General features: G+C 36.2%; 3 protein-coding genes and 1 non-coding gene across 4 annotated transcripts in view; 2 read left to right on the plus strand and 2 right to left on the minus strand.

Annotated features, from left to right (window-relative positions):
* The first annotated feature begins 29,471 nt into the window (after positions 1 to 29,471).
* On the plus strand, positions 29,472 to 183,816 carry LOC149075777 (nephrin-like). The gene is made up of 22 exons (XM_089243287.1): positions 29,472 to 30,431; positions 80,560 to 80,694; positions 88,661 to 88,782; positions 109,718 to 109,775; positions 111,163 to 111,315; positions 111,426 to 111,593; positions 117,398 to 117,688; positions 117,862 to 118,073; positions 120,891 to 120,978; positions 125,266 to 125,402; positions 126,788 to 126,941; positions 128,933 to 128,991; positions 130,814 to 131,057; positions 132,207 to 132,524; positions 137,341 to 137,625; positions 139,388 to 139,678; positions 152,899 to 153,186; positions 174,021 to 174,200; positions 178,755 to 178,909; positions 179,139 to 179,193; positions 180,009 to 180,082; positions 180,218 to 183,816. The coding sequence occupies exons 1-22, from the start codon at positions 30,338 to 30,340 to the stop codon at positions 180,530 to 180,532; spliced, it is 3,876 nt and encodes a 1,291-aa protein (XP_089099413.1). The 5' UTR covers positions 29,472 to 30,337; the 3' UTR covers positions 180,533 to 183,816.
* Positions 54,017 to 54,127, plus strand: LOC149075778 (U6 spliceosomal RNA). The gene has a single exon (XR_016194223.1). It is a non-coding gene; the product is annotated as a U6 spliceosomal RNA (small nuclear RNA).
* A 98,821-nt stretch (positions 183,817 to 282,637) lies between the features above and the next one.
* On the minus strand, positions 282,638 to 284,674 carry LOC149075779 (uncharacterized). The gene has a single exon (XM_089242141.1). It carries the CDS (start codon positions 284,672 to 284,674, stop codon positions 282,638 to 282,640), a length of 2,037 nt encoding a protein of 678 aa, XP_089098267.1.
* A 1,959-nt stretch (positions 284,675 to 286,633) lies between these two features.
* The window catches only part of LOC149075780 (uncharacterized), a 2,037-nt gene continuing 312 nt past the window's right edge, over positions 286,634 to 288,358 (minus strand). The window contains exon 1 of the mRNA XM_089242142.1: positions 286,634 to 288,358. This exon is cut by the window's right edge and continues 312 nt beyond it. Coding sequence (XP_089098268.1) covers positions 286,634 to 288,358 — 1,725 coding nt within the window.

Below are 288,358 nucleotides of genomic sequence, written 5' to 3' on the forward strand. Positions count from 1 at the left end.
GTGCGGGAAATACAGAAGGCAAGCATCGCTTCTCGGTCTTTTGCCTAAGATCAAAGTGTAGTGGTGTAGATGGTAGTATGCTTAACCGGTTTGCAAGTTAACATGGGTTCGAATCCGATGGAAACCAGATGATATTTATTTCCGAGTTCCCTCGGCATAATATTCAGAAAATATCTGTTTCCTTGATACCTAAGCTTCTAACGCATTTTAAGTACTGATCTACATCAGGGCGATTATCTACAACGCTTGTACACAAGACACGCACGCATGTATAAGAATGCACTCGTAGGTATTTCTAAGAGTATGCAACGCATATTTCTTACACCCAGTTCTCAGGGTATGCAATGCATTCTTTTTAAATCAAAGCGATAGGGACTAACTTAAACTAACTCCAACTAACTTAAACAGGATTGCATCATGAACAAATGAATGGAACATGACGTTTTGCGTTGACAAGTGCATGGTCGCTCATTTTGTTTCGAACAACTTAAGTTATTCAACTTATGAATTGATTGGTGAGCCGCTTCGGATTTCGTAACACTGTTCAGCGGTAGTCAGAAAAACGAACGGAATGCTCGGTTTCCTTCTCCAGAAGTTGCCGTTGCGTTCGCTTAAAGTGATTCTTCAATTTTTCCGGTTCTTATTTCGTCCTGGACTGAAGTATGAAATAAGGGTTGCAGACCTTACCTACACAGAGAGTAATATACTTTTTGGAGGGGATGCACACAGAAGAGCTACTCGTTCTCTGGTTGGTACACAAGTCTTGAGCTGTGAAGAAAGACTTGATTTCTTGGATATGTTTGCATTGAAAGAACAAATGTGTTAAGGGGGCATGATCGAAACGTTTAAATTTTCAAAGGAATGAATAGGACGGAACAGGAATTATTAATACTCCGTCAATCGTCAGATTCGACAAGGGGACCTCGCATGCGTAAGAAAAATGGGATAAAATGAAAAAAAAACAAACTCGTGCTTGTGTGCGTGTGTGGCGGAAAACAGAAATTACAAAAATTCCAACACCTCGAATTATCTGAAACTTCCAAGTTTCGAGACTCCGATTTATCGAAACTCTACTATGAACTTTAATTGTTGCAGCACTTGATCACTCAAATTAAAGTACTTTAATTAAAGTTGTCTCATTGGACGATAATTTTATATCATCTTCTGGTGGCGTTTATTCTTGTGAAAGAATGAAATTTCAGTCTAAATTATGTAAGAGACATGACCAATAAACGAATTTGTCAGAATTCTATTTCACGTCAATTTATTCATTATCATTCATACTCATTTTCAGAAAGGTCTCTTCGCGTTCTCCTAAAGTAATTCTTCCGCTTTTCCGAGGATTAGTTCGTCCTGGACTGGAGTATGCTGTAAGGTTTTGGAGACCATACCTACAGAGGGATATAGACTTGGTTGAAGGGGTGCAGAGAAGAGCTACGCGCGTCCTTATTGGCACACGGGGGTTGAGTTATGAAGAGAGACTTCATTTTTTGAATATGTTTAAATTTGATGAACGCAGGTGTCGAGGAGATATGATCGAAGTGTTCAAAATGTTCAATGGGATAGGACCATGAACTTTTAGTACATCGCCAATCGACTCCTTTTTACAAGGGGACACCAGTATCGATTGGTGAGGGACAATGCAAGGTTATGGTGTCGCAGGGAATTTTTCTCTAATAGGGTTGTTAATAAATGGAATAGCTTACCCCCGGAGGTAGTAAATTGTAACACAATTGACACGTTTAAAAAGAAATATGATAAACATGTTGGGGTAAATCGAGAAGCTATCCATTCTTAGAATAAGACAACCATAAGTATTCTTTATGGGCATCGTATAATATTTTATCATGTGTATATATTGTTTATAATTTGTGTTAATTGCATTTTTAATGGGGTTGCTGTATTTTTGAAACATATGACATCCATATTTTTATGGGCATCTTTTTATCAGCCACCTCGTTGGGCATTTTGCCTGTTGTGGCGTTGCATTTGTATTTGTATTTGTATTTGTTTGTCTTTCTCTTTTAGAAACTTTAAACTGTGAGTTGAATTTTAAATAAACTTACTGAAAAGAAAATTAAATGCAGTGAAATATCGGTTAATATTGTTTTTATTTATTTTGTTCTTGTGACCTAAATCATTCCAATTACTGTATTAACGTTCGTTTTAAGTTTCGGTTTCGTTAATTATGCGTTCCAATCAAAGTTAGTTTCGGTTTCACCAGAGGCATCTATTGTCAATTAGAGGCGATATTTTCTGATCCTGTGTGTATCGTGAACGATGTTTTTTTTCTTATTTCCTCCTAAAAAGCAAATTATTTTTCATTTTCCCATATGTACATGTTTATGATTGTTTTATATTGTTTATATTACCCAATGTTTATCATTTCAACAATATTTAAGTAAGATGAGTCCACTTAAAACAAAATTCACAGAATACACTGAAATATCGGTTAGTACGATTTTCTCGTCCAAATTTGTGATCATGAAGCCATGAAACGCTCAAAGATAAATTAATTTTGTTTTTCAGTTCCATCTATATATATCTGACATTAAATGACCCTAATTTCACACGTATAAATTTTGGGGATATATATTTTCGTTTTACCGCTTCTTTTATCCGAAAAATTGATTTTTCAAATATTTACAGAATACTGGTTATTTTTATAAGTCACGCCTACCTATAATGTAATTGGTTAAACTGAAATGTCTTTGAATAGAATGTCTCTCTTGCCTTTATCAGCCTGAACCTTTGAAAAAACTCGTCCGTTTTAATGTATTTCGTTTTCGTACTGCTTATTTATTGCTTTGAATGTAGGATCCAGGGATGAGGACGAATCTACTATTGTCCTACATCCTCAGGGCATATAAAAGTTTCGAACTAGGCATTTTTTTCTTATATACACCTATAACTAAAAGCTATCTTTTCACTGAAACTTACTATACTTTTCAGAAATAAATTCACATTATAAAGAAAGAGAGAGAGGTTCTAGCTGCAAAGAAAAATCTATGGTCCATGGACATGAAAAGGTTAAGAAAGACTTATTTTATTTGCTTATTTCTTTTGTAAAAGGGATTATTTAAAATAAAAAGAAGGGGAGAGAAAAAAAAAGGCCACAATTTCGGGATCCAACAATAATTTTAATTTCAAAGATGAAAGAAAAAATCGCGTCACAATCATTCAATGACGTTAATATAGTAGTAATAAAAAAATTATAAATCAATTTCCTCTCGAAACTCGGATAATTCATATATTATTTACACAATAATTTAAATTTTCCGTAAACGTACAAGCATACAAACTAAAAAAAATCAAAATCAGTTATACAATATCTATAAAATTCGATGTCGTGGAATTTGAATCAAGGAAAATATTTCTTCCGCTATTTTTAACAAATTATCTCTCATTAATCTCACCCCCGATTCCCTTTAATGAAAGGACCAGTACTAAACTCCTCGCCCAAGCGCTTGGTGGTAAGATGCTCGTCTACCACCGTAAAGGTTTCCTTCAGGTTCCAGGTTCAAACCGCAGAAAAATATAGACAACCTATTTTCCAGCTTCAGTTTACTTGCTCTTTGAGTGTTTACGTATTTATCTTATATGTGTTTACATATGTGCATTGTTTATCGCATCCTCTTGCGTGTTTATAAAGGTATTCAAGCCTCTGACGAATTTCCAACAGATACTTTCAAAATAAAAGATTAAGGATATCTGCATCAGACAGAGAAATATTGGTAGAGTTCCTAAAACCCCTGGATTTTTTTCTTACTGTTATTGATTGATTTTTTTCTTTTTGTTTTATTTTTATATAGTCTACCCATAGTCCATATGAAAAAGTCTCACCGCATAGAGCAGGGAGACCTACAGATTAATACTTACATGATATGGAATTTACCAGCTTTACTTTGAAATATGAAAGCCAGATGGCACCATATGTCAAGCACCACCAACCGTATATCAAGAGTAACGGGCGTACAACAGTAAAATCGTTCATCATTGCACTTTACTCATAGCTCGAAAAATAGATACAGATGTCAGCAATATAACAAGCACTACACAGAAACAAACTTTACAAGTTAGGTCCACAACACCGACACGCACATTTCAACATGTACCAATTCATTAGAAGTTCCGCAGAGGAATATTGATGAGGTGCATGTATGGTTTAATAGCATCAACCATAACACATATGAATCCCAATTTTGACAACAAAGATACGTTAGGGGGCCACCTGTACATCAGATACATGCACATATTCTGCCACGAACCGATTCGTTACAAATTTCACAGAGGAATGTGCACAAGGTTCTAACATGGTTTAGTAGTTATCTACAGTAAGCTTCAAATCTCTCCCCAGGGATCGCGATGCTTAACTCTGTTTAAACACTGCATTTGACTATTTTTTAAGAGGAAATTTCTGTAATTTAATCTAGAGGAGCAGCGGTTCTCAACCTTTTTTGACTCGCGGAGCAATTTTCAGTACGTATCGGAACCCTGTTTGACTCGAGGAGCCCTATTTTAAACATAATTTTTATGGCGGAACCATGTGGGCCCCTTTTTCCATTTATCTATGAAATTTACTTATTTATTTTATTTTCCTTGAGTCGCCGCGGAGAACCTGGGAAGTGCGCACGGAGAACCAATTGAGAACCGCTGATCTAGAGAAAATGTAGAGGAACACATCAAGTGAACAAACACGCAATTTCTATCATAAATTCAGATTAGTACAGTTCTGTTCTGCTTATATGTTTCGTAAACGTGGTTTAAGGGATCGCTCTATTTATTTTTCTATCACATATATTCGTGTGAACAAACAATTTTGTGATGACCTATAAATATTATACAGGGAGTCATGTAAGTGCTAATTCGGCCTTTATCTCATAAACATTTCGTCATAAAGATAGTTTATTTTTAAAAAAATTCTCAGAATGTGTCCTGCAATCACTGTATGCCACCTCTTTTCTCTAACACCAAAATATAAAGACATTGCCCTGTCTCTCTTGAGACCAACAAAAAGAATTGCATGTTTCTAAAAGGAATATTCGCCGAGACATACGAATTCAAAAAGAGAGAAAGGTGGCAAAGAACGGCATAAATCGGGGGCAAGAAATATTGTCCGTTAGTTTATGCTGTTCTTTCTCACTTTTTCAGCTATCTTCCTTAATCCGAGTATCTCAGTGAATACTGCACTTAGAGACATGAAATTTTTTTCTTTAGACCCCAGGAGACACAAGGCAACTACTGTGTGATTAGAAATTAAAATACAGGAGGGACCGTGTGAAAATTTCGATTTTTTATTTTATGACAAACTGTATTTTCACTCTCAAACCTGGTACAGAGTGCTTCTTGGACACTTTTTTGACGACTTTTCAAATTAGTAACGTACCTCTACGACGAACGTTTGATGAGATAAAGGCCGAATTAGCACACTTACAGGACACCCTGTATACCATACTCGTACCTTAAAAATAGGTACGTTGGCTTTTATCACTCTTCGATTATAACGACAGAATTTAAAGTGCAGCTGGTTTTACATTGAAATGTTTGAGGAAAATAAAGTTTAGTTTTATCTATATGGTTGCTTTTATTATCTCTGTCTGATCAATAATACTCGAGACTTCAAAAGTACGAATAATTATCTTCACACATTAATGCCTTTAAATAAATCACCAAAGACGTTATCAACAATCCAACAACCATCTTTAATGATAATTATTTTCTAAGGAGGAAACTTCTAAGAAGTTGTAATCAATAATCAGATTTCTCACAAAACACTTTTGTATGATTTAAAATATTGAAAGAGCCCCCCCCCCCCCACCCTTTTTGTTCGCAAAATGAAACTTCAGACGCTATTGAATATTAAATTAGATCAATCTAATTATTAATTAGAAAGAATGAGAGCGCTCCATATAAGACGTTACGTTTCCTCTCAAACATTATCTGTTATTGTTTTCGTGGAAAAACTTTATCTAAATTTTACTTTGAGAAAAATTTATTCATCACGTTAGAGATAATTGAATAATCATTTTTATACGTTCACAAACTTTAAATCAGACAACAATTTTAGTAGAAAACTGTATCAGTTGCTATAAGAAATAAAATTAACCCTTTAATTAAATTAAAAGATTGAAAAAAAAACCGGGTATGCTGTCTCAGAAATGTCTATTAGATGGCAACAATGGGCTTCTATTTACGTTGCCAATATATATACAGAATGGTAACTATCGACCGCCCAATAATTACACACGAGATTTCTTGTGAAAAAGGATAAGGTAATTTTCCTTTTTACCTTTACCTTATGGGAAAGGAATTTCAGTTTTTATGATCTGACCCATAATTAATGATCTATAACGTTTTAAAAATATATGACGTCACTTCAAAATCTTGCCAAATTCAACAAACGTACACCATATGTATAAATTGGTTTTTGAGAATGCTTATAATGCATTACCCTCATACAGAAATTCAGAAAAGAAAGAAGATTTAAGAACCAGTCCCCCCCCCCTCCCACGCACTTTGCAGAAAAGGGAAAGAATTTAAATTTACATTAATGATTTGCATTTTACACAGTTTTGAATGTGATTTGTAGGCTGCTTATGGCATAAGTGGATTTAGAGCTCACTGTTGGAAGGCGTGATTTTAGAATAATAAATAAATAATAATAATAATAAAAATAATAATACAACGAATACATAAAATGAGTTAGTCACTGTGAATCGCTGACCATACGTCGTTCAATTTGCACCAGAATAGTCCCATTTTTTTCTGTTTTCTCTCCGTCTCGAATTTTTTGAAAAATTTTCTGGTTTTTCTAATTTGTAGTCGAAGTTTTCTTGAATTTTGTATTTAATGAAAAAAAAACTCCGTTTATACAGGTAATTTTTAACGGATTCATTGACGTCAAAGCTGTTGCATCTGCCAGATCCGTCTTAGACTTTACGAATGCTTCATCGGCTTCTTTGGACGAAGTGATCTCCCTCTTATCGTTTCTCATAGCACCCACGAGAGAAAGTTATGCAGGAGTGGCTGCGTCTATACTCCGTTTGGACGAAAAAAAGTGAGCAGGGCCAAAAACCCTCGCAGCTCTTTGTGTCTGGCTTTGGGTATTCTGTAAAGACAGGCACTTTCTTTGGAAGCGGTGCAACCTACGATGAAGAAATCATATGACCCAACAATCAAACAGATGGTTGCTCCAGAACACATTTCACAGCGTTAAGGAGAACTTCGAATCCTGAGAAGCGTTTGAACACTTGACGCAAATGTTCCTTGAGCTCATCGGAGCTTGTTGATGTCACGAGAACATTGTCGAAATACTGTACGCAAGAGGTGAGACCTTGCGACACCATATGTATAAACTTCTGGATTATTGCAGCCTGCATTCGACAATCCAAAGGGCATGAAGAGAAATTCAAACAGCCTGAAGGATGTAGTTACGGAGTTTTCAGAATATCTTCATGTCTCACAGGGATTTGATGGAAAAGATTTGGCGAGATCTAGGAAAAAACACATTTGTTTCCTCTCTAGCACATGGAGACAGTGTGGAACGGGATATCTGCCTGGGATAGTGGCAACATTAAGCAGGCTTTCCCCAGCAACATTGAGATGGTCGGCAAACTCTTTGGGTTAATAGGTGATCGAAAATTCCCCCTTGGCTGCTCGCAGTTTGTCCGGTAGTAGCCTACGAGGTTTTGACGCAACTGACGGGACTTTGGTCAAGATACAGTGTTAGACGGCATGCTTAAACAGTCCTAAACGTTGCTACAGTCTCTGTCAGTTCAGGGAACTTTGCGAGAATTCATTCTTGTCCCAGAATGCTTCTAACTGGTGGAGATGGTACGTCCGCACCAGCGATCTTGCAACGTGAACGAAGCTGAGTGAGAGGATTGACTAATTAACCTCACCGAACATCGATAAGCAATCGAAATGTCACGGAAAGTCAGGTCCGATGGCGCCAGTATCTATTAGAAAATGCTTTACAGAGTATATTTCTGAGTGCTACAATTGCTGAATGACCGATGTGCCACCATCCTATGTACCGATTAATGGCAGTGATAGTTTGTCTGATCGAAGTTGCAGGGCTTGGAACATTAATATTATTTGACCAGCACGCGCTGTTCGTTGACGAAACAGTAGAGGAGAAAATTTAGAAACTTCCCCTATAGGTGTGGCCATTGGTGACTGGACTTGCTAAATCCATTGAACTCGAATAAACCACCATTGCCGAAAACACCCAATGAAATTGAAGAACGCATCAGAACCACTGCCAATTGATTGACGAAAAAATCAAGAACTATTGTCAGTGTAAAACAAACTGCATTGATTGAATAACCTTTATTACAGATTAGATGTTTGTCGTGTTACGAAAAGTTTACGCATGGCAACATTTGTAACTGAAAAAAAAAACCAATTTGGAATGTTCATATATATTTTTATGCACTGATTATATTATGAGTAATAGTTTTGAAAATGTAAATTTTCTAAAAATCCTGTGATTCATTTTATGCCGATCCACAATATATTTATCAATGAAATCTAAGTAACACCGATGACACAAAAACAAATAAAAGGAATGAATTCCTATATAAATAGCCCAAGTTAAAAAGAGTAATTTGAATAAAAAGAAATCGGTTATCACAGTCAGAAATCAATTAAAGAAATCTCACATTAACAGTTCATTTCCGATTATATATTTGATAACATTGATAAATATATAAATTTAGAAAAAAGTAATGCCATAAAAAAAATTATACACTTTTTGTTTCATAATTTCCTCGTGCTTCAATTAGTTATGTTTGTATTAATTATGACAATGAAATAAATATAGAAAAATAATAATAAAAGGACAAATAACAAGAATACGAATCATCATAAGAGAATAAGAAATTTCATACAAATCATTTAAGAAAACAAAAATAAAAACCACAAAGAAATTGCATTTTATCATGCATAATGCATTTCATCATAATAACATTACACGGTAACAGTTCAACATCAAGAAATAAGTAATACTGTGTGTTATATGCAATCGAAATAGTAATATTTTTGTTTTTGATCTGATAACTTCTGAAAGTTTCGAGTTATTACTTTTTCTTTTATTTCCATGTCAAGCTCTTTTCTTTATTACCATAAATATGCATAATATCCATGATGCTGTTATTTTTTTCGGGGAATCGATTATCTCTAATAAACAAAAAAAGAGCTTCATTTGCAATCCTTTTATTTATATATTATATTCACAATCTCAACGTCACAATTTTTTTTCCTGAAGATGTGAATCTGATGTAATTTCCTTTATATTCCTCATTTTTTTTGTTAACGTGAAATGATTATTTATTAAGTAATATTAATTATTTCACTGGCGTATTCAGGTAGATTCATAAATTAGGAAGATACAAAAATTCATAATAAAGGATAAAATGTTTCTCTTTATACTTCGGAGAAACTTTTTACAATCAAAACCTTCTTTTATTTACTATACTATTGGAGAATATCCTGTTCACATAGAATTTGATCATTGTTTTTTCAGGCATATACGAAAAGTAAATATTGAAAAGAAAATACTTCACCAATTGTACTGTAAAAGAAAAGTCTATATCATAGTTTTCCAAACTTTTTGTTCCATCGCCCCCTTCTTTACAATTTATTTTCCTCTCATCACACCCCGACTCCAGTAAACCCATATGATCCTGTTATACTTGCAGCATCTATCGCCCTTCTGGACTATGTCATCGCCCAAAAGGGGGCGATACTGCCCACTTTAGGAAATACTGGTCTATATTATGCTCGGATAGTGCCATTTCGCAAGCGTCCAATAAGGGCAATGCATTAGAATTACAGCTTCATTTTGACCACGACGTTTGAAGTGAACAGACGTAGTTTTTTCCGCTGAGCAACCGAGAGTTATGATATGGCATCCAACACAAGTGGGATCCCGAAGATCCCACCCGAATCGTTAAAAACTGAGACTACGTCAGAAATCCATTGAATCGTCAATTTAATATTCCAATTTTTAATTTATAAGAAGGGGAATAAGCAAAAAAGTATTCCCTTGTGAAAGGATACTGGTCCCCCTTTCCTAAACCGTTCAGAACATCCGAAAGCTGCGCAAGTGTTGACCATTCTAATCAAAAATAAGACAGCGCGTGTAGATCGTCATACGAATAGCCATAAGGAAAACATTGAAAACGAGATTCCCTGACCAGCCTTTTGACCGGTGTCACTCGACTCCGGATCTTTGCTTCACATTGTAACACCTCGCGCGCGCTCTATATTATTCTTACTCTGTGGTCGCGACACAAACTTGGGTCACCGGGGCTTCTGGGATTTGCCGTTTAGATCAAGTAACAGCCAGGAATTGAGTTATGAGCCACGACTCAAACTTGATTGTCACGGACATCCGAGACAGGTCATACAATTACACTTACAGCCAGCGACTCTTGAGCCATGGGTCACGAACCAAACATGATTTTCAAGGGCTTCCGAGAACGGTCATACGAATCGACTTACAACCAGGGACTCGAGCTATGGATCACGACTCAAACTTGATTTGCAGATTCGCAGGGACCTCCGGAACGAATCATGCAAATCTACTTACAGCCAGGAATTTTCGAGCTAGTGGTCGCGATTCAAACTTGATTCGAAGGGGGCTTCCCAGATGGGTCATGAAAATCGACATAGAGCCAGGCAACCTAGACTGATTCGCAGGAGCTTCCTAGATGAGTCGTACAAACCTACTTAACAAAGCAACGTTTTTAATTTTTAAGGAATGGCAGACCGGTGTCACGACCGATGTGTACTTACAGTCCTGTTAGAAATGCACTTATTGCAAAATTGGTTTTACCTATTTCAGAAAATAAATAGTCCCCAAATAATAGTCGCGAAACTGATCTTGTTGTTGGATTTTGGTCGCAACTGGGGAAAAAGTTAGGAACCCCTGTCATAGAGGGTAGTTTAAACATTTTTTTTTGTACAGCAAAACGAATAATAAATCTTTAGTATCAGCTGAATTTTATCACGGGAAATTGTGGATGCCTATTGTGTGTGTGCGAGCAACATCCCCCAATCCCCCCATAAAATCCAAGAAAAATTATAGGCCTGTAATTCAATCAGTATTTGAAAATTTCCAAAACTTCCTAAAACAATTTAAATAAGAAAACAAAATGAGCGGTAACCAGTACCGACGCGGAATAAATCAGAAAATCCATATTCGGTGCTTTTCTGAAATCCTTTTAGACTTCACATTATTCATTATTTCAGACATGGCTTACGAAAATTAATTCACATTAATCTCAGAGGCATTAAAATCTTCTTCGAAATGCCGAAACTACGAGATTGAAATTACATTCGAACGTTTCCCACGCGAAAACACACAAAAGAAAGCGTTTTTTTTCGTAATATCAAAAGCAATAAACAATGCTAAACAAACATAATACTAACATTTTTTGCACACGCAAGTGTTGCCAACCTCGGAATTACTTGTAGAAATCCATTCAATTTTAATATCCAAATATCAATGCATTTACATGAATCAACGAAAATTATAATAAAAAAATAGAATAACGTTAATGAATTTATAAAATTGGCATACGCTACGAAAACTTTAATTTCCAACGGAATTATTCCTTCGAATGTAAAAAAGCTACGAATAAATAAATCAAATCAAACCAATTAGCTCATTAGTGCGTGAAAACGAGAGATCTTCCAGTGCGTGACGCCATTGATTACAAGTTATTTTAAATAGACAGAAAAGAGGAAAAAAAAAGAATTCAAGGATCGATATTCACATTAATATATAGGATCTAGGATTTATTTGTACTAAAAAGAAAAATGAGGAATGCATGGAATTAATTCGTACATATGAATTCGTTTTTGATCTTTCATTCCAGACATAAATGATTGGAAATGTGTTCCGAAATGATATAAATTAGTCACTAAATAATTGTTCGTAATGAACTACGATACGCTTGGATGTGTTTTAATGGGGGAATGTTAATACCTTATCCGAAAATCCCGTGCGAGTGTTAGACTTACTTCTAATGAAAGTATTTATTTATTCGTTACCTCTGTAAATTAAATGATTAATTTGAAATATAACTGAATTCCATATATTTTTTTGCCGTTTCAACTATCGTATCGACTTTATTCTTTCTATGTAAAGGCTAGTTGTTTTTGAGTGATATACAATCAGAAAATTATTGCCGATGAATCTTTGCCTTTGAGGAAAATACAGCATGTTTTGTATCTACAATGTTTTTTTTTTTGGCTAACTTTCGTCCTCAATGAGAGAGAGAGAGAGAGAGATAAGAGAGAAGAAGAAGAGGGAGAGAGAAAGAAGAAGAAGAGAGAGAGAGAAGAAGGAGAGAGAGAATTAAATTTCACATTTCTTCTCTCAGTCTTTAGCTAAGGTTATTTATGAGCTTATTACTTATAACAGGAGTGGCCAACAGCTGGCCTGTGAGTTGATTGCGTGCGACCCGCGACTAGGTAAAATTACTGTGTATTTTTTCATATCTAATGATAAGAAAACAAGACATAATTTTCCCCAGAACTGATCAAGAGAATATATACATTCATTATTTCTAGTGGCGCTAGTAATTAACACGTACTCCAATCACACAACCTTTTCGTACATTCTTAAATTTTGCTATGGACCAATTTTACCCCATTTCTTTCCCACACCTCGTTGCTTTATTGTGGCCTCTGTATTTGTAGCTGAATGCGAATTTGGTGTTATGCTTACAGTGGCGAACCTTTTTCCAAGTGGATGCCAACTCTCAATGACACCTCGAAATTGCAATCGACTGGACTACGCAGACCCTAATGATACCAAAAAGCATGAATGCGTCACGTAAAATGGTCATATTGTGCTGTTAGGCCTGGGGATTCCATACCCAGGCACGACGACTTTTAGTGTGTGAAACAGAGAAGCAGTCAGCTCTAAATTTCAACATATCAGGTTGGTGGCATTCCACGTTGAAGCTAAGACTTTCTCAAACCAAAGTACCGATATTATGTTCCAAGAAGGTAACTCAAGTTATAAGAATACATGTATGACAAATCTGCGTCTGTGTTATCTCATGGACATACAGGAGCTCTATGCAATGGTGCGTATGCACATTCTTTCACATCTACGGGTAGCTGCATGGCCCATAATGAAATGGACAAGTTTCGCAAGTGGTTAGTGTTTGGGTTTTGGCACGTTTTCCATCCCAATAATAAAAGTTCTCTAGAAGTGTACCGGTGCGTGAATCAATTCCTTGAGCGTCTTTTAACTCGTGCGGCCCTACCGGTTTACCAAATCAGGAGTAAGGGATAGTAAAAATTTCAAAAAAAAAGTCTTGTCTTCCTATAAAATTCAAACTATGAATATAAATGATAAATGAACTAATTTGCAAAAGAAGCAGTGATTTTTGATGCATTGTATCTATCTGAGATCCAAAAAAAACCAAAAAAACAATGGATATGTATCCGTTTATGAAGAAGTGGAATCCAGGGTAAAGTTTTAATTACTAAATTGCCCGTTTGTCACCATATCAGTTATGGCGGACATAAATCTACGAGTTATCTGGGTAATTTTATTGAAGAGGTTATGCACCGAGTATTGTCCCTAGCGCGGCCCGTGACGCTGCAGCTGATCATTATGGTATTCCTTGAACTGTGAGAAGTTGACCATCCCTGACGAATAATACTAACAAATATTTTTCGCAGTACACACAGAACTAAATTCAATGAATTTCGCCGTTTCCCATCCTAATGAGGTTGTCTCACGACTCATACTCGAGAACCATAGTGATACGGGGTTCCAATAGGTAGTGATAACCCATCAAACCCCCATTCATCATAACTCTGCCGATTCCTGCAGCAGTAGTAGTGCTTTTTCGAAAAACTTAAAATAAACAATAATGTGGGTGAATACTTATGTTCACCTAAAAATGCCCAAACGTCTTCAATTTTATTTTTTTAAGAGAAAGAAAAGAAAACAGGCACAGCCATACACTGGCCATTCAGTGGTAACTTCTCATGTGCTATGTCTATAATATGATGTATTGTAATATTTATGTGAGTAGATGCGATTAATATGAATAGATGTTGTTACACATGCACGTTTTACACGGTACGTTTCTTATTCACATCAACCAGGATCATAACGACATCTGCACATCAACCGAAAAGAAAGCCAATAAGTCACCAGAAGCATACGCCATTTCAATTTTTTTTGATAAAAAAGGAACCTTTGGTGAAATTCATTGTTATGATAGTACGCATTTTTTCTCATGTGAACACTGGCATACAGAATTAATTCAACCTCATGGGCTTCTGCGCCATTACTTTTTATTGTCGTAATTTGCATCACATGCGCGTAATTGCACTGACTTTTTTTTTCTTAGCTATTAACCTTGCATATATGTCATTATTACGATCCAAGGATGAGATTTTCTATTGTCTCCCAACCTTCAGGAAAACATTTAAGTGGTTCTACTTTTCAAAAATGTCTCGTAAATTACAAATAACAATAATGCAATATTACAAAAACACATTCGTCACACTAAGTAAATGTATCACGAATAAGTTTGTTACTAGGTGGCAGTACCATCTGATTGAATAACAAGAAAACTCTGTATTCCTAAAAACATAATTAAGCGCATCCAATACGTTAGGAATGACAAATAAGTAAATTTTCTTTTAATTATACAAAGGAATGGTTGGTGCTAGTGTTCGCATAAGTAATACGCATAAATAATCGCATCTGGATGCGTGGTTTATGCATCAAAATCCAATTTTACTCCTCCAAATTTAGTTTAGGAGTGAAATTACTCCTTCAAATTTTAGGTGATTTTTTTCTAATCGAGTAATTCTTCATTAATAAAATAATTCTCCCCTCTTTTTTTACAAAAATACCAATTATAATTTTGGAGAGGAGTGAAAAACTCTTCAAAATTACATTTTCGGACAACACTGTTGGTGCGCAGGAAAGAGTCGGTGCATTATGTACATTAACTTGCCTGCCAATTATGAGAATGAAGATGGTGTATTCATAATTTCTTGCACTTTGAGATGAAAAGTCATTCATTTTCCACACACTACTCAAAATTGACTCGCCTAGACATTGTCTCAAAAATACTGGGACAAACTTTCAGAGCCGGTAGATATCATTTAAAGTAGTGGTTTTCGATGTAGGCCTCACGCCATACGGGGACAATTTTATTTTCGATGGGAGTAGTCATGATTTATGGAAATTTATATTTAATGAAAAATGATTCAAAAATTAATGAAATTCATTATTAAATGAAAAATGATTCAGAAATTAATGAAATTCATTATTAAATGAAAAATGATTCAGAAATTAATGAAATTCATTATTAAATGAAAAATGATTCAAAAATTAATGAAATTCATTATTAAATGAAAAATGATTCAAAAATTAATGAAATTCATTATTAAATGATATAACAATCCCAGTATATATAAACTTCTCCAGTAATGTAGGGCTCAATGTTTGACTCGGGCCCCTCCACTAGGGTTACCCGTCGAGACGTTACTAAGTGAATCGATACCGCAGTATGTCTTGTTGGTCATCGAGATTTATGGAAATTATTTCTTCCCGCAATGTTCGAACGGTTGAAGACCCACAGAGAATTTTCCAGAAGATTTGAGGATTTCACGTTGATCAAAAATGCAAACTTTCTTGTCATCGTTTCATAAAAATTTCCCCCCCCCATTGTCAAAAAGATGTGAAATTGAGGAACCGAATAAAATAAAATCGGTATATGTATATTTTTGTCGTGAAGTTATTGCTATGTGCATTATACGTACGAAGATTTCGACAGCGGGCTGATGCGAAGATATATATCTAGAAAAAAAAATGTAATTGCCCTTGCGTTGAATCGAACCCACCGTCTTCTCACTTGCAGGTTGAGAGCCCCAGACCACTAGACTACAAAGGCAACGAATTCTCTCTTAGAGCACATGTGCGTTGAACGGGGCCGTACATGAACAGTCAGACGTTACTCAGGTGAAAGCTCACATTATTGCTACCAGATGGTGACTTATTCGAAGATTATAACAAATGCATTACTGTTATACAGGGTGCATAGGTAACAGGGCGTATGGTATTTTACTGGCGAACCGTTGATCTTAGAGGCATATTTCCAATTAGATAAAGTTAAGCGTTGAAAAAAGTACATTGTGTCAAACAGATTTGTGCCATTGTGGGCCATCAGAGGCGTCTAAAAATAAAATACGAATTTTCTATCTCTTCCCACGGCGATTGTTGATCGAAAGAGAAAACCAAAAATTTCCCCTCTAATGCGCTAATGAACCAGATTACGAACCGGCCCTGAAGGTGTGTCGTGTAATTTTTGAGATGCCCTGTACAGCAATTTTGTTCATTCTCCTATGAGTAGATTCATTTGTTTCTGTTTTCGTAAAGTTCTAAAAAAGTTATATATGCGTAAAGCAGCATATTACGCGAGTTAAAGTTTTACTAAGAACGAGGTTTCTTTCTAATTATGCTAACAAGAGACGAAAGAAAATCGTGCTATTTATCCAAATGGTCCCGCTGACAAGCGACAGAGAAACAGACGCGCACACACACACACAGAGGAAACGAGATCTAAAACTTCATTAAGTTCTCAGCTTAGTCTTATAAATCAGCGAAAGAGTTATAATAAGACTAGCTGAAGTAGAGTCGGGACGAGCGAGGATTAACCACTGTGTGAGAATCTCGACAGTGTATAAGCGACATTGGGACGTGATGTTCGTGCTTGTTGCGACGACTTCGTTTTCGACGACTTTCTTCGAGTTTCAAGTGACGCCGAATTCATTAGGAATTCAGTTTACAGTTGCTTGATGGATTTCAGTGACATAAAACGACTTCCAGGACACGGAATTTCTTCCCACACGCCTCCGAAACCTTCGAAATGCACGAGGTTACGAGCACGCAAAGTTAGCTCGTTAAAAGGTTGGCATGTCCTTCTGGGTTTTGATGATGTGAGCGATACACATGCAGGAACCAACACACCGTCACCACGCGCATTTCCAAAAGAAGACGCGGAACGTTGGAAGTATATCAAAAATGTGTCTCGTATTTGTATGTAACTGCATATACTCCACATCTAGCTGACAACGTTATCAAAGTTTCAGAATTTCCGGTAAATCATGCATAATGGATAATGGAAGAATTTTCTATTAAAACTCTTGAAATAAGTAAATAATGATGGCTATAAATAAGCTGGGTAGATGTCTTTCACAGATTTACAGCGAAAGTTTTATTAATAGCTGTAATGCAATACACGCTTACTACTGAAACGGGAAAAATTATAATAATTTAGAATTAATTATGCATGGTAGTTCTAAATACACGATATTTTTATCCATAAAGCTATCTGGAGAGGTAACGAGTGGACAAATGAGCATTAAACTCAGAGAGTAATTCTTTTAGAGCAGTGTTTCATAACCTTTTTCATTGAACTTTTTTTTTATGTCTCTTTGTCTTATTTAGAACGTTTTCTCCAATCAAGGAGAGAGTGAGACTCTTTTCCTACTTACCTACTTATTGAATTCATTGTTCATAAGAAAATGCAAAGCGAACAGAAATTTCATGAGTAAAGTCGACTCCTGATTCAGTGAGGCTTCGTGTAGGCGTTCAATGCAGTGCTGTCTCCACTAGGGTTATCAGATCAGACATCCCCCTTTAAGATTATATTTGAAGCGTCCTCCTACGTTTCAAAAAATTCGTCCCTTTGCCTTCCTTTTCAGGTTTCCGGAATTTTTTCTCCATTTAGAAATTTTTTTCCCCCTTGAAACATATATTTTAATTTATTAATTCATTCATTTATATCGACAAAAGACTGGTTGCGCTTATATTGTGGGGAAGAAAGAAGGAAAGAAAGCACGATAAAAATCAAAAGAAAATACCAAATAACGACATACTGTGCATGCATATGGGCATTAAATTAAAATGGGTGTCTGATCAAGAAACTGAAATGTCAAAGCTTGATAGTCGTTTGCAAAATAACACGTGCGTAATAAGTGTACAAACGAGATCTGATGGAAGTCTATTCTAATCTCTGTTAGCCCGACATAAAAGTGATTAGCGTAATCGGTTTCTTCTCGCAAACGGAATATGTATGTACAGCTGGAAAGTTCTGGTACGAGAGTTCATTAACTTTATGTTCGATGAAAGAGCCGATGTATAAGTCCATAGACAATTTTATACAGTAGTCTCAAGTCGTTGATCAGTCTACGCCATTTTAGAGAATGTTGTCTCAAGAATTGTATTCGTTCAGGATAAGAGAGGTCCCTGAGATTAAGCAGGCACTTCTTGAAACGCTTTTGGGTTTTTTTCAGTTAATTCGATGTCGCCAATCAAATAAGGGTTAAACACTGGCGAAGCGTGCTCGAGAATTGATCGAACAAAAGTGTTGAAGGCACACATCAGAGTAGCACTCACTCTTCATTCACATAAGTGATTTTGTGTTTTTTTTCCCATTGACCAATAGCTGTCTCAATTTCCAGCATTTTTTCTGTATTAACTTTTTTTGCGGTTCTGTGTTAGTTGGGAAAAATTATTGTTGTGGCTGGTTTTATTGGTCAGAATAGTCGCACCATCTGTTGTGAAAATTGGGAAAAACTGTGTCACTAAGGGTGCGCGAGCAGCCCGTCCTTCATTCTCAGTTTCCGAATCTCGTAACCCTAGTGTCAAAACCAAGGGTCGCTATGCAAAATGACGTTCAGGAGCTTCCGTACATCGATGGAAGTAGCAGCTAAAATATTTACTTAACCTAGCAAATCATGGTACGTGATCATTTCATGTATGGCATCTCCCCCCCCCCCATCTACATCAAGTCATGCCCGGAACAGTAAAACCCCTTTTAATGGACACCACTCCAATCCCGTCGGTGTCCGCAAAAGAGAGGTTTTACTGCACTTTACTCTAAACATATATGTGTAGTTTATAAATTGTAGTTAGAATTTTTTTTTTGAGAATTTAGGTGAATTAACCCTTACAAGGGCTATGGTGAGCAATGTCCGGCGGTGCATTTATAGGTGCGCTTAGTGGGCTATAGCCCAAGGTGGCAAGTTCAGAGGGAGGTGGCAAATTTGAGGAATGAGTGACAAAGAGAAGGGTGGTGAAATTTCAATAACCCTCAATAAAACCTTGCCTGGACAGCAAGGGGACTAGGTCAAGGAATGATCAAAAGAGTGACCCAGAGAGTTTGCAAATATGTGAGGAAAATAACTTGAAGCGAGGCCAAGCGTATATCAATAGCCAAACGATTGACCTACAGAGAAAGTGTCAGTGAATGACCCAGAGAGTGTGCATGTATGTGAGTGACCAAAAGGGGGCACAAGAGTGTAAATGATCAAAACAGTATGCAAGCAGGTGAGTCACCAAGGAAATTGTACATGACTAAAAGAGTGGCTTCAGAGGCGCCGATGAACTTGCGGGGGGGGGGGGGAGACAAACCGGGTTATAGCATAGGGTGACGAATTCGAGGAAAGATTAGTAGAGAAAATTAGCCTAGAATGGGAGAAAGGTGTCAGAAATTCATGTAGCGCCCATAGGCGGCAAAATCATAAATGCCCCTCTAGCAATGTCTCGCTTCCGTAATATCCTCTCAGGACACTAATGGCGAGCCCAAACACATTTGTAACAATGCTTCTCCTGAGAACAGGTTTTACATGTCCCCTCAACCTGTCAAATCAACTGCCAGTTGGCGGGGTCAGGCTTTTGTTCTAAGAATGATAACAGAAAGGGAGAGAGACTGTGTTTTTTCATTTCCCTTCGCAGCGATATAAGAATATGCGTAAAGAATAAATACAGCCGAATCACGTTATTACGAGTTCCGAGACCAGAGAAATCAATTTGTAATAATGGAATTTCGTTTCAAAGTGAGATTTTTTTCACTATAAACGTTATTCGTTAAAATGGGAAGCGACTGTAATATATAAGAAGAGTATTTCTCTGCCTTGTTTTTCAAAATCGGAAAAAAATCTGTAATTTTAATAAAACATATATATACAGTTAAATCCCGTTTTAACAAGTACCGTTATAGCAAAAATATCGTTTTAATGGACACTTTTATAATCCCCCCCCCCCCCCGAGATAAGTTTACATAGGAACAATGAAAAAACCTGGAATTCCTTTACAACGAAGTGTTTTCTCCGGTCACTTGGAACGGGCTTCGATTGTATTTAAAAAAATTGAAAAACAATTGTTGCCTTCAAAACCATTGTTCCTAGTCAGGTCCGGTCCAAGAAATTCTACCACCTGAGGAGAATTATGTTTTGCCATCCTACGATTTTATCTGAAAAGAGTTTTCTTTCTCCACCTTTATTACCTTGATACAATGATTCCCTTTGTGTTGGTCACGACCTCTTTGGTCGTGCGAGGGAGAAGTTAACGTTGATGACACACACTTAAGATGTCACCAGAACATTTCCTAAATAAATACGTCCTGATGCGAAAGTGAATATATCAACAATATTAATAACTATTTTTTAGTGGTCCCATAGTGGGCGCACCTGTTCGCTCTTTTTCTATTTGTTTTTGGAAAAGTGTCTGAATTTTTCAAATGACCAATTGAGCTATTTAGCACGTGTATATCATATAACGCATTAAGATTCTGCATGGAATTTATTAAAACAATTTTAAGAAAATCGTATTCAATCAAGTATCACAAAGTTTCTTTTGCGCACTTTTATGAGAAAACATGACAATTAATAAATTAATATTTATTCTGAATCCAAAGACAAAATTTATTCATTAAGAATCCAAGAAGCGCTCTCCTCATTCCCTGGTTTTTCAAATAGCGATTCTCCACGTTATGTTGCCTACACACTAGCGTAAAGATACCAGAAGATACTTTTCGGTCTCCTAACTCTTACAAATAATCATCGAGATTTCGCGTTTTTCCTCTTTCACAAAGTTGTTATGAATGTTTTTTTTTTAAGGTTGTTTTAAGCGGGATCCCACGGCCTCCAAATCCTGGAGCAGGGCTCCTAGGCTGAGATTTTTTGCTGGCCCTCCTATATATGCATTCATTCATTCATTCTGCCGTTTTCCCCCATATATATAGTGAATTTATAACGTGAAAAAACAAAAACGACGGGAATCGTCCCGAGATCCAGAGCTGGAGCCCTGTGCACCCTACCCTTGCAGGGATCATGCAGGGGATCCACTGTACATAAAATAACATTTTGAATCGGGGTGACTGGCACTTCAAGTCTGATAGTAAAGGATGATGGCCCCAAGTCCCTTTTCCGAGAACTCATGGCAGGGTTAAAACCATGATCCACCTCATGAGAAAGGCTCTGGGGGGCTTGGGTATCGGTCTTATATTTTTCCAATATTTTCTTACTTTTTAAAGCAGTAAACGTAAATATTTCACAAAACAATACAATAAATTCTAGTTTTAGCTCCTGGCATTTAGCTGCTGGTGCTATCGCATCCTTTACACCGGCAAGAGTCCGGCCCTGGATGATGGTTATAATCAAAATTCTCGATTCGTGAATATGCCTCCCAATAGGCTGACAGGACTTCGACCTTGTGAGTCCCAACCATGAGTTCAACCGGGCACGACACGGAGACCCATGGTGTCACATAAAGTGTTGAAAGAAAGAAAGTAAGGTCCCTAGGCTGAGATCTTTGTCGGGCCCCCGGTCAGACTCTTCACAGCCCTCTAATACGAAAACAAAAGTATAGAGCACATCTGATGAGAATCATCTCGAGTCTCCGGGCAGAAGCCCTGCCTGACCCCCTCACCTGTGTGGAGGGCCATGTACGGACCTCAGCTGGAGCTTCCACGATAAGATCTGGCACAATTATTAATACCATTAAATATGAAAATTAAGAGGTGGTGAATAAGCCCCCTTTCATTTTGTCCTGGGACTATGATGCTGTTGGGATTTTTTTTGATAAATTTTCAAAAATTTGTTCTGTAGAACAGCTTTATTTTCATCAAGGGTTCCCCGAGAAACTTTGGAAATCGCTGATTAAGAGTATACAGAAATGGGACGTCAAAACATTCCGAGCCAAATAGTGTCACACTAAAGATTCTTCTAGTATGGTGTTGGCTGAAAGAGGCATTTGTCAAAAGATGAACCAAGAATCCAAACTTGTACTGAGGAATTCGACTAAATAAAAGAAAGTCAATTGGAAAAATGTCGATAAAGATTCTTACCAAAAAAGAGAAGGAACCTAATTTTTTAAGAAGAAACGAGCGTCTCTAATGATAGATGACACTTTTTGGAAGTTCAGGAGGTGTGTTGAGATGAATAGCAAATTTTTGAATAGCATTTCAACTCTGAAAAATATTGTATTTACCTGCGCTTATATACCCATTCGAGCTTTCCCTTCAAAATTATTTGGATATGTAAAAATGCGAGAATGAAAATTAATAATAGCAAATTCTTTCATAAAAACATGCCGCCTCTGCAATCATGCCCCCGCTAGGTGGCAGTCTCGTCGCCTCATGCCTGGTGCCAGTCCTGTTTCTAGATATCATAAGGCGATAATTAGAAACACCAGTTAGATAACTTGACATCTACTGATTAATTGTTTAAAATACATATATTTTTTAAATTTTTTGTCGTTAATCAGAACTAAAATGACCTTAAAAATAATTTAAATAATAATAATTAATTAATATATCACCATATTTATATTATTTGTATTTATTTTATCATTTCTTCTCATTTTATTTTTGACAATGTGTTACATAAAGAGTTAAAAACATAGCGATATAAATTTTGTTTCTACTCATTTCACGTACAAAGGGAAAAAACCACTTTTTTGGATTTTAGAAAATAAAATAAAAAATCTTTCATTGAATGTTGTTGAAACTTTTTTGACAATTTATCAGCAAAACTGGTCATTTGAAGTTATTCAATCACCTTGATTTTATACAATAGCGTTAAAGAAGAATGTAGCCTATATATCTAAGTATTAATTAAGATGAGGGAAAATTAAAAATAATTAGAGATATTTTTCTTTGAAAGTTAGTGAAGGAAAATTGGTTGATTTTTTCCTATATGTATGGGATAGGGAAAATGTATCGGTATTCCCACTCGTATCAAATTTCTGACGACTAGGAAAAATCGCCAGATATTCGTGAGAAAAAGAGCCTATAGGGAAAGATGGTTTTCTTACGCAGCATCAGTTTTCACATCCAAAGTATCCATATATGAAAAGATTTCAACCCGTAAAAACTGGGAAAAAACCCCTCCAAAAATCTTCAAAGAGAACGTCTCTGTCAACTCTTGATCGTAAAATTGGTGCAGCAGCAGTTTTTGAAGAAGGTACCGAACCGCGTACTTTTGGTGCTCGTTCCAATGTTCGCGGAAGGTTTTTTTTCTTTCTGTTTTGATGTCATGATTTTTCTTCTAGTTTTCCAACAACTCGTAAAAGTTTTTCTCCTTCAGGTCTAACTGTGATTTCATTGCTTTCGAAACGGGGTCTTGGGCAACAGAATCTTCGACTATAAATGGGGCCCAAACCACGAGAAGAAACGCTCCTTTGATGTTTGTTCCTCTTGTTTTGGCTTTAATGCACATTGAAAGCGATTGGGTTTTACGAAACAAGGACCGAGAACAATACGATTTTCCGTCCAAAAACACTCGTTTTCTTTTTATGAGGTTTTCTTTTGTTTCCATTTGAAGCTATTTAATGTGTTAGGAGGAATACTGTGTGTCTGTGTACATTTATATATATGAAAAGGAAGCATGCTATATATATATATATAGAAGGGGATTGCATTCGTATAATAGCTAATATAGTCATACTAGTAGCCCTCGTAAGATGCACAGTTAGGCTGACCATATTTCTTCAAGAGAAATACGGGAAATTGGGATTCCAAATACGGGAAAATACAGGACATCGCTGATTATCTCCAAGAACGACGCCAAAAAAGAACAATAATACCAAATATTGCTGAAATTACGGAAAATCGCTATGGCTGGAAACGAAGAATTACTGCAAATTGCAGTGGATTCCACAAAATAAAACGTTCCCCAAGGCAAATGCGAGAGATTAATGCTATTTGTAGTTGTAATTATCGTAGTAATATAATTTATGAGTTCAAAAATATTTTCAATCTTTGACTTCAGTAGGGAATAAAAATCCAAGTAGGAACCATATAAAAAAACGGGAAAAACCGGGACACTTTTGCCAAAAAGTCGGTACGGCTAGAGGAAGAAAGAAATCCGGGACTGGACCGATTCCGGAAAATACGGTACGTATGGTCACGCTATGAACAGTGCAACATAAAACATTCTTATTCTGGTTACGTAAAAATAATCGATGATTGAGAGGGGGATTCTTTTTAAGTAAACACCAAATGACAATATTCCTGTCAAACAGACAGTTTCATGCTCGTCCTACGCACAGAACTAGACGTTTTCAACCATGTTTGCAGCGTATGCGTTTCGCGTGTGGTTGGAATGTAGATAGAGCAACTATATGTTAGGACCCATCACACTGGCAGAACAGAGGAGAACAGATTGGGAACTACCACGCTCTTTCGCTTACGCGATTTAAGTCCACGCACGGACCTATGGAGGATCACCCCTCTTCCCTGCCAAGTGAAATATGCAATATTGCCCTCAATGCTATAAATCATGAAATTTTCATAACTTCTACATGATAATATTGCATTCAATCAATCAAAAGAATGGTAAGATGGTAACGAATGGTAATGTTAATAACTTACCAGACACTAATCGAATTAGAGTTCGAATATGTAAAATCATCAAGTTGATGATAAACGCTGATCACTCACGCGTATTGGTAATTCTCGCAATTGTACAAGTATAAAATTAAACTTGAATTCATAACTTCGATAACACATGTATCGAACTAATCATCATTGGGGGAAAAAATAGAACTGACAGTGGAAAGCGAGAATATTCATTGAAAACCCGAAAAAGTGCCAAAGTTTAAAAAAAAAACCCTGATTGTAACCAGATACTGTTCTTTAGCGTGTCATTAAATAGCTAGACGTAATCAGATGTTCTGTCATGTCAGGGCGATGGTTATTTTATTTTATTTTTTTAATGTTAACGCTTATCGAACCCCGAGTTGCTTCCCCGTCATCTTCTCCTTCTTACGTGTGCTCTTCCTTTTCTTTCTGAACATTTCTTAACTGGGGCGGAATTTATTTCAGATCGATATGTAAATAATATTGGCATTTTGTGCAATTTCCCGTTCTATTGCTCTCTTATGGTTCGTTCGCATTTTTCCGATATCTACGTCCCCTGTGCGATAATGTAATTTTATTTCTTGTGTTGTGTTCACTCAAAATATAAGAAGACGTATCCAATTCCCCGGATTTCTTTTATCTTTCCTTTGATGTTTTGTATTATTTTCTTTCTCGCGTCCTCTTTTATTTTTTTTTGACGTGATCTTTACTCTCGTAGCTCGTTAAAGTTTTAATATTGTTTTACACGTATTAAAATTTCTTTATCTTAAGCATAATGTAATGTCTGTTTGTTGTTGGAGAATGAAAATTTATTGATATTTGTGTTCACTCTTCTGATTTGCGTTGATGTTGTATGACTTTTTAATCAGTCCGGGGTTGTGAGAGGTTCTATCTATCTATTACTAGGGCTAGGATTTCCATGGCTTTGCATATATATATATATATATATATATATATACATTTTTCTTCTTTTTTTGCATATTTCACTACTTTTATAAGATAAAGTATATTTTAATATGTGATTTTTAACGCATTATTTTGCATATTTCTGCATTTTCAATGAGAAATAATCCTTGCCATCCCATCTTCTACTGAGAGACTTCAAGGTAGAGGTTAAATAAAAAGAGGATCTTAGCGTTTAGAACATCTGTATGTTAGGATATTTGTCCTAGTGGCAATACCTGTTTCTTTTCCCTTCTTAAAGCTAGAGACAGAATTTTACGAAATAGACCTGTTGCACGCTAGTCTTGTCCTCAAGGTTTGCCCTTGTCCTAAAAAAAAACACTAATTCTGTTCTTGTCCTTAACTAAGGAGCTGCTCTATGGATAGTGTGGAGGACAATTTCATAGATGCAGTCCCCTCTTCTTGAACATTGTCCTTACGATCACGTGACTGGTTACGAACGGTCTTTGGGTTCGTTCAGTTTGGTACTTCGGTTCAGTTCATCATTTGACCAATCAACGAGAAGCAAAAATTTTACAACTACTGCTGCGTATCGAAAAAATCAACATTTCTTCTACATTCGTGGCAACAATTGCTTTATTTACATTATTTTCGCTCGTATTTTTTCCCTTTCTCATTCTTATTAGTTTGACTTTGGCATGTGTATTATTTCCTCTTACATGTATTAATGTTTACTTATCATTCAAATACGATTTTTTTTCAGAGAGTTTTTTATTACATATCTTGAATAACATTACAATTTTTTTTCTGAAAACAATCCCTGAATTGGCACATTTTTATTAAATTTTAACTAGATTATGTACAAAAAAATTTAATATCCACGAAAATAAGTTTTTAGATTATTCTCTTTTTTTAAAAAAACATTTTTACAATAGAGAATGTTGGAGTAAATAGATTAATTAAGTTTCTTTTATCATGTAAAAAACCAAGAAAATTAACGAAATACCTAAATTATATTAATAAAAAAAAAGTAACACAGCTTCTTCATGGCATAACAAGTTAGAGGCTAATATAGCATATCATCGGGGAAAAAATGTTGAACATTTTCAAAGTCTCTGAATTTAATGCCAATGTTAGAGATATTTGAATTTATGTCTCGCACATGTTCCCCCACCCCCACATAGTTAAGCAGGGCCCAAACCACACTTTTCACGGGCCTTTCTATAGTGAATTTATATCACGAACAAAAATATTTAGAAATTGTGTCCCAGGGCCCACCCTTGTGGGGGCTATGGTGATCTCTCATTTTTTCCTTCCACTGTAGTCTTTCCCCTCAAGAATAACATGGCGCAGTAAATTAATTTATATATTTTGTTGATTCAATTGATTTGTCGTCTGTCTTTCAATCAGGAATCAACAATTCAGTAGGTTGTTTCGTCTGCATGTGCATTACCACATCAATACAGAAAAACAAGACGAAATACTGTTGAAAAAAATATTTTATTCTCGGAACTCGTGTGCACTGAACGGGACCGGACATGGACGGTCGTACGTAACTCAGGGCAAAGGTCACAGCTGCTGACACTGCCACCAGATGGCGACTTATCCGTCGACGATGTCACTCTCCCCTGCCGCTAGTGAGCTTTGGCTCGAGTTAGGTCCGACCGTCCATGTACGGTCCCGTTCAGTACACACGAGCTCCAAGTTGAATTTTCTCTATTTCCTAAATATATCTTCGCATCAGCCAACTGTTTAAAAAAACCAGCTTCGTATTCCTCATTGATACATCATTTCATTAAAATTTTCTTTACCGGAAATTGATTATTTTTAGATCTTTCTTCTTGTTTTAAGGAGCATATATATTTTTATTTTATAGACCATAAATGCATTTTTCATGGAGCATTTTCAAGCGTGTTTAGGTCATAAAAATCCTATCCCTACGTATTATTGTTTAACAGTTTTCTTCAGGTGGTAGACATTATTATACAGGCTGTTCTCCCGCCCCCCCCCAAATTGTTTGCAAGCAGATATTTCTGCAACCGTTGACTTTGCAAACATACTTTCAATAAAACAAAGTTTTCAAATCACGTGTCATTACTTAAAAATCTAAAAATTTGTTTGAGGGATCGTATACATACAAAAATAAAGAAATTAACTTATTATACAGTCACCGTCTGTTAAACGTTGCAATTATAGAAATGTAGATATCGCTCTAATAAAATAATTTGCAAAAAAAACATTTCTTGCAATATTTATCAGGATACTAAATGTATAAAATCAGTATGTGTTTTCGAACTTATAACGGTGTTGGCAAGTTTTAATTGACTCGAAATTATCAATTTCAGGGACTGTGCACAGATAGAACAAACTCAATCATTTTATCTTATTATTCACAATAAATGGGGATTACATTTCCTTTACAATTTTATCACTAAATTTTTTTTCAGAATTGCACAATTTTCACGACTTTGAATCCAATTTACGTTTCGCAATTTGTGAATCACATTCACAGAAAACTTCACAAGCTAAACTACATTTAAAAATATGAATTTGTTTTTTTTTGGAATGACCTCTTTAAGCAGCATTTACAACTAACTAATCGTAACTTGGCGGGGCATACAGGCTACCCAGATCTGCATCCACTGGACTGCTTCTTCTCGGGCCACCTTGAAATCATTCGTCTACGACATACAGGTGGACTTGGTAGGAGAACTTGTTGTCGGGATCTTTGTTGCTGTTGACAAGATTAAAAAGAAGTACGAGAAAAACACATTGGGATACATCGGGAAGGTATCCATACTTATAGATAAGACAACTATAACCTATTTTATGGGCAACGTACTATATATTATTAATTATTTTGGAGATGTCCTTTTATATTCGATTGCTGTAGTTTGGTTACATTCGGCATCCGTATTTTTAGAACATCTTTTTTCAGCGACGTCGGTGAGCAATTTGTCTGTTTTTGTGTGTATATTAACTCGGCACCAGGCTTCGGAGGGTGCGGTAGCTCAGGTCGATAAGATGATCGCCTAAAATGCCAAAGGATGTTTAGAGATGTTGCGAGTTCGATACCCTGTTCGTCCTTGTCAGAAACGGCGACATGAGCGCAGAAAAAATTGCTACCAATTAGTCCCCCATCGAGGGGTTAACGCACCAACCTCTCGATGAGTATAAGGAAAAAACAAGCCTGCCGTTAGGAATCGGCAATGAATTGTGGGTCCCAGTCTAATTAGCCCTCGCATGTAGAAAATGACCGTGGTGCGACAAAAATGATCAAACCAGGCTTCTGCGAGTGGGTTAGTGATTTCTTTATTCGCGTCAGTCGTGCATTTGTACCCTCGGACACCACTCTGAGTGCTCACATAGCCTGTTACATTGGTATGTCTTATTTTCTGTGACATTCGGCTGTTTCTGAACTTTCGATCGAATAAATGCATTTTGATCCAAGGTTCCATTGCAAAAGTTGTCTCAACGTGTACGGTCACCTCTAGACGCTTGCCAGCGGAGAGACTTTAAAATTCCGAAATTTTTCTACACAGTTTAAATTATAACAGAATGCATTGTAGTAATAATTTTATTCCGTTTTTTTTCAGTTTTTGACTTGTAATTTTTTTTCTAAATTTTCATAAAAATTTTTATTTCGAAGTTGCATCATTGAATTTCGCATTCTATATCGTCATTTTTTTTTTTTTTTAGATATCGGATATTCCTGAAAGAGTAATAATAATCACACGAATACTGCTTTGAAATTTGAGATTCATTTCCCAACCGATAGATGTCACCGTTAGCGCATTCGGTCCACGTGAGGAAAAGCTGGAGAAATTTCCTGACTTGTCAACAACACAAGGGCTGCGACTATTGCCGCAGTGCGCAGGACCAGCCCTTCATTCGAAGTCGAGTTATCCTCAAGGCAACTAACTCAACTCGTTCTTGCTCCGATTTTTATCACCCTGCTCTCTGTATGTTCTTTGTCTTAAAGAATACACCACACGGCGGCGCGTTTTATTTCATTTTCCCGACTTTACTCTTCCGGAAATTTCACCTCATTTCATTTTTTTTTCCCGTTTGATACGAGTCTAAATACGGTCTATTCTTTTTCGTACCATCGATTGGATTTCACGAAACTGATTTATTTTGTGAGCAAATTAAAAGAAAAACAACAATATATTTAAGGAAAATATAATTATTTTGAAAAAAACTTTTTCTTGTGTCTGTGTGTGTGTTGGGAATCACAATAGATAAAAGATAGCAAAAGTGAAACACAAACTTTTAGTTGGAAAATTCAGTTGCGTGCAGTATGGAGATGAGGACTAGACGAAATGTTTTGCACGTGTGTCATCAACCTAAAGCTGTTGCGTGCTCAATTCGTGGCAAATACACACTCTCCGGTGACTGAATTGGAATGGAGCTATAGCACCTACTGTCTAGACAGCTAAAATCAAGCTCCACACATATAATCAGATATTCAACTGGTGTTCGCGATGAATTACTTCTAAATCATGACGTAAAATTAATAATATTTCTAAAATTTTATTGAGAATTGACTGAGCATATAAAGCGAATAATTACATGCATAATTCCACTAAGGAAAGACATCTATATACATTTTCGGAGTTGTGATGCATATTATATGTATACAATGCACTGCAGTGAAACAAACGTGTTGCTGTTGTGATCTGAAAAAATACTGTGGATTCGTAAAACTGTGTACAGTGTTGACAATTAGTTTATAAATGTTTCTTTTTCATCATCATCATCAGGATATTGCCATCATAATGACCGGGCTGAGGATGATCATCTTGTTAAACTTGTGGCATTTCATTAGTGGTGAGTAGAATCATATTCATACGCATTTCCCCTTTAATGGTGTTTCTCCAGCTGTATTGTACTGGGAATCGGTGCTGTTCCGTCGTCAGGATGATAGAAATTATTGCGCTTAACCGTAATTACACACCGATTGTTTATTATCAATATTAATTGAACTATTCCCGCCACGGGGAACACTTATTTAAAGAAAAGCATCGTACTTTATTTTCATCCCATAGTCACGCTTATCTGTCAGATTATCATTTTTGTGAAATAATTAATAAAAGATAATATAAGCAATACCTATATTATATCTTTAAAAAATATCATTTATCACTGAATGTGAAGAAGATGTTCATTCAATAAGAATAGTGAGATGTTGATTTTTTTTTTAAATATCGATTCAATTTCAATTTAAATGAAAGAAAATAATTACCATAAATATGAAGCACACCACTTAACACAGTTTGAGAAACATAGATTTTTACATTTCCGGAAGTTTTTTTTTTGTTATTTTGAGTAAAAATGAAATAAAGAAATAAATATGAATGATATACTCATACAAATATACAGTGTGCAAAAACACATATACGCATAAATGTAACAGCATATATCAGAAGGTTTCAGAATCAACCGTCAGACCACGCGGATGAACTTGCATTTTGATATTTTTAGTGATTTTTCTATTCTTATTGAATTGATAAAAACACAAATTTATTTATAATTCGTAGAGAAAATAAAAACCGTTATACAGAGTAAAATAACCTACAATACCGGACACTCCTGGTATTGGACACGCCTCTACCTTAACGGACACTTTCTTGAATTCCATCGACGAGACTGAATAGACCTGTCCATTGATAAACACGGACATTTCTCGTTAGAGGAGGTAATTTCCGGTCTCATGGGTGTCCGTTATGGGGACGTTATACTGTATTGTGTAAGCAAATATCTCGTTGATAAAAAGTGTAATTTCTGAAAATTCCATTTAAGAGCATTATTAAGAACGGTAAAAGTCAAGATATTCACAGGATCAAGGTCTTAACAGATAGAGAAGAACACTCTAGAAAGTATTGGTTAATAGAGCTCACTGCGTGTGACTTTCAATACCTCGCTTGAATCATACTATGATATAAAAAGTAAGTTCGAGGATGAAGATGTGTCTCCGTATTGGATTGTAAATAACACTCGTATTGGATACTTCGGTTCAAACGTTAACTCAAAGTTTCGATTTTATTTTTTTAATTTATCGAAACACGCAATTTCGATTATTTTATTCAATGATATCCAATGGGTATTTTTTCAATGTACTATTTTTTGTTGGTTTTTTTCTGTAAAATTTTCGGTATCATTTCGGAAATAATAAACAGCTCTATATTTTAATTTTTGTGCACGGAATATAAATAATATTATTTTTAGATAGATTATGTATCTAGATTTCATTATTACTGTTGCATGAAGCCATAGCGTATGGAAGATTAAGTTAAATATATACTTTTTCGTTAGCGTCCTCTGGGGGCAAAGATTACGATCGAGCATGTCAATTTAGGGACATGCCCGTGTCGGAAACGGGCATGTCAGCTAAGTCGTTAAGGAAAGAAATCAGAAGAATTAAAAACTTTTCCCAACGTTTGTCAAGTGATAAAGATGAGATTGTATAGATAAATCGGTTAATTGATTACAAAGTCGTTTGCAAACATTCTTACACAGTCTGATTATGATCGATAAGTTTTTTTCGATAAAACATTTTAATTCCAGATTCATACACAAAGAGAAATTGGTCATTATATCGATAATTATGCCGTAAATTCTTCCAACTCTTTTATTTTCATAATTTATGTATGAACTACTTCATTAAATTTATTGTGTTGATAATTTTGTTACCAGTATTAATTAGTAATTTTGTTATCAGTATTAATTAGTAATTTTGTTATCAGTATTAATTAGTAATTTTGTTATCAGTATTAATTAGTAATTTTGTTACCAGTAATACCAATAATTTACGCTAATTTTTGTTTGAATTAGTAATTTTGTTTATCAGTATTTTGTATCGGAAATATTGATTCTATCATCTTGTCACACGACTGCTATTTCATGAACGCAAAGATTCAGATCAAAATCCACAATTTGAAGCCGATTCCGAATGACTTCCTTTTTTTAGCTATCTCTCACCGAAAGATTGGTACTTTTATATTTGTCGCCATTTGTGTTTGTATGGCCGTTTCGGCTTCACTTCTTTTCTGTAAAGGGCTATCGTAAGCACAAAACTCGTACTGCTGTGTCAGGGGGTACTGAGCAGCTGCAGAAAATCACGAAACTTGGGAGCTTAATTTGGTACCGTAGGCTTGGAAGGAATATCTATAGGAATAGGAATGTCTTGGAATAGCAATATCTTTGAACTTGCGTTTGTTGCGAAAGTACCAATACTGTACGAATATACAGGAATATATGGAAGAAATTTACATGTTCGACTTAAAATATTGCATTCCCAAATCAATATTTTTTTTCTGGTATGTCGGGCGTTAGATTTATTCGACCCTGAAATGTACAGTATTTTTTGGTGCATAATTCACAGATTAACGCGTTGAAAAAATATCGGAATTTTTTAATGAAGACTTCATACTGCTGCGTCTCTTCTGATGATTTTTTCTCTGAAAGGTTACAATAGAAATAAATATATATTTAAAAAAAAATGATCTGTTAAAAAACATTTTTAAAGATTCATTTTTGGTGTCTAGATGCGAGTTGGAAAATTTAGGAATTTCTCTACAGAAACAAGACAAACAGCATTATCCGCTCCTTAACCATTACAGTGGCAATCCCAAGATAACTCGTCACAAATTTGATCTGCTTTATCCTTTAAGCGGTTTTTAAAATTTTCATGTTAAGAACCCAAGATATTTCGGTCACCCCGGAGTATCTTGGGTTCTTAACATGCTTTTATTTTCAATGTGGCAGTTATTATGCAGATCATGAAAATTTTAAAGAGCGCTTAAAGGGTTAAGTTCTCATTATTAATGAATGGAATTTTCACAAGCGGATTACACACCACCGCTGTGAACAATACGTTGATATTCTTATCATAGCTTCTAAGTTTGTATCTGTAGATTATATGCAGGAAATTGCGGTGTCTGCTTCTTTTATGCAAAGTTTGTAGCGACTGAACATTTGCGTGAAAAGAAAGACCACAGCAAGAAGATGATATATTTCAATACACATTTATTCAAGAGATTTGAACACTTTTAACAACATTTATTAGAGGAAAATAGACTAAAAAGTGCTTGGAAAAACAATTTCGCAGTTTCTAAATACTGTACCATACATTTCGTAACTTTTGGGATTCCCTAAATTATTATAATATTTTATTCATTTTACGTAGAATATTGAAAAATGCGAAGAAGAAATTGGAACTCTCTCCTCAAATCCTAAAACAGGACTCCAGCCTGGAGTTTTTGATGATCACACTACACTTATTTCACTAGTGGATATAAAGTTTAACAAAGAAAAAAATGTTCGATTTCTACCTCCTGGACTAAAGCTATTCCAGCCTCCATAAGTTGTTAACTAACAGCTTAGCCGTCGAGAAACGACCAGGAATGTAGGCCACATCGCAATCTTGAAGAGAGGGCTCAAATCATGTTTGTGCGGTCAACGCAAAGTTATCATTCAATCAATCAGAATTTCATGACCAGAACATCTCGGAGATGTTCGAAAATAAATGTCATTAAATAAATGTTAGTAAATAAATTCATGTCGAAAATAAACGAAACGCAACAATAAAAAAAAAGTAAATTATTTTACGCATTTTACTTTTTTCTCACCTATAAAACACATTTACAATTTAGAAGGTCACAGTGAAAAGATCACTGGTACTTAACGGACTATTCTATTTTCTGAAATGGAAATTCCACGGTGCTTTATTAAAATGAATATGTCTTTTTGTTTTGGGTACTGAACTATCCAGTAAGTACAGTTACGAAGTGAAAAAATACATATCTACTTCCATATTTACAGTTTTATGTATCAATATACAGTTTTATGTATGAATGACAATGCCACTTTGATGATTTTTTCAAAGCAAGGACCAACAACTTTACTTTTCCAAATTGAATAAACGCAGAAAACCAATCTCATTTTACATTTATGCGGTCACGGTGATCGAACGATGTGAATTTATTACGATATCGACACGGTAAACACAACTGTCAGAATGTTTTTTAAACAATAGTAATATGAAATAAAAAATATATGGGAATAATTAATATAAATATCAATAATAATGACACAAAACCATAATATAGTAATTTGAAAAAAATAATATAAAAAGTTTGTTAAAGTTTATTTTCCCGCATTAGAGGATTAGTAAAACGTAAAAGCAAGCTCATACAAAAATGCTTGATTTAATCTCAACGAAGTATATTCGTAATGAGATCTACAGTTTTTAACTATTTTTATCAGAATTTTTTCATCAAAAATTTTTTTCGAATTAAATGTTTTCTCGAAAAGTATTTTCTTCCATTTATAACGAGAATCTTTTCTCATTTACCGAATCAAATTAAGCAGTGATTAATGAAATAAGAGCGAGAAAGAAAAAAAAAACAACCCGTCAAATAAACTCTAAACGAATTTTTTGACTGATTGTAAATAGTTAAGCAATTCCAATTAAATTCCTATTTTGCAACAAGTAATCATTGCTAAATCTCTGAATCGTTGCAGCTGTTTTCTTCGGAAATAACGAAATAAATGGATACATGTAAGTATATTTACTGAGATGGATTTCTCCCCGTGATAATTAAAAAAAATAAAAACCCTACTAAGAATATCTTACACGTTTGGTCTGGTACGCTAATGATGTTTTGATAATTATTAATTTTCGATAGTAGTTACAGATTAATTCGCGTTTTTTTTTAAGTTATCATCACTTTTGTAGTGGTTACTTAAACTATAATTGTCATTTAATCGATATTTTCTGATGCGATACTGTCATTTTTATCCAATTTAGATTCGAAACTACGGTTAATTACCAATTTCGAACAAATTTTATTCATTGTGTGTTAACCGATAGTGTGTTAATCTTGTGTGTTTTCACCGCTGGTCCGCGAAACATTTCTCTCAATTCACGTAAATATATTTTTTTACTGGTCCTAAAATTATTTCTCCTATTTAATTTTTTTTTGCCAGCCCTCGAATTATTTCTCCTATTTGTGATTTTTTCTTCAAATTATTTTTGTTTTTTATGTATGTTTTACCGGTCCTCAAACTATTTTCCATATCCTATGTACTTCCCCCGCTCCTCAAATTATTTCTCCTACTTACGTATTGAGCTCGGTAGCCCACGCAGGTCGACAAGATCGTCTCGCCTAAGGGACTAAAGGATGTTTGGAAGTGTTGTGAGTTCGATACCCGGTTCGTCCTTTCCTGACACAAGCGCACACTCAACAGAAACGGCGACATGAGATACATTATATATTGAAGAACCGTATGCACCTCGCGGCCCATCTCAAAGAGATATCAAAGTGTTTCCGGAGGATGGGTGTATTCGGAAATTTATTAATTTATGTAGAAAATAAGAAACAACGATATTTCATACATACATATATATACAATAAGGAATCTGTTGTATATATATATATAAGGGGACGATCATAACATTGCTCACAATTAATCGGTCCGTAATCATACCATTATCCTTATGTAGATAGTCGCAAAATAATCTTGTCTTCTATATGATAGATTCTGCAAATAAATTCATACAACGCTAATCGCATAGATTTTCAGTATAAGCAATCACTCCGGAATAAGATATGAATTATCGTCGGGTTGGTGCCCGATCTTACCTTTCCATGTTTTCCTAAGGGAAAAAAATCTCCTTCCTTTTTAAGGAACATTTAAAAAAAATTTATTCACTTTACGCGCACTCGGTATTTTTTTTATAAAATACTATCGATATTTTTGTACAGTTGAACTCGAGCATTTCGGATTTTAATTGTTGCTCATTGTTTTTTTCTTGAATTTCAACTTCAACAACGTGCAGCTTTTTCAAACATCACAAAAATTTACCCATATTTTGTGCCATGAAAACTTTTTAACTGATTTTAAGTAAAAAAAAATCCCATGTTAAAGTATGCAACATCGTAGTGTTGAGAGCTACACAAACGTTCAAGACATTCGAATGAGTTGTGTTCGAAAAAGTTTCTTTATCTAGCTAAAAACGTGGAGAAAAGAGCATTCCAGTAGAAAACATTAGCATGTATATAATGCCTGTGTCAGCAGTTTATATTAAAATATTTTTTAAATATTTTTTAGTACAGGTAGAAAAAAACTTGAACACAGTTAGACGCAGAAAATTTCAGAGGTTTGGAAATTGAAAAACTCGAATATGTGTTTTCTGGAAAGTTTGCGTTCACCAACCCCCCCCCCCCCCCCCTAATAGGTATCCATTCTAAATCTCTTGTTGACTCATAAGACGGGTAATCTGAGCGTGAATGTTGACCACTTGCTCCTACAGCTCACGTCTTAATGTGGAGTAGATGTAGGTTACGGTCCAGGAATTGAATCAACTTTTGCAAACGTCGAAAGTTCAGAGGGTTGTCTAGAATTCTTATCTTCCAGTATTCTGGACTCTGGCAGTTGGCCAAAATGGAAGTCTTTTGTCTGAGGGTATGCATCGACACACCCCTGACATAGTCCTAAGGACATACAGGTAAACTCCGTAAATCGGACACCGCCATCCCACTCAGTACAGTTCTGACTGGGTGAGACGGAAATAAATCCCGAATCGAGAGTCAGCGGAACCAGATTCGAGGAGGGTGCCGACCCTCTTAATGTCCGTCGTGTTTGTCTGAGGGTATGCGGTGATGTAATGCCAGAGTATAAACCATTTGAACCCCAGATGCATACGTTGTTACTAAAGCGTATATACACCGGAAAATAAATATGCTCGGTGAAAGCGATTGCAGCATGGAATCACAAAAGAAAATAAGTAGCTACACCTCAGGGAGTCCCACACCGAGAGGTTAGCACACCAGCCTCTCGTGGAGTATACAAAAAAGAATGCTGCCGTTCGTGGAATTGGCAATAGGTCGTAGGTCCCGGTCTGATTTGCCCTCCTGTGCAAAAAATTACCGTGATGGGAATCTAAAATTTACGCATTTTTTTTGCCGCTATTCAAATAATTTATTCTGCCGTATATATTTGCCGGAACGCAAATCATTTCTCCGATTTACGTATTTTTGCTGGATCTCAAATTATTTTTTCTATTCATTTATTTTTTTTACGGTCCGCAAATCATTTCTCCTGTTTATCACATTTTTGCCGGATCTCAAACTATTTTTGCCCATTCTAGCCTGTCTGTGAAATTTTCAACTATTGACACCGATCCGCAGTCGTAAAGAAAGGACTGCGAATAATAGGCTGACCACTCGTTTTTGGAGACTACTTGCGGTAGCCGTATATGAACCGGTTCTCATTTGCAAAATTCTCACCGGCGAGAGCAGTCTTACCTTGATATACTTACATAACATCAAAATTCAGGCAATTACTATTTCCACTTCAAAATAATATGGAAGACAGCTGGCATCACTATTAGAACACCAAAGACACGCACGCGCGCACATACACACTATATCCGACAACATAAATACGTTAGGGTCACACATAAACTCAGGACACGCATCCCGACATGTATCAATTCGTTAGAAATTCCGCAAAGGAATGTGTGTACGAGGTGCTTAAACGATCAAGTAGCAATGCTAGCCATTCTAGTTTGTGCGGTCGCCTTTCATTTCAATCTCTCTCTTATACAAGTGGAACTTGTAGCTTTGTGTCCGGAAAGATTTTGATGATAATGGAGCGGGTTTTGAACTATTCAAGAGGCCTCTAAACCATTTTTTGGTAGAGAATTATAATTACAGGTATCCGATCGAAATATAGGGCGATTCAAAAGTCACCAAACAAACTAAACACCTATATTTCAGTAAATAATAATAATCATATGACAATGGAATAAACTCGGACACGCATGATAATATAACGTCAGATTTTTTCGGAAATGGGAAAAAAGTTAGTTTGTCTACCAGATGACACTACACCCGCAACAACGCATCAAATGTATAGGATTTTATGAGTAACATTTTGATTGTTTCATTGTCAAAACATTTCTTTCTCATATTCCATTTTATGGTTGTAGTCCTATAATGGTAGATATATTTTCCTAATGTAGAAAAAAGACGTCCTCTCCTTTGTTAAAACAATATATACGGGGAACTGGCTGTGTGAGGAAATATCGATGTTAGGAAAGAAAAATTTTTTCATCTCTGCCCTCACGGGGACACGAACCCTGCCCCCAGGAGAGCAGATTTCCTAACATCGATATTTCTTTACACAGCCAAACTGGCTGTGTAATATGTGTGCCAAAATATACTGGCTGTGTCCGTATATATCGTATATTTTTATGTTCCAAAAACCAAACTCTGTTATATCATGAGTATCTGTGCCTATTCCGTTGCCACATGGTTTTAATTTACTGAAATATTGCTGTTTAAAATGTTTTCTGATATTCGAATTGCTCTCAATTTGTTTTCTAGAAAAGCGTGATATCAGCGCAAATAACGTCAATTTACTCCCGTTAATAAGATAAAGTAGCTATTATAACGCTGCAATATAAATGCAATTACGCAATCTAATGGAAGGCAAGAGTGTGTTCCCAACATAGATATAACTTACGGACATATTTATCATACTCAATCTTGATGTATCTAGTATCTCTACATGAAGAATCTACCACCGTTTCATCCCGAAAAACGTGACTGTATGGCAATTTGCATGTACGTTTCCCGCACGTCCTGCTAACTACCTTCCAGCTAAGATGTGAGAAAATTACAGTGGATGATTATGTTTTGGAACGAATTTGATTTTTTTCGTACAGATTTTTTTATGAAAACTTTTCTAAAGGAAAAATCTGTTCTAATTTGCCCATCAGCTCAATTATTCATCACACTATCTAACTCCATAAATAACAAACTATAGCCTAATCATAGTTATCACCCCAAAAAATATCCACTTCCGCTTATTTTATAAAAGTATGGTACAGACAAGATTTTCAAAAATCCATCGCAATAACTGACAAATTATGTGTCATTTGAGAGTAATCTTATCCACGCTAAGATTTATTCGTTCTTCTCGAAAAAAGAAAGAGTGAAATAGAAATAGCGTACCACAACGTGAGTCGAAACCGAATTTACAATTTAACTTCCCGACATTCTTTCATAACTGAACTTTATAATTGAACTCAAATATTGAGTATAATATAATACAAAATACAGTGAAACCTCGGCTAATGAATACGTTTTTCGTGAAAATTTTCTGCCTCTACTAACGAACACGGAATCGCCTTACGAAAATTTTCATTGATATGAACGCCGATGCAAGAATAAAACAAACACGTTGTGAGCTGAATTTTCGTGCCAATTATCAATCATCAGAATTAAAAAATTGCTATCATTTGAGCCCGATTAACTCATGTCCATCTCAGAATCTTTTTCCTGATGAACTTTCACTTCCCTTTCTGAAATTTTTTGAACTATTTCATGTAAAATGAAAATAACCAATTGAAAAATGTATTAGAAAAAGAGGCCTATGTCCACAGAGCACGCATTCTTCAGTGCAAGGCACTTAGCATCAAATTGGACAGTCTGGAGTTCTAGGAACTTAACTTTTCCATCTGAATGTATTAGAGAAACAGGAACGAGCTGACCAAATCACAAACGGATGGGTGCACCTAAGAATTTTAACGGATTGTGTTACCACCTGTTTTGGTAGACTAAAGCTGGTGTTGGCTGTGTAGATAGTGTGCAAAATCAAAAGATCTTCAGTATATCACGTTCCTGTAAATTTTCATTTCTCCAGCTTTAAAGCTGTTCAGTTTAGTCTCTTCAGACCATTTTTTCTATCTTTCTTTATAGTGTTTTTAGAGTTCTGGAAATTCTATCTATACATTTTGGGCCTTACCTGGAACAAATTAAACAATTATCCATAGAAACCTATCACGTTTCGGCTAACGAACGCGAGTCCAGAAGAATTATATTCGTTAGCCGAGGTATCATTGTAAAGTTGTTGGTTTTCCAAATTATATCTTCCGATTTTACTTCCTACACCATTACGTATTTTTAATAATAATAATAATAATAATAAAGAATATAAATACGAATTCCAATTAAAATAAATTGCCCCATTCTTTCCAACCCTCTGGGATTACAACTCTAGATAAATCAGGGAAAAAATTCCTTTAATAAGAAACTGTGGTTAATAACTAAAATAACTTTTTTATATAAATAAAAAAAAAATAGGACAAAAAATTTGAGATCATTTTTGGTCATTACGACGAGAAACAATATGGTAATAAAAGAAAATTTAGAGAAAAAAAGACGATCATTAATTATCTGATGAGATCAAGATTCCACTCTATAAGAGGCTCAAGGAATTTAAGTAAATGAGACGAAAGGGGGACACAGGAATAAATAAAAGTGCTTTACGGAAATTATTTCATTACAGTGGCGTATACAGTGGAGAAAACGAACAATACAGAATGATCATCTCTCTCCCCTATTTTTAATCGTGACAGCTCATTAAGTTTTAATTACTCAGAATGTACCTGAAGAAGAAGGATAAAGTTGGATTTCCGTAAAGCCACTTGAAAGGATACTATTTGAGGGAAGAGGGGGCATCTACCCCATGGGACAAGATGGAGTAAAACCTCACACACAACCAAACGTTTATCCTCTCAAAACAGAGTACATCGGCAAACATTGTTAAGTTTTCCTCAGTAGGAATTGCCTCAGTCTCTTTGTTTTTGTGTCTTTTTTTCCTCAGGAAACCACTCAACTTGGGAGGCAATTAAAATCGATTGCTCGTTTCGTTGAAGAGGACAATGAAGCAGGGTTTTTATTTTCGTCTTGAGCAACCTACAAAAGCGCAACCCAACTTACTAAAAGGACTTTTTTCTCCGCCCACCCCACACTATTCCCCTCAACGTTAATTAGTGTCATTCAACGCAGAAGCCTCCAATAATTTAGTCGAATTAGCTGGGAAATCTCTTCGTTGAGTAAACGTCGAATCACCGTCGAAGGTAAAAAGGATAAGCTGAATAAAGCCATTGAATTTTTAGGTTTCCTCCTTTAGGGGTCCCTTGGAATTTGTATTCTTATAGCAAATCTGTAGTAGCTTCCTTTTATATTTACTTTATTTTTTTTTTTTTTTTTTTGCTATTTCCCTCTTTTGTCTTGAGTTGAATCTATTTTATTAGTAGTAAGCGCCGTTTTCGAGTCTAATTAAGATATAGAGTATGAGCTGATAATGGCGGAACTCTTCGTACTGTAGGGAAGAAAAAAAAATGCTTTCATTAAGACGGGATGAATCGACAATTTATTTTTATTAACGTGATCTCAACGAGAGGATATAAATCGAATATTCGATTAATCCGAGTGGAAAGGAATCGCGAAAGGAGAGAATCTTATGCTGGGAGAAAAAGAGGAAAAATTGCAGAAAATTCAGCAGGAAATTTTCTTTTTAGGGATTCAGTTTCATTTCCAAATACTTATCAAGAATAAATTCAATTCGAATTCGAATATTCATTAGGTAGAATTGGTAATCTGCAATGTTGATAAATATCCATTAATTTTTTATTAAAGTTGGGAGAAATGTTTTGCTTGCTAAGATTCAAAGGATTCACGTATCACAAATGCTAACATTATTTTTGTGTGTTTGAGTTCCTGAAACATCCGATATTGGTTTGAATTATTTATTACCTTCAGGTAAATTTATTTATCCTTGCACTTTAAGCGATAATTGCTTTAATCTCTTTCTCATTCTGGAAATATTTTTTCTTGTATTTTCGTTAGCATTGTGAATGTGGTACAAGTTGGGGTTTTACTGATGTATTGCTGAAATAACTCTGGGATGGTGATGTCCGTTTCCTTTCCATGAGTCGTGCTATCCGAGTGGTACCACGATGATCATCTACCTTACGTTCTTCCAATTATGTTACTTGGCAGTTATAGTTCCATTTTCCTGCTACTTTAAGTGTCCTTTCACTGTAATAGAGTGGCAGCACTCACCAAGGGCTGTTGTCTTGTTTATTTATCGAAGCAGTGCTGAATAATCCCACAATACCCGAGATCAATATCGGTAGGTTTTCGAGAAAGGCGTTCAATCCATTTTCGTAGACTGAAATTCAACCCAATGAATATATTATAGGAATGTCTCCTTAACTAGATGTGGCTATGGATCCTACGGGCAAGTGTAAGGGGCATCCATTTTTTTTTAAATCTCGCCAAATTGAGCCTACAACGATGCAGATATCCAAAAACTACATTTGCCTTGTATGTTGAAAAACTTACAAGGAACGAAGTTTACTTTCGTATGCTGCTTTTCTCTGGTTCCTTTTTCCCTGTTTTCTTTATTTCTGAGGCAGCGATATATATATTCTGTCTTCTGTAAGTTTTATGACTTTGTCACATGGGAGGAAAAAAAACCCCACTATTTTCTTGAATTTTGTATTTTTCTCTCTGACTCTTCTCTATCTCAGAGAATATGATATGGACTGCGTAAACGTATAAATCCTAAAAGCCAATACTTTACATTTTCTTGGTTGTCAGAAATGAAATTGATTTCCCCCTCAAAATACTCAAATTGTGAACGTATAATTGAAATACATATGATTTTTATAGAGGTTGATATATTCATTCAATATGAAAGTATTTTGGAAATCTTTTACATTCAAGTCCAACACACACGCATGCGGCTAATGCTGGTGCACCGTACGTGCAACTCGTAAACTCCCTATGGATTTTTAATGAATTTGTGCATTCCGGAAACAAAATAATTTGTATTTATTTACTTGTGATCTTCAATTATTTAAGATGCTCAAAAAGTGATGCCATCTGCCTTCTATATCAGCATAGATGCCAATCCCTAGACATAAAATCACTTTCACACATTTATTCAGAGAAACATAGAATTTCTTGTACTTACACTAAAATTCCTGCACAACACTAGAGAGACTCACCCTCAGACGGCAAAGTGCAGAAATACACTTCTGGCACAATTCGTTTGCTAGTAAATTGCGAAAGAAATAATTTTCGGAAGAAAATCTGGTGATGACCGAAGTCATGGTAAGTTTGAAAGATTTGGGAAAAAAAAAATCCATTGTATGTATAGATATGTTACAGCCAAAGCCTGAAATGGTTAGCTCGCGAAGTGGCTAGAAATCCCCCGCCAATGTCCGAAAGGAAGGTTATTTATAAAAACCCATCACATCGTATCATCAGTCACGTCAGGATACGGTAATCATTTTGTTTCTTTGAAATTTGAGAGAAAAAACTATATGTGCATATTATTTTATAAGTAGAGTTTTTTCTCTCTCGTCACATGGAGCTAATTTGATACAGCTACTTTATAATTATAGCCGTGTATCACACGTTACCAATAAAAGAAAATGATTTGAGACCTACTGGACCCCGTCTTACATCGCACATTCGATATTGGTCACGCTTCTCCAGCCATTTCGCGAGTTGACCGGCTAAAGACTGAATTATTTCCACAAATCGGACTTTGGCCAAAACTCTCGGCCATTTAGCAAAGTGACCACACTGCGGCTTGGCAGTAACAGATATATTTTTTTAGTTAATGAACTCAAATTCTAACCCGACCAGTTCGGCAAAAAACAAAAAAGCACAAAAAATCACAGTTTTTCCTGGTTATTCATCATGAACAGGTATGGTTTTTGAAATAGAAATGTGTTAATTATATTCAATGAGCGCTGAATATAACAAATTACTTGAAAAATGCAATCAAAATTATGTATTGAACATTTATTGCAGCGTATTATTGAAATTTCGAGCATAAAAAAAGAGAATTTCCATAATTGTGTGCGAAAAAAGCTACAACTTATTGCTAAAAAAATCTATTTTTTTGGTTTTGCGGGTGATTCAATGACCTTTTTCTTTCTGGTGTTTGACTTTCTATATAATCTCACTTTCTATAGAGATTTTAATAACTAAAACTTCTTTTTTAACTTCTTTTAGTTATCTAATTTTTAATACAGTTGAAAATCTAAATTTCACTCAAGAGCCATTAACTACGTATAATGTAGATTGATATTATGAAATTCCGAAAGTAAACTTGAACGGAGAGTTAAACGTCATACAATATTTAACAAATTCAATTTTTTTTAATGTTAGCGTTTTATTTAGTTCTTGAATAAAAATTGCGTGTTGCGGAACCGTCATAAATTAAATTGAAGCTACGGCATTTCTACAAAATAATTTTATTTTGCTTACTTTTCGTAGCCTGACTTAAACATTCCAGCCGCTTATTTACCGGAAATCTACTTACTTATTATGTTTCGGATATTAAATTCCTTAAAATAGAAATTTGGAATTATTAGAACCAGTGGAAGAGGAAATAGATGCATAATTTCTCAGTGTATGAAACCTAACTGAAAGTAAATCAGACTTGCACATTTGCTTGCAAAATCACGAAATTGCAAAATTTTTTCTGTAAAAAAAATAAAAACGAAAATTTCATGAAAAACTTTCTTCTGTGATAAATGTATTCAAGAGAAAAAAAGAAAATTGCTCCTCCCTCTCTGTGATCTCAAAAAAAAAAATCCCCATATGCTGTATATATGGTTTGCACTGCACGGATTATCGACGTACCCAGTACACAATGCCCGATTAGGCGGGTATTCGATTATACGGGGAAACAATTGAATTGCTGCTCCAAACCGTTGATATGGTTCGCGTCTTGAGAACTGATGAAAGATTAAAATTAATAAAGCTTCTGGAAATCAAAATGCATCAAATCAAATAAACATCAAAATGATTTTTTTTTTCATTTTATTTGAATAACGCGGTACATGAAGCCACGACGTTGTGTATATTTTAACTTTCATTGAAATAAAATTGCGCCCCCTACGGACCAAACAGAAAAAAAAATTAAATACACTAGAGCCAGATTGGGCACAAGGATTAGAGAATTAACCCTTTATCCTCATTCCACTAGAAACGGAGCCATTGTCGCGTGTAACAAACAACAACCATCCCAATCCGTTCTGTCACTCCGCCATCAATGATACGTGTCGGAAAGAAACAATCTCAGTGCTGCGTGTATTTTTAACAGGAAAATTTGAGAATTGACTTGTGATATCAAACACACAAACGCAGCAGCAGAACCTTCCCCATTTTTGTAGATCAAAATGCATCACCGTAGTTATGATTACAGGGTTGTATGTATCCGAATGTGGCTACATAGTCTATATGTTCAGCAGCTATTATTATTTGTATGGATATATTTGCTTGACTAAAACAGAGTTCCGACCTAACCCAGATTTCCAATTTGATTTTGCCAGTACGGCAAAAATGACTCTTTTTCGGTGTTCCTTTAAGATTAGGTTCGGTTTATTCAACATAAATCACATTATTTATCATGTTTCAAAGATTGACTCCTTGAAATATAAACTTGGAGTTATTAAAATCAGTGGGAGAGAAAATCGACGCATAGTTCCACGATGGATACTCGAGTGGTTAAAAATCCATATTTTTTATGGGCATCTATTTTCAGTCACATCGTTATGCATTTTGCCCGTTGTGGCCTTTGTATTTGCATTGGGAAACTCATAAAGAAATCAGACTAGCACATTTGTTTACGGAAGTACAAAATTTAGAAATTTCTGGAAATTAGAGGAAAAAAAAAGAATCTGAAACATGAAGCTAATCAAAAAGAAAAGAAAATTGCTTCTCTCTGGTGATCTCACAAAATACTTTATTTCTCTCCATATATACACATTCTTTGCATTTACAATGTAACATCTACGTTAGCCTTATGTATGTAAGAAAAGTCGTAGGCCACGCTCAGAAATCGATTTGAAGCATCTTTCGTCTATTATAACCTACAAAGGAAGAAAAAAGAAACAAAGGGGGAAGTTTTATTGCAGATCACGTGGGACATAACTGTCCAAATTCGATATCAAGAGAAAAGAAAACGAGGGACATATCGCCGGGCTTTAGAATTAACCCTTTACCCTCCTTCTAGTAAAACTAAAGCCATTGCCGTGTATAACAAACAACAACAACAACCATCCCATCCGGTCTGTTACTCCCGCCATCAACGATACATGCCGGAAAGAAAACGACACTCACAATCTCAGTGTTACGAGCATTTTCAAAAGAAAAATTCCGAGGCTTGGATTGTGAAATGAAACTCACACAAACGCAGCCGCAGATGCCATTCTTTTTCCTTGTCGGTGGTGGTAATGCACCTCCATGTCTTCTACAGTTTCTTCTTCATGGTCATTTTATATTTAGATAGGTTTTAGTGCTCTTGCTTCCCTTACTTTATTTTTTTTTTCTGTGCTGCTTATCTCCTGTTGGAAGTTTCCATCTTTATGTTCGGTTTGTATCACCTTTCCTTGGAGCCACAAAATTAGGAAAACTAAAGCCGAGGGATAAAAATGCATGCGTGCATAGTGAGATAGCGAAACACAAACAAACAAAAACAAAATATATAAAAGTTTTAGGATGGCAATGGAATGGGGAGACACTTTCTCTACAGTATTTTCTTTCCGCGAAAAATATAGCGGATTCTTCAGTTTACTTTCGTATGCTGCTTTTCTCTGGTTCCTTTTTCCTTGTTTTCTTTATTTCTGAGAGGCAGCGATATATATATTCTGTCTTCTGTAAGTTTTATGACTTTGTCACATGGGAGAAAAAAAAATCCACTATTTTCTTGAATTTTGTATTTTTTTCTCTGACTCTTCTGTATCTCAGAGAATGTGATATGGACTGGGTAAACGTATAAATCCTGAAAGCCAATACTCTACATTTTCCTGATTGTGAGAAATTAAATTGATTTCCCCCTCAAAATATTCCAATTGTTAACGTATAATTGAAATACAATACATATGTGTATCATTTTTATACAGGTCGATATATTCATTGAATATGGAAGTATTTTGGAAATCTTTTACATTCATGTCCAACACACACGCATGCGGCTAATGCGGGTGCACCGTACGTGCAACTCGTAAACTTAATGAATTGGTGCATTCCGGAAACAAAATAATTTGTATTTATTTATTTGTGATCTTCTATTATTTAAGATGCTCAAAAAGTGATGCCATCTGCCTTCTATATCAGCATAGATGCCAATTCCTAGACATAAAATCACTTTCACACAGTTATTCAGAGAAACATGGAATTTCTTTTGTTTGTATCAGGAGAAACGGGAAGGGGCAACAACTTCCTGATTGGAAATCAGAGCACAAGGAGGACCGTATAAAAATTTAGATTTTTTCATTTTGCGTTACATATTGTATTTTCACTCTTAAAACTGGTACAGGGTAATTTTTGAACGCCTGTTGAGCAGTTTTTGAACTGGAAGAAAATATACAGAAAATGACCGTAATGTGACAAAAACGATAAAATGTGAAAATTTATATATCCTTATTATAAACATCTCTTTAGTATTTGTATTCAGACCTCAACTGGTTGGAAATGAAAATTTTATTGCCCCCCTCTCAAAAGCAGAATTTAAATCATTCATTTAATAAGCACTCTCCATACGAAGGAATTCCACGAATTCACTTAAAAATGCGATAAGGAAAAACAAACATCTCAAATAAAAGAAAAAAAAACGCTATAAAGAAGGTATAAATTATTAATCCATTTCCCTTCTTTTCTATTTCAGTTAAATTTTCTGTCCTGATATAAACATTAATATACCCTATAGAAAATTTTTCCCCTCATATTTATTCGCTTGCTATACCAATTCCAATCTTGCGATTCTCATTCCAATCACATCCATTTATTATTCTTTTTCAGATATTTGATATAAATATTTGTTTATAAATTAGAAATATACATACTTCTATGAATTATATTGTTAATTCCAGTTGGAAATGCATTCTCATTTGGTGATGGAGTACGAGTTGTGCAAGTGATATATGATGGTGGGGGGAGGAAAGATTATCTTTTCGTATTTTATCGTAATGTGTTTTGATCAAAACTCCAGTTTCTTCCGGGAATTCATCGGAAAATGTTAAACATTAGTTTCCGAAATTTGTAAAATAAAAAACTCTGAGTGATTAGACGAGTCTCGTAATGCGCTTTCAAGATGAATTATTCCCTCGAATTAGTTTGAGTGGAATGTCTTTATTAGTTGAATCCGTGGTGATTCTTTTTTTTCCAGATTTAATAATAGTAAATTGAGACATTCCTAAATTTTAATTTTTTTGTAAATAAATATTCGAAATATATTGCGGATAATGGTGATACATGCATTTATTTCTCGAGACTTGAAAAATTATGAGAAAGAGTTAAATGATTATGAAAAGAGTAATTTTTAATTTAAATCTCGTTCGATTTAAATTAAAAATGAAGAAAATATCAGATGCTTTTTGATTGATATGGGTCTTCAATTAATGGAGAAAAGAAACATTATACTGCAATGAGAATTTACAATACTGCTTTTGTCCTCTATGAAGTACCCATAGTACTCGGTGCTCGTGTCAATTTTGTGCCCTCGAGCACTTGATCAACTTTCCAATTAAATGCGTTGTACAAATTGCATTCAAGTATTGAAATCATCCTGATTTCACGCATTGGTATGCCAAACTTGACGTCAGGGTGCTCTTCTTTTGATGATAGCTAAAAGCAGTGTTCAAGAGTAGAAAAAGATTGAAGACCTCTGGTCTATAGTCTAATAATGCTGAAGGCTTCTCGATACTACGATATCCTTTACTATGGTGATTATAAACCCCTCTATAACGATGTTTTTTGCGGAGATAAACCCCTCTATAACGATGTTTTTTGTGGAGATAAACCCGCTCTACAACGATATTTTTTTTAATATTTCACTCAAAATATATATTATATTCAAAATATAATATATTTTGGAACTCATCGCATATATTAGTTATTCGGAGGACATAAACTAATATAGGGATTTACCTGATCTCTTAATACTACATATTTCCTATGCCTCTTACTTTGCACTTGCTAAAAATAGCAAAATGCATATTTCATGAAAAAAAACAACTACAACAGCAACAACAACATTTTACAGAGAGTAGTGATTTCTGCTATGACGGCCTGAAGGGTTAAGGCAGTGTTTCTGAAAGTATGCGTGATGGTTTCTAGGGGCCTTGCCAACCTTTGATTAGGACGTCGCTGTGAGCTAGAGATACTCATTTGTGCGCCTATTCATGCTTCGAATTGGATATTTTATAACTGAAAATATCTAATAAATATTCTGGCGAGCAGCGGATGTACCATAAATTGTTCCGGGGAGTTGCGAAAGACAAAAGTTGGAAAACTACTGGGTTAAGGATTGGCTGTATGCCGACGTATTATATACTAGATATTTCAACACTACTTTTTATACCAGATCCATTTTTGTAGAATGTTTCGTACCAGATCTTTGCGGGTTTCGGGAACGGGAATCGCTGCCATTCGTCTTACACAATAGCAATGAAATTGACAGATACCTGAACTTACGTATTTTGCGCTATGCTGTCTGTCTATCTGCCTGTTTTCTGTGGAGAGACTTTTTCAAATGGGAGACTGGCTCGCGCGCATACGCTCCTTGAAGTTGAATAAATACTTCTGCCAACCCTCACTGTGCGACCTACAGGAATTGATCCCTGGCTCTTGTATTGATAGTCCATACACAGCTGCTGGAAAATCACTACTAATAAACTACTAGACCACTTATGTTCTTCCTAAATATAAGTCTGAGGAATTTCTAACGGATTGGTGCATGTCGGAATATAAAATGTACTTGCTACGTACCTTAAATGGAGTTTGTTTCCGAGAATGACAGTCATGTTCTCGTGCCGCCATCCGTCTTACGAATTCAGAGAGCAAAAACACTTGGCAGGATATTTTTCCTGTTGTATCAAGCGTTAAATGTGAATAATGTTGTCCTGATTGCTATCTGTGAAGAAGCATTTTTAAATGGGGGACCGGATTGTGCATTTGCTCCTTGAAGATGGAAACCATAAGAAACGAACTCCAGTCGACCACCACATTGCCGTCAGGGTTCGAACCTGTATCCTACAATGCGGATACATTACGATTCCCACACTGTTGCATAATGGGGACTATAAGCATTCAGAAATGTTGAAACATTCTTAGAAATATGAAGTGCGCCAAAAGACAAAGACAATTTACATTGTTACATAAAATTTTGCATGGTCAATTCAACATAGATACTTCTGTTATCTTAGTCAAACCATCCTACATCTCTCTAGAAGACTCGACCATTCCCTTAAATTAAAACCTATTGTTGCTTCCACTGACTGCTTTTAATACAGCTTCTTTCCCAATACCATTGGTGAATGGAACAAACTCCCAAGCTCTATTGTTGAATCTGCCACTCTATCACTAGTTATTGTCCAATATTAAACAATATCTTTGTCATTTACAATCCCATCCTCTTGTATAGGCCCCAGTGCCAACAAAGTAGTATAAATAAATAAATAAATCGACCATTCAATATTTGAAAAAGTCGTTTGCAGTGAAGTTCTAAACATTGATAAGAGTTTTTGTTTGGAAAAAGAAGAAAGGTGGTTTAAAATTCCACACGCATAGATGGCAACAACGTACCATAAATCATTTAAACTAAACAACAGTGGAAAAAATTTGACAAAAAAAAAACACTTCCAGAACATAATTGGTGTCGATGGCATGCATAGCCAATTTTTAACTGCAGGGAATTTCATACTCATTCCTCTTGGTCGGAAAATAGTCGGAGGCACCCAATAGCACTGATAATAAATCAAAGCCTGGTTTTTTTTAGCTTACAAAGCAATCACAAATAGGCTATTGCAAGCTAAAACATTGTTACTTGGAAAAAAAACAATGAATGTAACTATTGATTTAAATAGCCAAAAATACTCTCCCGAGTAGCCCCCTATGCATTCTAAATATGCTTTTATCACGAGTTTTAGTTCCACGTTATTAATAATAATTTCCAACAAGGAAGTCAATTTAAATGAAATATTCATGTTGCTTTTTTTTCAGTATGAAGGTTCTCCTTTCCATTAATGTAAATTAAGTATGAGAAAAAGATATGCGTGTTTTTTAACGTAGCGGGAGATTTACTTTTATCCAAATTAACTTTCTTATACTTAATATTTTATGGGCAATTAACTTCAACGAAACGGCGAAGGTGTTTGCCACGAATCTCGACAACTCGAGAACTTGAATATTCAATTTCAGTCATCATCATGGTAATCTTCCTTCAGCTCTCAGACACGACCGAAAAAAAAATTCCCACTTTTTCTCTTGAGTAGAAAAGAAATCACTTTGCGTGTCCATTATCATTTGTACGGGAACGTTTCTGAGTGACTAGCACGTTCTTTCTATGATGGAAAATAAAAATATCAGGAACATGTTATTAATATCCCCTTGTTTAATATTTCAATAATCTCAGAATTTAGAATGTAACGTCCTGAGTCTTTATCAGCTAAACATCAAAATATTTGTCACATCTTACAACAATGACCACATTCACATGCAAGAACGAAGGCTTTCATGCCATGTGTGGTTTCGTACTGAGAAGCCATAATTCAGTAGAGTTTCGACTCGTAGACGTTACGCTTGCGCAATTGCGTGATCTGAAGACTTATTCCTACTCCCCACTATCGTGACGGGATAGCCGAATACATTACATCAACTCATCAGCCAATTTACTGGTACTGAACTTGGTTCTTGTATTGCAAACCACCACAAATATGGAACCACCCCGCTAAAGTGCGAAAATAACCTGACAAAAGATAATATTTAAGGATCACTCTCTCTCACAGAAATAATGCGACACCATTCTCGTCACATAATAGTCACTACTCCGTTTCGTCACTGGACAATCCAGGACATCGCAAAGACGATCCTCACGTCAACAGACAAACGAGGATATATGAAAGTAACTACACTTTCCTCACTTGACAGTCATGGAGATCACAATGACACTGCTACTGTCGTTGGAAAGCTCAAGAGCTCATAGTGACTTGATTCTCTCATGCCATCCAACAGAAAAAGAGATCACGGTGATTACACTTTTAATACCCCACAACAAAGGATAACACGGTGAATATACTTCACTCACTGGACAGCCCAGGAGAATCTGCGACTCTACATCAATCACCCGAAAGTCACGGATGTTACAACAAATCCGTTTCTGTTCTGCGCAGCCAAGATGATTACAGTGACTATTCTCACGTCAACAGACAGCTCGTTAGATCAAAGTAACTCTACTTTCGTCACCTGGGAATCAGAGATAGAAAATAGATCTGCAATAGATCAAAATGTAGATTTTGAGAATATTGTGACCATATGCTTCCGTAATTGGACAGCTAAGGGGCTAACTCGCATTGGCTTCTTTCACGTCACCTGACAGTAAAGAAGATCACAGTGACTCTGCTCCACTCACTGGGCAGCTGAAAATATCACTGCTACTCCACCTCCATAACTTGAAAGTCACGGATATTACAGTCATTCTACTTCTAAAGTTGTCCATCCAAGGAACCCTCGGCAACTTTTTCACATTTTCGTCACTGGCAGCCAAGAAGATTTGTGACTACTCCAGTAGTTGGGCAGACAAGGATATATCAGTAACTACACTTTCATGACCGGGCAATGAGGGAGATTACGATGATATTGCTCAGACTCCTGGGTCTACGCCTGGAACCACCTTCATATTAAAGACTGCATAAATTGATACCATGCACGATGTTTATTATCTCCATTGCTGTCCAATTTTTGCTTTAGTTAAATGTTTTGATGAAAAGGACGGCCTTTGTCGGTTATTTGTTATTTATCTCCTCGAAAAAAAGTCCTAGTATTCGGTATATGCAAGGCTATTTCTCAGCGATGAGCAAATCGAGTTACGGGATTATGTGAGAGAATTCTCTCCCTACAACACACAGACAGACTGCTGTAATGGCAGAACACTTTTACAGGAAATTAACGTCACCCGATAGTATATGATACTTGTGATGAGACGTGCTAAGCAAGCTGTGGCGTGTACCCGGTCATTTCTCTTCCAGAATGCGTCTCGAAATGGGTGCTTACATAACCCTCTTTTTTCTCCTCTATCTTGATATATGGTGTTAGTAGGTAGAAGTTGGCTGCATTCGCTTGATTATTACTACACCAAAAGAAAGTGAATGCGGGTTTCTGAATGTACAGTCACGTATCATACAAGTATAAATTAGGCACAAGAACTACGAGAGGATTTGCATGATTAATACCGTTTAATTTTTCAGTAAGATCAGTATTTTTGGTCAATAAGTTCTGTTATTCAATCGCAAACATGAAAACCAGATTTTTTTTTTTAAACGGACAAAAGTAAGAATTTCATCACAATTAAGTATTTTACTGTGTATGTTCTACATTGGCATGCTCACACGAAACAGAAGTCAGGAGGTATTTCGAATTCCACGCCTGCCCTTAGTTAACCGAGTGAGTAAAATGTCAGCTATGGTTTGTGTTAACAACTTTTTTAGCTATATAAAACCTCGTCCACACCGGCCACGGCGCTTCTGGTGTGGAATACTCGCTTCGGCGGAATGTATACTACGTGAACTTGGAACGGTACAAACAATATTAGCATTTCCCCTGCACAAGGATGGCACGAAAAATCGTGAAGCATTCCATATTTTTACGCTAAAAGTATACACGATAAACCAAATGATTGCACCAAATTAACGTTAATCAGGGTCCTTTAGGTCCCACGCCAGGGTTCTCAATTCATTTTTTTTTTTAAATTTCTATATTCTTTTTGTAGTCTCGCAGTTTCGTGTACTTGTACATGTTACTTTGAATCTGATATTTGAATGCATATTGTTGAAGGGTCCTCTAAGCACCCTGACTAGCTAGCTCAGAGCACCCCCCCCCCCCGAACTCGTATAACCCAATTCTTTTCGTATATGTGTGACCTAGCACGTTTTTTTGTGATGTATGAATGAAGAAAATAAATTGTTTTTAGAATAAATGAAAGAAATAAATTCAAAATCATTGGAAAAAGTAATTGTAAAATTAATGATATTCCGTGTTAACTGATTTCAAAGTTGATGAAAAATGAGAAATAATATCGGAATTAATTCTAAATTATCGAATCAGAATTAATTCTCCAATATTATTAATCACTACAATAATATTAGCGAACTACCTCAGTTATTTTAATAACATTGTAATTAATTATTTAAATGATATCAGAATCAATCAAAACTCGTTTAATTAAATAAATGATTTTAAAACGAATAAAAATGCAGAATAAATCAAATGAAAAGCATTACAATTTTTTAACAGAAACAATATTAGAAATAATAAAATTTCTTATCTGAGGAAAGAAATAATTTCTGAGTAAATGTGAAAATTCAAAAGTTATTGAGGATATAATTCCAGATATAATTTATTGGAATAGTTTGAATCTATAGTTGCGGTAACTCTCCCAATGGTTTGAATCAACGAAACCGCAATTCGATAATTAGGGGACAGGGGTTGTGCTATTTTAATCGGGGCTCCGGAAGAAGACCCCCTTCGACTTATCTGTTAAAGCGCCACAGACAGTACTTCTTTACAAATATATTTATCTGATAAAACCTACTACGTTTTTAAACGGTTGAACCTTGAAATAAATTATTTGTTTATATTTTTCATATATTTCTCTTCCAAAACCGATTTATATAAATGTTATAGTAACATTGGTATGACATATGTAGAGAGTGAAAACGGAAAACAATAAAGTAAGAAATACAAGCGAAAGCTTCTTTTCTCCACTTTTAAAGAAAGTAAAGTTTCTTGACAGAAATTTCGTGCCACTTAATATGTCACTGGTAATATATTTTGACGCATAATATATTTTTTTGTGAGGATATTCGACAAAAGCAAAGTCTCACGTCATCACGATCCGTTGAACCTGTCTCTCTTTCTTGAGAGAAGCCTAATAAACTTTTATTTTATTGGCCGGTGATGCTTTAGGAGGAACAAGCGGATCGTAAATGAAGTTGACATTTGAAGAATGGCTGGCTTATGCGGATGTTGTTTGCGGTAACTCTACCAAGAGTGATGGATATGTGTGGATATAAACATTTGACATCAAAGGTTTTTAGACCAAGAAATTATGCCCGTACATTATACGTACGGGAGTTTCTCTTTCACAACAGAAATTTTTAAGGTAAGCATATGGCATTTAGAGTGAGATTTTTTGAGATCCAAAAATAGAGCGGGAGTGTGGAAAGTAAACAAATGTCTCATACGGAGGTCTCGAGCAATTACCTTTCACGTCGCGTTTCGTTATGATATGTCTAAGGAAGAAGTGTGTGTGTGTGTGCGTGTGTGTGTTGAGCACTTTGGGAAGATTGATGAGAGTTCTATACATTAGAGCGGGTGAACGAAAATCCCTATGACGCTCCCATTCATCTTCGAGCAGCTTATGGCATCGATGTTGACAGAGGCGAATCCGAATGACATCTACGCTACTGAACCGGAAATTCTATGTGACGCCGAATACGCCTGGACGCCTAGGTTATAATCCCCGGAAGATGATTAGTGATTACTTCCGACGCTAGAGGCTAATCACACCCCGAACTCGACGCTAATGCTGATGACGCAATGATTACACGCACGGGGATCACGAGCAATTAAAACGAATTTTCGGATGAATTTCTGGGATCTTGCATTTTTGCTCCACTGATGTGCTGCGCTAATCCTACAAAGCCCGAATTTCGACCGAGAAAGTGGTGCTAACAAGTGTGCCGAAAGCTTTCAACCAATCCTAATTTTGAATTTAAAAATTTAAAAATTTAGAAGTAAAAAAGTTTAAATATCCCATTGCATTTTCAGGGATTAATACCGAACATTATAGAAACTCTGCGGAAAATTCATCGACCAGGAAAATAAGAGTAAATGAAGCGATTAATCTCGACTTGATATATATTAAATCTTATATCACAATGATAAGATTAAAATTTATATATTACGCTTGACGAATCCCAGTTATAAAATTAAATAACAGATTCTAATTCATATGCAATGAGATAAAGCTAATTAAATTTTGTTGAGCGTTAATAAAGTGCTCCGATTTCGATTGAATAGCAATTGAAAGTTTTCTCGACGCCCGTAGATGAGAGACTTAGTGTCGTTGTCTCTCATCATCAAAATAGAGTTGATTGAATCTACATAAATTCTACCAGACTGCCGATTTAAATCATAAATAAATGCCGTCACAGAATAAATATACTATTGTGGCCATAACATTCAATTCCTAACGTTTGAAAAGCTCAAGTTTCAAAAGACACGTTTAATTATAATCATTCATCGACCAACACCATCACTACTACTACTATACCACACATGCACGTCGTCCATATTCCTCTATGGAATTTTTAAGGAAATTACACGTGAACATGTGCGTATATGCGTTGTGAAGCTAATTGAGAAGTTTGCTTCTAAGCAATGCTTATTATAGTGCCCATCTCATTTCATACCGTAGACAGCCCCAAGCTCTATCAACAATCTTGAATTGTAGCCATTGCCCTGGATGAGGGGCTGCACGGTGTCGGTTGCTCTAATATACATAAAATTCATGTGTGTTACATACACGGCAATAAAACGCATTTTTAAAAAATAATAAAAGAAAAAACTTACAAATGTACATACTTAGGCAAAAAATTAAAAAAGGAAAGAATTGAGCTGTCACATGGCACTTGGGCGTAGCAAAAGCTAATACAATACTCTCAAATATTGCCGCCACGCGAGCAGATGCGTCATTCATTGTGGTTGTGTGCTTCATTTCATCAGTGATCGTGCAGGACAGTTTTATACTCTCGCTCAAGGGGTCCATTTATTAGTTCACATCATTTTATCGACACTGTGTAGGATGTATAGGATATATACACTGTATAGGATGCCTAGGCACCCAGCTCTGGGAGGGGGGCGTACTCCGGGGCGACTACATACATTTTTTCGGGTGATCCAAATTCACTCTTTAACACTCGATCCGATGGGCTACGCTATTATTACGTTATACATACATAGCGGATAAAAATACCTCCTGAGTTTATACAGAGGAATTCAAAACCGCCCGCGGCTGAAAGGTTAGCTAGTCCTTTTATATTGCACGAGCGTACAAAAAAAGCGTCCCTGCTCCTGGCTAGCAAAGTATTCAGTAGCGGCCTTAGATGTGATGGTACTTATAAAATGGTGCATTTGTACTTGTTGCCACGAAACGTCATCATTCTGATGTATGAAATTGAATTTTTCAAACAGTGCTGTAATTGATTATATCTTTCGTTCTCATTCGCCATTTTGCCCCACTGACGTATTCCACAGCTTCAACCTAGTGGCTGTGCCACGACACAGCTCCTTCCGTTCCTTGTTCTTTTTTTTTTTTTTTTTTTGATAGAAATGTACAATATAAGTACAACTAAGTGGTATTGTGTGTGGTAAAAACTTTTACTTTTTTTCTAAGTGTTAAAAGCTCTGAATCATAGCCAGATCTATTTATTTGTGGAAAAAAAGTCAAAATGCGTTATATTTTTCTCTATCATATTCATGAACAAATAACTATATGAATATGAAATTATGGGTCAACCGAGGTAGACCTTTTAAAGTTGTGTGGAATTTACAGCTGAATACTAAACTTATAGGAAGATTGTCTCAGTTTTTCTTAGCCTTTTTCCGCCAAGGACAATATTTTATTCCCATACAGAAGCGAGACCCTTTCTACTTATTAAATGTATTTTTCCAGTAAATTAATGATGAATGAATACAATAAATAAAAAATGTGTCTCTGGACAACTGGGCTGGTACTCATTGAGCTTTCGAGTTCTACGCAGGGCTGTCTCAACATCATGCGCAGTGACGTTCTCGGGGAGGGGAGTGATACTTAGCTGAATATAACAGCTTATATACCGTATTTACAATCTTACTCTACGAAAAAGTAATACCACATCTCATCGTGTGGGTTTCCTGATGGACGTGAGACCCTCTCCCCAGGTTATTCCTGGATTGGCCCATACATTAGGATGACCCTGGTTCTGAGGGCAATTCCTCTCGATATGCCGAGGCCACAGTCATGCCATTCAAAGTCACATCCAATACGTTTCAAGGCTGGTCATGGCCGAGTAGTGTAGCTGCTCTATCATTGGCAATGATCGTGATTTGCTGGAGGCTGCATGGTATTAGAAGGCTGGTAGAAGAGAATGACCAGGACATTCCAGCTCCCGACTCAAGTGGCAGGAGTCACCTTATTTCCTGATCTTCCAATCCGTGTGGTCACACATTGGTCGGAAATTTCCACCATTTACAGCTATATTGTGCATCTCCTGAAGACCAAATTTTAAGTCAAAATGGAATGAACGGACCCGATGCTAATGTTCGCCTCGTCTACAAGTTCTCTGATCGTCAAATGCACGGCACTCACATCTCCTCTTCATCAGCTGTCTGCCGGCGACTGACGGCTTCTGCAGGCAGGTAAAAACTAAAGCATCCGCACTAGGATGGCCTACATACGTGCATCAAACTACGCCTTCCTAGCTTCATTGGGTTATGAATTAAAAAGGTCCGATTCTTTTCTAACAAACCACGTATAGAATATTTATTGAAAAAGTGATCAGCAGAGATAGCCTGGGTTGTACAAGAGACTGCTAAGATCTCAAGTGGAAATTAGAATGAGAGTATATCGAGTGGCTACAGAATAGCTCACGGGGTACTCTGATGCTAATTGAAAAATACATAAATATATGATAAGGTTGTGACTGAACTAACAAAGAGTAACATGGAATTCAAAAAATCTCCCAGGCATTTTAAATGAATGTTCCGTAAAACACGCTGTATCCAGTTGTCTTGTTGAGCACACACGTTTCGCATTACTTCTATTTGACAGGTATTTGGTTTCCTCGATGTTCGATCAAAATGCTCGGAAAATTCCAGAAATCGATAAAATTCGTGAACCAGTACACGAACAATTTTTTTCTCTCTCTCTGCTCTTCTTTTTAATAAAGAGAAAAAAAAAGCTGGCATCTGATATTATTTCTCCGCTGTTATATCGCAACGTTACTTCCGCTTCGTAATCACTGTTCCGATGTAACGAATCAGGGGGCTGATCAAAATATATACATACAAAAAAAAAAGAGTACGAGCGGGAACTCATTATGCTAAAGCAATATTTATGCCAGAAAAGAAAAAGAAAAAAAGAAGCATCATCAATAACCCGAACAAAACAAAATTGACTTTTCGGCGAGGAAGTTTCCTGGTGGAAATTATTCAACTTAATTGCAAGATCAATATTTCCAAGTTCAGAACCGCAAACTTTACCCCGAAGAGAGAGAAAGTCTTATCTAACAAACAGGGAATGGCGGGCAACATACACAATTCCAAGACACACTGAGAAAAAAATAACTCACTCATTTTTTTGGAATTTTACCAGGAAAACCTATTTCACTTTTCTTCCTTGTACTCTTTTATTACTTCATATGAGTTGAACATGTGCCTTAAAAAAATACCGACCCCTAACAGAATTGTTTATGGATGCCATGTTGTGTTGCGAAAAACGAAAAATATATAAAAGCGTCCTTCTTTTTTCTAGTCAGCAACGGATTTTTTTTTCTATAAATTTCGTAATTATAACTCTTTATAATCGTAGGAACTCATTTCATATAAAATTTGAGCCCCGATTCTCTAATATAGTGGTTCCCAAAATTTCTGAACAGCGACCCTTTTGACAAAAAACACGTATCATTGACATCGGGTCACTATAAGTCCGAGTTTTCCGGGACTTTTTTATTAGTAGATGTACTGTCTCAAAATCATTTTTCTAAAATCTTTTTTAGAATTTTTGGAAATCTTTTGGAAATCTCTTTTGGAAATATGCAAATCAGAGTTCTATACAATGCAAGCGGGGATGCATGACTAATAGTTCATTTCTGAATTTTCCTGTTAGTGACCCCTACATTAGGTTTTCGTTGTGATGATGATTTTGGTGAATAAAACACTATTGGTGAAGTTGTTTTACCTGAGCTAAGAAATGCCGGCTGAAGCTTTAGGAATGTTTTGAACGCAGAAGAGATTGTAGGAAGGTTCAGGTCCAATAATTTTTTTTTTTCTGTATAATAAATATCTCATTCCGTAAGAAAATAAATATTTTTCAAACCCCATTCGAATATACTTATTCCTAAAATTTTTATGGCTGGTGATTTTCTTTTACTTTAACCACGAATCACCGGTAGAAGATTTACAAAAGCTTCGGACGAAGAAGAGACTAAAGAAAAGAGTGATCCAATAATCCGTCATTTACTTTCATGTAACACCCTTTAAAGAATTTAGACTAATTTTTTTCTGTACCAAAGAAAAAAAATCCTGTTTGTGAGAACAATTTTTCGCAAACCGCATTGAAATATACCGATTCCTTCAATTTTTTACGAATTTTTAAAATTCTCCCAAATTTGTGGGACAGCCTGTACATACCTAATCGATTCTTAAAAATTCATCTGACTGATTTTTGCCCGCTGAATTTGAGTTCTAAAGTTGATAATTGAAAAAGTCATTGAAATGAACACAGGGTGTTTCACAAAATGTTTTTGCAAGATATGAAAATTTCACGGTTGATCCTGAAGTTACTCCTTCAATTTGAAATTTTGTTTAGTGTTGATTATTATTTAAATTCAAAGGCTAAAATGAAACTTAAAATCCATTTTTGTAACGTTAAAACACATAAATATGAAAATGCTATGTCATACATACCACGATTTTTTTTCCAAAAATTATTCAACATTTAATTATTTAGGATTTATTTTTTTTCTTTATATATTTGAGGTTTCTTTATTTATTTGAGGTTTCTTTATTTATTTGAGATTTATTCATTTATTTATTTGAGATTTATTCATTTATTTATTTGAGATTTATTCATTTAGTTATATAAGATTTAATTGTTTCTTTTATTTATTTAAGATTTATTTACTCACATCTTAACAGGCAGAGCTCTATTATAGAAGGAAAAAGAGTTGCAAACATAATCAACATAAAAAATAGAATACGGTAATTTAAAATATTAATAATTAATCCAATTTACACTCATTTTAAAGGATTCTTTTCTCTGATAATTTTGTTCTGTTTAATTTACTTTACTTCTTTTATCAGTCACTTTCAACTTTCACACAAAATTATTGAGGTTTAATAAGATGGTTAAGCTAATGCGAAATAAAGGACATATTTGTTATGTAGTAACACAATAAATGTGTGTGTAAGTAAAATTTTGTGTGAAAAAGAAGAAATCATTTGCTTTTTGAAGTTGGAAGAAATCCATCTAGGTTTTGCACCCCTTATGTTTGGCTTGCTTGCATATGGACAACATTTACAGTGAATACATTTCCAGATGATTTACAGGGGCAATTTATTTCCGAGTATCGGTCTCTTTTGATAATAATTAATAATTTTATTCTAAATTTTAATTTTTTCGTATGATAGTACGGTTGATACAAAGTTTTTTAACAGCTGGCTGATGCGGGCATATATTTTGGGAAAAGTGAAAAATTTCTCCCTTTCCAATATATATCTTCGTATCAGCCAGCTGTTAAAACCTTCGTATGGATAGCGGAGAATGACATCATCCTCGGATAAGTCCCCATCTGCTGGTATTGTCAGCAATTGTGAGCCTTGGCTTGAGTTAGGTCCGATCATCCATGTACAGTCAGCGTTAAATGCACATGAGCTCCAAGGAAAGATTGAGATATTCGTTGCCTTTGTAGTCTAGTGCGTTCACCCGGAAAGTGAAAGAATGTGGGTTCGATTCACCACAGGGGCAGTTGAATTTTCTCTCTTTCCAAAATATATCTTGTCAGCTAGTTGTTAAAAACCTTTGTGTGGATAGAGAGGACCATTCTCGGATAATACGGTTGTGTCTACAAAAGATAGAAAAAAGTACTTCGCTTGATCAAAAACTTTGCAATGCAGAAAGTTCATTAAAGGGAAAGAATTTTCAACACGGAATGAATAAACGAACGTAAATTTGATTTCGTTCGTTAAATACAATGCGTCAAGTGGAATCTGCATATATATAATCATTCTACTGCCTCATGAAAATCGTTAGTAATTGTACTGGTAGATAAAAAAAAAATCTGAACTCAAATATAAAAGCAATTATAAACGAAATCACATGTTAAAATCGTTTTCTTTTATAAAAAATGGTCAAGTATGAAATCTCTAAACTTCAGCGCTTTGTGATATTATAAATACCATTGCATAACACTTAAGGAACCGTTCTTGTCACTTTTCTTTAAAATAGTACCGGAGTGAACTTAAATAACATTTTTTGATAGAAAGTGTTTAAAAGTGGTGAAAGCAGGAACAAATTTTGGTCTACTTATGCCATTTTCTATGAAAAGTCACTTATATGTCAAATTTTAAGTGGAACTCTCGTGATATTGGAAACACGATTGCAAAAATTTTTTAATGAAATGTTTTGTGATTTTTACAGTACATTTAGCTAGTAATGTTGCAAGTTATGAACCAAAATTTAAAGGATTATATGCTGATAATAAATAATGATAAAGGATTATAAATGATATACTGATAAGTTACACTTAAATACTTTGATGTATGATGTTTGATACTATGATGAAATTTCATCCTACATTTCGTCTATAAAATGCTGTAATTAAAAAAAATATCTATGATAGACCTTAGATTTTGGTTCATAACCTTAGCAATGTAGAGTAAAATATCATATTAAAATTTCGTAATGATAAAATGAATAAATTTTCAGAAATCCTGCCACAAAGTCAAATAAAATGTCAAAAATGTCATTCTTCGTAAAAAACGTTTAAGTTTTTATTCATGGATTACTTTACACGGTATGTAAAAAATACGCAACACGCATTAGTAGCGTGAAGCGCTGAGTGAAGAACATAGCAGCCTCACTTAACTACAACAATTTTCGCCCCAGTTGGCATTTTTGTATTTAGAGATGACCCAAAATATACTGAGAAATTTAATTTTCTGGATGTTATGCCGAAACTAAAATACTGTGGCCCGCGGGTCACAGGTGCAACATTGTATGAACTATAGGTCTAGATCTATTTAGTATGGGTCCACTCAAAATTTCCGTGATGAAACAAAAGCAATTAAAATTAATTGAGGATTCCGTATAAGTGGTGTTTCAGTCAGAGTTCCATGTACTGATATTCACAACATGTTATTTTATCTGCGTTTCTCTGCATTACGAAGAACTTTTAGCTGCAAAAGATTAATTATCCGAGAGTGGTACCGTATTCATGATGTGAATCTAGACATGTTTACATTATTCATGAGCATTATTAAATTTCAGTCACATGTATATGTTCGGGAGGCGCTGTGATTGTATCGGTTCTAGAAAGATATAAAGTACGTCATTTCCTTCATAACAAGTACTGCGACAGAGGTAAGGTGTTATTTCCCAGAGATACTAAACAATTGTCTGGTAAGATGACAGAGAAATGACTTTTGCTATTTTGATGGTATACACCAAGGGTGCTCAAAATTTAGGAGAGTGCGGGCCACTTCATTGTTTTGAATATGTGTCATGAACCACTTAAATAAATTATCTGTGAAAGTGCCGCGGGCAGCTTTATTCATCTGGAACTGCGCCACGGGTTACTTAAGTGATCTTGGAATGCACCGCGGGTTAATTAAGTGCTCTGGAATTGTGCCACGGTTATCTGCATATACAAAGGTTTTCAACAGCTCGCTGATGCGAAGATATATTTTGAAGAGAGAGAAAATTGAACTGCCTCTGCGAGGAACACACGTCCTCTTATTTTCCGGGTGAATGCCCTAGACCACTAGACTGCAGAGGCCGTACTACAGTGAAAGGACGTGGGTTTGAGTCCCTGAAGGGGCAGTTGAATTTTCTTTCTCTCCAAAATATATCTTCGCATCAGTCAGCTGTTAAAATCCTTTGTATGGATAGCGGAGAGTGACATCATATTGGGATAAGTCGCCATCTGGTGGCATCGTCAGCAATTGTGAGCTTTGGCCTGAGTTAAGTCCGATGGTCCATGTGCGGTCCCGTTCAGTGCACACGAGCTCCAATGAAAGATTGAGGTGATCTGCATATATTCTACTGGTCACTCAAGTGATCCATAACTCTTCCGCGGACTATTTAAGTGTTCTTTAACTGTGCCAGAGGTCAATCAAGTGATATGGGAATGCACCGCAGGTCACATGCACCGCATGACCAAAACAAAGTAATTAATTTTTTGTGCTGCTCCGTGTTCTGACAGTTTCAATTATTAAAATATAGATCCACTTTTTTTGAAGATATATTTTCAAAACGTTTCATATTTTTCAAATGCGATATTCATCGAGACGTTAAATATGTAAAAATTACTATGTTTCGACAACTTATCACTGTTGTGAAAGCAAGTGTAGGACGTTTCCTTTGGCTTTACAGTTGGCCATTTTGAAGAATGTACACAGATATAATGAACTGGAGCCCCACCCTCAATCGTTGGCGATAAATGTCAAAAACTTCAAAAAGTCAAATATCTTCGTAAATATTTCATTTAAAAACATGTAGTTTTTTGTAAATGACTTCTCAGAGCCGCATTTAAATTATTTTAATAAAGCACATTATCAATGAAAAAACTTACTGAATTTAAATTTTTATACGGTTTTCCTATACTCCAACTCCCAATTGGAAATTTCTTTCCCTGTGTTTCCTGAGGCCAACAAAAAATTTTGCAAGTTTCCAAGTGCAATATTTGAATTGAAGGGGAAAAACAGCATAAACTAACGGATATCGCTCCTTTCCCTGATTTGTGCTGAAAATGAAAATTTCTTGTTGGTTTAAGGAGATACAGGGCAAAACTTTGTATTTCAAAGTTAGAGAAGAGGAGAACCGCATAAGCATTTGAATTTTGTAATTTTAATGTTTTTTTTTTTTTTTTTTTTTTTTTTCATTTGGATGGCTTTTAAGATTTGTGTGATGTGTGACATCATTTGAAACATTTTCTTCCAATTAAACGTTATATCTGGTTCAGGAAATAACTATTGGACAATGAAAAGAGTGGGCACACTATATATATAGCACACTCATGCAAATACAGTGCGTACAAATTCTAAAATATTGATAAATGAATTAGCATTTCTTGTGTGAGAGAAAAAGGTTAAAGTATATATGAGTGTTTTCAAGAATGGTTATATATAGTTGTTGGGTAGCTTGTGTATCGGTTTGACGACGTGCTTCAGCATTATGAGCGCAGTGTCGCTAAAATACTTTTAAGACCAAAATCAACGACGATGATAATAATATTGTGAACGTGAAAAATGAATTCAACATGTAGCAGCTGACAAAATGTTTTGAAAACAGCTTTTAACGTGCGCACATATACGAACGTTATATATTTACGCGTCACTATAATTATAGTGACGTGCACAAAGGGATGCAAACTCACTTACTATGAACATGCACCAGCGTTTATTTTCGGACAAAAATATAAACATTAGCTAGAACAGTTAATGGTTTTCGGAGTGAATTCTGATTGTCGAAAACGTTCGGTACAACGAGAGCAAAGAAGAGACGTCACTGACGAAAGATGACCGATATCCGGTCAATACCGACCCGTTTCTGCCAGACTCCCTTCTTTTACGCCTTCGACGAGCCAATTGATCGATTGATCTTCTCGAATACTTGTCTCACGTTTATGCAGTAAACACAGAAGATTGATTCACGCGTCGAATAAGCGAACCATTTATTTCAGGCAAGGTGGTTTTTTTTTTTAAATTTAGTTCCTGAGTATAATGATTATAAAAATATATTTTCAATTGTATACGCGTATTTAAGAGACTTCGAACGAGTTCACGCTCTCCAAGAGATTCATTCATCAATGTGCTGGATATAATTCTGTGGTGTTTGGTCAGAACATGATAACTCAAAAATCGCATTTTTTAGATATAAGCATTTTCTCTCTCATTGTCATTTAAAAATCAAAAATAAAGCGTACAGACAAATACAAATGACAATATCATTGATCAGCATGTTGTTTAGCCGTGCGCACGGATTTGTGCGTTTATTACAAGCGAATTGGCAAGATTTTCGGTTGCTCTCTAGCGACGAATCGGCAATAAATATAGTAATCTCCTAACCTAACCATACGCCAGAAAAAGGGAAAAAAGAAAAAAACAAATGAAACAGTAAAACAGTATATAACAGATAAGGGGTGATATAGGATTGGGTACAAAGTTGGATTTCTTTTCACCCTCACACTAACCTGTTGTCTTTCACTCTTATAAGATACATCATATGTGCGGAAGACAAATCTCTATATCAGGGTATATAAAAAACCAAAATGAAAAAAAAAAAAAAATTACAAGGTTGCAACAAAGCTTCGGTGTGATCAGGAGGGAAGAAAGAAAACAAAGTGACTCGTTTTAATTCATTACACTGGCGTTTGGACGCAATATTACGTCCTTTGTTCTTAAAGTGGTTTACAAGATCAGTCATATCCATTTGCTCACCAACAACGTGTCAAGCCAGATGGCTCACTCTGATGGATATTTTATGTTATACAATGAAATTTTCGTTTTGTTTGTTTATTGTATCCTTGCATATAATATGGTAATGATGAGAGAGAGAGCATGTTTTCCTTCCTCTCCAATTGCTTCTACTATATACCTTCATTGATATTGTTACCGCAAAACTCGAAAGCCGTTAATGTGCACATTACCTAGCTAATCTGCAGATTAACTGATCTGATACCTATAGATAATCTGTAGAATAACTGATTTCTGCACTTTAGCGGTAACATATATTAATTTTTCTTAACGAAACTTAAGAACTTTTCTCCAAGTAACTTCTGTTATCACCACAAAGTCTGTGAATCGCTGCAGTGCCAAACTGTCCGGGAAAAATATATTGTAAAAGTTTTGTGTGTTTGGTAATTTTTTTTTGACTCAGAATAAATTGTTCCGGACTCTTGTTACGAATTTGGGCTGGAAGAGAGTTTGGCAATGGGATAAGTCCAGTACCAATGTTCTGCCGTTCATTCATTCATTCACTTTCGGGCCACAAACTTTCCGATATATTGGGTAACCGTATGCTCCTATTTTAAGGGGCATTCACAGTAATTTTGGTCGCCCCAACTTTTTTACAAAATGTCCCGTTTTTTCCATTCATTTCCAGAGGCATAGTTGAATTTTTGAAATCATAAATTAAATTTTTTTAATAATTTAGAATTTATATCATGATAGTTACGTCTCTAATCGTCTTTATTAATTATAGTCACTATTACAAGTCACATGGATATATACTCATCTGACATAGCCCATTTGCCATAAATTATATTTTTTAGTTAATTACATTTGGAGTTGCAATACCCGTCAATTTTTCAACGATTTCATTGACAGTTGGCAACTTTACATGCCTTTGAGAATTCTTTTAGCTGTAACTGGTAACTTTACTTGTCTTTGACAATTTTTTCGGCTGTGTCTGGCATCTTCACTTTGATACTATTTTTGGCTGTAATTGACAACTTATTTGCTTTCGTAACTTTTTTGGTGATATCCGTTATTTTTATGATATAATATGGTCAACCAAAGTATTTATTTATCGTCTTGTGTGTATCGATGCGATAAGATCGGTATATCCTAGATTGGATAAATTCAATTCCAGATTCTATCATATGCAAGATGAGATTATTGCGCGATTATATACACAAAGACAATTACGGACAAGTGCGATTACGGACTGATTAACTATGGACGATGAATAATAAATTACATGAATTAATATAATTGCACTGTTCATTCCCGATTTCTTACTCTATATTTGAAGTACGTTGTTTGTTATTTTCACATAAATTAATAAATCTCTCGATACAGCCATCTTTCTGGAATGCTTCAATGTCTCTCTGAGATATGAAGCGGGGAGTGCCCGGTCCTTCAATGTTCAATGAGTGCATTGATACTTTTCTATCGGACCAACCTTCACGGGCCGGATGAAACACTTTGCCGAGCCTCATTTGGCGCCCAGGCCAGAGGTTGAGCATTCCTGGTCTGCATGAAAGTTAATTTTTCTATTGTTTTATGTATAAGCCTACGACCCCTTGGGAAATCTAAAATATTTTCAGTAACCGAACGTCATTTGAAGAAAAATGTCTGTAATTGAAAGCACGTATCTGAAGTCAACGATAGCGGAGATATATATATCCGCTGTGTAAACAATTTGGAACACCCTGTATAAAAAGTACCAAAATTTCGGGTTTCGGTATTGATTTTGTTTTCTTCACAAGTGCGCGATTCCATCATTTTTCACGAATTCGATCAAGTACGCGGAGTACAGGGCTCTGAGAACCACCCCTCGTTTATTCCACGCCCGCCCCGTAGATCGTCAGTGGCGTCCTCGTAGCAGACGTCGAATATCGTCGGGATATGAAGACGTCGTCGATCGTGCCCGGTTGTGACGTGATAGTGCGTCATTAGGAGACGTCTCATTAAACTTGTACACTGTCACCAATGAACTCGGTTCATTTCCAGTTGTGGTATCGCGTGACCATTTCGAATTCCGTCTTCCTCTCTCTCTTTCTCTCTCGGGGGACAGACACCAGTTCCCTGTCCCGTATTTAACTGACCTCTTTTTTTGTTTTTGTTTAAAGAAGTAGAGAAAACAAATTTCACGGAGAACTCTTTCGCTCGTAGAACAATCTTTATTTTTTTATGTGCGAAGAAGGTAGAAATGCAATGCGCAAAATGATCGAAATCGTTTTCACGAATTTGGTTTCCCGACGCCAGATAATATATGTCATTACCCCTGCGTGATAAAATACCTAAAGCTCTTACTAAGAATTTGGCGCGATATGCGTTTAAATAATTTATTTCAGGAAATTTACTCATAGTAAAACTGTTGTAATAGCATCGAATATTCAAATTTTGTCGTCAAAAATGAAGTGTCGTTACAACCGATGTTGATGTTTGTGTTGAGAGATGCACTTTTTTCATGTTGTTTCTCGTGCAGCCACTTACCTTCCATATTTCAAATCGAACATGGTGAATGTTTGATTTTCCATGTTATTCAAGTATTATTGTGTGGATATAAGGTATTTTACATACCAATAATACTCTGTGAAGTGTTATAGAGAGGAATACGCATCAGTGTGGGTATTCCTCTCTATAACACTTCACAAAGCATGGGTTTCTTGCCTCCCACCCTCAAGACGATCAAAAATTAAAAATACTTTTGAATATTTCAGTATAAAATTAAAATATAGAACGGAATAAAGTTAATATATTATTATAATCAGTTTCTGCGTTAATTAATTTTTTTTTGACGGTTAGTCAATTTCTTTGAGCCCCCGCCCCAGCCTCTTCTGTGTTGTGTTTCCACAAAAAGTCGATCCTACGCAGGCCCCTGACTTTCAACCTCATCACTTTTACCGGTGATAATGCATAATAACCAATGTCATTGGTAAATTGGATAAATACTTGAAATTTATCATCTTTGCCCGTGATTATGCATAGTACCCTATGGTAATTGGTGAATTTTATGACTAAGAAAAAATTCCAAATGAGTATTGTATGTGTGAAGAATATAAAGGATGAACATGGCATGTTCTGCCAAACGAGGGTGGGGGGAGGTTGCTAGACGAGTTCAAGTAGAGAACATCAAACACCCCACAATGACTACCTTATCTCGAATCATTTTCAAGCCATGTTGAATAATCTAAAAAAATGCGTAAAGTCTGAAAAAAAATCCAAATTAATGAATTTTATGATAGATTTACACGCAAACTAAGTACATATTTGGAAAGAACAGAGATAATCCTATAAGGTAACACTAATATCACCACAATACCTGGATGTAATTTCGAGCTACAATAGCCTACAATAAAACATATCTGTGATCTCGTTCGGGAGAAATTTTGCCTTATACATGACTGAAATCTCTGTTCGTCGAAGTAATTTTAGCAGGTTTTTTTCGACGATTCCAATTTTCACTTCACCAATCTCTCAGCGCTTGTGACTCGCCATTAAATACAGATATTTTGCAGATAGACGTAATGTGCCACCTTATAAGACTTTTTGTACAAAATCAAATTGTCGACAAAATCTACTTTCGCCAAATATCTACTTCTACAAATGCTGATTTCAGTGAAGTGTTGCAAATAAAAGGCTAAATTTCTCCTGGGCCAGAAAATCGATATGGTATATTGTAGGACCTTTCGAAAGCCGGTAGATTGGATACATTTTTGGTAAAATTGACAGATTGAGTTAGAAGGGTGTTTGCGGAATTGGTGAATAAAATTTTGGCAATAATTTGATTTTGAACTTCGTCAATCGTTCAGCGCCTATAGCTTGCTATTAAATCCAGATATTCAAATGAAATTGAAATCACCTTCTCTAGGATGTTTCTGTTCTTTCCAAATGTGTGCTTAGTTTGCTTGTAGATCTGAAAGGGATTAATTTAGAGGAATTTGTCAGATTTACCAACCACGTTTTGGTACTATGCATAATCGCCGGTAAAAGTGATAAATTTAGGGAAACTTATCAATTCTACCAAAATGCTCGGCACTTACGGATAATGAACGGATTTATCATTTTTATAAAACATATATATATATATACATTTCATTATTTGAAAATTCCTCCATAGTTGACTGAATGCATTTTTTTCGCATGTTCAGTATTTTTCAAACTAAAATAATATCAATATCCGTTTTGAGTTCAGGGGAAATACGCCGTTTCATTCAATAACCACATGCATTTGAATAAAACAATATGTACAGTTTTGTCTTTTGCTGATAATGCAACCACTCATTCTTCCTATGTGACGGAAGAGAAATGCATAAAAATAAACCAGAGATATCGCGTGTAACGCTCGTTTAGGACGCACATATCTTTGATTTCCGCTATTGATATCCGGGTAATGTCCGCAATCGCGGCATTGGTAGCAGGAACTACTGACGGTTACCATGGCTGAAACATTTCCCACTCGCTCTCTCTTTCCCACCTTGGAATTGTATGGGGAGGTATGTTGTTGTCTGTGGCCACGTTCTCTCCCTCTCTGACCGCCCAACAGCCTCTCGTTCGGGATTATTGATGGTTCGGAATGGGCCGCTTAATGCATTCACGAAGCTCCCGTGGATCATTATTTGCGTCACTCTGGTGGCCAAATGACTTGACCGAGATGACATTTTGCGCCGTAATTGCATAGAATAACTTGGCAGCGTTCCGACGGCGTGTTCATCGTCATCATCAGCGGATATCAAGCTTAGTAGCGCTCCTACCAATCGAGTCTCGCACCTTCCCTCTCTACTCATTCGCGGCATTCAGCATACTGCAAGAAAATGACGTTAATGAAAGGCATTTTTATTGAAGCGATACGATCAAACATTCGGATTCAACAACGATTATACATTTTGTCGGTTTCCAACTGCTTTTGGGTGCGATGGCGGCTAGATTACTCAAATAAACTCGTCACATGCGTATGGTTTTGAACGACCAGAATATATGATGCAAGAGACATTTAATACTAGTGAAAATTGCAAGCGCAGTTTACATATTTATATTATACGGTCATTTTCAGCATTTACATGCGTTATACTCATATGATTGGAATTCTATATTTCGTCTACAAAATACGGGTTTATCCAAACAAACTACACAATAAATTGCCCCTCCCGACACATTGCCCAGGATCTGCGCCTGTTTGAAGGGCCTCGACCAAAATCCCAGCCTAAACTCTCAATGATTCGAAAAACTTCCTAGAGGATAAAAACGATTGGCCACCACCTAATACTGCATTACTTTACCGCACGGCAACTCCGATCATATCGCCATTCAGCAATTTAGTACCGATGGCTTTGGGTCAAGGAATGGATGCACTACCTAACAGTGGTCGCCTCAGGTTCCTCGGGAAAAAACTTGTTGTCTGTGTTCTTTCTGTGGGATCGAACCCGCGGACCTGACAGAGATCTTCGTGGTGGTAGACGGGCAGCTTACCCCGCAGGCGCCATTTGTCAGCTCATACTTGTTTTAATATAGTATGTGGGAAAAGCTTATGATTACTTCAGAGCAGTTCTTAAGGGGTGTGTGACAATGTGGCCCCGCTGTGCTTCACCCATTCGAATGTGTATTGTGTAATAATATGCAGTGCCGTCTTAACGAATGGACCTATCCAGGCACGACCTGAAGACCTTAAGTGTATAAGTGGCCTCGTGATAATCAGGTCTGACGCTATAATTTTTAAGGAGGAAACAAAATTTTATAAGCAGGTAATTTCAGCTATTCAAGGTTCCCAGAATATCACATTGCCCTGCTGCCCATGATGCTTATAAAAGGAACATGACAACATATAATGCCTACAGCTTATGTAGGGATTTGCTCAGGACCCCTGAAGTTTGATGAGATCCATCCATGCTATGAACTCTAGCAAAAGAGCCAGCCACGGGTAAATGGTGTTACTAGGGCAAGAGAGCCACGGGTTTTTTTTTGGAGGTGGTGGGGGGGGGGGGTAGTGCACGGTAAATCACCTCAGTTAAATTTATGCGGTGCGTGAATGTGTCGGGTTCAGCACTTGGAAATCATTGCCTTAAAAGAAAAAAATTGCATAGGTATTTCTCCCATTTTTTGCTTTGTTTACAAGATAATTTGTCTCATTTTCCGCTGGAGGCGCTGCTTGTCAAATAGTTTTTTTCCTCCCACTCACAGCATTGTTACTTAGCGACCGTTTGGTAAATAAATATTATTCAGCAACAATACTTTCTCGATGACCTTGAACAAGGTCAGCTTCCACAACGAAGTTTTGATATGATATTGAATTTCATTTGTTTACATTATAACACAATGGTTTTCGAAATTTCCCACGTGCAACGGCTATTTTTTTCCAACAATGAAATTATTGTTTTTACATTGAAAATATGCTGAAAGAATTTATATCATTTAATATATTTCGAATGGAAACAAGTGGAGACACAGAATAAAGGTTGAACGTGGTAAACATAACATGTTTCATCTGATAACACCATTTTAACGCCCTCTAGCGATAAATTTAAGGAAATTTGTATATTTGATTCCTTTTCCAAAGCTAGGAAAGTTGTGTGTGTGTGCGTGTGCGTGTACAAGGAAAACCCAATTACACACACACAGAGAGAGTTATATAGAAGGATACAACAGTGGAACTTCCCTTAACGGACACTCCGTGTTACCGGTCACCTCCCGTTAATGGACACGTTCTTGAATTATGTCACCGGACTTCAATATATTTCTTACTGCAAAGAAAACTAAAAAAAAAACTCTATTTTAGCAGACAAAATATTCGATCTCGTGGGGTGTCTGTTATCGAGAGGTTCTACTGTAATGGGAAACGATAGTTCTTAAAAAGATGACCAAGAACTCAGTGAAAGCTCGAGAGCCACCACAGATCTTCAGAGATGCCGTCCTGTACACAGAGACAAATTGGAAAACAAATCATGTTTCAACCTATAAAGCATGGAGAAAAATAATAAGTGGCATGTTTCTTGGCGTATAAAATGATCTAGATCGATGGTCTGCATTCGAAGGTGTCCTTAGGGGGGGGGGATAGGTTTCCCTTACTCTTAGAGGGGCAGAGACTTAACTAGACGCTTGATCAGCTGTGGCAAGCACGCATTTTGGCGCCCCCTTATTATACTCAAGGTGAGGTTGAAGGGTGAAATTTGTTGTGCCCCCCACCCCCTGTGGTCTGGCGACCAGAGCACCAGAAGCACCTGCCCCCCCCCCCCAATTGTGGGCCTGTTTAGGAGAGGGAAACGCTCGTGGTAATAACTAACGTGAGTTTTTCTTAAGCAAAAGTCGTTAGATTATTAAAGCTCGCTTAAAATTAACCATTCAACCGAGGGGCCAGTAATTATTTCCGCTCCCGGGACTGGGTCTAGTAATTAAGGCTAGGCCTGGATAAATTACCAGACTGTTTATACTGTAAAAAGAAGCTGCATATAAACGCCCGCTTTTGCTACCTAGTTAATTTGGGTAGTTTGCGCAATCGTTGTACACCCCATTTTACTGAATTATTCTTTCTAAAATTATCTTTCCGATTATTTTAATTTATATTTATATATATATATATATGTTAGCTTGATTTGTTGAGCCATTTCAAACATTTAAAATATGAAGTTTGACATTTTTGTTGATGAGGTAACTTTTCCTTCCACTGAGGATATTTTTTTCGGATCCATGTCATTTGATTCACGCACGTTAACTTTTAAGTTGAATTAAAGTGAACGCGGAAAATGAAGGAGATACGGGTAATTTAGATTATCTTCTGAACTTTCTAATAATTTTTAATTACGTTTTGTTTCATTTTAATTAGTTGTAGCTTTCAAAAGCTTTGGACTTCGTTATTACTAAAAAATACAACTGCAACATAAAATCATGGAAAGCAAGTATGAAAAAAATGCTAATATAAAATGCTAGAAGTTATCATTATTATTTTGAATGCTAATATCTAGAGACGATAATTAGTTATTCCTGATTATTAATTATAAATTAGCTTTCCTGATTGGAAGCAACACGGATTCTAGATTTCTATGAATTTCGACGGCGATTGGTCAACGCATGTAAATACGATAAATAACAAAGAAAAATTATAATTCTGGAAATATCTCTCTTTGAAAATGAGAACAAAAAGGAAAATTTCGAAAAAGTATGAGGGTGCGCTCAAAATGACAAGTAAAATGAGGGTGTCTGGCAATCTTATGTTTTATGCCAGTGGCGTCAGAGCCATGGATGTTCGAGCACTCTCAGAATTGTATACCATGAGTGGGGGGCGAATACCTCAAGAATTACAAGAAATCAAAATCTTCGACGTAAAACAATCTTTCGCCGAGACACTTCTGAAGCCCTTGCATATCTCGAATGGGGTGCTGCCTTGGCTCAGAATTGTTTTGACTGCTCGTTTTTGTACACCAGTGGTTCTCAATGTGTGCATCGTCGCTCCTACGGGCGTCCCCTACTTTTCTCAGAGACGTCGCTTATCTGACGATATTCATGTGTTCCTGTTCGTTGGTTTGAAGCGGTTTCCTTTTTGACTAATCTGGGTAGCCGTGGGCGACAGTTGAGTAGAGCAAGGGAGCCACTGGGGACGAAAGTTTGAGAACCACTGCGTGTATTATATCATCTATCTATACATGTTCTGCTTCAGTCTGTAATCATCTGGAATCCTTTCAGAAACTTGGGGATGTAAGAAACCATTCATTTTCGTGTCATTTTTCGTTTAAGCTTTTATTGGGAAACATTGTAGACATAAGCATATCGGACGCTATAGCGAGAAAGCAAAGCTGAAATTGATCGATTGCATAATTAATAATATTAAAAGGTAATTGATCTTGAAATCAGATACCCGGAGGAAATCTCAAAATTTTGTCTTCACATTTGTAGTATTTGGATACGTCCAGTTCCCATATACAATCTTCGAAGATGCGAGAGAATCACAGCTCTCTGCCATATTTAAGCGAATTTACCCTCTGAATTATAACGTTCCGGTGCTAGTAACACTCGCATATCCGTTGCTTTAAATTACATATATGCCTGTGAGTGCTGACTAACTGCTTTCTAGGACGATTGGACGTTCACAATTCTATAGCCAAGCCAAGTTCAAATTAGTTATCAGCAGTGGCATTCAAACGTTTATTATTGAGGGACTTTCAAGTTGTGCGTCTAGTTTCAGAGTAAGCTAATGAACTTCTCGCCCCACGGCTTATACGCTTCAGCTTCCTCCGAGGTGGGGATGAACCCTACTCTTAGGCATTTCCGTGAATGCCTAACTCGGTTCTCGAAAGGGCTGATGATTAAACAGAGAATGCTGCAGTCACATTCACACGCATTGCATACATGTCCATATTGAACATACCTAAGAAATTTCAGATTTAATTCATTTTTTTCTGCTCATATCTACGGATAATTTCTATTCTTTGGAATGAGTTAAGGTAGTCCTTCTTTCGTATGTATACTAGTATTTTCGTATTAAATAGGCAGATTAATGGAATATAATTACACTATTTAACAAAATTTAACTCTTTTTTTGTCATTGGGTTGAAGTTGTTTTTGCGTTTGCTCGGCCTAAATAACCATGAAAAAATTATTATTGCCCTTCCCCAAACTTTGTTTTTGGGTTGAGGGGATATTTGTGAACTGGTCATTCCCCATCGACTTAATGAAGTGTTTCTCAACGTGGAAGTCGCGGCTCCTAGGGGCGCCCCGGAAAGCAGTAAATATTGATTTGCGTACCTATTAATGCTTTGAAGTTGTTCTTTTTTTATGGGAACGTATCTACCAAGCTATGTCACGGGTGACAAAAGTTTGAGAACCACTGGCTTATTGGATGACTGGAATATCCAAAATGAAAAAGTCACGTATCTGGAAGTTTCACAGAAAATAAAATTAGAGTTGAGATAAAATTTTGAAAAATGATGGAACATTTTCAATGCTATATACAGTTCATCCTTTCACATTTTAGCTCCCAAAAGTGATTTCCGTATTTTCGATGTGTTCACCCTGATATACATGCTCCAAGTCGAGAATTCTTTGGTAAAGGAAATACCTATGGGTGAGCCCATCCATGTTTTCTTTGAATTTTTCGAGATCAGTGGGGGCGGAGGGTATACTTTTTTTTCTCCTAATGACGTGATCATCATATATTTCCAAGAGATCTGCATGATTCGTCTATGGAATTCGTTAATGTTGGTAGACATGTACACCCGAGCCGAGATTCGAACCCACACCTGCGCAGTCAAAAGCTAGTTCCCTAACCACTTTACTGCCAGGTGACAGCGGAGAACGGAGTAACGTAGAGAAACATTGAAAATTCCATTTTTGTATAGATTTTTGTTTTTCTGCAAACTCAAGATGGTTTTGGTCTAGCGATTACCTAGGAAGCCGATATGCACTTTTTATTTATCAGTCTTTGAGTTTTGGAAAGTTTTAGAAAGTTTGTTTTTTTCTTTGTGTATTCCGCGTTCTTTACTGTAATCACAGTGTACCACATTCTTTGAAAAATCAAGAAAAGCTTGGGTGCCTAAGCAAACGAGCGGCTTCGAGAAAGAATTCTCGACTTGGAGCATGTATATGAAAAAGAACACATGGAAAATATCATGACAATTACTATTGGGAGCTAAAACGTAAAGATGAAGTGTATATAGTAATAAAGATGGACGAAAAAATCTCATTTTTCAAATTTAAAATTTTATTTCAACTTTTTAATTATTTCGTTAATCTTCTAGTAACGTGACCTGAATTCCAAAAGTTATATCCATTTTTTTGAATTATTACAATTCTAAAAGTTATTTTTTTTGTAATTTTCAATATTCCAGTCAGTCAATGAGCCAATGATAAGTGACCAACTGATAAACATCGATCTACTCAACATGAAAACAAAGTTTAAGACATGAAAATGCTATATTTTGTCTTTTTTAGTCAAAAAAATTTCCGTTAGGAAATGTAGTCTTTTAACCAAGAACAATAATTGTGCTACATAGTGCGGTACTATCTGTACAGGATATTGTCTTCATATTAGTACTATTTGGTGCGATTCTGCATTTTCACGATTAGTGAAAACATAGACTGTTAAAAATCTTTTTTAACGAATACCGTTATAGCAAAAATCTCGTTTTAGCAAAAACTTTTGAAATCCCCTAGACAAGTATACATAGGAACAATGCTAAAACCTGGAATTCCTTTTCAACGAAATTTCTTATAACGAAGTGATTTCTCCGGTCTCTTGGACTTCATTATAACGGGATTCAACTGTATACATATTAACTAAATTCAAGAACTCTTGCCCGGAATTTCGGAAAACTTGCAGTCAGCCGGGGGCGGTAGAAGAAAGATAATTTCATAAAACAAAACTATAATTGAATTTCACGCGTCAAAACCAATCATCAAATTTTTAAACCTCTGGCACCGATTTATTGCCATTTGATGAACCCTCTTACTGTGATATGACTTCCCTAACGTTAAACTATAGATAATGACTGAAATGTTTGGAAACGCCCGTTGCATGTCGTTCGATCGTTTTCAAAACTAATGCAGAGGCGGTGCGAGGACAGAGCACAGAGCATAAAACTCTACTGAATCAATTCGGAAAGAGGCTTTCACGTTAGTCAGCGATGCGCGAACAGTTTCGTTGTATGTAACGATGGCCGAAGTTTTAATGGCCACCGTTCTGTTGCGACTTCTGCCTGGAAATCCCACAAATGGAGCTGACAACGAGAGAGCGAGATTTCATAGACCGCATTAACACAAATATGCCATACAAGAGGTGCGGAGGGGATCGGATGGAACCTAAAAGAGAGAAGTAAAGTAGCGTACCACGAGGGGGAAAGAAGTATTTCCTATTCCAGGACTGGATTTAATTTACTTCAACGTAATGTCTTCGCGAACGATTTGATTTGATGGGCTGCTGGATGCTGTTGTTTCTGATGAGAGAGTGAGCGCGTCACACAGAAAGACCGCCTTTCTATGCTTTCTTCATTGATGAATTTCTCACAAAGACATTTTATGGGCAAAATTTTGATAGATTAAACGTTGCTCGCGAATTTTTTTTGGTTATTCGTTTATTGCTTAATTTTTTAATCAACACAGAATTTACGTGAATCCCGGTTTGCTATTTTTTTATGTGTTAAGACAGAGTCATTTGTTTTTACTCTAGTTACTTTATGGCATTTTCTTCAAGAAAGATGACACCATAAAATATCGGTTATGAATTAATAAACACACATTGAATTTTAAGTTTTCTATAGTGACTATCACAGTATTCTATATATCGTTAACTGAACCCGTCTTATGAAATATTTTACTGTCCCTATTCTTCAGGATTTCTCTCAAAAATCAAATCAATAGTTATCACTTTTTACCCGGCAGCGCGTGTGGGGTCCTACAGACCTGATTTCTTGTGAAGAGGTGCTCATCCTCCCAGCATCCACACGCATTAATTTCCTCATTCCTTTAGTAGCTGAGTTTAAAGTCTGTATAGTGCTGTTGAAAGACACAATTATAATATATCTCAAATGTCACTTTGGTCAAACATTAGTTTTTTTTTTGAAAACGATTTCTAATAAACTGGTACACGTTTTTGAGTGATTTACGGAATGTGACGCAATTCGTTGCCGATTGTTATTCCCTATGAAGATGAAATGTGAAAGTGTTAGGCCATATTGGCTGCAAAAAATGATACAGGCAAAGAAATTCGTGGAGGAAATGGAAAAGTAAGTGACGAAGTATTTTTAGTGACCCCGGCACTGTCACACTGTGGAAACTCCGCAAGTGTGCAGCAGAACAGGGCATACAGCGCAATTTGAAAGAAGAATGTTCTGGAAAATGAAATTTGCGTGTTTTTTGAATAAAAAAAAAATACAAATCAAGAAAAGAAGAAAAAACGAGAAATTCATTCCATTGCACTTCAATAGTATTAGTAAATTGAATATATTGTCTGAAGCCCCTACACGCGTTCTCGAGTCAAAATTTCATCACACGATCTGTAGGTCAGTGGTGTCGAAACGTTTGGGTTTTCTTGGCCAAGAAGGGGAAACTGTTTTTTCTGATGAAGGGGAATAAAATTTCTTTCTTGCAAATACGTAAGATGAAAGCAAAGTTTCGTGAGAACGCTTTTCTGTCAAAATTACCATTTTAATTAAAAAACAGACAAACAATTAAAACTGAAATTAACTCTAAACTGTACGAAAAGCATTAGTGAATTATTTATGTTTGTTTGCTTGTGTGGCGTCGCACAGCTGTTCATGGCCAAGGATCGAACTTTACAGCTCTACATATATTTATGTCTCTTCAGTGTGATTTGTAAAATATCGAAGAAGCTAAAATAATATTAAATAAAAAAGAGAAAAGTTTTAAGAATTTAAAGTTTATGAATTTTCACACTCAAAAATTTTTTAAAAAATTTAGAATGCACATAAAAAATGAAACATTCGTTTATTTTTTCGAGTTTTATCCGAGAAATACTTTGAATATTTTTGTATATTAAAATGTTTGGTTTCCTCTGGGTTAAAAAAAATTATTTTGTCTTTAATCATATGTTATACCTGATTTACTTCTTGAAAAAAAAATAATTTCATATTCGCTTTTTCTTCTAGTGGATGCAAATCAGCAATATTTCCGAATCAAGCCGAAGGATACCGAAATAGTCGAAGGGCACGATGCCGATTTGCAATGTCATATCGGTAATCAAGCAGGTGCGGTGCAGTGGAGTAAAGATGGTTTTGTATTAGGTACGATTCTTTTGCATAATTTTTGTATTTCCAAGCATTTTGTCCTTAAAATGTTTTACTTTTAATCATCTATAAAAGTGAATACGAAATATTTTTTTTACAGAGAAATAATATGAAAAGTTCATCATACTGAATTCAGTGGCCACATTATCACACAATCACTTGCCGTTTAATGTACTTCTCATTTATCATAATACCATGAGAAATATCAAAACTTTGAAATTAAGAATTTACATAATCTGTAATGCGTAAAACCAAGAATATATTATAATACGGATTTCTTGATATTTGCCACAAATTATTTTTATACACTGATATTGACAGTAAAAGCGTTTCGGTGAGTACTGAGTGCTTTCAAAGTATCTAATGTTTCAGTAAATTTTTTCAAAAAACCCCTATCCTTCTATGGTTCACCTCCATAAAAATGTATTGATTTCTTTACACCCAAACGGAGAAAAAATAGTGCTGTTAGTATATTTTAATGGAAACAATACATGCACCAACCAACACGGCACTTTTATTAATAAGATTTTTTCAATTACTAAAATTGTAAATTAAGAATTAAATACATAGTTTCCCTTGATTTTTTGATGTTATCTATAAGCAGATTAAATTCTTTTTTAGCAAAGTTTATTACTTTTTACCTTGAACTTTGTTTCCGATTCTTTCAATTTGGTGATTTTATAAATCGCTGAACACGTAAAATTTCAGCCGCTCTCAAAAAATCTCACCGACAGATAAATCGGCTCTTTTTATTTATGAAGAAGTATTGTACTTATATAACCCTATTTGGACTGAAATGAACACCAAAAACATTGGGAAAAGAAATTAGTACTGTATAATGTTTTTTTTTTATACCATGTATTTCCATGTATATTGAAATGTACATGTGGCAAATAGAAGGCTAAGATTTATAAAACTCTAATACGTAAAGAGTTGTAAATATATCTCCATGATACCGTTTGCTCGATACTTATAACAAATTTAATGAGTTTTATACACTAATATTAAAAATAGCATTTCGGTGCTTACTAAGTACGTCCAAGGCATCTAATATTGCAGTCAAATATTTAAAAAAAATCCTTAATCATTTTTCTTTACTTCAGTTTCAACATTTGAAATGATTTTAAACCATATAGAATTTTACTGTTCCGTTTTTTTTTTTGCGGACAAAACTGATTTCCACCCAAAAAACATGGATGGAACTTGCGAATATGCGCTTTCATCCACACGTTACTTTTTTCTTTTGTTGGGGGGTCTATTCCGACACAACGCTGACCTTATTTTTCCAACCCGGTGTCCAGCTACACGGAAGTAGGAGGAAACAATCAAACGGAAATAGAAGACGGAAGCAAGGAAGACGAATAAAACTAGAAGGAAGAAAAAAAGGGACAAAGAAATGAGCAAAAGAGAGCAGAAGAAGTGGAGTCTTAGCACGCCACGAGACGATCTCATCGACCATTACCCTCTAACCATTGAGGAACTAGAAGAAACAAAGAAGAAAAAGACACAGAGAAGAGAAGAAGTGAATGGTAACGACTCTAGAGGTCCAACAAAAGCAAGAAAGATTACAACTGGTATCGATCACGCACACATTGAGGTAATCAATACCTCAAAGCTACAAAACTCCTCTTGGCGATTCTCTTTTCTAAGCCCCCCCAGCCCATCTTGTTCGCTTCCACTTTTCCATGTTTAGGCTTCCGCAGTTATTGATATTCTCACCTCACGTCCATCCTCATCATCGCCGCCGCCACCAACAACATGGGAGTGGGGGGGGGGACGGATACGTTACGCCACTGTAGTTTTCCAATTAACACGTTCGGCAATCCCGAGTCGCTGTTCGCACGTCATGTTGTGAAATTTGGATTAGAAACATCGCGCATAAAATTAAACGCGTTGTTCTGGAATGAATATCGCAAGGATGGCAACCGACACATCGATACTTCTTTTTTGTTTATAATGAACGGGATACTGTGGAATCACAAATTCAATTTAGAACGTGTTTACAAGCTCAACTAAATATAACGCCGCAGGGTTTTCTTTCTACAAGTGTGGATGGGATCGCTCTTTCCTTTAATGATGCACAAATTTTGAAACACAAGTTTCTATACAGTGGAACCTACACTAATGGACACTCCCTGTTAACGGACACTTCCCTGATGTCCGGTCCCATGGAATAGGGCGTCAAGTATTTCCCTTCCCCCGTTACTGAATACTCTCGATAGTGGACAGTAAAATCAGGCGAACTAATTTATTAATTTTTGTTCATAAATCGAGAATATTATTCAATTGTGATTATGTGTACAATCCCAAGCTCGTATTGGTAAATATGGTGATTGTATATAATATATGAAAATTATCATAATTATGGTCCGGGTTGGTGACTCCGAAGGGTAACGTTGGTTTAGTTTGCACATGATGATGCGTATGAAGAAAGCCAACATTAGAAGACTGATAATGGTATTTATGTGTTTCTATCTTTTTCACACTTAATTTAATTTAATTTTTATTGTGAAATATCAGTAATGCGCGTATCATGTTTGGGTAAAAATAATTAATTGGTTTAATGAAGAGGAGAGAGAGGTTATAAATTTCCAATCCAATTTTACTTGGGAATTATGCGCAATCGCCTGAAAAGTGATAAACGCAGTGAAATTTAATAAAACTTTTTCTTTATCGAGACGATTGGCGTTTATGCATAACCTCCGGTGTGTGTCATTTTTGCGGTAGCATATGCATTTTCAACCAATTGTGACCGCAGCAAATGTATAAATGAGAATATGGCATAAACGAGGTTTCACTGTATATCGAACTCCGTATAGCGAACATGCCCTGTTAACAGACAACATTTTTGGTCCCACGGCTGACCGTTATCGAGAAATTGATTGTGTTGTATCGTGGATGTGCTACGTATTCAAATTTCATTTAGCTAAATGGATATGCTGTATGGCTCAACAAGAATAGTGGTTAGCTTCGTTTTGTCCTTGCTGGTTGGTTATCTGAACATTCAGAAATCTTGAGCAATGAATTGGCCGATGAGCTGGCTAGAGAAGTTTCTGAGACTCTCTTCATTGGCTCCGAGCCATTTCCAGGTATCTGAATGAAATTGATTAAGGGTTGTATTTTTAAATTATTTTTAGAACGGACACCAACAATACTGACTGAGCACTACAGGTCAATGACAGACTAGAGATCTGAATGGTAACTGCCCAGAAGCAGACATAGAATAGTTGTTGGCCGACTGATTGGTCGCTGCCTTTCAAAATATTTTCACTTTAGTATTATATACACAGTGGAATTTCCATAACTGACACTGCCCGTTAATGGCCGCTTTTGTCCGCGAAATAGGTCCTCGGTGTACAGGTATTTAGCTATAAAGTATTTACGTACACCCCTTCAGCGGAGAAATGTTTCAGTAGTGATATGGAGAAGTTCCACTGGATAAGTAATTCGATCTCGTGAGTTTTCAGAGATTATCTTCGTATTGAGACGGGTACTCTATTTTTCGAGTGTTAACTCTGATTTACATATGGTAAAGAAACACCTTGGTTTGAAAGACCTGTTCTAATATTCGGTCTTTATAAAATACCTTCTAATATCCGATTTTTTTCCGATAGAAAATCACATAATTTGGGAGTACTTATAGTAGAGACGCAAATGTGAACGGTCACACCTTTAAAAAAAATCTCCCCACAGCGTGTAACAGATCGTATAACATTCAAAATGAAAAACTTATGAATATTCATTCATTTCTAATTTTGTATTTAATATATGAAACGATTGCATCTTAACATATACGTGTATAAAACTTACATTAAATGCACAGTTAAGTTCTTCAATTCCGACACATTTACTTGTGTTAGAGGTAAAATGGTATGAATTGCCTCAATGGTGGATAGGACCGGCACTAATGAATTCAAGAGATATACGAATAGAATAGTAACTTCACGAAGAACCAAGCACACTTCCAGTCCAACACAATTACCTCTGAAAGATGGTGCAAGTCAGTGCTGGATAAATTTGGAAAAATTTACATGCTTAGTCAGGCATGTAACTAAAAATTACAAATGCTTGAATCACTAACTTATGCGCCCGGAAAATATTTTCACTGGATTTAGTTATTTATAAAAGTTTATTATAATAAATATATTTATAAAAGTTATTTATAAAAATATCGAAAGAGACATAATTTTTTCACATAAATTTTTCCACCGATTCCAATATTTTTTACTAATAATTTCTTTTGAACTCTGAAATTAGACCCGATAATTTTGTGAAATTACTTTTTTTTAATACTTAAATTACATTTTCATTATAACTATGAAAATATTTCTTTCACCAAATTCCTAATATTTTTATATGAATTATTACTATTAAAAAAATTCTGAAATTCCTCTCGATATTCCTGAAATTGTTTCTTTTAGTAATTCTATATATAAGGGTTTTTTTCTCATTAATATTATAAACTAAATTCATAAATTATTAAATGATTTTATAAATTCTAAAATCATTTCTTTCAGCACTTCTGTAATTATCCATAGCTTTTGGATGACGAATTTTGCCGAAATACTCTATAGGAAAACATAAGTCTCAAAGAGTGTTTTAACTCTGGGTCCCCGAATTTGTGGCCAATTCTGTTTTTTTCGATTATTTTTTAAATGTTAAGTAGCTGTTTCCTCAAAATCGTTGCCGGGCAAAAAGCTCGGAGGGCCACATTTATCCCACGGGCTATGGGATGGAGACCCCTGGGCTAGATGTAAATTTCCCGGTCTTGTCTTAGAGGCCGTTCAAGTATTACGTAAGCAAATTTTTAGCCATTTTTGACCCCCCCCCCCTCCCCCGTCAGCAAAATTTCGTCATCAGCTCTGCCCCTCTGAATCCAACTCATATTTTCATAAAGGGTGGTTCATGACGTAACCATTATCCAAACCCCCCCCCCTCCCCCTTGTCATCAAAAGTCAGCAAATCAGAAAAACCACCCCCCATCGATGATGACTTAATACTTGAACGGCCCCTTATTGAAATCTCGTCAGCTCAACTCTACACTACTCTTGGGTTGTCATTTGATTGAATGGGTGATTATATATATAAATACACGTATATTGATTGAACAATCGGCATTATCAAGACATTCTCATTGGATATTTCCCGAAGTTGTAGTTCCGCTGCATATATCTTTACTAACAACTTCCTTGTCTAGGAACATTAGAGTATACATGCATGTCCAAAATTGAGGATAATGCACAAACCACCAATCTGGACTGTACGTTCTGAGGCGTACGAAAGATCGAATTTGCGCAGGGGCACAAAAGATTTGGGAAGAGGAAGCACAATAATCTCCTCTAATGATGAACAAAAAAGTTTTAGAAACAACTATGATCTGCACAAATCCATACATTGATTGTATTTGGTGGTTTTCCGTCAGAAACGGTGGAGATGTGATCATAAGGATACGCAAAGGGGGAGGGGGGCATGTGCTCCCACAAAACCACCAGAAATTGAAAACGTTTTCAATTCATTGAATAATTTAAAAAAAATTGAATACCAAAAGAAAACACCTTTGCATGTAATATTAATCAATTCCTGTAAATTTAAAATTCTATTAGAATATTAGTAACTCGAAGTTTCTTCGGGGCAGATTCTTGTGCTTCCCCTTCCCGAATATTGTGTGCCTCCTCCGAAAATTCAATCCTGCGTACGCTTCAAAACGTACTGCTCAGATTTGTGGTTTGTGCATTATGCTTACATTTTCAACATGAGTGTACCTCTAGTCACATAGGTCGATTCAGGGAACGTTATAACTCATTTTAAATACATTTCGTGCGTAGCGACGCGAAGTGCGGTGACGTATTGTTCTGAAATTACTTTTTTTTTTATAAAGGATATATCGATGGGAAAACACTGGGCACATGACAAATAATTTTATACCGGACGTCTCACGAAATCCCAATGGAGATTGGAATTCTAAGCAATACTCTTCAAAGTGTGAAGTAAATAATCCATATTAGCATGCCTAGAATGAAGAAGTTTCAGAAATCTCTCCAAGACGTCATGATAAAATGAGTATTCGGACGTGGCATATGTGATTATAACCGAACAGTTTTCGTGAGTAGTGACATTAAGCTGATGCTCAATTACTTTCGGTATATTAAGACAGCTAGTATTTTCATTCTCTTCTATGTTATGAGACGTTCCACCATTGTGACACATCAATAATTCCTCTTGTCACCTGAGTCGAGAAAATGGGATTTAAGGATATGCCATCCAAAAAGGATTTTTTTCCTCTACTTTATTCCCTCGACTCCATCAAAGCTCCGTGTGGTTGACTCTCCTTTTTTTCTCCTTTTCGGAAATTCCACGGCTGTTAATGCCGGGATTTTTCTCAGTTTTTCTTTGTGTTTCGTGAAAGGGAATCTTGACGAATCGTCCTGACCATCCGCGATGACTTAAGGTATTAAGCTTCTCTCCCATCGCGGTCTTCACAGGAAACCAACCAATAAACTAAGCACCAAAAAATACTCGCTCAGTTCGAATTATTTCGGATATACGTACGATTACATACAGAATATACAGATATGAACTGGATCTCTGTAGAAAATCGTTGTTATTCTTTTACCTAGAAGAAATTGCGCCGATATAATAAAAAACAAACAAAAATATTTCAACAATAAATTAAGTATTTAGTGTTTTTTATGTATTGAATAATGAACATGGAATCAAAATGAAGTACAGGCAAACTTAGCTAATTCGGAATTGGTTAATTCGAATTTTTGAAATTCCCTTAAGTCTCATGTTCAATTTGATGTTGGTATTACCTGTTTAATTTGATTTTTCCCCTTGCTGATTTGGATAAATCGAAGTTTGATTCAGATACTCCAAAATGTCTCTTTTCTCTGAATTCCTGGCTAATGTTCAGTCATCTTATTCTTTATCCCGTAGTGTTTACTGATTTTTACCAGAATATAACAATTATCCTGCATTAAAACTGTTACGATCGACAAAATCTGTAAATTTTGTTTAGGCTCCAAGTAAAAACCAATGATTTCTTTACAAGTTGCATTGGCAGCTAGAGTTTTACCGGATATTGAATGACTCAATTAGTGCATCTCAATTTAATGGGGGGGGGGGGCACATTCAATGGTAAATGCAAAGACTACTGCATTCAGGAAATATGAAAGTTTAGGTGTGTATGTGATAATCAACTCCTCCATATACGGAATGTATAAAAGCTGAGTGCTTATATTGTATTTTATTGTCTGGCAAAATGCGTTGGAGGTTCATGTGTCTCTTTCGTTATTATTCATTTATTTCGGAGTATAAATGTATCTTAGAGCATTTTATACCATGTCGAAACGACGTCCATACGATTATTCAACTCTAGGAAAAAATTGTGGTTGACTTACGGATGTGGACATTGAAGAAGTAGAGAATAAAGAGACATTGAAATTTCTCGCGAAGATGACGAAAATTGTAAGAAAGTAACAACCTTATTCCAAAACTTGCAGAGACAACGGGTATTATAAACAAATTAAGGCTTTTGAAGTTCAAAACTTGCATCTTTTATTCTATAAATCAACTTGAAGATTTTATACAATGTTTAAGAGCATAAAGAAAAAGCAAATGAGAAGATTGAAATTTTAAAAAGAAATAATTTCCGTGATCATTTACGTTTTATATCAAAAATAGTTGCAACAACAAGGAAACTGGCGTAGTAAGTGATAGATAGCATTCAATACATTTTTATAATTATCGGGAGTTGCTTCGTGTTTTCGTGAAAGTTTTGTTATCTTACATAGATGAATTGAATAATTCGAACTTTGCTTCTGTCCCTTTTAGCTTAGAATTATCCAAATTCGACTATACTTTTAATACTATACTATACTAATCATAATCATTTAATATTATGCATAACTAATATATAATTTCTATTAATTTTGCATAAACGATTTCGATTCGTTTCTGATAGGTTATAAGCACGATATCCCAGGTTATCCCCGTTACAGCATGATAGTCGACGAACGGAGAGGTGTTTATAATTTGAAAATACGGACGGCGCAGCTCGAAGACGAAGGCGAATATCAGTGCCAGGTAAGGAGTGTGTATTTGTTATTGACATATAGATATACTGTACTCGACAATGCATGACTATACTATGTTAGGTCATTACGAAAGTTATGATCGTTTCCTTAGATTGATGAGCGATGAAGAAAAAGTGCAAAACTTCACACCCTTTATTTTTTTAATCACCCTATAGTTTTTCCCGCAAGTTTAAGATTTATTCTATATGCTTTCGAAATTCAGTTCTTGAAGAATTTAGATGATTTTTAGGAAGAATTTAGATGCTTTTTAGGAAGAATTTAGATGCTTTTTAAGAAGAATTTAGATGTTTTTTAAGAAGAATTTAGATGCTTTTAATATATACTAGCTATAATACCCGGTACTGTCCACGTTTTCTTCAATTACTGGGATGATTGAAAAAGTGTCGAACCATTATAAAGAAATAAACTATTATACATAGGCCAATACTGGCAGCATTGAAGAAGTGCCGGACCACTGTAAAGGCATGTTCAGAATATAAGTGGTGCAAGTCCATAGAAACTGTTTTTGAGATATTTAGTCTTGAAGTAATATGTAGATAACAAAGTCAGTGCATATTTTTCAAATTCAATAAAGTTTTATTTTCAAACAGTTAAACTGTGTGTGGGCTTATTTCATTGGTGTTCAGAATAAACCTGATTCTGTAGAATGTGCTAAAACTAAATTTACGATTTTTTTGCGCTTGCACCACTTGTATTCTGAACGGGTCTGAAAAACACACACATACACAAAATCAATTTTACATACATATATACAGGCCCGTTGCCAGAAATGCCGTTCGGGGGACACTTTCATTTCGAGGGGGGGGGGGCAAAGTGATTGAACAATAGATTTGGCCATCTTTTCTCTTTTTTCGGTCATTTTTTCACATATCGGGGGAGAACCAGACCCCCAAGTCCCCCCGCTTCGGCCTTGCATATATATATATATATATATATATAATATATTATGAAGAGGCGAAAAAATCAGAAGGAATTGAAAAATTAGGAAAAATTGGAAAATATGGATCAATGAGGAGGTCGTTTTCAAGGGGAACCCCCCCCCCCCCCCCATTGCTCCAAACTACAAAAATGTTTCAAATGATGGTAAGCCTAATAGGCAGAAAATTACCATCAGTTCCCCATAATAGGGGGGTTGCCTATTCATAAAGACCAACTCTTGTCCGCTGACCATTAATTGAGAAAAGCTATTTCAGACTAAACTTTGCCGATTTGAAAGAATAATCTCAGAGTTCTTATAAAGTAATCATACAACTTTTTGAGTAGCAATGCCTTCACTTAGATCACCGCTTCACAATCTGGGCGGAGTATGATATCACCTATTGGGAATGGGACCAAAAATGTACTAAGATGGAATGGAGACGGGGTAAAACTTAACGTACAACACATGTGATCTAATAACAACAAGTAGCTGGAATACATTTTTTTGATAATCCGTATTGAGCAACTTGTAAATACGCCAATGTAGATGTTATCCGTATTGAGCATCCTTTAAACACATCAATTTAGATATTGTCCAAAATGGACATCTGGTTCGATTCCTACCAGTGCGACAGTGGTGGTCGGCTGAAGTTAGTTTTCTGTGGTTCTCAACTTCGAGGCAAGAATATGAGCCGATCTCCTCGTTAAAATGTCTTGCCGCAGAGAGCAACAACGGTAAAATTATTCCACCATTACATTAACTCATATTTCGAAAAATAGATGGCAGATAACAGTTCTACAAAAACCATACACAGAAACAAACTTTACGTAGGTCTACAACACCTACACACCGCAGCACCCACAACACCGCAAATTCCATCATGCAGGTTCCGCAGAGAAATATGGACGATGTCCATGTGTTGTTTAGTAACACAGGGTGGGGAAAAAGTCCGTAGAAACTTTAAAAATGAATAAAAACCGGAAAAATAACCGAGATAGAAAACGGTTTGCAGGGTTAGCATCGCTAGGCAACGGAAATTTTTTTAAGACAAGAGAAAAAGAACTCAAAAAACAGCCGATAGGTGGCACTGCTACAAAATACTTCGGTGGAAATATGCAAATAAAAAGGTTATGAGAACTTGTGCTCCAAATCCACAATCAGTTCACCGTTGTAAACCGTGTATGTGGACTTGCTGCACTTTGTCGTTGCTAGATTTGTGACTCGCCTGAAACGTGTTATCCCCTGTGGTGGTGGTGTTCATGTGGAACATATACTGCTATACTAAACGATTTGGAGGCATTCGGTTCGTTATTAGCGTATCTTTTATTTGACTTGCATACGTCAGCGCCACCTATCGGCTGTTTTTTGATTTATTTTTTTTACTTTCTCAAAAAAATTCCCGTGACCTAGCGATGCTAACCGTGCAAATCGTATTTTATTTCGGTTATTTTTCCGGTTTTTATGAATTTTTAAAATTTTTACGGACTCTTTGCCCACTCTGTAGTAGTTATATAGACATCTAAACACATCATTAACACATTATAGGCCAGTTCTTTAAGGAAAAATTCACTATCACACCGACTACGCATGAGTATGAAAACAAAAATTTCAACTCGTGACCGGTGAACAATGTGCTAACTTTCCCGTGCTGCATAATTTTGTTTTAGTAGGATAATGATAAACATCAGAAGCTACAATACGAGTTTATCAAAACGCCTATAGAACTTTCTGTACGACCTAATTAACATGGCAGTGTTTCTCACCGTAATTATATCCCAAAGGGTTGCACTAGCGCGCTGTACGTTAAAAAAAAGAACTTAATTTTGTTAAGGTAATTCAATTTTTGGTTTAAATTCCAGCTTTCTTTAAAAACGTGCGTCAGGCGATTAAAAGAAGATATACAAACATAATGCATACTCTTGTTATCCAGATAGCTTGGGGTGAAAAAAAAAATTCCGCTTTAATCGTAAGTGGTTTGCGTTGCTGAAAGAAGAAGAATTGAATGTTTCTGACAGAAAAGCAATAACTTGGTTGGTTGTGGATCTAAGAAAAGAGAAAGTGGATGGATGAAGCCTGAGAGAGATACGCGAGAGATTCTCATTCTTTTCCTTTTTTTTTACTTTGGATGGGAATTCTCTTTTCTCTTTGCTTCCAACTCTCATTTGATCAGTTGATGACTTTCGAGGAAATGCATTGTCTGTCGACGCCCTTGGCTCATTTACTTCATTCCGCCGTCCACTCATTACTCTTTTGCCGCGGTTATTACTCCACCATACGTCTTCTCGAGATGAGTCAGTGTTTCTCTGCAGCCGAATACTTTCCAAATACCCATACACTTTCTCCTCTACCTACTTCTTCTCACACACACTTCCTTTTCTTTTTTTTATTTCCCCCTCTGGGTTTGCTATTAGTATTCTATTATCTCTGTCTTTTATAAATTGCCAGGAACTGCAATATCCCGAACGTTAAGACTCAAGTTTTGGCTCTTGGTGCTGATAGAAATTCCCCTTGTTTCAAATTCACCTTCATCGCAAGAAACTTTTTGTGCTATTCAACATATGTAGCACAGTATTAAAAATACTCCTAATTAATGAATCAGGGAAAGTGAAAATGATGTAGTGGAGAACCGTGAAGTGTTAAATAAAATTTGGATCAGCGTGTTACGTAGTCCCTTATCATTACAATGTCCAGTCACTTGGAGATATAACGTAACCTAAAGGAAGAAAATGACAGTCCTCTATAGCTCAATGGTATAACACTCACCCGAACTGCAAGAGATTGGTGGTTCCGTTACCCACAGAGGCCCTTGGCTCATTTGCTTCATTTCGCCGTGACTTACTTCACTCTATCATACGTCTTCTCGAGATTTGTCAGCGTTTTTCTGCAGCCGAATACTTTCCAAATACCCGTACACATTCTGTGTTATCTACTTCTTTCCGCTGTTTCGTTCTTTGTTTATTTCATTTTTTTAAGCTGGATTTGCTATTTGTATTTTGTTATCTCCGTCTTTCCGTCTTTTATAAATGGCGAGGAATTCCAATACCCCCAACGTTAAGATGCAAGTATGAATATTGATGCTGATAGAAATTCTCCTTGTTTCAAATTCACCTGTATTGCGAGAAACGTGTAGGATATTGAACATCTGTAGTACAGTATTGAAACTACTTATAATAAATCATCATAGGGAAAAAATTCTGTGCCGGAGAACCGTGAAGTGTTAAGTATGTAATATCGGCATGTAAATAGGTAGTCTCTTATCACGATATATAGGGAAAACTGGCTGTATGAAGAGATATTGATGATTTAGGAAAAGAAAAACAAAGACTTCTGCCCTAACGGGGACTGAATCCTCGATCTATGTTACGCCACACGAGTGCTCTACCTCTAGGCTATGAAAGGAGATAGAACATTCTCTCCATGGAACGTATATATGTGCTGATACTCAATGTCTCCGTGCGATGGATGGCAACAGCATTCTTCTAATAGCTCGCTAATGACATCAAGGCCACCAGATGGCGACGTACATGTAGAGAAGGACGTCCAATCCCTTGTTGATATGATATACAGGAAAACTGACTTCATGGACAGATATTGATGTTTTAGGAAAGAAACATTAAAATTTTTTATTAACAAGTGAGAGGACGTCTTTCTGTACACATTTGTCTCATCTGGTGGTGTCGATGCCATTTGCGAGATATTAGCTGAATGTTGCCGGCGTCCATCGCACGGAGCCATTCAGCACACACATATATATATATGCTCCAAGGAGGAAAAATATCTCTATCTGCTTTCACAGCTTAGAGGTAGAACACTCTCCTCACTCCGGCATACGCGAGACCCGGGTGCGAATCCCCATGAGTGCAGAAATGAATTTTCCTTTCCAAAAACATCAATTTTTCATACCGCCAGTTTTCTGTATATATCATATTAACAAGGGAGAGGCGTCTTTCTCTACATCAGCGGTTCTCAACCTTTCTGACTCGCGGAGCACTCTGTCGCAAAATTTTCTTATGACAGGGCCCCGTAGGCTTATATTTTTATTTATTCATCAAAGTTAGTTATTTGCTTTTTTATTCAAAAATATCATTTGTTTTTCAAATTTATTGTTTTTTTTATTATTTTCCTCGAGCGGCCTCGGAGCCCCAAGGGCCCCGTGTGCACTAATGGTCTATGAAAACTTTCAGTTGGTTGCGTTATATCTTGAAGAGGCTCGACATTGCAACGATAAGGGATTATGTTTTATGAAAGGATCGAAGTTTTAGACGCTAAGACTTAGGTGAAAAAAGTCCATATTCATATGCGTGTCATTACACATTATTTACGAGACATATTTCTATACAGGATGATTCTAAATTCATGGAGACAACGGTTTTTGTCATAGAATGTGTGGCCGAATCGTAATAGCAAAGGCGGTAGAGGATGTTTTTAGAGAGTGCCCAACAGCACTTCACCAAAAGCAAATTTCGTACTTTTCTGACGGATTTGCTGCAATAAGTGCAATCAACAATTCGAGGTTGCAAGGTATTGTAATGTGGTAGACCGCCTTATGATACGACCTGGGAAACTCCAAATGCTACCACAAGTCTACTACCACCGCTTGGTTGGCTGTTTGGCGCAATGACCAATTTTACCTTGATGGCATTTGCATCTAAAAAAATAAATAAATAAAACTCCAATCCAAATCGAAGGTACATATGCACACTCGAATTGTTGATAGCACATATCGGAACAAATCCGTTTCGGCATTTTCTTTTGGTGAAATGTTGTTGTGCAATCCCTAAAAACACTTCTACCGCCTTTTCTACTGCGATTCGACAGCACAATCTATGACCAAAAATGCTTGTATAGGTGTCTTATATCCCCTCTCAAAGTTTGTCCCCATGAGTTCAGAATAACCCTGTATAACCAGAATAGAATAGTTTCCAACTTGGATTAGCCTTGTGTTTTACGAACTGGATCTCATTTTCATGGCATTCTTAATCAGGTTTTTCTCACTTTGTCTTTGAGTTTCAACCAGGCTCAAAATAACATTGGGATTTTTTTTTTCTTCAATTTAGTAGGGAAAGTATCAATGTAACAGTTAAATATATTATGCTAAGCTGCATTCTATATCTAGTACCTAAAAGCTCAATCCCTCCGGAGTTGACAATAACCCCTGTCTTTTCTCAAACTTTTACGATTTCATTGTTATACCAAAATATTTTACAGACAACAAAAGAAAACTTAAGTGTGAATAGTAAAACTATAAACTTTCGCAGCATACAATTGAAATGCACGCACAGAACGCGTTGAATTAAGAAAGTTCATAATTGCATAGTTAAGAAGTTGGCACCGAAACTGCGGAAATTCTGAACGAAAACGGCCACAAATATCGTCAAGAAGATGGTTGTTCTCTTTGAATTCCCGAAATATCTGTTAACGACCAAACCAACGTGAACTCTACCGAGCAGTAAGTGCAATTGGAAATTTTCTTCCAGATCCTTTGCCAGGCCCCTACGAAGATACAAATACAAATGTGGCAACGCGAAGAAGCCTCGGGGAGAATAAGTAATCACCACGTACATTACTTCAAAAAAAAAATTCTTTCAAAGCAGAAACCCCAAACGATCGTGTGGTGTTTGAGAAATCGACGAAGAGTTCTTGAATTCTTAATGGCCATTGTCTCTGGGTAGAAACTCACATAATTCTGACTTCAAGAATGAGTGGAACGAATGTTTCCCCCTGAACATAATGCTCTTCCTTCTGTAATGAAATGCTTGGCAATTAATTCGGAGGTGGGGCCGGGCGGTAAACTCCAGTCGGAATTCATTCGGTCTTTTCCCTTTCGGCTCCCACTCAGTCTCGTACGTACCCTCGTGAATTCATTATTTCGAGTGGGAAAATGTTTTAGTTCAAAACGGTGATTTCCCTAGAGAAGGGTTTGAGTATTACCGTGCATGTCATTTCGAGTATAAAGTTACGTTATGGAATGTCCTTGCGCATCATCTTGGCTTAACCAAACATATCTAGATTCATGCAACAGATTCGCAAACACACGCACAAAGATACCCACTTAATGGAAAGAGACGGTAGCGGACGTCGTTAATAAAAGTGGCAGTTAAGCTCTATGGATAAGGATGAATTGAAGACATTTACTTCTGAAATCTCGGCATTCCTCTTGAAGGAAAATATATAAGATTGCATTCGTTTCGTAATTATATATTTAGGTACATACTACATGATGGTTATGCATTCTTACATGTAACGAGAATTCAAAAGGATCAATAGCGAGGTGTACTGTGAGAAATTGCAGTTTCCTCATCGTTCCTGTGGAATACAGGGTGTCCTGAAAGTCCTAGTTCGGCCTTTATCTCATCAAGCCTTCGTCGTAGAGGTATGGTTCCAATTTAAAAGTACGCTCAAAATGTATTCAAAAGAATCACGTTGTACCAGTTAGTTTCTAGACAGTCCCAATGTCCTCTAACTTCTATTTGGAAAGTTTTCCCCCTGTCTTACCTGACATCAACCGAAAGAATTACGCGTTCCTGAGTGAAATATTCAGTGAGATATTTTCAAATATCCGAGAAAAGGTGGGAAAGAACAACAAAAATTAACGAACAACGAATTTGTTACTTCATTTATGTTTTTTTTCAACTTTTCTCTGATTTTTAATTCAAATATCTGTGAACATTGCACTAAACGTAAGATTTTTTTATTTGTTATATATATATATATATTCTCTTTTAAAACTGGTACATAGTGATTTCTGAACACATTTTCATTTTTTTTGATTTTGAACCATACATATTATTTGAACCGTTGATAAGTTAAAAACCGAATTTAGACTTACAGGACATCCTGTATATCAATGTTCGTACGTCATGCTATTTCAGATGGGAAGACTGTCCCGAAACACCGTATATTTTATCGTCAGGTATTTTATCAATCCCTGTATATAGACGTCACCAATTATTGCATCCATGCATTCAGATGTACAGCTCCCTAAAAGCAAACCTATTGAAACCGCGAGAGTTATTGCTCCTACAAATTTAAAAAAAGTATTTCCCTCAAGAAAAGGACGCTTAAAAAGATAAAATTTTCAAGTCACATCCTCTTTCCCTGGGAATACATTTTCTTTTTTCAATCAAATTTATACACATATATTTTAAAAGTAACGACACCGGAGTGTACAGCAAAGCTTTTTAAAAAGCTAGCTCATGTCTACGCGAAAAAAAATTATCACATTCTAGTATTTCTCTTAGTCTGTTACTGGAAGTGTTTTGAAGAATACTCTCTTAAAAACACACTCCGTAAAATAAATACCAAACATATTCAGGAGTAAACTCGGTATGTATGTAAGTATACACGTGTAGCAGTAGTTGCGGCTCCCAATGTGCTCAAAGACCTCGGGGACATCATATTCCGCGATGGATAATACAATCATCTCACACACACACCCGCAAACATTCCTCGTCTCAAACATTAGAGAGGAACTGGAAGTGACTGTTCACACACACGAACACTCACCAGAGAAGAGAGAGGGAGACGCAGTTGATAACGACATTGAATATTTGATAGAAGTCCAAGAGCCCGCTCTCCCGGAGAGAGCCACGAGTTCAGCTCTAATATTCTCCTAACAAGACCTTTGTAGCCCCGAGCGGGCGACGCGTCAACCAGATATACAAAGTGAGCTGCAGCACACATGCACGCAGCTTTTCGATTTTACCTTCCAGCCTCTCCTCTGAACTATATACGGCCGAATATTTCAATTCCGTCGATAATCTGACTGCGAAACTTTCTGTGGGCGTCGTGAAATGATCAATATAGGGCTACTTCTTACGAATAAATCTCATCGAATTGACAACAGCTTCGTATCTTCGCTGATGCATCTTACACGAATTCAGAAACAAACATTAAAGAAAACAACAACAAAAAATACGTATATAAAATCAAAAAAATTGCGTAAATCGGAGATTATGCACAATCACCGGACATTTATCGTAACATATCAGGGATATATAGCAAGAGTTGTTTCGGGCTAACCGAAGTTGGTACAAGCTGACATCATACATGACGTCATTGCCTTCACAGAAACGAGTGCGCCCGCTTTACTGCCTCGTTAATTATGATAGTTTGCAATCGCTGTAATGCCCATTTTACTGTCTTATTTCCAAAACTTTCTCTAATTAACTTTTCGATTATTGTCATTATTATCTGTATAGCCATTTTTTGACTTGCTTCGTTCAACCAATTAAACTTTTCAAATAAGAAATTTTACATTTGCTTATAACTTTCGTTAAGGATATTTTTCATGGATATACACTCATGTCCATAAATTGAGGATAATGCCAGCTCCGGGAAATAAAGGTTCAGAAACAAAACAAACGTTACTTATTCATAAAGCATATTTATTAAACAAAAGATGAAGAACAAAAACGATGGTGTATGTATGATACCATTCATAAAAACTACGATTTTTGCTCCCTGGAGCAATTGCAAAAAATATCTCCTTTACGAAAACTTACTATTACATGGTTAGTATGATGGTTAATACATTGTATGTCTCCCATGCGATGAAATACAGTCCGTACAACGCCTAGGCATGCTGAGTATCAAATTATCGATCTGATCTTGGGGAAGATCACTCCACTCAGCAAGCAATGCTCTCCGAAGTTCTGGTACACATGCAGGAGGTGGTTGACGGGCTGCAACTCGTCGGCCAAGCATGTCCCACACATGCTCTATCGGATTCAAGTCAGGTGAGAATGCTGGCCAGTCCATACGGGTTATATCCTCAGATTCAAGGCATTCGTTTACGATGTTTGCTCGGTGAGGACGGGCGTCGTCATCCATAAACACAAACTCTGCGCCCATGGCACCCCTAAACAAACGTACATGGGTTTCCAGAATGATGTCCCGATAAATTTGGGTTTTCATGGTTCTGGTTTGAACATGCAGATCTGTTCTGGAACCCAGTATAATTCCACCCCAAACGAGCAATGCTGCACCACCGTAACGGTGTCATTCAATGATCTTGTCTTGGTGGTAACGGGTACCTGGCGTTCTCCGTATGAAAGTCCGACGTGAATTAGACTGCACGCTAAATCTGGACTCGTCGGAAAACATCACACAAGGCTACTGTGACGATGTCCACATTGCATGTTCTCTACTGCAGGCTAATCGCTGCCGACAGTGAGTTGCCGTGAGCGGAACACATCTGACAGGCCTGCGATCATATAGACCAATATCTCCCAAACGTCTGTACACGGTCTGCCAAATACCGGTCTTCATTCGGCGTTGTAACTCGGGGGCGACCTGTACTGTAACGTCTACTGACATTTCCGTTATCTTGGAACCGTTGCCAAAGCCTAGAGATGACACTTTGGGCAATTCCAAGTTCCTCGGATACTTCGATCTGAGTACGCCCACATTCCAGGCGGCCGATAATTCTACCACGTAAAAAATCATCCACATGCGTGCTCTGTGTCATAACTATTAGCTTATGGCACTGAGCGCCTTACAGAACTCTTGTGAACAATTTTACTTCTTTGCCACCATTCCTTATATACCCCCCTCTTACACTCTCGTCATTATGACGTACTATCGGCATCATCTGGTGGCTTCCTGAAATTTGCATATCATTCTTGCAGATGTGTGTGATAATTCTAAAGGTGAAATTTTTTACTTTAGATTTCGATTTCCGTGTGATTCTGAATTATCCTTAATTTATGGACATGAGTGTATTTAAATTCAATCACGTACGTTACTTTACTTTTATTGAGTTGATTGAGAGCCAACTTGATCATTTCAATTATCTTTTGAGTTTTCTCAGAACTTTTCAATTACCCTTTCGTTTTCATTTGAATAGGGTGTCACTTTTAAAATTGTTGACTTCGTTATCACCACCAATACACAACCACAACATGAAAACATGGGAAACCACTGGCGTGGGAGCCGGGCGGGTCTTCCTGTGGATGCTCGAGCACTTTCGGCAATTTTTAGTATGGGTCTGAGCACCCGCTGAATTGATCCAGAAATCTAAATTTCCTATTTAAAGACGAAGACGACCAAAAAACTTCCGATTCGCTATAGGAAGCAATTATATATATATATATATATACATACAAGTTTTGAACTAATAATTATTTTGAATGGTAATATCAAAACACATTATTAGACTCACTAACTATTGCTTGGATTTAATGAATTTCTTAACTTATAAAGTTAAAAAACAAACATTATAAAAATACCACGTGGTCATACCTGTAACACTAAAATAACATTCTAACTAGAAATCTATCATTTAAAATAGTGAAATAAGCAGCTGAAATGTAAACTAAGATACGTCTAGAAAGCACGTTTTGTATGCTGATGTCGTCTGCTGAAAAAAAAAAGTATCAGGGCCGTGACGTAACGCAGCATCCACCACCCACTGAGCCAAGGCGGTGATCGTGACTTCAAAGGGATGAGACAGCCCTTGGTAACATATACCCTACGAAACAGCGGTAGAGTACGCCCTGAGCAAGGTGAATGTCCGGAACTGTGCTCTGACCGATCGTGCACACGTCGATGACTAGCAAATAATATGGATGGGGCGCCATAAGTTGCAGACAAATGCACATGCCCAATGAGGTGGCTGAGAAAAACATGCCTGTAACAAATATGGATGTCATATATTTCAAAAATACAGCAACCAATTACACTAATGTCCATAAATTAAGGATAATTCAGAATCACACGGAAATCGAAATCTACAGTAAAAATTTCACCTGTAGAATTATTACACACATCTGCAAGAATGATATGCAAATTTCAGGAAGCCACCAGATGATGCCGATAGTACGTCACAATGACGAGAGTGTAAGAGGGAGGTATATAAGGAATGGTGGCAACGAAGTAAAATTGTTCACAAGAGTTCTGTAAGGCGCTCAGTGCCATAAGCGAATAGTTATGACACAGAGGACGCATGTGGATGATTTTTTACGTGGTAGAATTATCGACCGCCTGGAATGTGGGCGTACTCAGATCGAAGAATCCGAGGAACTTGGAATTGCCCAATGTGTCATCTCTAGGCTTTGGCAACGGTTCCAAGATAACGGAAATGTCAGTAGACGTTACAGTACAGGTCGCCCCCGAGTTACAACGCCGAATGAAGACCGGTATTTGGCAGACCGTGTACAGAATGAAGACCGTGTACAGACGTTTGGGAGATATTGGTCTATATGATCGCAGGCCTGTCAGATGTGTTCCGCTCACGGCAACTCACTGTCGGCAGCGATTAGCCTGGAGTAGAGAACATGCAATGTGGACATCGTCACAGTGGGCTTGTGTGATGTTTTCCGACGAGTCCAGGTTTAGCTTGCAGTCTGATTCGCGTCGGACTTTCATATGGAGAACGCCAGGTACCCGTTACCACCAAGACAACATCATTGAACGACACCGTTAAGGTGGTGCAGCATTGCTCGTTTGGGGTGGAATTATACTGGGTTCCAGAACAGATCTGCATGTTCAAACCGGAACCATGAAAGCCCAAATTTATCGGGACATCATTCTGGAACAACATGTACGTTTGTTTAGGGGTGCCATGGGCGCAGAATTTGTATTTGTGGATGACAACGCCCGTCCTCACCGAGCAAATATCGTAAAGGGATGCCTTGAATTTGAGGATATAACCCGTATGGAATGGCCAGCATTATCACCTGACTTGAATCCGATAGAGCATGTGTGTATCGGAACTTCGGAGAGTATTGCTTGCTGAGTGGAGTGATCTTCCCCAAGATCAGATCAATAATTTGATACTCAGCATGCCTAGGCGTTGTACGGACTGTATTTCATCGCATGGGAGACATATAATGTATTAACTATCATACCAACCATGTAATAGAAAGTTTTTGTAAAGGATATATTTTTTACAATTGCTCCAGGGAGCAAAAATCTTAGTTTTGCGTTTTGAATGGTATCATACATGCACCATCGTTTTTGTTCTTTATCTTTTGTTTAATAAATGGGCTTTATGAATAAGTAACGTTTGTTTTGTTTCTGAACCTTTATTTGCAGGAGCTGGCATTAGCCTTAATTTATGAACATGAGTGTGAAAATACAATTAAAAACAATATATATAGATGATAAAATACTATACACTGCCCATAAAGAATAACACCTTGCGAGATATAGCGTAAAACAATTTTGTTGCGAATGTGGACAGTGAGCCTGGTGGAGCCCAGACTAGAAGAGGCATCGAAATCAGTGATCACCATCAGATTTATCTCAACGAGATCTACCCGCAACCTTCGAAAACACACTGATACAGTCTGCGTACTTTCTGAGATATGATCGTTTAAAATATAATTTTAAGAAATTTGTTGAGGATGCATTCGTTTTTTTTCCAGGTGATTCAAAAGGCGTATTCGCGTAAAGTGATATCATCAGGAAATGTTCGCGGTCTATGCAACAGCCAATCAACGCCAGAGCACAGTGATCAATCCAGAATGACAGTTCCCCTCGAGTAGAAGCGGTATAAATAGTGTACGAGATCTGAAATAAATCACATTTTGCCACTGTTTCAACACAGAAAAATATTCTGATCATGCAGAACCACTGAGATTAAAGAAATATTGAGTAACCACTCAAACGCACAACGACCATTTGAGCCCAGAAAACTATTTTCCATTCTTTAAAAATGTTAGGCATGAAAAGAGTTTGAATTAATAACCTTCTTTCATGCCGAACTGCAGTGAATCTTAAGTATATGTACGAGAAGTAACTAACAATCCATGTTCAAATAGGTTCACTTTTAAACAACAGTTGTTTTATTAAAGAAATTTGCAAAGTTAATGTTAACACGAGTTCAATTTTTCCAGAAAAATTCGATGTCGGAGAGATAAAATTTTTCTTTTAGGTGGGGTATTCTGTTCAACTGAAAACAAACCAACCTATTTTAACCGATCGCAATAACAATAATAGATAAGCGGCAGCGTATCTCCGAAGTAATTCAAAGATTGGTCGTTTCAGAAAGAATGGTAAATGAAAATTTTCAAGTTTGTGTTTACTCACCTTATTCCTTTTGGCGGGTGCTCACTAATTGCCTCCGGGAAAAGACAAGTGATCAGCATTTAAGTGAGTAAGTGAGTGCATCCACTTCTAAACTACTGACAATAAGCCATTAATGCAGTAAACAGAAAATTCGAGAACGACTCTCTTCCGCGGTAGTTCTGTAGAAGAGACACGTTCGAGAGAGAAATGCCACCGCAACACATCTCGGGATTATTCAAAGAAATACGCTCTTCTTCGCGTTGTACAGTTTAAGACATTTTCTCGTAACGGTCAAATGATTACTTCGGGGTAAAATATCCCAGAAAATTACACCGAAAGCTCGTCAAATCCTTAATGGCACCTCGTCGTTGCGAATACGTCCACTACAACTTGCCGCATCTATAAAGACGTTCGTAGAATTTAATGTCGTTTCATAATCAATGACTTCAGCTATTAATTCCTTTAGTGCTCCGATGTTATCTTGGAATTTGGGAACGGAAGGCATGTTATTTCTAATGTAAATTAGATTAACGAGAAATTTCCTGTAAATGATGACGTTTCTGACATGATACGACGTGCATTTCAGAAGCTAGATTTAAACCTGTCATATCTTTATTAATGTAATTAGACATACTGACATTTTTAATGTTATACACGCTGTCGCATATTGTCTGCACAACGAATATCTATGTAACTGTTGATTTTGGAAGAAATATGCTTCTAATTACAAAAAAAAACTTCAGACGGCCCAAGTTTACTAATAATGTCTTAAGTTTCCCAAGGGTCATATACACATGGGAATAATTTTTTTACGTATACCCTGTGCTAAAACTTCCAATTGGTGAAATATAAATGCCTTTTTTGAGAAGTAATTGTTAAAAAAGTTATATTTTTTTAAATGCAGTATTAATTATGTATTTTTTGAATTTGACATCAACGAATTGTGATTATGAATTCAGCGGAATACCCTGATGATGAATAGAGTGTTGATCATTTTTCTTTTGATGAATTTGGTGTCGATGAATTTTCTTTTGATTTCGACTTTGGCACTAATGAATTTCTATTGATAATAAATTTAGCACTAACTAACTAACTAACCGTATGATGGTTCGGTCCATATCCTACGGGATTTGAATTTGGTACTCCTCCCCTAACCAGAACATGACCAACCGCTCTGTCCCAACGAAGATGGAATTGACCCTGATGAATTGCTTTTTATGATGAATTTGATGTCGACGAATCACCCTGTCATGAATTTGGTATCGATGAAATGACTTGATGATAGATTTGGCGTCAATTAAAATATTTTCGATAAAGTATACTGATAATGACGATCAATTTTATTTTCCTTGAACTACTGTGATAATAAATCAGGGTTCTCTGTTTTTTATGAACTCTTTCATGGATCAGTCATGATAAATTATTCCGACGACATAATTGGCACAGATTTTCGCGAGTTACTCTCACGATGAATTGTGACTTGATGAACAAGAGATTTTCTCAAAGGTTATGAGCTGTGATTATTGAATGTTTGAATATAAGCCCATAATTATTAGTGTTCGAACAGTTTAAACACGTTTCATGTTTTTATATTGTAATTTTACTTTTCCTTTTTTCATACCACCTTGACATTGCATGTAAGGCGCATGCACGTTGCCGTGCTTGTCACGATTTCTTATCTAATGTTTTAGCTGCATCTATGAATAATTTTTGTCTAGAATTTTATATAATCTTGTTATGCATTTTCCGTATGTATTTTGGTATAACGGCAGTTCAGCACAAGAAAAATCAGCTCCGACGATTCAGCGCAGTGATTATTTTTTGGAAATAACAACTCCCTTTCCACTTTTTCCAGACTTAGGATTGTCATACGTACTTTCAAAATTATTTGAAATGATTTTGAAAACCTTCTTTTGTTTCTTCAGAGCCGTTATGAATTTCCAAATACTAGGATGATGAACTTCAAGACTTCAACAACGATGCCAGTATTGCATTTGTACATAATACCTCAATATTACTATTTGTATTAATATTTGTTTCTGCAAAGCGGCCAATCGGGGCGTCGAAGTTATGCCATAGTTCTATAGAAAATTCTGAATCTCTCCTGCGATTTCTTCATGTGGTCCTTCCAGTTCAAGTGTCTTCAAACATAGGTGCCAGAACCTAGAGGCTGAGGCTTCCCCCTCCCCCAATCCCGCCCAATAAATTTCGTAAGGGGTCTGAACCCCCTCCCCCCGAATATTCAATACAATATCACTGTGTGCCGAATATTTAACTTGCAATCCACTTGTCTGCACTCTACGCTATAAACACTGAAAAGTTGAAAAAATAACCCTTGTGTTTGCATTGTGTTGCATTATTTCTAAACTATGTTATTAATCATATTATTATTATTTTTTCCATTTTTATCTTTATCATGACTATCTTTTGTGATAACACTAAACTGGCCGCGCTGAATGGCGTGGTACGAAATTGTCTCACGCTTAATTATCGCCACACTGAGTTGTATGTGCTGAATCAGCGGCGCTGAATTGAACACCATTCCGCTTGTTTATGTATTTGCATTCTATTGTATTTCTCTCCTCTTGTCCATCTCTATAATTGGGCAATGCTTGCCTGTTGAGATGTGTGTAAATAAATAAATAAACTTTTTTCTTTTTGATAAATTTCCCTCATCGCGCTCCGAATTCATTTTGGATGATTTTGGATGTCGATCAGTTCTGCATTGCCAAATTTTATTTCGATATATGCGCGTGAGGTTTTCTTAAATGTTTGATTGCGAGTCCTTGCCCAATTGGTGAACACCTACATAGAAGACATAAAATTACCGTTTCGCAATGAGCTCAATAAACAAAAATGATATATGCAGTTTAATGCAACATTTATTTTTTTACCAAACTGTGCTTTTGATATGTCGTGACCGTGGCCGTTGAACGTTATACAGAGCACCGAGCTAAAAAAAAGACCCAATTATCCTCCATCTTGGAGCAACCATATATTGCATTGGCATAAAATATGACATAAAATGATAACATTAAAGAGAAAAGTAAATAACATTTGTTTCGAAAAATTGTCTTATCCACCAGCTTGTCAAACCTTCGATGTCTTCGTTCGTGAAAATCTCTTAAACATTGTCTTGAAAGAAGAAAACTATCGAATGTTTGAATATTTACAAAAAAATTTTTGTAACACAAAAAAAAACATTTTTCAAAATTCAGACACATATCTTGTATGGAGTATGTTTTTAGGCCTTAGATGTTTCAGAAACTCGCGAGCGTCATAATTAGGGATCTCTCAGATGTTTGTGACACGACCTTTCTTGTTTTTCGAAGTGGTTTCGAGATAGTTCCTTGATGTGGGAAAACATAGATGACACCTTCAAATCTTTGTGCAGATCAGTGGAGGCGGAATAAATTTTAGTGCCCCAGTGAAGCACCTGAGGACGCGATTCTTGAATCGTTGTAGTTTGTACATGTTGCTCGTAGATGCGAAAGCCCAAGCTGGGGCCCCATGTGTCAACACAGCAACACGGGCCGAGCGATTTGTTCGTATATCAAAACTTCGTTCCTCAAACTGAGTTTGGACTTCGTATAGCAGAATCTCAATAGATTTTCCAAGAGGATCTGAGTCTTTTTGATTTTGTTCTTGTTATGGCTCCTGAAGTTGCGTCTTTTATCAAGGGTGACACCCAGAAACTTAGTTTGAGTCGATGGCACGATATCTTGTCGCTCTAAGATGATTCTCGTATTCGATGGGACATTTCTGCGCCACATCATTGCACATTCGTTCACATTCAATTTGGCATTGTTGTATGCATTTCACCTTTAGAAATTTGTGATCCGCTCCTGGAGGTTACTTAGCGCTTTTAAGGGCTTCCTGTTGGTTGAAATTAATATAACATCGTCAGCGTAAAAACCGAGGATGACCTTTCGTACCATAGGATAATCACATCCATGAAAATATTGTGTATCATCGGGCCAAAGTTGGAGCCTTGGTTAATTCCTGCGGTTATACGTCTTTTTTTCTGATAATGAGTCGATTATCTTGACCTGAAAGGTACGAAAAATAAATATGAACTAAAAAATTTGATTATATGATTAAAGGGTAGCCCCCCTATTTATCATTTTGAAAAGCAGCCCTTCATGCCAAATTTTATCAAAAGCTCGACCATAATATAAAAGGACTGCAATTTTTTTTATTTACCATAAAAAAACACGCATATACGAACAATTTAAATACATTCGTTAATCTTAATAAATAAAGTTTACCACAATTACAGGGTGTTTCAAAAAGAATCATCCGATTTAAAAAAAAGCATAAACATTCAGCTTTCAATCCGTTTCGATCGAATAATGTGTGGGTAGAAAGATGGGAACCTCGAGTTTCACGCATTTGCCGACAGGTAGCGCTAACGCTCTTTCTTCGGCCGCCACTTCAGTGTTTGTCAATATCGGCTTTTCCCACAGTTAGAAATCGATTCGAATCGCTTCATTTTACAGCACGACGGGACACAACCATACTGGAGATTGGACGTTTGAGAATTTTTGAATAATCGCATTCCTAAGCGATGGATCGACCGTACGGGACCAGGCGATTCAGTTAAACATCACTGGCCTCCAAGATCGGTGAACCTCACAGTGTGCGCTTTATAAAAGACTACGTTTATGTGCCTTCCCTTCCAGCTACATTAGCCGAACTGAAGATACGCATAGCAGCAGCAGTGGATGCAAACATGCTCGCAAAAGTTTGGGACGAATTTTACTTCCGTATAAACTTACCGTGCATCCCAAGGTGGACATATTTGAGAACCTTTAATTTGGTTTGTAAAACAACTTTATGATCAGCCATGTAATATAAAATTAATCTTACGTGTCTATGTGTTCAATAGTTTTCGTAATATACACATATCAAATCGGGTGATTCTTTTTGAAACACCCTGTAAATCATTTCTCCCGAACAAAAAATATCAGTTTCCTCCATGATTTTTTTTTTGTTCTAATTCAATCAATATTTCAACCTCCCTTTAATATTTTTCCTTTCACCTTCGTTATAATTTCAATATTTGGTAACATTATTATTCTCATTCAATTAATTTAATGTTTCCGCGGTATTTTCTTCCAGTTCTTTACGCAACATTGTAAAAAAAAAAAAATGGTATGAGGAAAAAAAATGTGTATTGATTTCGCTTTTTCGATTCATCAATTTACACCTTCCTAAAGCGAGTTTATTCAATAGACTGTGTATAAAAAGAGGAGGGGGGAAAAAAGAATCAAATATTGATCTCCCATATCTCCTAAATTGCCAAACATGCATCGTACATCAAAACGGTACAAGGAATCCCCGAATTCCTTTATTTTCTTATTTTTTAGATTTTTTTTCTATTACCGGAACGTAATAACGGTAGCCCCGCTGATTAAATTAGTATCCTTAACTGGCCTTTTTTTCCGTTTCCCTTTTCTCTCGAAATAATTAAAATTATGATGAAGAGAAATGAAAAAAAAAGAAAAGATGGAGGCAACCGTGGAGCTGGAAAAGATTCCAATGTCCAAAAGAATCCGTAAATCGAATTTTTTTTAATAAAAAAAAAAATTGCTCTCGCAACCATAATTAGGTATTTGAGAATTCCTCTCTGACACGATTCTAGGATAGAAAGCGGGAGAGAGTTATTAGAATTTTTTTTTTTAATCAGCTAAGAGAAGAAGCTTAGGCTTTTGCAGCAACAGCATAATTACCGGGATATTTGCTATCGCTTGATACGATGTATTATTATTTTTATTATTTTTGTTATTATTATTATTAGTGATCCGATCCGCCAAGCGAAGAATAAGAAAGAGAAGACGAGTTAAATCACGTGAATGGCTGGGATACTGAAGATATATGAGGTTGCGTGTTATTGGAATTCTAAAATGGGAATGGTTATAATCAATCATTCCATCATGGGTGACGCAAATTGTTTATTGATTTTGTTTCGCTATTCCCATGTATCTTTCTATGGTTATTATGTTACAGAATAAAACGGTGTGTTAATACAATTACATTTTTTTTTTAAATCTCTTTATTAATCACATTTCTTATGCAATCCGGTGTGCTGCACAGAAATTTGACCATAACAGAGCTGGATTTGCTACGGTTTTCTCCGATATTTCACATTTAATACGTATAAAATAGCAGTATATACAACATATTGAAACAAACCATATGCACGTAGAAAACATAATAAATATACAGACATACATAGAAACCTCACCAATAGAGGCATAACATTAATAAACATAAAATGCAATACAAATACATAGAAACACAACTAATACTGGCAAACAACATGAAAGCGCAAATGTATTACATTGCAATAGTTCATTTATCGGCATCTGACACGTAGGCATTGTGCTTGTACTGAACATAAGGAACATCTCTTATAATTTATAGTGCAACAGTAGTCCGTCAGCATTGAGGATCACTATGTTTCTAGGTGACGTTATTCTATGCTCCTTACCACTTTTTCACTATACAATAACACTCGGAAAGCACTTTTTTACGTTCAACATGGTAATATTTCCAAAACGAGAACCAATAAATTTTTTTCGCGGTGATATTCATGTTTAGCGGGTCAAAAACATTCGATATTGTATATTTTCCATGTCGGACACAATTTCAATGTTCTCCAGTGTAATCAAATGAGTGCTAGCACTACTTAACCGTACACGCATCTCCTATACATTCGTATGTGGAATCTAAATAATAATCAAAGGACTGCCAGGCTGCTTTGAATTCCATTACTCTTGAGCAGGCAGAAGATGGTTTTATTTTCTTAGAAGAATATAAACATTTTGTTAAGGTTCTTCACTTTATACGGTGGTTTCAGGATGCATAGTAGCACAAAACATTTTTTGATTAGGTTAAAAATAAAGAATTATTCGTGGAATTTAACGCTTGAGAACTCATGTCATGCTTTCATGTTATGTTATTGCTTGATGTCTTTTTCTTTGTATTGCAGGTCGGTCCAGCTGCCAAGAACCACCCAATAAGAGCAGCGTCTCGCGTGACTGTTCTCGGTGAGCACAAACACTAATCTTTTACTTACTTACTCACTGCAGAGAATGTTTTCACGCAGCGCGAAACAAAATAAAAAAAAATAACTGTAATAAAAGGGATGTCACGTTACTTTCTCATTTACAGGATAAGAAAAAATACTGTTCTCAGTGCGCGAATATAATAGTCCCTTGAAGGATAATCCGGAAACAGTTTCCCTTCACTCTCTCCCTTTTTTCATCTTCACCACTTTCGATCATGAAAACACTGATGAATGAACTGCTTCTGGAATGTTTCAGACGAATTTTTATTATTATTTTACGGTATGGAAAAAAAAATGGCCTGGTATAAAATGATTTTATTCAATTCAAAGTGCATTAATTCCATGACAATCAATACACAGAGTGCTGAATAAATAACTTGACATTTCGTATTTGGGAAAGAGAAACATTTCATTGGAAAAAAATTGACAATTGATGTTTCGATGTTTCTTTTGAAATGGATTAAAAACGTAATTAGTTTTTATAAGAGTTCAAGATGTTTATTTTCCTTTACCGCAATTTAAATCATTCCAGTTTCAAAGTTTTCTATGACTTTTCTAAGAGCATAGCTTTTCTAGTCTAAACTTTTGGTTCCACTGTTCCCCGTCACCTCCTAACGGTCAAAAACTAATTTTTGAAATCGGACTTTGGCCAAACCTCTCGGCCATTTCGCGAATCGACCGCGATTGGGGATTTGGCGGCCACGTATAAATACGTGTCATATGTATGAATTCACATTGTTTGCAAGTGAAATTATTCGAGTCCCATGGAATATTTCAAGACTCCTAAGCGTTTAAATTAACTGAATTTCCCGCAAAAACTGCAAATTGTTTCGAGAGCTGTAAGAATAATTTATGTATCTTCTGACGCATGCATGATCACAAGAAGATGAGATTTTGAATTATTTAAAAATATTGACATACAGAGGAGCTTTTAAGCGAAGCCTGTAGCTTTGCCGTAAGACACTGTTTCGCCGGTAAACGTGCCGCGAAGTAGCAGTATACAAGCATTCTTTTCTCCATGCATGTAAGGAACACTTCAATTTTTTTCCACTCACGCTTGGAAATTCATAACTCTCGTGATACTAATGTATGTTATGCACGGAAAGTTGCATGCTATGTTGAGGCATACAGCGTTTCTCAAAACGGGCGATTTCTCGGACGCGTCACGTGTCCCCATCACCATTCCGGGGCGATATGGTGCGTATAGCCTTACATGTTCTCAACTCGCAAAGCCTGAGTGAAATTTGCCAAGATCATTTACAACATGATAAATGTGTTCGTTGTTTTTTTAGTAATGGTTTTTAAGGTGAAAGACATTTTAAGAATTAACAATGCCATTGTTTTTCTCCACGTGTGTGCTTATCTAGTGCCCCCGAAGAAACTGGAAATCTTGAAGCACGTGAACGGAAGTACACTAGATGTACGAGAAGCTGAGCGCATAACACTAACCTGCATAGCGAAGCATAGCAAGCCTGCAGCGAAGCTCAAGTGGTACAGGAACGGAGTCCTTTTGCAAGGAGGTAAAATTAATCAACAAATTTTGTAAACAAATAGGGAAATAAATCCATTACGTTTTTTAAATTGAAATAGGAGGAAATTAATGTTTTTATTAATATTAATTTATTTGCAGGGTCATTTCATCCAAGGGAAGAAACTTCTGGTACACGAGTCCATACAACGCTCAGCACAATAACCGTGTACGTCATCATGGACGACAACGGTGCCACGTACACATGTGAAGCGATACACAAAGCCCTTGCTCATCCTTTGAGGGCGAAAGTCAAAATTGATGTTCTTTGTGAGTATGAATGCTGTAATTTTGGATGGTCGCAAATAAGAAATAAAATACACATCTATTATTGTTAAAGGTAAAGCTAATTTTTTCAGAGCTCCTTACAGCTATGAAAATTGTCGGAGCTATGGCGAGAGTAAATGACATCGCCCTCTAGTGGTAATCCCCTATACTTCTTTCTTTAGTCTTTTCACTGGGACGCTCCTGAAGTTTCGTAGCGTATTGATGAATGCTTCGTGGTGTCTATAAACAGTTCGGAGCAGATAAATTTACTTCTGAATTTGTATATTAAAATTGTTTTTAATGTTTCTAAATTTTGACATTTCTAAATTTTGACATTTTAAAATTTCTAAATTTTGACATTTTAACATTTCTAAATTTTGATATTTTAACATTTCTAAATTTTGACATTTTAACATTTCTAAATTTTAACATTTTAACATTTCTAAATTTTGACATTTTAACATTTCTAAATTTTGACATTTTAACATTTCTAAATTTTAACATTTTAACATTTCTAAATTTTGACATTTTAACATTTCTAAATTTTAACAGTTTGCAATATAACATTTCTTAATTTTAACAGTTTGCAATATAACATTCCTAAATTTGAACAGTTTGCAATATAACATTTCTTAATTTTATTAGTTTGACATTTTAACATTTCTAAACGATGAAAAAAATTTTAATTTCTATGTGATTTCTAAATTTTAATTGGAAGAAAAATCTTCCCTCTCATAAAATATATCACAAAATTGAAAATATGATAGAAGAAAGAATAATCTTCAATTAAAATAAGTAACAATAATTCGTATCTTATAAGCAATTTTTTATCCACAATACAACAGACATTGTCTCAGTTCCTAAATTTAATAAGCGTTTCCCATGAGGAAAACCCTAAAAATTCATCTGATATCGAAATGTATAAAGTGAATTTTTTATAGTTTCATTTCTCTATCTCAATCGACGTCATATATATATACTTCTATATATCTTAAATGTATAAAAAAAGTAGGTATCCCAGTCGAATTATAAATCACTTTTCAAAAACCTTTCGGAAGAGAGTGTGCTTTTTCCCGTATGAAGCAATCAATTCGTTCTAAATACCTTTCTGAAGAAGAAAAAAATGTATGAGTTAAGGTAAGTTGTAGAAGATAGAGAGGGGTGGTTGGAATCTTTAAGTAATTTGTCTAGCCAAGATCTGTAATCTGATGTAAACCGGTTGAAAAAAAAAATCGCATTACCCCCATGAGGATGTCATAAATCAATAGCACAAAACATTTTTTTTTTCTATTCAGCTAAGGATCAGAATCAGAAGGAATAATGCTAAAAAAACGAAACGAAATATCTAACAAAATTCTTTCGGCTTTCTGCCAACTCAATTTGAGTACATTTTTCCTCTCGAATTACATCTCTTTTTTTTTTTTTTTTACTTAATCTTCTTTTTTTTTTATGCTTCCGAATGGAATTCCATGAAAAATGATGCTCTGAAGAGTACAAATTCTGTTTCGTACGATAGCGATATGAATTTCACGCTGCTGATCATATTCTACTGAACACCTCAATCTCAATCGGATCATATCTTTTTGTTAATTTCATTAGAACAATTTTTGCTTTTTCAAATTTATGCTTTAAAATGCTTTTTTGCAATTTTGAAAGCTTGAATTTAGGTATTTTCATAGATTTAAATGTAAACAATACGAAGATTTTAGAATATTTAAATAATTATTTTTTCCTGTATAAGCAGGATGTGAAAACCGTTTAGGGGTGACAGAACACGCCTTATATATAGCAAATATTTTTCGTCGTGGAACAAGAAGTTTGAATATGAAAGTTCGAAGTTCAATCACTGGGGAGTAAAGCACACGGAGGACACATAAATGATACTAGTTTTGGCGAAAACTGTATAGGAAAGTTTTCAATGAGAATTTTCTATACAATGCCCAAGAGACAGACCCAAAAAAGAAAATCGGAACAATTTGTGAAATGACACAAGTTCCGTGTAATGAGCTTACCGTATCCAATTCATTAAAGTAGAAACAGAAATGTAGTTTTTTTCGTAATGTGGAATTTCACAATAAAAAATTAGCCTACTTCATTATTTCTGAACCATAAAATCTTTGAGATTGGATTTCGTTTTGGTTTTTATTTGTGCAAAGACCATCGCGATAATGCTGTGTCAAACAATGACAAGCAGTTCAATAACGTGTGGTAGATTCTAAGTTACCCAGGGTACACCACGAGAGGGAGCCTACTGCATTACAACCCCTGCGACCTCGAAAAGTTTATAAAACATATTGCAGCAAATCTGTCAGAAAAATATGATATTGCTTTTGATAAAGTGCTATTATGCACTCCCTAGAACACCCTCTACCGTCTTTGCTATTGCGATTGGATGATTGAATATTCTTGTCTATATAGAAATTAAATAAGTATGCAAATAAAAGTAAATTGAGAGGATAAAAAAATTACATACACATGCTGCTAATATTCAAAAACAGTAGAAATATACAGTTTTTTCATCAATATTATGATCAAACGATAGAAAAATAAATATAAAGTCATAATTGTTAAGGGATTCCCGGCGAAAAAATTCACATCAGTGCATTTTCTGTACTCTATACACTCTTGATAGTAACACATCGAACGAAGTCTTACAGAAGCACTGCATGATCGTTGTCAGTGTAGATTGTCATTCAAAATATGCAGGAAAGAAGTCAACACTATATCATAAAATGAAGCAGCATAACCCTCACAACATAAATACGCATATACCCAGAATTCAGGTTCCGGTATGTACCAATTCATTAGAAATTTCACGGAGGAAGTTAAAAATTTTGCATGTAAATTAGGTACAGGGTAGGCAAAAAGTCCATAGAAACTTTAAAGATGAATAAAAACAGGAAAAATAACCGAAATAATAAATGGTTTACAGGGTATTAGCATCGCTAGACCACGGGAATTTTTTTAAGACAGTAAAAAATAACCCAATAAACAGCTGATAGATGGCGCTGGTATGAGCGACTTTGACGGAAATATGCAAATGATATGGTTGTAAGAACTTGTGCTCCTCATCCATAAGCTGTTCACCGTTGTAAACCGTGCTGCATTCTGCCGTTGCTGGATTTGTGACTCGCCTGGCTGGTGGTCATGTGGAACACATACTGCTGTAATAAACGATTTGATGGCATTCTGTTTGTTTTTTGCGTATCTTTTCTTTGATTTATGTACGTCAGCGCCACCTATTGGATGTTTTTTGTTTTTTTCCTGTCTTAATATATTATGTGACAGCGATGCTAACCCTGCAAACCGTTTTTTATTTCGTATATTTTTCATGTTTTTATTCATTTTTAAAGTTTCTACGGACAATTTGCCCACCCTTCAGTAGCATACATTATCTTGCATATCCACAACTAAATTCACCGATAGTTTGAAACAAATTGTATTACATGTAAAATTATGTGGATCCATAAATATCTGTCTATACACAAATCGTGAGCCTCATAGCAGTACGCAACAATAATTTTACCAAACAGCTGATCGTATATCAAATGGTACCGTTGTATAAAATATCAAGTTTTCATATACTGTCAACTGGGGTGGCTTTGGCCAGTATTGAAAAAATAAATAAAGGATTAAAAAATTCTAGTGGTAAAAACTTAGGGCGGTATTCACCGACATGGTTTGAACCATAGTCACAATTTTTTGATGAGAGATAGACACGAATTGGTTAAATTCAGGTTTTTAACCAATCTATGTTGATATCTCCCAAAAATTACGACTACAGTTTAAACCATGTCGGTGTTTACGGCCCTTAGTTGATCGTTTGTAGCAGTGCAGTCTTCAAGACATTCGCTTTGCATGTAAATGAAACGATCTGGGGTTTGGGGCAGGGTGTTTCCTGATGAGTGATATCACCAATAAGAAACTTTTTTGACGAGATTCGATATCAGGAAAAATTTGAATACCTGAAATTTTTTAATTACGCAACCTTTAGAAAACCATTCAAGTCCCATAAGTTACTATTATTATTAGTATATGTAATGACGATTCTAAAACAATTTAGGTTTTGGTTTTGCGTGTTACCGAAAGATTTTTATTCTAGAGGGCAATATTTGCCATACCAGAGGTTCCATACAAGATTTGGGAGTCACTTTGCCCACTTTCTGTCATTGCCATTTTGTGTGTATCAGAGTACCTTATGGATTGAAATTATTTAGCAGGTTGAAGAATAAAAAAAGTAGTTTATTTTGAACACGAGATTCACTCTCTTAAATAAGAACCAATATAAATAGAAAATAGCTTTACTTTATTCAGGATTTGTTCCAGAGAGCGGACTCAAAATCTCTGTGGGAACCATTCAACCTGTAACTTTTACTTTCTTAACTTGTATGTTTTTCTTTAGAGAGATTCCGGATTTTTTTTTCCCAACTTTTTCAACAGTAGATTTAACGTATTTTCTGAAGATAATGTGTGCTTGGAGCTTTGAACTACGTTAAGTTGATTTCTTTGTATAGTAATTTATATTGCAGTGAAACCATATAAATTAGGTCAATCTCTTATATGCAGGGTGATTATAAAAAAACTATCCCGACATATGGGCCCTTAACTATCATACCATTCACAGAAACTGAATGAAATTTTCGCATAAAGTATTTTGAGGTATGCGCTCAAGAATGATATGGAAAACAACAGTGTCACTAACAGTTACGGTTACAGTGAGAAAATTTCGAAAATATCAAATGGCAACACCAAGGTTTTTTGTATTGGAATGCGATCTCCATACTGAAAAACACTAAATAGCGTTGGAATGGCACCTGTAGCACGAAAATCCCCGGAGCTAGGCAAGGAAAAAGTAAAAAGGACTTTGCCGTGACTTTACCAGAGCATTAATGTTCGTTTCATTCGTCACACCGTTTCTTCGGCTGAGATCCCAGCCTGATTAGTCCTCCACAAGGTCATGTGGAAAATTTGTGAAACACAATAAAATGCTTTATTTTATGCTGCTTCTCTGTCCTTATTGGTTGTCCTCACTTTTAGCCTATCTACCGCCGGTGATTTTCATGCTACAGTTGCCGTTCGAACGCTATTTAGGGTTTTTCACAATGGAGATCGCATTCCAATACAAAAAACTTGGTGTTGCCATTTGATATTTTCGAAATTTTCTCACTGTAACCGTAACTGTTAGAGTGACACTGTTGTTTTCCCTATCATTCTTGAGCGCATACCTCAAAATATCTTATGCTAAAATTTCATTCAGTTTCTGTGAATGGTATGATAGTTAGGGGCCCATATGTCGGGATAGTTTTTTTATAATCACCCCGTATTTCCCCCTTCGTTTTCTTCTAAATTAGAATTTGAAATTCATTTTTTTCTAGAAAACCTACATAATTATAATAACAAATGAATGTGATTTGAAAATTATGATCATGATTCAAATGATTTAGAATGTACATAATTTACCTAATTTCAAGTTTAACGTGCACTTTTTTAATTTATCGTAATGTCTCGTGGAACCGCTTGAAGGAAACGTCGTAATTAAGTCATATATTTTTTTAAAATAAAACTTCAATTCAATCACAGCCTTATTATATACACAAAATAGGCGGTGCGCATATTCACCCGATATAATGGGGTGACTTCGTCCAACCTGGTTTTTTTTTCATTTAAATGAGGGGTGGCCCGACTCTAAAATAAAAACTATATAAATCATATCTACAAACCATGAATGAATTAATGCTTCATAATGTTCAGCTGCTTCGATCAGTTTTTGCAATCTAAGTGTCTGTTTTACATTTCTTGACTTCCAGATCCACCAGGGATTCCTGAAATAGAGGGTTATCAGGAAGGTGACATCGTTCAAGTCGGTGATACATTGACATTGGCGTGTATAACGAGAGGTGGGAATCCAGCTGCTGAACTGATTTGGTACAGAGACAATGTACAGGTAGACATGTCGTATAGCACCAGCGGCAAAGAAGTGACTAACATTCACACGTTCACGGTGGACGAAACGGACAATAACGCGATATATCGATGCGAAGCCTCGAACCCGGTGACCTATCACCCGAGGATAGCTTCCGTCAAACTCAGTGTGCGATGTAAGTACTGTGATCATCGAATAGAAATTACGATGCACTATGACAGTAGTGATGAATGTTTCCAATTTACTTGTATGTTCCATTCAGTTGCATGTCTTGCTACCATTAATAATCTATGATGATTAGAGAATACTTTAAAAAAAAAGATGCATAAAATATACACATCGTTTCAGTTGCCCCTTCAAAGATATTCATCACTGGTCCCACGGAAGGAAGGGTCGGAAATGTCATCACCATGTCGTGTTCAGCAGGTCCGAGCAACCCTCCATCAAAGTTGACGTGGGTCATAGACGGAAAGCCGTCAAAGGACGCAACTTCGGAAGTCACGGTCACTAGAGGCGGTTGGCTCACCACGTCTAACGTCACCGTCACACTCACCAGGCAGGTAAATTCATCCGCAAGACACTCAGTACGAGTTATTTAGTATATAGTGCAATACTATTTGTTCCCTTCTCAGTGTTGAGAATCAATAGTCAAGCGTAGTGAAATATACAGGGGGAGATTCCATAATTTCCTTTGCCTCATTTTATTGGTGAACGGTTGATCCTAGAGGCCTACTTCCAATTAGGAAAATTATTGAAATAACGAGTAGAATACAGATACGTCATTAACACTCCACACAGAAACCCAATTATAAAGTAGTTGCCTTGTCTCTTCTGAAGCTAACAATAAAACGTTCATGTTTCTATGTGCAACATGTACTGAGATATTTGATTTTAAAAAATCGGAGGGAAGTTCTGAAGGAACAGCAAAACTAACGGACAACACTTCTTTCCCTTATTTATGTCATTCGTTTCCAACTTTCCTCTGTTTTTTGTAATCCAATATCCCAGTAAATATTACACTTAAAAAAATGCAAGTATTTTTTGTTAGCCTCAGAAAAGACAAGGCATCAACTTTCTAACTGAGTTTTTGAGCAAAAGGTGTCCGTATAAAAAGTTATTTATGTTATTTTGATGACCATACAACCCCCTTGGAACATGAATGACTTATCTGAAGTCCACACGTTATTTGGATATTTTTTTTTTCTAATTGGAAATATGCCTCCAGGACCAACGGTTCACCACTAATTTGCGGTTTGTGATGTAAGCTATGCTCCCTGTATGTAATTTCCTGTCTAACGTGCCTCTAAAGTTATGTGGCGGACTACGAATGTTCACACTTGGACAAGTTGGTAGGATTCTTTTGTCCGACTGACTGCACCGAATGAACAAATTACCGAGAAACCTGATACCCGAAAATACGGTCATTAAGATGTCCACGCAATAGAAGTACTATACACGTGATGGTGGCATTCATAACTAAAAGATTACTGAAGATAAAATCTCTTACAAATCCTCATATTTCCGACAGCTGACTTCAGTGACTGATGAGGCCCCAAAAAGGAAGGCCGAAAGATGAATTAATTACAAACGAATGTTTTGATTTTTTTCTCCCAACGGTATGAATTAAAGGCACCAACCACTCAAACCCGGAGCAGAACACGAGAACATTCAAATGAAACATACTCAACAACGTATAATTTATGCCAGTTGGGTTCTCTTGGCCTCGCGCTATCGTGATGGATGGCATGTACGTGACGTGCCGATTGTTTCGGTGGCTTCCCACAAAAAAAAAATACTAAAAGTAAAGGGGGGAGCGATACCGTACATGTGAGAATCATGTTGTTTTGCACTTGCTCCCCCTCCCATTAACAACGTGCAATGTTCAGAAAAACGGGGGTTTTTGGGAGACGACCGCCATGTAATAACTCACTTCGAGCTTCTCTTTGTTGCACCGTTTACAAGACGGAAAGTCTCGCTTTTGGAAATTCAACTGATTAATGGATTCGAACAAGATTCGGCCGTGGCCGGAAACAGAGGCTCATTAACACAAACTTCCATTATTTAGTTGAAATAGGGAGTTGTCTTCATTATCTCAAAAATAACTCTCGCTGCTGCTGCTGGTGGTGGTGGTGGAGACGTTGAACTCTTCTCGTGCTCGTGTTCGCTGTATGACGAAGACGAAATGGATGCCGTCGACGGAAAAAGGGCGTTGTTTTGAAAAATTAGCTCGGACACATTATGTCTGTGGTCACATTCGATGAATGGAAAACAAAATGGTTTTAATTAAGTGAATTAGTAAAAAAAAAATTATTACAATGAAAGCGGAATTCAGTGGAGAAAATGAACTGTCAGTGTAATAATGATTCACTGCGCACATTCTACCAACGATTTCTCATTTCATCCACGTACATTTGCTTCATCTTACTCTTTGATTTGAAAATCGTTTTTCGTACGAATGTTACGCATAATGATATATGTATTTTAACAAAAAAGCGTTTGGAAATTATATTTCAAGCAATTAGTAAAAAGATGAGATTTTTCCTAAAAATGTTTCAAGTCATACTCATGAAATACATCTGTTGCTTAGCAGCACAAATGCACGCTACTTTCGAGGTATACCAATATATATATATTTTTTATTTTGACACATTTTGGCGATAATTGGCGGTATACTGTATAGGTCCTGATTTCTTGTATTTTTTATGAAGGAAATATGGTCAGTCTATTCATTTATGAAATGAACCTCACTCTATTATATGCTGTGCTGGTCAAGTGGTTATAATGACGGACTCGCATCGACGCGGACTTGAACCCCACTGGTGCCATAGTAGTGGTCGGCTGTGAAGTTGGTTTCCTATAGTTTTCAATTTCACGACGCGAATGCGAGTCAATTTCCCTGCTACAAAGTCTTGCCACAGAAGCAAAATTTCCCAGAACGTCACAAATATTCAATCATTATACCTGTCTCATAGTTCGAAAAACACTATAACATGCTTTATACAGAAACAAACTTCACGTTAGAGGTTCACAACACGTACACGGATATTCCATGTACCAAATCGTTAGAAGTTCCGCAGAAGAATATGGACGAGGCGCATGTGGGGTTTCGTGGTCTATCATGCGTTGGTGCATTCACGCTTGTTTTGTTTTTTTCTCTGTAATAGGTAAAAAGACTTGTATATTATGGACTTTTTCCAACAAGCATTTTAGAGAATAAAGTTGTTGATGTGACATTCAAAATATAAATACACAATGTTTTGTTTGTATTTTTCGAATTTTTGTAAATATTTTGTTTTTACAGACATTAATTGCTTGCACTCTTGATAAACACTACAATACAATAATAATATTATTTTTATTATTCTTGTAATATGCAGGACCCGGACAATAAGACGTTTACTTGTTATGCTGATAGCGAAGCCCTGAACAATTCTATAAAAGAAACAGTTTTATTCAGCGTCGTTTGTAAGTATAATCAAACATCAATCTACCAAATACATTTCTTCGTGAATAACGTAATACATAACATCATCGCCAGACACGGGAAAACCACTGATATTTTAACGTTCTCCTCTATTCAACTGATAAAATTTACCAATTACTGCGCTTTTGTGATACATATAAAAAAAACCCATGTAGTGTTGATTGGTCATTCAGTCAGATATCCGAGTTCTTTCACAGCAAATCTTGAACTATCTTATAATTCAAGAGTCAACGTACTCATTTGAGCTCAATGAGGATTTCTTGCAGCCATTCAGCTACCTCGTTGGGTATTTTACCTCGCGGCATTGTATTTGTATATTTTTTCACGTGTAGATGACAAAACTACCCAGATATTGGTACTAAAAAAGTACTCAGGAAGTCATTTTTGGTTGAGAAATGAACTCTTGAAAGCTGGTGTGCTTTATTGTCTCGTGAGTGCTTTTGCTCCACCTTATTTAACGATATTATATTATTATTTTCATGCAAGTAATTCTTTTGCAATTTATTATTTACTTTAAAATTTAATGCGAATAAATATTACAATTCAATTTCGTTTCACTAATTTTTTTTTCAAATATGTCGTCATATTTTGCTATCATCAATTGAAGACATGGGGGGGTCCAGTTTGTCCACATGTGTTGACGTATCGGAAAAAAAAACCCTCTTGGATATTCTTAACGCTAGAAGGGCCGGACTTATACCTATAAGGGGCCACCGGCAATCATTTTGACTGCTGCTTTTTTTTTCAGCACAATATATTTAATCACACTAAAGTTTTTAAATAAAAATAGCAAAGCATTATCCCACATGGTGAATCTATCAATTTCGAAAAAATTCACTTTTCCCTTAAGCATGCAGGGTGTCCATATTAAGAATTTTCAAATTTGAATATGAAAATATAGAGGGTAACTGTGGACAAGATTTACTATGAACAAACTACAAACAAACATTGCACCAACATCACAACGTACATCGCTCCATTTTGATGATGTATGTTTTTTATATGAGTATCAAGGTCTTTCTTATTGGGACTATTTAATTGTGCGCATTAATGGGAATACCATATAATTTTATATCAATATGAATTTGCACTATTGGGGAAAAATACTGGAGCACGTAAAAAATTTCATTCTTCAAATTAATTTATAAAGAGTGCACACAAATTAGAAAATATATTTTAAATTTAAAACCTTGTTTTTTGGTTGTGAATACATGAATTTCTGCTATCCCCTTGAATATCATTTTTAGTTAGCCGAGTAACATGATACAACCAGATATCATTATTATTTTTTTTTATCTGTATATGACTCGTGAATATGTGTTGTGTCGTGTATGTCATCAGCGAATGATTGGGAAACCTAAATAAATTTAACAATAAACCATAAAAGCATCCAATTTTTGTCTTTCTCATGAATATTATCGGATTCAGAACAGTCACTTTTGGATCACCACTACTTTCTCTTTCGGTGGCAAGAAGTTATCACACATTTGCATTATCAGAGTTTACATTGTAAATCTCCTCAGCTGCAGATTCATTGCCTGAAATATCATGTAGTACTGATAATATATCATTATTGTTCAAATATGTCTGCCTTCTAAAATAGTCATTTCTACATATTGTGAATGGGCCTCTGTTAAGTTTTTTCAAAGCAGATGGTGACATGAAGAGTTATGAAAAGTCTAAAACAAAAACTGAAGTTGTTAGATGAACAGTCAGAAAAAAAAGTTTCTTCAACTTTTCGATGGAAGTTGGGGAAACTTTTTTTTATTATAATAGAGACTATAACTAAATAAGAAATAATGCTGAATACATGAATTTCTGCTGTCCCCTCGAATATCTTTTTTTAGCTAGCTGAGTAACGTGATACAGCGAATATCATTATTTTATTTATTTTTTCTTATCTGTCTGGGACTCGTATGTGTTTGCTGTATGTGTAGTGTTGTGTATGCCATCAGCGAATGATTGGGAAACCTACATTTAACAATAAACTAAAAGCCTCCATTGTTCGCCACAACGGAAAACCATACTACCATAGCTACTCTTGGGCGTATTATGTATAAACGACGTTATCTTCCGAACGAAACATTCAATGTCTTTAAATTTTTGTACACAAAAATTCATGCAAATATAGTGAAAAGTCACTAAGAATTGAGTGTGAACATCAAATACTGTCGAGATTATAATGTTTTTAAAATAAAAAAAACATTAAAATGATTGCTCTTGCCGTTCTATATATAGCGTTAACGTGATCAGCACGTATTCCCAAGAGATCGTTACGATCCGTCCAGGGGAATTTGTAAGTGTTAGAAGACATCCATGCCCGACCCGGGATTGCACAGTCAGAAGCTAGCTCACTAACCACTGGACTGCCTGGCGGCTAATTGATGCAATATCAATAAAATATCACAATATAGAAATAAAACTCAAAGTTAATAACGGGTTAACCGTTATTAACTTTGGGTTAACGGGTTAACATCTTCACGTGTAAGAGATTGTTTTTTCTGTCTTATATAAGAGCAAAGACTCTCGATGCGTTTCTTATTCAATTAATTACGTATTATGCGAACTTAAAGAGAGAAAACTAAGAAATGAACATACGAATAATTACACCAAGTTCGGTTTTTCCCCGATTGGCGCTCTCTTTTTGTTTGACGTGAAAGGCAGCAAACACGAAACACACACACAGGAATAGAATACAGTAACGGAAAATTGACAAGTTATCAGAATTTCTGAAAAAGTTTCCCTTTGTGCCTTATTTTAAAAACGTCATTCTTATTTGTGTTATTTCTTTATACATCACCAGATAACATATTTTTACTGCAAAGAATAAAACCTCCATTTAAATCTCCATTTAAATTAAGATGCCTAGAAGTTAATACTACCATTGAAAGCTTCGGTGATTTTTGCTGAAGCTGGTTTGGGAAATTTTAAAATACATTTAAAGATGGAAAAAATGTCTTAGAATATTTGACGAAAAGAAAAACGACTTTATATCCTATTCGGAAAACAAATTCTTTCCCATAGTCTATTATAGACTCTGTAGGAAAGAATTTGTTTTAATTATAAGAAAATTTAGACCGTCCATATGCTGACCTTAAAACTCAACATGACAATTTTTCAGAATTGAATTTTTTTCCGGGAAGAATGTCCCTCTCCATGGTGAATCTGCACCACAAACTATGCATTTCCTAACATGAAATAATTTTTCTCACAAGTCCATAAACAGTATTTGCATAGCTACCAGTACGCACCCCATATTACTACCGAACCGTTGATCCTAGAAGCATAATTGCAATTAGAAAAAGTATCAAAATAACGTGTAGAATTCAGATGCACCATTCATATTGCAATCATCCTGTCCTCAAAAACCCAAATTCAGAGTTGTTTCCCTGCTTCTCTTGTGACCAACAAAAATAGTCCACAACAAAATAGTATTTAATAAATTATTTGAATTGAATAATTGGATAAAAATTAGGAAAGAATAGCAAAAACTAACGAAAAACGCTTCTTTCCCTTATTTATTCTCTTCTTTCCCGACTTTCCTCCGTTTTTGAATTCAAATATCACAATGAATATGGCACATAAAAAAAAATTTCCCCTGTCACCAGGGTAGATCGAGCAACATTTCTGTCATTGGGTTTTTGAGCACAAGGTAGAGAAAATATATATTTTTATTTAATAACTATACTACTCCTCCCTTGCAACATAAATGATGCATCTAAGTTTTACACGTTATTTGGTTACTTTTACCTAACTGGAAGTATGCCGCTAGAATTAACGGTTTGCCAGTAAAATGCGGTGCGTGTTGGTTGCTATGCACCCTGTATAATTGCACAAAATGAACGCATAATCCGTCTTAAATAATAAAAATTCAGAAAATCGGGTACAATACCAGCAATACCCTGATCTGATTCATTTCGCGATTTAAATTTGCATTTGGTGTAAACAAACTTCACATGATGAACATGTAAAAAAGACTTGTATGATGTGCATTTCACTGACACAAACAATTACATTCTCGAATACATCCAAAAAAACCTTCGCTGAAAGAACGAGTGAAATGTTAATAAAAGTTTTTCACATTGTACTCTACATAATGCATTTTGCACATGCCTGTAGATCTATTCAAGAACTTTAATCATTCGTTCGGAATAGAAAATTAAGAAGGGTAAAAGAAAAAGGGGGGAAATTGTTCTACCGATCTCGGAATTTTCGAGCGAACTGAAACTTTCAGCTAATGTCTCCTAACTGTGTCCGCCTTGTTACAGATCCGCCTAGTCCGCCATCAATCATGGGATACGAAGAAGGGACACCAATACGCTCCGGTGATTTTCAAAGACTGACATGCGTGGCAATCGGTGGCAATCCTTTAGCTACACTTCGCTGGTTCAAGAGAGACAGAGAGGTACGTACTGTATATATACCATCTATACACGTATATAAACTTCTCTATCTCTCTCTCTTCACTGAGATCTTGTCTACCAGGAAGACGGATTAGCTTTCAAACTGTGCGTCGGTATAAAGTCTCATGCCCTACTACAACACACTCGATCATTTCGCGAACTAGCTAAAATACAAGTGCATACATGCACCTTTTTTTTCCTCATGTTTATATTTATCAGGTTTTATACAAAATTCTAAACTGCCATCTTTTTCGCATATTTGACAGAACCATGGAAATACGGTTCATGCCGCTTAATGTGATCACATCGGGACTCAAAGTTTCTGATAAATAGAGTTCGGAAATTTAGGCAAAATTCAATAAACGCCTATTTTTGAACCTTTCTTTGTAAAAATGTCTTTTTTTTTAATTTTTGCTGCCATGAATACCTATTTTAACATTTTCTTTAGCTTGTTCGTAAGTTTCTGAGGTCTTATTCTGTAGAATTTGGATATTTTGAGTATGAAGAACTTGAAAATGCTTGACTTATTTAAATTCTTAGAAAATTTGATGCCGCCTCGCATTAGCTTTGCTTTTGCCAGATGGTGTTGGACGTCAAAGCTTTTATTTCAGACAAACGCAGCTATATGCTACATTAAGTACGGAAATGTTTGTCAACAGAGGAGAAGGAGAGAATACCTTCTAGCATTCTATATAGTTTTGCAGCCTGATAACGATAACGTACAGGAAATATTCAGTTTGGTTAGACCTTAGCTTTAGACTTTAGAATACGCAAAAAAAAAAAAAAACAACTTTTAACGGAAAAAAAATTGATAACATTATTCCAAGTCCCGTTAACTATAAACGAATTTTGTCCGACGTAATGATATTGGTCCGTTCCTTTCCTTCCATAAGTGATAACAATACCCGAATTATAACATTATCAGTAATTCTAATAAGTGGCTTCGACTGTACCGGGTTTCATTGAATATTTATCTGACTCCAGTTTCTACTACCACAAAGAGAAAAATTCATACTTAGAATAAGACACAACCATAATTCTTTATTTACATATATTTATCATAATTATTGATTTTTTATTGCTCTTATTGGTTTGCTGTATCTTTAATATATATGAAGTTTAGATATATTTGGCATCCGTATTCTTTCTGAGCATATTTTTTCAACCACCTCGTTAAGCATTTTGCCTGTTATAGTAATTGTATTTGCTATTTGTAGAAACTCGATCTTCTTGTTATCCATAGGATTATTTTGATTTTTCCCTGTACCGTAATTGCAACGAAAATGGAACTTAATAAGGATTCCCCGAACTCATTTTGCAATTTATATCCGCCGTATAATTCACTGAGCCTTAGGTGCCGGATGAAAATTTGATTAAAATGTTTCAGGTGCGTGCGATAACGTCAGTCAGCGGCAGCGGCGTTTTCAGCGAGCTCGTCATTAGAGCTGATGCCAGTGATAACGGTGTCACCTACAGATGCGAAGCAACTAATTCAGCTACCGAAAAGACTCTCACTGCCAATATTACTCTCACCGTTCACTGTGAGTTCGATTTATTTCTACCATTATATGTCACCGTAATACAAACTTTCCCAAATTTTTCACACAGTGGATGTCTCTACACAGCCGTAGACTTTAGAAACAAATTTCGAATTTCAAAAAAAAAATTCAAATGGCGCGTGGTTGCTCAAAACGTCTTAATTTTTTTTTCAAGGAGTCGTTAACATGAAGAATATATGAATCGGCACTCTGAGAAATCATTTGCAAAAAATTGCGTTTGTTAAAATGCAATTGTGATTGAGATAGTTGACTTTCAGCATACGTCGCCCGTGATTGAGGGTATGGTTCACAAATTGCAAAACGTACATAAATTGAAGTCAAAGTTGGGAATATTCTGTAATTTACAAAAAAATGCAATTACTACTTATGGTGAATAAAATAAATTAAATTGTTGAGTTCATTCTATTTGTGTACAGTGTATCGAGCTTATATTACTGAAGGGCGCAAGGGCCCGCTGCGACGGTAGTAACATCGAATACGAGAATATCACGTGGCGTGTTTAGTGCAAACTTCGCATCAGGCAATTTCTCCAATGTACAGTTCAGTCTCTAAATATCGCTTTCTAAGGATTCAAAAAAGAGATAAAAAACTCTTCTAAAGATAAAAAAAAATATTAAATTATTTCTTTCATTAATTCTGAAAAACTTTCTTTCATTAGTTCTGGAAGTATCTCTTTCATTAATATTTTGTAATTTTTTCTATCATTCATTCTAGATTTATTTCTTTTATTAATACTGAAATTACCTTTTATTAATACCGAAATTATTTCTTCCATTACTTCTGGAATTATTTCTTTCATTACTTCTGGAAGTATTTCTTTCATTACTTTTGGAATTATTTCTTTTATTAATACTGAAATTACCTTTTATTAATACTGAAATTATTTTTTTATTAATACTGAAATTATTTATTTCACCAAATCTGTATTTATACCTTTCTTTTATCCTGAGAATGTGTCTTTCATTAGTTCTTGAATAATCTCTTTCATTAGTTCTTGAATAATCTCTTTCATTAGTTCTTGAATAATCTCTTTCATTAGTTCTTGAATAATCTCTTTCATTAGTTCTTGAATAATCTCTTTCATTAGTTCTTGAATAATCTCATTCATTTTTTCTTGAATAATCTCTTTCATTAATTATTTTTTTCGTTAATTCCAGAATTTTTTCTTTCATTAATTCCCAAATTTTTATCTTTCATCAATTCCCAAATTGTTATCTTTCATTAATTCCCGATTTTTTTTCTTTCATTAATTCCCGAATTTTTTCTTTCATTATGCTGGAATTGTCTCTTTCAGTAATTCATCAGAAAGTTTTTGATTTTTAACTCTAGAAGTATCTCTTTCATTAATTTTGGAATCATCTCTTTCACTTATTTTTTTTTAACTGTTCTAAACTCTTACGGATGAAATAAGAAAGTAACGGGAGTTTCACTGACATTATACACGTCACGTGATCTTCCACGTTGTTCCATGTTGTTTAGGATACTGTTCTTAGTACTGCTGAGGCGCGGAGACCGCTGGCGTTATACTTCTTACAGTAATATAAGCTCAATGATACAGTCCCTAATAAAAGCAACTTTTAGGTCGATGAAAACTTACCAACACAGTGATAACTTGCTAAAACATAGAGATTTTATGTATTTAGTATGTCCTTAAAAATATGAAATTCTTCGCAAAGGAATTTTCAGCGCAAGATCTACATTTCAATAACCAGAACATTTAGCACACGTGTACTGTATAAAAATATTTATTTTGTTTATTTGGTTATGCATACGATCCCCTCACGCAAATTTCGAGATTTTTAGTCACGCCACTGAAAAACGCTTTGTAATTTAAGTTATGTTTCTAGTCAACAGTCGCAGACTAATCTGCGGTGCAAACAATTTGGGACAGTCTGTATGTAAATTGAATAAATATATTTCTCAAAGAGATATACACCTTGTTTATCTCGTATAATATATATTTTCTGTTCCAGTTCCACCTTCATCCGTAACCATCAACTTGTCACCAGTGAAACCTAGAAGCAGAGATATGGTATAACTATGTTATATTTTTTTTTGACACTAAATTTTAGGAAGCATTTTGGGGGGAATTTAAATGTTTGTACACAGAGTATAGTTTGCCGGCATATATTTCTAGCGCATTGGTTATCCAGGCATATGTGAGCGAGATCTAACTTGCTTAATACGGACCCAACATAATTTTCCAAATAAAAGGAATAAAGCCGCAAATGCGGCGTGAGTTACGTTTACACAAAATTTATCTCATTTACTCTACACTGCATCAAAAATATAAAATATATGTAACAATAGTGTAGAATTTTTTGAAGTAATTCACAATATTTACACTTAATATTTTGTACATTTATTTTCATTCGTTGAAAAATAACTGTAGGAAAAATATAATTGTCTTTCAATGTATTCAGTCATCGAGCAATCTTGAATGTTGGAGGAGCAAAATGGAACTCGTGGGCAACAGGTATAGGATGTTTGTCTTGTTCAGAGTATATCATACATGTTTTTTCGCGTCCCCACACACTCCCACTCAAAATATGTATGTATATATATATATATATATATATAAATTTCCCAGTTTTGCCAACCCGTAAGACTCCACGTCGTACCTGTAGCTTTTACCTCCCTTCCTGGTTACATGTGTAACCGACGAAGACCGAGACTTTTCGAATGCAGAGCTTTGAAAGTCTGCCTGCTCTCTGCAGAGAAACTTCTTAAAATAATAGACCTGCTCGAATTCGGAAGGTAGCGTCTCGACCAGTGTTTCCGAAAATATGGAGTATATCCCTCTTGGTGTGGACCGATGTAACTGCAACCTTACAAATCTCAGTTTCGAATCTGAAAAACTCTTGGTTTTTGAACGGAGAAGTGTCTCAGATTTTGGGTTCGTTTATATCGGTCCACCTCAAGCGAATGTACCACACATTTTCAAAAACATTGGTCTAGTTTCTGCTTTTTAAATGTGAGCTGGCCTACCATTTTAAGAAGTTTCTACGCAGATAACAGGCGGATCTCCAACACCCAACACGATTCTAACCTAACATGAAAATTCAGATACTTCGGATTTTTTATTCAATATATAGAAGGCAGATCACAGCGCCAATAGAACATGAAACACGCATTACTCTGTCACAGTGCCGTATCTAAGGGGGTAGATGAGCAACTGCCCTGGCGGCAAAATTTAGACGGCGGCAATTTTAGTTGGGAACAAAGAACACCGTTATAAAATTATCGAATTTTAAAGTTGTGGGGGCGGCAAGAAACTTAGTTATGGCCCTGCTCTGTCAACATAAATGTGTTAGGATCATACGTTCCGGCATGTACCAATTCGTTAGAAATTCTTATGTTTACGAGGTGAATGTTGATGATAAGTAATAGTAGTGGTAGAAGTCTCTACTTTCACATACTGGAGAGTCTTCCTTACATGTTGCATTGCAACATGTTGCGAACAAGCTCATAGTAACTCAAACAATTTCGCTGCCATTTTGAGAATGACGAAATGATGAATTAATGAAAACCATCTCTGATAATCTGTGTTTTCGTCTTATCCTGATAAAGATTCAAAGATTCGAATGGTTACCCATCTTCGGGTGCAAATGCGAGTCCGCTTTCCGTTGGAAAAACTCAATCGCAGAGAGAGACATTTCTCCCAATTTAACATGAGAAATAAATTCAATCCACATTCTACTCACTCTCGATTAACTTGAAAAATAGACGGCAACATACTCTAAAAATTTTCTCGAACGAAGAGTTTTTTATTAGAAACTCAAGCGAGACGTGAAAATCATCACAAATAAAATCCAAAGAGAGATAAAACAAAATTTTTCAATATTTTTTTTCAGGTGACCATCACATGTGAATCCGGCAGCAGCAATCCAGAGTCCACTCTGCACTGGTGGCGAAACGGTGAAGTTCTCACGAACTATGAAAGCAGCGTTTCAGACGCCCTATACGGTGGGAAAACGACAAACAGTCGTTTACAGATCACCGCCACATCAAGTGACGACGAAGCGATCTTTACATGCCAGGCAACCAATCAAGTCCTACAGCGTAGTGTTCACGAAAGCATTACGTTGAAAGTTCTCTGTGAGTACTTCCTTTGAGGATTCTTTTTATGAAACTTTCCTATGTACTAAGATCAAATGTCAACACCTGCATCATTATACAGTCATACTATGTTATAACGATCTCGGTCGTAACGAAACTGTGGCTATAACGTCAATAAATTGACAGTCGTGGTTGATTTACATGTGGTTGATTTCAATGTTCATTGACATTGTTTAATTCAACGTAGAAGAAAACGCCACGGCTTTGGATACGACACATTTTTCGTCTCTTTTGCTTCCGTTTCTACGGCATTTTCTTAGGAAATTCAATTCTGAAAATTGAAGCAAAATGTTTGTTATTCCATTGATAACAAACAATGGGAAAAAAAGATTTATTACATGACTGACGCTCAGACTTGCACATTGAAAGTACCTGTAAACGGAACGTACTCGTAATTTTACTTTTCTCTTTTTTCTCATAAGAACACCGGAATTGGTTTTTAACGAAGCTTCTTTTCACAAAAATTTTTAACCACGTTTTTAAGACACAGGAGATTCCAATGATGGATGTTCTCATCTCTCTCATTGTAGAGCCGAAATGCGTGAACCAAAGTTAAAAGAAACAATTAATTTGCCTTGATACGTGTTGAAATTTTGCTGTGAATAAAAACCGAGTCTATTATCTGGCCAAAAGATATTTTTCGGATAACCTTATTTTAATTTATAATCTTCACCAAAATCAAGAACTAAGATAATTTACATAATTCGGAAATTGTATTATAATGCATTTGACTATGCAGCAGAGACGAATACTAGACAAAAATATGTGTCATGTTAAATCATCTTTTCTCAGGAATACATTTTCATTCACTGCAGACACATGATTTAGAGCTTCACCAGTGACAAGGCTGCATAAAAGCAATAACAAGCAATTGTGCTGAAAATTTGCTATTTAACTTGTTTAAGATCTCTGAATTTTTTTCTGTAAATTATAAACGTTGTAATCGTAATGGAATTTAAAATGTTTTATTCAAAATTGGATTGAATCTGATTATATTTTTCATATTTGAAAGATCTTGAAAACATCAACCTCGGTTGTAAAGACAAAATTTCACAGAACCTTCGACATCATTATTATCGAGTTTGACTTTATTTCACAGATGTCACAATTTCGTCTTTACTTCCGCAGATAAACCAGAGTTCCAAGTGCCAAACCTTGAAAAATTTGACGTCATCGAGGGGGAGAACATCGTGGTCAATCTCACTGCCAGAGGCAATCCGACGATAATAACATACCTCTGGAAGAAAGGCATGTCCCAGCTCGGTCACGAAGGCTTCATCATCTCGGTTCCGAGTAAGAACGACGCCAAGCCGAAAAGTCGAGTCTCATCCAAAGGCCCGCTACTCGAGATCAAAGACTCCAAGAGGGAAGACGCCGGACAATACGAATGCGAGGCCACAAATTCTGAAGGTTCTTCTGCTGTCACCGTGGTCGTGAACGTTTTATGTAAGATATACAATCTACATTATTCTTTTTGCATTAATTTCCAATCACACAAACCACTAAATCATTCATATTTTTTATTCAGAATTGTTTAGTATTCATTTTTTATTTGGATGATGTGGAGAATTTATGTGTATGAGCAACACTGTCTCTTATACTGTATTTCAGAAAGCACTCCAGAATTTAGTAATGACGTAACTTTCAAACAGTGATAGTTATTGTCTGACCACGGAAAGCTTGCTGGAGGATATCAACCTCCTAGTTTCTCCATACCGAAAATGAGTCAATCTTTCAGCGCCGTAGCTCGCCATTAAATCTATATATTTCAATGAATTTAAATTATCGCCACCTATAAGTCACCTTAAAGGTGTTTTTCCTTCCCTCCCGAACATGTGCTTAGTTTGCGTGTACGTCTTTCAGAAACTTCACAAATTTGGGTATTTTGGGACTTAATACATATTTTTCCCATAATCGATTATGCACAACTCGAAAACGGTTCGAGATATGACATGTCTGGTAGGGTATTCCATGTTTCACTTGAGCTTGTCTGTATCACCGTCTTTTTTTTTTGGAGAAAATGTCACGTTCAACCTGTATACCCCCCCAAGATAGAAATATTATGCCTACTCATATATCATAGCGGTAGCGCACCCATCTGGATGGCGGACATCAAGTTCGAGTCCCTGAAGAGAAGAGGTGATTTTTCTTTTCTGTCGAAAAATCAGTATCTTTACATAAACAACCAGTTTCCAATATAATACGTAATAACAAGTGGAGAGGACATGTTTCTTCGACATAAAACTTCATATGCACATACAGTCGAAAAACATAAAACGCAACATGAATTAAGTCACACAAAAAACAAAATATATGTTTTAAAACTTACTTTTCAAATATCATCATTTGGACGATCAATCATCATTATTTATAACAAAAATATTTCGGTGAAAAAAAAAATTAAATTGCATTTTCGTTTTTATTATTATTCATCCCTCCATTATGAAGACTGTTTTCGTTGAAAGTAAAAGCAGCTCATTGCTGGCAATTAGAGGGAAACGGGACACAAAAATAATCTCGGTTCTAATTCGGCAGCGAATAATTCTAGCCTCGTCCCCTCCAAAAGCGATCGGAGGTGGAGACGAATCTAATCTGGTTTCGCACGATGTGAAGGCAAAGGACTGTTGTGTGCAGGGGGAAGGAAAACACATACAAACAGGAAAAACCGGTTTGGGGGAGGGGAATAGCGGTAGAGAGAGAACAACCATTCAATTCGTAGTAAACGGACATTTACGTTTTTTTCCCCCCAGGCGTGCTTTTGCGGGGGTCTTAACTACGATCCTGCAATCACTGGAGCAAATACTCTCTCTCTCTCTTTTTACTGTTTTTATTTCTATTTTTCGTATGGACTTATTTCATTTTGTGAGCCTCTTTTCTCGTTTTTCTTTTGGGTGGAGTTATTTTCGCTGCGGTGAACCGAATCGCACAAAGAGTAGGAATTATAACTACCAAAGGTTGTGTGTGTCGCTGCGTTCCAGTGTGCTGTTTATATACGTGTATGGAAGCGAATTATTCCAGGCTTTCCGGCTAATACTACGAAACATGGAAACATTTCCTCTTTTTTTCATTATTGTAGATATATCTTAATGCTTATTATTATATGCCAGGTATTCTTTATGTTCGTTTTGGCGCTTGTTTTCCCTTCCGCGTTGATGTTGCAAGAGAAGAACGAATGGCGTAATTTATTTGACATTACGCAGAACGGAATAAATCGGTTATAGCCCTAATGTACGGGACTGGCTTATGTACGTATCGTGAGATTATTCTTTTTTATTTGCTTTAGGGGGAGCTAGTTAGAATAGATTATCTTTTCATCGTGGATGGCTTATGATTCGCCGATGACTCTGCTGTAAAAATTCTTAATCATTTTTTTTTGTTTCATATGGATGAAACTGGGTATAACGTCGACTCTCTACTAGGGGATCGGATGAAAATAAATTTATAGGTACAGAGTGCGTTGACGAATGGCCAAATTTGCTAATTATTCTGGCAGACTTTCAGAAACTGGTAAAATAGGCGCTATTACGTTAAAAGTGATAGATATTATACAGGGAACTGAATGTTATAAACATATTTGTTTGTGCTCATGTCTTCATATTATGAATCCTCAATAGTATTCACACTGATGTGTGATAGTGTGCGTACTTTCTATTACACGTACATTTGAAGGATAAAAGTGGTAAACACTAAGTTCCAAAAGAGAAAATGTTGGGAAATCGCAAAAAAAAAAATGTTTTTAACTGTAACCAGCTTACTGAACTGGTTAAAACTGAAAAAAAACACATATTTACATTCTCTTTTATATCCTTTAGAGGACTACCGGGCACTTTTCACGTTGACAACATTAAAGCATTGCTGATACCTACACACTTTAACGTAAAAACACGGTGTTTGATTTTTTTTTGTACCACTTACAGTATTTACCATTTTTCCACTTAAATTATATTAATTTCTGTGCTCAAAGTGCATAAAACATGGGACCACAAACTGAGCATGATTTTATTAGCTAGGGATTCGGTAATTTGGAGCGATTCAAGATCATGCTGACTGGTCGAATACATGATACCGGCATTTTCAATAAACGGCATATAAACGGATTTTAGTGAAAATCCCTAATATTGCCGTTAAATTCTCGGGATATTTTATTTCCCACGTAAACGGGGCTTTACACCGATGGGGTTGATTGCAGTGAGCAAACATTCATACCATCCAAGAAGGGTTCAGGTTACATCAAAGAACTTGATGATGTCGTTTTTGGCGTCTGACAGTATCATAGTTAATAAATGAAATTTTCTTTTCGTAAAATGCTTGTTATGATTGCAATTATCAAGCTGTACACCCCAAATATCATATTGAAATGGTATTTCTATTATTTTCCACATACATGATCTTTCTTCATTATTATATTTACCAAATACTACCATAATGCTCGTGGTTGTCAAGTATTATGAATTTCACGTTTACTACATAGTACATGCACCTCGTGAACATTCTTATGTGGAACTTTCAATGAATTGATAAACGGAGGAACGTGTGTGTGTGTGTGTGTGGCCCTAACGTACTTATATTGTTAGAGTTGTATTTTTTTTTTCGTGTTCACACTGGTGCTGCCATCCGCTTTCCATATTTTAAAGTGAAGAGAACGAGTGCCTGGATTTTCATGTTATATACATGTTACTGCTCAAGTCTGTAATACGACCAGTTCGTGAAGTTGCCGTGCCACTTCTCGAATTTGCCAAGTGTTTTGGCCAGAGTCCGATTTTTAGAAATTATTCGGACTTATGCCAGCCAGTTCACGAAGTGACTGGAGATTTCTGGCCAAAGTTTAATGTGCTGATGTAAGACGGTCCGTTAGGTGCGAAATCGTCTTTTTCAGATCGCGAACTTGTGATACATGGCTATATACAGGGTGCATAGCAAACGGGGTACGACATTTTACTTTCGAACCGTCGATCCTGGAGGTATACTTCCAGTTAGAAAAAGTTTACAAATAACGTGTAGTACTCGGATATGCCATTGATGTTTGAAGGGGGTGTGTCTTAATACAAGCATTATTTGGAAACTTCTTGTAATTGGAAGTATACCGCTAGGATCAACAGTTCGCCAGTAAAATGTGATATACCCCCCCCCCCCCTACGTTTGCTATGCACCCTGTATAGCAGCTGTATTGGATTAGCTTCCGTGACGAGAAAGAAAGAAAAAAAGAGATTTGAAAGAAAAACTATTTATATAAAAATTAATATAAACATGTTTTATTTTTCTGACAAATCTTGAAAAAAAAAACATTACCTCATCATGAACGCGATATATTGGGTTGCCCATAATTATCGTGAAAAAATACTCCAACTAAGCGATGACCATGAGCCATACATTTCCTCTTCGGCAAAGAATTTCCAGTGACTTCACGAACTGGCTAGCTAAAGTCCGAAATTCAGACATTGGCCGGGTCAATTTAAAGGATATTGGCCATTTCCGCGAACTTGCCTATGTGTCGGGCTTTTCGCAACAATTTTTTTTTCACTGTAACTTACTTGCCCTATTCATGGTTTATCTGTGACTCCCCCAGAATAGTTTACCAGGTATTTTCCCATATAAAAGAAGCGTACAAATCTATATCGTCAGCTCATTACGATGCCCGCGACGGTTGTGCGACGTCCTTAAGCCGGGTTTTCCTAGGAAAAGGTTTTCTACGGTGCGTGCAGCGTGGAATCGCTGATTGGTTAAAAACATGAAATTAATGTTTTTTGACCAATCAGCGTTTTCACATAATAATGTGATGGTAATATGCAGGTTACCTGCACACGGTGCAGGTAACCTGCTCCTAGGTAAACTCGGCTTTAGGAGGAGCAATATACTCTTTGCGAAACTGGCGTAGATCTACCGACAGGTCCGTTCGTTACTGGAATGCCTTTATATATTATCCCCTCGTTGACTGCCCACATTTCACGGTATAATGGTCTTTGTTTCCAGTCTAAAATGAGTTGAATATTCAAATATCTATGTGTGCACGGAATATATTGGAATTCTAATGCTTATTCATTCAGCATGTTATGTAGATTAGCATATGATGATGAAATTAATTTCAAAAGATGAAAAAAGTCTCGTACGATACTTGAAAAACAAATCAAAATTGCTTTCTTTTATTGTTTTTTACCTTTCACAAATTCGGGGGAAAAGTGACAAGAGGTTTTTTTTCTTTCGTTTCCCGAAGTCAAAAGTTCTGATATTCATTTTTTTCTTCTCATTTCTGCTTTTCCTGTAGATCCAGCTGTCGTGACCTCCGTGACCAGAAGTGCCGTTGTCAGTCAAGGCGAAGACGCTTCGTTCGAGTGTGCGGCCATTGGGAATCCGATGAGAAGTGACGTCATCAAGTGGAGACGCTCCGGGTTCGAGATGCGAGCCAACAGGATCGAGGAGAGACTCGAGTGGGGACGTTCTTTTCTCACAGTCATGAACGTGACCAGGGTCGACTCCGGAGTCTTTGAATGCGTCGCCTATAACGGGATCGGCGTCGAGGCGGTCGGCAAAGCTCAGCTCATTGTCAAGTGTGAGTTGTGAGTGAAAGTTCCTTAGGAGTACCGAAGATAATATATGAGCCTTATTCCCACTTCCTTTTCTTAGCTCCCTTTTTCTTGTCTCTTATTTTTTTACCCGGAATTCAAAATAATTTTTTTTGGAGAGAAAGAAAATGGGGATATAAATCGTTCCTTTTTCTTTTGATTGATTTATTTGTTATTCTAAGTAGAAACGAATATAAGAAAACGCACACATAAATGTCATAAATCACGCATACCGACATACATTTTTAACGCAACTAACTCTATTTCTGTCAATGACAGAGAATATATTCAGTAATTTCATGATGAAGCATCAATGCACGGGTGCAGGCATAAACGGATACGCGATTCTCGAACGAGTGGCAGGATCGGACCACAGATAGTCCGTATATAGCAGTGGTTCTCAACCGGTGCTCCGCGGAGCCCTTGCGTCCCCTTGTGCACTCTGCAGAGGCTCCGCCATAGCATCAGTGAAATTAAAAAAATAATAATTATAGATATTTTTAAATAGTAATAATAAATCAGTAACGTTGATGAATAATTAAATAATTGGCCTACGGGGCTCCGCCATAGAATTTTTAACTAAAAAGGGATCCACGAGTCAATGAAGAAACCGTTGGTATAGAGGATGGGGAGAAAATAATGCCTATCTCCTATCTCCGCCCTTACCCCGTCCTAATAATAACGGGTGGCCATAAAATAATCTCCCCTGTTTGGAGGCATATGCAGCTAAAACTATCGAACGCAATGAAACAAGAAAAGATGAAGAGGAAAAAATACAGGGTTGCAACAATGCTTCGCGATCATAAGGAGAGGAAAGAATTTATTCCACTGCCGTTTGAAAGTAATATTACGTCCTTTATCGTAAAGTGGTTAAAAGAAATGAGTAGCACCGCTATCACGTACGTACAAAACAATTTCCAAAATCTATCTAAATTTGCAAATTTCTTAGTGCGTACGCGACAGCTGTGCCAATATCTCCCTTTCTGGAATTCATCTCCCCATGCCTTCCACAGTCTGTATATGAAATATAGCAGGTGCCTGCAAACGGCGAAAGTTATTATATGGCTATCCTGTACAAGTTCACACAGAATAGGATGAGGCTGGAGTAATTGTCTCTTTCACCCAGCTCGTATATCCACCTATGTGTGCAGAATAGCCACAATTAACTGCCACTGCAATCTAGCAAGCGCAGTGACTATAATTGTCATATAAGAGACTGATGAAGATATGGGAGAAGGTTTCTTCAAAACGATTTCTTTTTAGAATCGAATTCGCCGAAAAGAAGTGAACGTAGAAGGGAATTTGCATGAAACTAAGATCTTTGAAATGCAAATTTTTGTCTAAGAAAAAACAAAATTCGAATAACAGTGTAGGAGAGGGAAAAAACATCTCATTCGGACACTTATGATTTATCAATCGTGTTCAGGCACTACGCTCTTACCGGTACGGCACGTAAAGGTTGATTCATCAGGCGAAAGTGTCAGGGGTGTGTGAACGGGTCTCTTAAAATGAAACGTGGGGACGACGAAAATTACACAAAATTACAGGAATGTCCCCTAGAATACCGGTCGGCTAACCTGAGTACAATAAGTCATGGATAAATTTAATTTGTTTTTAATCAGATGCACAACAGACCCTTCAGTTAAATTTTGATACGATACTTTTGATGAAAGAATATGAAAAAGTTCTCCCATATATATATATATATATATTGTAATGATACTGATAAATGTTTGTGTGTATCTGCAGTCAAGCCGGAACTCTATACGCTCAAGCCATTCAAGAGAGTTGCTGCTGGAACCGGTGACAGCGTCCAACTACATTGCTTAGCAGTCGGTGCACCAATCGTAACTTTCATTTGGTCTAAAGACGGAACAAAAGTGGAAGACGGTTACAGCAAGACGTCTCAGATCGACGACGTGACATGGGAGACGACACTCACCAGAAACGAAGTCAAAGACGAGGAATACGGCACTTACACTTGCACGGGGCGGAACGAGGTCGGACAGGACGCTGTAAAAATCTCCCTCGAGAGAAAAGGTACGTCGTTTAGATCATATAACATGAATTATTACATGAGATATTAATTTTATTAATTCAATATATCAGGGTTGCACAAATCCCATGAGCCATGGCGATTAAAATATTTTATTGGTGCCTAAAATTTTTCTTGTCTAGTTACTAAATTGCAGGCTGAGAGCAGCACATAACGTTTGGAATTTGCAGCACATATCAGTCAACCTGAAATTTGATGAAAGAGGGTCGTTATGCCCTGAATAAGTCAAAAAAACATTTTGGTACTTTTTGTTCGGGAAAAAAACAATTTTGGAGCCAAAAAACTATACTGGTGCATAGATTTTTTTTGTGATTTATCCAGATCTGTAACATATTAAGTTTAAGACGAGGAAAATTTATGAAATTATTGTTTGGAATAGTGAAAAAAAATATTAATTAGCATTAATTAATTAATTTGATCGTTTTCGCCTCACAACGGTCATTTTCTGCACACGGCGGATAATTAGTCCCTATTATATATATATATATATTTATTTATTTATTTCCGATACCGAAAGGCAGCGTTTGGCATTTTGATTTTTTTAATACTCAATCTGAGCTTGGTTCACTAACGCCTCGGTGTGGGACTCCCTCCGGTAGCAAATCATTTTCTATGGCGCCGTTCTGATGTTCCCAGTCGTCAGGAAAATTTCTGACAAGGGCGGATCGGTTATCGAACTCGCGACACCTATGAGCATCTTTTGGTACTTCAGGCCTTATGTGGACCTGGAATACTTGGCTTAATTAATTAATTTAACGGAATTAAATTTTCTACAGATATACACCCGTAATACAACTACAAACTCAACATTAACATCACGATAAATGTCAATAGATATGACTCAAATGAATAGTCAGATGAATCAAAGTAATAGTCATAATCAATCAAATGTAGTGTTGATTGCTTAATTTCCCCCTGCCGCATTTTACTAGCGAACAATTGTTCCTAGAGGCAAACTTCCCATTAGAAAAAGTATCCAAATAACTTGTAGAACTCAGATACGTCATTCATGCTGAAAGCGGTTTTTACGTACTGAAATAATAATGACTTTCCACACGGGTACCCTATCCTCAAAGAATGGAATAAAACGTTGTTCTCAAGCTGAGTTCTACACATTATTTGGATAATCTTAAATGCCGTTGTAGCCAAGATTGACTGTATTTATTATATCTACAAGGTCATTACACCACTTAAATATATACGTCGCATTTTACTGGCGAATCTTTGATCCTAAAGAAGCATACTTCCAATTATATTAAACGTATCGAAATGTGTAGAACTCAGCTTAAGATTCCGTGAAATTTTGTCGTTACAAACGAGAATGACGTTTTTAAGAACTTTTTCCACAACAACTTCAATTAGTAGCGTTCAAATACTGTGGGCTTGGTGTTTTTGTTTATGATTGGAATGCATGCTAGCATGCTGCGAATGTTAGCGACATTGCCAAATATTGCTTTTAAATGACGTTTTGTGGGAAAATACAGTGGTAGCAAATCTCTAAAAAAATGAAGATTTCACGGAAAAAGAAAACAACTGGGCAAATATGTGAGATGAATATTTATAGTTACATTCCGTTTTATCCAATTACCCAATTTAAAAATTATGCAAATTACTTTCATTCCTGATTCTTGCAAAGGTTAAAAATTGAAATGCCCTTCGTTGAAAAAACGTGACATATTAAGAAAACGTGACATTATAAGGAAAAGTCGTAAAATACGGGAGTGTGTTTTATACAGTGTTCGTGTCAATGAGCAAGTCGGGGCGTCAAACATGTCATAAATCTTTTACTTAAAGTCAGGTATAAATATGAAAAAAAAAGAGAACCCATTTCCTGAATGTAGTTAGCTTTTGGTTTCGGAACTTCTTGGGAAAACGTCATTGTGCAACAGAAAAAAAAGCGACGAGAAATCTGGTGATTTGTTTTCATCGACGTTATAAGAAAGGTTAACTTATATTATTCTCTGTGGAAATCAGTTTGTGGATCACTCATTATTGACGTTATAACAGAGATTGTTGTAACCGGTTCAACTGTAGAGTGATACGTCAACAAATTCATTCGTAAGCGAAATCTTCGTTAGCCGAAACTCGATTCCCTAATGGTTTCTATGGAAAATCATATAATTCGTTCCATTTACTGCCCAAAATTTAATGTGGCAAGTTTAAAATAAAAGATCAAGGAGCACTATAAAAAAAGAGGAGAAAAATTGACCGAAGGTTAAAATAAACAGCTTCAAAGTTGGTTAATAAGAATTTTAAGGAAAATAAAAATACTAAATAGTTTTGTTTCATTTTACTCTGTGCAGAACCAATTCCAGCTCTTGGCTACTAAAGCTGGTGTTGACAAATCCCAGTCGAGTTCCTAGGTTGCCCCCTCCGCCTATCTATTTTGGTTAGCTCATTTTTGTGTCTAGTGCATGCAAATGGAAAAAAGGTAAGCTCCTAGATTGTCCAGCCGTTCAATTTGATGGTAAAGAGTCTTACTCCTGTAAGAACGCGTGCTTTGACGTAACATAGGCTCACGTTTTATTTTATTTTTTTAATTCATTCATTTTATATTCGCGGAATCTTTTATTTTACAAGAAATGGTTCAAAAGCTTTCAGAAACAGAAGTGGAGCGGCATCTGGAAAAAAATCCCGAGTCAGACGCGATTTAATCAATTCGGGTGACAGTAATTCTGATGAGATGAGTGGTTCTAAAATTCAGCACACGACGTGGCTATTTAATATTTGCGCTTGCATCCATATCAATGGAAATATTCGTTATCCAAGGCAGTAAAACGTGCAAAAATAATCATCCTTAGCCGAAAAATTCGCAAGCCGAGGCATCACTGTATTACTATTTTGATCACATTTTTTTTAACACATTCACTACGGAAGTTTGCACTGCCGCAATCATTTAATTGGGGTAAAAATAAGTAGCCAATTTTATCATACACCGGATTTTAGTGTTTTTTTTTGCTAATGTTTAGCAGCTCAGTGTCAGAAGAGATTTTGTTATCGCCATCCCAAGCGATACCTTTCGGGCAAAGGTAATCCTGGGCTAAAGAAGGTTAAGCTGCTTTGACGGTATATGATCTGTCTTGATTAGCAAGTGATCTCCCGATTTATCCCAAGTTTCTTCCACATTTCTTATTCCGCTGTTGATTCCGAAAGCAATAAAGTGATTCGGCAATGTTTTTTTTCATACACACAAGAAATATTTGAATAAAAAAAATATCGATAGTCAGTATTTTATTTGCGCTAGAAATATTGGAGATAAATTATTTACTATTGAGAAAATAATTCTATCAAATTTGGTTGATATTATTTTTGACGTTTTTATTAATAAAACTTTTTCTTTATAGTCATAATTACATATTTAAATAAAAGATAAAACTTAATGGTCACGTTATATATAACTTTGGATTTCAGTGGGAAAAGAAATGGTTGTGGCAAAGGAGATTAGTTCTTGTTACGACATTCCGAGAACATTGGATTACACTGACATCGCGTCTTTACGGATGACTTTTTCAAACGTTTTGCGGTTGTCACTTTTATGAAATATGATGACCGTTGCTGACTGTTTGGTGACCTTGTGTTATTTGTCTCCCGTTGTTGTCAGAGTGCTGAATGCAGCTGAGACATAAGATGAACTGTGTAGCGTCATATCGATTGGTACCCAGTTAGAACTCGGAAAAACTATGTTTCGTATATGAAAAAAAAAACAAAAGAAAGACTTACGTCAACGTAGTTAGTCCTTGGGGATTTACTTTTTTCTTTTTTTTTTATTGGTCTGAAAATATATAATTCCCTCTTGTGCGTGTTTGCTCTGTGTGGCCAGCTAATAGAATTAGTAATGAGATTCGATCAGTTCGACTACCTGTTTGAACACCCAGAATCAGCGAATGATTTTCACAGTCAGTTATAGAGTGAGGTATATACAGTCGGATTCCGTTACAACGAACTCCAAGAGACTAGAGAAATCACTTCGTTATAACGAAATTTCGTTATAAAAGAATTTCGGGTTGTTTGCATTATTCCTATGCATGTTTATTTGAGGGATTAGAAAAGTGTTCGTTAAAACGAGATTTCCGCTATAACGGTATTCGTTAAAACGGGATTTCACTGTATATCAGGATCATACTCAAATTGTTCTTGTGAAAGTCATATCAGAGGAATATTCACGTATAAAGTGAATTAAAGAAATACCTGTGTAACTTGACTCTCTTCTCGGCACACTGCCGTATAGAATAAAAAAAAAGAGAGTTGCAATGTCTAAGATCGAAACTCCAGATCAACTTGAATATCTTTTTCACCTCCGGTGATGAAAAGAGTTGATAAAAATCAGAACCAGCGTATGTTTCTCATACTCTGTCAGAGTGCGTTGGAAATCAGCATCAGCCTGATTACGCCAGTCACTGACGTATATCGTGAATTAAAAATCAAGATGTGTCTGACTAATTTCTTATCACCCGCTCAAGCTCAGAGTGATTGTGATATCAGGACCAGCTCACGTGATTGACATTCATTTCTTTCACGTACAGGTTGATTACTTGATTCCTTTTTTCGCATTTCACTGGTAAACCGTTGATTCCAGAGGCATACTTCCAGCTAGGAATAGTATCCAAATGAAGTGTTGAACGCAGATACGTCATTCATTTGGAAGGGTATATAAAGTCATTAAAATAAAATAAAAAATTAACTTTTGTACGGACACCCGTGTCCTCAAAAAACCAATTAGAAAGTTGTTGCTCTGTCTCTCCTGTTGCTAACAGAGAAAATGCCACGTTTCTAAGTGCGATATTCACTAGGGTTTTTTAATTCAAAAAGTGCTGAAAAATTAGCATTAGGATAGATCAGATAAACTACCTTTATCTTTATCTGAAACCGACTATAGCTCAGGCCTACCACAATGAAGTGTATAAACTACCGGGCAGCGCGTCTTTGCCTCATTTATGCTGTTCTTTTCCCACTTCTCTCCGATTTTTTTAAATTCAAATATCTCAGTGAATGTTGCAGTTAGAAACGTGTAATTTTTTTGATTTGCCCCAGAAGAGACTGGGGGCACCATTTTTGGAATTGGGTTTTTGAGGGTAGCGTGTCTGTATAAAAAGATAATTTTTATATTTTAATAACTGTGCACCCCCCTACTGCAAAATGAATGACGTATCTGATGTCTAACTTTATTTGCATACTTTATATAATAGGAAGTATGCCTCTAGGATGAACGGTTCTCGGGTAAAATGCGGCAAGGGATATATATAATTAAATAATCACTCTGTATAGTATAGTTAAAGTAAAGTCTTAAATTTTAAATGCAAGCCCCAAATATCTTTCACAGTGTGTTTGTCTCCATATTGGTTAAAACTTATACTGGTATTACCGTGTTTGTCTAATTCAGAAGAAATCACAATTTGATCCAATATTTGTATTTACTCTTGATGACGCGAACGCAAATACCATGAAAGCAACGAAATGGGATAACCGGTAATGCAAAATTAAGTGCATTTATAGATTTTTCGGTCCTTCACGTTTGATATTAAATACTAATTATGATATCTGCTGGGCCGCGGAAATTCATTTGATCGAAATTAAATTAATTGAGACATATATTGATTTACGAGTTCCCCCCCCCCCCACCTCTTCTCGGTTGGAAGACAGTGTATTTGAATATGGATGGAAGTCGTGAGATTTCATAACTGCGCCAATCGTTATGAGTATTCGCTCTGAGAAATTATTGAAGTGTAATTCAAGTTTCCTCTCCCAAGAATAACTGTTGGAAGAGACGAACGGGACCGTGCACCGTCTTTTCTGTTAATGCAGTGTAATCTGTCACATTAGCTGTACCGAACATTTAAAGACTTCTAAAATTGCCTACGGAATATTATTCCATCTCCGAGTAAACTCTGTCCGGAAGCGTTGCTGGTCTAATGCGCATTTAATTTATAACTTCCAACAATTATCTTGGGGATTGCTCGAAGGGAGAGTGTGGCTGTCGACGGGCGAGCAATTACCACTGCTCCATCTTCGTGGTGATTCAAATATTTTAAGCGATGGCTTCGATGGCGGATTCAAATTTCCGTGATATCTTCATATTCGAGTAAGCACCCAGCTGCCTCCATATCATTTCACAATATGACAAAAGTTATAGTATAAGTTTAAAATCGAGGAGGAATATCAGCTAGGTTTAGTGCAGAGCAAACCTCGTCATCAGTTCAAACTAAAATTTTTAGTTTAATTGTATAAATTGTGCGAATATTAACCACAACCCCATTTCTTCATAAGGGGAGATATTTTTCGGACGTTTTTCTCACGAGGGTAAAAATGAGGAGCGTCAGAGTATTGTAAAACGACCTTTCTTGGAACCCCAGTATGACACATTCATCATCTTTCAGCGCAAATGTGATTTCAGTATTATCACTGTTGCCAATCGCTGTTTCCTACCCTTTTTTTACGACTATACATCACTTGGAAAGGTAAAAACTGTTTTTTGTTCAACGATAGAGGATCTCCTCTCTCCTTTCCAGGTGACTTAATCAGCCATATTTGAGGAAATATCTGACGTCAGTGTCTATAACCTTTTTAGCCTTTCCATTGGAAGATCAGGATGCTCTCCTACACCGACTATATTAGCTGATTATTGCTATAGATAACGCTACTCGCTGTCTTGCTCTTTTTCTCATCGATTAGACGTTAAATGGAGCGGCAAACCAATTTGTCTTTTTCAAAGATATAGGGAATACCCTCTCCTTTATGGGTCTTGAATTGTTGCAGTGTAGATGTCGGTGTGTCTCATAAGTGTGCGATTTGTTTGTTGGCATATGCTACTACTAAACCACACAAGTGCCGCGACCATATTCCCCTATGGGACCTCTAACGTATTAGTACATGCTGGAATGTGCGTGTTGTTGTCGTGAACCGAACATGGAGTTTGTTTCTGCGTAATGCTTCTTATAGTGCTGAAAACTGCGGTATATTTTTCGAACTATGAGCGAAGTGTAATGATTGAATATTTATACCGTTGCAGCAGTGCCGTCTTGACGCATGGGCCCACCCAGGCACGACCCGGGGCCCTCAAGGGAATGCGGGCCTCACAAAAATCAGAACCAGTTAAAAGTTTCGAGTATGTTTGCCAGGTGGGGTTCTCAGAAAAATCACTTATCACGGCGGCCCATGATGCTCTAAAGACAGCACTGCGTTGTTGGTCTGTTGCTCTCTGTGGCGAGACTTATTAACGGGGAGATCAACATGTGCTGCCATCTACTCTTGAATTAGTAAAATGCTCTAATACATTGCGAACCTTTCTTTTTTTCCCAACCAAAAATATAATAATACTTTCCACATCCGGCATTGTGCGTGTATCTTAACAGAATCCCGTTCCTTATAAAGTGGACTCGTCTTCTTCACCCATAATAGATGAACTTCTTCATTCCTGCATGAAAATAGTTTAAGTCGTTATTTGCATAGTGCTGTTAAACAAACAGGTGTGGTTTTAGTCAAAACTTCGTTTCTTGATAAGGAATTTGATTCTTCCAAAAAATTTACGTTCTGATGGAACTTTCAAAATATGTCTCAAAATATTGCCTCAAAACACATTACTGGCCCCTTTGAAGACGCAATGAAGTGACGAAAGCCATTTTGACCGCTAAAATGGGTGCAGACAAAGAAATTATCGACGGCAACGACAAAGTAAGTGATGAAGTAATTTTCACTGATCAAGACACTCACACAATGTACGAGAGCAGTTGGAGAAAACAAGAACCGCAACTTTAATTGAAAAAATTGGATTAGTTTGAGTAGGTGCTTTTTGAATTTGAAGAGAAAAATCATTACACTGTGTTTTTGAATAATATCACTTAAGTTAACGTCGGTGTGTGATGGATGCTACGTGAGTCTTCGAATCAGGATATTCATTCCTTCTTGCTCAGAGGAAAAAATAATCGCGATTCTTCAAAGCAATATTAAACAAACTCTAAAGTGTAAGAAAATTAACGATTTTTCTTAACACTCTAATAATTTTGGATGTAAAAAAGAAAAGGGACAAAAAGTAAGAAAAATAAGAAACGTTTTGTGTAATATATTTTCAAGTAGCGCGATACTTTCAAAAAACTCACATTTTGAAGTTACGGAAAGTATTTGCAATAAATCATCCCAAATGACAACACATATATAACAACTCTTTCCTCTAGTTTAATTTGTAGTAAACGTGCTGAAAGAAAAATAAATGAAAATATTTAACGAGTTATTAAAAAAGGCTTTAATCTAAAGAAAATGTATCTATATATTCTGACAAATTTAAAAATGTGTTTCGTGAAATTTAAATAGTAATTTACTTTGGCTTAAGACACGATAAGTCTTAAATGACACGTATTAAATATAATATGTTTTCATGTCCAGTGACACAATATTTCCATGGCAGCGGACAATTGAAAGCGTGCTTCAACTGTCGAGACAGACGTATAATTAGTATTTTTCTGCTCTATGTATTTCCAACGCTAGCGGTTTCCGGGGTCGTGTAGAGCAAGATCCTTGCAAGGTCATTGTTGGTTTGAGTTTATGATCAACATTTCTCTAACGCAAGTACAATTGACATTATCAGGAGAAAATAGCGACACTGATTAGATTTGGATACCAAATGTCCAAGTCGGACCAGAAGTGCTGACATGATTTGGAAAAAGCTATTGACGATAGAAACAATCGGCATAAAGCATTTGAAAGAAAGGGTTTCAATGCTTTTTTTTTCTTTACTCACAATGGCCTCCTATTCCTATCCTAAAAATGTTCTATATGCGCATTTTTAGTGACGCGGAGGATGCCAAGCCTGTGTAGCACTTCTTGTCATGGTTTTTGTAACAGGGGTACAAAAAATGGAAGTAAGGATGAAAGTAGAAAATAAATGAAGTAAAACGAAACTTTGAATACATACTTCTTTTTTAAATGCGGTAATTTAAGCCGTTTGTCTGTATTTTCAATAGTTTTTTTCAAGACAGGTCAGGACTCCCTAGAATTTTATGCAAGTGCAATAAAAAAAATCCACAAATCTAGTTAAAAAGTGTAGTGGCAACAACCCCACAGGAATAAAATCAATAATTATGAAAAAAAAATGTTTTTATTTCCACGCATTTTACTTTAATTTTTTGTTACATCCATGTTACAAATATCATGGCGAAATAATTATATAGGCTTCGCTAAATGTGCGCGCGTAGAAATTCAGTAGTAATTAGAAAAGGAAACTGTGAAATCTTATTTCTCAAATGCTTCGTGCAGTTTGTTTCTATCATGAGTAGATTTTTTTTAATCATGTCGGGACGTGTAGACCTTCCTGTATGTTTCCAGTATCAAAATCTTGCAGTATCACTATTTTCTCATGGTGATGACTACCACTAGCGTCGGAAAAACGTTGAGGGCAATTAAAACCAACGACGGCTTTTAAGCTATCGAAGTCACTTTTCACAAAGATTGCTTTTTTGTTTCAATATTAATTTATGGTAACCCCGACGGGAAAAATTTATTGGAAATTCTCTGTGAATATGGAAAATGGTACGGCACGTACCTTAGTTAGTGTTAAGTAATACAACCAGTAATGCCAACCCTAGCGATGCAAAAAACGTTGAGAAGAACTTGTACTTTTCTTGTTCTTTTCGCTCACCAAGAACCTTTTTATTTATTTTTTTTAATAGTAGTTTCAAGTGTTTGGTCTATATAAATAATTCCATCTCCATAAAAATAATGAACTGCACATATAATCAAAGAAATAATGATTTCATATTTCGCATAGCTAAATCCTTCATCGTACGTGACAGAAATCAGCCACGTAAGGAATACTTGAGGTATATAAAGTCATGTTAGTCCTGAACATTTTATCAGTGAAATAACATTAATTTTTTCACTTCAGTGAATATCATGTTCTTGAACACACGAATTCGGAATTAAGTCCCACTCAAATGATTATATAAGACGAGAGAGAACTACTACTCTATAGCTGTCTTATTTCGAACATGAAAATATAGTGATGAACGAACGAAGAAAAACTTCTGCTCACATAACTCAAATGCTTGAATTTATTTTCAACATAGCAATCGATAATAAATTGCGACGACAACCAAAACTCAAGAACGTTTAACAGAAAGCATTCAGAGATCAATTTCAGGGGATTTGGCTTTTCATTGAATGCCTGAAGCATAACCACTTATAAGAATAGGTACGTTTCTATGCGTTGAGAAAAGTATTTTTTACCGTGATAACTACAGAACTGAAATATATAGTTACGATAGTGTTTGTTTCAGAAATGATAAGGAAATACGGAATGATAAATTGATCACATGTAGCTGTAAAACTATTTTCGTTTCTTTTATTCCAGCTTTGGTGGAGTTTATGTGTTTTTATCACCGATCTAGAATCGAAATATCGTCTCACTAATATTTCACAAAAACAATTTAGTCATATTCTATCGACGCGACGAGAAATCAAATTCACAAATTTGCGATTTTTTTTTGTCCTCGATTTTTATGTCCTTTTATCTTTGGATGTTATCAGATTTCAGTTCAACTCGACTCTGAGAGATAAGAAAAAAATTGTCATGTGTGAAATACATTTTTATAAAATAATCGATTGTCTATCTTTTTCGGATGTGCCTTCATCGGATTTTCCTACTGTCAAATATCTTTCTTTCTTTATTCTCGTAGCAGCATCAGTCACCGTATATTTCAATTCCCAATAACGTCAGCCATTAAATTATGTCACCAAGCACACAACCGAAGCGAGAGAACCGTCGTATCTCTTTCTCTCCCGAGACATACTTCAAAAGGTATAGGATGTCGTTCGAAAATACATTTCCTTTTGAAATTGAAAGCTACGACGAGAATGAAATTACCCATATAACCCTTATATAGCCTTGGAAAATATTTTATAAAGGCAGCTATTACAATAGCCAAAGAAAGCCTTCGAGAATATATCGCAGAAACGGCACTTCTGTAATAAGTGGGGAAAATATTTGCACTGTGCTCTTTGAGTCAGCAGTTCCCAAAAGGAACTTGTTACATTCATATCGAGGACGCAACTTAACGTCGTAAAGTCCGGCAACACTTTTGTCATCATCCTTTATTAGGCACTTGCAACACAAGTTCTTTGTGGAAATTGAAATTCTGCTGAATCCCTATTACTAACACCATACAGTGTGTCCTCTAAGTGCTAATGCGGCTTTTATCTCAAGAACCTTTCGTCGTATAGGTGTGATTCCAGTTATACAAATGCTCAAAATGCTTTCAGAAATTACCCTGCACTAGTTTTGGGAGTGGGAATACAGCGTGTTATGAATTATGAAAAACGAAGTTTTCTTACTGTTTTACTGTCCTCTAACTTCCAGTTGGAAAGCTCTTCTCCCATCCCTCCCGAGGCGAACGAAAAATATTCCACGTCTCTTAGTGCAAAATTCGCTGAGGCATTTGAATGTAATAACTAGAAAAAAGTTTAGGAAAAAAGGCAAAACTAACGGGAAACGTTTCCTTTTTTTCCCCATTTATGTTGTTCTTTCCTAACTTTTCTCCGATCTCTGAATTCGAAAATCTCAACAAATATTACACTTAGTACACAATATTTTTGTTATTAGGCCCAAAAAAGAAGAAAATTCAACAACTTTCTAACTGGGAGTTAGAGGACAGGAGGACCGTATAAAGACTTCGATTTTTTTTTTAAGGCGCACTGCATTTTTTCACTTACACGACCGGTACAGGATGATTTTAGAACACATTTTGGACATTTATTAAGGACATTTATTATTTATTATTTTATTAAACCATACCTCTACTACGAATGACTGATGAGATGAAGGCAGCATTAGCACTTACGAGACACCCTGTATATGTTTACTTTCGAAACCTTACCTTAACCTTAACATTACCTTAACACTTTTGCTGCTGCGTCGGAAATATTTTCATTAAGTAATGCAATTGCAACCAGATTTAACATATCGGATGAGATCAACCAGAACCGCTCGTAGCAGAAGAGGGGATTCAGTGTGATTATAGCTGGGTCAATGGCGTCTTAAAAGTTTCAAGGTTCCAAAAAATTTTTGGGGCCTTTTTCGCCTCCGATTTTGCCTATTTTGTGAGGGGGAAAAAGAATTGACATCAAAAAAAGTGTATGCATTTGCGAAAAACACTTTCATCGTTGAATACATATATTATTACAGAATATACAGGAAAAATGCCAAGAAATATCCATGCAAAAATATTCTGACACATACGGTAAGTGTTAATCAATACGAAAATTATTAAATTTTGAATTGATGAAAATTCAAAACCAAAGATAATTTTAAATCAATCAAAGAAGCAACACCCAAATTTCTGAACCTTATGGAAATTTCGAGGTTATGTAAGAAATAATTGCGTAATTGATGAAAGAGATCATTTTTCAAATTAATGAAAACTCCAGAATTATGAAAAAAAAGTAATATCAGAAGTAAAGAAAATAATAATTCCAGATCGATGGAAATTTAGAATGAATGAAAAAATTTCAAGAATAGGTGAGTCTTGAATATTTTTGGGGGTTCTTAGGATTTTTTTGTGAGGCTCTGAGTTCTTTGGTCTATACACCGTATATACCAAGTTTCGATGGAATACGTCTAAAAGGCCAGGAATCACATAGGTCTGGGTAATTTCAGTATACTGACACTGCTCAGACCTGTATAGCACCCGTTCTGGTGGACGTATTCCATTGAAACTTGGTATATACGCTGTATGGGCCATGGAGGAAATGTATAATGCGATAAAAAGCGTGACTTTTTCCCCTGGTGGTAAAAATTGAACTATTTTTTATTTCATAAATCTCTCTCTCTCCCCCTGGTCGCATTAAGATATCCTGAAAATTTGGCTGTATTCGAATAAGCAGATTTTAAGAAACACTGAGTACGAGGGACCCTGTATATGTATTTTTTATCATTATTAATCATTATTATCACTCCTTGTGCTGGGTCTTACAAAGCATGGAGTTTGATTCGAACGCATCTGTGTGTCTCACATTTCTTATGGATGGCTCTGGGATCGACATTCGAATTTCCAAAATGAAAATCGGTAGACCGAAATGAACACTCATATGTACACAAATTGGGGCTCGTTAGGATTTCATCATATAATGATTTTGCCCCTCATAATTCGCAATAAATTGCGATAATTTAGCAAAAACATTTGAAAATATGAATCATTGTGAATTTTTTTTTCTCCATAAGGTAAGCCAGACATTCCCAAAGGTTTGACTGTGCAGAACGTCTCGTCGGATCAGGTAGTGTTGACCTGGAAAGCCGGCTTCGATGGTGGAACAGCGCAACGTTTCAGGATCAGATACCAAGCGAAGAACTCTCCCGACCAGTACATAGCTGACGTGTTGCCTTCAAATGCTACGAGCTTCGTAATAAATGAGCTTAAGCCAGGGACTGAATACACTTTCTCAGCGATGGCTTTCAATGAACTCGGCGAAAGTGCTTACACGGACAAGAACGTTTCTGCTCACACGACAAGTAAGATGACCAACATTTCGTTATAACTATTCGAATGTTTGCTATTATTTTACAACTATTTAGATCCAGAGTGGGACCTCCCATAACGGACACTTTTTTGACACTGCCATCAGTCTTCAATGTGTATCATTCAAGAGTCTGCTCCATTAGCAGACAGATTTACGCCGCTCTCCCTTTAAGGGTATCTGTTATTGAGAGGTCCCACTGTATGCATTAACGAAAATTTTATCGATGAAACAAACGTATTAGTTTAAAATAATAACTTGGACCTGGAGGTGGTGTATATATATTTTTTATTCTCTTTCAAAAAGACGTTGTACTGCTTTATCAAGGATGACCTTGGGCCGTAAGGGCAGCCAATCATACTCAATATCCTTCAGGAGGCTAACATCAGTTCTTTCAGAATAAGGGGAAGTCACAGAATGACAGGTCTGGACTGCAGTGGGATGTTCCAGTCATTTCTGTCCCACCAATAAATGGTGCCCCAATATCCTTTGGCAGGAATCGTCCAAGATGAGGACGGAAATAAATATAATGACCTTCTCTAGAGACAAATATCTCTGATCAAAATAAATCGGTAGTAAATCGCGGTATGGCAGTAATTTCGGTAGGTTTGGTTATTTAGCCGGACAAATATATAGGCAGATATTAATCAGCCTGATATAGACGATGACTCAGTATTCGAACGACTCAGTCAGTATTCAATGTGCTCCTGGAGCATTGCAAAAATACTTGCTATATATATGAGAATCAACTACTAATACTCTAACACAGCGCCCACGCCCCTCATAACCATTACTCTGAGGCACTTCCAACGAATTGGAGCATGTCGGACGGAATGTGCCGTGTAAGTGTTCTGTACCTAAAGAGATTGTTTTTTTTATGGAATTATTCGTATGTGCTGTTACTACTATTTCACCTTACATGCGCCTAGTACACATTCCTCTAAGGAATTTTTAACAAATCGGTACATGCCGGGATGTGCGTGTACGTGTTCACGTGTTCTGAACCTAACGTTTGTTTCTGTTTAATGCTTGTTATGTGTACTGCTGCTATCTGCCATTAATTTTTCTAACTATTAGTAAAGTGTAATGATTAAATAGTAGTACCGTGGTAGAGGTCTGTTGCTCTCTTTGGCGAGACGTTTTAACGAGGAGGTCGGCTCGCATTTGCGTCTCAAAGTTAGTAACCACAGAAAATCAACTTCAGCCGACTGCTACCTGTTTTCTGAAATCGGAAGAAAACAACTCGGAAGTTTATTTTACCTGTTGTGTGTATCACGCATGAATTTTCTAATCGTGTTAGGCCTTTGTTGAGAGATTTTTTTTAATGGAAAAGCGCTGGCACATATTCGCCCCTCATAGCTTGGAAAACTTCTATTACAATCAACTAATTAACTAACTAACTAAGAACCGTGTGGTGGCTCTTCCCATATCCTACAGGATTTGTAATCGCAAAAACCACTAGTGAACCACATCACATCTCGTTACGTGGTGAAAAATTCAGTTTTATCAAAATTCAGTCGGCGCTCGTTGTAACGACCCCACGTTACAGCGACCATCCCATTAGAACGTCCGGTAGGATAAGTCCAAAATGTTTTCACAGAACGACTGTCATATATGTTTTACTATCGATATAACGACTCTCTCAATATAACGTCCGTTTTCGGCGGGACGAAGGGGTTCGTTATATTCAGCGCCGACTGTAATACCGTTTTTCGTCTTATAAACACTTTTATTCGAATAATCTTTACTTTAAAACGGATATCTTGCACTTAAATTTGAAGCGCAAAGTATCAGTTTTAAAGATAGATAGACCCTCTCACAACCTCGGACTGATGCAAAGCAACTTATACTTCTATCCGTTTTATAGCGGACATCATTCAAAATGGAGTGCAGTTAATTTCATCCCTTTAATATTCACATATTTAACTACAATCTAATTGAGTCAACTATAGTTGTAACTATTTAATAATTGTAATTTAATAATAAACTAGTGAATTAATTTACAATTATATTTAATTAATTGATTGGCTTTAAACAGTAAAAGTCCATTTTTAATGAATAAACCAACCATGAACTTATGGCTTTGACTATTCTTAATTAATAATTATAATTCATTAATAGTTAACTGGATGTAACGGTGCTCTCTGAAGCATCTAGAGTGTTCGATGCTCGTTTCCGATTTCGTGCATGCGAGCACTCTTGATCAACGTCCCTAGTAAACACCTTGTACAAATCGCATTGAAGGATTGAAATCATCCTGATTTCATGTATGGGTATATCATACTTGCCGTAAGGGTGCTCTTCTTTTGATCATGGGTACAGGCAGTGCTCGCGACTAAAGAAGACCTCTTGGAGACCTCTGGTTTAGAGGGTCATCCCTTAACCGTGAACGTGTTGAGACGTTGGTACGAGGGCGACTCTCTCATAGGGCCGTGGACGTAGAGAGTAGCTACAGCTCTCACTATAGTGATTATCCTTATATTGATTAACAGAGGACCCCGCCATTCCGTCCTTACATCGTCAATTAATTAACAATTAATTGATGGTTTTGTTGTTGTTACGAGATAATTAATTAACGATTAGAAATAACAATATATAATCAGTCGTTACAAAAATTGTTGGATTCTCTATTCTTCCATAAAACGGGTACTCTTAGTGGAACGTATCCGTTTTCGAGTGCTAACTAATCCGCTTCACATAGTGGAGATCATACATGCAGTTAAGGCGTCACATACTCTTCAACATGGAGAAAAGATAAAACATCATTAAAAATACTATTTAACCATTGATATATTAGAATTTTTTTTTCATGTTTGATTATACTTGCTATCCTATGCAGGCCCGTCATTTAGGGGAAACAGGGAGGAGGGCGCGTCGCCCCCCCCCCGGCTTTTGAAAATACACCAAAAATGGTATATGTATATATACATACATACATTGAGTACATGTGCTTTGCCCCCCCCCCCCCCGGAAAAAGTTGAAATGACGGCCCTGATCTTATGCCAGTAGTGCATTTCACTTTCACATACCTCTAAAGCTTAATGTTTTAAAAAAGTTTGAAATAAAATATTATAAAAACAGTTTGCGCGCGGATGATGAAATAACGGGATCAATGCAACCACAAAATATTGAAATTAAAATGAAAGAGACGGTCCATTTTTTCACAAATTGATGCAAAAGATTTCAGATCCGTACATAATTTTTTATTAATAAAAAAAATAATTTATATTTCTCAAATCTGAAAATTTTAATTTTAAATAGGAATGAAAAAATGGAGTCTTCGAGTTCATTTTATGAAATAAACCGTTTTCTTCATTTTAATTTCAACACTGTGTGGTTGCATTGATCTCGTTATTTATTTATCATACGCGCAAGCTGTTTTTATTATGTTTTTAAAACTTTTTTAAAACATTAAGCATTGAGATACGTCAAATTTACTACTGGCATATAGGATAGAAAATATAATCAAACGTGTGGAAAAAATTCTAATAAATAAATGATAAAAGAGTATTTTTAATCATATTTTAGCTTTTCCCCTCATTTAAAAGGGAATGCGACCCTTTAACCCCATCCCCAAAATATACACAGGGTGCATAGCTATAAATATATTGTTATAAGGTATATAAGATATATATTTTTATACCAGGGCGTATACATTTTACTGGCGAACCATTGATACTAGAGGCATATTGAAAATTAGAAAAAAATATCCAAATAAATGTATAGTACTCAGATATGTCATTCATGTTGCATGGGGTTGTATAATTATTAAAATAACAAAAATAACTTTCCATATCCATACGGACACCCTGCGCTCAAAAACCCAGTTAGAAAGTTGGAATTTTTTTGAGGTTAATAAAAAACATCCACGTTTCTAAGTGCAACATTCACTGAGATATTTGATTTCAAAATTCTGAGTAAAGTTGGATTTCAATGACAATAGTAAGGGAATTATTATTGCTTCATCTATGAATTTTTTCTGCCTTGAATTTCCATAGCATGTTATCATGTATTTTTTGTATCGTGTATTCAATCATCATTCTGCTTGTTTATATATATGTAAACTGAAGAGCCAAAAAAAACTGGTCAGGCATGCGTATGCAAATAAAGAGATATGGAACCAATCAGAGTACAGCGCTGCGGTCGGCAACGTCTATGTAACACCACAAGTGTCTGACATAGTTGTTAGATCGGTTACTGCTACTACAATAGCAGGTTATCAAGATTTGAGTGAGTTTAACGTGGTGTTATAGTCGGCGCACGAGAGATGGGACAAAGCATCTCCGAGGTAGCGATGAAATTTGGATTTTCACGTACCACCATTTCACGAGTGTACCGTGAATATCGGGAATCCGGTAAAAAATTAAATCTACGACATCGCTGCGGCCGGAAAAAGATCATGCAAGAACGGGAACAACGACGACTGACGAGAATCATTGAACGCTTTACGCCTCGCCTGGGCCCGACAACAACGACATTGGACTGTTGAGGACTGGAAACACGTTGCCTGGTCCAACGAGTCTCGGTTCCAATTGCTTCGAGCTGATGGACGTGTACGGGCATGGAGACAACCTCATGAATCCATGAACCTTACATGTCAACAGGGGACTGTTCAAGCTGGTGGAGGCTCTGTGATGGTATGGGGCGTGTGCAGTTGGCATGATATGGGACCCCTGATACGTACTCTGACAGTGGCACGTACGTAAGCATCCTGTCTGATCACCTGCACCCATTCATGTCCATTGTGCATTCCGACGGACTTGGACAATTCCAGCAGGACAATGCGACACCCCACACGTCCAGAACTGCTACAGAGTGACTCTAGGAACACTCTTCTGACTTTAGACACTTCCGCTGGCCACCAAAATCCCCAGACATGAACATTATTGAACATATCTGGGATGCCTTGCAACGTGCTGTTCACAAGAGATCTCCACCCCCTCTTACTCCTACGGATTTATGGACAGCCCTGCAGGATTCATGGTGTCAATTACCTCCAGCACGACTTCAGACATTAGTCGAGTCCATGCCACGTCGTGTTGCGGCACTTCTGCGGGCTCGCGGGGGCCCTACACGATATTAGGTAGGTGTACCAGTTTTTTTGGCTCTTCAGTGTATATATACAGGGGTGCATGGGACAAAATTAGAAAGTTTCTTTGTTTCTTCTGATGCCAACAAAATAAAACCTACTTCTTTAATTGCGCTGAATAATATGAAAACTGAGAAATTCAAATTCGAATTTTGGGGAAACTTAGGAGAAAAAAACAGCATAATATATGCGGATAAAACCCTTTTACCCACATTTAACGCTGTTTTTCCGCAACTTTGCTCCATTTTAGGAATTCAAATATCTCGGTGAATATTGAACTTTGAAACTTTGATTTTTTTTTTTGTTATCCTCAGGAGAGACAGGGCTTTCTATTCGGGATTTTGAGCACAGGGGATATCCCTATATGTAAATTTTTCTATATGAAAAATTGCCATTTTTATTTTAATAATTAAACAATCTAAGTACTACAGTAATATATATATATATATATATATATATATATATCCAGATCTATTTCTTTTAAATAATACTCGTAGTAAATCGGTTTGGTCTTTCATGTGTTTGTTGTATATTTTACGTTTTATTTCATCAGAGAAGCTGTATTATAGCAAATTTAGCGCCATAACATACAATAATCATAAATTTTTCATCGATTCGAATGTCTAAATGAAAATATATACCAGTAGAACAGAGAGTAAAAAATTAATGTTGTAGCATAATTGCAATTTCTGGAAGAGATCAGTTATTCATGAAGTACAATTTTTTACGTTATTGAAATTTAAATAATTCAAAAAAAAAGTTATCTGATACGCGGGCATCAGCTATTCGTAAATTAATTCGCTTAAAAATTGCGCTTTCGATGGAATCAAAGAGAAGCTTAATAATGGAATATATTGTTTTAAATTATCAGAGGTATGAACGAGAGATTATAGAATCGGTCTGTAACTTCAAATACGAGTGCCTTTGTTCCAATTGAAAGATAGTAATTGCAATATTTCTCTTTGCAGTTTCATTTGCATAATTTACTCGATCTCGATCTGACGCTTTCACATCGTTTCTCATCAGTATTTGTTGATACTTGTACAAAGCGGAAAATCGAATTAATGAGATTTTCAATCAACGACAAAACATTTTTTCCCCCTTCAAATATGCAAAATTCTTTCAGTGGCAGGTATATCGAATAGAATGGCTTTGTATTTAGCTGAATGAGTTACGTATAGATGATGCTGAACATACAACCTTAGCATATTTCATTAAATTTTAATTTAATTCCGGCTCTCAAAATCCTATTCAGATTTTATCTCGAGAGTATATTTCGAATTTGTCTTTTCCATCTCCGAAAGATGCTCGGATTAATTGAAAAATTTTCTCATCAAATTGCTTGTAGATGATATACTGGTACGCTCAAAAATTTCCGGGACTTATTTTATTATGGATGAATAAATTCAGGTAAAACCTGTTTATTTGGTGTTTCCTTCGAAGTAACTACCCTGTGCAATTATGCATTTTTGTTATTGTTCATACAAAGATATAAATGCGGATTGGAACCGATTTTTTGTCACACCTTGCGGTTTCTTCGTCTGCCGACCAGACACAATGGTGTTCGGCTGAAGTTGGTTTTCTGTGGTTCCCAGCTTGGAGGCGCAACTTTTAATCTCATTTTAAAAGTCTCGCCACAGAGAGCAACAGGCCTACAACGATGCAATTATTCAATCATTACTCATATCCTAGAGCACGGATTATATGCCAATGCATATGCACTCGATCTTTTTTCGCATCAAATCAAAGAATTTTCAGAATCAGTGCATATTTTTGAAGGTTTGTTTCTCAATCTATTTTTCAATAATTTTTCAAATAAATATTGCTTATAGTATTTCCATAACATCGGGTGCGGGGGGTTTCCGCTGGTGGAATTTAGTGAATTAATGGAAACGTTTGTACTACAATTTTTGTAGTACTGCATTTTTCATGTATCAATTGTTTTATTGTAAGACTATTTCTAGATGTAGGTCAAAACTGATGAATATTTCAGAAATAGTGTTGAAGTTTTTTTATTACTGGCCAGGATTACACTATTAAAGTTTTGAAAAAGCTTTTGATAAAACTTGAAAAAACAATAATGCTATTGGTTACATTCGTTCGAATGTAACCGATGCGCGATGTAATTGGTTGAATTTTGCAAGTTTTATGACAGAACTTTAATAAAATTTTTAAAGTGTGATCACAGCCTAAGTAGAAAAATATGTAGAAGTTATTTTCATATATAAAGTTTGTATACGTCGGAATACTTTTTTTTGTAAATGAATGTGCACTAAGTGATAGGAAATATTCATTTTAGAAACCATATCTGTTTTTTTACATGGTGAATTTTTTCATCCATATTTTCTCATTTTTGCTATTTCGGAATTTTTCAAATTTTCGGGATTTTTAGTGCATATTTTGGGAGTTTTATGCTGATTTTGATATTTTTAGTGCATATTTTGATGGTTTTAAGTTCATATCTTTATCTTTCAGAGTATATTTTGCCACTTTTTAGTGCATATAATCCAGGCTCTAATCATTACACTTCACAACTAGTTAGAAAACCTAGTGGTAGATGACAGCAATACGCATAGTAGGCAGTGCACAGAAACAGAATTCACATCAGGTTCACAACACGCAGCAAACTCACATTCAACATGTACCAATTCCTTAGAAATTCTGCAGAGGAATGCGAGCGAGGTGTATGTGTGTAGTAGTAGTGTCTTTGTCTCTGCTCGCTGCACTTATTGGGAACCTGAGAATCGTTGCCGCTTAAGCAAATTCGTTATCCCGAGGGTAATGGCAAAAAGTCACAAGGGAGCAAAAACAGTGGGGAATAAGCCGATTGTGAATGTATTGGAATGTGGTATTTTGATAGGTAATCTGACTTTTAAGGAAAGACCAGTAAGACGGCGCATTATCGGAGAGGACCCACGACTTGGTCTTCCAAAGATCTGGTCGTTTACGTCTCAACGGATCATACGGAAGTTAAGGACTCACAGAGCCCTCCTGATGTCAGATTACCTGTCAGAGCATCACATTCCGATGCCTTCACAACCACCACCAGACCAACCGTGACCCCCGCTCTGTCCCACAAGGGGATATAAGCTGGTCCGTCTCAGGAGACGGGGGCCACGGTGGAAAAATCCAATGACATCCAAGACCAGCAAACCACCCACACCACAAGCCAACCAGCAGCAGGATCCCTCATACAACTTCACCCCCCCACACACACACACACTTCCCCATTTGTTGTACATGAAATGATATATCAATAGCAAGATATGGGGGAGCATGGGCAGGTGCAGAGACGCATATTGCCTGCAGGCCACGAGTGGGGCCCACGAAATCTTCATAACCAGCCTATCCTTTTTATCTGGCGGTTTATGGTGTTTGCTTTTTTTTTTCTGGGGGTAAAGGTTTTGCTTAAGTGGCAACGATTCTCACGTTCCGAAGAAGTGCAGCGAGAAGCGACGAAGGTACTGAAGGATGTGACAAAAAAGGCTTTCAATCCGCATTTGCATATTTGCATGAAAAAGGACAAAAATGCATAATTGCACAGGGTAATCCGTTCGAGGGAATCGCCAGATAAGCAGGTTTTACCTATACTTACGGAACTGATATACATCACGGAACTTTTTTAACGTAGTAATATAACGCGCATCATACAGGGTGATCAGCGAATAAGCCCTTATTTCAAAATTAAATATCTGTACAACAAAGATCAATAGAATTATGCGGTAAACGGTACATTTATTAGCAAAACTGTAAGAATGCTGTACAGAAATTTCGAAAATTTAGTGTTTTTTTTTTTAATTTTTTAAAATTGAAAAAAAAAAAAAAAAAAAACTTGAGATTTTAGGGTTCCGAAAATCCTCATTTGTGTGAAGAGAAACTGCATTCGCCTAAAGTTACTGCATGGGATGCGGTATGCGCCATGTGTGCTGACAAATACAGTGCTGGCCACCGTAAATGCAACACCCTGAAGGAAGCATGCAAATAATATGAAATTTACAACATGCATTAGCGGAGGTGAGATATGCAAATGATTAGAATTTCAGCACAGACGCACATCACGCGCGCCTGTGGCGCCACTTCAAAGCGCTATTTAAGGCTCGGAGATTTCGACGATTTGAAGTACGGCAATTGTGTTTTTCTTGTGGTTTTTTCAAAAAAACGATCAATTATGCCTCGTAGAAAACAGCGATCATCTTTTCATCAAGTATCCGAGTTCAACAGAGGAAGGATAGTGGACTACCGAGATTGTGGATTATCTTTCAGCGAAATCGGTAGTCGTGTTGGACGAAACCAAACAACTGTAATGCGGATATGTGATCGTTGGATGCAGGAGGGTACGACGGACCGACGTGTTCGATCGCATCCACCTCAGTGCACCACTTCACGTGATGACAGGCGTATGGCAGTGACGGATCGCTCAGCCACATCACGAACCATAGCACAGCACATTCAGTCTGTACCGCATCATCCAGTGTCTGCGCGTACCATTCGACGCCGTTTACAGCAGAGTGGTCTGTCCGCAAGACGTCCATTGCTTCGTTTACCCTTGACGCAGAACCACAGACGTCTCCGCCGCCAATGGCGCGATGAAAGAATGATGTGGACGGCACAATGGAATGAAATTGTCTTTACTGACGAGTCACGCTTCTGTCTGCAACACCACGATGTGGTTGCCCACGGATTCGAGTCTGGAGACACCGTGGAGAGAGGATGCTGAACAGCTGCGTTATGCACCGCCACACTGGTCCTGCACCGGGTATTATGGTATGGGGCAGTATTGGATATCACTCTCGCACTCCTCTAGTACGCATTGCCTGTACTTTAAAAAGCCAGCGCTACATCTCGGAGGTGTTGGAGCCAGTTGTCCTTCCTTACCTTCAGGGCTTGCCCACAGCCATATTTCAACAGGATAATGCGCGACCACACGTGGCACGCATTGTCCAAAGGTTCTTCGTCAATCGCCAGATTGAATTGCTTCCCTGGCCAGCTCGCTCTCCGGATCTTTCGCCGATAGAAAACATGTGGTCCATGGTTGCTCAACGATTGACCCAGATTACATCCCCAGCTGCCACACCAGATCAACTTTGGCAACGCGTGGAAGCTGCTTGGTCTGCTGTACCCCAAAAACACATCCAAAGTCTCTTTTAATCAATGCCGAGGCGTGTGGCAGCGGTGATCTCCAACAATGGCGGCTACTCTGGCTACTGATTTTGGCGGGAACCATACTTCACAGAAGTCTATAAATTTAATCATTTGATGCTTGGTCAACATGTTATCTACAAAATAAATATTGTTGCGATATCTCTTGTCTTTCTTGGTGTTGCAATTTGGGTGGCCAGCAGCGTAGTTCCAAAATTGTAATGTAACGTTCAGTAGTAATCGTTTCTCGCACGAAGAAGGGGCCGATAATGCCTCTGGCGCATACCGCAGCCCATGCAGTAACTTTAGGCGAATGCTGTGGTTTCTCTTCACACAAATGAGGATTTCCGGAACCCCAAAATCTCCAGTTTTTTTTTTTTTCAATTTTTAAAAATAAAAAAAAAAACTAAATTTTCGAAATTTCTGTACAACATTCTTACAGTTTTGCTAATGAACGTACCGTTTACCGCATAATTCTATTGATCTTTATTGTAGAGATATTTAATTTTGAAGTAAGGGCTTATTCGCTGATCACCCTGTACATTATTTCTTTACAGGGTGGTCAAAAATAAACTGAAACCACTCAGACGTATGTAGCGCCAATTTTGATGGATGTATTCTGATGAAATTTGGTATATAGGATATATGGACCATGAGGAAAAGAAGGATTCGATAAAAATAATTCAATTTTAGACCACCAGGTGAAAAATGGTGATAAAAGTGATGATCTTTTTATCACAGTTGCTTTATTCCCATGGTCCAAATAACGTAAATACCAAGTGTAAATGAAATGTCTCTATCACCACGGACGCTGGATAGGCATGAGTAGTGTCAGTAATTAAACCGACACTATTCAGCTTAACTATATTAATACTAGTCTGATCAATGTAGTTACTCTGACCAATTTGGTACCTCGCTGATAGACGCATTTCATCTATACTTGGTATATACGTTATTTGGACCATGGAAAAAACAACAACTGTGATAAAAAAAATCACAACTTTTTCACCTGGTGGTCAAAAATTGAATTATTTTTATTCAATCTTGTAACGAATCTATTTTCCCATGTATGGATATTTTTACTAACTCTGTGGCCTTACAGCACATAATATGCTTTGTTTGTTTATGCGTTGCTAAAAGAAGGTGAGAAGAGAAAATCTATCTTCCAAGAGAAGAGAACGTGAGTTGGAATGTGGGTTCCGTCCTGGAAGGTTGTCTGTTTCGAGTGTGCTTCGAAATAAAGGCTTCTTCTTTAAGTTCCGCAGTTCCGTGCTTTAATTAGATACCCCTCCAATATCAAGGGTTTAGAAATATTTCGCCATCTCCCGGAAAAGAGACGCACCTCCTACACGACGTCCCCTTATAAAACTGGCGCCCAACGTCGTGGCTCGAACTCAAGGCAGTACGAAACGGACATTCGATCTCAACTGTGAGGTTCCTGATAGCTCCTAAAATCGAAATGGCGTACTTGGCCAAAGGTAAGAAACGTGATTTGATCCTACTCGCTCTAGAATTAGGAGAGGAAGTTCCGAATGATTCGCGTGTAGTAGATCTCAAGCACATAATAACAAAGTCCTCCGGTTATGAGGAAGAATTCGTGAAATCCCTGCTGGCTACTATTATCGGAGAAAGAGAGGGAGAAGAAGAACGAGCTAGAATAGTTGAGGAAAGAGAAGAAGAACGAGCTAGAATAGCTGAGGAAAGAGAAGAAGAACGAGCTAGAATAGCTGAGGAAAGAGAAGAAGAACGAGCTAGAATAGCTGAGGAAAGAGAAGAAGAACGAGCTAGAATAGCTGAGGAAAGAGAAGAAGAACGAGCTAGAATAGCTGAGGAAAGAGCTAGGATCGCCGAAGAAAAGGAACGAGAACGTTCGTTTGAACTTGAAAAGATGCGGTTGCAGCTTGAGTTTCAACGACTCTCGCAACCGGCAGAAGAGCCATCCGTCGCTCTCATCGATCAGCCCAAGTTCGACGTGAAGAGGTTGATCCCGAATTTCAATCCGAGTGATGATGATATGTCGCTATTCCTAAAGTTGTTTGAAAGACAGCTAAAATTCTTGAAAGTGGAGAAGGTGAACTGGGTTGCGTATCTGCTGGGAGTTTTGCCGAATGAAGTTGCTAAGCTCATTGCTCGAGAACCTGAAGATAAGGCCCATGATTACGACCACATCCGGGAGGTTCTCTTACGCCGTTTCAAGCTGAGTGCGGAAAGGTTCCGGCAGCTCTTCTCTACGCACAGAAAATCACCTGGAATTACCTGGAAGGACTATCACTTTGAGATCCAAAGTTATTTCGAAGGCTGGCTGTCCGAACTGAACATTAGCAACTTTGACGAGCTGAAAGATCTGATGATTTCGGATCAGATGAAGAAGAGGATTCCACCCGAAGTAAAAGAACATTTTCTGGATGTTTGGAGTGAGTGGACTACCCCTGATGAAATCGTGGAGAAGCTTGATGCTTATGATAACCTTCGAAACAAAAAGAGCGAGATACAATGTGAGAGGAAGAAGTTGCAGTCAAAGCAACATGAACCCCTTAGGTCCCCAGTGCGACAAAGAGACTTTCATTCTAATCAACGTGCGAATCCGGAATCGGAAGATGCAGGACGTCATCCTGTCTTAAGATGTTATGGTTGTGGGGAATCTGGTGTTACCAAGTCCCGATGCCGAACGTGTAATCCTCCAACGGATAGACCAGGACCCAGTGTCAACGCTTTGGACTTATACAGTTTATCATCCCATCCTAATATGGAATCGAAAGATGCCAGTAGCAGTCATATCCTAAGATGTTACGGGTGCGGAGAACCTGGTGTCGTCAAGTCCCGATGTCGAACGTGCAATCCTGCCATGAACACCCCAGAAGTTAGTGTCGACGAGTTGGACTTTTACAGTTTCTCAACTGAGAGACGTCAAAAAAATGCTATCGAAGTGATTATTTGTAACAGGCGCGGAGCAGTGTGTGCTGACACGGGTGCCACACATTCAGTGGCAGGGGAGAAGCTATACCATCTCCTACAAGAACATGGCTTGCCCTTTTCCCGCAAGACTATCGTTATGAGACTAGCCGATGGATATGCTCGTAGAGCCGAAGTCCTAACTACGACTGTGGACATTAACGTCCAAGGTAAAGTGATTCCCACCGAGATGATGGTGCTACCACAGGCCAGAGAAAACCGAACCCTCCTCGGTACCGACTTTCTCAGTGATGCTGGAATCGTCCTGGATGTTCAGCAAGGAAAGTGGTACTTCTCTGAAGCTCCTGAGAAGCGACATCCGTTCGTCGAAGGCCCATCTGAAAGCAGTGCCCTCCTGGCACTACCTGCCGAGTCACCCTCGTGTCGACTTCGTGAAGATAAAGGTACCCACCTTACTTCTCAGCAACGAGAACTTGACTCATCCCCGGCGGAGTTCAAGCGATGCTTCAAGCCAGGGGGAGGCCCGATACCTTTCATCGAGCAGCGAGAACTTTATTCCTTCTCAGAAGAATCTCAATCTCATAGATGCTCCAAGTTAGGGGGAGGAAGACCTTTCCTCAAGCACCAGATCAACAAGAGTGGTAATGACGGGGTATACCGCTGTAAAGGTGGCCCTGGAGAAGGCTACGAAAAGTGTCGTGCTTCAAATTCTCGCTCGACCTTGCGAGGAAGGCATGCTTGCTATAACTGCGGTCGACGTGGACACGTTGCCCGAAGATGTTGGGATCAGATAGTGTGTTACCAGTGTAAAAATCGTGGTCATATTGCCCGTAACTGTCCAGGTAGCCACGCTGATAAGCTATCCAGCCCGATTGGTAAAGGAGCCAAGCAGTGTGAGCTGTTGAACTTCATTGTAGTGGAGAAGAGTTCACGGACTCTCCGCGAGTCCCAAAGTGGGAATGATGTTTTGGATAAGATCATTGAAAACGTTGAATCTACTCAGGAAGCTGAAGATTTCCTGAACGGGAGGAAACAAGAACTCGTCTTGAATCCCGTAACGCAGTACCGATTCCAAGGGGAGTTGACTCCATTACGAGATGCTGAGACCACAACCGTGGTTACCCGGAACCCAAGAGAGTGGCGTCCTTCAAAAGTGCATCCGAACCCTAGTCGACGTCCCCAGAACCGGTGTGACTCGAAAACTGAACTTCGACCTGAGACAGGAGTGTCAGCAGTTGCCCGGAGCTTCCCGTTCTGTTCGTCAGGAACTACTCCCAAAGGAAAGATGACTCGTACTGGCTCCTCGCCGAGACGTCGTCGGAGCCAGAGGGGGAGATTGTAACGAATCTATTTTCCCATGTATGGATATTTTTACTAACTCTGTGGCCTTACAGCACATAATATGCTTTGTTTGTTTATGCGTTGCTAAAAGAAGGTGAGAAGAGAAAATCTATTTTCCAAGAGTAGAGAACGTGAGTTGGAATGTGGCTTCCGTCCTGGAAGGTTGTCTGTTTCGAGTGTGCTTCGAAATAAAGGCTTCTTCTTTAAGTTCCGCAGTTCCATGCTTTAATTAGATACCCCTCCAATATCAAGGGTTTAGAAATATTTCGCCATCTCCCGGAAAAGAGACGCACCTCCTACACGACGTCCCCTTATAATCTTTCTTTTCTCCATGATCCATATATACTATATACAAACTTTCATCAGAATGTGCACTACATACGCTTCATGGGTTTCAGTTTACTTTTACCTCTATTTTTACAACCTATTCTTACTTATTTAGCGTCTTTTATTTTCAATCTTAAAAATATTTTGAATTTGACTTTTTTGAGTGTCCAGAAATCAATGGAGGCTTTAGAAGAAGTAAGGCTTTCGCTGTCGGTGTCATGATGAACAGGTAGTTCTATACAATTTTAGCTTCCAGACTTTCTTCACTCTACAATATGAGACTGATGGCAGCACCACTGCAACAGTAAGCAAGGATAACTCTGATTACATGCATGTGATAGGACCAGACATGCACTTACATCGATTTCGGCATCTGCGATTTTGTTAGCAATTTCCCTTAGGAATATTTGCGTGCGAGCCGCATTGTACGTTTGAGTAGTAGTGGTAGTAGGCGTTTTGACCACATTTGCTTTTTACAGCAGTAGTCCTCAACCTTTGGAAGACCACGGTCCGGTTCATTTTTTTTTTTCATTAATCGAAGGCCTGTTCATACACATGACTAATGGGAAATAAATGGGTAAAAAACTGAAACGGTGAACCACTCATGGCTCGGTCTGACTGATGCCAGGGCCAGTGAAGTACGGATAGGGCCGTGAAGTACAGGTACCAGGCCATTGCCCGGCGGTTGAGAAACACTGCTCTAGACTGCCACGGAGATAACAGTTACTTTCCATCCAAAAACACTGAATATATCCCCATCCCAACTCATAAGCGCATATTTATTGACAATACGAGAGGGCTCATAAATATTGGATGGAAAGCATTTGGTTCAATGTTTAAATAGTTATTATCAAGGAGTTATTAGCGGCGAATGCATCCGAAACTCCTTAAGACAAACTTTCGCTTAATACCGATAAAATATTATCCACATTTCCATGATGAAATGTTCTCACGGTGAGTACGAAATATTTTCGATGCTTCATCTCAACAAGCCTCGAGTATATTGGGGGAGCGAGGGTTCGGATTTGTCCAATACAAGTTTAAGCAACAGCCCTTAAGAGGAAACTAAAATGTTAGAAAGCTCAAATTTGACTGAACAACGGGTCATTGGCCTGGAACCATTGATAAAGACTGCTTTTAGGACTCGAGTTTTATCACATATCACATTTTTTTATGGCATGCCTTATTTTTTTCTATGACAAGTCATATTTTAAGTACATTCGAACCATTGGTCATATTTTAAGCAATTTTGAGTTATCATTCATATTTTAGGAATTTTAATTGCACCTGCAGATCAAACTTGTCGTTTGATCTCAGGAGTTTTATCTCAGGAGTTCATTAGATTAATATTATGAATCGGTACGGATAATATTTTTCGTGCAGATGATATTCTTTGATTTTCTGAAATGTGTTATAATTTCTAGCACGAAAGTGATTAAACGCAAAGCAACAATGCTATTCAGCTAAACTGAGAGTTGACGAGATTGCAAAAACCAAGATTTCAGTTTTAATGATAAGGCTTCTTCAGATATTGCTCGATTTGTTTTCGATTTCAAAAGGTGGTTTTTTTAAAAACTTTTCTAAGAAGAAATTAAAATTGCAGCAATTGAATTTTTTTAAAACATCCGAGCCCTACTCACCTTAATATTCAACGATAAAAACCATTTTCAAATTCCTCAATGCAAAGAAGTTATAACAAATTATTTTTATGTGGATATGAAAATACCTATAAAAAACTCCATGTAAACTCTAACTATTCCCGTTTTCATTTTCGTTGTATGCCTTAAAAAAATTTCCAGACATAATTTTCAGTTATGCAATGTTTACACAATTGATATTACCATATTACAACATTGACTAATACCTTATTCCCTTCACCACCAAGTGTTTACATAACAGCCATCTTACGAACTAATTAGGAAATTTCAACCTCTGAAGTATTTCTATATGCTCAGAGGCAATGTTATCTTATCTTTTGTCTAGAAATGTTCGAAATACTTCTTTCATGTAGTTTTTCCTCTCTCAGCTAATTAAGAAATCTTTGTATTAGGTTCTTTTTTTTTGTGTGACTAGAGTAATTTGATAACTGAATAAGTGACTCATTAGAACGAGCAACGTAAACTGATTTTGATTTGGTAACTTAATATTCCATGTACGAACTTACTAGGAATTCTATATATTTCTATTTTCCTGTAATTTTTTTTTATTCCTCCACCTTAATGAATTTCTCTTCTAAGAATTATTCATGATATTTATATATGGATTCTTTCTCTTCCGAAATTTGCATATTTTAAACAATTTGAATAAAAAGTTTTGCATTTGTTTTGCATTTCTGTATTTATTCGTTTTTTTTTTCCTAATGCATGTTTAAATATAAGCATCCGGAAATGCTCAGATATTTTTAAATTCCATTCTGTTTATTATTCACTGTATCATTTCTATTAAATATTCTGTATTTACTTGGAGAGGATATTCAAATAAAAGTATTGGTTTTCAAAAGAACAATTTTTGTTTTTAATTTTTTGTTTTCAAAATCCGCTTGACTTTCATTCATTTTTCATATTCATATTTCCGTGTCTAATTCAATGTCTGATTTCCGTTAGATATGAAACTGAATTTACCAAATTAATATTAAGAAGAAATTTCAGAACCTTTCTCGACAGATGTTTTGTAAGAAACCAAGTAGTTCGGTCGTATGTTACGGTAAATGTGGTAAAACCGACTATTATACATAATGGTCTGTTATTATGCATATAATCCCCGTTTTTTTGATAAATTACCCTAAATATATCAATTTTACCGGTATTATTAATAATATCCAAACGTCGTTGGTAAATCTTAATCGTCATAGCAAATCTTACTAAATTCATCACAGTTTCCAGTTATCATGCATAATCGTCATTTTATACGATAAATGCTCCTACTGACATGATAAAATTTATTATTCAGATGAATGCACTTGTGACCCAGAATCTGAACGGTATATAATGAAATTTGATTTTAAGATTTTTTTTTTTTTGAAAATCTCCGCTACAACTCCTGTTAGACGAATTCTAAAATAGGACCTAGATATAAATAAATTCCATTTAACAAATTTCATGATCGTACCCCGATACAATGATCTATCATTCAACAAATTTTATGATCGTATCCTGATGTAATGACCCCTCATTTATAACAAATTTTACGATCCCACCCCGATATAATGAACTCTTATTTAACAAAATCCTGATGCAAAGAACTTGCAGTTAACAAACTCTTTGAATTAACACTGGTGTGCAATAATTAAGGACGGAACTAAAAAATTGAGGTCGAATATGCTTTACGGATGAAAGAGGTGTTAGTATGATAGCGATCCTGGATGCATACACATCTGGAAAGAACGGGGAACACTCAAATAACCCGTCCAACATTATCGATTGGGACCGGTTTGGAGGTGGCATAGTTCCCGTTTGAGGAAGTATCATTCTTGGTACCCGTACATCTTCCAAAAGGTTCAGTTGCTGGTTGGTGCCCCCGATATTCTACCGAGGTTCTTCTTCATGTGCGTCTTTTTAGAGGTGCTATGGGTCCTCAGTTGCTCTTCATGGACGACAACGCTACACCTCATCGTAGAGGGGTTGCCACAGAGCTGTAAGAGAGTGAAAATATTCAACGCATGGATTGGCCGGCAAGGTCTCCGGATCTAAATCCAATCGAACACGTGTGGGACACTCTAGGGCAGTGATTCCCAACGTGGGCGTTAACATCCCCTTGGGGGCAATGGAATCTTCGGGGGGGGGGGCAGTAGAAGCTATGGGTATAACATAGGATCCTATGGGTCAGATTGTGTTGGGGGCAGTGGGAGATAAAATTTTCTGAAGAAGGGGGCGATGGAACAGAAAATGTTGGGAAACTATACTTCTAGGACTAGGGAGACGCTTGGCAGTACGTCACCAGCCGCCAGCGACGATTCCGGAGCTGCGATTGGCGCTACAACATGAATGGGCAGAAATGCCTCAACAGCTCTTTGACAGCCTTGTACTCAGCATAGGCAGACGATGTAAATCCTGCATAGCAGTCGGGGTTGATCACATCCCCTACTAAAGCCTGGATTTCCTTTGCCAGTCTCTTGTCACTTGGACGTTTCGGTCTTCTATCCAATTGTGCTCGAAGCTAATTTTTCAATAGCCTTTCCTTTTAATCTATTGGATTCCTTTTCTGGAAAGTTTTTTGCTTATTTTTCCCATGTTCTTACGTCTTGCGGGATCTTATGGTATTATTTGTGTCGATTTGGAACACTTTTGCACGACATAACATTAGAAAAACCGTCTCGTCCTTAATTTTTGCACCCAAGTGTAATGAAACTTTAGATCCACTGTTGCGTTCAAAATCTATTTCTATCGTTTCGTAAAACGTCAGGTAAGTTGATATTGTATTACTTATTCATTACATTGATAAAAGCGTGGTGAAACTACTAGATAAACACGATTTTAACATTATTACCTTCACCTGAAAGTGGGAATTCCGTTCACAGTATGCACTCCAGTTTTCATTCCCAAGCCTCTACTCAACGCAGAAACGTGACGGACATTCCGGATGTCTGTACTTTCACTGAACTCAAGCCGAGCAATATGTACGGGCTGTGCTATATATATACTTACTTTTTTTTTACCCATGTTCATTTCGTTTTCTTCTTTTTAAAGCAAATATTTTCCCGTACTGAAGAAATGCAGACGAAAAAAAACTTTTATTCAAACAAATTCATTGCCTCCAACTTCACTCATTTTTTCCCCTAAAGGAATGTTAGGAATTTCACTCACATTGATTTTTACTTTCATTTTTGTGAGAATTTTTTCCTTTCTTTTTCTTTTTATTCTCATATTTTTCTTTTATTGTTTTTAAGTGATTTGAAATTGTAACTAATAGATAGGAGCATGTTTTTGTAGTGATTTTAATTTACAAGGAATAGATAGTGCAGAGTGTTCCATAAATTTTTAAATAGTGTGAAAAATCATAAAAAATTAAGAAATTGGTATATTTGAATAGGGTTTGAAAAAAAATATATAATTTTTACGAAGAGTTCTATTTTAGTTTTAATATAGGAAAAGAATTAGATAAATTTTTTTGCCTGTAGAGGCCATTGTTCAAAAGCAAATCACTGGAAATATGAGAGAACGATTTCTATGAAATGCAGGGTATACGATTAACAGCTCATTTCTGAATTTTCTTGTTAAAACGTTTGCATAAGGTTTAAATTGAGATGTTGACATTGATGGGTTAAGTGCTATTGGTGAAGTTGTTTTACCTCAGAAGCGAATCGCCGGCTGAAGCTTTAAGAGCGTTTAGGACACAGAAGAGATTTAAGAAAGGTTCAGGTCCAGTAGTCTGTGATTTGGTTTCGTGCAGTGCCTAGTAAACATTTTTACTATTTTTTAAAATAATTAGAAATTTGAAAATAATACACGTTCGTGAGAATTTTTTTTGGAAACCCCGTTCAAATAATCCAGTTATTTTTTATGAATTTTCAACATATTTAGGAATTTGTGACACCCCGTGTATAGGAATAAATTATTATGTGTAAAATTTGCCTCAAAAGTTGACTTTAATACACATCTATTCACAAGATTTCATTGAACTTAATGCTATCAAGAAATTTATTTGATAAGTTGTTCGTGGATAATGAGCTTTTTGAGCGAATAGTAAATAATATTATGAATCAACAACTATGTTGATTTGCACAGTTCTGACGCATGAGGAATCTGTAGATTTCAATCAGAGAGGTTATCAGCTTCGGTCAAATGTGAATTATTATATTTTCAGAGTTACATGGTTTTTCCATGTCTAGCAGCTCTCAGTCTTTCCAGTCACCTTTTCCAGTTACATTTGGCTTCCAAAAGTTGTGTGTGTTTGTATGTTTTTTTTAATTAAGAAGTTGATATATATATATAATTTTTTTACTGACATTGCTCAAAAATCTGTGTTTTTTTATAAATTACTTACCACAGAATTGTATCTATACAATGTTTTCTATTTTGAAGTGAGTCGTCTATTGCCCAGCACTGCAGTCGATGCATTGGCGAAAGAAGATGGTGGAGTTCCTGTGTTCCTCTTGGTTATTATATCCGTTTCCGGCACGATTTTGTTCCTCGTCAACGGTGCTATCATCTTCTGTTACATGCAGAGGAAGCGTAAGAGAAAGAAACGGCAACACAATCGAGGTAAAAATACCCTAAATCGAAGCAGATATTCTACTTGTGTTATTGACTTGGTGTTAGATCGTATCGAAATCTCCTCAAAAAATAGCACATCTTTCATCACCGCAGGATTCGAATCAACCTACTCGAAACTATGGTCGTAACCCAATAGGAAGCCCCGTTAATTATCTTGGGGGGTTTTGCGAGAGGTATTCGAAAATAAAAACTTCCTAATAGTTTTAAATTTGTTTTCATTTTTCGTAACTTATAGTAAACATATAGGGTAACTAAAACATTACTTAACTCTCACTGAGCTAATTACTATACATATTATCATGTAATGTAATTTTATGGAATTCTACATGTGCAATAACCGGTGTATGAAGTCAGTACTTGTATTTCCTAATTCAGAAAAAATTATTTAATTTCAAAATTATATGCTTTTTAAAATTAAAATTACAGAATGTTAAGTGATATGTGAATATAAACAGTAAATGTTTATGTTTTATACTGCCAACTATTAACGCTTAATATTATGCAAATATAACGAATCAACTGAAATTATTTTTCGCACGAAAGCAATCTGAGAATATTTTCATCCTGCGTCTGGTAATGAGGACCAAGAGTCCGTGTTGTCGTAACTCATGCCCTCCCCCCCCCCACACAACACGGGAGCCTCACAAAAATGGCATCTGGAAATTTTTGAGAGTAAGCACGTAAATTTGCTTGGCAAGGTTACTGGAAAATCCAGGGGCCCATGATCTCTAAGGATGACCCCGTTATGAGTAAAGATAACCCGTTATCCACTCTGTACCGTTAGGATACGCAAGCTTAGCACTCCGTCCTAACTTGAGGCTGTGTTGATGACACCGTCCATAGGGCTCTAAACTTAAAACGTAAATATTTAAAAAATATTTTGATTTCAGTTATGATTGATTTCACAAATTAAAACCCAGACAAATAGGTGTCCGAAAAGCACTTTCGGAACAGCAAAAGAGAAGGTCTGGAATGTCCAAAAATACCGGGACATATACATTCACTCCATTTGGAGTAGGGGCTCTCCGGTTAAATTCTTGTCAAAAGGGATGTTACGCTTCAAAAAGTTTGAGAACCACAGTTTTGTGATAACACACTACCGGTCTCAGTTCAAAGTGTCAGGTTAGAAGAGAGTCAAGCACGCGCGATGTCAATAGTACTATTTGCATATTACGAAATTACGATGTTCTACTCAAAGAATAAGTTCAAGGGGACTTTTTCTTGAAGCTATCTAAGTGCTCACACAAATGATATCGTTCATCAATAGAGAAAAATTCTGATCTTTTTTTCTTTCTCACCACATGTTCGGTAAGGTGGTAGTAGTAGTCATCATCCGTGCATAACAACAAGCTTCTTGCATGTCTTGTATTAGCAAATGGAGAAGACATTTTTCTCTACAAACATGTCACCCTTCGGTGGCCTCAAAACGACATCAAGCTGACTTCTCGTCACCGTGCATCGCACGATACGGTTCAGCATATGCGCTACAAGTAGGGAATGTCTCATTGATTCTATAGTGTATTAGTAGCGAACTCGCAGACTGCGAGGGGACTGTAGATCGAGTCCAAGTGGAAGCTAATGCGAATTTTTCTGTCTTAGTCATTATATCTGCATAACAACCAGTTTTCTGGATATCTTATAAGATATAAATTTTATCATCCGCACGACCAGTTTTTAGCGGGTTTAATCATTTGCACACAATAATTTTATGAGTAGAGTTTGAAACTTTCTGATCAACCTAAAAAAATACAGGAATTACTTATTTCACAGCACCGAGAAATTTCCGTCTGAACTCTCGGTAACACCGTTCTGGTACTTTGCCCTGGTTCTCTTTCTCGCATTAAAAAGGGAACAAGTATGAAAACTCTTCCACGTCTTAATGTTCGTGCCGGGGGTTATTTATGTCCCAATTAGTGCCCTTGTGAATTATTCAACAGCAGTCAACTGCATCTGCTGCCCGGGAGTAGAAAGCGGTTGGATGGCTGGAGGGGTCCTTGTAAATTTGAACTTTTCCTCGATGATAAAAGATTGGGACGCAAATAGAAACTTTCTGCGGGAAAACGGGAACACAACTAGAGAACGGTTTGCTTAGATACCGCGAATAGCATCAAGAACGTTTGCATCTCGTCTTTGCCCCATTAACATATGAGAGTGGCAGCGGGAGTGAGAGTAGGAGTTGCGAGAAAAGCAAAACTACATTGATACAGAAACTGCGCTCGAAATTTAATCAGACAGAAATGTAGCTCCCGGACTGCCAACGGAACTGTCAAACCCATTCATTTTCTCTCGCTCCCTCCACTGGGTTTTTGGAATTTTCAACTTTTCACGCATCGTTGTTAAACGGCAGAGGATGTGAAATGCTTCCGAATAAACCTTCTCTTCACCGGGATCTTATTGAAAATAAGTCATAGTTTACGCAGTGCATTCGTATTTCTTTTTTAAAAAGGAGGGAATAACGAAATGTAAGCACACAGCTCTCAATTTATGAGAAACGACGAAATATTCTTTTCCAGATTACGTTGAACGACTTCGTAGAAGGATTCGAGTTACACACAAAAGGAAATTTTCACAGAATGTGGCTTTAGTATATATATATATGAGATCAAACCCACTATCGATGTTGAGTGTCAAAGGATCTCATCCAAAAATTTTATTTATGGAGAAATAGAGATTTAGCCATACACACGATTTCAGTGCTCCTGGAAGGCATTAATTCTTGTTTACGGCACGAGAAATGGCATCGTGATCTCGGAAATAACTTTGGTTGGTATATATTTGATTGGAATACATTGTGCTCGAGTATTAGGATAGTTTTCGAGACTGTAAGAAGACTTTATTTTATCTCAGGTTTTAAGTCGGTCGAGATCGCATAGGCTCAGGTCCCTTTGCTCTCTCAAGAAATTCAGCAGAATTACGATTATGTATCGAGAGAAATGATTGAAATTATGTGTAATGCGTGCTTTTTCGATTTGAAACTATAATTCTGTTGTTTTTTTTTTCTTGTATGTTTATTGAACTATACTAAATTCTGAATATTCAGCTCAAATGATTAGATTCTGCTTCAGAAATAAGTGTATTATCTGCAACACAGTTTCTCAGAAGATGGTGAATTTTGTGAGAATATTAAATATTCAAACAAATATCTCTTTTCATATATCGATTAAATAGCAACATTTTATACCGGCGTTCTTCCATCTTTAAGACTTGCGGGCCAGTGAAATTTCAAGTGAACAATTTCGCGGACCGGCATTGAAGAGATTTATGATTCCCAAACACGCGAAAAAAAGTGAAAATAATGATAGAAGGAAAAATTCCAATCTTCTGAATTTTGTGCGAGTTCAGCTAAAACATCTGCTTTCACCTATCGTATAAAAGCAAAACTATCTGTTATAATTCTAGAAATACAATTGGTTCTTGTTTTCAACCGATTTCAGTATCAAATGAAAAATATATTGCATGACATGAAAAGTTGTGCATTTCCATGATGCTCATCGGTCGGTGTTAATTTTACACGAAATAATACCGGTTGATATGTTTTTGTTTGTCGAAGAACTCTCTCTCTCTCTGTCAGCTATTATTATATTATTTCATATAAAAAAATCATTTTATATAATTTTTGGCATGTTGAATAGAAATATAATTGAAACTAATTGTCAAATACGGTATTTTGCAATGAACATTTTTTATTTCTTGTAGATGTCAGTAGTAGTTCCAGTGTACCATATGCTCTATTACTACGCGTGAGGGTAAAAACGTTTGGCCACGAAAAATTTCTGGGTGTTAGCCTAGAAACCGATGCGATCTCATTAAAATGCCAACCAGTGGTGCTGCAGTAAATGAATTTTTAACCGTATTATTATGTCGATTTGTACTACCTATCTAAGCAGTCTTTGCGACCCAAGTTTTTTGATCATGACCCATTGGTTAAGAGCCCCGCAATATAATTTTTTCTATCAAAATTGATAGAGATATCAGATAAAATCAGCTAAGAGTTGAACATCATGATCACCTATCGTATGCTTTCTGAAAGTATCCTTATAAGTATGAAAAACCAATAATTTGTTTTAGTTATGTAATCAGAGAAAGGTAGATTTTTTGTCACCAATCCGGTGGGTCTCCCGCCATTATATGATTATCTTCGATGCACTTGGCCCGTCATCTTTTGATTGGAATTTTTGAAAATTTCTAGAGTAGGCACGTTAGCATAATTGTCGGATACATAATTTGAAGGGAGCTGTCACATACAAGTTATTTGGATAATCGAAATACCGCTATCTATTTTCAAATTGCGTGAAACAATACTTTCAGTGAACAACTCTTGCACATGCTATTGAGAAAGGATCCTTATATTATGAAAAGTATTGAGAGCATTATTGCACATAATTCTCATAAAGTAAATTTCGCATGGACATCTAAACAGATCATATACGGAATTAAACATCTAGCTACCATCCAAGTTAATCGTTATTTTCTTCTGTGCATGTAATCACCATTTCTTTACTATAGAACATGGTTTGAAATGGATTTAATTTTTTTAAACAGAATATAACCCTCAGGAAAGCAAAACCAACGCTTTCGTGTCGAGCATGTATTCCAGGGACAAATACCACGACACCATCAATGGTGAAGCCTTGAGAAGTCCAATGAAAGAAGAGGATGGAGCATTTCACGAAGAAATTCTCATGAAAGAAATCATTGTAGGTTCTGTTTGCTTTCATAGATTTTTGCCCGTCGATAGATCCTCTTGCATCTATCGACAGCTACAAACGAAATATAAGCACATTTTCTTTATTGTATTGTCTGGGTAATACTCGTATAATAAATTAATATTCAATTCATTCTGGATTGAATTCCGGATTCACATTGGAAAATATGAAACTGGAATCATTACATGCAAATGAAATATTATTTTTGTTTTTTCACTAGAAACAGGAAACCGAACAAGACAAAATAGCAGTCAGGGGCCTCGTGAATCCACCAGGTAAGATACTGAATATCATGGAACAGCTCAGTTTTTTTTTAAATTCTACTTTTTTTTTTGGTGACTAGACGTTTCAGGGCTTACTGTGGAAACCATGGCAAGAATGTTTCAACTTTGATTCAATCTTACTCCCTCACCTGATTTCTGCACTCCCTTGATGACATATACGTCGGATCGGTGCCTCCTCTCGGTGAGCGTGCTCCTCCGGTTTTGTTGTGCATTTGGTGCAAGTTTTGCTCCTAGAACCTGACTAGACCTATCAGACGGCGGATGCTCATAGGGCTACGAAGAGTCCTTATCTTCCATGCTCAGGTATGAGACTCTTGTGTCTTACCAAAATGGAACTGAGCCGTCTTTGGATACTGCGTTGCATAGTGCCAAAGCGATCCAGAGGCTCCATAATTACAAGCAGAGTGAGTTAAGAGCTTAATTTAAACCGTTCTAAATAGGCCGGGAATGGCCATGTGACCACTATTATCTTTTCTCTGGGCGAAACATGATGGTGCCACCGGGCCCGTCGTTGGACTTCTTCGGCGTCTTTGGCCGCATTGGAATTCCAACTACATTGTTACGTCTCCAATAGATCCTCGCGCAATAAGTGTTGGCCAAAGCTCCTTGGCCATAGATGTTCATTTGCAGTTTGAAAATACAAATACAAATCAGTGGGTTCCTTACCAAGTTGGTTAGCTCTTTCCCTGGTTAAAAACAAATAATAACATACGGCCGAAATATATATGTTTTAATTTATAATGAATATATATTTATATACATATAAAAGCAATCCCATTAAAAATTCTAACTTTGCTAATTTTTAGGTAAGAGGTGGACAGAATCGTCAGTGGAGAGTAACTGCCCTGACATTTTAAGAAATGGTCATAGTTACTCAAAGGTAATTATGGAATTCTGTAAAATGTATTGTATATCATTTTCCCGATATTTCTGCAGATAAAATATTGCCTATTTGATTCCCTTAAACATTGATTTTGCCTTTAATTTTGTCTGTTTTTTTCCCTCTCGTCTAAAGGATGGGTTCGACCCAACCATAGAAACCAAAGAAGTCACTTTCCACGAAATAGGAAGAGACTCTTTACTGGACGAGAGAATACCCGGAGCTCCAATCTACTACCCTACAGCAGACATCGGGACCACCGACCTACCGACTACTTCCATATCGCAGCCACCAACAACAGCTGCCATCGGTGTCGCGACCGTGGACTTGTCCTCGGGAAAGCAAAAGACCTTGGTCCTTCACCCGGCGACAGCCTGTATAACACCGGAGGGGACGGTACAGCGGCTAGGGCCCCTCAACTGCGTCACTTTGGACGGACACTTCTTGTGATCGATCGAGCGAATGGGGAAAAATCCCGACGTAATCCTTTAGTAACACGAAAGAACAATCTTCTTTATATGATAACTAAAGTGTCCGATTTTTTTTTCTTTAATGCGGATCAATTGCGAACGAAAAAAAAAAGGATTTTAAATTCATTTCTTTTTCATTTTATTTTACGTTTCGCCAACTGCACGGTCATCAATCAACTTATGGTGAATTCCGGGAAATGTTCTATAAAATATAAAAGCCAGATTATATCAAACAGAACTCTATGATTTGGCTTCAAAATAAAGGAAAAAAAAGTCGATGTTATGTGTTTGAACTTTATACAGAATATCTTGCATCATATTCATATTTCTACATATCAAGAAATCGAACTGTTGAACATTGATGAAATATTGATTTTTGATCATATGAATATGTTAATGGGTAAGAGCAATAGCACATGGATACAGATTTCATAGAGACCAGAAAGTACAAGGAATGAGAGAAAATCGAGAAAATTCTGTTTCCTTCACATAATTTTAAATTTTAATTTGATTATTAAAAATATATTTATGCATCAACGAATATATTTAAAGTAAGAAAAATCACCCAAATCAAAATAATCAGTAAAACATGTATAAAGTGATGGATCGTTTTCTAGCCGATACGATTTTTATCGACCCAATTACATATCTTGAGATTGAATCAACCCACATGAACAGAAATATCAATGTTAATTACATGTTACAAATATTTTAATTATGGCAAATATGTCAAGTATGCAAATGTAAATATGTGAACTTTCATGATGTGCAGGGTATTCTTGAATTAAAACGTAAGACCTCATATATACATGCTCCATATACATGGTGGTTATACTTGTACATAACTAAAGTGGCCCCACGCAAACCTATACAGTGCTCACTCTGGTTGACGTACTCCTTTGAAAATCGGTACATACGTTATATGGACAACAGTAAAAGTAAAATTTCAATTAAAAATAATAGTTAAAATTCGAAGTGAAAAAATATTAGACAAACAGAAATTGTAAAAAAAGTTTCATTCAATAAAAGCATTCGATCAATGTACAATTTGTTTGCTTCAATCACAAGTTCAAATGTGTCTTGAGGAGTGCTCTCCTGAAGGCCCTGAAAGGTGTTCCGTCACAACTACGCGGTACTGCGAACTTCTACAGCAGGAGCCCAGTCATTCCTGCCTCACAAGAACGAGAATGTTCAGAGAACCACTGTCATCGTGAAAAATGGTGCAAGACTCCATATTGGCCGACACGAAAAGAAACTGCTTCGTATTCACTTTGATATTCAGGTGATTCCGTGATTTTTTTTTTTTCGAATACCTGGCCTCCTCGTTCTGCGGACTTCAATCCCTGTGACTTCTGAGAGCTTGTGTCTACGTGTGAAGCTTACAGATTCTGTCCGAATTGAAAGAAATCAAAACACGCCATCTTGCTGCAGTTCCTCGAGAAACCCTTCGCACTACTATTGAGCATCCTATGACGAGCTTTGAACATGTGATTGGTGCAAATTTTCTTTTCCTCATGGTCTATAGAACGTACAGTCGGTCCCGCTCAAATGGATATCAACAGTTTGTACATTTAAATAAAGGATCTGTCTATGCGTGATATTCTAATGAATAATCAATATTAATGAAGCTTCCGGAAAAAACCAGTCATCAAAATGAAATTGAAAATTATATTGAATTCAAACGATCACAGAGAGAGAGAGTATCTAAGATTTTTATTTTCAATTGCGAAAGTGAGCGCCCTCTATGGGTTCAACAGAGAACAAAAATAAAATAATTAAATATAAGTACTGAAGACAACTTAGATATTTCAAGACCAGCATCCACTCTCAAATCGAGTTTTTTTTCTAAGTCTTAACTTTACAATTTATTTGCCATCGATTCCGAATGTTTCATTCAATAAAAATATTATTCATTCATAGATTAAAGTATATTATTTTAGCAATTATATTATGTAAATCTTATTCTTCGCTCAAACGGAAAAAAGTTGCTGAGAAAGGGCTTTCACATGTACCCACGGGAAGGATGTTTGATTCAAAAGGATGTTATCTGTGTAAGCGGGGTATCTGGTAATACCTTGCCCGATTAAGTGGGGCTGACTTTATATGCCAAGTATCAACGGAATACGCCAACCAGAATCGACTGTACTAGGTGTGAGCAGGATCACCCATTCAATTATAACCACCCTGTAATAGAAAAGAAATATTCATCCACTTCTGGTCACGAGCACCGTCTGTGACCATCATCAGAGAAGAAGAGCACCCTTAGAGGAAATTTAACATAATTTCTTAGGCCAAGATTAAACCGTAAAAGCTTTGTAAAATATCTTTTTTCCAACTTTTACAGTATAATCTCGGCCTGAGAAAATTGACTAAAAGCGAAATTCCATTTAGTAAATTTCAACACCACAAGAGGTAATATGACTAAGGCTCATTTCTATCACGGTGTACGAAGCTGCTCACTTATCCATTGGTTAATTCCAATGCGCATATCAACTGCCATGGCGTCATGCCATTTTATGAGAAACAATCAAATATACACACACATGACTCACATATCATTATTAAATAAATGATCATGTAATCACGACTGATATGACTACTTGAAAAAATTCAGTGCAATTAAATTTAAAAAAAAAAGGTTTAATGTAAATAAAAATATATCACCACAGCACTTTCCCCATATATTACATTTTACACCGAATTCACACAAATGCTTTTAAATACAACATGAAACGGACATTTTTTAGCTTATGTTCCGCAATAACCGATACTAAAGATAATTAATTGTCTAATGCGCCTCAGTCTGAATTATATAGCCCAGATGTATTTGTCAATGCATATGAACTAAGAGAAACAGTGAACAATAAAATTTAAATTGTGTTTAAAAATATTTCGAGAGATGAACTGAGAAATTGCTCATGGTATGACCATTGATTAGTTTGACTTTCCTACGGCAGCATGCAGAGTGTCCATGTGCGATCGATTATTCTCAAATCACTACGAGCATTTATAACGCGATTATTCTTTAGTTCACATTACAGTGCCTTTGAAACAGTTATTTGAGCACCCCCAAAACAAACAAGAAAAAAAAACAACCAGAAACTACTCACGATGATCATGATTACGATGTCATACTTTATCGTGGCTGAACATTTGTACATAATATACGTATATGATATTTGTAACACTTCCACCTGTAATTATATGATGATTTCATGTCTGTGTTTCTTGGATGGACGTGTAATAAAAGGAAAATACATTTCGTGCAGACTTTCAAATTTCTTTCACAAATAACTGTTTTCACGTTTAACCCTTTCAGACCCGAACAATCATTTTTTTTAGAATTTCAAAAATGTTTTACATTTATATTTTGTTTTGCATTTTTTTTAGTATCAAAAATGCATTGCAAACATAAATGTCAGCAAACTTTAATATTTGTTGATTTTTTTTTCTTCAAATATAAGCATTTTTCTTTTTCTGAAGATATACAGGGTGATACAGATGGGAAAATAATCTTTAAGAGGTGAAGAGGTGATAGTACATACCAATACAAACAATTGCCATCAAAGAATGCATTGACTAACATGAAACGTAAACCCGCTATCGCGTTTCGAAACGGCCGTCCGCAAACGTTAAAACGGCCTTCCTGTTGAAATTTATCGGGAGGAAAAAGAACACCAGGCATGCAAATGCAACCTGGGGAAAGAGAAGAAACCATATACGAAAATTCGATTAAGTGGGGCCGACTTTATATCTCAAGTATCAACGGAATACGCCTACCAGAATCGACTGTACTAGGTCTGTGAGCAGGATCACTTCAATTATAACCGCCCTGTAATAGAAAAGAAATATTCATCCACTTCTGGTCACGAGCACCGTCTGTGACCATCATCAGAGAAGAAGAGCACCCTTACAGGAAATGTAACGTAATGTAACTGACTCCCCGAGGTCAAAATAAAATAATTCTACAGTGAGAAAACGCAACCACATATTTGTGGTACCACGGTCTGAAAGGGTTAAGGTGATTGGGGTGAACGCGAATTTGCCAAGAAACACTTTTTATATATTTTTCAATTTTTAAATATTATAAGATTTTTTTTATCTACCTACCAAGTTTTTGTTCTACCTGCATTAGAAACACTTTTTGTAAGTCTTAATATATACCATACTGGCAGACACTATACAAGAGGTCTTGTATGCCATAATTCGGCCTTTATCTCATCAACCGTTCGTCGTAGAGATATTCCAGATTTAATAAAAAATTTCGGAATGTGTTCAGAAATCACCCTGTGCCAGTGAAGTGAGTGAGAATATTTGAAATATATTTTAACTTGAACTATACCTCTACGATGCAGTAAATTGGATGCTCGGATTTTATCTGATGAGATAAAAGCCGAGTACACTCACGAGCAGTGTTATTCAAAAAAAGAAATGTCAAGGAGTAATTTCACTCCACTTTTTCCCTAAAATTTTAAGGGATAGTTTCGGAAAAACAGGGTTCTTTTTCCTTAAAACCAAAAAGTAAATGACTGTTAGAAAAATTACCTAAAGTTTCAAGAAGTATTTTTACTGCTCAACGAAATTTGGAGGAGTGAAATCGAATTTTCATGCGTGAATCATGCGTTTAGATTTGTTTTGGCGAACATTGTTCACGGGAAGCCCTGTATATGCATATATTTTCCATTGAAATGACCTTTGATAAAAACTATGTATTTGGTCAGAAATGTCAGGAAACTTTGTCTCTCGCTCAGCACTGAGTTGTTACATGCTTAACGCAAGAGGATTTCTCATTAAAATGAATTAAAAAAATGTCACTGTAGAGAAAATACAAATTTCGGTGATTTTTGAAACTATTTCATGTTTTTTAAGTTAAAATAAAATTCGAAAAAATAACAACTAGCAACTAAAACCCTAAAAGCTCTCGTAAATTATCTTCGGTGGGGAACAAAGTTCTTGCCAGAAATGATAGGGTAGCGCCACACGAGCTGCAGTAGTATGGTTCTAATTTGCATCATCACGATCGTTTTCAAAACGTTAAAGTGTGTTCTAATAGTACGCAAAATGATGTTCGTTCTTTGCACCTTTTAGGTGTAATACGGGGCACACGTGTGAAATGTCAGTTGAAAAATCTAAAATTCGTCACATCATTTGTTTTCACTGAAAATGCAAAATTTACTGTTTTCAGGGCTGCAATCACGATAAATTTCGTCTTAAGAGTGTCCACTGCAAGTGCCAAAATAGTAGAATACTATCTCTACTATAGGGACAATGTCTCCCCCTCGACAATCCAGCTGTAAATTGCCTAGTGCGAGGGCAAAAAAAAGTAGCCAGATGCACACAACAAGGCCATATTGTCTGTCTAGCGCATAGTTTCACAACCTTTTTTGTCCGTAGCTTTTACCGACCCCTGTAACAGTCCATCGCCCCCCGGGGGCATTAACGCCCACGTTGGGAATCACTGGTCTAGCGGAATCACACAGTGGAATGATCTTCTATTACTTTCTTCCGAAAAGATAATTACTGCTTTTTTTCTGTATCACTTTTTCCAAACAGTAAATTTCTGGCAGAGAATTTGTTCGCTACTTAATTTAGAAATATTCACAAAATTCGAAAGAGGATATTCAGGGCATAAAATGAGATAGAATAGATTTTACTTTAGTTTTCCTTTAAAGACGGGATTTTTACCATAAAAGAAAATCATGGGAAGCCGAGATCGTGCATCGAACCCTCCCTAATTTCTTTCAAATACGCGATACCCCGTAAATCGATGGTTTTTCATCAATTGCAGCAATTTGGCTAATGAAAGAAATGCAAGGTCATACTGGACAGATTAAAAATTAATTTTAAAAAATCAACCATTTTTCATAGAAAGGTGCGATTTTCACTGAAATACTTATTCTTGTCTAAAGCAGGGGTCTTCAACCTTTCAGACACGGTGGGGCAAATTGAAACTTCCTACGAAGCCCGCGGCCCACCACAACATATGTAATTAAATCTTAATTAAAGGGGAGCCAATAAAGGGGCCCCGAGTTAAACAAGGACAAAAATATTTGATAACAAAATGATACAATAATATTGAATTTATTTTATTTTATTTTTTTTAATTACTTGCTTCATTATCAATTTGGATATGTTCTGAACCGCACCTTTTTATGTCAACTGGTTGATTTTGTGTATATTTTTAAAATGTGTCCAGGACTTTTCACCCATTCTGCATATAACCAAATGAGAGGAAAGAAAAGTTGATCACATTCAGGAAGTGTACCCATTATCTTCACCGAGAAAAACTTCAGATCACAGGAGATATTCTATTTAAATATACACGTTGCCTGGGCTAGAGGTAGAACCATATGTGATTATTCATAAATTTAAATTGCATTGAACAGGGCACTTCTCGTTCGTTCGCAGAGATTAAAAAAGTTCAATGTCAGCACAATTGGTGGCTCTGCAGATGTCAAAACGGCATTCGATCTCTAGCCAAGTGGTAGGTAGCATTTCAGGTATTATTAAACCATGTATTATTTAAAATAATGTGAGAAGCCCCACATCCTATCCATATGCTCACGGTCTTTTACCCGTGGCGATGATTTAAATGCAGCGTAGCCTAAGGAAGCATTGACAATTATGGTGTGACGTCCACATGCTACTATTAAAAAACCACACGTGTGCAGAGACGTATGCAGGAAAGGCCAAGGGAATTCATGGCCTTCCTCTTCTCAAGATGATCGGGAACTCAAAATAGAGTGTTAAATATATTTGCAAAATAATTGAGATATGGAGAGAAAGTAAATTTATATGGCGTTTGATCAATTTATGTTAATTTAAAAACCTATTCGATAATTAGCAACCGAAAATTTTCTGGAATAAATCTCTGAGAAACTTACGAATTGGGGTATGGAATGATGTGATAAGAATGCTTCGATCACCATGATCAACTTTATTTGTGGAGAATGCATATCATTTGCCAAAGAGGTACCGTCACCTGTTTCCCGAATTCGCATGCAACTCAGCAGCTTATTTTGCTTGTATCAACTATGTGACAATTTGCCGTCTATGTGTAGGCTTTTCTTTTTAGATAGATCGGCTCGCATTCACATCTTGAATTTGAAGAACCACAGGAGACCAGCTTCGTTCACGATGGCGGCCCCAAGCTAGCAGTCAGTAAAACAGCGGCGAAAAGCGTCTCAAAGCAACTGCTAAAAAAGCACATGCGCAACCTCTAAAAAAAAAAAAACTTGAATAAAAAACTTTGAGTAATCCCCTATTGATGATGAAGCACTTTCATAACTGAACATGTGTTGTTTTCTCTCAGTATAAGCCATTACTTGAATGCCTTTAGCCCGGAAAATTCAGTTTTCCAGTTATGCCAGCCATCACATATTAACGTAAAAAGTCGAGAATTAGCCGTAAAAGTAAATAACCCTTTCCGTGGTTTTTAAAATATTATTGATCCGTATTATAGTTGCCACAGTGAAAATAACTAAACCCTCTGCAGCCGCACTTTTTATGAATAAGATTATTTTTTCTGATTTTGTGTAGGTGATACTTCCTCCCCAACTGCTCCAAGAAAGAGAAATACTCTAGAAGAGTATCTGGTTATTTAAGATGGTACAATGTTGTATAATAACCTTCCTCGACAACCGAGAAAGAAAAATACACCAACTTTTCTATCATTTGAAATACACGCATATTCCAATACCACCCGGAAAGAAAGGAGACAAACCACTTATCAGTTAATTATAATGTATGATATATCATGTATAGTATATGATATAGTACGATGTATCATGTTTACCAACGACGCGATAATTGGACATTATGCGTAATCACCGGTAAAAGCGATAATTTTTAGAATTTATTAAATTTACCAACGGCACTCGGATAGTATGCATGATCGCAGGAAAAGTGGTAAATTTAGAGAAACTTATCAAATTTACAAAATGTCCGATAATTATGGACGATAACCGATCATAAAGTATAACAATATCCATAACTAATGGATTTGACCATCGGCAGCTGGATAATCCCTCGTTTCTTTTAATCTCATCCTTTATTTACTCTTAAAGTGGTAAAAAGCCGTCATGATTTGCACACGCCGGTAAACGAAATTGTAAACACCGTAACAATTTTAAATATGCATTCTAAAGCTTCAGCTGAGACTTGACTTGACATATATTCGGTTGGATTACAATATAAAAACATTTTCCATAATATTTATTCTTGGAACGAAACTATGCTTGACTTAAAAAAAAATCTAAAATCCTCTCGTCTTTTCATTTGGTGTTATTATGGTTCTATTGTTGAATGCATAGTAAATGTATGCTCATAGCAAACTGTATGAAAGGAATACATATTTCCTATTTGAGACGCAAGTCGCGTTTCTCCGAAATATTTGAAGTGTATCTCCCAAGCCGTGCAATATCCATGGCATATGGTTTTGAATACACAGTATCTCAAAAGCCGAGATGAAATATTTATATGTATATATATGAACACACCAAGGAGGCGGTGACGAAAATACATAGTTTTCTTACACCACGTAAATACGTATTGCGATTTGGATGTTTTATCCACGTTTTTCTTTAGTTCTTCATCAAAGTGCCAACAAATATAATATATAATATAATATATAAATAATGACGGACGTCGAAGTTTCATATTGGACTCATGTGAACGCATTTTCACGCGGGAAGAAGATCGAAAATGTTATTGAAAAAAATTTCTTTCTGTTTCTAACACTTTCTAAAGCTGGTTTGCACAACCTCCTGGGAGTGGGCCAAATGCGGCCCGCCAAGGTGTTTCATCCGAGCAGCGAAAAGTATTTTAGTAGAAAAGTATCAAAGCAGAACCCAAGACTAGGCTGACCAGATTTCCTTCAGAAAAATACGAAAAATCGAGATCCACGGGGGAGTATCGCCACTTATCGCTAAACAATTATCCTGAAAAAAAAGTTGTCGAAGTCAAGTAAAGTTGCCAATTACAGCCAAAAAAATTGTCAGATTCAAGAAAGGTTGCCAATTTCAACCAACAAATGTTGAATTCAAGCAAGCTTGGCAATTATAGCCAAAAAATTTCTGAAGACGATGAAGTTTAAAATTATGGCCAAAAATTACATCAAAGACAAGTAAAAGTGTCAATTGTATGAAAAAAAAATTTTTTTTAAAGACAAGTGAGATTTTCAAGAACAGCCGAAAAATGATCGAACTCTAGTAAGGCTGATAAATATAGCCAAAAATTGTCAAATACTAGTAATGTTACCAATTACAGTCCAAAAAAAAATTAATAAATCGGGGAATTTTAATAAAGGAAAAAACGGGACATTTTAGTGGCAGAATTATCGTACATCTTGCCCACGAGCAGAAAAGGTTGTGTACTCCTGGTTTGATTTTTAATGCATTATTTTTGTGGAATCGTTGTTCAAAATTACACTTAGTTTTTCCTTTTCCTGCATTCCGCGATTATGTAAAACAAATGATAAGAATTCCCGGTTGGATCTTCTGTAACTTTTTAAAACGTTTCCAATGTGTGTATTTGCATTTTTTCCAAAGAAGAAAAACCAGAATTTGAAGTAAGTAGTGAAAAAAAGAGAAAATTATAAAATTTTAAGTAAATACCGTTTTTTTCGCTTATACTTGCGTTGATCCCAGCATGAAATAACGATTTCCCGTGATTCAACGAATAAAAATATCAGATTTCGCTGATTCATTAAATCGGGATTCGAATGTAGATCAATTTACTTTTCAACTAACGATGACAGTCAAATATTTTCAGAACTTACATTTCCCAAGTTCCGACCAAAACCATTTTGCATTTCACTGATATTAGAAGCTCAGCAGCATTCTAGTCTTATTAAAATATAGACAGCTCATTGCAATGACGGATAATGCTTTCATTTGTGTATCAATTGTTATTAGTTTTGCAATGTACGGGAACGGACCAACATTTTAACATGGGAAAAGATCTGTTATGGGGCTGCTCATGTTATCGTTTTTGTTTTAATCGTTGTTTTAAGTTATCGTCAATCAGTCTGTAGCTGGTTAGAAGGTGTAAACCCATTTCCCTTCGTTGTCAAACATTTTCGTACTCACGAAATCAATAGGCGATCTGGATATTTGGCAAAGGTGGACTTGGTGCCCATTTTCATGCATATCGTTCAACCAAACGGGGCATTAGAGTACCGACTGCCTTCTAGGTTCATTCGGATATAGTTATCAATTGATTATTGTTATCAGAAACTACGGATCCTTATGTGATCACGTTAAGCGACGTTCACTGCACTTTCCATGTAAAGGGGAAAAAATTTCACAATCAGAACTACTTATTTCATTTATAGTGATTAATTAGAAGAAAAATTAGATCAATTTACTTTCCACATAAATATTTGACGGTCAGAAATTTTCTTAACTTATTTTCCCAAGCGCTGACCAAAAATGTTTTAGAAGGTTGAATCTTCTGCATGTTGCTGGTATTTAAAAGCTCGATAATTATTCTACTTCTTAAATAATAAAAGAATTCGCTCACGGGAAATTTCGTTGAATAAATTGGATTAACGAGCAAAAACTATTCATCCAATGGGCATGAAACCTCATTGCACCACCAGAATGAAATTAATACTCATACAAGGCGCATAATATATGAAAGGACGAAACCACTTTATTAATTGAATCCATTACAACATTTTACAGGTCCATTTACTTCCAATCAGATTTCTTGTTTCGGACTTGTACGTGCAGCAATTCATTCAAACATGGATGCCAGAAAAAGTAGAAGATCTTTCCGTCTGGAGCACGTCTTCAATTCCAAAGTATTTCACGTGAATTTTTTTTTTTTCTGAGCAGCGAACATCTCGTCAGAGGACATGTCACAGGAAACGATAAGACATCGCACAGACGTGCTCTTATGCTTCGGGAAGTTTTCAGATCTTCTAAGGTAATATAACACAGTTTCTCCTTATTTCGTGGGAATTCCGAATGGAAAATATATGTATGTGTGCACATAATGCTCATATTTTCAGAGCGTCTTCCACTCAAACTTGACTAGAAGTGACAATAGACCAGAAAGAGGGATTGTTAAGAATAGCTGAAAATATTCTAATGCTTTTGAATGTTTTTGATATTTACTTTTCTGCAAACAACAATCAACATCAGGTCAAGCTTCTGGTAAAAAGAAAAAGTCACTGAAACTTAGTTGATTGTTGTTTGCAGAAAAGCAAATATCAAAAACAATCAAAAGCATTACAATTTTCAGCTATTCGTAAACAATCACTCTTTCTGGTCTATTGTCACTTCTAGTCAAGTTTCAGTTATTCTGAAAATATGAGCATTATATGTGCATCACACACACACATATATGCATCCCATAAATGCATATATGTGTATAAATGGTGTAAATGCATATAAATTCGTAAATAGTTTCAAAATTCATGTAAATCCAAGTAATTGGTGTATTTAAATGCGGTTTGCTAAATGGTTATTCTCACAAGCAGGATTTATTTTTGGTACGCAAAATAGTCCAGATCTTTGTCGGGAGAGGGTGGTGCAAACGTAAATTACTGGGGTTATGGAAATCAGTCATAAAATGCAGGGGGTGTACGATTAACAGCTCGTTTATGATTTTTTTCTGTTACTAGCACTCACATAAGGTTTTCTTGATGAATAAAACACAACTGTATGTGTGAAGAAGTTTTACCTCTGCCACGAATCTTCGACTGAAGCTCTACCAACGTTTCGGATACAGAAGAGATTGAGGGAATGTCCAGGTCCAATCATTCTGTGCGGAGTTTTGTGCAACGCCATTTATCGAAAACTTTTTGCAAACCACATTCAACCAATTCCTTGAATTTCTATGATTTTTTTAAAAAATATTAATGAGTTTATGGGACACCCTGTACACCATTAAGTATGTGCATTCGAGACAACCTTCAAGATAGAAACTTATTACCATATTTATGAGATGAGGGAGAATAAAGGTCCCTATATCTGCAGCTGTGCAATTAAGGTTCTTAATCTCGCAAAGTATTGTTCATATAAAAAGGCAAGAGAATATTTTCCGTACATTTACATAACTTCATTTATCAAAATGTGGTCACTAATTTGGGAGAGCTTTTCCTTTTCATCGCTGTATCTAATTTATATACAAACATTCTCATTAACATTATCATCCTATAGTTGCGTTCATTTTCTTTTCCTCAAGCTCCGACTCATCTAAACGTACATAGAACTCGATAAATATGGCTATATATGTGCAAAATATGGATTTATTTTAAGATACTACAATGAGACTTTCTATATTGCGAACAAGTTTGAATGTACAATCTGCGAAATGAAGTCCGTATGCGCTTTTCAATTTTTTTGATTGCTGATCATAAAGTATAATACAAATTTAAAAAAATAATATTTTCGTTAGTAATGTGAGGGTAAGATACGTCAATTTTTCTACAGTGTGCTGTGTATGTATTAAAGTAAAAGTTGGAAAAAGTGACGAATAATTTTTCTTACAGCCACTCTTACCTAAAACTTTTTCCTTTCGTTTAATAAGTCCAGTTGCAAACAAGTTGTGCAGGAAATACAGGAATATACATCGAACTGAGGTAAGTCAGGATGATATAGTCATGCTGAGCCTCAGTGATTTTTGCTGAGATATGTATAATAAGTTCTGAAAAACAGATAAAGTTAAAAATACTTTATAAAGCGTTGTTAACAGAAAAATAATAATGATCCACGGCATATCTCAACGGAAAATATGAAAAAAAAAATGTGTTTTTCAAAAGTCCATTTTCATATAAATCTACCTCCCTAACAGGTGAAGGTATTATGGCTAATGGATTTCTCAAAGTACATATCTCAACAAATTAACAGGCATTTTCACGAAAACGTATTGATTAAGAAAAGATATTTAACTAAGCAAACTTTTTATTCAAAATCAAATACAAAACGAAATAGGCCTATACTTCGTCCAGAAAATACATTTCATTAGATTTAGCTCTAAATTAAAATAATGAATCAAGAATTTAAAATTGTTTAAGGGAATTTTTACGGGATGTATAAAAAAAACACATTTCGGACAATGAAATCATTTTCTTTCCAGTAAATAAAAATTTGGAAGATGTAGAAAGCTGGTCATATAAATTTCTGACAAAAATGAAATGATACTCGCACATGCGCAGTGAATATAGCGGTCCATAAAACCAACCTACTTCACCAACTACAGTTATATATCGTCATATAGCAATTTTCAGTTTAGAGGGTTTTTGGCCGTATTCCTCCCCGCTGACCAATGCTGATTGGAGGAGGCCCATCCGCATCCGTTCACCACATGCGGAACTTACAGGCTGTACCACGAGAAGGGGCGGATTGGACTTTCAGCCTCTACTTCTAGTCGATTCCTTCAAGTCCTCATAATGAGCAGTTAAAGGGTCTTCTAGTTAACACGTAAAGACCTCGGATTATCGAGATGCTACTGTTTCTTTAGGTACGCGTCATGAGTATATAACTTTAACCGGTGCTTTATAGTTACTAAAACTGGTTTATATCTGCATTAAAACGAGGCGTAACTGGCGTCCTTAAGAAAATGGATAAATTGTTATTCATTATTCACAGATGCATTAAAAATTACCAATCACGAAAAACATAACTTCAACCATTGTTCAAACTGTCTGCATCTGGTTATAGTCTCTAGAGACCTCGCATAGACCTTAACCCCCTTTAAGATCGCGAACATAATATAGCGCCCCAACGCCAGTGGAATAAAATGAAACATGTTCTCTATGTTTTCTTTCCTCTTTTTTCACCATCGCTAAGCTTTATAGTAACCCTATCAACTGAAGTCAGTTTTTCTTTCTTTTCTTTCTTTCTATACTCCCCTTAATGTTTTTTCACACATATAATGCATTTTCTACTACACACATCTAAGAGCGAAAAGGAACATGTAGGGTGAGGGTGAAAAAAAATGATGAACTCGTCCGAATAACCACACGTTATAAAAATATCGTGTGGTTATACGGACGAGGTTATCAAATTCAGCTCCGATTCGTCAAATCGAGATAATACATATTTGATGCTAAAAGCTTGTACATGAAGTAATTAAACTTCACGTACTAAGACCAAGCTTGGTCTTAGACGGTCTCATTATTATCGGTCTTAGGTTTAATGCGGGCAGGATCGGTACTCTATGATACGCAAGTAAATGTAAGTTTATCCTAGAAACTTTGCGAGAAGTTAGTGAAACATGACCCCCGCTCACCACTTATGGCATAGTACTTAGCTTCTGGAAATCTACAATACTTATCTAGATCTGTATTCAAACATATCGAACATTTCGGAATGTTTACACGTTATTTGATTGTTTTTACTTCTGTTTTTTGCATTCGATCGTCATTTTTGTCTAGCCATAGTCATAATGTCATTTATGCATTGATGTTCATGCCCCAAACCGGAATCCGAACAAAGTCCCGTACTCGACTGTCAGGTGGCATGTGGTTCTGTTTTCTTTATGCTTTGGTTGATGCTCAAAAGAAATGATTCTAGTGACTTCACGAGATAGTGAAATGCTTTCCTGGTCATGCTTTCTTGGTAGAAATAAAATATACTCTTAAAAATATTAAGAATATTGAAATAGAGCGTTATTATCACTCCCACTTACCTCCATGAAACTTCGAACTGAAGCTAGAAAAAAAAAATATATACGTTTTTTTTACACTTATATATCATAATAATAAATTGCATCTAAAGATATTTTATCTCAAATATATATACTTAGTACATAACACGATGCGAATAAATAGCTGTGTGTAAACTGTATATTTGGAATAAATATATTCATATATGGAAAGGAGGACATGATTGACCCGATAGAGGTTCAAGGGAAATGATCATCTCGACTCCGTTGCAAAAATTTGTTTCCTCACAAAATAATCGTATCGCGTAAAGATATTTCTTACTTAAGGTGTCGCATAAATAGAAAATATATGAGAAGAGGACCGGCGCAAATATCGTAAATATATTCAAATTTAATGTAAATATTCCTCGAGAACTAGTTCTCGTGCGATGACACATTGATGGATAGTCACTACGCTGTATATAAGTCTCCTCTCTTTCTTCCTCCATCTTGGAATTTTAAAATAAAATAAAAAAAGAAACAAATATAAACCGATGATTTGCATAAGCCTAAAATTTATTTTAGATTCTCAAAATATACACCTTTATTTTTATTTTCTTACACATTTCTTGCGCATATTACTTATTCTTTTGTTATTGATTCGCTGAGATTTGTTCCAGGGTTACACAACATCTTTCGAACGAGAAGAAATGCATATCTGTATCGTATCATTTATATGCAAATTAGTACTGAACCAACGCCATTTATTTGTGCTTAGACAGAAAGAAGTGGCAGCGAAGTTTTTACGTTACCAGTTTATTTTATTTTCCCATTTTATTAGTATATAATAGAAAAGCATTGTTTTGGAACATACATTAACCTATCTCATCAATATTAATTTAGATTGTTTTTGGCATTTCTTTCAAAAAGTTATGTTCAGATAAATAATATTATGAAAATAATCTCAATTATGATTCGACGAAGCAAATTATGATGATTTTGTATAGAGGAGACTGTTACACTTTGGAGAATTAATTTTAAAACTTCTTTTTTTGCAGGTCAGTTTTTACCGTAAAATTTCACTGAATTCATTTTTAGTATCTGTGTACTGTATGCAACATTTGTAGATATTTGAATTTCCTTACGGTTCTTCGGTTACCTTAAGATATTGATTTAAGAGCGGTCTAAAAATGCTGCAAGGTACGACATTGGGTCTTGTACGTTGAAACGGGGTAAAAAGACAAATAATACAAATATTATTGGGAAAAAAATAATGTGAGATTGTTAGTACAAATCATATATTGAAATAAAATTATCAAAATAATGACACAAATATGATTTAAACGTACACAAAAGTAACAATTATGGTGGTAAGAACGTATTTAGGTGGATGAAATGCTTAATTATATATACTTCATTATACTTGCAAAAAGAGGAAAATTAAATGTTTTTAAATCTTTAGTTCTGTCATTTACTTTGATGCCATAAGATGTTATTAGAGATACGACATCTGTGATGCAATTGCGACATCTGGTTCCGATGAACAATAAAATATTTGCTCAACCCTCCCCTAAGCGAATTCACTTTGTGAACGTTTTTGTTGGACACATCCTACATTGTACTCTTTTTTAACCCTTAACTGGCATTGTTAAAATGTGCGTAACTGGCGTCGTGGGGTCATTTTGATCCCATAAAGAGTTAACGCATTTTAAAAGTCACCAAAAAGAGTCTTCGTAAAAGCAATGGGTTTTCACATGACTTCATTCTTCATCCGTGAATTAGTTCACTAAGTAATTTTTCGATTTTTCTAAAATTATTTTCCCAAAAATTTTCTTTTATTAAGGACACACATTCGAAAAACACGGAGGGATACATGAATTTTGAATTTTTTTAAGTTATGTACTAAATTTTAAACTCAATTAATATAATCAAAAATGAACAGATATGATTAAAATGAGCTTGGAAAATAAAATTTACAAATTAAAATAATATTTACTATATTTTAACAAGCATCAAATTTAGTCTTATTCTAAGTCGGTAACAAAGGACTTGAAAACAACACCATGACAAGTTTATCACCCAGATTTTTTTCGTACAATCCACAAACAACACTATCCTCATACTCACCTCGGATATCCGATGTTTCACGACTAATTTGAAACTGTTATCGAGAAAACAGAATCTTCCAATACGCATTTCGATCTCAACACTCCGGCCGTCAGACAAAAAATGTCTTACTCAATTGGTGAATTCAATTGACCCCACGGGAACTTTCGTCAACGGTATACAGGGAAGAAAAAGTGGAATATAGCGTTTTTTGTCAAGCACACGTTAACAACTAGCTTAAAAGGTACTGAAAATAAGATGGTCCAGCTAACTGTTCCTTGTCAAGCAGTGGCAAGATGAAGAATGCATAGGGTCAGAATGGCCCCCCATGAAATTGGGTTTCATATCAACCAGATAGATATTCCAACACAATGTACTTCCCCCCACAGACTAAAGTCAACGAAATGATTGGTTTTTAAAGGAACGGAGCCCGTGTTTTGGTTTGTCAAAGACCATGTATGAATTCCATTAAAAATTCAAGTACTATCTAAGCTGTTTTTACACAGGGTGCATGGCAACATGGTCGTCATTTCAACTTTTTCCGCGGGGGGGGGGCAAAGAACATGTACTCAATGTACGCATATACATACACTGCACTTTTAGATAGATTGAAATATAGATGGCAATACTAAAACAAGCATAAAAACCAACTTCACGTTAGGTTCGTAACACATACACACACAACTTCCAGCGTAGCCCAGGTCTTCAACGACCGCTGGCTTATATCTCTGGATTGAGACAGAGCGGCGGACCATGATCTGGTTAGGAGAAGGACATATGACGTTCATATTGCAAGGAGTTGTGTGGTTATTGAAATAAAAAATAAAAGTAGCAATTTTTTTTATACGAACACCACCTTGTCGTCAGGAAACCAAATTAGAAAGTTGTTGCCCTGCGGCTCTTGAGCCCAAAAAAATATCAATGTTTTACAGTGTGATATTCACTGAATTCAAAAAATTCGCATAAAATAATGAACAACACTTTCTTCTCTTATTTATGCGGTTCTTTGTAAAGAACATTTAACGTACGTTACTCTTTCCCATATTTTCTCCAATTTCGAATTCTAATATATCAGTCAACATTGCACTTTTTTTGTTGGCCTCGGAAGAGACAGGGCAACGATTTTGTAATTGGGCTTTCTAAGTCAAGGTGTCTTTATAAAAAGTTAATTTTATTTTTCGAATATAACTACCTACATAACCTCTTGCAACATGAATGACTTATCCGAGGTCTGCACGTTATTTGGATACTTTTTATAATTGTAAGTATGCATCTAGGATCCACGGTTCGCCAGTAATGTGTGGTAAGGGGGACATAGCTATGCACCCTGTATAATGAATACAAACTTTTTCAACTATATTTTGATTTTTTTTCTTTCGGTGCAGCAATAGTCTCAAGACCTTTGTCAGGCATTTACTTTCCTATCACCTGCTAATTCGCAGTCATAAAACTACAGCTATCAGCGTTACTCTGCAGCTATTTGGGGGAGGTAGGAGACTAGAATCATAAATGGATATAAATTCGAAAGAGCTTTTACGTCGTTCGTGTCTAGGGCGAACGACAGTTTCAACATGTAGCCATATCCAGCAATTACAGTTTCGCCACACCTATAAACGCCTTCTTTTATTTGAGCCACCACACCTCGATGTTGAAAATCACGCAAGAGAAGAATGACATTTAAGTGTTATGATCGATAAAACCGAACCTCACACCCACGTTACAGCTCGATTGCGCAATCACCCCCAGATACCTAAGCTGTATTGCATACAAAAATAAAATCGTATCAGGAAACAAAGAAGGATTTTTTGAAGAAAATACCACAACACTTGTAAAGAACAATTTGAAATCATAGATAAATATAGGTGATATGTATAATGTGACCTCACGTTAATTTATGATGTTAGATAAATGCCATAAAACCGGTTATTATGCATAATCGCCGATTATTTTGGTAATTTTGATAAACATTCTTGAATTTATCACTTTTACCGGAGATTGTGCATCATACACCAGCGTTGTTTGCATGAACATGATAAATTTCACTAAATTCATTACAATTTGTTGGTTATTATGCATAACCGCCAGTTCTTATTGGTCAGACGCCCGAGTGTGGTGGTGGTAAGATGTTCGTCTACTTCCGTGAAGGTTGCTGTCACGGTCCCGGGTTCGAACCCAAGGAAGAATATAAATAAGATATTTCCCCTAACGAACTCGAGGAGACCACCGATAGACAGCGCCTTCATTTCCAACCCATCTCATTAATGACATTAAATTGCAGTATAACGATATGGGCAGAGTTGGTGTTTGGTTAGGACTACTACTGTGTACCTAAGGATCACAAGTACGGTCATTTAAAACTTTAGATTCTAAGTAATAAATATCATCACGGCAATGGGACCATTTATCACATATTAACCAATTGTCACAAACATCCCCGAAATAACTCCAACAAACTTAACTCATACTTGACGAATTCTGAGAAAAGACCCTCGATATAACGAAATTCAATTCGAAAAAAAAAAGATGCTGTGATGTTGCTCCTATTTATTATGATCTCTAATTGAACAAAGTTTATGATCATGCCCTGATCTAATAAACTCGCATTTAATAAATGCTTTGATTTAACGAATTTTAATTCCATATACGCACAAGTTTTCGTGCGTATGAAATGGGAGAACCGAATAACAACCTTGAATTTAATGAATTCTGACATAGGACGCGTCGATATAACAAACTGCCATTTATAAATTTTTGCGATTGTACTCCAACATAATGAACTCTCATTTAACAAATTCCATGATCGTAACCCGATATATTATGAACTTCCATTTAAAAACTCTTCTATTCAACGAATTTTTATATGCCCTTTTAGTTCTCTCTAGGTATTTATGGAATTTGCGAAGTATATATGCACTTGGGTAGAATGTATAATCATCGGTAAAAGTGATAAACTTTTATCATTAATCAAATTTACCAATTATATTTCCGTATTATGCACAGTCGCTCGTAAAAGTGACAAATTATAAAACTTACCAAGACGATTGGCGATTATCAATAATATCTAGTTATTATGCACATAAACCGATTAATCACATTTACCTAACATACATTTTTTTCGAGTGAAACAAAGCTAACTGGCATAGTTCTCTTATAAACCTGAAAGAGTTGATTAAGAAAAGTAATGACATATTTCTTCAAGTTTCAGTTCTTTAATGAATATTTGTTCAATAGAAACACGTAATAAAAAGAGCGTTAAAATCAATTTTCCCCAAGTAATGACCAAAATGGAAAATGGAAGAATATGATTCGACCCTGAATATGGTTCTCTGTGAAATACTCTGAAAGGGTGATCGAGAAGAATAAATACTAAAAAGTTGATATTAAAATTGAAATGAAATATGGAAAATGATCAGTCAAATGAATAAGTATTCAGCTTTGATAGTCGTACCTCCGTAAAAAGTAATTAAGGAACATACAAATATTAAAATTTTTATACGTTTCCAGGATGAAAGGAATATCAATTTTTTCAAGTTTACGCTTCCATGTAATGAACATATTTAGATGGAGATGGTGATTTTTAAATTCTTGAATCTTATTCTTTTCGTGTCTTTCTCGATATTTTTTGTGACATAGTTGCTTCCTCCCGTAACGGAAAAACAAAAACACCTAGAATTTCAATCACTGATGTCTCCAAAAAATGCATATAAATTCACGGAGTAAATTTTTTTCAGCATTAAAGAATGTCATTGAATGATTGAGTATTTGTTTTTACTATGGGCCGTATAAAATTTTCAATATTTATATCTCTCTACATTATCATTTGAAAGAGATGCTAATAACCCAGTAAAGCTAGCTAAAGATGCTATTAACCCAGCTAATAACTAATATTCAACTTCTTTGCTGATCAATTTTTTCTTAAATTTCACTTTTTAATCAACGATGAATTTTGATTCTTTTGCGGGCACATGTATGTTCTCGTAACACCTTGTATCGCAAGAGTGCTTAACCTTTTGAGGAGTACGGGGAACTTTAATGGTTTGAAAATGTGTCGCGGGAAAGATAATTATCTGGAAATGTGCCACGAGTGTCACTCAGGTGATGTGAAAGTGTACCACAGGGCACTTGAGTCTTGAGTGATCAGGAATTGTGGTAACAGCAGCTCCAGTGATGTGTATAGAAATGCAGCAGACCGCTTAAATTAACTGTAAATGTGACACGGGCGCTTAAGTGATCTTGTGACCTTTAAGTGAAGTACGAGCCACTCAAGTGATCTTTCAGTGTGTTACGAGAAACTCAACTGATCTCAAAGTGTGCCGCGGGGCTCTCGATTGATCTAGAGATGCGTAGGACAGCCACCAAAGTAAGTGTCATTTAAGTGAACTGGAGGTGTGCCACGGGTCGCTCAAAGTATCTGGATAGGCCCGCGTGCAACTTAAATGATCTGGAAATGTGCTGCAAACCATTGAAAAGTAATCTGAAAATGTACTACGAGCCAAGGAAGTAATATGGAAATGTGCTGTGAGTCTAATGGAATCTGGACAAGTGATGCGAGTCATTGAAGAAATCTGGAGATGAGCTGAGCCAAGCCAATAAAGTAGTCTCAAAATGTGGTGCAAGCCACTGAAATAATCTGGTGCAGCGAACCATTAGAATAATGTGGAAATGTATTGCGAGCAATTGAAATAATCTGGAATTTAGCTGCGAGCCATGCCATTGAAGTAATCTCGAAATACGAGCAGGTGAATGAAACTAACCCCGGGTGACTTACGTTATCTTCTTATTGCCCACTTGAGGGGTTTGGTTATTTGTTGTCATGGGCCACGTCAGACGATTCCGAGGGCCTCATTTGGCCCATGGGCCATGGGATAGGCGGTATGGTGTATAATATATATATCCGTTCTTCCACTATTAAACTGCTCTTGGTGTAATTTATTTTTTCCCATTCTCTTGCGTAGAATCTGCAAAGATTAATAAACTCACAAAGTCGAGGGGATGATGACACGATTTCCGATTTTCAAACGTGGAAATTTTTTACGCTTTTATCTTATCTCTTATTTACTCTACCCAGAGTATACAATTTTTTTTTCATCTGAATAAAAAGTATATAATGGCCTCGAATCATCATATACTTTGAAATACCTAAAAGAAATATCCATTGCCTCGGTGCAACGTCATTGTCTTATTCACCGCTTTAAGGGAAAAATACAAGAGTTTTCTCAGTGATTTTTTTTTCTTTACAGATTTTGAAATACACGCATCAAATGCACCTGTCAGGCAGCATTATGAGAGAGTGAACATAAAAAAAAATAAACATTTATCCTTCATTTTGAACTGTTGAAACAGAATAAGAAGGAAAGTAGAAGAAAAGTACATAAAGAAGCACAACGACGGAAGATGATTCAAGAGAAAGAGAGAGAGAGAGCCCAGATGAATACATACATACTACATACAGAAACGGAAAACATGGATTCTGTCACGTGTTTCTGACAAATGATAGTTTAGCTGAATTCCATGTTTTATTCTGTCTTCTGAGCCAAAGGGCGAAATTCTACTTTTCTTTATATATTTCCAAGGCATTGTGTGTGTCCCTTTTTTTTTTCATCACATGGCTTAACTGTCAACTCACATTTCACAACACGGTAAACATTTTCTTCAAAAGTTATAAGCTGGAAAACTATGAAGGAGAATTTTCTTTTAGTGTGTATTTGCCCTTAAAATTTATTTCCGTCCATTGCCCTTCTACTACAAAAAAAAACTTAATGTGTTTTACAGTATTTGTGTGTTTATTGAATTGGTGAGCATGTGTTGTCTGATTCAAGCGGTAAATTTGAATACAAGGATACCTCGGCTGACGAAAGCCTCGGCTTACGAATTACTTGCTAACGGAGATGATTTTGTTTTATGCTTTTGCTTCAGCTGACTAATACAGATTCGACTAATCAATACTTTCGTTGATATGGTTGCACGCGCTAACATAAAAAGCCACGATATCAGCTGAATTTTATCACTAATCATCTCGAGAATCACTATCTCCCAAGTCCGATCAACTCATGTCCATATCGGAATTTTGGCCAGATGTGCCTCAACTTCGCAAAAAAAAGTTTTCTGAATCATTTCTCGTTAAATGAAGCAATTAGCTAATAGAAAATACATTGAAAAAAAAATAAAAATACAAGGACACAACAGGCAAAACACCCAGCGAGGTGGCTGAGGAAAAGATCCCCTTAACAAATATGCACATCAGATATTTCTAAAATTCACAAAAAATCTGTATCGGTGATTGTATCGCTCTAGAATTCCTACGATTTAGAATTTCATTCTGCACAGGATAATTCAAAACCCGTCGTAGAAGAGGTGATAGAACACTCATGGAAAAGTTTTTCGCGTCTAATTTTAAGTGGTTTTTTTTCATGGGACTTCCTCGAAATAGTTTATTTCTTCATCATTTAGGAGATAAGACATTTTCAGCATTTTCGGTAGATCATTGAATAATGAAAATATATCTGCGTAAAGAAGGGAAAAAAGTTTGTACGTCCGATCACATTTATGATGAAACGTTTTTCATCAAATGTAATGGAAAGAGCGTCATGGAATGTAATGGAAAGGGTGTCACGCTACGTAATGGAAAGAGTGTCACGCAATGTAATGCAATGGAATTTGCGTCACGCAATGCAATATAATGTGTGATCAGTAATGAAGCCATTCAGGTACAATCACGTTAATAAGGGAAAATAACGGCACATTAAAGATATCACAATATACTAATTTCAGTAAAGATTCCCTTTATCGGGAGTTTCAATGGAAGTCATAACTTCAGGAGATAACTCCACCAAAAAGAGGTCGAGAGTATAGACGTAGTAAGAGACAGAGTGTCGCGCAATGCGCTCGTCGTAACAAATCAATTGAACTAGGAATGTAGGGCTCTATTAATATTCTTCATTAAGTGGCTTCATTAAGTGCGTTATTCTATCATACTTGTACTACATGCGTCTTCAGATGACTTATGAAACATATTACAGTACATCTACCGTTATGTGGTTTCCGAATTCGGGGCACGAATGTGACCCTGTCTCCCAAAAAGTGAGGCAGGTAGACCTTCAATACGATACTTACATAACATGGAAATTCAAGCATCTTTTATTTTCACTTCAAAATGTGAAAGTCGGATGACAGACCCAACATAACGCAAAAAACGCGTGACTCTGGAAACATAAATACGTTAGGGCCATGCATATACGCACTCAACATGCTCCAATAGGTATCAATTCGTTAAATATTCCTCGGAGAAATGAGCACGAAGTGCGTCTTGTACGGTTAAGTAGTAGTAGTAGCACCATGTCTATGGAGAATAATACGCTTCTCCCTCCTGTCTCTGTAGTGCGGAATAGTCTTCAAATGCAATGCACCTTCTGGAATTATTACTCCTGTAATTAGACCATACATTCTATAACAGCAAATTGCTATTTCAATATGGTCTATCAATACTTAAGGATTGTACCAAGTGCAGTGGTTCACGCGTGCAATGTCTTAACTCGATAGACGACGTAACAGAAATCATTAAACCCCCTTCATTAAAATGGGATATATATTTTTAAGGAGACTGCCTGCCATCGGTGTACTTAAAAAAAATGTAATGTTGGTGAAACTAATGTGGTTTTGATTTGGATATGGTATAAAATAAATACTATTTTCCATGAACATTTCGGCAAGAAAATTTATTGTAAATTATATAATACTTAAAATTAGCATATTTATAGTGCATTTACTTCTAATAGACATTTTACGCTAAACACTACTTCTTGTATCAACATGTTCGTCACACAGATTATTGCTCTGGCATTTTTCTGTAAAATGAACTTAGTTTTAGATGTGAAAATTTTTTTGAGATATGATTATTTACTGGAAAAGATAAACATTTTTCGTAAAAAATAATTGTTAGTTTCAATTCAAAATAATGTAAATCGGAAAGTTTCAAAAATTTTGCTGAGGTTCTAGGGGTTTTCAAAGTTTCATGGAGATATTTTGAAAAGTGCTTGACCTATGAAGATTTTCGTGCGTTGGAAAGGAAAAACACAAATCTTCAGAAAACGCAGTTTACTAATAGGTTTAGAACATTGTGTCGTTTCACTTAATCTGCAATAACTTCGCTTCTAGTTATTGTAGAGATAAAATAAAGAAACACACAAAAAACACATAAAATAAATTTGAATTTTTTTTGGGAAATTCGTCACCTAACGGCAGGCAGTCACATTAATTAATTTTGTAAGCTTACTTCCGATTTTCAGCAGATGTAATGTAATTGGTAAAGGAAAAAATGTTTTGTTTAGAAATCAACTTCACAAAATATCTGGGCCTGTCAATGCAAAAATAAGAGGCTTTTAAAAAAACGAGATATCTCGTCCTCGCCACTTACAAGGTTAATCCCTGTCTATGCTTCCATTTTTAGAATTGTTTACTTTATACAAATACAATGCCACAAGAGGCAAACTGCCCAACGAGGTGGCTGAGAAAAAGATGCCCGTAATAAATATGAGCATCATATATTTCAAAAATACAGCAACAAAATTAAAAATGCAATTACAAACAATATATGTACACATTACGAAATATTATACAATGCACATTAGAATACGTATGGTTGTCTCTCTTATTCTAAGTATGGATAGCTTCTCGATTTACCCCAACATGTTTTTCTCGGTTTATTGTATTTCTTTTTAAATGTGTCTATTGTGTTACAATATGCCATCGCCACAATACTTACAAGGAAAGGGTCCCAAAAAAAATACCAATGATTCTACTCGTATAAATATCCACAAAAATATTAAAAAAAACGGGCAGAATTATTATGGGTAACTCGAAAAAATTGTAAATATCAATATTGTGAGAGCCAATGTGTTATGTTATGTTTTGTTTATAAAAAGAGTAATGATATTGTATTGAAAATTTAATTATTTTAACAGTTATCATTAAATCACAACTTTTCATTACAAAAATCTATGTTTTTTATTTAATAATAATTTTTATGACGGTAGCAGGTCTTCCTTTATTGCATGAAATTTTTTATAATTTTTTTGGAATATTTCCCTCCCCCCCCTCCTTTCTATATTTCGAGATCAAATAATATTCACTGCAAAACCCCGAAGTTTACAGAAATGTTTCAACATACACAAGGATTTAGAAAACATTTACATTGGATTTAAGTGTGAATAAACTCTGGGTATGTGTATAATGCACCGAACGAATGCGACGACGACGACCAACCGGAATAATTATTCGGAGCTTCTCGTAAAAATATTTCGAGTGCTTCTTCACTTTGTGAAAATTAATTGTGAATTCGTAGCACGGGAGTGTTTCGTTGCGAAGCTCGACGCCAAAGAGAAAAGACCGAACGAGTTAGAGCTTCCAGTGATTTTCATTTTCCAACAACAGGGAGACTGATAACGCAACTACAGTATAGTAATTAAGAACAACAGATAATTAGTCGTGACGTGATAATTCCAGCATCACCACTTGATTACACACTACGATAAAGTGCAAGAGAGGATGAAACGTTGATAAGGGAACGGAAACAAAAAATAAATAAATAATTGTGCCGCGAAAGAGCAATCAATTAACTGATGAAGCTGCTTAAGACTGACATCTAATTTCCGCTAAATAGTTTACTTCCTCATCGTTTGTTAGGGGATAAGAAATTTTTATCATTTTCGGTAGATGATTGGATGATGCAAATATATCTACATAAAGGGAGAGAAAAATATTTTTCTCGCGTCAGCTCACATTTATCACTCCGAACGAAAATGTCTAGGCAATTTATTTAAATTAACCGATAGTATTTTTGGTTTTCTGATGATACCGTTGATGGACCCTTTTGGTAACAAAAACTTGGATTTAGTATTGGCGTCATTTAACACTAGAACGATGGGAGTATCGAACTGCTTAGATGGACGGATAGCGAAAACTTTGACCGTAACGGGATTAAATTAATATAAGCTTTTTTTCTGTACCAAAAGTTCTTAGAATAGTATTTATTCAATATCTTCGAGCTGTTTTTGAAATAAAACTTTGCTCATAAACCAAGTTTTCGGACTTTTGGATAGAACGAATTGTTATCACAAACACATTTCTCGTGCGCTCTGTTTCTTTAAAAAAATGGTTTGACTTGATGTTATGAATTATCCGCGTTAAAGTGACCAGAGATTTTTTGGAGTGGAAGGTCACACACTGAAATTAGACCCTCTAAAAGAAGTGTTTTATGCATTATATATTTTTTCTTTCTTTAATTGGCAATAATATTATTGTATTAATTAGTTTGTTCTCATACATCAGTTAACTTGATTAGCAGTAGAGATGTCGATTGAGTTTGTCAGCTATCTGTAGTCGGCGTTGAATTGACGGTCGTTTGTATTTTTTCTTCAAGCTGTATCCAGCCAGTTATGATTGCTGTGCATAAATAATCACTACAGTATTTTGTTTTTGAATTTTGAATTCTCGATATAAATGCATTCGGTGTCATTAAGTTCCTTTTAGTGTGTTAAAGCCTTTACATTAAGGGGTCACATACCCCCCTTAACCCATCAAAAAATCGATTTTTTAATTTCGCTCTAGGAAAGTATGGTTTTCACCGGACTATATAATGGAAACAGCATTCAAAAATGCACTTAAAACGAGTAATATCGTAAAATATCGATATAAACAAACCCTCGATTTAAAGGGACCGGTGATTTAAATGGACTTGTAAAACATGCTATCGTTTCATTTCAGTCCTTTCAAAAATCAATTTCAAACTTTCAAGTGCTCTAAAATGGTTTAAGACGTCTTAAATGACGTTCAACTTCATACGAAATAATATTTTCCTCACACACACACACACACACACACAACAAACAACTCTAGTGTTCGTGCTACAGCCATTCACCTTTATTTACATTTGTTCTTAGTTTACGTTCTCTCACGTCGTGAAAATTTGTACTGATTTCTCAGGCGGTTATAATTGATATCTACTAGCGGCCATTTCAGTCGGTAACTAGTTTAGAAAATAAATGAACAGATGCTAAAGTTATTATATGTGGCCCATTAATGAAGAAAGAAAAATTATGTGTGTGTGTGTGTAAACCTAGCCAAGTCCACAACAGCAACAAGACATGAGTGTAATAGAGATATGGAAAACATCAGTGTGCCGTTTGTGTGTGCAATGTGGTGAAATACTCTGTGATTTTCCAAGTCTTGAAATCATTGGTTTGGGAAATTTTGAGTTGGTTGTCAATGTATTATATTATAAAGGGAGGGTGGAATGTGCTACATCACATGGATGAACTTATTATTTTTCCCCTTCACATTATACTTCCGCTCGCTGTGTTACCTTGAGTTGTGCAGTGTGTTTTGCACTAGATTATGTCATATCTCATTCCAAAACCATAACAGCCTCTCTGTTCTATGTTATTTATATATAACTTTTCATGCATATACGCTTCGTTTTCATGTTTGCTTTGTGTGTATAAATTCACATTGTCTCAATCAATAGAGAGAATGAACTGAATCTGCTTGCTGACAAATTATTGAAAAACCAAACGCTTAAGACAATGAGGTACTAAAATACAAATTAATCAACAAATATGAAAAGGTCATATTAACATATATTTTTGTTCACACAGACAAACCCCGATCATCAGTGCTTTGTCCATCAGCGTAGATATGGGGAGTCATAGTGTGGACAAAGAAAGGAACGAACGAAACGAGCAGTTCACGTATCAAAACACAAAAGAAATTCTACAAGCTGCAAAGAATTAATGAAATATATAATCTATATTTGCTTTTCACCAAATCCACTTACTAGATAAAATGAATTCTAATACTCTTATACCAAATTATTTGGGAAATTAATTCAGATTTCATCAAGTTTTAAAGTTTTCTGCAATTTCTCAAAACCCCAGTTTTCAAGCTCTAGCGCATGATAACTCAAAAGATAATTAACCTATTTAAACCGAAATTGGCAATTTTAGTTTCATTCATAAGTTTTTTTTATTGTTTTTATTTTTGAAAATTTTAATTAAATTTTAATCAAGAATGACTCAATGAAATTTCAATCTTGTAGAAGTATTGTGTGGTTACACTGATGTCATGTCATTTTATCACGCGAGCTAAGTGTTCATGTAATATTGTAAATTACAATTTTGCTTAATGTTTGACATTTTTTTTAAAACAATCAGGAAAGATACAACGTTTTTTTCAAAAATCATACTATACATTATACACTCAAATATATCTGTGCCAGATTTGGAATAGATCAATGGTCAAATTATATTTTTTAATTTGTATTTCAACTGCAGCATAGATTTTTACGTTTTTGCGACATGTTAAGGGTGACCTGTCTTCGAGATTAAAATTCTATTTCTGATATAATCAGGATGAATATTTTCTTCCTTATTTTGTTTGAATAATAACTTTTTATTTTTATTTTGGAATCCTTTCTTCTTTTTCTTCCCGTCATTTGCAATTTTTGTTATTTCGAACCATTTCTTACATTCACTTAAAAGGTTTGTATATCCCATAACTTGAGAATCACCGATTTTTTAGTACCAAATACGTATGCTTCATAGTTTTTAGACATGAAATCCATATAGCGTTAGCTTCTCCTCATAATGAGTATTACTGCAATGAAAACACTTTAAGGCTAACCTGTCTTCCGGTATTTATCGTTTTGATCGCAGAATAACATATATAATGTTCTCTTTACCGAAAATGGTAACCAGGTCCTCTGGCATACCGAGCAACCGTACTGGACCTTATACCACAGATAGAGAGAGAGACTACCACTTTTTTTTTCTTTAAAACCCGCACAGTAGTGTGATTTGCTAAGTCGAGAGGTTGCAGCGTCTCTTAACTTCAGCTAATGGTCTCGGCGGCGACAACAGAGATTAATCACGATTTTTTGCTCGGCCAAGAAAGATACATGAAATCAATAGGATATCTGGATATTATGCGAGGTGAACTTCGAAAAAAAGCGTATTCTCTCCACCCGGAATTGAATCCAGGACCTCTTGAGCTGCAATGTCTTCACTCAGCTACTGCACACGTTTTAAAAAAACGGTATGATGGTCGGTGCTCATGCTGATATGCAAATAAGTCATGGACTCGATTCCTGTTGTGAAGAACGGTACTTTTTTCCCAAGTTCAAATCAAAATATTATCCAGGTAGCCTATGGAATTCAAGTATCTTGGCCGAGCAAAGAAAAAATCATCATCCAACACATATAATATTTTAATAAAAATTCAAGAATCATCAATAATATTATCAACCGGATATTATACTACCTTTCGACACGGAAATTTTTCTGTGAACAATTTCACTCATTATTTTTGAACATTAAAGTGCAGTGATATAATGAGATTGCTGAGTAATTTCATGGATGTCCAGACACATCCAATTGGCCTCACGATTCCAAAGTTATGGGTAATTCAAACGTTTTTAGAAAGTTCTCCAATGCTTTACCAAATACTCACAGCTTAACAAAATGCTTGAGAGTGGGTCTTGTTAAGCTTAAGTGAATGATGTAAATGCAAGAGAGGAAACTGGAAACCTTGACCAAATATACAAGCAGTCTCATTAAGCTTCGAGAAAACACGAAACAAGATACACAAACCTCGAACGACCACTTTAGGGATTTGCAAAGCTAACCCAAATACTGTAATAGACGAGTATCCGCGATGTTTAATCAAGTACTTCAAAGGGATCCTATAGTTTGAAGCAATTCCTTACAGTAGTTGAGGAGGATTTACTACACTAGTAATGGTTCAATGATTAAGTAATTCAACTTTTTTTCTATCTCTCTTGCTTCAATTTCTGGTTGAAGTAACAATAATTATAAATATAGTGAGATAAATTTATAAAAGAAAACATTTTTAGGACATGAATTAAGAAGGAAAAAGTTCTCTTTTTAACGTCTTGAAACATAAAATGGAAGTGTTGTGTTGTGTGTGCAAAAAAAAGAGGATAAGAAGAAGGCACAGACTGTGGCTTTGTCATCTTTTCAGGGAACATTAAACGTCCTTTCATCTAATTAGTGGGTGTGTTTTTTGATAAATGCCGCAATTAACGCAAGAGAGCGAAGTTTCAAGAAAACTTTAGCGGATGACACAAAAGCCGTCACACATTCTGATGCGTGCGTGCCTGTATGTAAGTGTGTGTGTGTCAAGTGTTCGAATGACTAGACAGCGTCAGCTTTAATTTTATTCCTCTTTATTTATCCTCATCACTTCAAGCTTCTTGTTTGTTTAATGCTGTCTTGGCTTCCGGAAAGCTAACACATGCGATGTAATATGTTCCATTTTTATATCTGTTCCTGTTATGCATTCTTCCTAGACGTAAAAAAAAATTTGAAACATAATATTTCGATTCTAAGTTAAGGTCTTTGAAGATATTCTTCGAGTTATTTACGAAAAATATTCAAATTTAAATAGTTTAGTTCAATGCCATTTTTTTCATTCTATCGAGATGGGCTTTGGGAATACTTTTGAAAAATGATCATTGCGCTTTTTTGCTTTTTTTCCTCTTTTGTAGTTTGAAATACGGGGAAAAAAACATAAATTGATTACGTAAACTCCTCAAAAGAGAAATCGTGGTTTTTTTAGAATTAAAACACGCTCGAGATTCTGTTAGAATCATTAAAATCAGGTTTTCCAAATTTGTAGCTCTATGTAATTTGGCATTAAAATTACGGTACATGGTACCTAAAACATACGCCTATTTTAGAATTTGCAATGACTAGACAGGGTTTTCTTATTCCTTTTTTCCTTGAGGAACCCATGTAATATATTTCCAAGGGTTCTGCCAATGAAAAATATCTATACAGTATTATTCCATAATTCCTCTTGCCGCATTTTACTGGCAAACCGTTAATCCTTGAGTCATATTTCCAGTTAGAAATAAAAGTACACAAAAATCTGTAGAACTCAGATACGTCATTCATGTTGCAAAGGGTTATGGTATTATTAAAAAAATTTCACGCTTCAAACTGCAACGTTTACTGAGATATTAGAATTCTAAAATTGGAGGAAAACTTGAAAAGATCAGCAGAAATGAACATGAAACACTTCTTTCCCTTATTTATTCTGTTTATTACTCATTTTTTCAATTTACGAATTATAGTATCTCAGTGCACATTGCACTCAAGACGTCGAGTCTTTTCGTCGTCCCCCAGAAGAGACAGATCAATAGATGCTTAATAAGGTTTTAAGGACAGGGTGGGTGACCGTATGAGGATTTTTTTTTAATTTTAATAACTATACACACACAACTGTTTGCAACATGGATGACGTATATCTGAGTTCTACACGTTACTTGGATAGTTTTCCTACTTTGGGAGTAAGCCTCTAGGGTCAAAGGTTCGCCAGTGAAACGCGGCAAAAGGAATTATGGAATCACAATGTATATAAAAATATTCATTTTTTACGGGACCCTAGAAGTGAACTTGATGTTCTTGGCAATCCTTACAATGATATACGTACCTATGAACCAGGAAGGCAATGAAAGGATATTGTTGATCTACAGAGTCCATGAAGGGATTTCTATTTTCATGGGAACCGTTGCACTTATACATTCATGCTCTGATATATATGATGATGGGATACCATGATCCGCGGAGAAGCCTTATAATACTGTCTATGGCCCAGAGAAGCCCGTTGATATTATTTATGGTCCAGGGAAGATTGAAAATACTATCCTTGGTTCAGAATAGCCCAATAACTCCATCCATTAACTCAATAACTTTCTCCTCATCCAGAGAATCCTGGTATTACTATCCTTGATCGAGAACGTCTTTAAATATATATAATATCTGATTCCATAGAATAATATAAACTTTTTACGGAATTCTCGAAATAGCCACCTTCTTTATCACATACGGTCTGTCTCAGAACATTAGATAATGAACTTTTCTTAAAATAACAAAAAAAATACGGCGAGTAAAATTAGCGTCTGAAGCATTTCTACATTTATAGGAAAACAAAATTGAGATACGCGATGTCCAACTTTTATGAATCAAATGCAAACTACTCTGATCTGTATATGAACTGTATCTGTTGAAGTTTTCACTCGAGGATCTTTCATATTTTAATGCAAGGTGTGTCATTTTCTTGTATTGGCGCTAATCTTCCAAAAGCTTTTTTTGCGTAAACTTGTATTGCGTTGCCTACCACAACCATATTTTGGCTATTACGTCAATATACGATAGTAACTGCATTTCGACCTGTTCAAAGCAATAGCAACGTCTTTTACAGTCTTTCTTTTTGTTTTTAAATGAAGGACTCTAAGGAGTTCATCTACAAAATACGTGACGACTTCGGCAATTTCTTTTGTTTCATATGTCATATGAAAACCAATCCGATAGCGTTCCACTTTTATACTATCACGCCTCTGATTCGCCATATAGATGCAATAATTGAAATTTGCATGTAATTGGAAGTTTTTCTAAACATTACAAACAGCTATTTTTCAAAATTTTGAGTTTAAAAAATCCGAAACTTATTTTTCTCGACAATGACTGAAGTTTAAAGTAGGTTGTTTTGCATTCTGATCACAAGGAAAAAAAATTTGAAACTTTATTTATGGTACAGTTAAAAATTCATAGTGTCTAAACTTTTGAGACGGACTGTAATTTTAAATATTTGTTTCGCAATTATTTTCTACTCACTGCTATTCATTATTTCTTCCGGTGGAATTTCCAACGATCTCTCAAGGAACCTTAGTGTTCCGCAAACTTCCCATAGAGAAACACGTGACTTTTTTGCGATAATAAAATATTTTCATGATTTCAAAAATTCAGAAGGAACTGTATTTTGAAAACCAAATGCACTACTCCTATTGCAATTTCTTTTACAAACGATTATATACATTATATCCGCTTCCTTACTATTTAAAACCATTTAAGATTCTCTGTAAACTTCCTCTGCAAGTAGAAAACAGGAACTGATATCAAGAGGGCAAAGAAAGATGAATAAAACAGTTTTCGGGGGAACTTTTCGTGTGTCTCATTCCTTCGCTGACGTAAATTCAAATCACGCTACTTTGGGGGGGGGGGGTCTCTCCTTCCAGTGCATTTAAGTTACAGTATGTGTATGCCTATTCGATATTTTGAATAGACATACATTTTATCTAGGACGTACATTGATTGTGAAATAGTCGGGAAATATAGAATAGCCGAAGACGTCACTCTCCGCTATCGACGCAGACGTTTTTAACAGCTGCTTGAAGTGAAGATGAATTTTTGGAAAGAAAGAAAATGCAACTGCTCTTGCGGGGAATTACACTAACGTCCTCTCACTTATCTTGATTAAAACCTCTGTATGGATAGAGAGAGAGAGAGAGAGCGACATCACATCCCGGATAAGTCGCCATCTGGTGGCAGTATCAGCAATTGTGAGCTTGACCTGAGTTAAGTCTGACCGTCCATATGAGGTCCGGATTCGTTGTCTTTTTGTCTAGTTGATGTCTAGTTCTAGTGCGTTCACCAGGTAAGTGAGAGGGCGTGGGTTTGATTCCCCCCCCCCAGCAAGGGCAGTTTTCTTTCTTCCCTAGAATTCATCCTCGCATCACAACCAGCTGTTAAAAATATTTGTAATGTTAAATAACTGGTATTTTTCCGCCCTCAGGAATGGCCACCAAGTGGAACAGTGATATACCCCATTAAAATTCCCAATGGTTTAATCGAGTCAGTGTTGTGTGGTTGTCACCATAATCACTGCTGGTGATTAGTAGATGATTAGTATTTCTAATTTCAGAAATTTACTCAGGCAAGTTTTCAAAGGTATTTATCAATTATTGTAAATGTGTTGAATGTTTTGAATTTCAGCAATAGGTCCCATTCGAGCAACATCGCAAGTGTCACATTTCATTATGCTCTGCTCATTCTTTTTCTATCGAGTGTTTCTCGTTTAAATAAGACCCTATTTCTTTTTGAGATGAGGTCTCGTGTAATATGGGATATTCTAATTATCGTCTTCCAATATATATAATTTCGCTTGGCTTGTGTTGTGATCTCATCTGGATAACATGTGTCTGGCGTTATTTCTACCGCACAAATGATTTTCAATCCAAGAATTAAGGTTAGCAAATAACTTTTGTTCACTGAAATTTCTATTTTCAATTATGTTAGAATTCTTTTGATTCCCTACAAAAGATATCGCCAGGAATATTTTGAAATGACGTCATCAAGTGATATTTTTGTACAGTTACCGTTACAAAAAATACAAAATGATAATATTATTGATCATTCCTTTGGAATATTTTCGATATTGACCATGGATTTCAACTTAGTACATCGACGCAAAAGATACCATCAGGCATTATAGAAATATTCAAATTCCAGTCTGTCGCATCACTAAATGTCAATCTTTCAATCCATGCAAATGAAATTTTGTGCAGCCACGACTACCAGCCGATTTTCTGTGATTTCAATGTTTTAGGCACAAACTTCACTCAGAAAAAATATTCAATAATTTTAGAATTAGAAAACTCCAGTTTTCTTTTGTATTAGATGGGGGCACCATAGGAACATACGCATGAAGTGGTTGGCTTCATATAGAACACAATTTCTTCACTGCTCACTTCTTTTCCATGTGAATCATCATTAAAGTAACTTTATTGCTTTTGACTGAGCTAAAAACTTTATTCCATTATTTCTTTATAGTCATTTGAATCATAAGTACCACATGTAAAACTATAGTTCGTGGAAAGTATATCGAGAAAATTCACAACTCAAAATAACAGCGGTCCCGTTTAATAATGCAGATAATTTTGACGCTCTTCTTTGTTTAAACGTCCAATTGGTTAATTTTCCAGTCCCTAAAAATATAAATTGTACATAATATTAATTACCGAAGTTCCAAATGGTTATTATGATATATCTCAAGCAATGAATATTCACCCCAAGAAGACCACCCGATTCATAAATTGAAATCAATCTCACTTCATGGCGTTTCTATCGAATTCAACGTCTACGGTATTTGATACTGCCGAGAGGAAAATGTCGTTTCTCCAACGGTGGGTTGGACGTACAGTCGCAGTCGCTTAACCGATTCCTCGGGCAGTGGCGGCGAGGCTTTAAGAATGCAGTGAATGCAATCAGTGGTGAAAGGTAATGTCGTAATAACAATTGAAGGTTCCGCCCAGCTAATAGAAGAATAGCCGTAAATGGGATATTATACCTCGGAGCAACGGCAATTCCACTCACCGCCACCCAGCAAACTTTCTTCAGGGTAAAAAAAAGTAAAAAAAAAACAGTAATAAAATAAATAAATAAGTGTGTAAGTAAATAGAGAGATGGCGAACTCTCTCTTACTTTCTTACGTGAAAAATTCCTGTTGTTGGTAATGAGGTTACGAACGTCGTAATGGAACTCGGGTTAGAAATAGTTTTCTCCTGGGAATTTCTCTCACAGGAGGATCGCAGAGGTCGGCACCACAAAAAATAGCATCGATAAAGACAAAAAAGTTCGATTGGGCGAATAGATGATAATAAAATAAAGCTGTGGTCTGAGGGCTATCTTTAATGAAATTGATCCCGACAATAATAATAAATATATCGTTATAGCTTTATCAGATATGACAAGAAAATCTCATCTCTGCCGAATGGAAGAAATTATATATGTTTGAATTCCGAAGCAAACGACTCCACAGTTTACTTTTTGCCGGTTCGTATTATGCTTGATCTTTTTTCATAATGCTGTAGGTTTGATTACTCGAGAGAATTTACTAAAGGGGGAAATCAGATTGCATTCGTGCTTCGAAGTTTCAAAATCAAAGAAATCCAACATCAGCGAGCCAGGGCGTCCACATACCTATACTGGCAGTCCGCATTCAACTGCAGCGAAAGCATATCAAAGCAGCTTTCGAAGTTGCACTTGCGCGACTTAAGTAATAAGCATAATTTTAAAAAAGTGGAGCTATCCGCTACCCACAGTGTAGCAGTTTTCTAACCCAGTACACCAATTTTTTAAGTGTGGTCTCTCTGCATAAACTGGTATTTTTGGACATCTTCAACCCGGACACCCTGTGTGAACACTCGCATTAGCATTTTTTTACACGATTCTGTCACTTTCATGTAATAATGTCGAACATGTCAGCCATAGATGTAGAAGAAACATCGTGTCAATACTCAAACCTCACAAAGGCACTTTTGCTCAAAAAACTCTTATTTATTAAATGACCGACAGACCAGTCACTACCCAGCAAGCTGCAAACGGCTACATGATGCTTTATGCTCCATGATGATATACATGCGAGAAAGTTGAACTTTTGAAAAAGTTAGAACATGGGTCATCAATACGAATATTTTGTGAAATATGTGTAGTCGAAACTAGGTACCGTTTACAATTTACACAAAAATAAATGAATACGCGACGGGGCCGGCCACTTCTCGAATTGGCGAATTTCAATATTCACCCAGCCAGTTCGCGATGGTGGATTAAGTTCGATAACAAATGACATGATTCGGAATCATGGTGAAGTTGGTGTATTTTTTCGTGATAATTATGTCCACGATGCTGTAATCATTTTTTTCTCTAACATTCAGCAGAGAAAGCCATGTTTATATAATTATATTTATAGATTTTTCTCTCAAATTTCACTTTTTTTCGCTCGTCACATGGAGCTAATCCAATACATATAGAAATGTATCCCCCGTTGGAGATTAAAAAAAGGAATTGACACATCGAATTTTGGCCAAGGATCTCCAGTCACTTCGCGACATGGCCGGCTAAAGCCCGAATGATTTCTGCGATTCGGACTTTAATCAAAACTTTTCTCCAATACGCGAAGTGGCCGGCCCCGTCATGAATTGGCAGTAGTTCGGGCTTGGGAGGTCCTGCACTGTACAATAAAACCTCCGAACCATTCATATAAAAGTACAGCTGTTTCATATTAGAAATATTTCTAGGTGTCCATATTGGAACATCATTTGAACAAATACTATTCACTGCATTTATCGAGCAAATTGACCCGAATCCCCCACTTTTATAAACGTTTAATGCACAATACAAAAACGTTTATACCCAATACAAAAACTCTGAAATGTCGAAAAAAATCTAATTTTTTACACAGTTCCCCCGTTCTCTAACTTCCAATTAGAAATTTGTTACCCTGTCTCTCCTGATGCCAACAGAAAAAAAAAATTAAATGTTTCTAATAGTCATAGAGATATTCTAATTCGAAAAACGGAGGAACGTTACGAGAAAGTAGCGTTAAATGCAGAAAAGTTCCGAAAACCGTTTTTACCGCATTTGATGCTGTTCCTCCGTTTTCCGAATTTGAATATCTCTATGACTATTAGTAACATGGACTTTTTTTTCGTTGGCATCAGGAGAGACAGGATAACAACGTTCTAATTGGAAGTTAGAGCACAGGGTTTGTAAAAATTTTGATTTTTTTTTATTTTGTTGCACCCCTCTTAACGGACAACCCTCAGATGCGGTGATCCCTCTTTTAAGGACTTTAATAATAATTTCCAGTTGCATAATAAAAGTATATATTTCAAACCCCTGATTAACGGTCACCCCTCTTTTACGGATGAATTTTTTTGTCCTGTCGGTGTCCGCAAAACTTACTTTGTTTCTAAGTGATGAGTATTATTCATTGTTGAACATTCGGAAATATAGAAAGTTTTTAGATAAAATACATTCGTATCCACATAATTTGAGTTTTCTGTCGGGGGGGATATTGTAAAGAACGGGAATATAATTAAATTGGATTAAACTTTTCAATCACGATTTTCCAGAGTTCTCTGTAATTGTATTTTGTTTCATTCGAAACATTTAAAAAAAACGAATCGTCATCTTAGATCTTGTTGATAATTCTATTCGAACAGAATTCCATTGCAATCATCATATGTTATCCGAGATAATAAATTGGAAACTAATACCAAACACAATAATTCTTATTCTAATGTGGAGATATCAGTCCATGTATGGCGGCTTGAAAACAGGATTAGATAAGCCCGGAAGGAAAATTAAATTCACGTTATTTATCTTCACGGAGAAAGTGGCAAAATGGCTCGAAACGAAGCCTTTAATCTCGTGATAAAAGATAGTTTATTGATTAATGAGTCTCTACGCAAAACGAACGTCTCATTTTTGTTCCGGGACAAAACTGCTCGAATTTTGCGGATGAAAGGCTTCTTTTCAAATTCGAAAAAATGATTAATTAATTTTCTCGAAATAAACTAGTTGATTCTTTTGTTGGTGATGAGCACGTATATGATCTAATAATTTACTGAATATAGAGCTGTTTTCCAATTCCGTAATAATTTTAGCAAATTCACAAGCATTATTTATACATATTCAAAAACATAAAGAATTTTTTTTAAGATCTTGTAACGCATTGCATACAAGTTCATAATTAAAGTTAAAAATTCTCTACTTGAAAGTCTAAACCACCTCCTAATCCTTTCAGATCCTAGTGCCACAAATGTGTGGGCTGCTTTTTCCTCACTCTAGAATTATTTCTTTTGGCCTCATGGACTTAAGCTATGACTTAAAGTATTGTGTAAGTTTTGAGTTAGAAACATGGGGAATATGAACTTTGGGGGCTTTTATCAGAAGGCAGCATTTAAAGCTGAACTTTCAGGAAGTTTTTGAGATGGCTGCCAGGAGAAAGTACATCCGGGAAGAGTGTGGTTCATTAAATAAAATTTTGCAATAAAATTCTGAAAAAAAATTTTATGCGAGGATGAATATACCCTGCGTCATCTTGGAAGGAGTGAATGGAGTGAATTATTTCTTCGTAAAAAATATTTCAAAAAATGAAAATTTCAAAAAATATATATTAATTGTCATTTACATTCTTAATGCATTTTCGAGCATCAATATATCATGCAAATCATTTTTTTTTAAATTCGAAAAAAATGAATGCTTGTCTATGAAATTGTTAAGTTACGAGACTGGCAACGATTAAATATCTTTCGAATGGTGAAATCAATGGTATATCTTAGTGTAAAACAGTGTTTCTCAACCTATGGTTCTCGGACCAGAGGTGATCCGCAAACAGAATCTCAGGGCCGTCATTTCAACTTTATATATATATTTGTATATATATATCATTTTTAGTGTATTTCCAAAAGCCAGAGAGAGATGGGGCTGGCTTTTGGATTAGGGCCCTGCCCCTCCCCCCCCTAAATGACGGGCCTGAACAGAATGGATAATTTAATTTTAGTTGAATGGTACTTTTTTTCAATTTTATCTAATTCATATTAATATATAATATCCGCATTTCTTTATAAATAACATTTCACACTTAAATAGAACATATTCTTCCAGTTATTGCCAAATTTACTGAAGGTTGCAGTAATAAAGTGCTTTGTTGAATCACACGGAACACGTATTTCACGATAAAAAAAAATGTAAATCTTGAAAAGAGGGTACCTTTATTTCACTGAGAAAAATACGAGTAATGGTGACCTGAAACACTGCAAAATGCGTGACATCGTCGATTTTCACCAAAAACATTGCCATAAGTTAGCATATATAATCACTTGTTTCTTGCTGCAATGGCTGAGAAATTTATAAATGAGGGAAAATTAATAGCTTTTGAAACTGAATTTAAATGTAGTTTACGCAGAAAAACCGTTGAATACTACAAATGTGTGAGGTGAAAAATATATACAGTCATTTTATTTAATCTATAAGTTATGAATGATTTTTCATTCACTATTTTAGTAGAGATTGCTAATGAGCTACGTTGAAAAAAATGGAAAAATCAAAATCATAAAAAATACAAGAATGTCTTGTGAAATACAGGGCACATAGTCACACTACTCACATGATGTAAGTTAGTCGTCCGTTGAACTGTTCCGTGTGTTTTACTGGACCTTAACTTCAGAAAGGTTGAGAAATGCTGGTGTAAAAAGAATTCTTTTTTTGAATAAGATATATTCGCCATTTCTGCAAAGATGTAGGTGTTCATTAGCTAGCAAGTAAGCACATTTTTTCAAAAAACATCCGCTATATTCCAATTCGGTCCAACTCAATGAAACTCGTTTTCATTTTTACAGCACAAAAAATATTTTGTACTTTCCACGGATCATATATACTCATAATATTTCTACCTCTATACAAAAGAAACAAATAATTATTACAAAAAATACTTCAGAAAAGGTAATACTTTCCACTACAATAACATATATATAAAAGTCGTTTCTGGTTTTAAATACTTTGAAATATGCAAATTTAGCTGCGATTTACAGAAATTTTTATTCTTTTTTTTTCAGGATTATAGGCTGTGAACAGGGATTTGTAATTGATATTTTTTTAAATGTTGTTTAATGAAATACATTTTATTCAAGATATGTATGTAGTAAAAATTCTGACTAACGGAAACATGAAGTTTAAAACTTGACAAGGATTTGTCAAAATGATTTCACCACGCTTACAAAAGCATACACGGTGATTTAAAATAACTCTTAACATGGAAAATAATCATGGTAAAAAATAATGCTTCTGAAAGCATTGTTGTAAACATCAATCGAAGGTGGTAAGTGGTTATCATACAAGTTTTTCAATAGACATATAGTTGATGTGTGATATTGAATCAATTGAATATTCGCTGTGGAAAACAGAATTCAATGTTGTTTCTTTTCATCATATTCAATATCACATATCACTTTTTGAAACTATATTTGAACCATATAACGTTTCCAGACATGCTTTCCTATATGTGTTTATGGTTCATTTTTATTTTCGCCTCTACAATTTTGGCATACAATTTCGAATTAACCTATACAAAATCCGATGCTTATTTCATTAATATTATTCTTATAGCTCTTACTATCATATTAAGCTATTCACGACGATTTGAAAAAAAATATGAAACTGCTTAATAATAACTAAAGCTGAAAATCATCAAACTATTGGATACGTAAATACGGTGATTCACACATCACTGAAGCATATTGATCGATAATTATTCACACATTACTGATGAATATTGATAAATAATAATTCATGTATTATGGATGAATAATTATCCATATACTTCGAATGAATAATCATTAATATTATTATTGATGATGTTGATGAATAATTATTCATATATCATTGACGAGCATTAAAGAACAATTATTCATATATCATTGAAGAACAATTATTCATATATCATTGACGAACATTGAAGAACAATTATTCATCTCTATGGAAGATATTTGAGCATCTGCAGACATTTTACGAATACTTCACTGTTGCAGAGTGTTTATAACATGTCTGTGAATGCTACAATATATTTTATTCCATTAAAAAAAAAGAAAAATTCCTAACAAACGCAAAACACAATACGAAATATATCGAACTGTGTGTATAATCCTCAAAAAATAACAAATTCTCATATAATAAAATATCTCCATGTTCTGATGGTAATTTTATAAAATATAAAATTTTTATATAGTACGTTTACTCAAATATATCAGAACAAAACCTTTAAAGAAAATTCCATCTGGCGCTGGATATGCTGCACGTACAACGGAGATATTCATAAGAACATCTTATTACAGATGTTTTGAGTTACTTTACGGTTTACTTACAACACAGAAAAACTAAAAAGAAAAAATAAGCACGTTTGTAAAAAAGATGCTGAAATTAAATTACAAAGAATTTCCCTTTGAATAAATATTTCGAATTGCTTCAGTTGTTTACCTTTTTTTCGTTTTTTTCCCCTCCCTATTAAATTGCATTTGTGTGTGTGTTTTTTTAAACAGAACGGTATTATAAAAAACAAAATCAGGGGGGGGGGGAAACAACAACTCGGGCGAAAATTTCTGACTTTTGTTTCGAGGGATCGAAATATTGGGCCTCTTAAACAACTTTTATTACGGGACTCACTGTGACAAAACCCATAAAGAATAGCGGAGAAATAAAAAGAAACAAACAAAGAAGAATAATAAATTGCTAAAATCTAGTTTTTCTCATTTGCATATAAATATGTTTTTTCTCGTCTTCGTTCCCATAACGGCTTTTCCTGGAAACGAACAAAAATCAAAATGGAGAGAGAGAGAAAAAAATTAGAATGTCAAAAGAAAAAAAAACGTAAAAAGGATGTGAATGTATAATACACACACATGCACCATACATGGCTAGGGTTTCCCTCCCATACGCCGCATAAAATTCGATAATCGTGCCACGAGAATTGAAATAGCAATAACTGAGAAAACACAAGACGAACAATTCAGCGGAATATGTTTTTTTTTTCTCCTGTTTCTTGGAAGAAAGAATTTAAATGCGTTTTTCTTTCCTCTCTGACTTTTCTTTATACTACTTATTATTCCTGACACTTTTTTTTTTAAAGAAAGAAAATAAAGATTGAAAACAGAGACTCTTTTTGTTGTGTTTTTATTCACCTGAATATATGTGTAACCTACTGGTGTGCTATGTTGTATTCGGTGGTTGATGGTTTTTTGAGGTGAAACAGTGTCGTCACGCATGGCTTTATCGACCTAAGAAAATAATGCATGAAAAGAAACAATATTTAATACACAAAAAATTTTACTTCATATATGTTCAGCTCTGCCCCAGATGTTGAGCGTAAGTTTGACATGATGTAAGACGAAATCTTGAAACTCATTTACACGCATTTCTACGGGTTCGCACTACATTTCTTTGGTAAGACATAGCTTATGTAGCTTTGAAAGTTAAGTTGAAAGCCTAATGACTATTTGAAATTAAATATATAAACGGTTGATTACACTTATAACATACCCGGGATGTACACTGTGTATATTACATACGGTTTTGTAATTCTCAGTTTTTGTCCATTCACTTCCATGTCTTTTTACCTGTGTTATTACATACTCCTCATAAAACACACACTGTGGATGAAAAAGACTATCTTAACCTGGAAAATGATTCCGATATAACATAATGCAAAGAAAAACGTGGAAAAATGATGCCAAAAAATTATTTATTTCTGCAATATTCACTTTACTCAAGTGATATCTTGATGTAATCTTTCACAGAAAGTTGTTGGAATTTCTTTAATAACGAAAAATTTACTCGAAATAAATACATCTGCTACTGTTAGATGACTATTATGAATCGGGTGGGTGAACAGCCCCCCCCCCTCTTTCCCTGGATCCAGCTTCTAAGCCAGAAATATGCAATTGAAAATAATGGTTTCACCCTTTATTCCCACTTATTTGCTCTCCCCAATCTATCACACTGGATCTGTGCCTGTGTTGAATGGCTAGAAAGCGTTACCTGTTATTACGTATCTGTATTTTGCGAAAAATTTCTTATTATTTGAAAAAGAAAAATATTTTTTCCTGAATTTCACTGAAACCTGGATCGTTGATGCTTTTCTAATCATCGAATGTTTGATTTTTCTGATACTTTTGGATCACCTGGTAGATGGTAGTGGTCGTGGTGACTGTTGCCATCGTGTAAAGCAGAAATTTGCACTGTTTTTAAAAGCTTCAAATTTTCATCTGTGGAAAGAAAATTAAAAAGCATGTTGATTGATGAACATTAGTTGTGTCTTTATCACTTAATTATTAACATGATGACAACTTTGAATAAAAACTATCAACATATATATAAACCCAAATAACGTCAGCCAAATTAATTAAATTTATATGCGTTTCGATATATCATGTATTCTATTGAATTTTTAAAATCTCTCAGGATATATATTATATCAACCGAAAAATATATTCATTCTAAATTAAACTTAATTACGTGCTGCATAAGCTTATTTTGCCCGTGGCAATCTCAATACTACACCTTATGCATGTATACTGCAATAAGCTAATTTCAAGAACTCGCTTATGATATGCAACGTCGGTTATAACATACACTTCACGAATCACCAAGAGGGGTTTGTTATGATCGAACTCGACTGTATATAAAAATAATGACATGAATGTCACTCTCCACTTGTTAATACAAGATATACAGAAGACTGGATGTTGTGAAGATATTTATTATTTGAGATGTTAATTTTTTAAGGAAGGAAAAAACTCATCTCTGCCTCTACCGGGAGTCGAACCCGGGTTCCTCGATTGCCGGACGAGTGCTATGACCACTAAGCTACAGAGGAGATAGAGATTTTCCTTCGCTAGAGCGTATATACGCTCTAGCGTACATCTCAAATAATAAATATCTTCACAACATCCAGTCTTCTGTATATCTTGTATAAAAATAATATTTTTTCATTAACCTTCTTGATCTGGTTATTATTAAATATCTGGTTCATTTAAATATACAAGGTGATGAAAATACGAGGTCTGAAAACACCTTCTATGAAATTCTTTTCTCAATTTTATTTTTTAGTTTTTTGGTATTTCTAAACGTGTATCTATTTGTGTCATTTCAATAAAAAAAAAAATCGATATAAACAGTGTATGTACGCACCGTATTTTACAGACGAACACGTGATCCTACAGACATACTTTGAATTAGAAAAAAAAAGTATCTGAATAACGTGTGGAATTCGGATGCATCATTTATATTACAAGTGGTTGTATAGACAGATAGATAGAGCCGCTTACAACCCCGGACTGATGCAAAGCACCTTACTTCCGTTACCTTAAAAAATGCAGAGTTGTGTCGGAAAAGTTAGCAAATATTTATAGAGGTGGCTCCCGTTGCCCCGTGCTCGCAAGTATCGAATCACTCGAGTCGTTCTCCCCATGAAAACAACCATCAAGTGGTTGCATAGTTATTAACATAAAAAAAATAACTTTCTATACGGACACACTGTACTTGAAACCCCAATAAGAAAATTGTTGTTATGTCTCCTGATGCCAATATTAAATAAAAATGTGATTGCTTAAATATTGATGATCGGTTTTTGACCAATGTGCTATATGAAAATGAACACACACACACACACACTATGTTAGAAAAATAATTTTTCCCTAAACAGCAAAAAAAATACAGCTACATTTTTAGTTTTGACGTGTGATTTTAGCAAGCATGGCAACCGTCTGTTAGACCCCCCTTCCCCCAGCCCCGAAAAAAATCATGCAGGCGATTTAAAATTCTACGAAGATGTGGACCGCTCACAACACAAGGTGAAATCTAAATATTTCGGTGATACACCAGTACCTAGTGAAAGAGTCACCAAATGGCTATGCAGTGTTCACTTTGGCTAAAGCATAAATATATTTTACTCTTTCCCTTTTTTTCCAGCTTTCCGTTGGTTGCAATTTTGTAACAGTTGATTTATTGAGTTTTATAGTTATTAATAACCTTAAGTTAAAACTATTTTAGTTTAAAATTAATGAGTTTCAGAGTTCCTGAATAATTAAAAAAAAGTCTTCCAATGGACTTAAGAAAATAACTGAATAAATTACGTTCTAATGAGAAGTTGCCACATGCTTCACCTTCCGATAGGAAACGATGGATAAATAATAAAATAACGCTGCTCAACACTGATTTCGTTCCCAAAGATATTCCAGTGATTTTAGGATAATTTTCTGGCATTGATTTTGTCAGATTGGCTTGATACTCTAACAATCACATTGTTAAGAGTATGCATTATGCCAGGGGGTTCTTAACCTTTTTCAATCATGGCTCAAAATCAATAAATAAAATCAGATTTGTGACCCATAGGACTCTGTTTTTCGAAATTACTGATTACAATGACGGAATAAGGACATTATAGCGTAATAAAGTCATAACAGAACTGTAAGTGAATTTAAACGACCCATCTAGGAAGCTAATGCGATTCAAGTTTGAGTCATGATCCATAGCTCAAGAATAACTTCCTGTACGCCAGGGGTCGATTTTGCAGGAGCTTCCGAGAAGGGTCGTATGAATCTACTCTCAGGGATTCCTGAGCTATGTGCAAAGATGTAAAACCTTGATTCGCGGCGGCTTCTGAGATAGGTCGTACAAATTCACTTATTGGCACGGGTTCTTAAACTATCGGTGGCGACCCAAACTTGATTCGCGGTCCGAGATGGGCCGTATGAATTCTTTTACAGCCCTGTTATCAAGTATTGCGTATATGGTATCACTAATTTCGAAAAAAACAAACCACGGGTCGTGAAGCTAATCCTTTTGTTGATTTTTGCCACGCCTGAAAAATATTAAGAAACCCTGCTGAAGTGGATTTGTACGAACTATCTTGGAATGACTTGTGTATTAAGCTTGGGTCGGGACCCATAGCTCAAGAGTCCCAGGCTGTTAGTGGATTTGAGAGAACCGTCTCGGAAGTCCGACATCGCGAGTTTGGGTCATTATCAAGATCAAGAACGAGTTTGGGTCATTATCAAGATCAAGAACGAGTTTGGGTCATTATCAAGATCAAGAACGAGTTTGGGTCATTATCAAGATCAAGAACGAGTTTGGGTCATTATCAAGATCAAGAACGAGTTTGGGTCATTATCAAGATCAAGAACGAGTTTGGGTCATTATCAAGATCAAGAGCCATTGACTGGCACTGGATTCGAACGTCCCATCTCGGAACCCTCTACGACCCAAGTTTGGGTCGCCACACATAGGTTACGAACCTTTTGCATTATCTCAAAAACTACCGCCTATTCGGCAAAAACAAACCTGAGTTTTGAAATCAGCAGCCGTAACCATTAACCTCAATTAGAATTCCTTTGGGAACACGGACATTTTTTGTTGTTGAGTACTTTAATAGTAAGGGGTGCATTGATTGGTTTATCGAAGGAACTTTCTTATTTCAACGATTTGCTTTAAATCATTTGATTATTTGTTGCGTGGATTTTAATTATTTCTCTGTCCTATTTTCGTGGAAATCATTTCGAAACATAAAAAATATATGCCGTACTTGGAACGCGATCAATCAAAGTCGGAAACGCAAGTTTACAAACGATCCATCTTTGTCACGGATTTAGAAGAGTCCCAAAAAATAAAAACCCTTCTCGACATGTGAAAAAGCAGAACAAAGTAAACACTGTGTGAAATACTTTGTCCATCTGGAGTTTTCTGCCGTAATAAGCTGCCTTCACCTTGTCACAGCATACCAATCGCTTTTGCGTAACTTGTGTCAGGAGAATTATAAGATATACATATATGCTAATTTCTCTCATTCATATACAGGGAATAAATGGACAAACAATAGCAAAAGGAAGTCATTTCGTGAATTGACTAAGACTCTTCGCTTCTCTGGAATATACGGAATTTCCCGACTACTAACCAATTCACTAAATGAGAGACATTTCGTTGCTACTTTGTTGTGAAAAGGCCGAGGAAAATTTTTCGAAACTAGAATTTTCGTGGAAGATGATCAGGCAAGGTTTATACAGCGGTAGTACTGTAAATCAGTACGGGTAGGATTTTTGACATAAAAAACCGACAGAATATATATTCTCCATAAAAAATGCATGTACGCCCTAAAAAAACGGAAAATATACCTTAAAATCCTAAAAATATGCCTCTATTTTAATAGGCTGATCACATTTCTTCGAAAAAGGTACAAGGAACTACAGGAAATCACCGATCGCTGTCAAAAATTATGCCAAACGTTACACAATTGAAATTGGATTAAAGAGAGGAGGAGGAAAAAACCTAGGAAAGAGAGCTCGGAGAAAAAAAAAGCCCTCTTTGATGTTATGCTAAATATGCAAAATAGTGCCCCAAAATATGAAAATATGCGTTAAATTCCAAAGATCATGAAAACGGCCTAAAATTAAGGAAAATCATGAAAAGTGTTCTATTGCGTGAAAATATTGAATTATGCAAAATTCATAGAAATCCTAGCCCTATAGTAAATCAGTAAAAAAATTAACTGCTTCATGAAATTTTTATGTTTTACGTAATTTTATGCTGTTTGTGAATCAGCATGCCCGGAAAGTCGAATCCCAAATTCTGAAAAAAAAAATTTAATATCTACACTCTAAGAGTCGATTAAATTGGCTAATTTGAAGCACCATAAATATTGTCTTATAATCATTGATACTACGCATATTCGTTCTCGTATATAAGATGAGGTAAATGGAAAAATAAAAATTAGACTGTGAAATATTATTTTATTCTTTGATCATGTGTTTATGATTTGAATAATCAGACCAGAAACTTGAAGAGCTACGCTGCAAAACATGAATGATATTGTAATACAAAAGCGATCGTATATTTCTTCGATCTCTGAACATGCAACAAAATACATATCTGTATTTCGTATTAGCCTGGTGATAGTTAGACAAGACCGATAAATATGCTAAATGTTTATTACCATTATTAAATTTCTGGGCAAAACATGTTTGCAACAGCGAAAACTATGATTTAATTCCGGTAGTGATAGAAACCGAGATATACCGTCTCTGTCCCAGGGGACTCGGTTGCCTCCAGGGTGAGATGATAGGGGCAACTGAATCAAATTTATAAATCACATAATCATCATAATCGAGAATAGTTCCTGATAAAATTTGATCAGCTTCTCTCTCCTCGGGGATTTTCATTGACGTTTTGCAACGATTGATATTAACTGAATCAATCTGCAGCTGGGCTGCTCCAATCGCTGCAACGCATAATTTGATTCAGTCTAAAAGACGTTTGTCAGACTCAACAATGGCTACCTGTAATTCGTTTCTTAGTATGCCTGCGTGGATGATATCTATCCTCGACTACTCCGACTTCTCCTCTCTAAACACATGTATGAAGCCCCTGTTTGGGTGTACTTGACATCTTTATTCTAGTAAATTTCCTAACAAGCATGGGTGGCTCTCTATCTAGTTCTGGTTCCCGGGGCTGTAGCTCCAGGTATTCGCATATGTTCAGCTGGCTCTCTGAATTGGAAGGCTGTTGTCTTGCGGCATGAAGTTGAGTTGCGTAATGAAGTGGTGTGCCTATGGCTGAACATGTATATTTATCACTGGGGATTGATTTGAACCTATAAAGACTAGCCGGAAACGGAACGTGGCCCGTTACGAATAATATCATCTCACGTAACCACATATGGTTCCGGGGCGTTACATGTCGCTGGATGCTATGGGTTTATTGACCAGGCTCAGTGTTGTCATTCCACCTCTGTTGCCATTTATTCAGTACATTCTTCCAAAGGGTTGCTTTGGCGCGTGATGCGGGAAGCAACACATCATCTCTAATGACTCCAACCTTCGGTAGCTTCCTTCGCCGTAGTATCTGCCAATTCATTGCCCCGTTGGCCTATATGTGCTTTTACCGAGGAAAACCTTATTCTGGGATGTTTGCTGAGAAGCGATCTTATTGTCCTTGCCATTTCATGACTTGACACGATTTGACACCGCCTGTATACTGGAGCGAGTTTCGGATCTAATTAAGGCAGCTTCTTGAATGTAAATTCAGTTTCTTCTTCAATGTAATTTGAATCCGATAGAAATATTTATTCGGAATTTAATATAGATTAATGTCGGTCTTCTGAATGTATCACGTGGACCTTATTGAACCTCGCTTTTCCCCGACATGCCGGAAACGCACCAGACTCTAACATTCAAAAACTGGCCGCATTAGCCGGCTAATTCGCGGAATACGGTATGCCGGTTTCAATTTTCACCATTTGTTAGGTTCCTCTGGCACTACTTGAATTTGTTGTACATTAGTTGAAGAGCTTATTTTCAAAAGTAAACATTCCCAGTGGTGCGGGCCTAGTTCGATAAGATACCCGCCTAAAGTACCAAAGGATGTTTAGAGGTGTCGCGAGTTCGATACCCGGTTCGTCCTTGTCAGAATAGTTCCTGACACAGGGGTACAACAAAAACGGCGGCAAGTCCGCAGGAACAAATTGCTACCGCAAGGAGTCCTTCATCGAGGTGTTAGCGCACCAACCCCTCGACGAGTATAAAAAACAAGCCTGCCGTTCGGAATCAGCAATAAACTGTAGGTCCCGGTCTAATAAGCCCTCGTGTGCAGAAAATAGAAAATGACCGTGGTGCGACAAAAATGATCAATGGAACATTTCCACTTTTTTCCGAAATACACTTTTTAACGGTTTATGAATCTTTGGGATAAGCTCTGTCATACTATTCAATCAAGATTATTCAAGCTTCACGCGGGAATATTCTTCGTAGAATTTGCGATGCAAAGTTAGCCCTTTACTGGCGTGGTGTGGTAATTTTCACTGCACACATTCTTCATCTTGCCACCCCTTAAGAAGGAAAGGCAGCTGGAACATCTCATTTTCAGTACCTTTCAAGCTAGTTGTTTACACCTGTTTGACAAATTTATGATGTTATTCTTTTATTTCTTCCCACTATATCATTGAACAAAGTTTCCGTGGGGTCAAAATGAACCCACTTGACATTTGCATAAGTCTTGTTTTGTCTGATGGCCGGAGTGTTCAGATCAAAATGGCGTATCGGAAGAGACCTAGTTTTCTTGACAGTTTCAAATTAGTAGTGAAACATCGGATATTCATGGTGCGAATGAGGATGCTGTGGCAAGCGAATTGTACGTAAGATATGGGTGATCAACTTGTCATGTCCTGTGTTACCGTCTTAGAATAAGACTAATTTTGATGCTTTTTAAAGTATAGTAAATATTATTTTAATTTGTAAATTTTATTTTCCGAGCATATTTTAATCATACCTGTTCATTTTTTGATCAGAAAAACTGAGTTAAAAATTTTAGTTTATAACTTTTTTAAAAGAAATCAAAAATCCCGTACCCATCCCTTTCTTTCGAATGTGTCTTAGTAAAAGACCATTTTTTTAGAAAATAATTAAAGAAATTTGGAAAATTATTTAGTGAATTAATTGATAAATATATGAGGTCAAGTACAAAACCCATTGCTTTCATGAAATCTTCTTTTGTTGATTTTTAAAATGCATTAATGCTTGCTGGGGTCAAAATGACACCACGACGCCAGTTACGCACAGAATTTTCACAACGCCTGTTAAGAGTTAATCGTTTCTATCAAAAGGAAACATATCCACCTTTTCCATCCACTTCGGTACTTTTTGTCTCTCGATAACGGGACAGAAAATGTGTCCGCTAACGAAGAGTGTCTATTAATTAATTGTAAGCTACATTGAATCCCGTCGATTAATTCAAAATTGTGTCCGCCAGTGGAGGTATCGCTAACGTGAGTGTCCGTAATAGGAGGCTCCAATGTAGAATGAATGTGTTTCTTATGTTAATGACGAGAGGGCAGTAAGGGCACCTTCCTGGGATAGTTAAAATTTCCTGGAATCAACAAGTGACATAGAAATTTCGAATTTTTCAGACTTGACCAGCTCAAATTTCTATCAAAAGATAACGATCCGCTAATTTTCTTTCAAAACGCAACAATTACAAAATTTGAATATATAGATAATTCCCTTGAATATTAGTCAAGAAATAGTATATTTATATAAATATTCCTATACCACTTTTTTATGCTACCGATTGGGCTTTTTTCCACTTTTGTAACCATTCCATTCCATATTCTAGCATTTTTTTTTTTACTTCTACTGTAAATTTACAAGGTGGAAATGTTCCCTTTTGAAAATAAGCTCCTCACTTCAAATTTTGCACAATGTACAACATATTATGTGATTGAAAGATATTCGCTGAAAAGGCCTCTTTCTCCCCAAGGCCCGTATAGAGGAGAGCGGATGCATCAAACATCAAACCTCAGTTTTTTACATTTCTACATTGACGTTCGTCGGCAATAATTTTACATATTTAGAATCTGTTTTTCTTTTTTTTCAGATCCAAACTGTGGCATTTTGGAACCGAACAGCACAGCATTTTCGCATTTGTTGTAAAAAATCTATAATGACGTAAATTAGACTCGTTTTTGAAAGAAATTTCCGTTGCAAGAACACAATGCAATACCACCAAGGGGAACAAGATGTCAGATAGTCCAGCCTGGTTTTGCAAGAAACTTTCAAATCCAGTTGGAGAGGAAAGGCCAACTCCCATTCGATCACTTTATAAGCTCAATACAGTTTAAGTTTGCCAAAGAAATGCACCAGACTGTACAGTTTTAGGTACTAAAAAGGTTCATCCTGCTATAGTGCGATATCACAGTGAATGATTTGTTTGCTCAAAAGAAATGGAAGCTTAAAATGTTTGCTCAAAATTTCATAGAAATTCGCATGGGAGGAATAGCATACATGCTCTGGCTGACCCCATAGTCCATCTCCAAATTTAATATGCGCTGAAGAGGACGAGAAGAGAGGGTCGTTACAGGAGTCGGGCTCACGTATCCAACTTTGAGATACGTGACTCTTCGAATGCCACTCGAAATAAACTCACCATCGTGCTTGCGCCTCGCAACCAAAATATATACATATACTTCGTTCCGTACTCTTACGAATAAAACAGAAAACTCATGGAAAATGAGAAAAAAATGTCGAAGTTTTTACATAACGTACATTTAAGTAAGAAAGGTGGGTCTTTTATCCCGGAGAAGTTCTAACAAAACCCAACATACAGAAAATACTGCATACGCATGTTTTCGAAAAACTGTCTTGAAATCCGCGTATTTACAATTCTCTAAGAGCTGGGAAAAGTGGGCAATTCGAGGACTTGCTACGAGAAATATTTAGAACTAACTTGGATGTTTCGCATTTCTTATTTCCTATTTTAAGACCAACGCACGAGTGGAAAAGTTTGAAGCAAATACATAAACAGACTAGCTCCTACGCTGTATTAAAACAAAAAATAAATTCTTCTTACTTGTATTATATGTAAAGGGCGAATTGCATCATGGAATTTAGTATCCAAGGCCTAACACCGTTCGGGTTTGTTTGGTATAGAAGTTGGCCTGCTTTAAGTTGTATGTATGGGTAATACTACTGCTAATATGACCAGAAAGGTCTTCGTAAACATTTCTCTAAAGCCAGCATTACACTATAAAACTTTCATAAAAGTTGTTTTTTAAACTTGAAAATAATAATAATAATAATAATAATAATAACGTGATCCCCACGTATTTCCAAGGGATCAGCATGATCCGTCCGAAGAATTTGTTAGCGTTAGTAAACATCCATGCCCGGACCGGGATTCGAACCCAGACCTGCACAGTGAGAAGCTAGTTCCCTAAGCACTCGACTGCCAGGCGGCAAATAAGTCTTATTTTGGTTTCTCTTCTAGGAAAGTTATAAAACGGTTTTTTTTTTCACGGTAATTGCAACCTATATGATTTTGTTGCAGCTATAGATTCGAACACCCCGTAATCATGTTATGTAAGTGACTCAAGAGATTTAAAACTGCTTATCATAATAGTTAATGAGCTTTATCTGATTGACAGAAGTTTCCCATATCAAGGTGAAAAAATTCCAGTTCTTAACAAGAAAACATAAATACTGATGAAATGGCGCAATTAGAAGTGTGTTTCGTATTTCGATTTCAACTTTCTCGGTTTATGCAATTAAAGTAGTTTACACGGTTTCGTGTAACATGGTTTTTTTTTCTCATTCATTCTATCTTATAGAGATAGCTAGAGAGAAAAAATAACGTAGGGAATGTAAGAGGACGTTGTCGAGCAATGATTCAAGGTAATTATCCGGAGCAATGCAATATTCTTGATTGCCTTCGCGCAATTTCTCACGCTTAATGAGCGGCAATTTAGGCGATAGATAAAACGGCGACGTCTGGGGAAAAGTCAAAATGAAAAGTTTACCGCAATTTACGACCGCTAGTTTCGGTTTTCCGCGAAAGTTCGCTTATATATGCATACGTATGCATATATGTGTATTTTTTTTTCATTTTATTGCGCACACGCTAATTACAATTTATGCGTGTAGACGTGTTGCATATTGAGTTAGGAATGTTACTCCAAATCTCGAGATCAAAAATTCACGTAAGACAAACTAAAAACTCTAGTAGTAAATGCTGCTACTACTACTACTACTAAATCACACATGCATCTCACCCAGATTGCTCTGCGGAATTTCTAACGAACTGGTACATGTTGGAATGTGCGTTTACGTGTTGTGAATCTACAATGAAGTTTGTTACTGTGTAATGCTTCTTATGTGTAGTACTGCCATCTGTCATCAATCTTTCCAACTGGGAGCGAAGTGCAATAATTGAACACTTGTAATGTTGACAAAGAAAAAAAATTGCGTATGGCAAGTAAAATTGCATCAATCCCATCCAAAAAATTAACAAAGGCAAGTAAATCTGCCAAATACAGTAAAAACACTATCTAAGGCAAATGGGAATGCCAATTACAGCGAAAATAATTGTCAAATGTGTTAATTTGTATGTAGTAAAATATTATAAAATATCCATTATTGATTTAAAAAAGTTCATTTAAACCACGTTGAAAAGAAGAGAAAGAACGGGACATATTTTATGAAAAAATTGGGCGGCCAAAATTACTTGAATGTCCCATAAAATTCGGGTCATATGGTCACGTGATATATACAAATTTCTGGCCCGCGAACGGCAGAAACACCGCATATCTGACCCGCGGATGGAAAAGTTTGTGCACCCTTGACTTAGAAGAACGGAAAAATATTTGGTATTTTTCTCGGTCTGTTACTCTTATTGTAATCACGGAAAATCATTAAATTGCAAAATGTTTCGGTCAGAAATCGCTTTACGTTAATTAAATAACCCGAAATAAAATAACAATTATCATACGAAATGGATGTCAGTCATATTTTCAATTTCACTGTGAAATAATCCTGAACTAATTCCGAACTGCACCTCATTACTGATATCATTTACTTACGGGAAATTATTTGTTTCTTTTTGAGACCATTTACAAACATTTACCAATCGTTTTATAAAGTAATTGCTAAACAAATTACTCTACCGAATGTAACAAAATGCAGACATTCAAATCGAATAGTAGGAAAAATACGATTTGTGTGTGTTCTATTTTATTATTTTTTTCTCATTTGGTTTCCCCAAGACTCTCGTGTAAAAAGGTTTTTCTTTCCGTCTTTCGAACACTGTACGAAAGAAAATAAAAAGTCAAAATAGCAGCGAATCCAAGTTACTGATGGGAACAAGCTCCGAGAACATTGCTTTTAGAATATTTCCAAATAGAAGAGGGAAAAAGTAAGAAAGGAGCAATTAGCGCCACCAGAGACGCAAAACAATTTTTCTCGCTGCGGCGTTTTCCCGATGCAAAACTCAAGAATAATGACGCTATAAAGAAAGTTCGAAGAAACGAACAATAAAATTCCAGTTCCTTCCGATGGTGCATATACGTATAAGAGAGATATATGCAAATAGAATTATTATACGATTATCTACTTTTTTCCCCTTTGTGAAGAGAGAGGGCATTTCATTTCGAATTTATCATTGGGATTTCTCATTTCCTCTTTCTGTTTCGGTCAAATAAACAAGTCGATATTTTTTTCGGTTGAAATATTTCTATTTGTACGCTGCCAGATGATTCAAACTAAATTATCCGTGGCATGTTTACAGATCACTATGGACCCGCGGCATATTCCCAGATCACTATGCGACCCGCGGCACATTCTCAGATCACTGAAGTGGCCTGCGCAACACATTCCCAGATCTTTTGAGTCAGACCATGTCATATATAAAGATTGAGTGCTCTGGAATTCACGAAAATTTTATCCTCTATGAATTTCGTATTGAAGAGAAATTTGCACTTCTACCTGGAAACCGCAGTTTGGGTTACTTTGACACATCGTATTATACAATAGGAAAAAGGGAGGGGGGGGGGTATATATATATATATATTACAATTCGCTTGGAATTCGTTTTTCTCTCTCTATAATGCTTTGTAAATGAAGAGAGTGATAATGGATGTCCTTCAAGGTCAAAGACAACTTATTGTCCGAGGAGATTGTCTTTCACATTGGTATACGACACCATGTTCCGTTGCAATTTTTTGACACTTGATGCCTAATAACAAACATCTGAGTTTGTCGGTCCGTCAACAGAACACACAGTATTTATGATAAAATATTATACAATGTCCATAAAGAATACTTATGGTTGCCTCGTTCTAAGTATGGACGTATGGCTTCTCGATTTACCGCAACATTTTTATCGTATTTCTTTTTAAACGCGTCAATTATGTTAGAATTCACTACCTCCAGGGGTAAGCTATTCCATTTATTAACAATCCTATTAAAGAAAAAAAACTATTGGAACTCTCCAAATTTGATTATTTTATATTAATTACACTGCTCAACACCGATTTTGCTCCCAAAGATATTTTAGTGATTTTTCACATTGAAACTGCATCATAACCACAAACAAAATACACTACTTTACCGCACATCAACTCATATATCGTCACATGGCAATTATGTTATGTAGGAAATGTAGGTTTCATCTATCGGTAGTTGCCCCAGGCTCGTTAGGCAAATGACAATTTTTTGATGTTCTTTTGGCTGGATTCGAATCCATGGACCTTGACGGCAACCTTCATAGTGGAAGACGAGCATCTTACCACTGCGCCACTGGGGCGCTCCAGAAACACATTTCATTCTCCAGAAACTCATTTTAAACCCCAAGAAGCACCATTAATATTTTCCACATAAGTGTATAATAATATGCAGTAGTGTACACCTTTCAGATATTTGTGTCATTATTACTTTTCATCACTTATTTTTAACTATGTTTACCTCACAGCTTACAGATACTTTTTCCTCGCATTCACCGGCCGACAAAAAACACTGGCCCAAAATCAGTCCGGCTAGTTATATTTCAATATAAGTTCTAAATTATATGTTGCTATATCAGTACACATTACAAAATCTTATATTCCAATTTATACAGGGTGGATTTAGAAAAGACGAGAAAAACTTTAAGAGATGATAGCACACACCAATTCAAACAATAGTCATCAAAAAATGCATGGTCTAACATGAAAAGCGAACGCGCTAGACCGTTTCGGAACGGCCGCTCCGCAAACGTTAAAACGGCATTTCTGTTGAAATGTATCGGGAGAAAAAAAAACACCATTCATGCAAATGTAACCTGGGGAAGAAGAAGAAACCGTATGCAGATCGGCGTCACAGTAAATAAAAGGCGCGGATTCAGTATTACTAAAATGCGTCATTATCCCGTACATTACAACTGTTAGGACGGTTGCAAGCTGGAATAACTTCACAGGGAGGGCGTGAGCGCTTTTTATTTTCGAAGACGTTTTGCGGTAAAATTAAATTTTTCTTCGCTCTTTCCTCATGTTGGGCATGAATGGAGCAGAAAAAATTCTCAATTGATGCAGCAGGTCTTGAGAATTTTCACACAAGAAACTTTTTCAAATGTATTTACGTTTTTGCTGAATCTTGTTGAGTCTGCTATTTTCCTTCTTTTTGTTCTCTTATAAATAAATCACAGCAAATTCCGTTATTGGTGAGCCACTCAGTCTTTGTGTGTACGTCGTTGAAAATGAGGACGTATGTTGATACCAGTTGAGATTTGCAATTTATTATTTATTTTTTTTTGCGTTTTCTATGCATCGTAATTTTCTTAATTTCAACATTTAAAACTTTATTTCGTGAATATTTCTTCAAGTGATTTTTTTAATTAGTGCATTTACTGCTTAAAATTTGAGCTATAATCCTTTTCAAGTACTTCAGTCAAATCTCTCTCTTTTCAGAGTGAAGCATTTTGTGTTTGAAACTAAAAATACAAAAAATACTCTGATACATGTTTTGCAGTTTTCAATTGCGAAGCTCTAATCAATAATCTGAAGTTTTTAAAGATATTGTCTTATTCCAAAATGACAAATCGGGATATTTTTTCTACCACCACAACTAACAAAAATGAACTTTTTTAGAAATGGCTTGGCTGAAACAACAATTTATTTTGTAATAAAAATGTCAAAAACCAAATTAGAAATGCAATTCTAGTTTCTAGTTAGATCACACATTGAAAGAAAAGAATTTGTGTATCTTCTTAAAATTCCCTGCATAGGGAAAAGAAAAAAAAACTGCACTTAATGGGAAGAGTTTTGTTTTAATTATTTCGTAATCAATTTTGCTCTTTGAACCTTAGCGAAAATAACAAATTTTCAGTATATTATACTTTCTTAGTAGCAAATATATTTTGCAAAATATTCTCTGAAAATGTAATTTAAGAAGAAATGCCTTTTCAACCTCCACACTTGTTTATGGATAAAGCCACAAAATCAAAAGTGGTGGCTTCATAAGGTTTAACTAAAGTTCTAGTTGTTTTTATGGCTTTTTACTCCCTTGATGATAAAGCACTCTTCTGAATGACAATGAATTTAGGAAAATGAATTAATACTAGCCAGAAGAGATTTTTTTGTTTAGCGGGCCACTAATGATCTTTGCGGACCAGTAGGTTCTGGTATTCACTGGTCGTGGGACAAGTGACTTTCATTTTTCAATTCTAACTCTACTTCTATCTGATACACTCACTATATTTCAGCTCCTTCTGGGCTAAAACTAAGTGGTGATAAGTGAAAAATCATTCGTCGAGCGAGAAGCTGGGGTTTGTTCACTTTTCATATGTGAAAAAGTCAGGGTAGAACGATAATTCCCCATTTTTTGGGGGAGACGGGGGGTTTAGACACGATTTTCGCAAAACGCACCACTGTGCACCGGCTTGATTATGGATATCACTAAATAAAATAAACAAAATCTCGATCCGATTCAGAGAAAGATCTCATCCAATTATATATAGACCTTTTAATTGCACTTTTGTAAAGATAAAATGATTCCTTATCAAATAGCAACGATTCTTCTAAATTATGTCTCCATAATAATTAATCAAGATGTGAAAACGATCGCAGCAATTACCTTGAAAATTAATCATCCTCCTGATAATGATATTATTACAGCGAAGAATAATCCTACACAAAAGGTTTAGGTTACATAAGAGAATCTAGAAGTATCTAACGATATTATTTTGAGAAGTTCATCTATACTAATGAACTCTTGTTCTATTGCGCAGCACTTTTAATAATTATGCTCATCACGACGACCCCACATCATAACTTCGAGGTATTGAAGAAAATACACTTAATAACAGGATGTTTCGTTGAAATAGGGAGAGTTTGAGCTTGAGCCATTAGCTGGACGTTCAAAATCTGCATCCCTATCTCACGTACATTCACGTGCCTATAAATATACAACTGGCTTTTTGTAACTTACGTGATGATTGTGTGTTCAAGGCGTGTCTTGCTTACCCAAGTCAGTTGTTCCCGCTTACACCTATAATTTTGGTTTTTCTCACGGAAATAGAAATACATATACAAAATGACCATAATAAGAGAGGGAGTGTGTGTGTGTGTGTGTGTGTGTATGGTTAGTTTTCAAACCACAAGTATGTTTCGCTGTTCTCATTAAATGAAGTGTCACTACCGATCATACTCCTACCTCTTTGAAATGATATGTAACAAAAGCTAATAGCTTTTTCTAGAATCAAAAATTAAGGAAGTGGTCATTATTTATTTATTTTTAAAAATAATTTCTAGAGGAGCACGTGCGGCTTCTATTATTAGTAAACTAAAAGAAGCTAAGAACGTGCTTCATGAAAGACTGACGGGAAAATGGAAATTTAAGCTGAAGTCTTCTGAAAGATTGAGTACATAGTGGAAATATAAATTTTTCATAATTTAAATTATTTCATTCTTTCAGCGTATATTTTTCTTTCCAAATATTTTCATCAGCGGAATTTTTTTTCAAATCTAAACTATCGACAATTCAATCTTGTTTTATAGAAGTAGAGTAAAACCCCTTTTGAAGGGCATCCCGAACATACGATCCCCCCCCCCCCTCCTTTACAGCCAAATAATAATTTCCCCTGGTATAAGAAAGATATCTACTTCAAACTCCTGATTAATGGTCACCCCTCTTTTACGGATGAATTTTTTTTCCCGCCGCAGTCAAAAAAGAGAGGTTTTACTGTAATTCAAAAATATCCCTGTAATATTGAAGGAGAATTAAAATGATAGACGGCCCTCTAATGTCAAAACTTGTTAAACCAATGTACAAAAAAAGTGGTTTATTATAGTTCATGATCACGATGATTGATGAAAGAATTGGTGTATTCAATACGGTTTGTGAAATAGTTATTTTCCCAAAGAAGTTTTTTTTTTGGTATCGAAGAATTGGGTATCCGTATTGGGATCCGAAGATCACTGGGTATATGAAAATCAAAGTCCAATAAAATGCAGGGTGTGTGATTAACAGCTTATATATGAATTTTTCTTTTACTGACGCTCACATAAGGTTTCTATTATGATGTTGAATATTGAATCACCAATTAGATCACTTCTTACGAGTGAAGTTTATTTACCTGAGCCATGAATCCCCACCTGAAGCTTTGAGAACGTTTCGAACACAGAAGAGTTAAAGAAAGATTCAGGTTCAATCACTACTGCCGGACTTTCGTGCAGCGCCTTCTATGGACAACTTTAGAACTAATTTTTTTTTGTTCTAAAAAATTTTTTCGCGCTCTGTGAGAATAACATTTTCGCAAACTGCATTAAAAATACGGATTCCTTCAATTTTTATGAGTTTTTGAACTATTTGCGAAATTATGGGATGCTCCATAGATTATTATCCAGAAAACAATTGTTGAAGGAAGATAAAGTTGCCAATTAGAGCTAAAAACAATGCAAAAAGCAAGTAAAAATATTCATTTCAACAAAAAAAAAAATTTCAAAAGCAAAATACGTTGCCAATTACAGTCAAAAATATTTTCAAATGCAAAATTTAGTAAAGTTGCCAATTTAAACTACAAAAATTGTAAAAACTGTGTTGTTGTTTGTACAGCTGAATAAAATTGTGAAATGCATTAATTTGAAAACCATGAAAATAATCTTAATTCTTGATTTCAAAAATTAGAGTAAGCCTCCTCAAAGGGAAAAAAGAGACATTTTATGAAAAGATTGGGATGTCCGAAATTACGGAAATGTTCCGTAAAACACACTCATATAATCACAAGCAGCAAAAATACCACACATCCGGCCCGCGATGTAACCGAAGTCACTTCAAAAATCTGATATGCGTTCAACAGCCTGGTGTTGATAATAGATCGAACAAATTAAACATCTTTTGAATATCTGGAACACAATTTGATAAAGCGAATGGATTTTATCTAAAATCGTAATTGAAATTGCGAAACAAATACGGTATAGGAACAAAAACCCATCGCAGTTTGAATCATATCGAAACATAGCTGTTATCTCACACAAGCTTCTACGGAAACCTACGAAGATAATCTACAGCATGATCCTTTATAAAGGTGACGTCAGTTGTAATTAAAAGCGATATTCATCTCTAGTAATGTTATTTAATGAATCCTCGTTGGGCATTGTCCTGGCGATGCGAGTTTGATGAGTCTCGCATTCACTTGGCTGCCGAACAAAAGAGGAGTATCGAGGTTACATACTGGCGTTCAATATTGTGTTCTGGAACAAATGACTTATTTGTGTGAACATTGATAAGTATTTTCAAAAGATTCTCAACGTTAACAGCATACGTTGATTATATTTGAGTCTCTCTCGCCTCTATTCTATGGGGGAGAAAAGAATAATTGCAATCTTCAATTTATTTGATAACCTAATTGTTCGATTTCTACTCAAATCTCAGTATTTAGTTACATTGCATTTCTTTTGCTACACAAACTTTCAAAAACAATGTCTCATCCTTTAATCATGACCTGTTATGTATGATAAATTAGGTGATAATGGAAAATGTCCCAGGAACTACTTTAAGATCTCCCATCGAAGAAATAATTTTATACACCCTACACAAAATTAACTGATGCTCAGATTTTTCGGCTTTTCTACATGCTTGAATAAACTATCGTTCAAATAAATTTATTCGAAAGAACAAAATCGAAATTTTTTTTAGTTACCGTTAACATAAACAAACTAGTGTTTGTAACATCAATATTCAGATTGTCAATTAAACACCATTCATGACGTGAAGATAACTCATTTCGGAAGCCTAACATGCATCAATGCAATCAATACTCAAAAAATTATAGTCAATTCATCAGCAAGGAACAGACAATGTTTAAAAAGTGCGGAGGATCATTGATAAAAATGATAAATAATAACGGGCCTAGAACTGATCCCTGAGGTGCACCAAAACTAGCAAACACCTTGGCTTAAACTGGATTTATAGGGCACATACAATAACGTATTGGTTAAGTAGGAAATAAACCAAAATTCATCGAATCAGGATTAAAACCTATTTTTCCAATTTTGTTGTTTAGAATTCTATGACCTACAAAAATCAAAATATCAAAAGATTGGCAAAATCGGTTTAAATGATATCAAGTTGGTTTTTATTATGCATATCGTCGATAGTACAGGCATTAAGACGCAGAAGATTAGTGACATTAGACTTACAATTGACAAAAGCATGTTGATTCACGGAAGTACGAGACTTGTTCTGATTGAAAAATCTTTTGTGCTATACCGATTCAAAAATTTTAGCAAACGGAGATAAAATAGCAACATGTCTATAGTTCTCAATACGTGATTTTTGTGATTTTTTTTTAAACGTAAGAACAACTTTTTCTGTCTTTCACTGGGCAGGGAAAATTTTAGTGTTAATTGGCAGAAAATAATTAAAAATGGAAAAAAAAATACGTAGTGCAAACTTTAATTATATAAAAAAGGAACACCATCTATATACCGACAGAAGAAGAGCCTTTCAATTTTTTTATACAGCATGTAATATCATGTACAGAAATATTATAAATGTTAATGATATCTTTGAATAAATCGCGGAGAATGACATCATCTTTGGATCTTTCTTTCTTTCGAATCGAGCACTACTCTGATTGTTGTCAATTGCAATTTTCTACCGAGTGAGTTGTACCGGAAATGTAAATGTGTATCTGCCAGTCTGAATGGGTATATAGTTTTCCGTGTGAATTTTTTCAGTGGTTCCATCAATTTTTCAAACTGTGAGGGAAGTGTGATGATCGAATATTTGACCGGTTGTGGGCCTGATTCTCTATGCTCTCAGGCATACAACAAGCTCTCGATGTTGTCAAGACTTTTTAACTGGGAGATCGGCTCGCATTCACGTTTGGGCGTTGGTAACCGCAGAAAGTCAGCATCACACCGAGCAGCCCTGTCATGAAACTGGTTTTCGATTCCGTGCCCTCGCGATGCTAGTCTGTCACTATGACCACATTACGGCACAATGGAGATTCAGATGTCTCTACTAGATTGTTTAAAAACATTATATGGTCCTAAAATGAGAAGACACTTGCCGAATAAATCGTGTTTCATCATTAACAACAATGCTAATGCTATTCGGTACCGTCATCCGATACCCAATTATTAGAATCAGTATTCGATTTCTCGCCACCAAAACTCCATGGTACTTTTCAGGATTGTTTGTAACATCTAATGAGCCATGTAGTTATCCATCTATGTATAGTCTGATTACCACACACAGTTTTTTATTCCTTTCCCTACCAAGTAATGAGGATCATGCGCATAGACGCCAATATACGATACAATTAGAGCTGATTAATTACCCTAGCTTGTGTTATGGAAGCGATTAAAAGTCAGTCTAGTCTTGAAAATCTCCAAAATTCATTAATTATCGGAAACGGCTTGCATTAAAGTCTTCCTTGCTGCTTATTCGTATACTCCCAGAACGGGAACAGGTCGAGTCCAATGTCATGTTTTTGCCCTTAATTAAATCCCAAATTCATAACTTTTATCTACACCAAGAAATAAGAAGTAAGGGGGAAAAAAATAAGAGGCTATTATCCCAAACTTAGAAGGGGAAAAAATGTCCTTAATGAAAACAGAGGAGAAATTGAACAAGAATTAGCGGGAGAGAAAGAATGAAACAAATGAGCGGTAGATGAAGGACATAAGATGAGAAAAAAAAGAAGGACCTGAAGAAATGGAAGAAAAAAAGTCTTAAAAGAAAGAGAAATAGCGGATAAGGATAAAACGGGAGTGCATTTTCAACTGTAATTACAGAACGATCTCCTGTATTTCCGGAAGTTTCCCTGAGAAAACGAATTTTACTTATTTTCTTTCTTCACATTTTTTTTTCTCCTCCCGCATTCCTTTATTTTTTATACTCTTTTTAGCTAATGAAAGCTCGAAAAGAGAAATAAAATGAAATTCTTTACTGTGTAACAAAACGTCCTAAATAATATATGTAAGTACATTCTCATTAGAATCTTTGTATCTCTTCTTCTTCTTCTTTTTGAACAACGACTCGTTATTAAAATGGATTTTTTCCCATTCGATTGAAGGAATGTATAAGATAAAAAAAAAAAAATTCAATCTTTGAAATATATTCGCTCATTGAGCCGTGATGAAAGTGATTCTACCTAGATTATTTGATTTAAATTTCTAATTCTTAAATTGATTGGAAATTTGAGTTTAATAAAAATACACGGAATTATTCTCTATGGATACCTATCTGAGATAAACCACCAGTAAAAAAACATTAAAACTTTTTGCAGCTGTGGGCCGGCGAAAGCAAAATTCCGCGGAGAGACGGTAGGAATCATTTGCGGATCGGCAATAAAATAAATAAATCAACTAAAATAATTAAACATGAGAAATAATTTGTAGACCGGTGGAAGTAAATAAATTAAACGATAATTTACGAACCGTTTGAAATTGTTAAAAAACAGTAATAATTCATGAACCGGCAAGAAATTATTGAAAAAGGAAAACTGGAGAAATAATTTGGGACCGACAGAAATTTGGTGAGTTATAGGAATAATTTGAGTGCCGAAAAAAAATAAAGGAGCAGGATAAATTATTGGCGGACCGGGGAAGAATAATAAATAGGACGAATTATTTGCGGGCCGGCAAAAAAATAACGAGAAACTATGTATATAGAAACAATATAAATACACAAGAGAAATGGTGGTTTATGGACCAGCAAAAAATAAATAAAAGAAACAAAAATTTAAAAAGATAAATGATTTATGTACCGGTAAAAATAACTGAATAGTAAAAGATTAATACTGAATTAAAAATTAAAATCAAAATTAAGAATCCGTAATCATGCAATAAGTGTAAAAAATATTGTGTTGCCATCGAGCTCTATAAAGTTCAATTTGAGGAATCTATTTATGTATCTGAGTCTGATCGGATAGTTAAAAATATTACTGCTGTAGACAATAGTTGAAGTCCCATAAAACGGGAGAATCGCACTGTGATATGACTGAGAATATGACTGGTTTATGAAAATACAGGAAGGCGTAAAAAAGTCCATGGCGCATTTTAAAAACTAAATCATAAACAAATAATAAAAAAATCAACCAATTGACGTAAAAAAAGTTCTATTCGCATGAAAATACTTATCGTTGGTTTTTTTCTTTCCAATTTCATAAAAAGTTCAAACTCTCACTCACAGATGGTGCAATAGAACAATAACTTAATTTTACAGTCTAAGAAATGAACTTTTTTGCATTTTGAAATGGTTGTTTGTAGCTGATTGCTAAGTAAAATGTAATGTTACCTAAAAATATCGCCTGCAGCCGAACTACAAAAGGGTCTCACATTTAAATGTGGTAGTTTAATGGGAAGCGTATTGTAATAAATATTAACTATGCACGCTTTGTTTCGCATGTTATGTGTTACGTTAGTTTTGTTGTTTTTTTTTCTGATACGAGAGAAATTTTTAAAATTAGTTGCTTTTTTTCCAAAATTAAAAAAACGAAAAAATTCTCAGAATTATTTTATTGCAAACCGCAATTTTTGAAGTCAACGAGTTAATTTTGATATTAACGTTATAAATGTATCATGAACATTCCGCCCTCCCTGTAAGATTTAAAATATGCAAATGTTGAGAAATTAATTCTTGGAAAAATCCGGGACGGTCATACCGTGAAGGTGTTTTGTTCGGAATGTAAATTTAAATCCAATCAGTACTAACTTCTTTCTTTTTCATATAAATCTCTACAGCATTATTTTCTTTCTTTTTGTTTATATTTCTTGCTTGAATATACACACTTCAGGTATTAAAACATTGGTATCATATTATAATAAGATTGACAAATAAGTTGGTGAAAAAAAAGTAAAACATGTTTTTATAGGATTATTACAGATACTTTTCAATTGATATATTATTTTTTGAATGTATGTATAAGTAAATTATTCATTAATAACATTTTTTTCAAATTTTTGTTTGTCTAGTTACATCTCTGGTTATTAAGATGAAAAATTAATTTAATTATTAATTTTTCGGTATGAACCTCATTTTTATATTTCCTTCTAATTAAGCTGGTTAGATAATATTTTACCTCATTTATTACACCTCTTATTCTATAAAATTAAGAATTTTTTCCCTGAATTATCAAATAATGTGTATGACTATTTTGTTCCCTAAATTTCTAGATGAAAAATGAATGTAATGGTTAGTATGTAGTTATAGAATAATTTTTATGTGCGTTCGATTGGTTCAATTATTTCACGTGGAAAAGAAAAATATTTTCCTTTCTTTGTATTTTTCTTGGACATCATCCACATTTTCTTATCATAAGATACTCAAATTTAATTTTTTTCTCATTCTTTGAATGTAGATTCATGACTTATTTTCATACGGATGTCCAGTAATTGAATTACCTCTTCGCTTCTAACGAGCGAGCAAATTATTTCTTAGAGACCTTCGCAATCAGACGTAATTGCGCGAGCTTTACAACATATCCGTTTTCATTAGGAGTTTTCGCCTACAGTGCACGACACTGATGCTCTATTTGCTCAATTGCATTAGGAAGCTAGTTTAGATAGATAGCAACGTCCCTTGTCCGGTAGTAGCATCAGCATCTCTCTGCGCTCACGTGATACTTGATGTGAGACGATATAAAATAATGCATTTAGCAGTCTGAATTTTGTATATATTTAATATTCTTTCAGTTAAAAATTTAAAGCATTTGAAAAATGCTAACGAAATGCTGATTATTGCGCTTGTATAAGAAACAGTAAACGCCGTTTATTGGGAATCACGGATAATATTACCATTTAGTTATAGTTACAGTAATACTCCGAGTTGCGCGATTTCGGAGTTACGCGGTTTCCTGTGAAAAAAACACATTTCTCTGAAATTGAATCATGATCACCGGATTATTGCTGAAATAATAGAGATTATTAATTGATGATTATGCAAAGAATTGTTTTATTCCATCAGAACGTGATATTTAAAGAAACTATTGTTATTCATTTTTGAGGCTATAGTATATAACTATAATCTTATCGGGATTTAGAAATAGAATCCAAAGACTTGGATTTTTGCATAGATCACAATTTCATCAACACTCTAGTTTGACTGCAGGTATCTGCAGTCATAAAATCTGTGGTCATATTTTCGAGAAGTTTCGTTCACATTCGAAACCTATAGGTGCATAGTAGGTGCTAGATTGAATTTGCTGAATTTGCTCTAACGAAAAAAGCGGTTCCACTTATTTCAATGTACCTTGTGTATTCCAATGTCCTTGTCATATTATGCTATCTTTTCTTTTACCAACCCAATTTTTGGCGCATTTTGAAGATGAAAGTTATGTATGAGGCTTTTATTCTGTCTATAAGTTATCACTATCAGATTGCAGAATACGTTATAGAAGAAATTCCTTCCTTTCAAACGGAGCACAATTCCGGCCTATCGCTATACGCAAATTACTACCTATTTTCCTATTGAGTTACAAAGAAGGTTGAGTGTATGTACCTAACAACCTGAGTGTGTGTGTATATAGTGTTGTGGGTGAGATTTTGGTGCTGTCAGCTATGTTTCAAATTGTGAGTAAAGTGTAGTGCTTGAATATTCGTACCATTGTAGGCCTGTTGCTGTCTATTTCGAGACTTTTCAACAGGGAGATCGCATTGCATTCGAGCCTCGAAGTTTGAGACCACAGAAAACCCACTTTAGCCGATCATCACTGTGTCACCGGTGGGGGTTCGAACCCGGGTGCTCGCGATGCGTGTCCGTCAATTCAAAGAAGAACTAAAGAATGAAATGTAAAAGTAAGGCCCTTTTTTCAGTTCTGTTTAATTACTTTCAGGGAACTTCTCTGGAATGGGTGTGATTACTTTTGGACAAATATCCATGGAACGATCGTTTAGAACCCATCCTTGTTTCTCGAATTATTCTTTATAAGCATGAAGGGATGGTAGGCTCGCAGTTTGACAGGTCTTGTGCCAAAAGAACTGTCCATTAAAAAAATTATTGAAATCCACATTTAACAGTTATACAGGGGGCATAGCTAGCAACTTGTACCGTAAATTACTTGCGAATCGTTGCTCTTAAAGGCAAACTTCCAATTAGGAAAAGTATCCAAATAGCGTGTGTAGACCTCAGATACGTCATTCATGTTTCAACAGGTTGTATAGTTATTTCAACAAAAAAAATTAACTTTTTACACGGACACACTACACCTATTTCCGCAAAAAATCGAATTAAAAAATTGTTACCTTGTCTCTTCCTGTGGCCACTTTTCCACTTTTCTTAGAGCAATATTCGCTGAGATATTTAAATTTGGAAAACTGGAGAAAATTGGGAAAGAAAAACGCTTCTTGGATGTGGACCACATGAAACCTTTGCACACACAGAAACAACATACATATTACAAGGGGTTGTATAGTCATTTAATCAAAAATGTAATTTTTATACGGGCACACCGTGTTCAAAAACCCAACTAGAAAGTTGTTGCCCTGTCGCTCCTTAGGCCGACAGAAATATCACACGTTTCAACGTGCAATATTCGCTAAAATATTTGAATTCAAATATTGGGGAAAAGTTGAGAAAAAGCAGCATATACGAGGGTAAAGCGTTTCACGTTAGTGTTCATGCTGTCCTCCCTTCCCCAAATTTTCTCCGAGACATGTTTAAATTCAAATATCCCAGTGACTGCAGCACTTGGAAACGTGAGACAGAGCTTTCTAATTGGGTTTTCCATCACAGCGTGTAAGAATATATTATATATAAATGCATTTTTATTTTATTCCAATAACTTAACAACCCCTTGCAATATGTATGATGTATCTGAGGTCCACACGTTATCTGGATACTTTTTTCTAATTGGAAGTATGTCTCTAGGATCAACGGTATGCAAGGAGTTGGATATGCAACCTGTATAATACCTGCATTAGAAGGGACACAATCTTATGTAAATATGAAACGGAAATCAATTTGCAGAACAGTTTATCAAGTTCCCAAAAATGAGTCCAAAATCCAAAAATCCTGAAGAAATTGTGATGTTTTCCCCCTTAAAACATGCGGAACTCTCCCGTTTTTGAAGCGAAATTGGCGGTATGATCATCTTGTTAACATCTGAATTTTTCCCCTGAAATAATTATCAATCGATTATTGCTATCAACAAAATCCCGGGGGTCTCGTTGTGGTCGCATTAAGCGGCGTGCACTGCAGTCACTTGCTTTTATTTTACTGTGAGTTGTTTTCTTCGAAGATATATTTGGGAAAAAAAAGTTTTATTTTGGCAGGTTCCGCATTTTTTGGATAAGAATATCTACTTCCCCTCCGCCCGCCAAGATATATGCCTACAATAAATTTTCTGTCCTAGGCTCTGAAAAGGATTCTTTCACCGATACGGACTTTCCCAGTTTTGAGATTACATTCAGCTTCGAGTTTTCTGTATCCAACTTCGTCTTGGGACTAAGAGTAGTTCGGAAAAATAAATCTCAGAATGAATTATTTTTTTTCTCGTCATTCACAAAATGAAATGCTAAAATTCTATTTCTCTAGTCATAGTATTTTTTTTTTCCTGCTGCATTTGGTGCAATTTATGTGCATGAGATGGCTATAGAAAAGGGGTTTATATGGAAAAACTGCACGTTCTGATAGAAAAGGGATTCGGAAATTTTTCCTGCCTTGACTGTATGATTGACCGAGTGAGTGACAAAATAAGTGACTGAGTGTGTGAATGAAAAAGTTATTGGGTGACTGACCATATGAAAGAGTGTGTGACTATGAGTAACGAAATGAGAGTGTAATTGACTGTAGGAGTGGGTAACCACATTAGTGATCAAGTTAGTGACCTACGAGTGACCGAGTGGGTGACCCTATGAGTAATCGAGTGCGTGACCCTATGGGTAGTCAAGTGCGTGGCGCTATGAATGACCGAGTGAGTGATCACACTCACTTGGTCTCTCATTCGTTCACATACTGTCTCATACGACCACGCAACCTTTTATCTGCCCACTCACTTGTCCACCTATACGGTCGCTCACCCACTCACTTGTCGACTCATACGGTCACGCACCCACTCACTCATTCACTCATAAGGTTTATAATACCCATAGAATAGAGAGCATTCGGATTCAATGGAACGATTGGTATTGGCCTTTTGTGAAGTCGGCAAAAATCCAAAGACTATCGGAACCTCCCTACTTCCAATCAAGACCACAATATAAGGTTCATTGTTAGTTGTTCCAACATACATCCACCAGTGCAAGATTTACCGATGATAAAGGACTTCAGTTGGAATGATCAGCTATGAGCTCAGACTCTTAAATCGAATAGAAAACTTTCAGGGGGTCTATTACTACATCATATATATCCCCAATATCGTCAGTTTTCAAGTATTACGGCGTTTAAGTAGCAAATTGTGCGAAGTTGATTCTCTCTCTGGATTCGATTTTTCTTACACGTTCATGGAAAAAAAAGGCAAAGGTCAGGTTTCCACTAGAAACTCTAATACCGCAAAATATGAATTTTTCAGCACGCCGGATCAAGTATTTCAAGTGTTCCGTGGCAAGTTCACCTGCAAGGAGGAGATAAATCTAGTCATTGATGGCAAGGACGAATTAAGTGTGATTTACTCGGCTATATAGTGAATTGTGCTGATCTTAGTTCACCCGGTGACGATTCCAGTAACGACTTGCGGCCAAGACGACGATGACTGCGACTAATTCACCGTGATCCGAAATTTTATATTCCAAGATTATCGGCAATCATTCGATCCATTGACGATAACTATATTCTTATGGGATGGACGGCTATACACCACCATCTTATAATCCCGTTTATGATTTTGATTGCATATTGGCGTTGATTGTTTAGATTTTATTTATTTGTTATATGACTTCAGGAGTTGACGATCAATTTTTATGTGAATTATTTTATTTTGCTGCCTTCGTCTGAGGTGGTCATGTTATGTTGTTTTTAATAAAACTTTCCAGACACACCTATCCTTCGGGAATGCTTCGATATCACTCTGAGATGGGAAGCGGGGTGTGTCCGGTCTTAAAAGGTCAAAGGCAGTAGTGCAACTGTGAAACTGTGAATATTAAAATTATGCTGATATCTATATAGTTTTGAGATAGGCTGTTTTTTTAATTTGTGTCAATTCCTTTCTTAAAAAAATCTGTTTAACTATTGTGAAATGACTATACATAGTGGCCGGCATTGAGTGCACATGTAAAAAACAGTGAGATAGAAACGTGGAACGGCTGATTTGTTATTCAAGAAAAACGATTGTCTCTATACTTCTGGGAAAAAGTAAGTATTAGAGAGAAAAAAATCTCATTACTTTTCGCTCATCAAATATTCATAGAGACAAATTTACTCCTCTGTAGGATTGATTCGACAAGTGAAACTCAACTGGTGAACTCGAGGTGGAAATCCCATTTATCTTAATGGATAGAAAACGACGATACATCGAGAGCTTGATGAATATTTACTTGCAATGGGGATGAATCCGCCGTAATTGTAGCTAGTATTAGTTGTTTATCAGAATCACGGAAGGATGCATATCGTAATGTTGCAGTGTTTTAGTTTTTTAAATTCCTGTAACAAGAGTTTTAACTTTTAGGATAATTAGGAAATCATGTCAGAAATCTTAATTTATATTTTATAAATAGATAAGATGGCGATAAGTTGACAAACAATAAATTGTTTGTATACTTTTCTCCGTGGCTTCTAACAAATCATTAAAATTTTTCTATTTCGTAGTAGAAGTCTTTGTTAGTTGTTTTTAATGTATTGTTATTAACAATCCCATGGCCTTTGATAAATCATACGCATTTTGCTTACGTCAAAACATTAGTGAATTAAACGAATTTTGACACGGCGTATACTGAAAAAAAAATCCCATTATTTTTCTCATCTAATATTCATAGAAAAAAAAACGGATTCACTTGTGTTTTAATTCTATTCTCTCCGACTGGTTCGACAAATTATTTATTCGTTCTAGTCAAACTATAGTTCAGTTTGGGTTGGGAGTCGGGGGTTGGGATCTGTAGTGGGAGGTGTTGATGGTGATCTCAAATGTTCCGAAAAAATTAACACATGATGTTAAGATCAGTTATTCGAAAACAAGATATTTATTGTGACAACGCTTTAGCGTTGGCTCTGTTTATTTTAATTTAATTGGACTTTCTTGTAAATTTATTGGAGATTGTATGTGCAAATATGGATCCAGATCGCGCGCGTTTAACTATAGTTGGCGTTGCAGTTGATTATGAAAAAGTTAGCAGAACACTATATTTCATTTAATTTTTATTGTTTAAACTCATCATTAAGCATATTTGTTGATCATGAGCCATTGACAAAGCATGTGTTCTCATTTTGTATGTGTACTGAATAGGACGTTTTCTAACCGGCAACTTTTACTAAATAGTTAATTGATCAAAGATGTTAATAATTAATTGCTCAAATTGTTTAAACTATTCATATGAACTGCTACGAGTGAGGTAATTAATAAATGAATTGAAACCATTTGCAGTGCACCACAATAAGCAATACAGTGTAATATGCAATACACCACAATACGCAAACGCAATGTATCGCATCAAGCAAAGCACAATAATTCGCAATGCACCACAGTACTACACACAATACAGCACAATACGTAATAAGAACTGCATTACAATAAGCAATACAGCACGTTATGCATTACAGTACGTAATGCATAACAGTTTACAAGGCGAGAACGAGGCTTAGTTCGTCCTGGATTGGAGTATGTTGTAAGGGTTTGGAGACCATACCTACAGAGGGACATAGATTTGGTTGAAGGGATGCAGAGAAGAGTTACGCGTGTACTTATTGGCAAACGGGGCTTGAGTTATGAAGAAAGACTTCATTTTTTGAATATGTTTACATTGGGTGAACGCAGGTGCCGAGGAGATATGATCGAAGTGTTCAAAATTTTCAATGGGAGGGATAGGATGGACCACGAACTTTTAGTGCACCGCCAATCGACTGCTTACAAGAGGACACCAGTATCGATTGGTGAGGGGCAATGCAAAGTTATGGTGTCGCAGGGAATGTTTCTCTAATAGGGTTGTTAATAAATGGAATAGCTTACCCCCGGAGGTAGTAAATTGTAACACAATTGACACGTTTAAAAAGAAATACGATAAACATGTTGGGGTAAATCGAGAAGCTATTCATACTTAGAATAAGACAACCATAAGTATTCTTTATGGGCATTGCATAGTATTTTATTATGTGTATATATTGATTACAATTTTTGTTAATTACATTTTTAATTGGGTTGCTATATTTTTGAAATATATGACATCCATATTTTTATGGGCATCTTTTTCCTCAACCACCTCGTTGGACATTTCACCTGTTGTGGTGTTGTATTTGTATTTGTATAGCTAAACTGTCCACTTGTTTTGAGGCTTACTTGTTGAGTTGCTGATAACCACGTGACAAAGGTTACTGATTTCAGCAAGAAAATACGAGACATTTCCATTTTCTACGTGAATATAGCTGTCATGATGTTCATGGTTCACAAAAAAAACTCCATCTGTGGCTCAATTACAGGTAATAATGAGAATTCATAATTTACTTTTTACATTTCACATTTCGAAGGCGTTTGGGTCAATTTTAATACGTCTCAAAATATCAGGCTTGAAGTAAAAAGAAACATTGTTAGCTAATAAATACTAAATCCTACGTTATTTCAGACAGTGTATCAGCGTTCAAAATTCAAGTGCATCAACTTGCTTCTTCCATTGAAATAATGAAGATAAATACAGAAACTTTGCAAAGAAGAAATAAACAAGGGGAGTTTCGCTTTTGTCAGTGGCTAAAAAGAATTGCAAGAAATGAATAATAGGTGAGATTTGATTTTGGCATTAGATAATTGTAAAAATAGAAAAAAAAAACAATGTGAAATTCATGTGCTTTTCGGTCAATTTATTTAAATTTTTATATTCCATTTTTATTTTTTTATTTTTATAATTCGTTCATGAAAGTAGATTGAAGATTTTTTTTGAAAAAATATAAAAATAAAAATACATTAATTTTTAATAAAATAAAGTAAACTATACTGTAGAGACATAAAAAAAATATTGTTATAGACAGCTATCGTGGAAGACAGTTTGATTATTTGCGCTATTTCCCATTGAATTACTCCGGAGGGACCAAACAAAATACCGTTATAAGAATATTTATCGTTATAGACAATATCGTTATATATTCTTGAGAATTGAACAGAATTTTACATATAGAGTTGAAGACCACTTATGGTGAATATTTACCCTACCGATGTGGAAACTAGTGTATCTGAATACTCTCGCAAATCCCGATGCACCAGCTCGTCCCCGCCAACCCTTCTTGAATCAATGAAATCGATATTTCGAAGGAGTCAAACATTAAGAAAGAAGTCAATACAGTATTTGGTCATTTGAAAGCATGTCCAGCCGAAAAATATCGGTCGAATTCCACATTTGATATGAGTCGAAACGGCAAACCTAATGTATTCCAAATAAAGAAGGAAAAAAAAACAAGAATTCTGACATAACAATTGAAATCTCGTCTTCTCGTGGAATAATACATCAAAAAAGTGTGTACGTGTCTACGGTCATAAACTTGAAGCAGAATTTCATAACTTGACCGTATAGTGGTTGAAGCTGCCACCAAATGAAATGAGTTCTTGAACCGGTCCATAAGGAGAAAATAAAAAAAAAAAAGACTGGAAATTTTTTTGTGAACGAATTTTTCTTTCTGAGTTTCGCTGCAGAGAATTTCATTGATTTTTCTGTCGCGTATCTTTTGTTGTTTCGGAGGAAAAAGAGAGCGGAAAAAATAAAATAAAATTTAGGAGAAAAAATTGGAACGAGGGACGCAGATGATTAGACATCGATTTTTTTTTTTTTTATTCTATCGTTTGAAGTTACAGAAAAAGACCCAAAAGAAGAGGTTTTTTTAGACTATAGGAAGCGAAATATATAAAGTAAAATGAAACACTATCGGAATCTGGAATCGATAACAAAAAAAAAAATCTCCCGTTTTCTTTTCCGGCTGGTTTCGCAGACAGCGACTCGAAAAAAAAAAAAGAAAGTTTATCACTGGTCCACCGGTGTATCGAGTGTTTCTTGACTGGTTCTTTGACGTTGTTTGTCTATGTCTGTTCATGATATTTTTGGAGTGAAATAAAAATATTGTTTTACTTTCTCGTTTTTTTTTTGATTTAGGAAAGCTTTACGTTTAGCATTGCATTGTTTGACAATAGCAAATAGAATTTCTAGTATGTTTTTGAGTGCGGCTAAAAATACCTGAGGCATTCGAATATGGCCATAATATAATTGCATCGGAAGAAGATGATCGCATGACAGACTAGAATTATAGAGAATGTTTTTCTTTTTAGAAATAATCTGACTCTTAAGAAAATACATATATGATTATAATAAATTCTGAAACAAGTGATAATATTTGATTGAAAGATGCTGTCAGTCAAAATTTATGTATCAGTGAAACTGTGGAGTCATATAGAATTCAGGATAGACTTAAATTTAAGCTGGCCTTGAATAGTGTAATGTCTTTACTAGCCTATCTTTTAGAGATATGATCTACTATTCATGATGATTCTGAACGCATAGTATGAACTATAAGACTCTCCGCAGAGAGCATACATATCTCCAACATAACATAAAAAAATCAATCATTTACCATCTTTGCTTCAGAATATGGAAGACAGACGGCATCCCAAACAAGAACACGAAATGAACACAACTCTGACAAAATAATACGTTTGGGCATACTACAGCATTTACCTATTCGTTAGAAATTCCGCAGAGGAACGATGTGCATGTATAGTGAAGTCGTAGCAGTGCTACCAATTGAAAATTTGCGCACACAAGCGCCAATGGTGGCTGACCTCAGCCATACTACTATATTAACCACCAGTGTTTGTTCATGAATGATGTTGTAAGCTGTTCTCTGTAATTGTTCAGTGTAACATTATTATGGCAGCAGAGCAGAACAAAAAACAAGCAAAACCCCGACAACATAAATACGATTGGGTCAAAGAAAAAAACTCCCAGAATACACATTCCAGCATGTACCAATTCGTTAGAAATTACAAAAGCGATGTGTACTAGGTGTATTGTTTGTACCGTTAATTATTAGTAGAAGTATAACACTCAGTATAACATTATTGATGACTGATAACTAGCATTTCTTTTTTCTTCGTAAAACTGAACCAATATGGTGAAATTCAAAATAATATCAGAAAAGTTAACTTGCGTGTGTGACTAAACGTCCAAGCACTCAACACACAGCCAATAATCGATCCAGTGCTGCAGAGACTCAATACTTCTAATGACCTGCAATGCATTGGGACTGAAATCCGATATGGAAAGTTAAAATTGGAGATTCAATATGCAGAGATACTCGAGATATGAAATCCCAATAATCCGAGGAAATAAGGATCGTCCGTCATTTCAATCAGGAGAAATACGCAATTTTCGAAATGCGAGGACGGGAAACGTTATCTGCAGATTAATTTGATCGCGAAATTGAATTTTGAAAATTTCTTTTGTATTTTATTGATGAGGCGGAGGAAGCTGATGATTTTCAATTTTGTTTTTGTGCTTACGTTTCTGAATAGTTTCAGTTTATTTTGATAGTTTTTATTAATTGCTTAATTTTAAGGGAATTTTTATAAATTTGGATTTGCAATTAAAAGAAATCTTGATTCGAAAACTCACCTTTCAGGAAAGTGTTAGGTTTCTTACACTCAGTTCAACAAATTTATAAGATTTTCCTTAAAAAAAATCAGTACCTTCAAATTTACAAATAATAGATAATTTGCGTTTTTTTTAAATGAAAATGGAACATATGTCGTGATGGAAAAAAAAGTAAAATGTTTTTGATATATGAAGGGGTGAGTGAAAAGTCCTGGAAACATGTTAAATTTTAATAAAAAAATAACCAATTGACGTGAAAAGGTGTGGTCTGTATTAAAATACTTATCAAGGTGTCGAAAGTTTTTTACATGAGTAACAAGCAGTTCGAATTTCAACTAGCATCTATGCAAATGATGACGGCGCGGCAATTTAGGAGCTTGTCTGTATTCTAAGTGCGAATGGATACGATTCTTACACGTATATGAGAAACGGGAACGGTAGTATTTGCAGAAATTATAAGAAAACCAGCGTTTGCGCTCTCGGGTTTCAATTTGAGCAAATAACAGACGGATTGTAGCGAGCTCGAAAGTTTCTACCATATGGGCCAAAATGAGCTCAGTTATTTTCAGCGATGAGAAGAAGTGAAACCTTGATGGGTCAGATAGATGAGGATATTTGCACGATTTTTTTGTGCAAGGAGCCAAGGACTAATTGTAGTCATACGTGAGGGGTTTCGGCTGTATTCTGCTGCACTGGGAAGGTTTCGATAACCTCTCTTAGAGGTACCATAGAAACATTAGAGTATAATCTATTGAACCTCTAGCTGGTCTCCAGTGGGAGTTTTAGCAAGGTAATGCAGGCAAGTCGTAGTTGTAGGCAGATTGTGCAAAAGCTTAGTTTAATTGGCAAAGTATTGAAGTTTTTCACGAGCCAGCACGTGGCCCCGATCTCATATCTATTGAGAATTATTGAGGCATTTTGTCGAGAGGTTTTTGAAAATAATTGACAGTTACTCGTCTGTAGAATATCTTAGAGCTTTCTCTTTGAGAGTTATTAGCGTACCTTTAGGTCGCAGGTTATGCAAAACTTTTATTCGGTGGGAACCTGCATACACCTAACATATTAAGGAGAAGACATATTAAACCAGATTTTTAATCATTTTCACTTTGTTGAGAATTTGACTTTTATAAACTTTTGCGTCAATCGTTCATATGCTATTTCTGTTTATTTTGACGTTATGTTGTGTATAAAGTATACAGTCTAATTTTATTACTTTGAATATAACGTACTTTTACCCTAATAAGTAGTATCTAATTTGTGGTTTAGCAATTAGTAAATTTGAGGATACGGCGTGATCTTAACTAGTGTCTAAACTTTTGCGGTGCACCGTAATATTCTTTTGCACTTTGTATTGAATTTATACAAATTTTACCGATTATATTTTATTTTCATCTCATGATTTCCATAAAATTCTAAACACTTCACTGCATTCCATCAGAAATCTTTCAATACTTTCTTTCTGAAAATTCAAAATCCTTCATTGACTTTACACACAATTGTCGAAGTTTTCCTAATTTCCACCACACAGATGTTAGTATAAAATAAATTTTCAATACACATTATTAATAAGCGCTTTATCACGTGTTTAATGAATATCTAGTTTCGAGACCATCTCATACTGTATAATTTTAGGTCAATTAATCCCAGAGCACTAGGCTATTCCTCGGATGATGAATAAGTTAACGTTATGAATCAAATAAATGATATTATAAATTAGAAGAAAAATGGAAGGAAACAGGAGTGGGAGAAATGAAATGGGGTCGGTGCCATAAACACGAAAAAGATGAGCCATAATTTAGTCTTCGTTTTTAATTCGTCTTGACATTTTGTAGCCTCTCGTTTCTGAGGTTAAATATATTAATTTTTAATAAAAAACGAACAAGAATTTGCGTCTTTAAAGGCGGTTATTCATTAGAGGGAACGTTGAATGAAGTGGTTCGTCCTGTCATTTCTGTTAGTTGTTTCATTTCTCAAACGCCCAAATCTGTCAAAAAATTATTACCTCTCGGGTCAGTAATCGCAGGCGCCAATTAATTTTGTTGCCAGTAACAACGAATGGGCATGATGAATCACTGATGTATGTGTGTGTTTGGTTGGTCCTCGTGTCGACGTCGCTGATCCTTTTTGGCATCGGTCCTGATCAGAGATATAGCAGGATCAATGGAAAATGGTGAAAGGGTAAAATTAAGTACTCCACTAATTGTGTGTGTGTGTGATCCTACCAATGCATTGCGGTTTCTGCTATTGATTATCGCCCCATAAAGTAATTGAAAGTCCTCAAAAATATGACAATCGTTGAAAATTATAAAATGACGTACTTCAAGGACAATGTGACCCAAAAGCTGAAATAAATAATTTAACAATACTATAATTAATTTTCGGATAGACGTCAGCTGTTTTTTTTAATTTCAAGAAGTGGGGAGAAAAGCTCTGTTCAGCCGACTAGAAATTGATTTTTATATTTGGCTTCACAGTGATCTTATGAGTTGCCACTTGCATATTAATATCCCACCCTCCCCTTTTTTTCTTCCAATTGATCTGAAATATTTCCTCTTACAATGTGATCCGAGAGGAATTCTTTTCTTCTTGTCCATCTTCTTCTTCCAATGTGGTGATGGAAATTTTCTTATCTTCCAATGTGGTCATGAACAATTAGTCTCCTTACAAGGTGGCTATAAATATGTTGTATGGATCTTCCAGTGTGTCCCGGTGGAATTGCTACCGCAGGGAGTCCCCCACCCCCATCGAGGGTTTAGCGCACCAACCTCTCGATGAGTATAAAAAGCAAGCCTGCCGTTCGGAATCGGTAATAAATTGTAGGTCCCGGTCTAATTAGCCCTCGTGTGCAGAAAATGACCGTGGTGCGACAAAAATGATCAAAAAAACTCAAGTGTGTCCCACGAATATTTCTTCTTCTTTGTCCAATATGCCCTTGAGCATTTCATCTTTTTCTTACAATGCAGTCATAAACAATCCTTCTTCGAATGGGATTATAAACATTTAATCTTCTTTCAATGTGGCCATGAACATTCCGTCATTCTCTTCCAATGTTATCATGAGCATTCCGTCGTCCTCTTCTAGTGTTATCATGAACATTCTGTCATCCTCTTCCAATGTTATCATGAACATTCCGTCATCCTCTTCTGGTGTTGTCATGAACATTTCGTTTTCTTCCAATACGTAGTCGTTTTTCTTTAATACCAATGTGGCCTAAACTAGCTCTTTTTTTTTTTGCTTTTTCTTTCATGTCAACATGGCCTAAAAAGTTCTTTCTATTTTTCTTCTCCCATACCTTTGTGCTTTTTATACCGAAACTTCTCTGTCATATCGCCGTGAGCAATGTACTACTGAATGAGTTTTGCCTCAAGTTCACATGAGTAACTAAGAGACTGCGTGCGTATCCAGTGTTTAGCTTAAATTTTCTCTAACACCAATGCCATAGTATAAAATTTAGTTCTTATTTTCCCCATTTTCTTTCCCACTCCAATGTATAACATTGCACATGCAAAATGTTATTATTTAATTATAATGTTATTAATAATTTGCAGTAATAATAACATTGCACATTTGTGATTCTGGCATAACGGAGCCGATATATTGATTATTGCGCAAATAGAATTTGATAAAATTACATTGTATGATTACATGGTAATTAGCTTAGCTGAATAAAGACGTTCTTTAGTTTTTTCACATTTTTAAATAAAAATGAATATATTATTTGGAAGTTCTTATTTTGGAGAAATCTCTCGTGACCCCTCTCCAAGTTCATTGACACACGGTTTGCGCACCACTCGTGTATTATGCTGAAACACAGACTTCACCCCTCAGGACAGAGAAAAAAAATGAATTCATTATAAGCGGCACCATATCGATCAAAACCCTTTCCTATAGAGCAATCGTCTTCAGAGAATTCAAGACAGAATTGAAAAAGGAGCAGAAAATGGGAGGTCGATGCATTTACTGTGCATCTGCTGTTCCATCCTATTTTATTTGGTATATCCATACGGTTGCCTCCCATCCATCCTCTTTTCTTTCTTCAATCCTTCGAGAGAAGGCTTTGTGAATATCATCTGCCACGCGAATTCTCCCTCCAGACATATGGTTCTGAAATATTGCACTATTTCAAGAGATCACTATCCCACAAGATTTCTATCCGCGGATCCATTTCACCTTTATTTACGCACGTATAACACCGAACAAACAAAACAACGGAAGAGAATAAGACATAGAAAAAAAAAACGTTTTTGGCAAAAATATGCACGCGACCAGAAACTCGGGTAGTTTACCGAAGTTCTTTTGATGTGACTATTCCCTTGGCTTTACGTGACAAATGGTGTGATAACGGTAAATCTCTTCCCCTGAACGTACACCTGCTTCTTCCATTCTCACAAAACTCCTGCGAAATGTAAATTCACTGATCATTCGGTAAGTTACGCTTTGTTTCCTTTCTCTGTTACAGACTTGGGTATCTATCATACGTGTATAGACCGGGGTCGAACAGTTTGGCTGCCTTTATTTGTTTAGCACTTCTTGTCCGAAAATAGTCTTTTGAATCGAAACCGAGACGCCATAATAGACTTTCCATAAAAACTGATGGTCAGAAACTGACAAAAATCATTTTTATTGAACGTGGTTTCCACGACGGAACCGAACTCGTCCGTACACAAAAATACGGTTACTGCACAATGATATTTTACCGTTTAACAACAGAATTACAAAACGGTTATTCCGACTACTTTTTGAAATTTGATCCGCCTCTACATCTTTATTTTTCAAAATTTGACAATTTCTTAATTCGTCGAAAGGAACCTTTCGGACAAAAAAATAAAATTTTAAATTATTCCGTGGATTTTTAAAAACTACTTCTAAGTAGAACTACATAGCGCGGCCATTTTGAAAATTTCGTTACTAAATCAAATTTTAAACATCCTTTTTATGGATTTTTTTGAGGAGTGAAATTATAAATTTTCTCTTCTAAAACTAGGGTATAAAGTTGTTCGTATTTCGTTTTATTTCACTCATGAGCAATCATACAGGGTGTTTAAAAAAATTTGCGAATTTCTAAAAGGTGGTTGAATATATTGATATAATCTAATTTTGTCTTATAAATAGTTGGTGTAAAATAGAATGCAACGGTCCCAGACTGCTCTTGATGGCAAAGGGGCAAAGCCAAGGAGGTGAATCGTATTTTATTTTCGATTATGAAATTTGTGGTCGTGGGGCGAGATCTATGGGTCAAATGATTGACTAGGTGGGAGTAAAAGTTGTACGGTGACCTTAGATCCCGTATTTTATCAGGCAGAACCATTATTTTCCGTATTATTGGGGCTTATTAAACAGATATAAGAAAATCGAGATAAGATGGTTAGCATGTTGCAACATCCACAGAAAACAAAACTACAAAGACATTGCTACAAGAACACCGCACGTTATTTCTGCTAGGAAATTGAAAAAAAAAAATCTTCAAACGTAAAATTGTCTTGACGGTTCCCAGAAAGTATGGATCAGTCCACCACTCTTCTTCTGGGATGGGGGAGGAGCGGGGAGATCCTAAGGATTTAGGTCCCTTGAGACCCCCCCCAAAAATTTCTATGAAGAATGTCCTCAATAATTCATAAACTTTCAAAGAAATGGGCGTACCCTATCTCTGCGTGCTTTAGTCAATTCGTCTTTTATACGAGATGCCGGGCATCCCTAGTGACCTTAAGGGTCACTTTTTACCGGAACCCCTGTCTAGCAGGGGTGTCATTTGGTTGTCGTGTATCAAATTACATTCCGAAATCAATGAATATATCACAATATAAATTTTAAGAAAAATTGAACATTATTTCTTCAAATGGTTGGACGGTTGGGCCCTGTGCCCCTTGTCCCCAAAAATCCATAAACGACAATATTTTAATACAGGCAACACTATTTCTAATATATTTTTACAGCAGTGGTAATTTTGACTGCTCGGTAATTCATGGAGGAATGGAAATTCTGGTAGTTTCTGTGTTAAGCGGCTTTTAAAACTTCACTGATCAGAATTATAACTGCGCAGTCACACTAATCCATCTGCGAAATGCAACATATTTTTTTTCTGAAGAATAATATTTTTTCAATTTTGTACAACTGATACCCCCCCCCCCACACACACACACACACACCTCCGAGAATAAACATAAATACATCTGAAGAAGAAAAATACCCTGGCTTTTTCCATATGGTACGCATATCTACGCTACCCGATAAAGAAGGAAAGAGAATCACCGCATATATACCTCTCTTTCTCTAATCAAAATTTGAAGAAAGAAAAGTCGACTTCACCCACTGGAGTTGATCTGGCAGATTAACGGGGATGGGAAAATATGCGAACGTAGCCTAAGAGTGATAGCTGGACTCGCAGTTATCGAAGGAGGAGAGATACCTCATAATCCACGAAATTGGATTAATCCTGTAACAGGAGATTACAGGATAAGGCGACCGTATAAAAATTTAGATCTTTTGATGACGCACTGTTTTTGACCCTCGAAACTGGTACAGAGTGATTTCGGGACACATTTTGAGCATTTGTTTAAAGTAGAATCATATCTCTACGACAAACGGTTGACGAGATAAAGGCCGCATTAAGATTTACAGGGCATCCTGTATATAGACAACTATATGAAAATGGTGTATGTGTGCCTATTTTCTCTAAGTGCGACACGGAAATTTCACGCTCAAAAAAATATATTATACATTTCACTCCTGGTCGCATCGCAGCCAAATACTTTTTATCTAGAGGATCCACTTATTTTTCGTGTTTGTTTTCGATTAGGAATAATCTGCTTCATTCAGAAATACCATACATGTAGGATGTATTGTGTTTGTTCATCATGTATTCTAAATTACATTGGACATGATACGAAATTCGCTCATTGTTTTAAAATCCATATCATCCAATTGGTTGTTTGGCATTTTTTCAAGATCGGGACAAAATATTTTTCTAATTTATAAGGGTTTCACGGCTGTTGTCATTTGGAAGAGAGGTTTTTTGTATAAATGTCTATCGCCGTGAGAGTTAATTTTTCTCAAAGATTTCCTAGCATCAGAGGTTAACATCACAGGAAGTCTTGCCATCACCCCGTGTCTAAGTTGCGTAACTAGATACTGAATGCAAAGATTTTTTTCACGCCAGAAGTCCAAAAATTTTCAACACGTTTCCGATAAATGGTCGCTGTGTGTATTTTTGTTTCTTTCAGCCTGTTAGGCACTCGTTCGTTCTGATCGTTTGTAATGAATATCAAACTGTTGATGTCCCGTGAGTGGTATCTTCAGCTTTTTTCACATCCACCCTACATGAAAATGCATTCATTTTAATTACGGATACATAACATACTAGTGAAATAGTACATTTAAGTGCTGGAAATATGGTTTTTTCTAATAACAATAATAGTAATAATACATGATCGGTAGGTCCGCAGATGCTCGGTTTTTCCCTGTAATTGGAGCGCGAAGCGATAAAACATTGCGAAGCGGTGAACCTGCTTGGAACACATTGTCTAAAAACCACGATAACCAAAGCAAAAAGACAAAAGTCACTGTTGAAGCCGAAGAATCACTGTTACTAGACAGGTTTTTACAATTTCGGAGATTTGTCAAACTCTTGTACACTTTTATATCACAGTCATCAGAAGGGAGAAGAAGGTGGTAGATACTGGTTAAGAGTGATAGAGAAATATCGGTAGGGTGATAAAACAGGCACATACAAAAGAGAATTCGTGTGGTGCTACTGCAACTCTCTCTCTCTCTGTCAATTAAGATTGCGTTTATGTCGTTATTATTTCATATACTGTATGTGAAAGAAATGTTGACGGAAATCTATTTAAACTGTCGATGTTGTAGGAGGGAGTGAATTATTTTCATTCATGTGCAACTCCATCCAGCGTGTGGTCATCCACTATATTCGGACGAAGGGCTTTTAGGTAGGGCATATTTTAGTGCAAGCACCATCTGTCTACAATGGCTCACTACTGCACACACTCTTTCGAAGAACTGATTTCCGAATATGAAAAATTCTTCTTATAGATTCGGGGCCGTTCCAGTATTACGTCATCATCGATGGGGAAAAGGGGGTTTCCGATTTGCTTACGTCATTAACTCACCTTTATGAATATATGAAATATTTTTAATGGCATCTTACTCGTTGAGTCAAAAACGAGAAAATGTTTCGATAGTTTGTGGGCACTTGAAGTAACATTCTCCCCCACTATTGATAAGTGCCCTACACACAGAGCCACTTTAGTGATCTCTTAATTTTTGCGGATCCAAGTGATATCTGGATATATGTTCGGGCCGCTGAGGAACTGTGCCACGCATCATTCAAGTGATCCATGATTATATGCCGCGGATCACTTAAATAATCTGAGAATGTGCCGCGGGTAGCTTGAGTGATGTAGGACCGCACTGGGGGCCACTCAAGTGCTCTAAAACTACATCACATATCACTCAAGGGATGTCTAATTAGTTGGTTCCGAACTCGAGAGTGCATGGAATTCATGTTCTCACGACGAAGGTCAGCTATTCCACCAACGTACTACCAAACTCGTACATAAATATTAATTTTTGCAAAACAGGAATTATCATCAGTTTCTTTGGTGAAAATAGTAGAAATATTCACTGGATCAGGAAAAACAGAATTCTAACATCCTAGCCTAAAGAAAATATTCGGTATGCATGGTAAGGAAATGCTTGGCGTCATAGGGAAAAACTGGAATTTTACACAAGGGAAGCGAAATGTTGGGTTTATGTATATATTATACATGTATATTTATATTATAGATATATATTTTTATATTGCTTTCACTGCGAAATTCTCATAAATCAATATGTACATTCTTCATGCATTTTTGAAATTTATAGGGGAATAAGAGCTTCGGAAACTGAGGTCTAAACTACATAAAAATTTCTCCAGTTTGACGATAGTGGCGAAAAAAAATCATGAATTATGAATGTATCCCGAGACAAGCAGAAAAGTGATCTATAGTTGTAATCATAAATAAATAAAATGGAGGATGAGACAGACATACACACACACACACACACACACACACACTGTGTGCAGTTTTCTTTCACTGGCCTACAGAAAATAATAAAAAATCTTCCATCTTTTATCACCGCCGACGAAGGAAGAAGAAAAAACTACACAAAAAACGGCAGTTTATCATTATTTTCATTTCTTTCAACCTTTATTTTGTCAAAAATGGAACTATAACATTTGTTTCAGTATAATTTATATACGTCAGGCGTATATCTGAAATATTTGCGCAGCCAAAAGCGATTAAGCGATAACAAGTGATATAAAATCTTATTCTTTTAAAGTAAAAACAATAAATATTTCGATATCTATAAATCTTTTTTATAGCGGGAAAATGTATAACAAAGGAGGATAATATCAGATTCGACTGACTTCAGAAAACCACAGTTGGACCTTTTGATTTAGTGTTTTACAAATGAAATCAAATGCAACTATAGAGCAGTGTCTGAAATTTTCATTGTGTTCGTACAAGGTGCTATCGATGGCTGATTTTATGTAATTAAGTATATACAGTATATAACAAGTATATACAGTATAACTAAGTATAATAAGATAATTAGGAATATACAGTATAACTAAGTATAATAAGATAATTAGGAATATACAGTATAACTAAGTATAATAAGATAATTAGTAAGATAAGATTAATAAGATAATTAATAATAATAAGATTATCTATATACAGTATATAAAATTGTTTTTTCGTCTGCCTGTGTGAGTGTGTGTGTTTTCTATTAAAATCTACAATTTTTGACCGATCGTCGCCAAATTTGGCATTATCAAATGGTTCGTTTGTGTGTGCCACTTCTTTAATGCTGCTTCCAGGGTGTCTGGTCTTATCGCTGACCAGTGGCTATTTTCTGAATCGTTGGTTTTAGAAACAGTTTTGGATTGGAAAAAAAATGTTTCAAATGATGTCGTCCATCATCATAACTTCCGTTATAATTAAAAAAGGTTATTAATAAAAAGTTAGAAAGTTTAAATTTTTATACGGTCCTCCCGTCCTCTACCTTTCAATTAGAAAGCTGTTGCTCTGTCTCTCTTGAGGCAAACAAAAAAAATTTCACGTTTCTTAGCGTAATATATATATATATATATATATATATATATATATATATATATATGTGTGTGTGTGTATATGTATATATATATATATATATACACTCATTGCCATAAAAATTTGCGCACCCAGAAGAAGTTGTCAAAATGAAACGAAATTTTACACATGTAAGTACTACGTTGATATAAGTAAGTGATTAGAAAATCCAAGAAAAAGAATCATTTATTGCAGAAAAAAGTACAGATGAACAGAAGTTTTAGTACTCTGTTGGACCCCCTCTAGCGCGAATGCACGATGCGATACGAGCGGGCATTGAGGCATACAAGTTCCGTATGATGTCATGAGACATCCCGTTCCACAGTTGCTGTAAATGCGCCTCTAGTTCGACCATCCTCGTAGGGTGTCCAACTTGCCGTCCCAAATGATCCCAGATATGCTCGATTGGTGACAAATCTGGGGATAGAGCAGGCCAGGGAAGGGTGAAGGGTGGTAATGTGGCGGAGGCAGTCTTGGACATCCTTGCTGTGTGTGGCCTAGCATTGTCTTGTTGAAAAATGTCTCCTGGGAGCCCTGCCATGAGTGGCAACACATGTGGCTGAAGGATGTTATGGACGTACCGCTGGGCTGTCATTGTGCCATGGATCAATATTAGGGGTGACCGTGTATCGTGAGCAATGGCACTCCATACCATGACACCAGCTGTGGGAGCGGTGTGTCGCTGTAAAGCGAAGGCAGGATTGAAGCGTTCACCACGGGGCCTCCACACACGAACACGATTGTCATCACTGCTCAAGTTGAATCTCGATTCGTCGCTGAAGAAGACCTGGTTCCATTCCGTTGCAGTTCAATCCCGTCGTGCTCGACACCACTCCAAACGGAGGCGTTGGTGGGTGGGTGTCATTGGCAGCACACGTAATGGGCGCCGCAATACCAGATGTCCTTCAGCCAGGCGACTTGCGATGGTTCGGGAAGACACAGGGGCCCGTAGTGATGCTGCTGCCTGTGTCTGGATAGCAGTCAATGAGGCAGTTGGCTCTACGCGTGCGTTTCGGATGATGTGACGGTCTTCTCGACGACTGGTCTGTCGAGGGCGTCCTGAACCTGGTCGCCGTTTAAATGACGTCTCTTCTGTCCACTGGTCCCAACACCTCCTCACAGTAGAATCAGAACGGCCTAGTTGACGAGCTACTCGCCGAGCTGACCACCCAGCTTCCATCATCCCGATGATTCTTCCCCTATCGAACTCTGACAACTGCTCATATGGTCTTCGACGGCTGAGTAATGGCATGTCTACCTCAGCATTTCCTTTGCAAACGATTAAATACACTCCAGCAAGCTCTGCTTACCTGTTTTATACTCCAAGGAGAACGAAGTTCAACGCCCTCTAGTCGCATTACGTAATGCGCAATCACGCTGCATTTCTAATAATTGGCATATCTGCCCGACATGTACCTTCAGGCCAACTTTCGTTTCGATCCCACAATTATTTCTTGGTGCGCAAATTTTTATGGCAATGAGTGCATATATAATTAGCATTTAAGCTGCCCCTGGTGCGGTTTCACATCATTCAAGTTACCTGCAGCACAATTTCAGATCACTTAATTGACTTGCGGCACAACTCCCGAGAATCAGTTACCAGCGGCATAGCTTCAGATGACTTATGACGCATGGTGCCTTTTCACATGAATTAAATGCCCCGTACCACAGTTCCAGATGACTCAAGTGGCCAGTGTCACAATTGCAAAACGCTTACGAGGAGGAGCGCGACACGTTTACAGATGACGTAACTAGCCCGCACCAATAAAGTGGCCACCTGCACGTTTTCAAAGGAATGGAGTGCCCACACTCTCGTAAAACGTGAGCACCATTGCTTCCGATGCAATCCCTGCTCAACGGATTTGATAAACTTAAACGTCCACAGTTTTCAAGAAACAAATAAGGTTTAATAATTTATGACGCTTCAGTTCGTCTAGAGAGAGAATAAATCGAGTCAAGAGAAGCAATAACCATTTTAAAAACAGACAAAAATTCCAAAATCAATTTAAGAGTAAGAAATCTGTATCGTTTTGTATAACAAAAGAATTCCGAAGTGGGAGGGGAGGACGACAGTAGAAACGCGTATCAGTAATTGAGGGAATTCCGTTCCTTTAAAAGGCTTCAGATTTAGCAAATGGCCAGTGAGAAGCTCAGCTGTTGTTCGCAATAAGACGTTGTTGATTTACTTCCAAGACGCAGGAAACGCGGTTTAAAAGGTTATCTCATTACAGTGCACTAAGTTGTTATCGTGTCTAAATGACGTCTCATTTTCCTCGTGGAAGCTCGGCTCGTTTGTTTCTGGAGCGGCGCGTGTTTCCGTTTTATTGGATCGCAAATTGATGTTGGACGAACCTTGGAACCTTATCGTCATTTGTTAAAGCTATGCCAGTTGTTGGCCTAAGTACGATTCCACTTCACGTTTGGCCTCTTTTTATTTTTTGCTTTTCTCGTTCGAACCCATTTTCCGTAGATACGTCCGATCCATATTTTTTCTGTATTTTCAGTTCTTTTGTTTCACACGTATTGTATACTTAGTCACTTATTGCTCGAAAAAGACATTCCAAGAGTCATAATGACATCCTTGGAAATTATGAAGCTCTTTTTTCCCATATGCAACCTGCCAAAGAAAACTCCTTATACAATCATTCTTAATTCTTCACCAGATAAATTAGAACCTCTCGATAACGGACACTCATGGGAACAAACATTTCTCTTCCGCTAATGTAGATGTACGATATACTGTGGGAACTCGAATTACACATTCATATGTCGTTTCTCTTCGGTCCCAATTGGTTCCTATACATTCTAATGTGCAAATGTATATGTGTGTATGAAACTGACACACCGGTGGTTTATATGCATAATCGCCAATCGTCTCGATAAAGAAGTTTTGATTAAATTCCACTACATTTACCACTTTTACTGGCAGTTTATGCATAATTTCCAGTTGAAATTGGGAAGTCCGATAAATAAGGAAAAATTCGAATTTTTCGTTGTGTTGTTTACATTGCCACCCTGTGAAGGAAATTCAAGTTCTTTTTTTCATTCCTGAAAAAAAATATTCTGGGTCATGAAAGTATTGTAGTGCAAACATTAGTCAATTGATCTCTTATGTCTTTTAGATAGATAGATAGAACCGCTCACAACCCCGGAAGCACGATGCAACGTAAAAGCCATTTGACAAAAATAGGTGACTGAATCTAATGTCTATGGAGAAAAATTGCACGTGCGCCCAGTGGCACATAAGGGCCGGAGACCGCAGCCTGGGATTTCAAAAGAAGTGTGGAAAAGACTTGTGGGCAAGAAAGAAGAAGAAGCTGGCATGTTCAAGTGGGAGAGCTTTAAGAATGGTCTAAATACACAATGTATAGAAAATATATATATATACAGCGTCTCGACTGGGAACAAAGCCTCCGTCCACAGCGCCGAGCAGTCCTGTTTCCCTTTCCTTTTACAGAATGCGTAATATACACACACACAAAACACACAGAGCCTGCACTGCGACGGTAATAATCAAACAGAGCCTCCGTTGACAGTGCTGGGCATTCGCATTTGAATTACACTCATATACATGATTTACATTACAAAAACTTCCCTTTTTATACTATTGGGAATGCACATAAACATTACTACGTCTTTTAGAGTTATATCGATCGGTTAATTTGTTATTAACTTTTGAAATGTGTCTAGGACTTCTCTTTCATTCAGTTTTCGGTTTTTCTACCGAAATTTTCACTGATCGTGAAAATAGCGCATTCTCTAACGTGAATTTGTATTAACTCATTAAAGACGACTTTGATTTTTTGAAATAAAAAATACTGATTGGAAACACGCCCGCCATTATTAGCAAAAAAAAAAAAAATTAAAGTGTCGAAAGGCAAATTTTCTTGCCAATCGTCGTTAATGGGTTAACATAAAAAAGTCATATTTCCGCTTTTTTAAATCTTGCGTAAATAATAAAGTTGTTCACTCACAGAGAAATAAATTACATACTGCATATAATAAAATCCTCCATAAAATACAAAAATCGGAAATATGTATTTCATGAATATGAAAAAAATAAAAAAACACACGATATTTGAAAACATTCTTCAGATTCTGCAATGATTTTAAGGCCGTGATTACACTATAAAAGTTCGATAAAACATTTTTTTAAAAAACTGAAAAATCCAACTGATAAGCCTATTGTCTTTTGTTTACATTCGCTGGAATGTAACAAGTACGCTTATTGGTCCCATGTTCCATTTTTATAAAAGAACGTTCATCAAACTTTTATAGTGAAATTCTGGTGTAAACCAGAAACAATTCTACGTTAGGCCGGTATTATATTATACAAGTTTGATAAAAGTTTGTTTATAAAACTTGAAAAATGCAGCTAATAAGCATATTGGTTACATTCAAGCAAATCTAACCAATAGGCTTATTGGCTGTTTTCTTCAAGGTTTTGTAAAATATTTTTTTATCAAACTTCTGCAGTGTATAATTCCGGCTTTACCACATTAGAATTTCTCGATAACGGATACCCATGGAATCATTTTTTTTTTCTCTGACGGGGGAGTGTTTGCTAATGGGAGGTACGATGTACAATGGAACCTCGTTTATACAACTTTCACATTCATACGATGTTTAGCTTGTATGAATGTGAAAGTCGTATAAACGAGGTTCCATTGTACATCGTACACATCATGTGTGTGTCTCCTTTTACAGTCACATATACATTTTAGTTTTAAAATGTATATGTGACACACACACACGCACACCGGTGATTATGCATAACCACTAATCATCTCAATAAAAAAAAAAAGATTTAATTCACAACATTCATTATTTTCACTGCGATTATGCATAATTCCCAAACAAAATTGTAGAATCTCATAAATAGGGAAGAATTTATATATAACCGTTGTCATCTTTCATTAAAACAATTAATTATTTTTACCCGTACATTATTCATGCGCTACATATATTTTCCAACGAAAGTTAAATCAGATAAAAATAAGTGTGGAGAAGATAAAACATTACATCAGTATTGTAATGTCAGCTTTTTTCATTCGTTATCAACAAGAAAAACCAACATTATCAGTCGAATTCACCATCCTGGACCATTTTGTTCAATTAGTGAAGCAATTAATTGACGATTTATTATATTTACCAACACGAATATGAGAAAAAAACATAATCTTAGGCCGTTCTTACACTGTAAAAGTTTGATAAAAGTTATTTTATAAAACGTGAAACCCAACCAATATGCATATCGGTTACATTCGAGAAAATGCAACTGATGATCTTATTGGTTGCATTTTCAAGTTTTATAAAATAACTTTTATCAAACTTTTATTATGTAATCCCGGCGTTAGTTGAGTATGATAAATTCTTGTTTTGGTTCATCACCAAAAGTTAATAAATTAGTTTGGAAAAAAATAAGGGTTTGGCTGATTTTAGTGTTCGCTAACAGGCAGTAAAATGCATTAAAGCCCCATTCCACGGGACCGGGGATCAAAAAATGTTCGCTAACGGGGAGTGTTCGTTGAGGAAGGTTCCACTGTATAGAAATAGATTTGAGAAGTCAATTTTCTGTAGATAAATGATTTTTACGCTTGAACCGTTCGTAACGAATCCATTTATCCACATCATTTCTGGCCGGTTGTTTTAATGATAAGAAATTCACATGAAAAGATGAAAAAAATACATACTTTATATTCCGGATAAACTTGATCGAAAAGCCAGTGCATAAATTACGGCACGAATGAAGCGTATTTTCTGTTGAACACGATGTTTGGTATTTATACCATATGCAAAAGCATTTACAGGAGATAAACTCGCTCTCGCGTTATAATTTGCATTAACGACTGCATGCTTCACATACCCTAATTAATGCGATGCGAAAACTTTAATGCATTGCAAGCAATTTAAGTGCTGAGTGTTCGCAGTAATTTACTGGATTAAATGACTCTGGAGCTAGAAGGAGATCGGAATGCTTCATATAATATCCCTTCAAATATCCCTTTGCCTGCTGCATTGCACGTCCCTGCAGTTTCGCACTGTTCGAAAATTCTCTGAGCATTGGGAGGATTCACCTGGAATATACCTGACTGTCATGTTGGAAGAAGGAATTAAACGTGAATATGACTATATCCGTTTCCATGAAAGCACAGAACTTTCCGGCATGGTTGGCTGCGCGTTGTATGCACGACATATAGAGGTAGAATCTTTATGTTCCGGATAATTTTTCACAAGACTTCGAGATTGAAAAACAAGAAGCGGTTCGACGGAAAAACACAGATTTATCTACAGAACAGCAATTTACACGTACTTACAAGCTAATCTGAGAGCTAACAACTTTCTCGCAAAGTTAAATCACAACTGACTTTTCATCCAGTCTCTCTCTCTCTCTCTCTCTCTATTCGAGCCTAAAATCTCACACGTCCTTACAATTTATACGTCTGTCGAAACTTCGAGAAAAGGAACATTCTACAAAATTTTACTTTACAGTTTCCAAGTTTGCGGGCCACCGTATGGAAGTGCGGAACCACTGTCTGGAGGGGCGGGACCTTCTAGAATGTTCCCACCAATCGCATCTTTTTCCGATAAACCGAAACCGGTATCAACTCTCGTTGCCAACAGGAGATTGCGATAAAGACTTGCGCCATCTATCATCTATAGTTCGTAACACTTAGTTATAAAGAGTGATTTTTAAATCATGGCATAAAATTTAAGGGGATGGTTGAACCCACTAAAACGTTTTTTATCCCTTATTTTATGAAGCGATGCATGGTCGCAATTGACCCGTTTAGACTCAAGCGAGCCCTTTCCGAAGGAAGTTTTTAGAGTGTCATTAAGGGAAAAATAACACAAGGACTGCGATATGTTTCATTGTATATGTATTTATTAAAAGCATCCCGTTAACCTTTCATCTACCGATGGTACCTTCCGACCAAACGCCCTCCACCGGCGAGGGAAATTGAAGGCACTACTAGTGAGGATATTTGTTGCCGAAGAGTTTTTCGTCATTTTAACTTGAATTTAAAGGAAATAAGTACCGTATTTTTCTGCAAATACATTTATTTCGTGGATAATGTAAGGGTGGATCAAATAAAAATGGAACAGTTTTTAATGTTTTGTCTTTTTTTTGTATGAGTGTGGTGAAACTTTGTGTTGAGGTAGAGCGTTATATAAGGAAGGAAACCCTTACGTTGGAATGGATTTACCCGAGGTAGTCACATAGATTCACGGGATATGTGCTGGCTTTCGGCCGAAAGTATCATTGAACAGTCAATCGGTTATTTTTTCATCTGCGTCTGCGGAGTGTTTGAGAGAAAAGAAGAGCAGCGTGGTGTTGTTCGTTTTTTAGTGGCAGAAGGAGTTGGAGTTCGCGAAGTGCATCGGTGACCGGAGGCAATGTTTGGTGAACATGCACTCTCATTGACTCTTGTGACGAACTGGCGCTCCTACACGGCACTCACTTTCCTAGTGGGGTTTCCTTCTAATGATGACAGGAATGGAGACGAAACACACTCCCGCATTCTTCCCGATGCCCTTTTTAAGGTGCCGTCTGTTTTGATTATTGTTTATCTGGTTACCATCTTTCACCTAAGCGTCCGTGATGACGAGATGATTCACAGATTCCTGTCCTTCGCTGAAACGCTTGTGCCAGACTTGCATACGAGTCAATAACAGTACAGTATGTTCACTGTACACTTTCTTCGTTCGCCGATTCACTAAAACACTATTAACACCAAGTTGCTCATCTTTACTCGCAACAATCCGCAGACGCAGATGAAAAAACAACCGATTGCCGGTTGGGTGATACTGACTTCCGACTCTCACCACTTATTACGTCATTCCTATCTAGGTCGAGTTCATTGCGCAGTCGGGGTTGCCTTCTTGACCTCCCGCTAGCTCTATACTAAATTTCTCCACACTCATACACAAATGAACAAAATTATAACAACTATTCCGTTTTCATTTGATTCCCTTTTATGTTAAAAAGTCCTAGGAAATATTTTTAGTGCGGTCTTTTCTAACACTACGTATCACACTGCTTTTATTGGGAGGTTGTAATGAAAATTAACACTTTAGCAAGTGAGCTGTTAACAAGAAGGTAGTAAAACTCTTTCTCGGAGCCTCGTGATGTTTAAGATTATTGGGAGAAGAAAACTCTCTAGAGGAGCCGAGATTCAAACTTACAGCGCTAATGATTGTCAGTTACGCGCACGTAATCGAAGTAATGTTCTGTATCAAAGGAGTATAATTCCCATGTTCTAGCGTTGTACACGTCGCACCAACCGTCAAGATACTTTAAAATTAATTTGTGAAAAAACCCCTAAAATTTATATGATGGTGCGTGAAACGAGTAAAAAAATAGCCATTTTTGATGAATGAAATTTAAAAAAATAATCTGTTTCGGATTATACAATGATATTTTTTTCCTCAAAGTAGCCAAATTTTTATCTACGAATTCAGACGTCGGTCGCCGAGAATTTCATACAAGAAATAACGATGGGTCGATAGAGTCGAACCATGTCACTTGCATGCGCGCATCTTTTCGGAAAAAAGAGAGAAAAAGTTCGTTTTGCTATGATCGAAATCATACCTCAAAATATTCAACGTGAGCTCAGGGAATCACTGTATTTTCAAGACATTTTTTCCATAATTATATGGTCATAGAAATTTATATATCTATTGTCCATGACAAAGAATAAACAATTCAAGGGCTTCGGAAAAATAAAATTATTTTTATTGTTACTAGCCAGTTGTCAAATGTTTATGTAACCTTGTAAACCAGGTTTCCGAGGGTGCATAGTTCCGGTCCGCGAGCCAAATGCGCCCCCCCCAATAGGTCTCACCCGGCCCGCAAAAGGTGTCCCCGTAGAAAAGTATTTGTATGCTCAACAAGATAAATGCCTCACCAGACGACCATATTTCCTTCATAAAAATACTATAAATTGGGACCCATACGGGACATCGCTATTTATCGTAAAAAACAATTGTGAAATGCAATCATTGTTGCCAGTCACAACCAAAAAAGATTTCAAAGGCCAGTAGTGACCAATTTAAGCCCAAATGTTGCCGAAGGCAAGCAAAGTAGTCAATTAGAGGTGAAAAAATTGTCAATTAGATCTAAAAAAATTGTCAATTAGATCTAAAAAAATTGTCAAAGCCATTTAATTTGTAAATTATGAAAAAACAATCTTAATTTTTTATTTCAGAAATGAAAGTAAGGATCTCGTTGAAAATAAAAGAAAAAACGTGACATAATATGGGAAAGTTGGGACGACAAAAATTACGGTATGTGTGTAAAATAGTGGTCATATGATCACCTAAGTAAGTACAAGTTCCTGGCCCGCGAACCGCAAAACTACCACATGCCTGTCCAGGTCACCTGAAAGTTTTCGTATCCCTGTTCTAAACGGTTCAAACACGTTATATTCAAGTCAGAATTCCTGCTCATCAGCTCCACATAAAATGTCACTCTGCAAGATTCTTCATCACTCACAAGGGGTCATTCAAGTATTGCGTCAGCATCGAGGGGAGGGGATGCTGGATTCGGATATGCTAACTTTTGATGACGTGGGGAGAGGGTTGAAGGTTGCTTACGCTATCAACCCCCATTTTTTAAACAAGAAATATTCTAAGCTGCTGACGAAATTTTGCTGACAAGGGGGAAGGGCGGTCAGTGTCAGTTTTTGACCCCCCCCCCCTTGTCATTTTTGCTGACAGGGGGATCAAATATGGCTAAAAATCTGCTGACGTAATACTTGAATAGCCCCTAACTACGAAGAAACGTTCGAGATGCATTTATTATTAGAGATTTGGGGAGAAAATTCTAGTAAAATAAGCTAGAGACAAGATTACATGTACAAAATATGTATATTATGATCAAAGAATGGGAAAATAAAAATGGCCGAATAAGCTATAAGAGAGCCGCTCCTACGCCACTTGGAGTCTAGCTATTGTCGTGTAGCAGCAAGAAACGCATTTTCCAAGATGCTCGTAGAAGAAAGCATTCTTTGTATGAGGGCAGAATCGATACGACCCAGGCGCTGAGTATAAGCAATTTCTGAGGAGAAAATAACGCCATTGAAGCAAAAGATTCATTATTTCCACTTTCAGCGTGAAGTTTAAATGAAACGGAAGAATAAATTGCTGTGGGAAAAGCAGCTAGGGAGCCGATACTACACCAATACCTTTCCCTATACTGAAGAAATGGCGGGCATAGGAGAGGAAACAAAAATGTTGGAAGAGCACTTTGTAAAAAAGTAAAATGAAAAGAAAACCTAAAAACAGAAAAGAAAAAACCATTCCTCTTTCTAAAAGAAGGAGAAGAGAGTCTCTCACAAAACACAACACGTAAATCCCTGGGGATTTTCAGCCCAACTAACTGTGATAAATTGTAGGCCGTAGTGATTCTATAGGATTAGAAGACACGAGAGCTAAAGGCGTGAATTGAGAATTGTGGCGACTATGAAGTAGTTGTCTCAAACCTGGCCGTTCCTTCCCACCGTGTTTTCAGCTCATTTCTTGTCTGTAGCAGCTTAAGATTTCGAAACAACTAAACGAGACCCCTTCCTCTAGAGAACGTATAAAACACGCTTCTGAGAGAAATAAACAAAACCGAATGGATATTGGGATGGATATAGGGACAAAGGTGGATGCACATCATTTTTTTTTCTTACTTACCTAAGATAAAATGTGCAATTAGTACCGTTTTAAAAACGGGCTTTAAGGAGTATTTGAAAATAAAGCAACCTCTCTTGAGAATGGGGAGAAAAAATTGGTGCAATGGACCAAAAAGTCAATGAAGCAAAAATTCGAATCTCTGGAGGGTGATTTTCGAATTCGTCGATCTCGTTGCTAACAGGTGAAGTGATCCCAATGCGTTCGACGATCATAATGGCATCTAGTATTTCGCAAACAAGGATTTTTTGTATAGTCGATATGCCAATGAGATAGAATTACCGATGCTTCACTGCATTAAAAGTGAGTAGGGTGACCAAAAAAAGCTTTAGTTTTCATATTATGCAGTAAACTGAGGATGACATAGATACAGATTTTGAACTTTTTTTTTATTATCTCCCTTATGGAGCAACAATTTTCACTAAAAGTTGCACTACTGGGGGAAGGCAGGGGGCGAAAGAGAGAGAAGAAAGAGTTTTTTATTCTTATTTTCAGAGCAATGGAGTAGTATATCCAAGTCAACCCACCTGAAAGCATAAATATTCTATTGCCTTTATATTTTCCTTTTCGAAACTTATGTTTCCATCTCACCCTGTTAGAAATAATCAGGGACAGATAACAAAAAGTACAAATACATAAATAATACATGAGGAATTATTTTTTCATGTTTATAAAGTAATTATGCTTTGTCGAAGATGCACGTTATGTAGTTAAGCATCAAATGCGGTATTAATATCTTAAATCAATTCAACGAGAATGACTGAATGACTAATTACTGTTGCGTAATATTTTGAATTTATGAATATACCGCAAAACTGTTTTATAATATTTGGAATTAATGAAAATCTAGACGCAGGGAAATTTTATGCGTTCACAATATGGAACCCGAAATTTCCACCAGAAAATTCTTATATCAGCGAAAAAAAATTAGTTGAAATTTCTGTCGATAGGGAGTGCTGCACGTAAGCAAATCACACACAAATTGAAATCTACTACTTTGATCTTTTAGTTGTCCGAAAAGTTCGTTGAGCTTCAGCCAGCAATCTGTGGGTGAAGATCCACAACTTCCCCGTTTTGTTTTCTGCTTTATCGACCAGTGACAACATCACAATGATAACCTTAGGCTATCCTATTCAAACCTGAGCCAAAACTGGCTATTAGAAAATTATTTTTAGATTGATTTGTGCTTATCGTGTGTCAAAATATCCTTCAAAAAATAGTTAATTGAATTGAAAATGATTGATTTTATTGAATTTCAAGGTAAAATTTATTGTTCCATCTTCTCGGAAATAATTGTCGTTCCCCCATCGAAATAAATTTCGGATTACGGCCCTGACTGGAGATACTTTCTTACATATCCGTGGCATCTTTTTGTGTCTATAACAGATATAAAATATTGCCCTCAAATCACACCAAAACATGTTAAAAATTTCACTAACAACGCAACCAGTATTTAACAAACTAATTCAATTAGATGAATTATCATCCGCAAAGTTAAAACACTAAGAACGTTTACCAAAGCAAATTTCTATCAAAACTGTAAGATGTACCGTAAACGCGGTTTTTAACTCTAGCCCTGGTATTTATATTTGGCCTAAAACGATAAAATAATAAAATGTACTGTAACTACAGTACAAAATCATTTTTGGAACTAAAAAATTAGAGCATGTACCCAAGTCAGTGTGCTCCAGTCATAAAATCACCCTAGGTTGCGGTAGTCGACGTTTTTATTATAACGACAGCTCTTGTTCCATATGAACGGGTGTTCTATTGATGAGTCATCAAAGGTTAGACAAAAAATGGCTTGAGAGAATTTCATTTTAGGCGGAGTAAAAGAAATTATATTATTTATTTTGAAGTAATGTAAGCGTTTGTGTGTGCGAACGTGAGTACAGATAAAATACATCTGGTTAGAAATTAATCACGTAAAATTGCAATTATTATTTGCATGCATGCATGCACACTATGTACCGAACTCTCCAAAATCAAGGGTCAAGATCAAACACGATTTAGGCAAACAAAACACGCGGATACATTATGTACATTTCTTTGAAAAAGAAAGAGGTGGGTAGAGCTAATTTCTCTCTCTCTCTCTCTCGGATAATGTATTGAATGGTATTTATAGGCAGTTATATCGGTTGAAAAGTAACATTGGATATAAAAAATGGGAAAAAATTCAGGATTTAAGGTACCAGTCATTATTATGCAGTTCCCGAATGGCAAGATGCTCGTCTTCCTCTATATGAAGGTTGCCATCAAGGTCCATCGGTTCGAGATGGAAGGTTAATACCTACCGAGCCTGGGGCGATCACCGATAGATGGTGCTTCCATTGTCCTCCAAGTCCACTAGTTGGAAATTGTCATATGGCGATATATAACTGGAGTTGGTGTGCATATAAAGTAGTCATTATTATATAAAGGTCTGAATGACGCATGGCTGTTATTACGAGGGTCGATTGTATTTGGATGTTTCGTCGTTTTAGAGAAAAAAGGTGTTCATTTCGTGATTTTCTTTTTTTTTAAATAAAACTTATTTACAGGGTCTACACATTAGAAGTTGTCCTGTTCTGAACTTTCTACAGCGTAACTATACATCAACAGATCATACACCTTTTGAAACGTCTGAATATAGCGATGGGAAAAAATATTTGTAACGTCATTGAAAATCGAAATTATCCGCATAAATATCACCAGTGAAGCACATACTTGTTGTTTCACTCAAAAAAATTCGAATGGAAATGGTCATGCTGTGAATGGGGAAAGGATGTGAAAATGATTATGCTGAAGATGCGTTTAGATACGCAACCATTAAAATTAAGTAGTTTGATGACGCGTTTGCAAGAAATAAAAAATTGCATGCGCTCTGCAATTCGCAAAGAAAACACCCACTAATGATGAGTTCCCTATCTCATTTGAGATATCGCCATATATCCATAGCTTCCTGATGAACAGTTACGACCCAGACAACTCAGAACAGGGAATGTTTAATTTTTTACTCTGTACTTTTAACGTGATTTCTGTACTTTTATTCATGATTTAAAAAAATCATGAATCATGATCACGTTATTCTTACGTGAATCGTGCATCCATGAAACATCCCGTTTATTATAAAGATGGTCATCTTAGTAGTAACGATCCTCCCTTCAGCTAGGTCAAGTAACTGAACACGTACTCATTGATGAGTCGTCTTTCAAAACAATAATCATATTTATTTTGATTAAAGAGGATAGAGAAAAGTGCTACACAACGAGCACATCACCTTTACAACACCACACTAATCATAATAATAAAAAAAGACCCCAGGGGGGAGCGTTTCTCTTTTCTTCTCTCTGTGGCTCCCGCGCTATCTTTTTCAGGGTAGTTTTTCCCTCTTTTGCTTCTTCGTTTAGCAGCTTCCCTGACAATTCGTCCCGGAACCTTACTCGTCCCCCCTTGGGAGCTCATTGTCTATTTTTTTCAAGACAACTGAGCTTACCACATTTAGGAAAAGAAATGAACAAAGAAAAACATGTTCAAGCACACATACAAAAAAAAAATCACAAAATCAACAATTACCATCGTGGGATCAATGAAAATATCATACTGAGTACACATTAGTAATACATATGCACTGAAATGCATTCACATTTACAAATATTTTCCGTGTACTTTCCTAATATATACATTTCCCGACTTTTGCTTATCCAGGCGTGCTGCTGAACACGTCTAAAAATTCTTTCGGTTTCGAATAATTGCCGTTGCTGTGAACTTCCAGCTTATTAGATAACCCCATTACGTGGTTCTGAATGTCCTGGACTGATTTCATTTTATGTCAACAGGAGCGTAGTCCACATCTCCAAATTCTACGTCCTGATCAAATATCAGTCCCACGTGTTGTACTCTGGCAATGTATGGCCTCTGCTTGACTTGGGTTCTAAGAGTCCAATATAGTCAACGCTCCAGACCTCGAATGGGTTTTCGGGTCTCACGATTGGTTGGATGGGTAGGCGATCTCTATACGTGACGGTGCGTCTGACTTGGCATTCTCGACGACTCCTACGCAACTTCTGAACATCCTTTTTGATGGTGGGCCAGTAGGACGAATACTTCATGCGTTGTTTCGTTTTGCGCTCCCCTAGATGTCCTGCCAAAGGTATTTCATGGGCCGTCCGAAGCATTTCCATTCGTTTGCAGGTGGGAACGACAACCTGTACGATATTTTCGCCGTTTACGTTCTCGGAGTGAGTGAGAACACCATTCCTTACGCCATAAGATATTTGCCCCAGACGTACTAAGTCCCAGCCCTCCTTGAGATCGCCGTCTCCAATTTGCAAACCGATAAAGCCTTTGTCTCCTTTATCGGGGACTTGTGATGCATCAGGGATGCAGTTCCCTCCTTCCACGTTTGAATCCAGGAGTTGTACGACCGACATCGTTGAGTCTCCGGTATGCCGAATGGACCCAGTGAGCTGCACACTTTCCGACAGTGCCTCGTACGCAGTTGAGCATATTAACATGTCGTTAACAAGTTTCTTCGACACGGCACAAGTTACAGGAATGTCGCTGTGCATACCATCATCGATTCTCATCGGGATAACTTTCAGTGCCGCTACCTCAGTTTCCCCGAACGCAGATATTATTCGTATAGTACCTTCTCCGTCGCAGTTGAAAGGCACCAAATCCTCTCTCAGAACTGATATCTGAGCTCCATTATCAATAATCGCTTTAAATTTTTTCGTTCCGCATTTGATGGGTGCAATTTTAAGTTCATCGATTTTCCCCGTGACCTTCGCAGAAGGCACAGGAACCGAAACCTTCACCGTCAAAATATTCGAGGCTTCACTTGGTTCCACTGTCGTTAATTGCCTCTGTGCATTCACAACGGCATGCCCTTTCGCATTATTGTTGCAAACCCTCGATATGTGCCCAACCGAGCCACAAGAATAGCAAGTTGGCTTCACATAGGTTCTACGCGTTTCGGTTTCGAGTCCTGGCCTGGAATTCGGTGCTTTAGGAGGAAAACTTCTACTGTTATTATATTTGCCTGCTTCATCTTTCACGTTATCATTGCCCGAGCCCACCTTCTTGAAGTTTGACCGCACACTTTCGTATTCATCTAGCTTGTCAGCTAGGATAGACGGAGATATGAAAGAGGCCCATTCGTCCACGAAATGGTCACGTATATCGCCGGGAACTCGTCGTTTTAGTTGGTCAGTAATGACAAGGCTCTTCAGTGTCTCGAAGTCACCAACATCCAGACCCCGGATCCACTCTTCGAAGAAATTCGATATTTCGAAGACAAATTCTCGCCATGATTTCGCCGGGTTGCGTTGATGTTTGGTGAATTTTTGCCGGAAATGTTCTGGACTTAATTTGAATTTCCTAAGGAGGATCTCCTTAATGTACTCATAATCATCAAACTTCTCTTCCGATTCTCGAGCGATTAATTGGGTTATGTCTGACGGCAATAAGGTCAGCAAAGCTGACACCCAGTTTCTTTTGTCCACCCCGATCCTATTCGCCTGGCGTTCAAATATTATGAGAAATAAGGCGATGTCATCCTCCTTGGCGTCAAATTTTGGAACAAGCCTCGTCAGTTCCGTACTGAATGAGGTTAAATTCTGTCGTCCATTTGTGGACGCGTTCGTCCTTTCCATCTCCAGGCGGAGTTTTTCCATTCGAAAGAGGTGTTCTCGTTCTTCACGCATCCTCCCTTCAGCTAGGTCACGCTCTTCTCGTGCTTCCCTGCCTCCCTTGATGACGGCTAACTGTTCTCGGATGAACTCCTCGTCATAGCCGTCACATTTGAGAATGCTATTCCTCAAGTCCAATATGTTCGATCCGTCCTTGACCACCAGACCCAACTCTTCTGCCAAAACCACCAAATCATCCCTCCTTGCACGCCCGAGGTATGCCATGTTGCTTGGTATATCGTTGTTTTTTTTTTCCCCTTATATAAATGTTCGCACCTAGTCTCCGTGATATACTAATGACTAATCATTCGAGAAAAAAATATATATATATAGATAGATATATGCACAATAATACTGACGTATTTCAAACAAACCCCAAAAAGAAAATATATAAAATCGTACATTCAAAGATAATTGTAAAAAAAATTAATATGTGCCATAACACTGCTGTTCAAAAAAAATCATATTCTCAATAATGAACTAACGTTTCAAAAAAAAATATCATTTTCTGAGCGAATAATACTGACGTATCTTTCCCAAAAAAAAAAAAATCAGTACTCGCGTAATTACCGCCGTTTCAACACACAACAGAGCAATGATGCTCTCACTTGATAAACAACAGAGCAATGATGCTCTCACTTGACACACAACAGGGCAATAATGCTCTCACGTATATCACTAGAGCTGATGCTCGCCACACGAACCACCGGAGCAATGATGCTCGTCAACTATGCCGCTGGAGCTGATGCTCGCTGAATACGCCACTGGAGCTGATGCTCGCCACCTACGCCGCTGGAGCTGATGCTCGCTGAATACGCCACTGGAGCTGATGCTCGCCACCTACGTCTCTGGAGCTGATGCTCGCAACCTACGTCTCTGGAGCAATAATGCTCGTCAACTATGCCGCTGGAGCTGATGCTCGCTGAATACGTCACTGGAGCTGATGCTCGCCACCTACGCCACTGGAGTTGATGCTCGCTGAATACGCCACTGGAGCTGATGCTCGCCACCTACGCCTCTGGGGCAATGATGCTTGTCAACTATGCCGCTGGAGCTGATGCTCGCTGAATACGCCACTGGAGCAATGATGCTCGCTGAATACGCCACTGGAGCAATGATGCTCGTCAACTATGCCGCTGGAGCTGATGCTCGCTCAATACGCCGCTGGAGCTGATGCTCGCTCAATACGCCGCTGGAGCTGACGCTCGCTCAATACTACACTGGAGCTGATGCTCGCCACATACGCCTCTGGAGCAAATGATGCTCTTCACCTTTCAACTGCAGAGCAATGGTGCTCTCAGGAACCACCCGTCATCAGCAGTCCATGCTTTCTCTTTCTCATAGCTTGACAATGGAGGAACGCTGTGGCCATTTTGTCCTTCTTCATAAATGTTATTCTTCAAAATGTTCCCCCGATTTTTTTTTTAGTTCTAAATCCTACCGACTGCGCCAGTAACGATCCTCCCTTCAGCTAGGTCAAGTAACTGAACACGTACTCATTGATGAGTCGTCTTTCAAAACAATAATCATATTTATTTTGATTAAAGAGGATAGAGAAAAGTGCTACACAACGAGCACATCACCTTTACAACACCACACTAATCATAATAATAAAAAAAGACCCCAGGGGGGAGCGTTTCTCTTTTCTTCTCTCTGTGGCTCCCGCGCTATCTTTTTCAGGGTAGTTTTTCCCTCTTTTGCTTCTTCGTTTAGCAGCTTCCCTGACAATTCGTCCCGGAACCTTACTCGTCCCCCCTTGGGAGCTCATTGTCTATTTTTTTCAAGACAACTGAGCTTACCACATTTAGGAAAAGAAATGAACAAAGAAAAACATGTTCAAGCACACATACAAAAAAAAAATCACAAAATCAACAATTACCATCGTGGGATCAATGAAAATATCATACTGAGTACACATTAGTAATACATATGCACTGAAATGCATTCACATTTACAAATATTTTCCGTGTACTTTCCTAATATATACATTTCCCGACTTTTGCTTATCCAGGCGTGCTGCTGAACACGTCTAAAAATTCTTTCGGTTTCGAATAATTGCCGTTGCTGTGAACTTCCAGCTTATTAGATAACCCCATTACGTGGTTCTGAATGTCCTGGACTGATTTCATTTTATGTCAACAGGAGCGTAGTCCACATCTCCAAATTCTACGTCCTGATCAAATATCAGTCCCACGTGTTGTACTCTGGCAATGTATGGCCTCTGCTTGACTTGGGTTCTAAGAGTCCAATATAGTCAACGCTCCAGACCTCGAATGGGTTTTCGGGTCTCACGATTGGTTGGATGGGTAGGCGATCTCTATACGTGACGGTGCGTCTGACTTGGCATTCTCGACGACTCCTACGCAACTTCTGAACATCCTTTTTGATGGTGGGCCAGTAGGACGAATACTTCATGCGTTGTTTCGTTTTGCGCTCCCCTAGATGTCCTGCCAAAGGTATTTCATGGGCCGTCCGAAGCATTTCCATTCGTTTGCAGGTGGGAACGACAACCTGTACGATATTTTCGCCGTTTACGTTCTCGGAGTGAGTGAGAACACCATTCCTTACGCCATAAGATATTTGCCCCAGACGTACTAAGTCCCAGCCCTCCTTGAGATCGCCGTCTCCAATTTGCAAACCGATAAAGCCTTTGTCTCCTTTATCGGGGACTTGTGATGCATCAGGGATGCAGTTCCCTCCTTCCACGTTTGAATCCAGGAGTTGTACGACCGACATCGTTGAGTCTCCGGTATGCCGAATGGACCCAGTGAGCTGCACACTTTCCGACAGTGCCTCGTACGCAGTTGAGCATATTAACATGTCGTTAACAAGTTTCTTCGACACGGCACAAGTTACAGGAATGTCGCTGTGCATACCATCATCGATTCTCATCGGGATAACTTTCAGTGCCGCTACCTCAGTTTCCCCGAACGCAGATATTATTTGTATAGTACCTTCTCCGTCGCAGTTGAAAGGCACCAAATCCTCTCTCAGAACTGATATCTGAGCTCCATTATCAATAATCGCTTTAAATTTTTTCGTTCCGCATTTGATGGGTGCAATTTTAAGTTCATCGATTTTCCCCGTGACCTTCGCAGAAGGCACAGGAACCGAAACCTTCACCGTCAAAATATTCGAGGCTTCACTTGGTTCCACTGTCGTTAATTGCCTCTGTGCATTCACAACGGCATGCCCTTTCGCATTATTGTTGCAAACCCTCGATATGTGCCCAACCGAGCCACAAGAATAGCAAGTTGGCTTCACATAGGTTCTACGCGTTTCGGTTTCGAGTCCTGGCCTGGAATTCGGTGCTTTAGGAGGAAAACTTCTACTGTTATTATATTTGCCTGCTTCATCTTTCACGTTATCATTGCCCGAGCCCACCTTCTTGAAGTTTGACCGCACACTTTCGTATTCATCTAGCTTGTCAGCTAGGATAGACGGAGATATGAAAGAGGCCCATTCGTCCACGAAATGGTCACGTATATCGCCGGGAACTCGTCGTTTTAGTTGGTCAGTAATGACAAGGCTCTTCAGTGTCTCGAAGTCACCAACATCCAGACCCCGGATCCACTCTTCGAAGAAATTCGATATTTCGAAGACAAATTCTCGCCATGATTTCGCCGGGTTGCGTTGATGTTTGGTGAATTTTTGCCGGAAATGTTCTGGACTTAATTTGAATTTCCTAAGGAGGATCTCCTTAATGTACTCATAATCATCAAACTTCTCTTCCGATTCTCGAGCGATTAATTGGGTTATGTCTGACGGCAATAAGGTCAGCAAAGCTGACACCCAGTTTCTTTTGTCCACCCCGATCCTATTCGCCTGGCGTTCAAATATTATGAGAAATAAGGCGATGTCATCCTCCTTGGCGTCAAATTTTGGAACAAGCCTCGTCAGTTCCGTACT

Source organism: Pholcus phalangioides, unplaced genomic scaffold (assembly GCF_987345545.1).
Source record: "Pholcus phalangioides strain wild (caught in Gottingen) unplaced genomic scaffold, Ppha-v1.0 ptg000015l_1, whole genome shotgun sequence".
In the NCBI taxonomy this organism is placed as follows: domain Eukaryota; kingdom Metazoa; phylum Arthropoda; class Arachnida; order Araneae; family Pholcidae; genus Pholcus; species Pholcus phalangioides.

Coding starts and splice junctions, on each gene's coding strand:
- LOC149075777 (XM_089243287.1), top strand. CDS start 30,338: ATGTTTCTTTTTCATCATCATCATCAGGATATTGCCATCATAATGACC. Junction 139,679..152,898: donor AATCTCCCTCGAGAGAAAAG/GTACGTCGTTTA, acceptor TTTCTCCATAAG/GTAAGCCAGACATTCCCAAA. Junction 153,187..174,020: donor CGTTTCTGCTCACACGACAA/GTAAGATGACCA, acceptor TCTATTTTGAAG/TGAGTCGTCTATTGCCCAGC.
- LOC149075779 (XM_089242141.1), bottom strand. CDS start 284,674: ATGGCATACCTCGGGCGTGCAAGGAGGGATGATTTGGTGGTTTTGGCA.